Source organism: Natator depressus, chromosome 14 (assembly GCF_965152275.1).
Source record: "Natator depressus isolate rNatDep1 chromosome 14, rNatDep2.hap1, whole genome shotgun sequence".
Classification (NCBI taxonomy): Eukaryota; Metazoa; Chordata; order Testudines; family Cheloniidae; genus Natator; species Natator depressus.
The window spans coordinates 25592043-25880400 of NC_134247.1; the positions used below are offsets into that span (position 1 = coordinate 25592043).

Sequence of the window (288358 nt, forward strand, 5' to 3'; positions counted from 1 at the left end):
CCCTGTGGACTGTGTGGAGCTGGTGGGTCCAGCACACTAAAGTGGTAATGCCCAGGAGATTGGTTACAGGCTGAGGCACAGACCAGACCCTGTGTATCCATGACCCAGGTCTGGACAGGTGGCGTGTACTACTAGTGTCCGTCCCTGCGCCCTTTGGTGGAGGAGCACGGGAAGCCCCAGGTACTATTGGTGCTGCACACATTCTCCCTGACCTCCAGGTGCACCCATCCCCTGTAGTCCCAAGGGAAGTGGAGACGCCTCTCTCAGCTGTGAGATCTTATGAGTGGATTTGTCTGATGTCTTATGAGGGTATGTCTCCTTACCCACATCATGTTTTCGCTTCCTGGAGTCCTGGGACTTGTGAGCAGGTTCTGCTGGGGCCAGAGAGGCACTGCTTTCTGGCTCCAGAGCCTGGGGTGGAGAACAGGAGGATCCCAGATCCAACTGAGGCTTCATGGTAAGCTCCATTAAGCTCTGACGAAGTCTGAACTCTTGAGACCGCCTAGTGTGGGGGAGGGGAGGCGGGGGCTGAGCGGCAGCTCTCACACTTTACTGGGGTGTGAGAACCCCCCAGGCAGCTCTTGTGTGGTTTGCTTACTCAAAGACCTGAGGGCAGGTGAAGCAGCACTTGAAGCCTGGGACCTTGGGCATAAATTCCCCAGCACTGGGGGAATAAACGGGGAATGGCAGGGGACTCAATTCCTGCTAACTTACAACTGAGAAAACTAACTACGAAAACAGTAACATTTTATTAACTATTTACCATATCGTACTGGTTAGAGCTTCTAGCCAGCTGGAAAGTACAGAGACAGGAAGGTTCCCTCCCAGACTGCAAGCACTGGAAAAGGAACTAAAGAGGAGTTTGGTCCACACTGCCCTTTCAGCCCTAGGTTGAAAGTATGAGGAGGTGAAGGGCAGGCAAAAACCACCAGACTCTGCTACTAACATTTCCACTCCCAGGTGCATTGAGCATATGTGCCCCACAGGGACCATCCCCAATGGAGAACCACTCTGGGGACAGGCTGGCTAGAGTCAACAGGAGGGAGTTGAACGGAAAAACAAAAGGAGAGGGTGAAAAGAGGGAAACTTGAGCACGCAGTTAGCACAAAATCTTGATGTTGAGAATAAAATTAATCAAGGCACCAGAAGACATGAAGAGAAGAATTTCTTGACTGGCCTGTACACCTGTGCTAGGAGCCTGGGTAACAAACAAAAGGAACTGAAGTTCTCATTTATGAGCGAAAAATCAGTCATACAAATGGCAATACTGGGCCATCCAGCCCAATATTCTGTCTTCTGTTAGTGGCAAGTGCTAGATGCTCCAGAGGGAAGCAACAGATCAGGGCAATTATGCCGGCCAGTCACAGCATTTGGCTAGGGACACCAGAGCTTGGGGTTGCATCCCTGACCATCTTGGCTAATAGCCATTGATGGACCTAGCCACCATGAACTTATCTAATTCTTTTTTGAACCCAGTTATAATTTTGGACTTCACAACATCCCCTGGCAACCAGTTCCACAGTTTGGCTGTGCATTGTGTGAAGTACTTCTTCATGTTTGATTTAAACCTGCTGCCTATTAATCTCATTGGGTGACCCCTAGTTCATGTGATCTGTGAAGGGTTAAATAACACTTCCTTGTTCACTTTCTCCACACCATTCATGATTTTATAGACTTCTATCATATCTCCCCACCCCAGTCTTCACTTTTCTAAGATGAACGGTCCAAGTCTTCTTAATCTCAGTCTCATATAGAAGCTGTTCCATACCTCTACTCATTTTTGTTGCCTTTCTATGTACCTTTTCCAATTCTAATATATCTTTTCTGAGATGGGGAGACCAGAACTGCATGCAGTATTCAAGGTGTGGTGTACCATGGATTTATATAGAGGCAATATGATATTTACTGTCTTATTTTCTATCCCTTTCCCAATGATTCTTAACATCCTGTTAACTTTTTTGACCACCGCTGCACATTGAGCAGATGTTTTCAGAGAACTATCCATAATGACACCAAGATCTCTTTCTTGATTGGGAACAGCTAATTTAGACCCCTGTAGTGGGGCCACCAAACTGGACACAGTACTCCAGATGTGGCCTCACTAATGCTGAATAGAGGGGAATAATCACTTCCTGCAATCTGCTGGCAATGCTCCTACTAATGCAGCTCAATATGCCATTAGCCTTCTTGGCAAGAAGGGCACACTGCTGACTCATATCCAATTTAATCATAGAATACCAGGGTTGGAAGGGACCTCAGGAGGTCATCTAGTCCAACCCCCTGCGTATGGTTGTACGTATGGTGGGATTATGTTTTCCAATGTGCATTACTTTCCACTTGTCAACACTGAATTTTAACTGCCATTTTCTTGCCCAATCACCCAGTTCTGTGAGATCCTTGTGTAACTCTTCACAGTCTGCTTTGGCCTTATCTATCTTGAGTAAAACTAATTTTGCATCATCTGCAAACTTTGCCATCTCACTGTTTACTCCTTTTTTCAGATCATTTACAAATATGTTGAACAGCACTGGTCGCCGTACCAATTCTTGGAGGAACCCCACTATTTAACTCTCTCCATTGTGAAAACTGGCTATTTATTCCTAGCCTTTGGCCTTGTCTACACTGCAGAGTTTTGTTGGCAAAAAGCAGCTTTTGGCGGCAAAAGAGTGGAGGTGTAGGCACAGCAATGCCACTTTTGGCGACAAAACTCTTCAGTTTTGGTGAGAAAATAAAAACACCTCAACGAGAGACATAGCGCTTTTTGCGCAAAAGCTTTGTCGACAAAGTGCCAGAGTAGACGTCGCGTTTGATTTTATTGCTTAAATTGGCCTCTGGAAGATGTCCCACAATGCTCATCCTTACTGCTCTGGTCAGCAGTTTCAACTCCACTGCTCTGCAGCCAGGTAAACAACCATCCACCTCTCCCCCTTTAAAGCCCTGGGAATTTTTGATATTCCACTTCCTATTTGCTTGGTGTGGAGAGCTCACATGATGTCTTCCCAGCTGACCATGGCGGCTCCTTGCAGCAAACCGTCTCCTGCTTCAAGCAGTGCCGAGCTGCTGGAGCTGCTCAGTATTTGGGGAGAGGAGGCTGCGCAGTCCCAGCTGTGCTCCAGTCATAGGAATTTCAATACCTATGGGTAGATTTCTCCAGGCTTCTGCAAAAAGGGCTGTGATCGGGACGCAGTGCAGTGCAGAGCAAAGATCAAGGAGCTGAGGCAGGAGTACCAGAAGGCGCGGGAGGCAAACCATCGCTCCAGACCTGCCACTTCTATAAGGAGTTGGATGCTATCCTCGGCAGTAACCCCACCTCCACCACCAAGAGCCCCATGGATACCTCGGTGGGGCTGGAGCTGGCAGAAAGTGGACCTAACCCAGAGGATGAAGTAACTGACAAAGAGGTGGAGTTAGATGATGATGTGGAGCCCACGGTGGGGTTGCCTGGTGATGCGTCCAGTCAAGAGCTGTTCTCCACTCCGGAGGTGTCTAGCCAGTCTCGGCAGTTGCACTCCAGAGAGCAGGAAGCAGGAGAGGAAACCCCTGGTAAGTGGTTTTGCTTTGTGAAGTGCGGAGGTGGGTTGAGGTAATAGAAATGTACAAGGCTGGCTGTGTTTCTGTGTGCTGGACATTTCCCTGGGTAGCTAGGCAGTACGGTGGAGCAGGGTGTTGATGCACACCAAGATTTCGCGGAACTCCTCCAGAGAAATCCCAAGGAAACTTTCCTGGAGGTACTCGGCAATCTTCTCCCAAGTTGCTTTGTTCCTTCCCCCATTGAAGGAAACTTTCCCTGGCCAATCAGCAATCACTTACACAGGGACCAAAGTGGCACACAGGTGAGCAACATAGGGACTGTGTCAGAAGCTGAAGCATGCAGTAGGTGAAACCTTGCCCCCTTGCTTACTCACAGGTGTGAGATATCTGCTACAGTGACCGCCGCCTGTGGAAAAGGGTGGGGAAATTTAGAATATTGTCCCTAGTCAACCTCATCGTGACTCTTTCATATTGCTTTTCTCCCCATGTACAATGCCCCCTGCCCCGGGGTAAACTCACCATGCTTGGGCTGTCTGCCAATATGTGTTCTTGCCAAGAATCAGTGAGAAAGTGATTGGTAGGTTACTAGAGGTGTATTTCACAGTACTGTTTCAATGTTGTGCATGTACTTAATCATGCTTCTGTGTATTGTTCCTTGTGCTTCTGCAGATGTGGCCTTCAGAGGCACCCCTTACACACCAGCAGAGTGCCTCCGCCAGATAAGAAAGTGCCTGAGACAGAGCAAGGAGGACATGTTCCGGGAGCTGCTGCAATACTCAGATGCAGAAAAGAGGGAACACGTGGACTGGAGGGAAATTGAAAGGCAGGACAGAAAAGAAAATGAGGCCTTTGTTAAGGATGCTACTGAGAGGATGATTAAAGTTATGGAGGAGCAAACTGAGAAGCTGAAGTCCCTCATAATGCTCCAGACTGAGCAGATGTGTAACCGCCTGCCCCTTCAGCACATTGAGAACTCTTTCCCATGCCCTCCCCAAACTCCACCCACACATTCCTTTCTGGTTTCCGGGACTTCTCACTTTCCCTTTCACTGCACCTCCACAGACACCTTTTCAAACGATAGCTGGACTTACACACAGCTCTGAAAGTCAGCCCTCCCCTGGTACCGCCTCTCCCACCAAGAGTGTGTGTGTGTGTGTTGTTTTCTGTGAAATAAAAGCAGCTTTTGAATAATAAGTAATCTTAATTTGTTTCCTGCAAATTGTGACAGCAGATGGCAGCAGCACATACACAAGCAGTTTAATCATTTGCTTACATTGAATCCTAGGCCACAAAAATTGCAAGTGCAAAACTCAGTTTCATTGAGCATTTCAGTCCTGAGCATAATAATATACATTACTGGTTCTCATTTTCAAAGTGTTACCGCAAAACCTCCCTGATTCAAATTGCCCCTGGTTGTGCCCCTCTAATAGCCCTGGTATCTGTCTGCTCAAAATCAGCAGCCAGGTGGTCTGCCTCAGCAGTCCACCCCTAAGCAAACTTTTCACTTTGACCTTTACAAATATTATGCAACATACAATACACGGTTATGACCATGGGAATCTTAGCATCATTGAGCTCTAAACTGTCATAAAGGCATCGCTAACACACCTTTAATCTGTCAAAGGCACATTCCATGGTCATCCTGCACCTACTCAGCCTGTTGTTGAACCGCTCCTTACTGCTATCCAGGTTTCTCGTGTAAGATATTATAAGCCATGGCATTAAGGAGTACACCCGGCCTCCCAGGATCACTATGCGCATTTCAACATCCCCCACTTTAATCTTCTGGTCTGGAAAGAAAGTCCCTGCTTGCAGCTTTCTGTACGGGCCAATGTTCCTGAAGATACGTGCGTCATGCACCTTCCCGGACCACCCCACACTGTTGTCAAAGAAATGCCCATGGTGATCCACAAGTGCCTGCAACACCATGGAGAAGTACCCCTTCCTATTGATGTACTGCTTCACAAAGTGGTCCTGTGCCAAAATTGGAATATATGTACCATCTATTGCCCATCTGCAGTTAGGGAAACCCATTTCTGCAAAGTCATCTACCCATTGCCAAGAGTCATGGTCCTTTGCAGCAGGATGCGATTAATGGCCCTGCACACTTGCCTTAATGTGGCTCCAACAGTCGACTTCCTGATTCCAAACTGATTAGCAACTGACCGGTAGCAGTCTGGAGTCGCCAACTTCCACAATGTGATTGCCGTGCGCTTCTCCACTGAGAGGGCAGCTCTCATTCTGGTGTCCTTGTGCCTCAGAGCTGGGGCGAGCTCCGTACACAGTTCCAGGAAGGTGACTTCTCATCTGAAAATTCTGTAGCCACTGCTCATCATCCCAGACCTGCGTGATAATGCAATCCCACCATTCAGTGCTAGTTTCTCGAGCCCAAAAGCGACAGTCTACCGTGTGCAGATGTTCTGTGAATGTCAAAAGTAATCAAATGTTGCTCCTATCCATGTCAGACAGCACGTCAGGCAACTGTGAGTGACTCCTGTTGAGTTAGGAACTTCATGATTAACTGCACTGCCATTCGCGATGTGTCACTGACAGCTAGCAGAGCGGTGTAGGATCCATCCTTTCACACAGAGTTGGCAGGGCGAACAGCAAACAAGGGCGATTGAAAAATGCCATGAACTGAAAACAGAAGCCCAGGGAATGCTGGGACAGAAAGTGATGCATCATGAGAAACTGAGCTGGGACCCATGATGCACTGCAATTCACTCCGCCTTCCCACAAGACCTATCAGCAGAAGGTGGCAATCTGAACTGTGGGATAGCTATCCACAGTGCTCTGCTCCAACTCTCAATGCTAGTGACCCAAATTTGGACATGCTCTGCCGATAGAGGGAGCGTAGTGTGAATATGCAATACTGATTTTCTTATAGCTCTTTTTGACCATCGACAAACTTTTGCTGACAAAGCTCTGTAGTGTAAACAAGGCATTTGTTTCCTGTCTTTTCACTAGTTACTGCTCCATAAGAGGACCTTCCCTCTTATCCCACGACTGCTTACTGTGCTTATGAACCTTTGGTGAGGGACCTTGTCAAAAGCTTTCTGAAAGTTCAAGTACACTATATCCATTGGATCCCCCTTGTCCATGTTTGTTGACCCTCTCAAAAATTCTAATAGATTAATAAGCATTGATTTCCCTTTACAGAAGCAGTGGTTACTCTTCCCTAACAAATCATGTTCATCTGTCCCTGATAATTCTTTTCTTTACTACAGTTTCAGCCAAATTGACTCATACTGAAGTTATGCTCACTTACCCGTAATTGCCAGGATTGACTTTGGAGCTTTTTAAAAAAAATTGATGGCACATTAGCTTTCCTCCAGTCATCTAATGCAGAGGCTGATTTAAGTGATAGGTTACATAGCACAGTTAGCAATTCTGCAATTTCATATCTGAGTTCCTTCAGAACTCTTGGGTGAATCCCATCTGGTCCTGGTAACATATTACTGTTTAATGTATCCATTTTGTTCCAAAACCTCCCCTATTGACACCTCAAGCTGGAACGGTTCCTCAGATTTGTCTCCTAAAAACAATGGCTCAAAGAGTGGGAATTCCCTCACATACTTTGCAGGGAAGATGGATGCAAAATTCATTTAGCTTCTCTGCAATGGCTTTGTCTTTTTTGAGTGCTCTTTTAGCACCTCGGTCGTCCAGTGGCCCCACTGATTGTTTGGCAGCCTTCCTGCTTCTGATGGACTTAAAAAATGTTTTTGCTGTTAGTTTTTGTGTCTTTTGCTAGTTGCTCTTCACAGTCTCTTTTTGGCCCGCCTAATTATACTTCTACATTTCACTAGCCAGAGTTTATGCTCCTTTCTGTTTTCCTCACTAGGATTTGAATTTCAATTTTTAAAGGGTGTCTTTTTGCCTCTACCTTCCTCTTTTACTTTGTTGTTGAGCCATAGTGGCTTTTTGGTTTTTGGTCCTGTCAAGGTTCCTCCCCCACTCTGAACTCTAGGGTACAGATGTGGGGACCTGCATGAAAAACCTCCTAAGCTTATCTTTACCAGCTTAGGTCAAAACTTCCCCAAGGTACAAAATATTCCACCCGTTTGTCCTTGGATTGGCCGCTACCACCACCAAACAAATACTGGTTACTGGGGAAGAGCTGTTTGGACACGTCTTTCCCCCCAAAATACTTCCCAAAACCTTGCACCCCACTTCCTGGACAAGGTTTGGTAAAAAGCCTCACCAATTTGCCTAGGTGACTACAGACCCAGACCCTTGGATCTTAAGAACAATGAACAATCCTCTCAACACTTGCACCCCCCCTTTCCAGGGAAATGCTGGATAAAAAGCCTCACCAATTTGCATAGGTGACCACAGACCCAAACCCTTGGATCTGAGAACAATGAAAAAGCATTCAGTTTTCTTACAAAAAGACTTTTAATAGAAATAGAAGTAAATAGAAATAAAAAAAAAATCCCCCCTGTAAAGTCAGGATGGTAGATACCTTACAGGGTAATTAGATTCAAAACATAGAGAACCCCTCTAGGCAAAAACCTTAAGTTACAAAAAAGATACACAGACAGAAATAGTTATTCTATTCAGCACAATTCTTTTCTCAGCCATTTAAAGAAATCATAATCTAACACGTACCTAGCTAGATTACTTATTAAAAGTTCTAAGGCTTCATTCCTGGTCTATCCCCGGCAAAGACAAAATATAGACAGACACACATACCCTTTGTTTCTCTCCCTCCTCCCAGCTTTTGAAAGTATCTTGTCTCCTCATTGGTCATTTTGGTCAGGTGCCAGCGAGGTTACCTTTAGCTTCTTAACTCTTTACAGGTGAGAGGAGATTTCCTCTGGCCAGGAGGGATTTTAAAGGGGTTTACCCTTCCCTTTATATTTATGACAGGTCCATTTATTATGTTTTTTAATTCGGGGTATACATTTAATTGAGCCCCTATTATGGTGATTTTAAAAAGTTTCCATGCTGCTTGCAGGCATTTCACGCCTGTGAGTGTTCCTTTAATTTCCATTTTACTAGCTGCTTCATTTTTGTGTAATTCCACATTCTGGCAGGATGTTATATTTAATTATATTATGGTTGCTGTTACTGAGCTGTTCAGCTATATTCATCTCTTGGACCAGATCCTGTGCTCCATTTAGGACTAAATCTGGAATTGCCTCTCACTTTGTCGGTTCCATGACTAGCTGCTTTAAGAAGCAGCCATTAACGGTGTCTAGAAATTATATTTGCATCCCATCCTAAGGTGACGTACCAAGACAGTATGGAGATAGTTGAAATCCCCCATTATTATTGAGTTTTCTATTTTTATAGCCTCTCTAATCTCCCTGAGCATTTCACAATCACTGTCATCATCCTGGTCAGGTGGTCAGTAGTGTATTCCTATTGCTATACTCTCATTTTTCAAGCATGGAATTTCCATCCATAGCATCTCTATGGTACAGTTCGATTCATTTAAGATTTTTACTACATTTGACTCTATGCTTTCGTCCACATATAATGCCACTCACCCACCCGCATGACCTACTCTGTCATTCCTATTTATTATGTACTCTGATATTACCGTGTCCCATTGGGTATCATCATTCCACCAAGTTTCCATGATGCCTATTATATCAATATCCCCATTTAATACCCGGCACTCATGCTCATCTCAGTATTTAGACTTCTAGCCTTTGTATACGAGCACCTATAAAATTTGTCAATATTTAGTTGTGTGTCATCATGCAATGTAATTGAGTGGGATTCTTTCATTTGACTGTTTCTCATCACCTCCTACCTGCACTTTCTCGACTTCTATTGTCTCCTCTTTACTAGGCTATAGAGAATCCCTGTTAATAGATCCTCCATTAAGGAATGTCTCTATGCACACTGTGTGCTTCTCCGCAGCTGTTGGCTTTCCCCCAGACCTTAGTTTAGGAACTACTCTACCACATTTTACATGTCAGTAATCTGGATCCATTTTGGTTTGGTCCATCCTTCCTGTATAGGCTCCCCCTTTTCCAAAAGGTTCTCCAGTTCCTAATAAACCTAAATCCCTCTTCCCTACACCATTGTCTCATCCACGCATTGAGACTCTACAGTTCTGCCTGTCTAACTAGCCCTGCGCATGGAACTGGAAGCATTTCAGGGAATGCAACCATGGAGAGCCTTGACTTTAATCTCTTATCAAGCAGCCTAAATTTGGCCTCCAGGACCTGTCTTCTACCTTTCCCTGTGTCTACCTACTTATTGTACCACAACCACCGCCTCCTCCCTAACAATGGACATAAGTCTGTCTAGATGTCATGAGAAGTCTGCAACCTTTGCACCCAGCCAGCCGTTCACCAGGTGGTTTTCCCAGTCATCACAAACCCAGCTATCTACATTTCTAATAATCAAATCCCCCATTTCTATTACATGTCTCTTTCTGATAACTGGGGTCCCCTCCCCTGGGATGGTATACTCAGTATAAGAGTACACCACGACATCATCTGGAGGTAGGACCCCAACTGTGGGATCATTCCCCTGTGTACCAGTTTGATGTTCTCCTTCCCTGAGACTTTCATCCTCCTTAAAAGCACAGAGGCTGTCAGACTGGTGGTGGGACCACTCTACTCTGTCCCAGAAAGTCTCTTCTATGCACCACTCTGTCTCTCTTAGATCCTCCAGTTCAGCCACTCTGGTCTCAAGAGCCTGCACTCATTCTCTGTGGGCCAAGAGCTGCTTGCACTGAATGCACACATATGCCGACTGCCCATGAGGCAGGTAGTTGTACATGCTGCATTAAGTGCAATAAACTGGATAGCCCCACTGCACCGCTGGACTTCTGTCTGCATTATTTTCACACTTGAAAATGTTTTGTTATACTTTCTGGGGGTGGATGTTTAAAGTAAACTCCCTTGCAAAACTCCTGTTTGCTAGCTCCTGCCAGTCACTTAGGAGCTGGCTTTTTAAATCCCTCTTCTTCCTGAGTAGCTCTGCCCCCCCCTCTGCCCCCCCCCCTGTTTAAGGGCTCCTAAAGGGATTAGGGATTAAAGCCTCCTGAAGATGCTCTCAGCCTGGCCTATCAGGCCCCTAGCTCAGCATATGGCTCCCTGAAACAGACCACACTATGAATGTCAGTCTAGCAGGCACACAGTAAGCCAGAAGACACAACAAACAAACAACAAACTCACCCACAGCTCACGTAGTCGCTCCTCCTTCACCTGGAGACCTCCCATGCAAAACTCCTGTTTGCTCCTCCGGTTTGCTAGCGCCTAACTGGTATTACTGAAACATGGTGGGATGATTTCCATGATTGGAATGTTAAAATCTATGGTTATTATCTACGTAGGAAGGATCAAGTGGGCAAAAGGGGAGCGGGAGTGGCTCTCTATATCAAAATGGCATTACTTCTTTCCAAGTCACAGATAACTTGTAAGAAAATGATCTTGAATACTTTTGGAACAATGTCCTAACAGATAAAGCACAAGATGGGGTACTCTTTGGTGTGGGCTGCACACCACCAAATCACAACTAGGGAACAGGATGACCAGCTCCTTATGCACCTATCTCTAACGTGCAGGCAAAAAGCTGTGTTAGCACTGGCAACTCCACCCGAGTGACACATGCTGGAGGTCTCATGCTGCCAGTACTAAAACAGCCTCAGAACAGCTACACGTTATAAATGTTAATTTTCTCGTGCAACAGGTGTTGCATCCAACCTGGGGACATTTTAGATCAGCCCTTGTCTTGACAGATAAAGAGGAACTGATCACAGAACTAAAAAATCATGTTAGCTTAGGAACAAATGTGGATGATTTGGTCACATTTGTTATGTGTGTAGGGATTCTGTGCAGACTGCTCACAGGGCTAGAGAGCCACACAGGCTACAGTAAACTGAACAGGTTTTATTAAAAGGCTTCTCCAATACACCCTCTGCGCTCAGCACACACACAGAGCTAGTATAGCAAAGTCACTTCCTTGTGCCGCTCTTAAAGGGACAGTGCAACAGCTCTCTAACTATACATGAATACAATACAATGTGCAAACAGAATACAGTCCAAAGCAGGAATGCATATACTTGGTGCTTTAAAGGAGCCAATAACACAAAACTGAAAACAATTAAGAGTCAAATCAACTGGGACGAATAATTTACTCAGAAAAATGTGAATGATAATTGGGAATTGTTTAAGAACATTTTACTTGATGTCCAAAAAGCCACCATCCCACAAGTGTGAACAGAAACTATGGTGTTGTGAAGAACATAGGAGAAAGCTTGTATTATTTTTTATGAATATGGTAGCTATTTGACTAGCTGGCTACCATTGCCATGCTATCTGCTTCACAGTTGCAAAATGTTAATTCAGTCTTCAGTGGCTTTTGCATGAGCCTACTGTCAATTGCTGTAGATAGCCCAATCACTGTAACCTGTAAACTAGTGCTTAAGTAACAACTCCTTTGAAGCTTTACCCCCACCATGCTCTGATTAGCAGGCTGGCTGTTAACCATTAGGGAAGGAGAGGGGCATCCAATTGGGAAAAATGAAACAAAGAGTTTGGGAGGTGGGTGGTGTTAAAAGCCTCAGCCCTGAAGCTGTGAGGAAGTCGGAAGGAAGCAGTGACTGCTGTGGAGACAGTGTTCCTCCTCTCTCTGATGTTGGAGTATCAGGGGTAAATTGGGCCTACCTAAATCTGGAGGGAAATCTAAAGTTAGGTAGGTAATATCATAGAATAGCAGGGTTGGAAGGGACCTTAGGAGGTCATCTAGCCTCTAACCCCCTGCTCAAAGCAGGACCAATCCCCAATTTTTGTCCCAGATCCATTTTGGCCCCCACAAGGATTGAACTCACAACCCTGGGTTTAGCAGGCCAACCCTCAAACCACTGAGCTATCCCTCTCCCTGTATGGGTGTGTAGGCCTTTTGTCATTTGAAATCCTTTCTCTGTTTGCTATGTTGCTGTGGATAAATAAATAATACTTTGTTTTCCCAGGCCCGAAGAAGAGCTCGATAGCTTGTCTCTCTCACCAACAGAAGTTGGTCCCGTAAAATACTTTACCTCACCCACCTCGTCTCTCTAATATCCTGGGACCAACACAGTTACAACACTGTATACAACTTTGTTTTAAAGAGATAGTTCAGAGTCACTGATTTTTTCCTACTGGTCACAGCTCCCAAAAGGAAGTCTAGAGTAGGCACCAAATTCAGTTGGACCTGCTGAGGAACCATGGTTATAAACGGAGGTATTGTAACCTGGAGATCCCAGCCTCAAAGTTGGATGAATTGCAGGATTCCATGCTGAGAGAAGTACAGGAGCAGAGCATGCCATTTAAATAGACATCCTTTTAGCTGATTGAGGACTCAAAGTACTGCTCTCCCTAAACATGACAACTGGTCAAAAACCTAGGCAGCTATAAACAAATAAATAAATGTTATAGATAACACATGGGGAAAAAAGGAGAGGTTGATCATTAAAATAAATTAGCAACTCAGAATGGTAGAAAATTTATACTGGAAGCAAATGGACTCAAGGAGAAATCTATGGCCAGCAGAGTTAAAGACAATAAGAGGGAGTCTTTTTAAGTATTTTAGGAACAAAAAAGAATCCTAACAATTGTACTGATCGGTTACTAGCCAGAAATGGTAGACTTGTCAATGATGCAGCAAAGGCAGACATGTTCAGTAACTATTTTAGTTCTCTATTTGGGAAAAAAGCCAAATGATGTAGTCATATCATATGATGATACAATATTTTCCACCCCAGTTTTAAAATTGCTGGCCGAGTAGCTCTCTGGACCGTTAATGTGGATTTTCAACAACTCTCGAAACACTGGGGAAAATACAGAGGGCTGGAAGAAAGCTAATGTTGTGACAATACAATAAAAAAGGCTAAATGGGTGTTAGGATATAGATATTCAGGTCTGTCTGTAAAGGCCTATACTCTAAGAATTTAGGTGTATTCTTATCACTTGGCTAGTTATAGAGGTATAAAAGAAAGAATCAAAATCACTGTCTGCCAGTGTAAGGTCCTTCTCTTACTGTGACAGTCTGAGGCCCTGTTCTTAGGCTAAGGCCTTTGGCTAAGCAGCAGAGGCAGCCATAAGCTGGGAAGCAACCGGTCACGTCCTCACATTCCAACCTAATCACATTGAAATAAGGTGCTATTGGGCTGTTAGGGACTATCAGGACAGGACTGTATTCCTATCACCTCCAGAGAAAGGGAAGTGCCTAGAAAATGTAAAAGGAAACTTAGTTTGATAGCATCCTATCTGGCAAGAACTCACTTATCAATAGCTGGGATGTGAAATCCTCACTTCTGTATAGTTCCCACTTTGCTATTGTTTGTCTGTATAACCTCTGTCTGATTCTGTGATTGTTCCTGTCTGCTGTATAATTAATTTTCCTGGGTGTAAACTAATTAAGGTGGTGGGATATAATTGGGTACATAATCATGTTACAATATGTTAGGATTGGTTAGTTAAATTTCAGGAACATGATTGGTTAAGGTATAGCAAAGCAGAACTCAAGTTTTACTATAATGTCTGCAGTCCATCAGGAAGTAGGGGGGTGGGGGTGGGCATGCGGGTGGGGGAAATGGGAACAGGGAATGGGGGTAAGGAAATTGGAATCATGTTTTGCTAAAAGGGGAAATGGGAACAGGGAATGGGGCTGGGGAAATTGGAATCATGTTTGGCTAAGGGCAGGAATGGGAACAGGGACACAGGTGTAAGGCTCTGTGGTGTCAGAGCTGGGAAGGAAGATACTAAGGAAGGAAACTGGAATCATGCTTGCTGGAAGTTCACCCCAATAAACATCGAATTGTTTGCACCTTTGGACTTCGGGTATTGTTGCTCTCTGTTCATGGGAGAAGGACCAGGGAAGTGAGTGGGTGAAGGAATAAGCCCCCTAACAATGGGATGCCTCAGGTCAGGCCTGTCAGCCTGAAAACAATCCTGTACAAAATAACGGAATAGTTGACATGGGACTTGATTAATTAAGAATTAAAGGGGTGGGGGTAATAGAATTAATGCCAATCAACATGGCTTTTATTGAAAATAGAACTTGTCATATGAACAGAGATGAGAAAAGCAGCATATTCCTGGGCTGCATCCATAGAATAAGACAGCAGAAACACCAGCGGCACCTTAGGGGCCAGAACACTCACTGCTGTGTGTGTGTGAGGGATGGACCATGCAATTTGGGGTATTGGAAAGAGCTCGAATTGGTAGTTGCAGACACACCCACCAACGGTATGAAGAAGAGAGCTATTGAGGGGAGAATGAGGTTAATCTTCATCAGAAAAGAAAGGGAAGGGTGGAGGCGCATATAGTTCAGAGGGATGCAGAGTACCCAGATGTTACTTGCTGATGTGCTCCAGTACCAAGAGCACAGCGGAGAGCAGGTCCTGAAGCAAAGGGCTGCCTAGCAGAACTCTGGAGCAAAAAGGAGAGGCTGCAATTGTGAGCAATCAGGAAAGGGCCCAGCACTGCTGGCAAAACACGACAGGGGACCAGGATCCCTCTGAGCCACATGGCTGCCTGCCTCCCACAAGGTTAACATGGAGTGATGCAGATGAACTCCCCAGATACCATTGAACCTGGGCCTTTACTGCACCAGTTGCTGCATGGACAGGCACTCATCCCACTCCTTGCATGAGGCAAAACTTCACTGTATGGAGCCTGCTATTTCTGCAGCCCGATGTCACTAACTTCCCGATGACCCCCCCCGAGTCCCAGCTGTTCCTGCAGTGCTATATAAAGGGTGCTCGAAGACAGAGCAGCAGCAGTGTGGTTGCCAATAATAGCCAGGGTGACTGAGTGAAAACACAGATCACACCCATGTGGTGAGTTTAATGAAAGGCAGGGTAGGAAGACCTCAATCTGTGACGGGGAGAAGAGAATGGAAAAGAAGCAAGTCTGCTTCTGCAAAGGGAATCATGGAGCGGGGCTGGCAACTCAGCACTGGGCAGAAGCCAACAATCATATTTACAGCTAAAATCACTGCCATGAAACAATGGACCATGTAAATCAGCTGTAATTCCAGTGCAGTGGAGTTACACCAGTGTAAACAACTATGTGTGATCAGAATTGGCCCCCTTATATGGACTGGCGTCTACTATTATGTTGGAAGATGCGAATGGCTCAGATTAGGGTCTTAGATCATTAGACAAACACATGCGGTTACTGCCAATGGATGTGCTATGCACCCTTCATTATGGCTACATAGAAGGAGCCATTAAGCGTCTTTTAACGCCCAAGGCCCTGGGCCACATGTCAAGGCCTGAGCAAGAATTAATCCAAGGAGAAAAAGAGGGGTTTTCCTGACTGGTTGCAAATGCAGGGGCTAAAGGAATGTTGGACAAACTGTGTGTGAGAGGGAAAGCCAGGAGACATCGAGCAGACACCGAGAAACAAGCAGAGCTTCTGGGTCATGGAACACGCTGGAAAGGCAGCTGGGGATGTCTAAGCAAGGAAACTGCCTATTGTTTGTTCCTACAGCATTCAGGGAAACAGGACTTTACATACATTCCTTGTACAGGATTGCACCAAAGAATAGACCTGACTCATATTACCAACCTCTGCTCCAAACAGAAAGAACCTGGCAAGGCCCCAAATATTGGCTAATTGCTTGGTCCAAAGGGGCAACAATACTTTAGTGGTGATCTACAGCAAAGGCCTGACCCTCTGTCGTCCTGGGAAAGGCATGCAGTGCCTTAAGACAGCAAAATGGTTTGTGGGGCAGCAAATAGGGACAACTGTGTGGTTTGCTCCCCCAAAACCTTAGAGCAACAGCTGACAGCACACAGCAACTACCAGACCAGCCGAGCCCCTGCCGCCGCAGTAGGTGAAGGAAGAGAGAGCAGGGGAGCCCTTGGAGACTTGATTTTTATTTGACAACAGATTTAGAAACAAAGGCTGCATCGTATATGGGTCAATGTCCCCAGAATACAGCTGCATGAAGGGGATAGAGATTGTGTATTTCAATAGCGTTTACTGGATCTCCCCCACTGTGTGTCTGACCTTATAAAATAAAAATAACAAGGTCACAGTCCCATCCTAGTTTTATTACAACTGTCCTGCAGGCAAAAGGATAGAACTCTCACACAGGCACTCCGATTCCATGTATAATATCTTAAATGGAGGAGGAAGTCAAACCAGAATATAGGAGAAAATATTCTGGAGCTCTTTGAAGCAATTTACGTTACCAAGCTCCATTGTACAGACAACAAGGCAACACCCCTGGACATCAGCTTCGTGATCATTTTTATACATTTGTCTATGGTACAAGAAAAATAACCAGCGCTCACAATGTACAGTTCTTACACTATTTTCACAGCTTCTGAACACTATACACCTTTTTTTTTTAAAAAAATAAAGATACATTGTAATAAATGCTGCACCCTTAATAGTTTATAACAACCTGTGATTAACATCCTAGATTTGCCTTTCTGTACAGCCATCCATGCCACAGCACATTTTGAACCTGGCTTTGACACTGGGAATTCAAAGCATCTAATCTCCATTTCCCATTGGCTGAATGGAAACTTGACGATACTGCTAAGGATGGTGGGATGGGGTTGGGGAAGGGAGCAGGGCGACACGTGCTTGCAGGGGATGGCTACGGATACTGCAATTTGCCAAGTGAACAGGTGGAAATTTCCCAGTGTGAGGGTCCAGGGGGAAATTTGTTACCATAGTGATGCCAGGACAGGATTAGATGACAGCATGTTTTGCTCTCTTGATATTTTGCATGGCTAATACTTTCAAGTTAGTCTTATCTGATTAATTGAAGGTGTAGGGAACCAATTCATTGATTAAGAGAATTTGGTTTTGTCTGCCAGCATAGAGGGGCAAAGCTTTCACCCCTGCATGATGTTCTGGCCACACATGACAGACAGGGGCTTCAGGAATACAATACACAATGGACCTGAGCCTGTGAGGGGCTCAGAACCCTGATTTCCTATAGACTTCAGTAGAAGTTGAAGACACTCAGTGCCCTAGAGAAGCAGGCCCAACATGTCTGGATGTGAACACTTGGCAGTATCAGAAAGCAATTGCTCAGGACAGCTAACTTGGGCAAGCTAGGAACAGAGCCATGCCTCAAGGCCACACAAGAAGACATCACTGAAGAATCTGGAGAAGTGCTGTGAGTGAAGGGCAATAGTATAGTGCTCCTGTTTGGTTACAGACTTTGCTTTGTCCTTTCTCAGCTGAGAATACATGGAGGGCATAGGGGTTGGGTGCTGTTTTCCAGCTGTCTTGTCATAGCCTCTGTGTTTGGTAGAGCTAGTTGAAAAGTGGGGAAACATTCCACAAGAATTCCAGCAATGCGGCAGCTTTTCCCATTATGTTTCTAACCCTCCAAGTTTTGTTTTCCAAATTTTCCAAGAACCATTTATGAGAATGGAACATTCTGATTTTGAGAAAACCCCACTAAGTGGCTAGGCCAACCAATTGAAAAACCACAAAATGAAAACTGGGAACTCTTTTCCAGGCCCAGCCACACGCACTAGTTTGTCATTTGCAATCTAACCATTTCTGAAAAATGTAACATTTTGAAAAAATCAAAATGTTTTCATGAAATTTGTCATTTTTAAAAAAGAGACCAAATTTCAAAAATGCTGACCAGCTCTAGAGTTTAACGGTTGGCCAGAACAGCACATCTTGGATGCTAAAAGGCCAATCTGATTTCCAGGGTACCCAGACCTTCAGTGTGCACTGAACAATTCAAGTGCAATTCGGACCTGAATACAATAATTAGGGCCACTCAGAATCACAGAAGAGGTTGAACTTACACACACACAAAAAAATGAATGAAATATCAGACAAACTAAACAGAGTATATTATTTGCAGCAGTATGCATAGCCACAGCCAAGTTGGAGGAGAAGGGCTCTCAATCCTAGTCCTGGATACAGGTGGCTGGAGGCAAAGCCATAGAGATTTGGTCTTGTGACAGATACTAGACTGATAAGGAGTGCCTTGTGGTCTGTGAAAAGGTGCTAGATTATGGTTTTGGAACAGGAGAGGAATTATAAATATTTACTGAATAATCACAAGATTGATTAAATTGTGGCTTATCAAAAACAGTTGTAGAGTCTATACACTGCACTTTTTGGAGTAAAAGCAAAGCCAGCTAGTGAGCATCGTGCAGCTATAAATCAGGTCACAAGCGGGTTAAATTCAATTGAGTAGTTTAATAATTTTTCAGGTCAAAGGTCTTATCTTAGCAGGTAACAATGTACAGGACACCTAGTTATAATGAAGAGTGGCTGGCTTGGTAAAGGAGAGAAGAATACATTATGTCTCATCTCTGAATATTTTAATGTTAGCATCTTTCAATGCAACATATTTTTGGTAAAGACATATTCACTATATTTAACATGATCTCTCTTTAACAGGGAGTTCAGCTGAGCACTGTCCCCAGAAAATACACTACGACTGTAAAGCAACAGAATTTCATAACAGTAAATCTATTGCACTTTGTGAAGAATAAAATCCTCCTTTGCCTTTCCAACTCCAGGAGGCAACGCATCTCGTTGGTTATGCAAGTTCTTCCTCCTCCAGGCAAAGTCTCATTATGTTCAGACAAACAACGCCTAACTTTTTTATTATTATTATTATTATTACTTGAAACAATAATTGGAAGAGTTTGAGAGAAAAATCTTTCCAGTAGCCGCTGAGAAGTCTCCAAGTTTTGAGTCTAGAAATGAATTTTAGGTGCTATCCAATCACGGTCAACAAATAAATGTACTTATTTCCACATTTCATGAATATGTCCACAAAAGAGCAAGACGAGGTCTCTCTTTGACCAACACTAACACTGTGTGATCAGGTATTACAGGGATGCACTTTATATGTGACAATAGTATACAGACAGGATGGAAATAACACCAATATTATTGCACATGGTGTCTGGGCGAGCATTAAAAACACTGCAATATGTGATGAAAATTCTTTACAGCTTGTTTTCTCTCAGCCCTTTATCTAGAGTTGGATGAAGCAGCAGTGTCAATCAACATACATCGGAGAGCTGGGAGTTGTTGGCATCTGATCCAGGATTTTGCAGACGTAGCATGCCACATCCACTGTGCGCTCTTCGTACATCAGAATGAAGGGATGTTTCTGGAAGCCAAAAAGGGAACAATAAAGTTAGTTTCACTTTTGTGACATAAAATTGAGGCCCCAGTAGAAACTGGTACAGCACAGGGATTCACCTGCTCCCAGATACAGTGGGGGCTGGGTGGTTACATCGTAGGACTCCAGGTACAACCTGCTCTGATGGCATTTAAAGGAAGGGAACTCCATTTCTTAAACTGACAATATAATGAATTACAATATGTTTCCGGGGTAACTTACAATGGGATGTTGCCAGGGGTTGGGAAATTCTGCCTCAGAAGTAGTGAAGTGGGAATAATAACAACAATAATAATAATACAGTAGAATCTCAGAGTTCCCAATCCCTCAGGAACGGAGGTTCTTCATAACTCTGAACAAAACGTTACAGTTCTTTTAAAAATTTACAACTGAACATTGACTTAATACAGCTTTGGAACTTAACTTTACTATGCAGAAGAAAAATGCTGCTTTTAACCATCTTAATTTAAGTGAAACAAGCACAGAAAGTTTCCTTACCTTGTCAAATCTTTCTTTTTCCAACTTTCCCTTTATCTTTTTAGCAGTTTACATTGAACACAGTACTGTACTGTTTGCTTTTTTTTTTTTTTTTTTTTTTGGGTCTCTGCTGCTGCCTGATTGCGTACTTCCAGATCCAAATGGGATGTGTGGTTGACTGGTCAGTTCATAAATCTGGTGTTCGTAACTCTGAGGTTCTACTGTAGTACCTAGTCCTTGTATCTCCATATGATCTCAAAATGCTTTATGAAAAAGGTCAATATTAGTTCCACTTTACAGATGGGGAAACTGAGGCACAGAACAGGGACGTGACTTGCCCAAGGTCACCCAACAGACCAGCAGCAGAGCTGGGAATAGAACCCAGATCTCCCGAGTCCCAGTCCAGTGCTCTATCCAGAAGGCCACACTGACTACAGCCAACACAGCATTGCAGGGGGACCAGTGACTAACAAGGTGATGAGACTGAGAGTTCTGTGGGAAGGGATGATCTGTACTGATTGGGGTCTCCATCAGTCCCTGTGCTCCTCACCCTCCCGGACCCTAGACTGCTCAGCAGCCCTGGGCAGACCAAGGAGTGACACAGATGACACAGTCACATGAAACTGGCGAGGGAATTCCAGAAAAATGTAATTAGCCAAATGGGACTGGGACCAGGGCACCATCCCCACCTCCTGAGAACCTGCATGGGATCCTTAGTGACTTCCTACGCCAGACTTGCCATCTGGAGATGGAGTTTCCAGCAGCTACTGTCCCAACACTCTGCTGGGCAGGACTTCAGGAATGGTGGCTTGGCACTGGCTCAGCCACCGACTGAGTCATCTGCAGCCCTTTCTGCAGCAACCTGTGCTTCCTTTGCGGGAGAGAACTGTCTGCTCTCCAATTACCTCAGGGAGAAGAATCCACTTGTAGCAGCTGTGGTTTGGTTTGCTGTGCACACATCCCCAAATCATGGTACAGCCATGTTAAGAGAACCTGGAGTTTTAGCAGGTTCCCCAACATGAATGTTAACTGTGGAGCAGAGAAGACTTTAGCTAACAACACTTTCCTCGGGCCCTCCCACAGTGTGCAGCCTTGTGACTGCACTGTCCTTGTGGCAGAGCCTGAGGGCTGCAGAGCACTGAACGCACTGCGGCTATTTGATCCCTGACAGTGTCTCCCAGCCAGGACCTGAGCCTGCTGAGCTCCGAGATCTGAGGACCACAGGCCAGGGTGGTATTTGGGGGGCACATTTCTGTTTGAACCCCTGTACAGTGCCGTGTTAATTTGGTCTAACCTGAGTTCAGTTAGCTGATTTGCTATAATATGATCATTTGCAGAGTGTTGACACCACTAACCTGAAAGGGGGTGCTGGTTTGCTCCTTACACTCCTATTATTTGTTCCACCCCTGGAGAAACTATGTGGCAAATGTTGACTATCGCCCAGGATTTAAAAGTGAGTGGACATTTACATAAGTTTCATTGAACAAAAGTTTCACCATCTCCAGCTCCTCTGTGTGCATCAATGAACTCCCTAGGACTGGCAGGTTAGTGAACTGCTGCTGCACAGCCACCAGGGGGAGCACAAGCCATTTTCCAGGGGACTTTTTAACTTGGCACTTAAGTGGATTTATTTATGGATTTATTCAGAATTTAGGCCCTGATTCACCAAGGTATGTAAGCATGAGCCTAGCAGGAAGACCTCTCACTGACTTCAATTACAATTGGCTAAAGTTAGGCATGTGCTTAAATACCTTTCTGAGCCAGGGCCTTGGGATCCACGCTCCTTTACGGAAAAGCTGTCACTCTGGCAGTGCCCGGGGTGCAGGGGATTTTTTGCCACAGGATGCCAAGTCCTGGGTGGACATGCCACCTGGAAGCCATCTTGTGCTTCAAACGTGAGAGGAGGAAATCCCTGTAGCTGCTCGTGGAGCTCTACGCCTATTTCATGCAGCTCCTTGGGCAGCACAGTTTTCCACGCAGAAGGAAGGATAATGGCATTGAAGGAGATAGCTCCCTGCAGGTCTACAGCCCACACTATACCGGTCACACGAGAAAACATCACTTTCATACATAAACATGCAGCCTTGATCCCACTGTTTGATATCAGGCAATAGAGAACAGTTGCAATCATTCCCTCCCTTCAGCCCGCCCACTCAAACACCTCAACACTTACCAGAAGCTCTTTATACTTTGGCCTTTTGGATTCGTCCTTTGTAAGGCTAATAAATCAGAAAAAGGATTAGGAAAAGGCAGATTTGTAAACACATTCCAAAGAGATTAAACATTAGCTGTGTATGGCACATGAAACTGAACCCATTGCATAGATCCGGGGCCCATGACCCGGCTAGCTATGCTGATAGCCCCACTCACCACCAGACTATTGTCCAGAGTCTAAGAATTTGGCTCTTGGAATATGCCCCTACGCTTAAACTCGCCTCATTTCCACAGTGGGGGAAGCACGTTGTCAGGGCTTGTCCACACTTAAAGCACTGCACCAGTGCAGCTGTGCCACTGTAGCGCTTAGTGAAGACGCTACCTACACCAACAAGAGAGCTTCTCCTGTCAGTGTGGTTAATCCACCTCCCCAAGAGGTGGGAGCTACGTTGATGAGAGAAGCAACATAGTGCTGTCTACACCAGGGATTCGGTCAGTATAACGACTCCACACCCCTGAGCGACGTAGTTATACCAACGTACGTTTACTGTGTAGACCAGGGCTAAGTGAGCTGTTAATCCCAGGGTGAAATCAGGGCAGCTCTGCCACAACCCCCACTGGACTCACTGTAGGGAGACACTCAGGCTCCTATTGCAGAGGCGTATCCCAGACACACAAACACGAGGTCAGTGACCTGCTCCAGTCACCCACACAAGGCGGTTCCATGGATCCTGCAGGCTGGGAGGGTCAGTATGTGCATAGAGCCAGAGCCTCAGCAGCTAGTCAGAGGACAATGAACCCTGCACTTGCTAGGGAACACAGCCTTGTTACACTTTATATCAACTACACCCTCCCCGTCCTCCAGACTAGGGCTCTGGGCAGCTCCAGAGGCTGACGATTGGGTAAAGACCTTTTAACTGGGCCAGGGGTGCCAATGTGGCCCAAAGTTATTGCTCTCCAAGAGCCATTTGGAGGCTGACCAGTGAACTCGACACAGTTCCTAGATCACCAGGGTCCATCTCCCAGACCCCAGCACACTGAAGGACTGACTGCTCAGAGCTATCACCTTGCCAATTGGGGCAGGGGTGGGACACAATTGCAGGAAGCAGCATCTGGTGTCCCTGGGAAGGCTGGGTGTGCTTGTGGACAAGCAGAGGCCAGGGCTGTAAGGTCACTGTGCGAGGTTGTAGTCAAAGCACAAGAAGAACATAGGCAGTGACTAACCAGGCCAGATCAGAAAGACAAACCAACTGTGGGTTCTCAGCTCTGCACAGAGCATTTTGCCCCTCCTGCGTGTGTGCCTTGTCACTGTGTGCTACAGCCCACTCAGCACCACGAGGCTCTGTCCCCGGCCGGGTGCACTCTTCAGAGGTGCCCTGCAGTCACTATTTTATTTTACAATTAAATTTCTTTGGTTTAAAAAAAAAAATAAACACACAAGTGAAGAGAGGAAGGACGAAGGCCTCACAGAAAGGAGGCACATGTCCTAGGGTGGAGGGGGAAGTGTTTGATGCATTTTGGGCCAGATCCACTCCTCCAGCCTGTGTACCCAGGCTGGGCACAGGCGATGGCATGGGAAGCTGCACGGGCTGTGATGCTGCACAGGCTCCTGTAGCTCTGATGTGCTCCCTCCCAAGGGGAGCAGCAGTGTGTTAGTACCGCTGATTATTTGTGCCCGGCCCCATCAGCTGCACACACCACATCGGAGGAGACAGCCCTGCCCAAAGGCTTAGGGACATAAGAACAGCCATACTGGGTCAGGCCAATGGTCCCTCCAGTATCCTGTCTTCTGACAGTGGCCAATGCCAGGTGCTTCAGAGGGAATGAACAGAACAGGGAAATTTATCGAATGATCCATCCTGTGTCATCCAGTCCCAGCTTCTGGCAGTCAGAGGTTTAGGGACACCCAGAGCATGGGGTTGCGTCCCTGATCATCTTAGCTAATAGCCACTGATCGATCTATCCTCCATGAACTTGCGTCTCCTGTCCCCCTCCTCCACCATCCTGGAACCCCAGTCAGACAGATCATTATGGCTGGCCCACAGCATCCTCCCTCCAACACAGGGTCGGAAGAAGTATCCACCATGCTCCTTGAAATCCCCAGTTGCACCTGACCCTACTGATTGATTCACCCGGTACACCTTCTGCCACAGCCTCCTGTCCCCCCAATCTCCTATGCCTGAAAGAGAGACGCTGCAGCCATTGGAAGCCGCAGGGTTTGTGGGGAGGGACACCCTGCCTCCTATTCAAGCTGCTCCTGATGCTGTCTCCCAGGCTGGCGGGAAGGAGAGGGAGCCAAGGGGCACAGGAGCAGATCCTCTAATGTCACCATGGCTTGCTTCCCCCATCCCCATTTGCCCCTGCCTGCTGGCACCCAGGGAGACACTGCACAGCTGGGCTCCAAGCTGCACAAGAGGTGTCTGCCAGCTCCACTGCCAGGGGACCTTCCAGGGCCAGGGATGCCGGGGCAGAATTTGCCCATGTGCATGATGTGAGAATGCAACGTGCAGAGCCCCTGCGCCATATCCAGAGCCCCAATCAGCTGGGCACCAGAGCCATTTCTTCAGGAGGCATATTGGGCAGGCCACCTAGGGCACCATTCTTAACCCACACACGCTCAAAGTGCTGGAAAGATGCCACTAAGCCCTGCAAAGAGACACTACAGAGCAACAGCACCAAACACTCACCCTGCCACAGTGAGGGCAAATGGGGCCTGCAGAGATGTGTCAGAAAAAAGAGCTGCCAAATCCATAACCCCTTGCCCAGGAGTTCCTGCTCCATCGCTAGCTGGGAGGGGCTGCAACCAAACCCCAGTCTGTACACGCAGAGTGTCCACCAGGACCATGCTGGGAGCACCAGGGTCACCTCACTGGCAGAGAGGATCTGAGAGAACAGACATCCCACCCCACAGGGACCCTCCAATCACCAACAACTGAAAACACCACAGTCATGCAAGGGACCAGCAGGTGGCAGCAAAATCCTCAACAAAGCTCAGCAATTCCCACAACAAAGCACGGGAGTGAGTCTGGGAGGGAAACTCAACAAGACCAGGGGCCTGAAGACAAAGCTCTGGGGGCAAAGAGGAGGGAAGACCCCCACGGGGAACTGTCTACACTAGTCTTTTGGGCCTGAGTTAATGGATTGTTTAAAGGCTGCTGTGGACACTCCCCCGTGCATTTCTTCTTTGCCCTAAGGTGGTAAATGCAGCAACACAGACAGTGTCCCCTTATGCAGCATAGCCGAGGTCAGAAGGGATTTTCTTTTGGGTTGCCTGAGGTTTGCTATGAACCCGGAGCCCTAGCAGAGCACCAGCCTGCAATGTCAGCCCACAGAACAGGACTCACAGGGAGAGCCAGGGAGCCTCACCTGGACCCTCTAGAGCAGGTGACCAGCACTGGTCAGAGCAGGACAAATGACTGTGTTAAGGACATAGAGACAGCTAGTGCACGCCACACAGGCTGTGGCGGGGGCTGCAGTCACCCTGCAATAGTTCCCCTGCTCATAGAGCTGTGCTTCTCGAGCCCTTGCCTCTCTCTCCTGTGTGTCCCGCTGCAGGTAGCCGGTTGTAACCATGTGGAGGGCCCAACCGAAGCAAGAGGGGATGTCGGTGCGGTGGGATTTATGCAGCTGGGAGAGCGTGGGGTGCATGTGTTCAACTGCCAGCTCCTTTGGCATGGGGAGGGAGAATGAGGCTGGCTCATCTTTCGTTCTTAATTCAATATTACACATTGATTTTACTGTGCAGCTCCTGGAGTCACTCTAATGTTTCAGACCTAAAATACTCCATATAAGTTAAATCAATTTGAAACGCTTACCACAAGTTGACAAAGTTGATGAAACTTGGGGAGAATTCCCTCTCCTCTGAGTTACTCAGCTGTGGCGGGTCTCCTTTTACTACTTGTGTCAGCTGATCAAATACACTGTTCCACTTGGGATAGGGGAATCGCCCTGTGGCCAGCTCATACTGCAGAGACAGCAACAGCGCAGGTAACACAAAGAGCTCCTTCCAACAGGGTAGGCAAATGTCATCCCCAGATGCCCAAGGAACACACAGGGTGAGGGAGACCTAGCCAGCCTCCCTTACATGAACCCCAGCTTCTTAGTGTCCTAGAGACAGTTGGCTGCATGAACATTTTACCCTGGGAGAACGAGAGAATGAGCATTTCAACCTGAGGGCCGGGGAAGAGAGCATGTTAGTAGTAGCTCATTCTACAGATAGGGTCAGCAAATTCTGGTTGCTTCTTACTATTCACTCCCCATGTTACCAGCTCCACCCTCCTGTGGAATGAAATAGTGCTTTCCAAGGTCATGGATGCAGACACTGCAGTAGTGTGGTTAACCAGAGAGGGGCCAATGGGTGGGATCAAGAACTGGTTGAAACTTTCTGAGTAATAAAGGTCCACCCAAAGCCAGGGCTGCTATGTGGGTTATTTAGGCAGACCTGATGTCATGGCCCTCTAGAACGCCACAAAGGGAAAACAGCATTCAAGATCCAAGCCCTTCCTCGTGCTCTCTTATCTGTATGCTGCAAGTTGTTATTCCAGTTCCATAGCTAAGTGTGGACTTTAAGGATTCAGGAAAGCCATCATCAGTACAGGGAATTAACAAATTATTTAACTTCTAGGAGGTGTCTATTTTCATCTCCAAGTGCAAAGGGGCATGACCCCCCCTCTCTCGCCCCCAGACCCTGCTCACAGCAGAGGTGGGCTGGGACGGGAGCATCACATGGGCAGGGCCCCCCAGGCCCTGTTCACAGCAGAGGTGGGCTTCGAGTGTCACATAGTCAGACCCCACTGACTCCGCTCACAGCAGACGGGCTGGATATCACCACAGTGCGTTTGCTTTAGAAAATTGACCAACACTACTATTGTCTAAAGTGAGCCCATAATGCTGCCCAATAAGAAAGACTTGTCCCACAGAATACAGTTTAAAGCACTCACATACCAACGTAATTCCCAAGCTCCAGACATCTGAGCGGACGTCATAGCCTTGTCTGGATGCACTGGGGTCTATCCTTTCAGGCTGAAACAGAAGAGGAACCACAGTCAAGCAGTACGCAGCACAGGAAGAAATGAGTGTGCTTCTACAAACATAAAAGGATATCTCAGTACCCAGGGACAAAGCCCCATGTGCCCCCAGCAGAACTGTCTAAGGCAGACATCCAGCCCCACAGGAGGAACAGTTCACCGAACATAGTCCTGACCACTGTACTGAAGACTAGACTCCAAGGTGACCTGCAAAAGGAAATATAATGGGGCTCGGTCTCCCTTTGCTTGCAGAAAGGTGGCCTTTAAGTGGTTTTATTGTTTTACTATTTGAGGTTTTGTAACCTCAGAAATTCTCTGGCTATCAAGTCTGGCCTTCCTTGTGTTTGCAGGAGGACTCCTTGGAGAGTGAGAGAGCTGAAATGAGCACCTGCTCATCCCTCTGTTGGGGGGCCAACGCACATTGAGCACGATTGTTTCCTCCCATCTGTCTGTCGGGCTGTTAAATGGGTGTTAACAAAAAGCCAAACCGAACAAAAGGTTTTACACTGTCTGATTACAAATCCCTTTGCTATCAGTTGCCCAGGACTCACTTTTAGGTGCTTGTGAGATCATGATGCTATTAGTCCTGCTGACATCCCAAAACAGGGTAGCCAGGACCCGAATGTGTAAACCTCCAGTAGAATTACACACCACTGAGAAGGGAAACGGACACAAACCCATCTGCCCCTGTTGCAGGTCACCCTGGTGAGAAAACCCTGACTGCGTTTCCTTTTACTGAGCTATTAAAATGCCAAAGAAGTAGGCTCTCTCACAGATTTTATTACAAGGGTAAAGCTAGAAGCCATTCCCATTTGAACAGAGATCAAAATTGCAGTCATATGCTTATGTATCAGTTACAGAACTGAAACATCAGAGAAAGGGGATAAAACCAATCTGTTAGCCAATGAGATGTGTACAGCTCAGTACACAGTGGTGGAAGGGGGCCTACAAAGCTCTCCTTGTAGTTAGAGGCATATCTTGGCACCAAGGGCCTGTTCCAAAGCCAATACAGTCACTGGGAAACTTTCATTGGCTTCACGGTGCTTAGGGGATTAAGCTCTCATAGGTTAGCAGGTTGAAGACTGTGTGAAATGCCCCGCCTGTCACACACGTTGATCCCCACTGCCAATCAATCAGATTGCTCAGGCAGAGGACCAAGGTGGAAGGTTAGTTGGAAAGTGTTTTCATTGTTATTTTTAAAATTCCCTTTAGAAATCAGAAATCAGGCCTGATGCACTAACACACGGTAGAGAGACAATGCACTTCCAAGTAAATGTGAAAAACTACCAAACCTACCTATATCAACCCCAACACTACAGGGGGGTTATATTCCAAGTACTGGAAAAATGAGGCACAAGAGATGACATTTTGAGCTTGATGCTAAGGCCTACAGAGAAGGTGACTCATTTGGAAATGCAAGCTCAGATCTGTATTTAGTTTGGGTTCTTTACCCAATTCTGTTCCAGGTGAACAGGAACAGTGAACACATGGAGAACAGAAAAAGGCAAGGAGAGAATATCCTGGGCCATGATCACTTCTGCCTTTGCCAAGAGGAATTAACCCATCCTAGCAGCCAAATTCCTCTTCATGCTCTTAAGAGTCAAGGACCAACATTAAGCTCTTTTTATCTTTCTAACAAGTCAGCCCTTCTACCCCCCTCATTGTTTTTGCCGCTCTCCTCTAAATTCCCATCTATTTGTCAGTGTCTTTCTGGCAACGAGTTGCCCTGCACTGAACCCAGTATTCCCAGGAGAGTCATACCTCAACTGCATAGGCTGGGATGTGCATGTTTTCAAAATGGACCACATTTTCATAAAGAGATTATCTCATGGATTATTCAAAATTGCATGACATTCCTGTGACAACTAAAGCAATAATTTATTATTTATTTTTTTAATTTTTTATTTAAAATTAACAGGGAAGAATAATGCTAGACAACCACGTAGTGCTTTTTAACCTGTATTTTAATGTAATTTAGCAGCAAGAAATATAAACCATGCTATTTTCAAGGACATTATTATTATGACTTATTATTTGTATAATGTAGCACCTAGGAGCCTTCCTCATGGAACAGGATCCCATTGTGATAGGTGCTCCTACTGGATGCCCCAAAAGTCATGATTACACAGACATAAAAAAAAAAGTTATGCTAGGCAATGAGCTATCCTGGTTAAAAGGAAGCATGGAAGCAGTGATAAAGTATAACAAAACTAATACATAAAGGACAGAAAGAATGGGAAGTAAATGGCAATGAATATATGTTACAAGTTAAAAATGTAGGCAGCTGATATGGGAAGCCAAAGGAATCAATGAAATAAAAAGGTTAAAGACAATAAGGATTATAGGTCTGGATGAAAAAGGTAACTGTGTTGATACAGTATATTTGGATTTCGCCAAGGCATTTGACTTAGTACCACATGACATTTTGATTAAAAACGTGCATTGTATGGATCTAACAGGGCAGACATAAAATGGATTAACAGCTGTTTCACTGACAGATTTTAGAATGTAGTTAAAGGGGAGATATCAATGAATGGGGGCTGTTTCGAATGTGGCCCCCCAGGGATCAGATGTTTGTCCAATATTTGTATTTTTATCAGCAATCTGATGATATGAAACCTTTGCAGGTAAAGTTTGCAGATGACACAAAAATTGGTGGGGCAGCAGAATGGGATGTTGTTACAGAGTGATGTAAATCACTTGGTTAAATGGTTACAATGCAAAATAATACCACCAAAAGCAAGAACAAAGAATGCAGATTATACCTACAAATGGTTGATTCTGTCTTGGAAAGCAGTGCCTCAGAAATCAGATAATTGCCTCAACATTAGCTCTAAGTGCAATACTGCGTCAAACAGGGCTAATGCAATCCTTGGAATATCAAGTAGAAGTAGGGAAGTGATCTTCACTGTGTACACAGCATTGGAAAGTCCACTGCAAGAATATTATGCTTAGTTCTGCTGTTTGCTCTTTTAAAAGGATGTGGAAATACTGCAGAGAATTCAAAGGATGGCCACAAAAAAACCCCCAGGAGCTGGAAAACACATAAGCCTTACAATGTGAGGCTTAAGAAAAAGCTCTACTTATTTAGCATATCAAAGAGAAGACTGAAAGGTGACTTTCTCACTGTGTATAGGTACTGACACATAGAAAAAAAGATCTGAGAACAGGGGCCTTTTCAATCTTGACGACAAAGGCATAACAATATCAAATTGCTGGAATTTCAACAAATTCAACCTTGAAATTAAAAATGATATGCTTTAATCCAGCTTCTAGAAGAAATACTATGGCCTGTGTGGTCATGGTGGTGCCTTCTGGCCTTGGAATCTCTACATTGATGAGTCCTCCTGCTCATCCCCTTCCTTCATGGACTGTGGAGAGAACAGCATTGCCTACATTGCTCTCACCATGCTCAGAAAACTTGGAGCTCTGCATTAAGATGACTATAGTCACATCTCAGGCTTCAGGGCAGGGGTCAGGAAGGAATTTTTTTCCTGATGCACAACTGGCCAGATGTATTCTGGGTTGGAATTATTTTTTGCCTTTCTCAGAAGCATCAGGGATTGGCCACAAATGGAGACAGGATACCAGACAGGCTGAACCAGTGCTGTGAGGTGGCAAAGAAAAATGGAGGTTACTTACCTGTAACTGGAAGTACTTCAAGATGTGTAGTCCCTGTGTATTTACACGTGGGTACATATGCACACATGTGTAGGAGTCCGGAGATTTATAGTAAGTGACAAGGTAGGACATGGAGCAGGTGCCTAGCTGTTCAAAGGGATGTCTTGAAAGTACTGAAAGAACAAGATTAAGATCCCTTGTGGTGTTGATTTCCCCACCAGTGGGGAAATTCTAATGAGCCCCTCCAGGAATCTGGTTCTTGTCGGAAGAGCAAAAACAGTATAACCCTCAACTGTGTGATGAAAGGCACTGATTGTACAAAATGGACCCATAGCAAGCTAATGGAAAGATCCAATGTCTTGAGAGTGAATAGTTAGTCTAAAATAAGAGGAATTCCTGCAGGTTGTGGGGATAACTGATTCTGTTGTACTCAGATGGAGAAATGTTTCCATTTAGTCAGACAGAATTTTCTGGTGGAAATCTTTCTTCTTTGATTGAGACCGGATTGAATAGCCACCAAATACAAATGCTCTAGGTCTGAAGGGATCTTACAGTCTGAATCTCTCAGAAGCTGAGCCTTTACCTGTGGGGAGTTGGGTGGTGGGTGTGAAAACAGAAACTCTATTCCTGTGGTTGAAACAAAGTAACATTTCTCAACCCTTGTTGGGATGGAGGCGCAGGAAGCAGGAGTATGCCAAACTCCCTGGCTGGATCTATAATGGCCTTGTTAACTGGAAGGGCCACCTGACTGGGACCCAATGGTTGCAAGATGCCCAGAAGCCTATGTTGTCTCTCTTGGATTTCCTCACACTGGATCTGAAGCTCAGATGCTACTCTGTGAAGGAGCTCTTGATATTGCCTGTGATCATCAGGCAGAGATGGTGAAGATGGAGTAACCACCTCATCTGGATAGAAGAATGAAACGGCCATCAGGACTGCTATATCCAGCAAAGGCGGTTCTTCTACATGCTCTGACGGAGTTGGTTGGTGCCGGCCAGGAGAGGGTAAATAGGGTTCATACAGGCATCCAGAGGGTCTGGTGTAAGAATCCCAGGGGACCCAATAATGCCAGTATGCAGGGTCAACTGGTCAAGGGAGATCCCAGAGCACTAGGTATCATTGGTTCCTTTGGAGGTCATATCTGGGTGGAGGATGGAACCTAGAGCTTCTGTCTGGACTAGCCTCTCTATATGGAGGTGATGGTTCATCTGGGACCTCCTACTCATCTGAGAGAAGATTCCCAATTGACAGAACTGCCAGTGGCTCAGGGAGGGAATAGGGGAACAACCCTGTATTCTTCCAGTCGATTCTTCTTCTGGTATTTCAGTGTTCCTGAATAAGGTTGGATTGGAGAGGAGCTTGAGTATAGGGGAGGTGAAGATCTCCTCCAGGGAGTTGTAGGTCTTGGACTGTTCTGGAGTGTGTGGTATACTGGTGGATGGAACTGGAAGATCTGACACTTCCCAGGTTACAATAGACATCAAGTCCTCCCAGGAACATGCTGGTACCAGTGCAGTCTAGCATGGAGCTCGTAGACTGTGCAGAGTCTAGCCTGGAGCTTGTACACTGGAGCTTGTAGACTGTGTAGACTGTGCCGGTGGGGACCAATCCTTAGGTTTATGTGTCGGAACCAAGGTCAGTACTGATGGATCCTTCTCCTTCACAGTATACACTCATGTTGAGGAATATTTTAAAGAAGCCTTATTCAGGACGCAAGAACAAACCATCCCAATGTGCAGGAAGAATAGCATATATGGCCAGTGACCAGGTTGGCTTAACAGAGACATCTTCGGTGAGCTTAAACACAAAAAGGAAGCTTACAAGAAGTGGAAACTTGGACAGATGACTAGGGAGGAGTATAAATATATTGCTTGAGCATGCAGGGATGTAATCAGGAAGGCGAAAGCAAAACTGGAGTTGCAGCTAGCAAGGGATGTGAAGGGTAACAAGAAGGGTTTCTACAGGTATGTTAGAAACAAGAAGAATGTCAGGGAAAGTGTGGGACCCTTACTGAATGGGGGAGGCAACCTAGTGACAGATGATGTGGAAAAAGCTGAAGTACTCAATGCTTTTTTGCCTCCGTCTTCACAGACAAGGTCAGCTCCCAGACTGCTGCACTGGGCAGCATAGTATGAAGAGGAGGTGAGCAGCCCTCAGTGGTGAAAGAACAGGTTTAGGACTATTTAGAAAAGCTGGACAAGCACAAGTCCATGGGGCCAGATGCAATGCATCCGAGGGTGCTGAGGGAGTTCGCTGATGTGATTGCAGAGCCATTGGCCATTATGTTTGAAAACTCATGGCGATCAGGGAAAGTCCTGGATGATTGGAAAAAGGCAAATATAGTGCCCATCTTTAAAAAAGGGAAGAAGGAGAATCTGGGGAACTACAGACCGGTCAGCCTCACCTTAGTTTCTGAAAAAATCATGGAGCAGGTCCTCAAGGAATCCATTTTAAAGCAGTTGGAGGAGAGGAAGGTGATCAGGAACAGTCAAAATGGATTCACCAAGGGCAAGTCATGCCTGACCAACCTGATTGCCTTCTATGATGAGATAACTGGCTTTGTGGATATGGCGAAAGTGGTGGATGTGATATACCTTGACTTTAGCAAAGCTTTTGATACTGTCTCCCACAGTACTCTTGCCAGCAAGTTAAAAAAAAGTATGGACTGGATGAATGGACTATAAGGTGGATAGAAAGCTCACGAGATAGTCGGGCTCAATGGGTAGTGATCAATGGCTCGATGTCTAGTTGGCAGCCGGTATCAAGTGGAGTGCCCCAGCAGTCGGTCCTGGGGTCAGTTTTGTTCAACATCTTCATTAATGATCTGGATGATGGGGTGGATTGCACACTCAGGAACTTTGTGGATGACACTAAGTGGGGGGCGAGGTAGATAAGCTGGAGGGTAGGGATAGGATCCAGAGTGACCTAGACAAATTGGAGGATTGGGCCAAAAGATATCTGATGAGGTTCAACAAGGACAAGTGTAGAGTCCTGCACTTAGGACGGAAGAGTTCCATGCACTGCTACAGGCTGGGGACCGACTGGCTAAGCAGCAATTCTGCAGAAAAGGACCTTGGGATTACGGTGGATGAGAAGCCGGATATGGGTAAACAGTGTGCCCTTGTTGCCAAGAAGGCTAACGACATATTGGGCTGCATTAGTAGGAGTGTTGCCAGCAGATTGAGGGAAGTGATTATTTTCCTCTATTCGGCAACGGTGAGGCCAGATCTGGAGTCCAGTTTTAGGCCCCCCACTACAGAAAGGATATGGACAAACTGGAGAGAGTCCAGCGGAGGGCAAGGAAAATGATTAGGGGGCTGAGACACATGACTTATGAGGAGAGGCTGAGGGAACTGGGATTGTTTGGTCTGCAGAAGAGAAGAGTGGGGGGGGGGGGGGCGGATTTGATAGCAGCCTTCAACTATCTGAAGGGAGGTTCCAAAGAGGATGGAGCTAGGCTGTTCTCAGTGGTGGCAGATGATAGAACAAGAAGCAATGGTCTCAAGTTGCAGTGGGGAATGTCTAGGTTGGATATTAGGAAAAACTATTTCACTAGGAGGGTGGTGAAGCACTGGAATGGGTTACCTAGGGAGGTGGTGGAATCTCCATCCTTAGAGGGTTTTAAGGCCCGGCTTGACAAAGCCCTGGATGGGATGATTTAGTTGGGTTGGACCTGCTTTGAGCAGGGGTTTGGACTAGATGACCTCCTGAGGTCTCCTTCAACCCTAATCTTCTATGATTCTATGAGGAGATTTAAGTGTGTCTAAGTCCTTCGTGTGAGGACTCACCCGACATGGACAGAGTCAGGGAGAGATCCTTTCTTCTGGGAGCAGATTTTGAAGAGGGTCTGTCCTTGTGCTTGTGAGTGTGCCCATTACTCTCATGAGAAGCCCTGAGAAGGGATTTGTTAGGCTTAGAGGTTGTAGACTCAGCTCCTGAGCTTATGCTCAGAGGCCTTAGTTTGGTGTACACGATGGTCTCCCTGGCCCAGCTCTGAGTGGGGTCTCATGGCCTTTTCCATGAGATGTTCTCTTAGCAGAGCTCTCAACTCTCATGGGTTCGAGGAGGGAAGGAGCGACAGACACTGCAATTAGTGAGAAGTGAGCCTCACCAAGGCAGTAAAGGCAGCACTGGTGTTTGTCGCTCACTGAAAAGGAGCGGGGGCAGGGTATGCAGTTCTTAAACCCTGGGATTCTGGGGATAGTACTTGTCTGTGGGGAAAAAACTCCCCAAGGCAGGGAAGAACTAACTCAGCTATACTAACTATGCTACACACTAAAAACTATCAATACTAAGAACTATTTACAATATATTTTTATGGTTTAAGTTGAGGGAGCTATGGACACACAAGACTGTGCACTGGTAAGAAGGAACTGGAGAGGCGTTGGTCCACACCTCCCTTTATACCCTCGGTTCAGAGCATGAAAAAAACAACTGCACATTTGCAGACCAATGGATACTATTTGCCAAAAATCTCTGGAGTTTGGCTTATGGTGCGCATGGGTATTCATATGTGGAATACACATAGAGACTTGAAGAAGAATCTTCATTTTTACATGCCTGACTGGTGGGTCTTGTTCACATGTTCAGGATCATACTGACCAGCAGATTTGGGGTCAGGAAGGAATTTCCCCCCAGTCAGATTGGCTGTGACCTTGGGAGTGTTTTACCTTCCGTTGAAGCATAGGACATGGTTTGCCTGCTGGGATCCTATGGGCATATCTCACAATATCAATTTCCATCAAAGAAAGGTAGGTTTAAGTACCTGCAGAGCAAGGCTCAGTCTTAACTGAGGAGAATGCAGAATAAGTGGTGGGAGAGGAAAGCTGCAGAAATTCAGCATTATGCAGCTCCAAACAATGCAAATATGTTCTTTGACTCTCTCAAAGCAGCCTATGGACCATCTAAATATGGCACAGCCCCCTTGAACTCGGCAGATAGCACAACCTTCATCAAAGACAAGGAGGGAATGGTGCAGAGATGGGCTCAATACTTCAATAATCTACTCAACAGACCGTCCACAGTTGATTTGTGTGTCCTTGATCATTCACCTGAGAAACCCATCGAAGAAGATCTCGACCTCCCTCCAGTTGAGGAAGTTTTGAAAGCCATCAAACAACTGAACTCTGGCAAAGCCTCGGAAAGGATGGCATGGCAGCAGAACTGTATTGCAGCAGAACTGTATAAAGTAGCAGGCCCCAAGGCCATCCAGGTATTTCATGACATCTTGAGTAGCATTTGGGAGGAAGAAGAAATGCCACAAGACTTCAAAGATGCTATTATTGTATCACTGTTAAAAAACAAAGGCAGGAAAGCTGACTGCAGAAACTACAGAGGCATTGCTTTTCTCTGTACAGCAGGAAAAATACTGCCTCACATTCTATTGAACAGACTCATTACAAACATATCTGAGGAGAATCTGCCAGAAGCACAGTGTGGTTTCAGACCAGGTCGTAGTACTGTGGACATGATCTTTGTTGTAAGGCAGGTCCAGGAAAAACGTTTAGAGCAGAACATGGACCTGTATGCAGTTTTCATCAATTTGACCAAAGCTTTTGATACAGTCAACAGAGAGGGTTTATGGGCTATTCTGCATAAACTGGGCTGTGGAAGAAGGTTCATACAAATCATCCATCTGTTCCATGACCACATGACGGTGCAAGTGGTTGCCAGTGGTGACTTTTCTGATGTGTTCAAAATCTCGAATGGAGTGAAGCAAGGCTGCATACTTGCTCCAGTGCTGTTCAACTTGTTCTTTGCCTGTGTCCTCAAGGTACTTGGATCAGGGGATATACATCTGCTACTGACTCAATGGCTCCCTCTTTGATCTTCGAAGATTCAGTGCTAAGACCAAGAAGCTGGAGAGACTTCTCGTCGAGGCACTTTTTGCAGATGACTGTGCCTTGATGGTCAGTAGACAAGACGACCTTCAGGTCATCGTTGATAGATTTTTCTGAAACATCCCAGCTTTTTGGCTTCACCATCAGTCTTGGGAAGACAGAGGTCTTGTTCCAACCAGCACCTCATTCCAATGCCCCAGCGCCAGCCATCTTCATCCAAGGCACACAGCTGAAAAATGTGGATCAGTTCAAGTTTTTGGGCTGCACCATCTCAAGTGACAGTTCCCTTGATAGGAAAATTTCCTCCAGAATTAGTAAAGCCAGCCAGGTCCTCGGTCGACTCCAAACAAAAGTCTTTAACCAACACAACATTCATCTCTCCACCAAATCTAAGATCTATAGTGCAGTGGTTCTAACATCTCTCCTGTATGGATCTGAGATGTGGCCTCTTTATAGACGTCACATTAAACAGCTTAAGCAATTTCACATGCGCTCCCTCTGCTCAATAATCAGCATTCGCTGGCAGGACAGAGTGACCAATATTAAGGTCCTTGAAAGAGCAAACACAACGAGTGATGAGGAAATGTTACTGAGAGCACAACTTAGGTGAACTGGACATGCCATCAGAATGGAAGACCACCATCTCCCAAAACAGATCGTGTTTCGGGAGCGGAGTCAAGGCAAAAGAAAGAAGGGTCATCCATATAAGTGCTTCAAAGATAATCTGAAGAGCAGTTTCCAGTGGGCTGTCATTAATCCTAAAGAACTTGAGCAAATGGCTCAGAATAGGACTCACTGATGATCTCTCACAAGATCAGCATGTAACAGGTTTGAGCAGGATTGACAAATTCATCTCCAGGCGGCATGTGAAAGGTGCCACAGACCTGCATCATCAAACATCATAAATACAGACTTCCCATGCCCTCAGTGCGGCCGACTCTGTGCATCAGGATTCAGACTTCGAGCCATATGCGTAGCCATAGATGAGAACTGCGACAACAACGCAGTGAAATGTAAAGGCTTGTGTGGGTTGAAGAGGCTTGTGATATACAGGAGGTCAGAATAGATGATCTAATGGCCCCTTCTGGCTTTAATCACTATGAAATCATGAAAGGGAAGGAGCCATCACCATGTGACCAGCCAGCTCTCCACAGGCCACTGGGAAGGGCCCCATGGACAACAGTGTGAGTTCCTCTAATACGCGGGGTGGGGGGCGGGGGAGGAGGGGAGAGGACCATCACTCTGGCCCATGATATGACATTACTAACTCATTTCTCATTTGCAGCCCACTGTCAAGTGTGGGTGTGTCTCAGTCATTGCCACTTCCAGATCCCTCCCTCACCTTGAAGTGCTGCAGCCTTGTCTACCTAGGCTATTTTCCAGAGTCCAGCTGCAGCTGCAACATAGCTGCTCTGGTTCAAACCTTGAGCACAGAGAGGGGTAGTACCAATTTGCACTACTGGTGCTTACCACAATATCTAGCAGCTCTGTGTTTGAGATGTGTTAGCTGCATTTCCAATGTTGGTAGCCTCTCTTGGGGCCTTTGTATTATTCTTCTGTCCTAACTAGTGTTCATAGCACTACCTAATTCACTAACTCCTGCCAAAGTTCATTAATGTTTTTTACTTCCATTTCTAGATAATAGCGGATATATATTAAATGAGACTGGACCTAACAACAATGCCTTACTGAACACTCTCCCTGACTCAGTACTTTGCTATTTATTTTGGTTATGATTTGCCAGACAGTTTTCAGTGACATGACACTGTTCCAATCTAAATCAATTTGAATGAATTTTTCAATTAAGTTTCTATGAGGCACCATGTGAAATGCTTTACTAATATCTAACTCTGGTGTATTGACCACCAGCCCTTCATCCATTCTTTTGTAATTCAGTCAAGAGGGAATCAAGTTTGTCCATATTAGTTCTTCATAAAATCATGCTGCTTATGGCTCATGGCTCCATTATTATCTGTGCATTTAATGATTTTTGTCTCTTAATATTTGTTCCATTATTTTACTGGGGAAAGAAATTAGACTGGAAGGCAAAAATTGCTCATATCATTCTTCATTCCTTTTCCAAAAAATGGAGAAAAACAAACACAAAACTCACCTCTTCTTTCAGAAACGGTCACGAGAAAAGTAAGTTCTTTTACTAAATCATTTTATACCTCCGAATTCTAAAGCTGAGAGATGAAGAGTGCGTGACAGAGCAAGAAAAAACAGGAAGAGGGAGTCTGGAGCTGAGCGGGAGTAAGGTGCATACTGTAATATGATGATTAGGGGAGGAAGGAACTGATTAACAGAGATCATCCAAAAATCTCAATAACTAATGAACAGGCCTCTGCACAGAGAGGAGTCCTTGGCAGAGCAGAGCAGAGCATCTCGACACTTACATGTTCCAACACGTGAGAAGACATTCCCATGTGAGAAGCAAAAACTCTTTATAAGAACAGCTATTGGAGCACCCAAGGTAGACTGATATAGAGCATACAATCCTCCTGCTTATAAATCGGGTGCATGAAGAATATCAACTCAAGTTGCTCCCTGCTCTGGAGGAAAACATGGAGAGGCCTGATCAGAAGTAAAAGTCTCTGAAAGATACAAAGGAAGCAAAACTTTATCAAGAAGGTATTTCCAACTGATCAGGAACATTAGCCCAAGAGATTCAGAGAGACGGAAAATTGAAACTGCAATCAACAGCTAGAAGATGAAAGAATGTGGCATCAAAGAAGAGCAGAAGAGAAACAGTGATGAAGTCATAGACATTCTTCTCCCTACAGGGCAGAGAAGCAAACAGCCATGGAAGAGACTTATACCAAAAAGGAGCCTCCTGGAAAGAAAGAGATCACACATTACTCTAATGAGCGAGTGATTTGGACCTACATATCTGTGGCACAGTTACAGAGAAAACTGGATGGAAGACTGCTGTCAAATGGCCAAAATTAATTGTGTCTCAATAAGGATGATAAAAGATTCTGGGAAATCCCCATATGGACTCCCAATGAAATAAGATTCAATGCAGTTACACTCCAGGGACCCGGAAAAAAAGCTGAAGACAACACTGATGACTTCATAGAGATCCTTCCAATGCCAAAAGTGAGTGAAGAAATGAAAAGGCTGAGGCAGAGGCAGAGGTCAACCAATGGACACTGTAAAGAAGGAGGGTTTGGATACACCAAATATGGGAATATCTTCTGAAATGAGACCTTGGTGCCATTTGACAGTCTCCATTTAAGCAGAAGAGGGACCAACATTCTGTCTTCAAAACTAGCAGAGCTGTTGCTCCCTCTTCAACCCCCACTTCCTCCCAGGACCAAGTGCCTATATAAACACATGCATCTGTATGTGTAACCCAGCTGCAAAGTTACAGATACCTCTCTACAAAGTGTTGGTTTGTTGCACATAACTATGCAATTAAGATATATTACTGGAAAGTGCAGTCCTCAAAACATGAGTTCTTCTGATTCTTAGTGGTTACACAGTCAAGGAACATTACACTGCATACGCTGTAAATTCAACAATCTTTTTATAAAGCACAAAAAACTCACCTCTCTTCCTAACCCACCAGCTATTGTAAATTGACAGACAGTAAATGCAAGGGAAGTCACCATAAAGATCTAAAATGTACTCATTTAAAAGCAGGAGCAGATCTGTAAGCGAATGGCACATTTTAACCCTTCTTTCCTTGTAAAAACAGGAACAGATGGATGTGAGATGCAAGCTCTCTCCCTCCCTGGTATACTCCCTCCTCTGCCCTCTCAGAGACATTTAGCACATGGCTGAAATCAGCTCAGACTGAAGGCTGGGGATTTCCCTGATTCTCACAGATGATCAGATCAAAATGAAGCACTGCATACCAAAACTGTAGTCCTGCAGGACACAGCTGTTTGTGGGACTTGCTGTATGTCTAGGTGTACAATTATCTGCACTTTATTTGGCTGTAAGCCATAGTATGGATTCTCCTGGTGTAAACACCAATCTGAATGGTTCCAAGACCTCTGCTGTACTCTAACACAGATGGGACACCAACCTCCAATCTGCCTGAGTGCTAGGCCATTATGCTGTTATTTTAACAGCAGATCCTGTACTAAATGTTTATCTGTTTAGAAACTGTCAGGACAAAAAGAACAGGAGTACTTGTGGCACCTTAGAGACCAAAAAACTAACTAAGGTGCCACAAGTACTCCTGTTCTTTTTGTGGATACAGACTAACACGGTTGCTACTCTGAAACCTGTCAAGACAAAAGTATTTAGGGCCCCCTGGGAATTACCCATTAACATGGCTTTATCACTTGTATCACAGCATCATTCCAGGGATTTCAGGGAAACTACTGAAGATATGCATTTGTCACTGTCCCAATGACTCAGCTCCTGCAAGGACTGCCGACTGAAGCCACAGAAAGGGAGGGGACGATATTTTTTGTACATGCAGATGGCAGGATTATACAGTTTTTAGGACCATAAATAACTAGTTTTGGAAATTACTGTGTTGTTTAGCCAGGATGTCTAGGAAAAATGCTAGCACCCACTCTTCATGCAAATGCAACATCCTTATACTGGACTATTTTAAAGCTGAGCCATGCATTGTTCCCATAAGAAACTTCTCACATAAAACTTTCTTTTACAAGAACTGAAGACTACACAGAGTAGGGAGTAGATACCCCAAAGCAAAGTTTATTATTTATTAATGATCTGGAAAAGTAGGGAGCAGTGAGCTGGCAAAATCAGTAGACAGCGCAATATTATTTCAGTCGATTAGGACTAGAACAGACAGCTAGGAACTTCAGAGGGACCTAACAATGTTGGGTGACAGCAGGACGAGTGTAGGTGAAATTCAGTGTTGACAAAGGCAGCATAATTCATGCTGGAAGGAAGAATTTTCACTAATCATACACCTTACTGGGTTCTTCTTACTGGAAAGACACCTGGGTGTCACTGTGGGCAGATCAATGCCTTTATGTAAATCCACAGTATGCCATCATGTTGATTCTTGTGCTCGGTTCCAAGTTCCCCTGAGCCAATGCCTCATTCAGCTGATAAGGTTAAGGCATGCCAGTTTCATAGCCAACAGTACACAAGCTACTCCTGGGGGAATTCTGTGCTACTGCACAATGCAGAATTTGTGCAGAATTAATGTTCTGCACAGAATTTCATTTCCCCCCCCCCACCCCCCCCACATAATTGGTGCTGCAGAGCAGCTGGCTGCCACTAGAGGCTGCTGGACCCTGCAGGCCAGGCTCCCCAGCTTGCTAATAGAGGACACTGCCAGGGGGAGAAGGAGCTGGAGGGTTCCCAACAGCTAAACTTCCCAGCAGGCCTTGAAGGAAGGAGACAGTGTGCAGGAAATTGAATACAAGCCTGAGATCCAGCATCAGGCTGTCTCTCCTTCTCGATCCCTGGACTTGGGGGTGTGGGGGGTGCAGGTGTCTGGCCCCGCAGCTGGGCTCTGGGGAGAGGGGTTGTGGGCATCTGCGTCGGGGGTGCCCCACGGCTGGGCTCTGGGGGAGGGTGTGCAGGTGTCTGGGCCGGGGGGCCCCAAATACCCCCTCCAGCATCCCCAAAATATCCCTCCCAGTACACACACACCCCTCTAGCCATCCCCAACTGTACCTCCCTCCAGCTCCTCCTGCTCCCAGCAGTGTCCTCTATTTGGGAACCTCTATATAGTAACCCTATGGGGGCAGAGTAAAAAAACGAGAATCAACTAAAAGACCGGAGGGGCAGAGTTTTCCCCCAAGATGTGCCCAGCTGGTATGTGTGACACAGCCAGACTGAGGCACCTAACAAAACCATAACAGAAAAACAGGAACTGAGTTGTCATAGGGGTTTCCTTAGCTCTCTGCTCCTTGGGGAATCTTTTTTGTTGTCTGTATTGTTACAGACATACTTGCTGACAGGTATTTTCAAATAATTACCAAAATAATTTAAACTGGCATGATTATATTGTTTTATTTGACAAACAAAATTTGCAGAATTTTAAAATATTGTGCTTAGAATTTTTAAATTGTTTGGCACAGAATTCCCCCAGGAGTAACAAGCATCACTCAGTTCTATTCACTCCATTTCAAAAAGACTGCAGAAGCAGCAGAGGGAGGGGTCCAATGACAGGAGAAGAAAATGATTTACTGGTCTGGAAAGACTTCTATAGGAAAAGAGCCTGAAAAGACTGGGACTGCTTTGATCTCAAAATACAAAAGCAAGGGGATATTAAATGAAGTTGAAAAGCATCAAATGTCATACTGATAATAAGAAATACATTTCATGTGAAATACAACTAACCTGTTGAACTCAGTGCTACAAGAAGTAAAGGCTGAAATTTCAAAAGCAACTAAGTGACTTAGGAGCCTAAGCTCCATTTTCAGAAGTGAGCTAGGCACTTAGGAGCCTAGGACTCACTGGAAGCCAATGGGACTTGGACTCTGGGTATGACTTTACTACAATTAAACACCCACAGATGGCCCATGTCAGCTGCCTCAGGCTTGCGGGGCTCAGGCTACAGGGCTCTTTAATTGTGGTATAGATGATCAGGCTCAGGCTAGAGCTGCGCTCTGGGACCCTCCCCCCTCTCGGGATCCCAGAGCCTGAGCTCCAGCCCAAGCCAAAATGTCTGCTCTGCAATTTTACAGCCCTGCAGCCTGAGCCATGTGAGCCTGAGTGCAAACATGTGAGCCTGAGTGTGTTTAATTGCAGGGTAGACATACCCTCCAAGGCTTGGGTGCACAAAAGGAGCTAGGCACCTTTGATTCTGTTTTAGGTGCTGAAGTCCTGCTTTTGGGACCACTGCAAAGCACAAAGCTCCAGCTGAACCTTGTAGGTGCCTAAACTCACTCGGCGCCTAAGACTTTGCAATAAAAGTTCCCTTGGTGCCTACGTTTCTGTCTCGGGCAGGCACGGCTGCCTCCCTATGGACATCCAGGCACCAATCTCCTGCTAGGGCCCCCCACCCATCCCGAATTTTCACACTTGTTCTCTGTCACCGTACCTCCACAACATGTAGGTCAGGATGGGGGACTGTATTGTGGAGAGCATGGACTCTGAAAGGGACTTAAGAGTCATGGTGAATAACTGAACATGAGATCCTTATGCAATGCTGTGGCTATGAGAGCTAATGCGGTTCTTGGATGTATAAACAAGGGAATATTTAGTTGGAGTAGGGAGACAGTATCACCTCTGTATATGGCACTGGTGAGACCACTGCCAGATACTGTGTCTAATTCTAGTGTGCACATTTTAAAAAAGAAGATTAACAGTTGGAAAGGGTTCAGGAAAGAGCCACACGAATTATTCTATGTCTGGAAAACCCACATGGGTGAGAGACATTAGGAGCTTGACCTTTTTAGCTTATCAAAGAGAAGTTTAAGAAGTAAGCAAAAGTTTGAGAGAGCTGTATACCTTCACGTTACCTGAGCTAGCTATCCTTTACAGAGCCCTGAGTGCTGGACAGCTGCCCAGCAAGCCAGACTATGGTGTGGCAGTGACATTGTCGCAGCCATGGCCACTAATGACACATTAGCCCAGCAGACAGAGCTGTGATGAGCCAATGACTTCACAGAGCTATGTTAGCCCAGTACCTAGGGCTGTGCTGAGGCGGTGACTTCCTGGAGCCTTGCGTCCCTTCACGTCACCCAGCAAGAAGGCTTCCGTGGGGTGAGGACCTCACAGAGGCCCATGAGCCTTGAATTAACCCCAGCAGGAAAATCTTTGGTGAGGATGGTGACTTTACCAAGGTCTCTATGCCTACTACCCATGTCCACACTGCAAAAAGATGTTGGAAAACTGGAAAGGATTCAGAACAGAGCCACAAGAACGATTTGAGATCTGGAAAGCCTGCCTTACAGAGAGAGACTTCAGAAGCTCAGTCTATTTACCTTATCCAAGAGAAAGTTAAGAGGTGACTTCATCACAGTTTGTAACCACCTAGAGAAAAGTTGTGGATGATCATTCTGATCGTGGATAGCACTCTATAGCACCTTGGGTTCCTGAGTGAGTGCAGGGACCAAAGGGGAGGCTTTGCACCTCTCTGATGCTGGGGCAGGCAGGAGGCAGAGAGGCCCGAGTAGCAGGTTAGAGCAGCTTGCGGACAGCCCTAGCTTTCCCTCCCTACCTCCTACTGCCATAATCCCTATGGGCATCACTGTACTAGGGGATCCCTGTGGTTCAGGATATCGTGGCCATGCCTTCGTCTCCTGCCCTTGATCTGCCACAGAACACCCTCTATGCTGCAGGAATACTGGGGTGGCACAGGACTGGAAGAGTTGGCTATGTGCCCATCTCGGGGGCCTGCTGGGTTGATGAAATTCACTTGGTGGAGCCGTACAGCTCCTTGGCACCAGCCTACCTTCAGCCCTCTTTGTACACACAGTAGGTGCATACCGACCTTGCACAGGGCAAACTCACCTGTACAGGAGAGGAGCCTCCCTGCAGGGATCCCAGTCAAGTCTCCTTGACCCTGACTCTCTGCCTCCCTCTATTTTCAACATATTTTTTTAAAAGGACAGGCCAATCCAATGATAAAAGCCACTTCGTGAAACCAGTTCAGGTGGCTGAGGGACAGCAATGAAAAACTCAAAGCCACGAACCCAAGAACTATAGTGTAAAGGCATGTACCTACATCCATGACCCTCTCTTGCACACACACACACACACTCTCTCTCTCTCTCATTCGGCCAGGAAACCAACCCTAGCCAGCCGCAGTAACCAAAGTCATGCCCAGGTACCCTTAATCCTGCCCTCTGTGTAATGCCAATATTCCTGTGGGATTAATCCTTATGTCCCACTGTTTGTGATTTTGACTCTGGCATTATTCCCCTTTAGGAACCTTCACCAGTTCTTTCAAACTAGTGAATATCCCCAATAACATGTGCTCTGTGTTCTCAGCATTTAGATATAACCTCCTACTGCCTACGTATCAGTGAGTAACAGCTCATCTGTGCTCAGTCATTGTCCCGCCAGTTCGGGAGCTGGAGCTGCATGAAGCCATGTGCCTACATCATGTGGATGCTGCTGGGTTGTTTCCCTGCCTTAATTCACATAAAAGGAAAGTGAATCATATCAGAACTCTATACTTCCTATACATGTAATAACACAGGCTCTGTTTATTGACTTGCAGTGCCTTTGTAGAGCAGCTGTCCCTAGGAGCCAATTTTTAAACACTCTGCATCTGACTCCCAGTGACAGAAATGTCTTTCCTCTGCAAAGCTCACATCTTGCCCTAAGTGATAAGGCACTTTGGGCTGAATGGCCTGCTCACACATGTGGCTGGTCACAGGTCTTGCTCGTTTTGTATAAATTCTCTCCATAGTCAAGTGTCTAAATGTACAGGATGGAAACAACGTTCCTGCTTTCTTCCCCAGAAAGAGAGATGTGGGGCAACTGAAGCACAGACGTGCCCTAACTGTCTGCAGTGGAAGCAGTTCAGTGTGGGCTGTGCACCAAGTGATGTAATGAGCTAAGTTTAGACAGGAGAGGTCCCACACTGGGCTAACCTCATCAACATTTTTAGCTTATGAATGAGTAAGCAGAGGTATGTTCTCAGCCTAAACCACTGAAGTATGCGAGTGACATCACCAGCATGCCTTTGGCAGAAAGGGTTTGCTCAGAGCTCAGGAATCTCTTGAGTTATTCTCTACGCTGCTTGTGTCAGACACATGGAACCATGCCATGATACTCGGACTGGGATGTCTCCCCCTGAGGCTATTTGCACGTGTCTTAGTTCCTACTAAAACACATTTACTTAATCATAAAGCTATTTCTGGCTGCCCAACTTCAGAGAAATAACAATCATTTAATTCAAAAGCATCTGAGGCGATTTAACTGTATGATGTACGACCAAGAAACAGCCTGACTGCTCTGTTAAGTGAACGACTGAGCCCAAAGAGAACCTGGTCATCAGATCAGGAGTGTGAAGCTGCTACAGATCAAATACAGAGGCTCGCTGCAGCCAATGCTGCTGCTCTGTCTGTACAAATGGATCACAGAGCTCAGACACCATGAAGTCTCTCCCACATACATGCACATGGAGATTCATGTGAAGCACAGTACAGTAGCTGCATTGTTACTAGTCTTAGGAATTCCTCCTTTCAGTGCTTGTGCTGAACTCTGTCATACCCAGAGTGTTAGCTATTTGAATGCAGTGACAGAGCTTCCATGTGGTCAGGAAGATTTTCCTTTTTGGGGGAGAAATGAGTTGCAGCAGACAGAGGTAGTGAATCCTAGTCTCATTTATCTCTCAGAGATATTTCTGCAATGCGCCTTGCACTGCAGTGTCTGGGTGTCTTCACTCCCTAATAGTTCAGACTAGCTGGCAAATACAAAAGGCATGTGATAAGTCACAGATACAACATCCAACTGCCGAAAATCAGCTTTGTATACACACTCCCAGGCAGGTCGTTCCCTCTCACATTGCTACACCTGCCCCCTTGTTGCAAAATCTGCTGCTGTGCAGCTATCCCCTTGCACGTCCCCTGACCTTGATGGCTTTGCAACAAGAAAAGAACACCACCTTAACTCAGGTGTCAAACACCCTTCCTCTCAACAGAAGTGTGATGACTGGATCGGTCTGTCAGGAATTCATGCTTGATATAGGATTGCTACAGGATTGTTTCACTGGAATTAAGAAAACCATGTCTTTGTTCCCTTTAAGAATGGGGTTTTGAACCTGTGGCCCTCAAGACTCTAAACTGCAGTCCTCAAAGGGGACAAATCAACAGAAAAAGTCTCTCTGAAACCCCAGGAGCAGTTCCAGAGTGAGCCCAGAGCGCTCTGAGCAGCTGCTGTTCTTTTCCTGAGGCCTGCTGCATCACTGGTGTGGGAGGAGAGAAGTCTGGTTGCTCCATCGCCTGCCTCCCTGTCAGGCTGGGAATCCCAGGGTGAGCAGGTCAGGAGCTCGAGCCTAGGGAAGCCACTAGCAAAGAACAGTTTCCCTTCACACAGCTCCTGAAAGGGCAGGAAAAAGTGGAGTGACAGAAAGCCAAACTGTTCCAGTTCCAGCCCACGCATAGACTACAGCTGCCTGGGTACTACTCTAATTTGCACCATCTGGCAGTGATGCCCTAGGGACCACATACAGTGTAGTGCAACCACACCCTAACCTGACCTGTGAGTCAGGACCCATGGGGAAGGTGGTGTATTAACTGGCTAGGCTGGCCCCGCCACTCTACACCAGGGCAATCCCTCAGAGAGACTGGTGCCTGAGGGGCACAAAGGGAGCTAATCCAGACAGATACTCTTCCCCAAGCACTGATTGTTGTCCCTTGACCTTTTTATCCCAGGTTGAAGGACCCAGACACCCCTGCGCTCTGCTGTGACTGACAAGAGAATAAGGCTCATTTTAATACTCCAAGGGGAAAGACAATGAATGCCCCAGGAGGGGAGGCCAAAGAGAGCTCTCCTGGGCACATGTAAACAGAGCAATTTGCACAGTGACTCGAGGTATCTGAGGAGACACACCACTGGGGTCTCCCCAGATATCAAGGGGGATGGGTTACTGAAAGATGAGAGCGAGAGGAAAGGGAGACCCAGCACTGGGAAGCTTGACGGATAAAGGCAGAGTGAGGCCAAGAGGCCTGGCGGTGATGGGGGGCTCTTAGCTCAGCCCACCTTGACGCACTACTCATGGAAACATGCTGCAAACTGAACCACTCTAGATGAAGTCTCAACTCTGCAACCTCAAAGGTCTCTATTTGGATGCCCACTGTTCCTTTGTTTTGCATTTCCTATGTGGTTTTCTTCTAGAAGTACGAACAAAACGCACGTTTCTGCTCGTGGCAAGAGCGTATTTTCCATTTCAATACGTTGGCCACATGGAAAGCCAAAGAGACAGAAGCAAAGAATCCTTTTCAGCACTGGAAACTCAAGACACAGATCCTCTGCTGGTGTAAATCAATATATCTCTGCTAATTTCAATGGACCTACTAGGCTGGCTGACACCACAAGAGGATCTAGCCCTTAGAGCCTAAATCCTCTACAATTTCATTTAAAAAACAAGTGTCTTTGGTTAATAATGTGACAGGGAGTCTTGCTCACTAAAGCACTGCCTCACAGGCAGTCAACGTCAGTAGTCATCCAGTGTTGTTATGTCCATTGGCTCTTCAGGGGTCTTGCTCCAATGCGTAGGATTGTGTCAGTCCTTCCCTCCCCCGCCCGTGGTCAGGTGCCCACAACACAAAAATGGCCACAACTGGCAGAGGAACCAAGGACTGAGTGGGAAGTGGAAACTAACATCTTCCCACCTTCAGAAAGGGCCCCTCTGGGGAAAGCTTATGTTGCTGTGGCCCTTGTGGTACCCACTTAGTAGACATCTATAGGACATCAGTCTCCAGAGATGCAGTCTAGTGCCTTGCAGTTGCTCTACATTAAATTACCTTCCAAAAGGAAAAAAGAATGACATTTGAGCTGGCACACCTGCTCCCATTTACAAGTCCCTGAAGTACAGGCTTGATTACAGAAACACTCACAGATCCTGAACTCTACCTAAGCTAGGGAGCCTGGCTGTAAACCCACCTCTACCATCATGCAGAAAGTTGGCTATGCAGCCCAAATTCCTGAAGTTTCCATTACATGCCCATTTCCCCCCAGCTAACTGTCATTGAACCAAGTGAATACAAGGAAAGGTGCCAGCACGCCACACCCAATGCCAGCATGCTGGCCTCTCCCCCAAATTACATACCACGTGAAAGCTCTTCACAACGCAAACTATAGTCAATCATTTTTTCTCATTTAAAAAGTCAACAAATGTGCAACTGCAGTCATGACCTGATCCTGGAGAGGTAGACAGAGAACACAGAGATGCATGTGAATCCTTCCCAACATACCTAGTGAGGAGAGAGAAGGAGTAGGCATTCATCCAGCCGTGCATGAGTTATAAAGGAACTGAGGCAGCAGAGATACAACAAACATGCCTTATATCTTTAACAAGAGTGACCAAACCAGAGGCCTGGATTACGCTAACATTGTACCCACCTTTAAAAGTGAAAGAAGCCCATTGAGCCTCACTTAAACGTAACAAAAAAAGAGACGAGAAAATAATTACAGAACAAGTTATAGAACAGCCAGACATGTATAAAATGAGAAGGACAAACCAGCACAACTTCGGTAGCAGTGACCTGTGCAGAATGCACAGTGGAAGAGGATAAACGAGTGGAAACAATTAATTTAGACAAAGAATGACTGTTAAGGATACAAGAAAGCACAGTGTGAAGCCCACTGGGATTCAATGAGGTGAAAGGTTGCAGTATGGAATCAAAAGTAGCAGTGATGGCCAATATCACTGTGGACAGGGTTTAATAACAGAATGTACTGCAGGGATCAATACTAGCAATGGTGTCATTCAAGAGATTTATAAATAGCCAGGAAGGGGAGACGAATAGTTGGGTGGTAAATAACTTGGATCAGGAACAGCCCTGCATTCTGATTGGCTGAGACAATCTCCTTTCAGTGTAATCCTCAGTCACTACTGTATGTAAAACCTTGCCTTCAGACTCACTCAGAAGAAGAGATTTAAAGAAAGAGCTTTTTCAAAATGCTTAAAGACAAGCAGGCAAAGTTCTGCGTGACCCTTGGCCTGTGTTACATTCATCTCAGAAGAGCAATAGCTATGAACATAACCAGCCCCCGAAACCCATAGCACAAATAAAAATATGGATTGAGATTTTCAGAGCAGCCCAGGGAATGGAAAATGCCCCTAAATCCCACTGACTGCTTTGAAAATCACAATGGTGGAATGAAGTGACTCTTCAAAACCTGCTACACAGATGAAGCAATTTCCATTCAGCTGCTCCCCAGAATTGTATCTTCCGGGTACAATTTGGAAATTTGGCTGTTTGACTGAATCACAATACTTATGAAAGATTTTGCTTTCTATTAATTCTGACAATACATCACAAAAACAGTTTCATTATAGACACAAAAACACTTCCTCCTGAGTTTCCTTCTCTGTGCCATGCTGTTTATTTTCGCATGAAAATTTGGTCCTGGTCGAAGATGCTGGAGCATGAAGTTCTCGCTTTGTCCCAGAACAACAGCCCAGACAGCAGCTGTGTAAGCGCTGCTCAGACCCCCCGGCAGATGTGCTTTGACTCTCATCTCCAGGGTCAGCAGAGAGCCCAGTCTCTGTGGCCTGTTTTGTCCTTGGCGTCCCTGCTGAGGCTGCCAGCAGGACAGATCGTTCTAGATTTGCAGTTGTTATTTTTGGTATGTGAATGCCTGCCCCTGGGGAACTCGACTAAGGCACAACTCAGCCAATGGGTGGGAACCACTAGTGAGCTGGGCCTCACTTTAGCCTGAGCTAGAAGGCAAAAGGCTCCATATCCTGTGCCCATCCCAGCCCCCTCGACAACACTGTCAGATCCCACTTACTGCCATGTATGGTCTGCACCCAGCATCTCTTGTTTTGGCGATGGAGTCCACGAGTTGTCCACTAATGCCAAAGTCACAGAGTTTAATATTCCCATTTCTGTCCAGAAGAATATTAGAAGGTTTGATGTCTGTGAGTGAAAGAAAGAAAGGAACAGGTTAAGTTGTGGATGGAGATCTCCATTTCAAAAGCCATGTGGTTGCGCAGTGACAGACACAGGCATCAGAAAATCAGAGCTAAGGTTGAATACTTGGTGTCAACTCTTCCTCTTTAACATTTATGTTCAATGGTGATGTCAACACATATTTCCCAAACATACTATCTATCACTGCCTCATAGCCCCATCACAGAGATATCTGGCAGTTTATTTTGGGAGCACTGGCTGGGAAAGTAGGAGGAGATACAGAGACTGTCCTGGTTCTGAAGTTCTTTCTGAAGAAGCCTCATTAGCCACTGTGTTTGGCTCTTAATTAGCAAACAAAACTGTGTTTAGTGGCATCTAAGGTTGTGGCAGGCCACATCCGGGGTTTTTTACTGCAAGTGTACAAGAGGGTGTACAAGCAAGTGTACAAGTGTACACAGCCCACACAGGCTGAGCGGTACACTCCCAGAGAGGGTGTCTCCATGACAACTGGGGCTGTGACTGCCAGCTCAGAGAGACATACCCATGCCAGCTTTGATCAAGCTTGTGTGCTAAAACAGCAATGTAGCCGCAGCGGCACATACCCAGGGTCTCAGATGGGCAGCTAGCCCATGCCACTGTGATTACACTTCTATTTTTACTGCATAAGCTCATTCAAAGCTAGTGTGTGTATGTCTAATCAGACTGGAAATTACACGTCCAGCTCCAGTGTAGGTGTACCCACAAAGAGCAGCAGTCCTGCTGCCCTGATCCCTTCCCATCCCCACTCAGTCCCTGCCTTTCCCAAGACTTGCTGCCTCCATTTTGCCTTTTACTCCCCCACGTACCCAGGCTGCCACTGTTCTTCATCCCTGCCCCGCTCCCACTCTAAAATCCTGCTCCCTGCCTTGGTCATCTCTCCCCTGGACTCCCACAGACACTTTCTCCCTGGCCTCACACTCCCGCAGCCCAGCCAAAGGGCTGCTCAAATTCCCTTCCTGCTCTGTTACTCTGCTCAGGTCACTCACTTCTCCAGCTCTCTGCACTGCCCTCCCTGTTCCTCCTGCATCAAAGTCAGGCTTCTCCTCTGCGAGGCCTTGCACAGTTCCCCTGTCGCCTGCACCTTCTCCTGCTCTCCCCTCGCTCAGTCCCAGCCTCCCCCCAACCTCCCCCTTTGTAGCCTTCTCCCCATCACCTTCACGCTGCCTCCCATGCCTCCCCTTCTGAGTGGAACAGTTTCCCCTCTTCCCATGTGTCACAGGACCTCCCACTACTTCACATCCCTCCCCAGAGCTCACTCCTTCCAACAGTGACCTCTGTGAGATCTCTACACAGCCCCTGGTATGCTCTGTGAAACTGGACTCTTGCAGGTGGGTCTCAACTAGCGTGTAAGCTCCTTGGGGCAGGGTCTGTTTTCTCATGCGCCAGCTACAGCTTCCGCAGTGCAATTCTGCAATGCAGGTACAAACATCTCTGGCATTTTGAAATTGAAAACATTTGTTGCTTACAGATGGGTCACCTGTGTTTCAGATAGACAAACAAACATACTGAGAAATGCCATCAAATTGAGAGAAGGGCCTCGAGTCACTCAGTCAACTAACACACTGTATCTCACTGTAAATTCCTACTGGGGAAAAGGTTCAGGCAGTTTTTACCACAGTAGCCAAGTAAGGTCAACACTATGAGCCCCACGCAGAAGCTGGTTTGTCACACAATACTAGGACAATACTAAGCCACGAACAGAGGACAGGCAAACAGAGGGAGTTTGCCTGAGGGGGAGTTCCCACAGAGCTTTTTTTTTTTGCCTTTCAGGCTTCTGTGATCAGTAAATACAACATCTGCAGAGGCTCCTAGAAGGAAGATATTATGGATAGTGAGTGATCAGTTGTTGTGACCTGCACAGGATGTGCCATGTTTGTCTTTCTCCCAGAGGACAGAAGAAACTTTGTCTGTACGAAGTGCAAGCTGGTCTCCATATTGGAGGAGAAGGTTAAAGGACTAAAGACCCAGTATCAACCCTGTGTTGCAACAGACAAAAAAAGGAAGATTTTTTGGATAGAAGTCAGCGTTTGGTACTGCAGGCACAGCATGCTGAAGAATCAGAGAGGGTAGTGCAGAACGGTGAAGAAAATTGGCAGCATGTGACCTCCAGAAGAAGAAAGAGGAGAACCCATGTATCCCCAATGCAGATAATGGTAAGAAACCGTTTTCAGGCTCTCTGCACAGGTACTATGGTGGAGAATGATTTGGAAGAGCCATCTGAGGGAAGGGATCAGGAGACCCCATCGATCGGAAAGGAAAGGTTAGAAATCCTGGGAAATGCAACATGAAAGTTCCTCTCTACAACCTCCCACAAACATTTGAAAGTATGCAATGGCGTAGTTAAAGTCACTCACATGACCTGAACTCTGCCTCCATAACACCACCCTGAGAAAAAACAGAAACATGAAACAATTTGATCTATCCATTACACAGGCTCTTCTCATCAGAGACCACAGCCATTAGAATCTTTTACAGTGAATACACAAACTCAGGCTCTTTTCAGCTATACACTGTCCCCAGAAGAGACCTACGGTATCAATTCTCAGACACACAACGAACTGTGGCACTCACTTCACGCAGTTTAGAAAGCTTTCAATGTTCTGACGATTCAAATGGCATTAGACACAGAGATAGCAGATCTATGTACAGAAACCACCCAGCTAAGACTGGGATGCCATGGTACCTTACTTACAAAGGAAAAGCACAGATTAGTGTGGAAATGACACATCCCACTAACTACTGGAGATGTGTTTGTATGAAATCAGTTCTAAACCCACTGCTCCATGGCTCTCATTCATAGCACTTCACATGCACCATAAGTATACAAGACAGATTTTCTCCATATTTAGAATGTCCATAGACTACGACTGTGCACTTCGTAAAGCCTTTCTGAAGCAGATGAAGGGGAAGTGAGAAATACTAGTGGTGTGGTCACCGTATCAGGACAGTGGCTTTTCCAATGGAAGATGTTCCCAGAAGCCGGCTAGTCACTTCTATAAACAAGCCCTACAGCGTGGGCCTGGGCTCCTAGGTCTGCCTTAGCTGACTCCTCGAGGTTTCTGGGAAGATGAAGAGAGGTCCCTCTGGCAGCATCCTCCCTCCCTCCCAGTCCCCCTGAGACCATTCTCGCCTTTAGTAATTCAGAACAACTGCCTTTAATGAATCAGCCATGTGTCTGCTCTCAATTCCTCCGAGCTGACAGAACGACTCTCCTGAGATCGCGATTCCTCAAGGACCCTCCTGTCCCAACATCTAGGTCTGGCAGTCCCAAGACAAGAGGCTGGGGCCCTCAGCTGAGCGCTAGGACCCAGGGGAAGTAAGAAAAAGGGCAGGAAGGGCAAGTTCTTCTCCTCTTCGCTTCTGCTGCTGCAGTACCCCACCCCCAATGCAGCTTCAACCTCCTGCCTGCATGTGCTAAATTAACCATTGGCCTTTGCTACTCAGACTTTGACTCCTTGCCTTTCTGAATTAGCATGCCCCTAGAACAGAGCACAGTGCAGGCAGGACTAGAAAGGGGAGTGAAAGAAACAGCACCAGTACTTTCCCAACTCCACCCATGCTTTCTTGTAGTGACTCCATAGCACTGTACGGATTGAAGTCATGACAAAAATACTGTGGCTAGTTTGGGGTCCCAGGCGAAGAAAAGTTGAGAACTTCTGAGCTAGGCTGACACCACTTCCCTTTACTAGAGACATAAAGACAGGGGTATAGCCAGAGGTACTTGGTACACTGGGGTAGTTCCAGAGGACTGGAAGAAAGCTAATCCTGTGCCAATGTGAAAAAGGGTAACAGGATGAGCCTGCTAATTATAAGCCTGTCAGCCAGGCATTGATCCAGGGCAAGATAATGAAGCAGATGATATGGCTCAATTAATAAAGTATTAGATGGTAATATAATTAATGCCAGTCAACAGAGGTTTATGATTTTTTAAATGAGATTACAAGTTTGGTTGATAAAGGTAACATAGTTGATGTAATATATCTTCCATTATTGTTTGCCCATGACATTAAAGAGACACGCTGGGTTCTGTGTTAGCTCGAAGGGTTGTCTCTTTCACCACAGACGTCGATGATAATAAAAGATATGATCTCACCCACCTTCCCTTTGATGTAATATACTTAGATTGCAGTAAAGTGTTAGATTTATTACCACGTGACATTTTGATTAAAAAACTAGAATGATACAAAATTAACAGAGCATACATTAAATGTATTAAAAACAGGCAGACTGGTAGGTCTCAAAATGTAACTGTAAAGAGGGAATCATCACTGAACAGATGTGTTTCCAGTAGAGTCCCATGGGGAATAGTTCTCGGCCCCAGGCAGAGCCATCCCAAGGGTACGGCCAATCGGGGAGATCATTCCGGGCCCCGCACTTTGTGGGGCCCCGCAGGCCAGCGCAATTGGCCGGCGTGTGAACCGCTGGCAGGGGGAGGCTAGCCCCCAGCCCCGCCCCTTCCCGAAGGAGAGTGTGTGGTGCCGCTGCAGCCTCCCCAGTCCTGGGAAAGGCACTCTGTATAGATGTATGTTCTCATTATCTGCACTTACGCACTTCAGATGTCAAGGGAGAATGGAAAAATGATTGAAACCATCCCAAACAAAATACTACGAATTTAAAGTATTTATTTGATATATTTATAAAACTAATTTTAATGATTATCCACAATTATACTTTCACTTAAAATAGGGACTAACCATGAAATTATGCGAAATTAATTTTTTGTAGTTAGGAGGAAAAATAATTGATAATTCCTTTGCAGAAGAGAAACCTACGAACTTACCTCTGTGAATGATTTTCAAGTTTTCTTTTAAGTGGTTTAGTGCTTTCACAGTCTAGGAGAAAAGAGGAGATTTTATGGATGAAAAATAAGTTACTGCAATGAGATTCCTGTGATTATTAAACTGTTTGAGCAACATGAACCAAAACAATAAAGAGGAACCCTGAGTGTCTGAAAGGAAACAATATAAATTTTGACAGGTTTTCACACCCCCTTTTTGGTGTATGTCCACCCTCCAATCTCATTTTTGGACATGTACACTTTTGCAATAGTGGCCATTTTGAATTTTTATGGGGAACATTAGGACTGCCTATGTGTCTGCTTTTTCACAGTTACAGCCATTTTAAAGATTTTAAGAAAAAAATAGGCTTTTTATACATTTTAAATAAAGTTTAGTAAACAGAGGATTAAAGTGTTAAGACATACATATGTTAACAGGCCTTTTTGTATACTGTATGTATTTTTTTGAAATAAAGGCATTAAATATTAGAAACAGAACATGCATTTTTAGAAAAAAATGTTATGCATTTAGGTTGTTTAGAAATAAAGTCTAAAAATAACTATGTTTTTCTGAAATAAAGGTATTAAATATTAGTAACAGAACATGTGCTTTAGAGAAAATAAAGTGGGGCAGGTTTTAATACTGTGCAGCACAAAGTGAGAGAGGCTGTAGAACAGCCAAGAAAAGTAAAAGCTTTTCAGCCTGTTACAGAAACAAAAAGAAAACAAACTCAGATAAACTGCAGAAAAGTTTTAAACCAACAGGAAACGAAGAAAGCCTGCGTCACTGACCAAGAGGCAGAGAGAGAAGAAAGGCACTTACCCTGGCAGCTGCCAACAGTCAACCAGTAATTCCAGGACAGTCAGCCTTGGACAAGCCATGCCTCTTGGCTGAGCCAATCACAAGCTATTCTTTAGACAAGTCATAGAATTTCATTTTCCTGAACCAATAATAAGGTCCCAAGAGGCATGGCTTTTGACAGCTGGTTTGCTTAGGTCTAGAGGTCTTTACTACTCACTCCCCACCTTAGCTCTGCTATTATAAATGATTTTGCAACACAGTGGGAAAGTGGTACTTTGCAAAAGCTAGTGGGGAACTGGGTATGCAGGAAGGAAGCAGGACAGTATGGTTAAGAGCTAACATGGGGGCTAGACAACCTGTCCCTGTGCACCTCCGTCTACCTATCAGTTATGCTCTCACAGAGAGAAGAACCCAACACTCAGAACATTGTTAAAAAAATCTTCCTCATCTCAGTCTGTGGGGCTAGTAAGGGAGGAGAATTTAGGAGGTAGTTCAATGTGTCCACAGAAAACCAATCTAAACCAAATCAAACCTAAACACACCCAACAACACACTTTCCTTCCTGATGTAACCTCAGGCTTTATGGTAATAATAGGCTAGAGGAGGGATGGTGAGCTTTGTATGTGCCGCTCTCCCCTGCTATAGAGGAACAGTCAGAGAGGTATTTTAGTTCAGTTTTCACACCCACACCTAAACCTGTGTTAGGCATTTTTAAATACAGATTTACGGGCCTAACTTTAGTTACCCAAGTTTGAAAACTGGCTGGAGGAAAAATCACACACACTCAGAACTAGGAGCTCACCTGAAATGCCAGAGGGCTGCAGCGCCGACAGCCACTGAGGCAGCAGGCTGCAGTTCAGTCACCCTTTGAAAAAGGTGGGTTTTGGCACTAGTGGTGGACTGGCACTTTACTTATAAACCTCTGGTGCTACTGATGTCCCTTTGATCTCACTACTTTTCTATACCAATCCCCTTCCCTCATGTATACACAAGACAATTCTCTTGAGGAATGTGGATCATATGGACATGTTAACAATTTGGCTGTCAAGCTATTTCTCTCAGTGTGGCTAATGAAGAACCTATTCCGACATTTCCAAAGGAGAGGTCACTAGAGCCCTGCAAATCTGCGGATATCCGTGGACCATGTTTGTGGTTGATGGATTGGATGTGGATACAAATTTTGTATCCACGTAGGACTCTAGGGGTCAGGCCCAGCTAACTGCTATGATATTTCATGCATGCAGCTCCTGTTACCTAGGTTCTTATTCAGCAGCATCTAAGGACCTAACAAAATGATGATGCATATACATAGTGTTCTCCTGTCACTGTCCCACTGTTCTGCAAGATCTGTACCTTGGCGTGTGTGTGTGGGGCAGGAGTTGGGGTGGGGTGTTTTTGCTTGTGTCACTGTATTGTGCCTCTCTTGTGGAAGGCTGTTTGAAGAAGCCAGTTGTGTAACTGGCTGAGGTTCACAGACCTCCTGATTCCATTCAAATGAAGCCTCAGCGCTCCTGGACCACAGGGAAAGGTTCAGAAGTTGCCAGCTCTTCCATGCAATCAGCATGCCTCACACTGTGCCCACAAAGCAAGTGATGGGCATTAATGGTTCTATAAAGCAATCTAACCATTGCTAGGGTACTAAGGAGAAATCATTCTTGCTCCATAGCAATAGGTGAAATGGAGTCTGTGTTGTCCACTCAGTTTTGGCTGACCCTCCAAAAGCTACAAACAAATCCCAGTTGCCCTACAGTGATAGGATGGCTCTGGGGACAAGGGGATCCTGAGCTATCTTGCCTTAAACTCACAGATGTCAAACACTGCTCCAAAAGCCTAACTTATTTTTGAGAATTTGCAGTAACAGTAGCAGAAGAGATAAAACCCTATGAGAGGGACACCCAGTGCCAGCCCCAGTATTGCATGGACACACCCCATCACTTCCACTCTGCCCAGGACTGGTCTTCCCTTTGATTTTGGCAGTACCTTTTCACTCCAAAGTTTACTGACATGGAGAATATAGCCAAGTGCAGAACTCTTACATACTCTGAAACTGCCTGATCAAAACACCCCAAGATCAGGTTTTTCCCATCTCTGGGTGGCCAGTGGAGGTGGAAGAAATAGTCACAAGAAAATACAAAATGCCTGAAATGTGACATTTTATATTTCACTGAGGATTCAAAATCCATCCCATTTCTTTATGAAACCCTGGGGAAAAAATATTATCATAAACATAAAAAAATTTCATTTCAAAAACTTGTGCTTTTTCATGATTTTTCAGCCAAATTACCATTTTCATGAATTCCAGATGCACTGAAAAACATGGGAGCAGCATGAAAAGAGGGCAAACCAGAAGAGTTCATCCCTCCGTTGGCCCTGCCTGGAATGAGAGCCTCCTGCCAGGCAACGAACCAGCCCTGGTTAGTGCCATCTGTTAACGTGACAATCCGGGTGGAGGGTTACTGGAATGTCAATGAACCAGAACCAGGGCCTTTGGATTCAGCTTGAATTTCAGGCAAAAGATTGTGGGGTGTCTCTATTCACTGAGGCCTCCCCCTCCAGTGCTGCTGACTGCATCTCCACCAAGTAACAAAGAGTTAACATAATATTAAAGCAATGGTAAAACCAGAACCCTAAAGATTCTACAGAATGCAAATAAACCAGAGGGAACAGGGCTAAAAAGTCAAAAGCATAAACTTTTTAAATGATCTTTAAAAATGTGCAAAAAGGGAGCAGCAAAATCTAAATACTTACAGCTAAAGTGATTTTGCCTAAGATTTCTTCTGGAATAACATCATCTAATACACTATATACATATTTGTAAAACTTATCAAACGAGGTAGACATGAGCTCCATACAGATCCAACAGTCACCCTAAAAAAGAACAAACAGATGTCACGGTGAAATAATACATAAGAATCAACAGAATGCAGAGACCCTTTTGAACCTGGTCGGGACCATGAATAGGCAAACATTTATTATGCTCCAACAGCCTGGACCATGAGGGGGGCTGAAGCCAGGCTGAAGAACCTCGGATACTAACGTGGACAGTGAAAGTAAAGACATTGGTTTGTGACAACCTTGCCCTACTAGAAGAAAGAGAAGACCACCGGGAGGAGAGGCACCTCATCCCCTCCTGTGTGCAAGATGCCAGGTCACTGGAAATGGAATTGGCAGCTAAAACCCAGGTCTGAGTCGCTTTGCATCATTTACATCATTTTATTTAAAAGATGTAAAGACTACAAAGCAAATTACACAGAACCCCGAACCCCAGATAAAATATTCAAACCCAGAACTGAAGCAAATCTCCATGAGAGATTAATATCCCCTCATTTCAAAGAGTGCCCCTGCCCATGTGCAGTTCTGTTAATACTGAGAGATGGATATCTTTAAAAGTGATTTGCAAATGGTTTCATATTTTATATTTGAATTCATTATATCCAGTACAGTGGTAAAGGCAGAATGTAACCTTAAATGTGTTACACAGCTGTGGATAACACAGCTGTGGATACCACAGCTACCAGAGAAACAGGTTTTGATAAAACTAAGAGTATGAGGCTGAGCATTTTACTAAGCTATAGCACAACATTTAAGTTATTTAAAATCAAAATAATTTTTTTAAATGATGACATTTTAAATCATGATTAAATTAGACTGTTTAACTGGAATAAAAAGTTCAAAAATCTACCAACTCTCAGTCCAAACCAAGGGCTATTGTTCCAAAGTCTTCTATGCTAACTGTTATGGATGGCAAATGGCTTAGTTTCAGCTGTTTATGGTGGATTTTGGCATCCTGAGGCATGTCTTCATTGTTGTAAATACAGGCATTATACAGGATTGGTATTTTTCCCAACAGCAGCGCTGTATTCTTGAACTTAAACACTTTTTAGAGTAATTAATCATGTAAGCATATGGGACTAAATCATCAAATGGGTCTAGAGTTCAGACAACTAGTCTTTTTTCTTCTGGTTGACCTTTGCCCAGAGCAGCTGTCTGAAGGGGCAGGAGCAGAGACAGAGCGCTGACAAGGCAAACTCTTCGGAAAAGCAGTTCATAAGTCTGGCTGCATTGAGTTCAGAATTAAAAGGTGGGCGATTGATCTATGCTTGTAAGTGTTGTGCATTGTTTCAACTGCGTACTGCAATGTGTATACCTACCATCACAGTTTTCAGACCTAGGGCCCATGACTGGCAATTCAGAGTCTTGGGAGTGTGTGATTATGCATAAGATACAGACTTTTGATATAAGTCAATTACAGTCCAACAAATGTAGGAGATTCCTCCAAAGAAGTCTTCTCAGCTCTGTGGTAGATTTTTCTTGATTAGACATCAGAAAAGGCCTTGCTTGCTAATACATGGGGAGGTGTCTAAGAGAAGACTAGAACTTTTCTTTAAGTTATTGAAAACTCATTGTTTTCTCTCAGGAGGAAAAAAAACCCTGTGTTATAACCCTTTCACTCCTATTTCACAGAGCTGGGGCCATGTTCACCTGGAGATAAATCCCAAGAGTTCTGGGGGGAATTTTGAACCTACGTCTAGGTGTTAATAACTTTCATGCAGATTCATAGATTTAAAGGCCAGAAGAGACCATTATGATCATCTCCTGTATAAACAGGCCAGAAGCTTTGCCCAGTAATTCCTGCATCAAGCCCATAACTTCTGGTTAGCTAGAGCAGATCTGTCTAGAGCATATCCTAAGGCATCCAATGTTAAAGCCTTTAAATGATGGAGAATCCACCACAACCCTCTGTATGCTATTCCAGTGGTTCAATGGGTCCAATGGTTAATTACCCTGACTTATAATTTTGTGCCTTTTTCCAGTCTAAATTTGTCTAGCTTCCAGCCACTGGATCTCATGCTGCCTTTGTCTGCTAGATTAAGGAGCTCTCTTCTACCAGACATCTGCTTCTGAGAATGGTTGTTATGATTTGGTGATGCAAGACTAGTTAGGAAAGCTTCAAGATGTAACAGGGTGGTCCATGCCTTTAAGGACATGGGGACCTAAGGCCAGCCAGCCCAGTTTGATTATTAAACTCAGATGGGAAGGGGTCAGGCAATGCCTATAAAGAGCTGAATCAATTGAAGACAATGAGGACGACTCTGCCTTGTCCTGATGAATTTTCCCTAAGACCTGAGATGGGAGCAGTAAACGAGGAAGGCATACTTCAGATGGTCTGACTACAGAAGAAGTAGAGCATTAGCCTGTCAGTTATGTCTTAGGGCTCCTCTGGAGTACTATATATTGCATTTTCTGTTAATATGAGAAGAGGGATTGTATTTCTTGTTTGAAAATCTCATGAGAATGGCCACTGAAAAGGTGTGGTGATGGGAGTTTTAGAGGGGGAGGTAAATTTGATTGCATAGCCAGAATGGATGATGTTTAGTACCCATTTGTCCATTGTTACAGCACTCCAGATGTGGAAAAAGAGTACTATATGACTCCCAAAAGGCGTGTGGGAATCAGCATTTGGTGGTTTGCAGTTCTTGAGCTCTCGTCAAAAATATTGTTTAGATGGGGGCTGGGATTGGGGTGATAATGTTGCTTCAGACAATGTAGGAAATGGGACTTCTGAATCCTTTTCCTCTTACGGGGTAGCTAGTAAGGATGCTGGTGGTAAAATTGTTGAGCCTTGGTTTTAGGCTTGTATGCTTACCTGTGGAGTTGTTTGGGGAAGGTGTACATATTCCCAGGGAGCAGAGGGTGACCCTGAAGTCCTGTAGACTGTGTAAGGACTCATCTGTCTTTTGGTTAAAAAGGTGAGTTTCATCAAAGGGCAGGTCCTTCAGGATGTTCTGGACCTCTGTGGGAAACCCCAAAGTGTGAAGCCATGATTCAAAGCACATCACAATGGCAACAGCCACTGCCTCAAAAATGTATCTGCTGCATCTACCACTAATGCTTCTAATGGATTTCCAAATGGAAGTGTCCCAGCTCCCAGAGAGAGAGATGCATCTGTAAGCTCTTCTTGATGGAGAATTCTTGCTGGACTGTTCACCATTTTTCATTTTTGAAAGAGGAAGGAAGAATGGAGTGGGGGGAATCTATTCCTTTCCTTGCTGAGTTAAATCTTTTGCCTCAATAGCTGCCACCAGGTTGACTTGCCTGTCAGTTCAGTTAGGAATTCTTATTCCAGGCCTGAGATGGATGCCTGTATTAGAAATAGGGCCTAGAGCTGTCCATTCCAATGTAGATGTGTGCTTGCCCTGAGCACTACTGCTGGAAAGTTTTTCTTCAGTGGTATCTGTCAGGTTGGCTCTAGTGGTCCCTGGAGTCATGCGCTCATAGCACTGAGACGCAGCCCCCTCAGTTCCTTCTTGCCGGCTAACTCCATCAGAGGGGCAGAGGTGGGGGTTGGAATGTACATGTGCAACACATCTTGAAGAACAACATTTACGAAAGATCAGTAACTATTTTTTCTTCGAGTGCTTGCTTGTGTTCATTCCAATGTAGGTAACTCCCAAGTAGTAGTGCAGGTGCAGGGTTCGGAGTTCATTGACAAGCTGATTGTAACACCACTTGGTCAAATCCAGCACCGTCTCTAGCCTGCTGAGTGATGGCATAGCGAGACGCAAGTGTGAACTGACGACCATGTTGCTGCTCTACAAATGTCCTGTTTAGGAACCTGTGCCACAAATGCACACAAAGATGCTTGGGCCCTTGTGGAATGTGTCGTCAGGGCAGGAGCAGGGACCTTTGCCAGGTCGTAGCATGTGCAGATACAGGAACTGATCCATGATGAAATTCTCTGGGCTGAGTTTGGAAGACCTTTCATCCTGTCTGCAACCACCACAAAAAGTTGAGTAATTTTCCAAAATGATTTAGTCCTTTCTATGTAGAAGGCTGGTGCATGTCTGACGCCCAGTGAGTGAAGCCTCTGCTCCTGTCTGTTGGCATGTGGTTTCGGATAGAAGACTGGGAGGAAGATGACCTGGTTACTATGGAATTGTGAAACCATTTTTGGAAGGAAGGCTGGATGAGGATGCAGCTCAACCTTGTCCTGGAAGAATACCATGTACAGAGGTTCTGAAGTGAGGGCCTCAATCTCCGAGACCCTTCTGGCTGAAGTAATGGCCACTAGGAAGGCCACCTTCCAGGACAAGTAGAGCAGAGACCATATTGCCAGTGGCTCGAATGGGGGACCCGTGAGCTTCAACAATACCAGGTTGAAATCCCAGGGAGGGATTGGTTGTGATACCTGTCAAGTCCCTTGAGAAAACAACTACAGACAGTATTTGAGAACATGGAATGGCTGTTCACTCACAGGTGAAATGCTGAGATTGCGGCCAGGTGGACCCTAAGAGATGATGCGGATAGTCCCTGTTGTTTCAGGTATAGTAAGTAGTCTAGAATGAATGCTACTGATGATTACGTACGTGGAACACCCCTGCTGTGTGTGAGGGTTATGGCAAGTGTGTGCGCGTGCATGTGTGTGTGAGAGACAGAGAGGTGGAACAACCCTGCTGTGTGTGAGGGTTATGGTGTGTGTGTATGTGAGGTGGAACACTCCTGCTATGTGTGAAGGGTATGGGGGGGGGGGGGGTGAGGAGGAACACTGCTGGTGTGTGTGTGTGTGTGTGTGTGTGTGTGTGTGTGTGTGTGTGTGTGTGTGTGTGTGTGTGTGTGTGTGTGTGTGTGTGTGTGTGTGTGTGTGTGTGTGTGTGTGTGTGTGAGAGAGAGAGAGAGAGAGAGAGAGAGAGAGAGAGATATGGAGGGGGCGGGGGTGAGGAGGAACACCCCTGCTCTGTGAGAGAGATATGGTGGAGTGGGAGGTGAGGAGGAACACCCTTGCTGTGTGTGAGGGATATGGCAGGGCTGGGTAAGGTTATGGGGAGACTGTTTCCTTCAATCTCTGTGAATGGTTGGCAGGATGGATGCGGTGGGGCAATTCTGGCTGATGTTACTCACCAGTTGTAAAATGTGCTATTTAATCTCAGTTCCATTGGTTTACTTTCAGTTCTATTGTAACTATCTTGGCTGGACGGGGTGATGGCAAAGGTAGATCCCAGGTCGACAGCATACTAGGTATGCTGTCTACATTTACTGACACTGGGGTCTGCAGGCGGACAGGCAGGAGCCCGGTGGGAGGATGATGCAGTAGGGGGCTCATGATATGGCGGAGCGTGTATCTAAGTCTGTAGAGTGCTATTTTTCTATGTGGAAATTTAAATCAAAACATCATACTGATGCTGTGTGTTTTCATTTTGTGATGCCCTGAGAGCTGCGGAGAGGTGCCAGAGACATAAAACAATAAATCTGTAACTCAGCAGCAACTGGCAAGAAACATTCCTGTCCAGGGATTTTGTTCAAACCAATTTATCAGAATTATTGATAATTATTTGTTTTATAGTGGCATCTAGAAGCTTTCAACCAAGATCGAGGCCCCATTGTGCTGGGGCTTGTACCACACACATAGTAAGAGAGTCCCTACCCTTAAAGGGTTACAAGACAGACAGAGGTCAGGAGAAAGGAAGGATTATTAGCCTGGTTGTATAGATGGGGAATTAAGGGACAGGGAAACGAGTGATGTGCCAGAGATCAGACAGGGAGTCTGGAAAGCCAGGAATTGAACCGGGGTCTTTCCAGTTGTAGTCCACTGCCTTACCCTACAAGGCCAACCTTCTGCTTTCAGAGCTCAGTTATGAATTCCTACTCATCTGCACAGGCTGCTCATGAGTTGCTACACTCCCGCCAGTGCAGGTATGCAGGGAGCAGGTAGGCAGTGGTGGAGCAAGGTTGGAGCTATGTCTCCACCTCCTCCCTCACCCCACCATATTACGTGAACTACCAGAGCCAGCGCAAAGGGAGAAATAATCTGCATCAGCAAAGGGCTGGCATAGACCATTTCCACCTGGAGAAAGGGGGAGACAGGAACCAGACCGTGATGTTCACAGTCACAATCTGATCCCTGCCATGCCGATTGTGTGGGCTAGACTGTGAAGTTACAATTCTGGCTTATCATTTGAGTTCTGGCTGTTGTGCTAGTTCCAGTTCCATCCTCTCAGTTTGCGCCCACACAGAATGAAGGAACAGGTTTTCTGTGCACAGGAGTACAGAGCTGCACACACCCATGCAGTGAGCCTCTTTCCCCACTGTTTTTATTGCTCACTAAAGATTGGATTTGTTTCGTCCTTGTGGGTGCAGAGGATGGAGCAAAGAGACAATCCCTCCCTGCTACACTTTCTTTGTCCTGGTCTACACCCAGAAATTACATCTCCTGAAAACACGTTAACCTATATGGTGGTAAACACTCAGCATAGTCAGGACATGTAGCATTTAACATCTCGTTGCCATGTGGTGGATAGCACTAGGGCCCATGCTCAGGTTAACCCTAACCAGCAGAGACACTAAGTGGGGCAGTCCTCATCTACACCAAGTGCTAACTCCTGGTTACCCAACATGATGTTCTACGTGATGTAATCTCCCAGGGCAGACAAGCCCTGTGACAGGGCCAAAGGTAGTCCCAGGCCTTGGGCTCAGGGAAATGTAGGACTGACTCCCTTCTAGTGTCCCCAGGTGAAAATCGCTCCAAAAGAAGTGCCTTGGTTGAGAGGGTTTGGCATGTCCATAGTGCAGCATGCATGCCAAGCAGCTCTGGGAAGGATTGTGCCTCCTAAAGCATCACACCCCTTCTCCCCTGCTGCAGCGACTCCTGGGGCTTTGCAGCTCCAGCCCTCCCCAGCACAAGCCAGTGTGCAAAGCACAGAACCTTTGAGAGTCTGTGTAGAGCACATCTATAAATCAGATGTGTGAAATGTGTCAGATATCTGAGTGCCACACAACTGTCCAGACAGTCAAACCAATGAAACTCCTCCAAATCCTAGATGTGATCATGAGAGAGCATGGCAGGAAAGCAGCAATAATCTTGACAGGGATCGTATAAATGAACACCAAACTATATACACAGCAGCAATCAGAATCCAGAGTCTCTTCCCTTCTAGTAATGGGTCTGATTACAACTTGCGACTCAAAAATCCCACAGTAAATTAACTCCTTCCTTCTATAGTAAACTGAAGGCTGCTGCAAATTAAATTTTAAATTAAAATAAAACCTTTGGTATAAATGAAACAAACTCTGAGTGCCCACCTCTCTGAAGAGTGCTCCATAAAACTGAACAATATAGGGGCAGTCACTACTTCGCATCACTACATCCAAGTCCATTAGAAGCTGTTTCTGTTCCTTTTCATCCACCGTTGACCGAATTCTCTGAAAGAGTAAGGAATGGAAGAAGTTTTATCACTAATATGCTACTACTACATCATCCTCAGCCAGTCCACGAGAAACCTGCCAGAATCCCAGTCCCAGGGTGGGGCATGGAGTCTCAAACACATGAAAACAACATGCTTTAAAGAACTAGACCATGTTTTTAAATGAGAAAAAAAATTGCAATTAATATAAACCTAAAGCAAGTTAGTTCAGATTATGAAATCTATGGCCAAATTTTACTTCAAATCTCAGTGTTATCAGGTGGAGCATCATTAAGCAGCAAAAGGCAATCAAAGATTTTCTTTACCCTCTTTAAAACCTACAGCAAAACAATATTCAGGGTTTTATGTTCAAAGCAACGTGCAGTGGTGAGTTAGCCACAGCTCCACTGATGTTGGGACCTGAACACTGCTTTGAAATGTAACCCTCAAATATAATATTTAAATTTACTAAAGGAAGGAAATTAAGACGAAGGCACTCCCTACACTGTGCATCCATCACAGCATGCCTGCAGGTCTTTCAGACCAGTTGGTCATTTCATGCCATGATTTATACTGTACATACTAGGCAGGCTAAAAGACCAAACAACTATGCATTTCTTGCCTGGTAGTGGCCTCTATAGTTAAAGATACATAATGGTTTGCATTCTATTATAGCTTTCCAAAACTTGTGTTTCAGGATAAAGTTTTCCATGCTCAGTTTCTGACTGAAGACTTTTGTTTTTCAAAAGCTTCAGCAAAAACAGTTCAACTGTTTTCCAGCATGAGTTGGGGAAAGGGGAGGGACAGAGACAATTTTATCATTATAATCCAATTCTTGCGAAAACATGTAGAAAAAACTGTGGCACGAGGGCATCATCCTACCAACACTACCAAGCACAGTGCTCACAACTGAGCATAGAACCATGGACGTCAGTGAGACAACTCATTAATAAGCGCTACAGATGGTTGTAGATTGTTTTCAGGGTCAGGCTCTTGTACTGCACTATTTGAGAAATAACGTATGATCATGTAATTGCATACTGTCTCGTAATGACACATACACAGGGGGTAGAGTAGCTGTTGTACAACTGTTTTTACTTTTGACATTTCCTGATATTCTGAGTGCTTCACCATGCAGCCTTAATGTTCTAGTAACTTATGTTTTAGCCTAGAACAATAATTCCTTCCTTTCCCAACGGATCCTACAGTACTGTGGAAAACTGGCAAGCTACTTGCACAGCATACACAGGAATCACGTCACACACCCCTCCAATGCAGCCAAATGGGTGAAATACAGCAACTGTAGGCACAGAGAGGGATGGCTCAGGGGATTAGTAATGAAGCTACAGACATTTTCATGTCTAGGTCACTGGTTCAAATCTATCTGACAGCAGTTCAGTGGTGTATGTGAAATGAGTTTGGTGAGTCTGTTCCATGACACATCACTTAAGACACGACTACAATATACAGTACACTGACCCCCTGTAGGCTGCCCCTGCTGAAAGAACCTAACAGCTCCCTCAAGGTGGGAGGGGAGGCAGACTATAGGGTGGTTGGGGTCTCAAGAAGCTTGTAGTACTGCTGCTTTTGCTTTGGTATGGTATGGACAGAGGACATTAGCAGCCAGGACCATCAGCCTAGGACCTCTTAAGAACACTGAATGTACTAAGCTCTTTGTCTGGGCAGCTCCCGGTTCAGACCACTACTCATGTAGAACACTGCCACACCGCTGGTCATCTCCATCTGGAACACTCTACAAAGCAGATGAACAGTGGGGGCTCAGAAATTAGCTTTTCTCCAGTTTGAAACCTTGGCATCTCCCTCGACTCAGAGGTCATCTCCTCTGCCCACATCTTCCTTCAACAATGCTGCCTCTACTCCACATTTGCTGAACCCTCATCCATAGCGCCCATCCCCTTTCAATATTAGAACACTTTTCTCGATGGGTCCCCAATTTCTCCTGGCTCCAGTACACACAGAATCCTGTGATCGGCCTTCCCACACCGAGAAAGAAGTTCAGCTGTGCAACCCCATCACTACAATAGCACCGACTTCCTTTCGTTTCAGGATCCAGCCTAAAATTACCCTTCTTGTTTTTAAGACCTTTCCTGGATTCTCCCCAGATACACACTGTTCTCTCTAGTCATCTAGTACTGGCCTCTCCCTCTTCCCCTGCACAATCTCATCAAGGCTAGTGCAACAGCTTCCTCCTCTACAGCTCCTGCCATCCCTATATCTCTCTGGCTCTCCACTGCACTTCAAACTTCAGTTCAAAACATCTCTTCTCTCCCTGCCTTTACCTCCTCTGCGTTATTTATCACTTACCATTGTAAAGCACTTGAGAATATAGTTTATATGGAAGACGCTGTTATAACAATAAACTGAAATGAATGTCAAGAACAAGAAACCACCCAGCCCAGTCTTTTCCAAGTACATTCTAACCGGGAAGGGAAGAGGAGGAGACAGACAGCAGGCCCAGAGAAGAGAAAGAGTTTCAGTTATACTGGAGAACTCTTTCAAACAGACACAAGAATTACAAGAAAACCCAAGAAGACAGCATGATATCCTCAACTAATGCACCTTCATGGAGTGGAGAAGAAGACCTTATAGTGGAACTAGGAGGAGGTCCCATACAAAAGTGCTGGAGACTGAAGATAGGTGATCCCAATAGAGGAAAAGCATATGTTGCATCCAGTACAACCGCAGGCTATGAGTGGGTCTGGCCAGAAAGAGATGATATTGTTTAGCCAAAGTGCACCAGGGACATTCCACCACAGCTCAGTGACCATGATTAACTGGCTAAGGAGCAAACATTTAGCAATGTAACAAGAACAAAAATAAACTGTTGGAATAAGCAGCAGAATCTTGAGTGATCAGCACACCTCCCCAACAGCATGTGAAGGCTGTACAAAAACGCTGCCAACTAACATGCAGACCACAAGTGCAACATGCTGCAGCCACTCCCCTGGAGAAAACCCTCCAAAGCTCAAGAGTAATAGAGAGGAGAGCTAGGAACAAATAAATCTAACCCAAGCCTTGTGGATAGTAGGGAAGCGATAAGCCTGGTATATCTTGACTTTAGTGAGGGTTTTGATACTGTCTCACATGACCTTCTCATAGAGAAACTAGGGAAATTTAGCCCAGATAGAGCTACGATAAAGTGGATGCATAACTCGTTGGAAAACCATTCCCAGAGAGTAGTTATCAGTAGTTCGCAGTCAAGCTAGAAGGGCATAATGAGTGAGGTCCTGCAGGGACTGATCCTGGGTCTGGTTCTATTCAATATCTTCATCAATGATTTAGATAATGGCATAGAGAGTACACTTATAAAGTTTGTGGACGATACCAAGCTGGAAGGGATTGCAAGTACTTTGGAGGATAGGATTAAAATCAAAAATGATCTGGAAACACTGGAGAAATGGTCTGAAGTAAATAGGATGAAATTCAATACGGACAAATGCAAAGTACTCCACTTACGAAAGAACAATCAGTTGTACACATACAAAATGGGAAATGACTGCCCAGGAAGGAGTAATGCGGAAAGGGATCTGGGGGTCATAGTGGATCACAAGCTAAATATGAGCCAACAGTGTAACACTGTTGCAAAAAGAGTGAACATCATTCTGGGATGTATTAACAGGAGTGTCGTAAGCAAGACATGAGAAGTAATTCTTCCGCTCTACTCCACGCTGATTAGGCCTCAGTTGGAGTATTGTGTCCAGTTGTGGGCGCCACATTTCAGGAACAATGTGAATAAATTGGAGAAAGTCCAAAAAAGAGCAACAAAAATAATTAAAGGTCTAGAAAACATGACCTATTAGGAGAGATTGAAAAAACTGAGTTTGTTTAGTCTGGAGAAGAGAAGACTGAGGGGGCATACGATAAGAGTTTTCAAATACATAAAAGTTTGTTACAAGTCAGAGGGAGAAAAAATTGTTCTCGTTAACCTCTGAGGATAGGACAAGAAGCAATGGGCTTGAAGTGCAGCAAGGGAGGTTTAGGCTGGCCATTAGGAAAGATGTCAGGGTGGTTAAGCACTGGAACAAATTGCCACGGGAGGTTATGGAATCTTCGTCACTGGAGTTTTTTAAGAACAGGTTAGACAAAAACCAATCAGGATTGGTCTAGTTACTACTAGGGCTGTCAATTAATCACAGTTAACTCATTTGACTAACACAAAAAAATTAATCGCGATTCATCACAGTTTTAACCACACTGTTAAACAATAGAATACCAATTGAAATTTATTAAATAGTTTTGGATGTTTTTCTACATTTTCAAATATATTGATTTCAATTACAACACAGAATACAAATTTCAGAGTGGTAGCCATGTTAGTCTGTATCAGCAAAAACAATGAGAAATCCTTGTGGCACCTTAGAGACTAACAAATTTATTTGGGCATAAGCTTTCGTGGGCTAAAGCCCACTTCATCAGATGCATGGAGCAGAAAATACAGTAGCAGATATATATACACAGTACATGAAAAGATGGGAGTTGCCTTACCAAGTGGGGGGTCAGCGCTAACGAGACAATTCAATTAACCGTAGAATACCAAAGGAGGAAAAATCACTTTTGTAGTGGTAATGAGGGTGGCCCATTTCAAAGAGTTGACAAGAAGGTGTGAGTAACAATAGGGGGAAATTAGTATGGGGAAATTAGTTTTTGTAATGACCCATCCACTCCCAGTCTTTATTAAGGCCCAATTTGATGGTGTCCAGTTTGCAAATTAATTTCAGTTCTGCAGTTTCTCGTTGGAGTCTGTTTTTGAAGTTTTTTTTTTTACTCCAACGAGAAACTGCAGAACTGGAATTAATTTGCAAACTGGACACCATCAAATTAGGCCTGAATAAAGACTAAGACAATTGAATTGTCTCATTGTTTTTACAGAATACAAAGTGTACAGTGATCACTTTATATTATTATTTTTATTACAAATATTTGCACTGTAAAAATGATAAACAAAAGAAATAGTATTTTTCAATTCACCTCATTCCAGTATTGTAGTGAAATCTCTTTATCGTGCAAGTGCAACTTACAAATGTATATTTTTTTGTTACATAACTGCATTAAAAAACAAAACGATGTAAAACTTTGGAGCCCACAAGTCCACTCAGTTCTATTGCTTGTTCAGCCAATCTCCAAGAGAAATAAGTTTGCTTACATTTACGGGAGATAATGCTGCCCGCTTCTTATTTACAATGTCACCTGAAAGCGAGAACAGGAATTTGCATGGCATTTTTGTAGCTGGCATTGCAAGGTATTTACATGCCAGATATGCTAAACATTTGTATGCCCCTTCATGCTTCGGCCACCATTCCAGAGGACATGCTTGCATGCTGATGACGCCCGTTAAAAAATTAATGCATTAATTAAATTTATGGCTGAACTCCATGGAGGAAAATTGTATGTTTCCCACTGTTTCACCTGCATTCTGCCATATATTTCATGTTATAGCAGTCTCAGATGATGACCCAGCACATGTGGTTCATTTTAAGAACACTTTCAATGCAGAGTAGACAAAACGCAAAGTAGGTACCAATGTGAGATTTCTAAAGATAGTTACAGCACTCAACCCAAGGTTTAAGAATCTGAAGTGCCTTCCAAAATCTGAGAGGGACGAAGTGTGGAGCATGCTGTCAGAAGTCTTAAAAGCGCAACACTCTGATGCGGAAACTACAGAACCCGAACCACCAAAAAAGGAAAATCAACCTTCTGCTGGTGGCATCTGACTCAGATGATGAAAATGAGCAATGTCCTAACAGATAAAACATAAAATGGGATACTAATTGATCTCTGAGACAGACCCCAAATCACACAAGGGAACAGGATGACTGGCTCCTGATGCACCTATCAATAATGGGTAAGAAAAAAGCTGAGAGATTTTGAGTGACACATGCTGGATGTCTCATGCTGCCAATATTAAAACATTCTTAGAATTTCTAAATATAGATGACAGTTTCCTGACTCAAAAACTGTTGTATCCAACATGGGGGAATTCTATATTAGACCTCATCTTGACAGATAAAGAGGAACTGATCACAGAACTAAAAATTAATGGTAACTTAGACACAAGACCTCATGATTTGAACACATTTATAATGTGCAATCAGAATAAAGTCCAGATGAGTGACATATACACTTGGTGCTTTAAAAAGCCAATTTCACAATGCTGAAAACAACTGTGAGCCAAATCAGCTGGGAGGAAAAATTTAATTAGAAAAATGTGAATGATGTCTGGGAATTGTTTAAGAACACCTTACTAAGTACCCAAAAGCCACAATTTTACAATTGAGGAAGAAGGCTCTTACTGCTTAAAAAAATAAAAAAATAATATGTAACAAATGGAATAATGGGGAAATGGATAATAATAACTATAAATCAGACGTAGGAACTGTGGAAAATTGATAAGGGAAGCAAGTGCAAATCTCTGGCCAGCAGAGTTAAGGACAATAAGAAGGCATTTTTAAAGTAAATTAGAAAAAAAAAGAATCCTAACAATAGTATTGGTCCATTACTAGAATTATCATTAATAATGAAGAAAAAGCAGACGTGTTCAATAAATATTTCTGTTCTGTATTTGGGGAAAAAAACAGATATGTAGCCATATCACATGATAACACCCTTTCCATTCCACCAGTATCTCAGGAGGATGTTAAACAGCAGATACTAAAGTTAGACATTTTTAAATCAGCAGGTCCAGATAACTTTCATTCAAGAGTTTTAAAAGACCTGGATGAGGATCTTGTTGACAGTTAATGTTGATTTTAAATAAGTCTTGGAACACCAGAGAAGTTCCAGAAGTTCCAGAAGACTGAAAATGTAAGGCTGTGCCAATATTTTAAAAAGGAAGTATTTCTTTACACAATGCCAGAGGATGTTGTGAACACCAAGACTGTAACAGGGTTCAAATCAGAACTAGATAAATTAATGGCTATTAGCCAAGATGGGCAGGGATCGTGTCCCCAGCCTCTGTTTACCAGAAGCCAGGAATGGGCGACAGGGGATGGATCACTTGATGATTACCTGTTCTGTTCATTCCCTCTGGGGCACCTGGCATTGGTCACTGTCGGAAGACAGCATACTGGGCTAGATGGACCTTTGGTCTGACCCAGTATGGCCGTTCTTATGTGATAACATAGATAATTATAGGCCTGTCAGTCTGACATTAATCCCAGACAAGATCATGGACCCGCTGATACAGGACTCGATTAATAAAGAATTAAAGAAGGGCAACATAATTAATGCCAGTCAATGGGTTTATGGAAAATAGATCCTGTCAAACTAACTTGATATAATTTTTTGATGAGATTACAAGTTTGGTTGATAAAGATAATAATGTTGATGTAATATTTGACTTGGTACCGCATGACATTTTAATTAAAAAACTAGAAAGATATAAAATTAACATGTCACACAATAAATGGATTTAAAGCTGGCTAACTGATAAGCCTCAAAATGTTGCTGTAAATGGGAAATAATAATCCAACAGGTATGTTTCTACTGGGGTCCTGCAGGACTGGTTCTTGGCCCAATGCAATTTACCATTTTTTTTTATGAAATGAAAGAAAACATAAAATCATCATGGATAAAATTTGCAGATGACACAAAAATTGGGGGAGTGGTAAGTAATGAAAAGAGCAGGTCATCGATACAGAGTGATTAGGATCACTGGGTAAACTGGGCGAAAGCAAACAATATGTATTTTATTACAGCCAAATGTAAATACATACATCTAGGAACAAAGAATGTAGGCCATACTTACCAGGATTGGGAACTCTATCCTGGGAAGCTCAGAGACTGAAAAAGGACTTGGGGGATCCTGGTGGATAATCAGCTAATACAATGCTGTGGCCAAAAGGGCTAATGCAGTCCCTGAATGTAAAAACAGGGGAATCTCAAGTAGAAGTGAAGAGGTTATTTTATCTCTGTATTTGGCACTGGTGCGACTTCTGCTAGAATATTGTGTCCCGTTCCGGTGTCCACAATTCAAGGATGATGATAAACTGGGATTCAGAGAAGAGCCATGATTGATGAAAGGATTACACGCCTTACAGTGATTCAAAGAACTCAATCTATTTAATATAACAAAGAGAAGATTAAGGGATGACTTGATTACAGTTCATAAGTACCTACATAGGGAACAAATATTTAATAATGAGCTCTTCAATCTAGTACCAAAGGGTATAACGTTAGCTAACAGCAGGACGAGGCGGTAGACAAATCAAGAGGGAGGCTTACAGATAGAGAGCTCACCTTCCTAACTACTTGCAACTCTAGGTACTTGTTTTGATGAGCTTCCTGGGACAACCACTGACCAGGAACTGAGTGGAGACAACAGAGCTCCCCTAGTGGTGCAGAAGATAATTGGTTTCCTGGTTCTAGAAAGCTCTTTTCTAAGAGGGAAACATGGAGAAGCCCAAGGTGCATGTTTTTGTTTGTTACAGTATTTCTCTTATTTTTGCTCTCCCCCCTCCCTTTCAGTTACCCGCTGCCCCCAGCTCAGCCCCAGGCTCTTGGAGAGACATGGGAACACATTTATATTTACTTTTAAACATACACATGCAGAGGATCATAAGGGGAAGAGAGGGAAGCAGAGCTGGGCATGAGCACTCATGCTGAAGTCCTTTGCTCATGCAGTAATGCTGTGTGAGGTTCAAAGCCTTGCTGAAGTGTTTTTACACCTGTGCAACAAAATGGTGCACCATCCTCCCTTAATGCTGACATTTTAATGTAGGATCACAGCCTTTTGGATTGTTCATTGAAGCTGGCAGGCTGATTGTGTGAGCAACTAGCTTCAGCAGTAATACTTAGATGAAAGCTGCTGCCAGGCTCAATAAAATGGTTGGCTAAGCCATACTAGCATGTATGAAAGGAAACTAAAAAAAGAAAACTTAATAGTACATCTGCCTGCAGATACCAGCTACTTTGGTGGGGACTGGCACATGCAGGCTGGCAGGATGGGCTAGGCTGCTCTGCTGCTTTGGTAAGAAAAGCAGTATTCTAGCAGAAGTTTGGCTACCTAAGGAAGGCCAAACAGAAAACAGGAGTTCTGCTGACACTGATGGGCTAGCAGTATGGGCTAGACCACTTTGCTGCATCCTGCGATAAAGAAGACACAGAGAAAGCAGTGGTAAAATGGAAGACTGAGGTAGGTTAAACTTGAGACAGCTAGGGGAACAGTGGGCTTATGGACACCAGGAGGCTAGTAGTATGGGCTGCACCACTCTGCTGACTCTCTGAAGAAAAGCCAGTGGAAGAAGTGGAAAATGAAAGGCAAGGTCTTGCTGCACAAATGACCTATCTGAGGGAGCTGACAGAACAGGCTCAGTGCCCAGAACCCCATGCTGCCCAAATGTACGAGAACAGGGAGTAAATATGGGGAAGCTGAGCCACTGGAGTAGGGGAACTCGGTTTGTTTGTTCATTTTTTAAACTGTGATTTGTTTCTAGCCTGTAGGAGTCAGACCTGGCCTGGAGGTCAGCGAGATCCACTGGGGAGACGGGGATTCAAGATAGCAACCACAATCAGAAATGGCTATGGCCCTTCCTGGAACAAGTGGAGCAAAAATACCTGGTTACCATGTCAGCCTTAGAGGGATGGGGGGACTGGGTCCTGCACCATGGATTTTTCCTGCCGCTCTAACTTCCAGCCTCTCACAGACTTTAAGGTCAGAAGGGACCACTATGACCATCTAGTCTGACCCCCTGCACATTGCAGGCCACTCACCCACTCCTGTAATAGACGACTCAACTTCGGTAGAGTTACTGAAGTCCTCATATCATGGTTTAAAGACTTAAAGTCACAGAGAATCCACCATTTACAGACACATTCCTGGGAACTTTATTTCACCCCAGTCAGAACAGAAGACAACAGCCACGGGTCTCTGACTTGTCACTTCCAAAACGTCACGTTCTGCTGCTGAATGACCAGCCCGCACAGCTGAAAGCTTGTCTGCTACATCACTGCTGTTGGAGTCGATGCTTCATCTTGGCCTGAAGCACCAAGCAGCTATGAACAATTAGCTTGAAGAGTCTGCAAAGCCAGCTCCTCCTGCTGAATTTCACTCCCTGCTGCCTGCCACCCTGCTGTAAAGTGGAGCAGGTGGCACACTAATGTGTGGCTGGGCATGTGCAGGAGTTCTTTGATCTTAGCTGGGCCTGCTGTCTTGCCATGTTTTCTCTTTAAATACCAGTTTCCTGTTCTCAAAAATCCTCTTCCTGCCAAGGGGGGCACAAGGCAGAGGGAGAAAAACCAAAATAGTGAGGAAAGCTCCTGCCTGCAGACAGAAAGTGGAGAGGCTTAGAAAACCACATCAACTGCTTCTTCAAGCAGAGGCAAGACACTGGGAGTTGGAACAGAGTCAGTTGCTGGTGGCACACTGTAAGCTAGAGAGAGAGGAGCCTCTCTCTATGCGAGGAAGGAGAGGAGGAATAACCCAGTGGTGACCCATCACGGAGCACCAGGCACCCATGAGGGACAATAGGGTCCAGCTGGTCTAAAGAGGCTGACCTACCTCCCGGACTGCCCAAAGAGCAACAGTCACAAAAATCAGAGAAAGCCATGTCCAGTACACGCTCCAGAAGCTAGCTCAGGATCAGCTTTGTGGGGAAAGCTAATCCTAAACAACTTCAACATCAAGACTACTTGCCTTGAGGAATGTGGCACAGCCCACCCGCTGAGTCCAATGGTAAGGAGTGCCTCACAGTGCTCTCCAGTGGCTCCTTCCATCTCCCACTCACTGGGCTTGGTGAGGCTGGGAGTGCTGAAGCAGCAGCAGCAAGCTCTGTCCCTGAGTCAGGAAAGGTGCCAGGCATCATTCTGCTATGCCCATCCCAACAACTCCAAAAAGCATAACTGACCTCCTGTCTGCTGGAAGGAGGGTGCCATGTTGCTGGGGGAAGTAAGAGGGAAGAGGAGTGATGCTGGAGACTCCAAGAGCATTTTAGTTGTTCCCAGGGACAGCACATATATAAATCTCGGGCAACTGGGTCTTATCCATCTCTCTATCATATAGAATGGCTGCTAGCAAGAGGGTTGCAACACATCCCCAAACTGGTTCCAACAAGTACATGAACCCACTGGGAATTAACATGTCCAAACCCACTTAGACAGTGTTTGGAGAGAGAGACCATTAAAGAAAGTAACACGTACTTCTAGGTAGTTTGGGTTCAGAGCACACTTCTACTCTTCCAGTGAAGCCAGGGGAGCATGTGTCACTATTTTGTACCTGTAACTAGATTTAGGAGGCGGATATCATTAACTGGTACGCAGCACAAGTAAAGAAGAGAGAATTCATCACTTCCAGAGTGAAAAAACATCCACTGCCCATCTCACCCCAAACTGGACCTTCAAGTGACTAATCAAAAATCCCCAACAACGTGCAGTGTTAAAGCAAAGACAAAGGTTATTTTATGTTACACAAGAACTAGGAAAACAATATTTAAAAAACAAAAAAGCATGAGTTTGGTGCTGGTGTAAAGTATCAAATGGACAGCCCTGGAGGCTTAGACCTTCTGTGTTTCCAGGACCGGGTCAGCACAGGAGGCACTCCATGCTTTCACATCATGGTGAGACTGAGAGAGCAGTATGTTCTCTAAACACATGCCCACTCATTTCCTGCCCTCTCTGGTGAGGCTGTCAAGTGCTGTAGCATGGATACATATCCAGCTGGAACCAGTCTTTAGTCACTAACTCATTTCACAAAGGACACTAAGCTGCCATTGGATGTTAACTTGTGCTTACTACCAACCTAAGCTGGATTTGAACCAGTGATCAGCAGGTGAAAGGCCTCATATCCCATTACCCGTCTCCAGAGCCATCCAACCCCCCAAAGCAGTTGCTTCCTAAGAGGCACAGTCAGTTTTTTAAAGTGCACAAGCAAGATATAAGACCTTCACAATTCACTTGACAGATATGCCCATTACACACTGTGTTTTCAGCACAAGTACCCTTTATATTGAAGATAAACAGAACAGAACAGTAGACAGTGACAGACGGATGAATATTAATTCTCCATCACGTTCCATCCTTAATGAACTGAAGTACAAACACAATTATGGGCATCACCTACTTTAACTGCCATAATTTGCCCACTTGGTTTGTGGACCATTTTGTTGACAGAACCATAAGCTCCTCGTCCAATTTCTCCAAGGTCTTTCAAGTCCTCTGCAGTAAAATCCCAATGCTGTTCAGGGGAAATCTTCAATTTTCCTGATGATTCAATGCTGTGTGTTCTCAGTCTCTCTCTGTCAAAAATATTGGGAAGCAATTTTTCCACATTTTAAATAGTTTGTAACTTTCTCTTTTCAGCAGCACTTGATTAAACATTGAAAGAGAGGGTTGCACATAGGCTACAGCAACAATGTGATTCCAGGGAGGATTCTATTTGGGGATGCAGGGTTGAGGGAGAATGTTAAATCAACAAAGAAATACATTTGGTCACAGCTTTAATTAGCTATATGTCTTAACTGCAGCATAAGACTTAATATGTGTCTCAGATTAGATTCATTCTAATTACTCTCATTTACATGGCTATTTTCTATTGTGCATAAAAATACATCAGGCTTGTAGCAGGACTTGGTATAGCATGCAGAACCAAGATTCTTTAGAGCATTCCTAGTCTCACGTATACAAATCTATGCGTGTCACCTCCCCTGCAGAAATGCACTTGCTGGTGACTACCTGTCTTACTTGTATTGCTCATGTTGAACAGAAATCAAACTAAATCTCCAGTTTGTATTAGCAGGTTTATGAAGAGCTTGTTGATCTTAATGGAAAACTGTAACTTATTTCAAATAGTGCATAATCACTTCATCTAATTGAAAAAAGGCACTGAAGAGCCATTTTTAATATAAAATATAATGCAAATTGACTATTACTCAAGAAACCAGAAGCTGCCAGACCAAATGTTTCTCGACAAAGTGCCTGAGCCCAGAGTCCTCGGGCACAGAGAGCTCCCATAGCCCCCAATATGAATTTGTCTGTGTAAGGAATACAGGATGATGCCCACAGTTTGTGACAGAAGCTACAGAATTCCACAGTTGTTTTAAGGTGATTCCTATTACCTGTTGCAAATTTTGTTCTTAACATTGATTTAATAGAAAATCTATGTGTATTTTCTACACTTTATTCCTAGTAGATAATAGTGTTTACCTTAAAACAACTGCAAAAGTCTCCAGTGTTTCTCATGAGTTCATCTTCTGATTAGCACTTCCTTGGTCATAAGCTATCCCAGGAGACTGGGCTTCCTGCTTTAAAGTCACATTAATCAAAAGGTCGCTCACACCAGAACCCTCCAGTGTTATGGAGGCATTACATCAGATAGGCATTTGTGAAAGCCAAGTTTCTCAAGTTAACCAGCCAAAGGAATAAACATACTACAGTGTATTCCATGCTGATAAATACAATAGAACATCTATTAGCCAGCAGCTGTACATGACACATGCTTTGATATTACTATGGGCCCACTCCTGAACTCCTTGCGTATGTCTACATAGCTTCTGGGAGCAGGTGTTGCAGCCCAGGTTGACAGACTTATGTTAGCGGGCTTACGCTAGAGTGCAAAAAATAGCAAAATGAACGTTCCGACTTGGGTTGGCACTTGGGCTCTGAAGCCTAGGGACAGAGGTTGGCTTCAGAGCCTGAACTCCAGGCCAAGTCTGAATGTCAAAGCCAAGTCTACACAGCTATTTTAAGCATGCTGGCCCGAGCCCCTTAGTGCAAGTGTCTGTTGACCCAGGCTGAGAGCCATGCTCCCAGCAGTTGCGTAGGCCTACCCCTTTGGGCTTCATTGGAAGCTTGGTCTTTGTGGGCAGCAAGGTCAGGCCCAAAGTACCCATTTACTGGAACAACTAAGGCTTAAATGACCTCATCTGCTGTGTTCTAGCTTCTTTGTGAAACGTTGGTGTTGCACTTCCTGGTCCTTGAACATCTGCATTCTGTGGACCCAATGGAAGAAGAATCTCACTGAACAGCTTCTTTCAGGAACATTATTTTTCTCTCAGCAACTTTTTGTGATGCTGCTGCTCCCCTTCCCCTGTTATAGCTTTCCTATTCTGACTCCCCCAGTTTGCTACTTCCCACCTAAACCCTCTGAAACCCCTGCAGTTAAACACAATTAAAGGGTGGTCATGCTGGTGATGGCACAAACATTAAGAATACAAAAATCCGCAGAGACCTCATCTATTCTTGGCCTTCCTTGATTTCTGTATGTTAAATTCCTCAAATTAAAACACTACAATAACTTAGATTCTGAATGGAATGTACTTAACAAAAAGCAAGGAATGAAAAAAGGAAACAAAAGACAAGAGCAGGTGAAAACAATTCAAAGAAACTAACAGAAGAACAGTACAGAAGAAACCTCACCTCAGACTTTGCCACCTGCCTCTGCTGAACATAAAGAAAATTTACCTTGGGAGCTGGGTGATGAGAGTTACAGCCTTCCTTGCTGCTAGCACATTTTGATTTGACAGTAATCTGAAAATGGTTCTGTGTTTGCTGGAAGAACCTAGCAGGTGTGAACTGCTGCTTTGAAAGGTGCTAGGAGATGGCCCCTCCTGCTCATGTCTTCCCAGCCAGAGCAGTAGCAGGAAGGACTGGAAGGCAGACGTGCACAGTGGTGACACCAAATCCCTGCTGATGGACCACTGCTGCTGCAGAATCTGGAAATTTTCTGATGGAATTTTTTCCACTGGAAAATGCCAATTCGTTGAAAGCAAAACATTTAGCAGAAACGTGTTAATTATGCCAAAATTTTGCTTCCAGGGGAAGGTTAATAAGGTCAAAATGTTCCATTTCGACATTTTCACAACAGAACATTTCCATTTTTTGTTTGGAAATCACTTTTTATTTTTAAATTTATTTTACATTATTAAAAAATTTAGATGTGGGCATTGGAATGAAACATTTCAATTTTTTAAACAACAAATGCTTCGATTGACTTCAAATTCTTTTTTTTTCCCCAGAATTTTGTTTTGAGGCAAATTTCAAAATTTTTTGTGTTCATTCCTTTCCGGAATAGGAAAGGAATTCAAACTCACGGAATTTCCTACAAAACGGAAAACGAGGTTCCTGTTCTGCTTTAGCCCGAAGGCAAATTGTGCCACTGTTCCTGAAGTGGCAGGGAGAAGACACAAGCCTGGGGTTGAGGGTAAGAAGTCTTAGCAATGCCTCTCTACCTACAGAGGGGATTGCAGGTGCGAAGATGATGGCGTGAAATAGGGGTGCTCCATGGAACTATAAACATGAAAGCAATTTGCTCTAGTCCTAGTGAAATGCCACTAACAATCCCGATCAGATTTTTAGTCACCTGTTCAAATGCCCACGTGAAATGGTCATTTGGCCAAATGACATGTTTAACAGAGTGGCACACATTTTAATACAGACCTTGTTCATGTAGTGAAGCTCTTAGAAGTAAATATTGCCATGTTCCTGTAAGAAGCACAGTCTGGAGCTCAAACATTCCTGTCAGCATTAAAATGTTATGATTTTTATAGTGATTTCTTCAGTGGAAAGGTAATTTAGGACTTGTCTAATGCAGGGACCTCTACACCAGTGTAGCTGCACACAAATGCATACCCCTGAGTAGATGCATTGCATTGGTGTAATATGGGAGTACACTGGTGTGAAACCAGGATAAATGCAAACCCCACTTAATTCCAGGTCAGTGCATCTACAATAGGGTTTGTACTATTATAGCTATACCAGTGCAAAAAGCCCTAATGTAGACAAGCGCTTAGAGCCAGCATCTTTAAAGTCTGCCCTACAAAGCCAACACAGTGAATTGGGAATTAAAATATCAAAAGAGTAACTCTAGAGAGAAATGTGAAGGTCAAAAGTAGTTAATGCCAGATTCCTGCTTCACTGCTGGAGGCTGGATTTCAATCACTTGTGTTTAGTGATATACAAGAATCTTTATAGACTTTTTAGGTCATAATATGTCAGCTTTCTCTTCCCCTATCCACTTCTGCTTTCTGACGATGCAATCAACGTGTAACAGGCCAGGAATGTGGGTACAAAGCCATTTCCAAGCTAGGCATATAACCCTCACAAGATCAAGCTGAATCCCAGGGATGCCCCAAGATGGACCTGTGGGGGAGGGAGATTTTAAGATTTATTAGTACTATCACTTTTAATACCCACACACGAGCGGTTAGATTAACATTCTCAGCCTCCAATAATTATGGAGGAGATTTTTAAAGGAATCCAGGGGTCTTGGAGTTCATTTCCCATTGAATTCACTGGAATTTGGGCTTCTAACTCTCTTTAGTGCCTTTGAAAATCCCAGTCTAGAATGTTATTCCAAAACTATCAGAGGCTTGGGAGTCCCATGGGGCTTGAACAGATAAGACAGCTAGTGCTATATGGAGCACTGCATTTGTAAGATGCCAATTTATAGACCTTACTCCAACTGGTTACTTTGCTTTGTCACAGCAGTTATATTCCAGGGATTAGGAACACCAAGCAAGGCAATCATTCTTCGCAACAGTTGCCCTTTGACAGAAGGAAAAAATGTTCATGGATCCAGCTTGGCATTAGCCACAAGGACTGCTGGAGCCAGGCACCACTGTTCAGGGCCAAGGACAGTGTCACACAAAAGCAGGACATGAAGTTTGCTAATTGCAAGCTTACTGAGCTAGATCCACACAGGAAGCTTGGCGAGTCTAATAAGCCTACAAGATTCCAAAACTCTACTGCAAAATAACCATAAATACTAGGGCCATCAATTAATCGCAGTTAACTCATGCAATTAACTAAAAAAAAAAAATTAATTGTGATTAACCACAGTTTTAATTGCACTGCTAAACAATAACAGAATACCAATTGAAATATATTGATTTCAATTACAACACAGAATACAAAGTGTACACTGCTCACTTTATATTATTTTAATGATTACAAATATTTGCACTGTAATAATGATAAAAAGAAATAGTATTTTTCAATTCACCTCATACAAGTACTGTACTTACTGCAATCTTTTTATCGTGCAAGTGCAATTTACAAATGTAGATTATTTTTTGTTACATAACTGCACTCAAAAACAAAACAATGTAAAACTTTACAGCCTACAAGTCCACTCAGTCCTACTTCTTGTTCAGTCAATCGCTAAGACAAACAAGTTTGTTGACATTTATGGGAGATAATGCTGCCTGCTTCTTATTTACAATGTCACCTGAAAGTGAGAACCGGCATTCACATGGTACTTTTGTAGCCAGCGTTGCAAGGTATTTACGTGCCAGATAAAGTAACTATTCATATGCCTCTTCATGCTTTGGCCACCGTTCCAGAAAACATGCTTCCATGTTGATGATGCTCATTAAAAAAATAATACGTTAATTAAATTTGTGACTCAACTCCTTGGGAGAGAACTGTATGTCTCCTGCTCTGCGTTTTACCCGCATTCTGCCATATATTTCATGTTATGGCAGTTTCAGATGATGACCCAGCACATGTTGTTCATGTAAAGAAAACTTTCACTGTAGATCTGACAAAATGCAAACAAGGTACCAATGTGAGATTTCTAAAGATAGCTACAGCACTCAACCCCAGGTTTAAGCATCTAAAGTGCCTTCCAAAATCTGAGAGGGACGAGGTCTGGAGCATGCTTTCAGAAGTCTTAAAAGAGCAACAGTTCAATGCCGAAACTACAGAACCCAAACCACCAAAAAAGAAAATTAACCTTCTGCTGGTGGCATCTGACTTAGATAATGACAATGAACATGTGTCAGTCCACACTGCTTCGGATCATTATCAAGCAGAACCTGTCATCAGTATGGACGCATGTCCCCTGGAATGGTGGTTGAAGCATGAAGGGACATATGAATCTTTAGCGCATCTGGCACATAAATATCTTGCAACGCCGGCTACAACAGGGCCATAAGAACGCCTGTCCTCACTTTCAGTTTACATTGTAAACAAGAAGCAGGCAGCATTATCTCCTGCAAATATAAACAAACCTGTTTGTCTGAGCGACTGGCTGAACAAGAAGTAGGACTAAGTGGACTTGTAAGCTCTAAAGTTTCATATTGTTTTATTTTTGAATGCAGGGGGTTTTTTTTGGACATTATGCTACATTTGTAAGTTCAACATTCATAATAAAGAGACTGCACGACAGGACTTGTACTAGGTGAACTGAAATACTATTTCTTTTGCTTCTTTTTTACGGTGCAAATATTTGTAATAAAAAATAAATATAAAGTGAGCACTGTACACTTTGTATTCTGCGTGGTAACTGAAATCAATATATTTGAAAATGTGGAAAACATCCAAAAGTATTTAAATAAATGGTATTCTATTATTGTTTAACTGCATGATTAATCACGATTAATTTTTTTAAATCACGTTATTAATTGTGAATAATTTTTTAATTGCTTGACAGCCCTAATAAAAATATCTGCACGTTTTTGGACAGGCATAAATTCATTGTATTGCAGTAATTAAACTCTGCCATTAGTATCTTAGCAGTAGGAATGCTGAAACTTTTAAAAACAAGCATTTTTTTGGCATGGGCGAGAAGTCCTATGAGGGGAAAGCAGAGAGGTGGAGGGGTAATTTCACACAAACCTGAAGATTATGTGACAGCACTAAGGCCCTACATAATGGAGCAAGGCCAGGCCAGAAAGGTGGCATATGCAAGTATGTGAATATTCAGTGAGTGCCTTTGTGTTGCTGTGGGTATCAGAGCAAAAAAACTAAGAGGGAAGGGATGAAATGTTGTGGTGGGAGCATATAACTGGCAAGAAATGTTAGAGACAACAAGAAGGGGTTCTACTAATATGTCAGACAGAAAAGAAAGACCAAGGATGGTGCTCAATGGAGAAGGTGAGCTGGTATTGGAAGATGATAGAAAGGCAGAGCTGCTCAATGCCTACTTTGCTTCAGCCATCTCAAAAAAAAAATAACATGTGATCGGACAACTAGCGAAGTTCCCATAGACAATAAAAGGGAAAGGATGCAAATCAGGATAAGTAAAGAACGCGTCAGAGATATTCTGACTAATCTCAATGAATTCAAGTCAGTGGGGCCAGATGCTATTCCCGCCAAGGTTCTGATGTTATTAACTGAAGAAATCTTGGAGCCACTGGCAATAATATTTGTAAACTCATGGATGACAGGAGAGGTCCCGGAAGACTGGAGAAGAGCTAACGTGGTGCCCATCTTTAAAAAGGGGGAAAAGAAGGACCCTGGGAACTATAGACCAGTCAGCCTGACCTCTACAGCTGGGAAGCTACTAGAGCAATGTATAAAATATTCAATTTGTAAATACCTGGGGGATGAAGGGGTGATCACTAGCAGCCAGCATAGATTTACTAAGAACTAGCTTGATTTCCTTCTTTGACAGGGTAACTGGTTTGGTGGATTTGGGGAATGTGGTAGACATCATATACCTGGACTTCAGCAAGGCTTTTGACACAGTCCCACATGACATTCTGATAAGTAAGCTGGAGAAATGTGGGCTTCACAGAACTACCATTAAATGGATACATAATTGGTTAAACAACTGCAAACAAAGACTAACTATTAAGGGAATGATGTCAAATTGGAGGGAGGTCTCAAATGGGGTTCCACAGGGATCTGTTCTGGGTCCGGTGTTTTTTAACGTCTTTATTAATTACCTGGATGTAGAAATAGAGAGCATATTGATCAAATTTGTAGATGACACAAAGCTGGGGGTCAAGGGCAAAGCTGGGGTTTGCAAACACTTTGGAGGATAGAGCTAATATTCAAAGGGATCTTGATAAACTGGAGAACAGGGCTATAGACAAGAAAATGAAATTCAACAAAAACAAATGTAAGGTGCTACACTTAGGGAAGAAAAATCAATTGGACAAATACAGAATGAGGGATAACTGGCTTGGCAGCAGCACTGCTGAGAAGGATCTGGGTGTTGCGGTGGATCACAACCTCAACATGAGTCAGCAATGTGATGCTGCTGCAAAAAAAGGAAATGCAATTTTAGGTTGCATTAGCAGAGACATAGCATGCAAGTCACAGGAGGTGATAGTACCTCTCTACTCAGCACTGGTTAGGCCTCAGCTGGAGTACTGTGTCCAGTTTTGGTCACCAATGTATAGAAAGGATATAGAGAAACTGAGAAGGATGCAGAGGTGAGTGCCAAAGATGATCAAAGGGATGCAATGAAAGCCATATGAGCAAAGGCTGAAGGAACTGGGTATGTTTAGTTTGGAAAAGAGGAGATTAAGGGGGCACATGATAGTGGTCTTCAAATACTTGAAAAGCTGCCATAAAAAAGTAGAAAAGTTGTTCTCTCTAACCACAGAGGGTAGGACAAGAGGCAATGGATTCAAACTACAGCATGGCAGATTTAGATTAAATCTCAGGAAAAACTTTCTAACTGTAAGAACAGTAGGACAATGGAACAGACTGCCTAGGGAGGTCATGGAAGCTCCTTCACGGGAGGTTTTCAAAAGGAGGCTGGATAGCCATCCGTCTTGGATGGTTTAGACACAACAAATCCTGCATCTTGGCAGGGGGTGAGACTAGATCAGACGTTCTCAAACTGGGGGGCACGGAATGTATTCTGCGGGCTGGGAGAAGCTTTCAAAAGAAAGAAGAAACTTGCTGCACACATTCAGCGCTGGGCGGCTGGAGAGCTGTGCCTGCTGGCTGGATGCCCAGCCCTGAAGGCAGCGCCACCTCCAGCAGCAGCACAAAAGTGAGCGAGGTGTGGTATTGCCACCCTTAGTTCTGCACTGCTGCTGGAGGCAGCACTGCTTTCAGAGCTGGGCATCCAGCCAGCAGCCGCTGATCTCCAGCCGCCCAGCTCTGAAGGCAGCACTGCTGCTAACAGCAGCTGAAAAGTAAGGGTGGCAATACCATACCACGCTGTCCTTACTTATGCACTGCTGGTGGCAGCGCTGCCTTCAGAGCTGGGTGGCCAGAGAGCGGTGGCTGCTGGCTGGGTGCCTAGGGGGAGGCGTAAACTACTAGAGACACAAAGAAGGGGGGTGCGATCAAATAACTTTGCGAACCACTGGACTAGATGACTCTTGCCGATCCTTCTAACCCCATGGTTCTATGATTCTATAAGACTGTGCGTCATGATTTTAAAAAGCTTGACAGACAAATTATGCTTCACAAATTGGTCTAATGCAGGATTTCTGAAGGAAGTCACTAACTGCACAGAGGTTAGTAGACATACACTCATTCTACTTCTCCGCAAGCCTGGTAAAAAGATGCTGTTCACAATGGCATTTCAGAAGCTGATTTGTGGACAATGTGCTGATAAGCCAAATTAGTGACCAAAAGAAAACTCAAGGCACTGTGCACTGTTCACAATTCTTAAGTTAAAGCAGGTTTATGATTCTGGCTGATCAATTTGCACTGAGTCCATTAGCTAGTGTGGCATTTCTGTAGGCTCTCTGTTTAAATGTAGCTTTCTTTACTGAGCAATCTGTACACCTTTGAGGCTAACTAACATTAATAAAACAGTCGCCATGTTTTGTATTTCATGGCAGGGGAAAACCTCCAATAGCAAAGCTGCAGAGTTATTTCAAGTAGCCTGAAAATGTCAGCTCCCTAGTGAGGTTTTAACAGAGTCCTGAGAACAAAATCTTCCTTGAACTGAGCAAGCCAACAAGTTAATAGGGATTTCTGCCCCAGGCAGAGGACACAGAATGTAGTGGTTTTGCTTCTACTTGTTCATTTGTAAGTCTTTCTGCTGTTTATTCTCACCTTCTATTTGATGCCATGTGTCTAGAACCAATCACTGATGAAGAGATTCAGCAAAGGCTTTAAAAGAAGGAATTAATTCCATTCAGCATCCCTCAGCCAGTAAAACTCAAAGAAAAAAAAACAAAGGCCAGGTCCCTCACTTTCATCATGAAGAAATGGCAGAAGCTCAACTGAGGCCTGTTCTGGCTTTCTATGCTCCACCAAAATTACTCAAAGCACAGATCTCAGCAATGCACGGAAAACTGTACAGAATATATCACAGCCCTTGCAGTCCAATCCAACGCCCATTCAAATCCACAAAAAGACTCCCACTGACTTAAATGGGGCTTGGATTGGGCCTTCAGAAGCTCCAACATTTTGTTTTGAGTTTATTTGATTAACTAGATAGATTCTTCTCTCAGTTTACACCGGTGCAACTCAGATTCTGAATAACCATGTCCAAGACAATTGAGTCCTCCTGATTCACAGTGGTGTAACTCACACTAGAATCTGGCCTTATGTATGAATCCCCAGAACACCAAACTCATTTTTGTTTGGAGTGAAACATGCAGCCAGACAGTAACACATATGCCCAATCTACCAAGTATGCACCATCTACACTTGTGTTGGATTAAAGCATTTTAGAGTAATATGAAAATGTTAGAGCTAGCTAATTTAATAACCCTTCCTCCTGAGCCACTGCCAGCTATCATTGAGAGAACAGAAAACAGAGACATAACACATCATTAAGAATCAACATGAGAATAAGGAGAATAAATATATATATATTTAAAAAATGATACTGAAATGTGATAATATAATTACATAGAAATAACTCATGGAATGGCACGGTATTGCTGAGACAAATTTCATTACTTTATAGATGCCATTTTTGCTGACATGGAAAATATTTGACAATGGCTAACAGACAGTTAAGCTTACTGTAGCCTGCTGGAAAGTTTCTGGATGAGGTCCGCTTCTCTCCTTTTGAAAGTGAACGGGACAATGTGATTACTACCCAGTGTTGCTTGTGTATCACTTCAGCCAGGAAAAGAGTTGTGAAAATGACAGGAAAACATGGTGCTGTTATCACATGACACAATAACGTAAAACATATACTCATCTAGACATACTGCCTTTGGCATGGCTAGCATAAGAAATTAGTGCATGTTATATTTTTCTTCCCCATTAAGCCTAACTAATGCACCTCTCTTCAAATGGAGCCAAGCAGTTCTTGCATTTGAAGATCGTTGAGCTGCACTGTTACTGTTAATGCATTATATTGTATGCCTTTTATTTTCTTAAAACAATGGAAATATTATTTTCAGTTGTAATGTTAAAAACACCAATCATTGGAATCAATTTACTAATAACATAACTAAGTATTAATAACACTCAGACTGCATAGATTCACAACATTGATCACCATCACATAGCTTCCTCTTGGGCTCTGATAAAGGAGAATTTCTTACCACAAAAACTAGTGTGTCTTGGATCCACCAATCTAGGAGTGGTGGCCATTCCCATTTAGACCTGTCAGTCAAGGTGAATCAGCCCATCCACTACTGAATACTTTTTTATGCCTTGGGCACACTATATCCTTCCCTTTTATTTCCAGATAGATCTCTGCAGCTAACAGAAGAGCTGAAGGCTAACTACTACTGTACACTGTGTATTCAGGCTCTAGATTAGAGCTTCTCACACGCATTCCAGGTAAGAAATTTCCCTTTCCCGTGACTAGGATCCACTCTTTCAGCATTGATGGGTTCTGAGTTGTACACCTTACTAAGGACAATGGGGAGGACAGACAGGAAATGATCACTCAAATATCTGTACGTACAAATAAAGCAATGACCAACCATGTTCAGAAACAAATGCATGCCTTTGCTCAGCTCATCATCTGCAAATGCCCTAAAACTAAGTTTATCTGTTACAATTGCTCTTAAAGCCATTTTGCTAAAGTAGCCCTTGTGACTTTTCTTACATTCTTAACAAAAAAAGTTCTATCGGTGACTCAAGCTAAGTGCTAGGGAATGTAAAAGCTCTAGGTTGCATTGGTTTCTCTGTTTGAGCAGGGTGTGGAAGAAGTTTAGGTAATGATACCTCTTGGCTAATTCTGAAATTCAGTGCAACTTTGGAGGAAAACCTGATCCTGAAAGTAACACACTGGTATCTGCTGCAGAAAAAGCTAGATCTGAGGCAAGGTAATCATCCAGCTAGGAGAGAAAAGAGAGATTGCCTATCCAGAAGGCTGCATTTATCACAACTACTTCAGTGACCACAAGAGAGGCCACAGCAAGACTAACTGGAAGATCCTAGTACAACACCGAACATGACATGTATTTTGAAGGCAACCCACAAATATGTCATGGGATTGAGGAGGTGACTGACTATCAAATGTATCAATGCTCTATAGTCTCCTAAATCTAGTGCTATTGTGACAGACTTTAAATATTGGGTCCATTTAAAATGGTTGTGTCTGCCCTGACTATTTCAGATCTACAAAGTACTTTGGCTAAACAGCTATGGAAGCTCTCCTGGAGCAAGGCCAACAGCTGCCAGAGAATCATTTCCCCTTCTTTAATCTACAGGGAAATTAAAGTTATTATGAAAAAAAGAGAGAAAGCATCATTCCTGAGAGAGATACCTGTTTGGAATATCAGAGAGAATGCATATACCCACTGGATTACACAGAAGCCCACATCCTCCTGGAAAATGGCTATCACCCCTAACCAAGCTGTCCTAACCTGGGAATCAGAAGCAATTTTGGTGGACTTTACTCATCTCTGATTGTGTCTACTTGCCAGCCAAGGTATCACTGAGACTAAGCATGAAGGAGAAATGGTCTGTCCAGCTCTATTCCAAATATTCTAGGTGTTCCACAAAGGGGGAACCAGGCCTAGCTCAAGGAAAGATTTCCCAGGACTGCCATTAGTTGATGAGATCCATTGGAATTCTGACTGGGACATGTGACTCTCCTTTGCTTTAAGGCCTCCCAACATGCAAGGTCTTGATGATGGGGCACAATTCCACCCATCTGAGATTCACAGCAGAGGGCTGTAGTCACCTAATCACAATACATAAGGAACCTAATTAATTTTAGTCCCGTTCTGAAGTCTACTTCTCCAATGAATGGAGTGGCTAGAATAATTTAATCATGCAGGCCAAAAAACAAACAACTCATCCAATTACACAAAAGCTTGATGCAGAGCATGCAGTGTTACTGTGGCAGAATAGCTCCTCTGCATGGGATCTTCTTGATTGATTCTGAAACCACTGCAGATTTTTCTGATGCATTTCATCCATTCAGCCCAGATTATTTCAACTTCCCACACTATAAGGTGAAAAGATAACATCAGCAAAGAGGAAAAAAAGCTGACAATGGTGGCCTGAAAGGATGAGCCACGGTTCTTTGAATTTGCATCTTTTCCTCTTCTTGTTGTCCATTTCATGGTAAATGTCAAAAAACAAAGGCGTGATTTCAGAGGAAACAACTGTCAGTTTTGAACCAGTAGACCAGAGGGCTCAAAACAGCTCTGAGTAACCAAACAAAAATACAAACTGCTGCTCATATGACAATGAGATGACTTTAATACTTAAAGAATAAAGTACTTGATTTCTGTTTTTATTAAATTCAGCAGGTGTGAATATCAGACTGTTGATGACAAACTTTAATTGTTAGAAAAGTTAACAGAGCAAAAAATTTACTGGGGTTTTGGGAGGCAGGGTGAGACCAAAGGTCCATCTATCCCAGTAGCCTGTCTTCCAACAGTGGCCAATGCCAGGTGCTTCATGGGGAATGAACAGAACAGGTAAATATCATCCCCTGTGATCCATCCCCTGTCGCCCATTCCCAGCTTCTGGCAAACAGAGGCTATGGACACTATCCCTGCCCATCCTGGCTAATAGCCATTGATGGACCTATCCTCCATGAATTGATCTAGTTCTTTTTTGAACCCTGTTATAGGCTTGGCCTTCACAACATCCTCTGGCAAAGAGTTCCACAGGTTGACTGTGCATTATGTGAAGAAATACTTCCTTTTGTTTGTTTTAAACCTGCTGCCTGTTATTTTCATTTGGTGACCCGTAGTTCTTGTGCTATGTGAAGGAGTAAATAACACTTCCTTATTTAATTTCTCCACACCAGTCATGAGTTTATAGACCTCTATCATATCCCCCCTTAATCGTCTCTTTTCCAAGCTGAAAAGTCCCAGTCTTATTAATCTCTCCTCATATGGAAGCCATTCCATATCCCTAATAATTTTTGTTGCCCTTTTCTGAACCTTTTCCAATTCCAACATATCTTTTTTAAGATGGGGCGACCACATCTGCATGCAGAATTCAAGATGTGGGCGTACCATGGATTTATATAGAGGCAATATGATACTTTCTGTCTTATTATTTATCCCTTTCTTAATGATTCCCAACATTCTGTTAGCTTTTTTTGACTGCCGCTGCACACTGAGTGGATGTTTTCCGAGAACTATCCACAATGACTCCAAGATCTCTTTTTCGAGTGGTAACAGCTAATTTAGATCCCATCTTTTTATATGTGTAGTTGGGATTATGTTTTCCAATGTGCATTACTTTGCATTTATCAACACTGAATTTTATCTGCCACTTTGTTGCCCAGTCACCCAGTTTTGTGAGATCCCTTTGTAACTCTTCACAGTCTGTTTTGGATTTAACTATCTCGAGTAGTTTTGTATCATCTGCAAATTTTGCCACCTCACAGTTTACTCCTTTTTCCAGATCATGATTCGCTAGCCTTCATATCTGGAGTCCTGGGTATAAGACCATCTTATGTCACAAATATAATGACTTTGGGGACCTCTATGTAATCCTTCTCAGACATTTCTCCATGTCACAAAAACAGCAAAAAATGAATCAAGTGAGGCCCAGCAATAATAGCCAGAGAGTACACCTGGTCAAAAACAAGGTGCACTGCTAGTACTGTATAAGCACCTTATACTAACCAATGCTAGTACTGTATTACTGTTGAAACATCAATATTCATCCAATATTTTTAATAGAAAAGAAAGAACATAGACCCATCCACTCTTTTATACTGAAATATTGTTATACACTTGGACAGAGTAGGAGCCACTGGATTCAGAGTAGGCACATAGTCCTTGAACATAAAAAGACCAACACTTCTGAAAGTGCATGCTCCAGACTCTTACTGGCTGTTCCTAACAGTATTGGCAATGAAGGCTCAAAGAGAAAAATGCCTCATATTTTCTCTGCTTGGTGTGAAGCATCACTTTTAGAATGACTTGTAGCAGCTTCCCAACTTCAAAAAAGTAGAATACAGTTAAAATATACTGTAATTAAATAAAGTGGATTAAAATTTTATTTAAATAACAAACAATGGCGACAGAGCGATGTTCAGACATTATATATTTTCTCTCTAATCTTTCAGTTATAGTGATCTTCGGTGTCACTGCAGCACCAATAGATGAAATATACAGAAAAGAGTGAGAGTTTGTAGTCGAGGGTGTCCCAAGAGATCTGCTTTCTGTGGTTCTGAGGGGAATTGGCACAGAAAATGGCAGCAGGAAATAGGAGAGGCATTACCGTTGAATGCATCTGTCCTTATCTACAGTAGATGTGGACTTCAGACTTACAGCTAGGTTGTAAAAATACCTTACAACAGAGATAATTTCTTCTTGTCCCTTCACAGCCCCAAGCACACTGAGTGCTCAGAAAGTAACAAATAATCAGTAACAAGGCGGGAAGCTTCCCACAATCATAGGCGCTCGCACAGAGGTTTTTTACTACAAAGAACACATTGTGTGTCTATTGGCGGTCAGGGAAGGGCTAATCTTGGAATGGCAGAAGGTAACAGTAGTGTCACTGTGGTATTCTGGATGCACATCAGGCAAATGTGATTTCTGTTTTGACTAGAAATACACACTTGGTAGCAGAAGGGAAAGCAGCAGATGTTATTTACATGGAAGCTCTCTCTTAGAGCAAAATGTGTTCGCATGATAAAAGATTCACATAGCAGAAGAGGGACCAAGGGGTGGGGGGTTGAGCTTCTCTCCTAGGCCTGCTGTTACAGCACTGTTTAATGGATTTCTTTTTTTAAGAAAGTAATGTATCTGACCAGTTTCACTATTTGCGCCTAACTACAACCCATGAATTACTGTATGTATGATTAATATAATTTTTTCACTGTTCTCCCCCAGTTTTTTTTTATGGAGATATGCAAAAGCTAATGAAGTCAATGGGAGCAGAGATAGGCTAATGCTAAGTGCTTTTACAAAGCCTGCCCTGTGTGCTTTTGCTAGCACATCGCCTTCACTGTTGTCCCATCCCATATGGTCATTTCCTCCATTCATGCAGGTCTTTCACACAGCAAGAGATGAAAACAATTTAAAAAAAAAAAATCAGTAAACAGTGCTTGTATTATCACAAAAACAGGTAGGAGAGACATGGACTGATGAAGAACCTAAAATTACTTATAACTCATTTTTTAGTAAGTGTCAAGTTGGGGGTGTCCCTTTAAGAATCATGATAGAATGCTAAAAGCAAAAGTGTATTTTCCTTTTAACTGTATCTATGGCAGGTTAGGAAAGAGCTTTAGTTCTGAAAACCTGACAACCTAATAAAGTTAGAGGGTTGTGACTACTGATCTAATCAGACTGTATGCACAGAGGCAAACAGAGGTGCAGCAAGCAGATACATATTTTTAAAACTGCTTTAATAACACAAAAGTTTCAGTCCTTCTAAAGTCTTAAATTACCTTCAAATAAAAATGCAAAGAGGTATCTCACATATGATGCACCAAGCATTCTATCTTTCAAAGTCCTTATGTGCGAGGCCAAGGTTTCCCTAACCATCCTGTCATCCAAGGGGGCTTATAAAAGGAACAGGCATTTCTCAGATAATCTCTATCATTATATTACACATACTGTGACAATAGAATATCTCTCATTCAATCCCATTTTCAGGCACAAGTCATACTGAAAGCCATATTATTAGATAAGAGGAAAGAGTAAGCCACCCAGAGAGAAAGCAGGCACTAAAAGGGGTATTTTTTGGAAATTTGCCTCTAAAGAGACTTCTAAAAGAAGCATCACATGCCCAACTGTGGGCTATTTCAAGTAGTTCTGATGAAGGCGAGGATGCACAGAAACAATTCCACCTCTCTCTGCCCTCTATCTTCTCACCATGTACTCCAACCATATTTATGCTGTTGGCCTATGCACTCACACTGAATTCCCTTTGGAAATCTTCTGTCTAGCTAATCTATTCCAGGATTTCCCCATCAACATAGTATTTAAATGCTCCATTTCTGTACACACACTGCCTATATAGAGCATTATTTTACACAGAGGAAGCAGTAATATTTAAACAACCTACATGCCTCATAAGAACTCTCTTAGACATACCCAAGGCCTTCATTAATCTATTGGAATGGGAAAATATATTATGCCAATATTTTAAAATGGTAAAAGGGGTGACCTGGTTAATTACAGGCCTGTCAGTCTGACATCAATCCCAGGCAATATAAAGGAGTGGCTGATATGGGACTTGATTAATAAAGAATTAAAGGAGGGTAATGTAATTAATGCCAATCAATATGGAAAATAGAAATATTTTATGGAAAATAGATCCTGTCAAACTAACTTAATATCTTTTATTGGTGAGATTACGAATTTGGCTGATAAAGGTAATAGTGTTGACATAATATACTTGACCTGTGGTTCTCAAACTTTTGCACTGGTGACCCTTTTTACATAGTACGCCTCTGAGTGCAACCCCCCTTATAAATTAAAAACACTTTTTTATATATTTAACACCATTATAAATGTTGGATGCAAAGCGGGGTTTGGGGCAGAGGCTGACAGCTCGCGACCCCCCCATGTAATAACCTTGCGACCCCCTGAGGGGTCCCAACCCTCAGTTTGAGAACCCCTGTACTAGACTTCTGTAAGGCATTTGCTTGGTACCACATGACGTTTTGATTAAAAAAACTAGAACAATATAAAATCAACATGGCACACATTACATGGACTAAAAACTGGCTAACTGATAGGTCTCAAAATGTAACTGTAAATGGGGAATCACCACTGAGTGGGTGTGTTTCGAATAGGATCCTGCAGGGATCATTTCTTGGCCCTACATTATTTAACATTTTTATCAATGACCTGGAAGAAAACATAAAATCAGCACTAATAAAGTTTGCTGATGACACAAAAATTGGGAGAGTCATGAATAATGAAGAGGACAGGTCACTGATTCAGAGCGATCTGGACAGTTTGGTCAGCTGGGAGGAAGCAAATAATGTGTTTTAATAGGTTTAAACGTAAATGTATACATTTAGGAACAAAGAATGTGGGCCATACTTACAGGATGGGAGACTCTATCCTGGGAAGCTGTGACTCTCAAAAAGATTTAAGGGTCATGGTGGATAATCAGCTGAACATAAACTCACAGTGTGACAATGTGGCCAAAAGAGCTAATATGATCCTGGAATGCATAAGTTGGGGAATCTCAAGTAGGAGTAGAGAGGCTATTCTACCTCTGTACTTAGCACCGGTGTGACTGCTGCTGAAATACTATGTCCAGTTCTGGTGCCCACAATTCAAGAAGGATGTTGATAAACTGGAGAGCGTTCCCAGAATAGCCATGAGAATGATTAAAGGATTAGAAAACAGGTTCTGTAGTGATAGACTGTTTAGTTTAACATAGAGAGGGTTAAGGGGTGGCTTAATTACAGTCTGTAAGTGCCTTCAGGAAGAACAAATATTTAATAATGGGCTCTTCAATCTAGCAGAGAAAGGCATAACATGATCCAATGGCTGGAAGTTGAAGCTAGACAAATTCACACGGAAAATAAGGCGTTTTTAACAGTGTAAGGTGTTTAACAGTGAGGGTAATTAATCACTGGAACAATTTACCAATGGTGGATTCTTCATCACTGACAATTTTTCAATCAAGACTGGATGTTTTTTCTAAAAAATTTGCTCTAGAAATTATTTTGGGGCAGGTCTCTGGCCTGTGTTATACAGCAGGTCAGACTGGTTGATCACAATGGTCCTTTCTGGCTTTGGAATCTATGAATCTTAAATATACTATTGAAAACAGGCTTTTGGATAAAATAGGGAGTAGCAGTCCTGCCTATCTCCCTTCCAGAATGAGCTATGATTATGAAGCCATTATAATCCCTCCAATATTCCTTCCTCAACATGCCAGCAACTGATGAGTCAAGGAGACAGTGTGCAGAATTCCAGGCCAGGCCTTTATCCAAAAGCTTTTGACAATTAACTACCATTTTCCAGGTCTCTCTCAGCCTGCTGGAGATGACTGTACCCACATATCTAACTGCTAGCTGGCCTTCCCTATGACCGGTAGCACCAGTGAACCTCTGTTTCCTCCCACTATCAAGAACACAACCGGCTTCTACTTTTCCATTCTCCCACATACTTAATTGCCCTAACTTGTAATTCACTGCAGCTGAACCACACAGAAGTAATGAGATTCAACAGACAGACTTTGCTCCACATCTGATGGACCTCCTTGATTCTTACAGCAAGTAAGGAAATTATCATTCTCCATGACTCACTGACTGCTCAGTTCTTGATGCCCTTTAACCTTGAAGAAAAGCCAGAGGCCTCAATTCCTAGGACAGAACTGGCAATCAGTTTGACATTCCACAGCCCAAGGGCAGGCATTACTCTTTATGGTAATAATTGCTAATTCAAAGGTCCACCCTTGAATTATCCAATGTGATGCAGGGTGGGCTCCTAACTACTGCAGAGGTGGCCAACTTTTCCAAACCAAAGTAATTAAAGTCAGGCTTCTATAGGCCAGTAGTTAGGGCATGAGCCTAGAATTCTGGAGATTTAGTTTCAAATCCTTTCTTTGACACAGACTTCCTCTGTGTCCTTAGAGGTCACTTAGTCCCTTCTGTAAAATGAGATAAATAGCATTTCCCTATCTGACAGGAGTTTGTGAGGATAAATACATTAAAAAGAGTATGAAGTACTCAGACACTAAGGTGATGGGAGCCAGATAGGGACCAGATATCATATCACGTTAGATTTAGGCACATATTCTATATGTTGAATATAAATGTCCACGTTTAAACGGAACGGAAGCTGCAGCTGAACATCTCACAAGTGATAGAACCTACTGGTATCAGAGAAGAAAGACCAGAAGTCTTGGCAGCATAGTGCTTTGTGATACTTATATGCCAAAACCAGTGCAAAAGAAGAAAACAGTGCTCTCATATCACTATTGCTGCTGGAGCCATAGGGATTTCTGCAGCAATTCACTAAGGCGTGGCAGATACCAAAGAGCTGCTCAGCAGAGGGTGCAGAGACTTACAGTAAAAACAAATCAGAGAATAGGAAAATAAGTTAATCAGGGTGCAGAATAACTTAATAAATACAAAGCTATCAAACAACCTCTCTCCCCCGCCATCCCTACCTACCTACAAATAACATCAGTGCAGAATCTCTGCACTATAAGACTGCCATGTTAGAGAGAATCCTAAAACTCAGTAGGAGAAACGAAAACAGCAGCTAGAAACAGCTTCAGGTAGCACCTGCAATCCAGACTCCAAAGATGATCTCAACAATATCTTCTTCAAAGAGGAGGTCCCCTTCACCAGGCCAAAGACACTAAACAAAGATGCTCTGCAAACCACACCAGCTCCTCACAATCTTCAGCCACAGAGATCTTTGGACAATTGAACTGTCTGTCACATTCTGAAGAGATGCAAATACCCAGACACAATCCAACAACTTATCAGGAAAGGTCTTAGTGACGAAGAATGGAAAAGAAAGATCCTACTGACCCAAAAACTACTGTGAGTTCTGCTCACGCTATCAGGGAACAGAAAGGTATCGTATGACCTGTGCCCAAATAAGAGCGTCCAATTAAGTGCACTTGAATATCAAGTACATGTGATAAACTGTTACAGACAAGCAACAGACCCAGAATTATTCACAGGCAATTTTTGGCAAACAATTTTGAACAAAGAAATTTAAGAAAATTTCACTTTTGTTCTTGGACAATTTCAAATAGAAAGAGATGAATGAAATTTGTCTAATAATTTACACATGAAGATTTATTCACCCAGATATAAGTATCTCACCTATAAAGCAGCTGACAACCAGTTAATAAAAAGCCACGAAGAATACACAAGAAGCTATCTAAGAGCTTTGGGGCACTAGATTCACTCGATTCTGGCCCTAGCCACAATAGCCCTTTCCACCTTAGTAACAACATCCTTGGTACCTCCTTAAACTGAACAAAAGTGAAGGAAGATGCAGAGTCCCACTTGTAAGAGGATCTGAATTAGCTCATGAAGGATTCTGGCCTTAAACTCTGACTCTAATCTTGCATCGGTAGAGGAGGCTCACTGTACAACACGAGCCTATTGTTCCATTGGGCAGCCTCTTGGTGAGTCCTCTCAGCTCCCTCTGCACTGCCAGAAGCCTACATAAAGATGAACCAGTGCAAGGAAAAAATCAGAGACCAGATGCTCAGATTCTATGATGATGAGCAGCAGGTAAAACAGATTGACAGTCCAACAGGTACTTCAGAAGGCAGGCTCATGACTTTTACAAGAAGTCACTTTATCCTGACAGCTTTCCAAACTAGCTTGTAATGGTACATACTCAGACAACCTAGTGACAGAGGTGCCACAGAAACGGACGGATTACACAGATAGCACACAAAGTACTCATTGAGTCTATGTTCAAGAAAGAACACACTGAAGAATAGGTAACGAAGGCACAGTCCTTACATCTACTCACTTACTAGTACACAAGGATAAACTGTGCAGTGTGAACCTGGTACGAGAACAACAGTACACTGCAGGAATAATAACCCTTCCCAGAAAGCTTGTACCAAAACCTAAATCACTGCATTCAAAAGTATGCTACTAAATTTGTTCAATGAACTATTCAGTTCTAACTATTCTAATGAGAGCCAGGTGTACTGCAGACAGATGCTGTGTAATCATTCCATAAACCACCGCACCAGTCAAAGAATCCTTCCTGTATTAGTTCTATTTGTGTCTGTCTTCAGCAGGGAATGCTAGTCATACATTACTGTAGATCTTGTGTAATGTGTACCAGTAACCAACAAGAACTTGGATGAACTGACTACATTAATTTTACTTGTGACCTAAATCCCATTTAGATGCAGAAGACAGAAGGTGAAAGGGGCCGCACTTTACCTTAAGGGTCCATTTATAAATAGTTTAGGAACAGTGAATACTGGATTGTTATTATAGATTGTTACAGAGTGCAACAGATCAATAAATTGCTTATAATCATGGCTAATAAGCATTTCTAACACCTTCCACCAATGTTTATAACCATCTGTAACACATACTACAAATGTCTGTAACATGTATATGTCTAGTAATCATTGATTAACCTTTTATAAACTATAAATGCAACCATAATAAAAAGTGTGACTATGAAAGGATTGTGTATTACCTCACGCACCTCAACCCTAAGTAAAGCACCTCATCCCTAATACCTACTTTTACTTTTTTGTCAGGCCCCCATCAAGGGCAGCCTCCCTATTCAAGACAGCACTTCAGGATGTGCTTAAATCCTATTGACTTCAGTGGAACATAAGCACATGCTTAAAGTTAAGTACATGCTTAAGTGGCATAGACTTATGCAAGTGTTTAAGTGAACATAAGAATGATCCTACTGGGTCACACCAAAGGTCCATCTAGCTCAGTATCCTGTCGTCTGACAGTGGCCAGTGCCAGGTGCCCCAGAGGGAATGAACAGAACAGGTAATCATCAAGTTATCCATCCCCTGTCGCTCATTCCCAGCTTCTAGCAAACAGAGGCTAGGGACACCATTCTTGCCCATCCTAGCTAATAGCCATTGATGGACCTATCCTCCATGAATTTATCTAGTTAGTTTTTGAACTCTGTTACAGTCTTGGCCTTCACAGCATCCTCTGGCAAGGAGTTCCACAGGTTGACTGTGCTTTGTGTAAATAAATACTTCCTTTTATTTGTTGTAAACCTGCTGCCTATTAATTTCATTTGGTGACCCCTAGTTCTTGTGTTATGAGAAGTAGTAAACAACAGTTCCTTATCTACTTTCTTTACGCCAGTCATGATTTTATAGACCTCAATCATATCTCTCCTTAGCCGTCTCTTTTCCAAGCTGAAAAGTCCCAGTCTTATTAATCTCTCCTCATATGGAAGCCATTCCATATCCCTAATCATTTTTGTTGCCCTTTTCTGAACCTCATTCTGTTCGCTTTTTTGACTGCCGCTGCACATTGAGTGGATGTTTTCAGAGAACTATCCACAATGACTCCAAGATCTCTTTCTTGAGTGGTAACAGCTAATTTAGACCCCATCATTTTATATGTATAGTGCATTCCTGAATCAGGGCCTTGGCTATCTACATAGCATTTAGATGAATTATACTGTCTTTCTTAAACAAGAATTTTTGTTTCCAAGAGGCACAATAATTAAATGATAAGAAACACTGCACAGACCTTGCACCCTGAATAATGTAAATACTATGAATTTTGTTTTTCATCAACATAAATCACTTGAACAGATACAGTAGTTTGAAAGCTCATCAAAACAATTACATATTACGGTATTTCTCTGCCTTTGCGTTATATTATCATGATAACAGTGCTAAGTACTGTACAGCTATGCAGGAAAAAAGCATCATACTATGCCAGAATATCCATACTAAACTCATTAAATAGACACAGTAATCATGGCCTCAGTTGGGGCTAAACAAACTGTCCATTCTTTTTAGGCTTCATTAAGTGGTAAGGCTTATGATTAAGCCTACAATTTAGTCATGGGTATTTTTAGTAAAAGTCATGGACAGGTCACGGGCAATAAACAAAAATTCACAGCCTGTGACCTGTCCATGACTTTTACTATAAATACCTCTGACTAAATCTGGGGGTGGGTGGGGGGGCGCTGCTGGGGGGAGAACACAGGGGGAGGGGGTGCTGCTGAGGATCAGGGCCAGGGCCAGCGGCACCAACTGCCGGTCGCCGACAGCAGCTGTTCTGGCTGCCCCAGGACCGCTGCTGGGGGCTGCCGACAGCGGCTGCACCGGCTGCCCCTGGGGCCAGCCGCACCGACTGCTGCTCAGGCAGTCCCCAGGGCCAGCTGCCTGGGGCTGCCCGAGCAGCGGCCAGCACGACTAGCCCCAGTGTCGCTCCAGCAGCGGCCACTGTGGCTGGCTTCGGGGCCACCTAAGCAGCTGGCCCTGGAGCCAGCTGCTTGGGTGGCCCTGGTATCAGCTACACTGGCTGCTGCAGAAGTCACAGAGGTTGTGGAAAGTCACAGAATCCGTGACTTCCACGACCTGCGTGACAGACACGGAGCCCTACTCATGATCCAGTAGCCATGTACAGTAGTAAGAACTAGAATCCATCTTCACTCTAAAATCCTCCACTCTAATCCCTTCCATTAGAACAGTAGTCACAAACCGGTCCATCGCGATCGACTCATTGATCCTAGACACTCTCCCAGTCAATTGTGATCTCCGGCTGCTAAAATTCCGGCGGTGTAGCGGGGCTGCCATGAAGGCAGGCTCCCTGCCTGCTCCAGCCCCATGCCGCTCCCAGAAACAGCCAGCACGCCCCTGTGGCCGGGGGGCAAGGGTCTCCGCGTGCTGCTCCTGCCTGCAAGCACCAACCCTGCAGCTCCAATTGGCCAGGAACGGGGAACTGTGGCCATTGGTAAATGCGGGGAGGGTGCCTGCAGAGAGGGGCAGTGCAGGGAGCCACATGTCCCTGGCCCCACCCAGGGGCTGCAGGGATGCATTGGCCCCTTCCGGGAGCAGCGTGGGGCTGGGGCAGGCAGGGAGCCTACCTTAGCCCCACTGCGTCACTGACCAGGAGACACCCAAGGTAAGTGCTGCCCGGCAAGAGTCTGCACCCCAACCCCCTGCCCCAGCCCTGAGCCCCCTCCTGGAGCCAGCACCCTGAACCCCCTCCTGCACCCTGAACCCCCTCCTGCACCCCAAGCACCTGCCCAAGCCCTGAGCCCCCTCCCAGAGCCAGCACCCCAAACCCCATCCTTCACCCCAACACTCTGCCCCAGCCCAGAGCCCCCTCCTGCACCAAAACTCCCTCGCAGAGCTTGCTCCCCTTACCCCCTTCTGCACCCAAACATTCTGCCCCAGCCCAGAGCTCCCTCTGTACACAAACTCCCTCCCAGAGCCTGCACACCGCAACTCCTCCTGCACTCCAACACTCTGCCCAGCCCGGAGCCCCCTCCTGCACCCAAACTCCCTCACAGAGCTTGCACCCATACCCCCTTCTGCACCCCAACACTCTGCCCCAGCCCAGAGCTCCCTCCTGCACCCAAACTCCTTCCCAAGGCTTGCACCCCTCACCTCCTCCTGCACCCCAACCCCCTGCCCCAGGCTCAGCCCGGAGCCCCCTCCCACACTCCGAACCCCTCATCCCCAGCCCAGAGCCCACACCCCCTCCCAAACCCCAACCCCCTGCCCCAGCCCAGTGAAAATGAGTAAGGGTGGGGGAGAGCGAGCAACAGAGGGAGGAGGCAGAGCTTTGGGGAAGGGGCAGGGCCTCGGGGAAGGGGTGGGGTAGATCCTGGGTTGCACTTAAATTCAAAAAGTGATCTTCTGCGTAAAAAGATTAGAGACCACTGTATTAGATGCTTCACATTGACAATCTCCAGTCTGGACCTTCCCATAAAGCAGCCACACCAATATCATCCAGAACAAGGGCAATTATCTTGATTTCTCAGAAGCACCCAAGCCTCACAGCCACGGGCCCTTTATTCAGAGGAAGAAAGTTTTTAAAAACGAGATCCACAGCATGAATTGTCCATGGGAGATTAACCCAACAAACACAAAGATACTTCAAAAAGTAACCTCCAATTGCATCCAGCCACTCAATAGGAGCCTGATATTTCAGATGCGCTGCACCCTCTGCCCTCAAGTTAAAATCCAGGTTCTGTCAGACCAAGTAAGGTTCAGAGGCGACAACTTCTCCCCTCCCTCTGGTGACTACATTAAGGTGGTGTTGCCTTCTGGGATCATGTAGGAGTGGGTGTTCAGGGAGCCAAGCTCCAGACTGGTTAAGGCTTTGTTTTGAAATACATCCCAGTTTGTAATCTCAGTCCAAGTCACACTGAGTCAGGCTTTTATTTAAAGGTGAGTCTAACTCCCTCCCAGATCTTAACAGATTTACCCCAAATTTAGAAAATGTTGAGGGTGAAATCCTAGCCCCGCTGAAGTCAATGAGAGTTTTGCCACTGACTCAAATGGATGTTACCCTCCATTTTCTGCACTGAGCAGGTACACAGGGTATTTGGTTAATCAACAGGGTATTTGGTTAATCAACATCCTCTTCTTTCAACTTTCTGGTCCCTTGTAATGGAGCATAACTCCTGCAGGGATACACTGACTGACTGCTCCAATGGGCTGGGAGGTGAGTGTGTGTGATCCCTCTATCACCACACATAGAGTCTTGGGGTTAATGCCTACAGCCCATATTTTTAAAGGTAGTTAGGCACCTAAATACCTCTAAAAATCTGACGTAAAGTCACTTTTGAAAATTTTACTCCAGGTCACATACTAAAACTGCCCCAAAAAAACTTACTTTCAAAAAATTGAGATGTTTATTTACTATTAAAGGAAATGATTGGCTAATCACAGTGAACTGAGCCAGGCACAACACAGCTGTCACTATGGAAGCTTCCCTGTGTACCTCAAATCTCTACTTGAAGCACTTCCAGCTGGTTTAGTGCTGATCTTTCCTCTCCCTCTGGCACCATTTAGCCAATGCACATGGCTACTGCTCTGCCTCAGAATCACAGAAGCTAAAACTCTGCTCCTAACTCGAGGTTATCTCGGATTCTATTTTTTCACACTGGTCTCCATTTTTTTCAACAAGTAAGATGACAAGAAGAGCTCACAGATGGAGAGTGTGGGGGAGGGGGGCTAATCTCTGCCCACTGGCAGGAGTAGGAGGGCCACACCTAGGCTGCATAATAAATGGACTGGGTTGCAGCCATCCTCATATTTAGTAGAGCTATGGCCCACAAAGACTTTAAAAGCCAACAGGCAGCTCTGTCAGATCATTTGGCTCAATATGGAGAGCACTGCTTGTTGAGAACTGTGGTCTTTGGATGGTTCTCCTCTGCATGAAACATAAGGGTGACTTCAGGCTACACTGTGAAATTCTGAAGGACACATTTGGCCTGTGGAATATACTTTGGTCACCTCTTCTGTAGTGGCGTCTTTGTTTCAGTAGCAGAATTTATACGGACACTTCCTCCTTCCTGTCAAAGGCCTCAACAGAATAGAAAACCCCATTCATTACCCATCTCTCCCTTTGCATAATAAGAAACCACAATTTCTTACCTGAAAATCCACCAATCCAGCCTGATCAGTTCCCCGATCACAACCTGTCAATCAAGCAGAATACAACTAATAGGCAATTACATTTTGTGGCACCTGTTGGTCACTACTAACCGCTTCCTCTCAGCTTCCCATAAGTTATTTCCAGAGCTCAGAGAAGAAAAAGGTAACAGAATAATTTGACAATACCAAATTCTGCCCTTTTGGAGGCAGATACAATGGGACAGCCTCCGGATTGGTGGATCCAAGTCACAGAAACCTAAATTTCATGTGAGAAATTAACCTCTCTGTATCTTCAGATCCACCCATCTGGACCAACGGGATGTATACAGCAAAACCCATCAAGACAGGGGAGGTCAGCATTACTGTGCTGAGCCAGCATTGACACATGAAACCAAAAAGCCCAACACCACTCAATCCACAAGGCTTGTAGAAGAAGCAGCAACATAATAAATAGAAAACAACCTCAGTCAGAATGGCCCTTGAAAAACGGGAGCCAAATGGTCTGAAATATCCAATCCAAATCAATCATCCAGCAATCTTTCTCATCAAAAGAGAGAAAAACAGTTCCAACCCATCTCAGGGACTGGAGAGGCCTCTCCACAGAGGGAAAAGTGCATTTGGAGTCACATGCTGTAGCCCCCATCAGTGTCTAGAGGAGCACGGACCTCTGGAACTGGGCAAGGAGTACAATCAAAAGACAAGAGTGTTGTCTTTGCAAAACAGAACCCAGAAAGGACAACCATAAAGCGCACAAGGATAAAAAAAGATGTTCTCTCAGCTTGTCCAGGCCTCCCACAGCAAGAAACAATCCTGAAACACAATTCGTGATAAGGCAGGTCACACACCTCTGAGTCTATAAAAATGAGCTAATCCACCCTTCAAACAGAAAAAGCAGACACATCGTACCATCTTTACCTTCTGTTAGTTTAACACTGTATCTAACCCAGAACAAGCCCAAATTCACTGTGCTCCAGAGAACCAATTATCCTAGCGAACATCCTGGTCTCCAGCCCCCTTCACAACTGCAATGCCCACATCACCAGAGTAGTACTTACTAAAGAGCAATATGACCAGAGTCACTTGCATAAATATGGAACTTAAGATGTCACGACTTCAGGCAGAAGATTCTTCCATGCTTGACAGGAACCACTATTTCCCAGATAGACTCCAAGACAGAGACCACTGGAAGTAGGTACACTGTGAAGGCAAGTCACTAGAGATGACCCACTAGGGGAGACTGAATACTTTATGAAGCAGGGTGGAGAGAGGGGCCTGAAAAAAGGAAAGGCTCCAAGGTAACCTCCTGTGAAAAATCATCAGATATAAAGAGACTGACTAACTGGAAAATTCTGGAATCTTCCAGCCTATGACACAATCTGTTTGTGCTTAAAAAGGGAGAGAGAGAATGACCCCTAAGTGTAGGGCATTTTAAGGAAAAGAGAGCTGGAAACCTCTATCCTGGTTCTGGGAGGATGATGTCCCTGAGATCTGCTGAAGTGCTCACAGGAAGTTTCTATATTTTTCACCTACCAGCACTGGCTACTTGGGTATCAGAAATATTTTCCTAACTCAGCTGAAACTTGCTCAAAAAGCTCCAAAACAGAGGGAGCTACCAGAGACAGGAACAAATCTCAGGGAATATATTCTGGGGAAGTAGAAGGCACTGAGCTAAAGGGAGGGTGCAGCAACATGCAAAGCAGAAGCATATTAAAAACAAAAACACCACCAAAGAGTCCAGGAGCACCACAGACAGCTGGGGAAACTTCAGGGACAATCTCTGAGACTCGCCTTTGGCAAAACTCTTGATATCTGGTAAAGAAACCTGAAGAGGAAAAATTAGGGACATCTTTGCACACTAGCTGAGCTCTGCCACACTTACAGGTTGTGGGTGGGTCACCCATCAATCCAGATTGGTGGATCTGAGGATACAAAGCTAATATTTTCTGCGACATTTTATCATGTCTAATGTCAGAAGCAGTTCTGTTCTCCACTTACATTCAACTTTTACATAAAGCTATCCCTGACTATCTTGCTTGGAAATTCAGTAAGATCTAGTCACTAAGTAATTCCCCAAGATATGGATTTTGGTAAAATTACATTCTTCAGTCTACTACTTTTCATTTTAGCGCTACATGGTATATCACATTTATATGTCTTTCACAAGTAAACATAGGAACAAGAACTTGTCTTTAATGAAAAGCAATAAGCACTAAATAGAGAGACAGGAAAATGACAGTGAACAGAACTGGAAATTAGGTATAGGCACAATCTGCGTGTGTATCAGTTATAATTTAAGTGACAGCTCTCTGTCCAATCCTGAAAGGCAGTAGCCCCAATTTAAGACAGGAAGAGTCCTAGCTTATCCTTTTTCAAATTTATTAAAAATCATTAAAACAAACCCTTTTACACTGATTCAAACTAGCATTTTTTTTGAACAGCCTATAATATAACTGAAGCAATGAAACTACCTTTAAATTAACATTACATGTTAGAAGAATAATTTCAGAATTGTTTCATCAGTGGAGCCTTGATTTTATACTCACATGTGAGGATTTTGGAAAGGAACTCCAGACGTATTGAGAGTAAATCTTGCTGTGGATTTGAAAGGTGGATTTGCAAAATTCAACTTCAATGCTTTGCGTTTACCTGGGAGAAATGAACAGAAAGTAAAATTGTTGTGGGCAATAAAATATCCTGTTCTGCAAGCATCTGGAATTAACCAGAACAAAAAAAAATCCCAAAAACGTAAAATGTAAGAAAAGGGAAGTGTATTTCACATTAGCATGACCACACAATGCTAGTGGCAAGAAAAGAGGAATGGAATCAGATTTCACTCCCTAACTCTCCCCAACTCACTATATGACTTTGGGTACATCACTTTGCCTCTCTGCACCTTCACTTTTCCCCATTACTTGGCCGCTCTGCACCTGCGTTTTTCTGCATCTGTAAAATGCACATCACAAAACTCTCATTTCACAGGAGTGTTGAGATGTCCAGTAACATTTGTAAAGCACTTGAGATCTGTGAATGAAAGAATCTATAAAAGTAGTACAACTATAGTTCTTCCTTATACATGCTGATATGTGCTCTCCAGCAACTTCCAGACAAAAAACAATGCTAAAATGGAGTTAAGGCTGACAGTACCACATCACAAAGGGCCAGCTTCCTCCACGTCATAATTCACTTCCTCCACAAACTGCACAGTATTAACTTGCTCCCTCAGAACACTGTCCTCATCATCAGGGATGTCACTTCCCTATACAACAACAACTCTCAGAATGACAGCATACCTGCCTGCCTCAAATAGTTACAAGACAATGGAGAACACTCAGATATCCACACCAACACACATTGCCAAATTCATCCATTTCAGCTTCACCAACAGCAACTTTCCATTCAAAAACACTTTATCCAAACCATGGGAGCAGACAGGGATACTAGGACTGCTCCCCAATATGCCAACCTCTTCATGGGCCACCTTGAAGAAGAATTTCAAGACAAATGCACCACAAAACCAATGATATACCTGAGATACATTGATAATATATTCATCCTCTGGACCGACAGCTTAAACTCCCTCATGGACTTCCACCACAGTTTAAAACAATCACCACCCCATCCATTAAACTCTCTGTGGAACACTCCCACACTAGCATCAGCTTCCTGGACACAACATTCAGCTTCAGCAATGGAACCCTACAGACAACCATATACAAGAAACCCACGGCTCACCACACCTACCTTCACAGATCCAGTAACCACTCCAAACACACTAAGAAATCTGTTATGTCTACAGCCAGGCTCTCAGATACCACAGAATATGCTATGAGGAGAAAGTCCAAGATCTACACCTTAACACACTTAAAACTGCCTTCACCAAACAAGGACACTCCACCAGAGAAGTAGATCTCATCATGGAATGGGCCACCCAAATACCCTAAGAGGGCCTGCTTCAATACAGAAATAATATCCCTTCTGACCACACACCCCTAGTTGTCACCTGCTACCCCACACAGAAAACCATACGGGGTATCATCAAACAACAACCTATACTTCATGGGGACCCCGTCCTGAAAGAAATATTTCCTGAACTCCCATTTCTGACCTTCAAACAACCCCTCCCCACCAACCTCTCCAAGCTCATCATCAGAAGCAAACTCCCCATAAAGCAGGACACACCAACTCAAAGCGGCACCAGACCCTGCCAGAATAGATGCAAAACCTGCAGACGTATCTCCACTGCTAAAATGATCAACATCCCCCACAAAACACCTTTCAAGATCCATGGGTCCTATGCCTGCCTAGCACATGAGGTGTACCTTATGCAGTGCACTAGATGCCCCAATAACAACTATGTGGGTAAAACCAGAAAATCACTATGCTCTCAAATGAACTCACACAGGAAAATGATAAAAGACAAAAACACCCTATCACCTGTGGGCGAACACTTTTCACAAAGCGATCACTGATCTATCAGTCCTTGTCCTCAAAGTAAACCGGCACAACATGTGCAAAAGATGAGCCTGGGAGCTTAAATTCATCATTCTGCTAGACACTAACAATCATGGACTGAACAGAGACACTGGATTTGTGATTTATTACAACAATCTGGAACCCACTAACCCCTCTCTTTGTCCTATGACTGCAGAGGTGTTAACGGCCACTCTACTTTGAATGGTCTCTTACAATATGTGCTAACTACGATCTGTTCCACATTGCATTTAGCTGTGATGCTAGGAGGACCTTTCCCAGACATGCAGAAGAGCTGTGTCTGGAATGCTTGTCGCTCCCACCAACAGAAGTTAGTCCAATAAAAAATATTACCTCACCCACCTCGTCTCTCTAATATCCTGGGACCGACATGACTACAACTACACTACATAGTACCACATCAGTAATTTAAGGGCATAAAACATTACAGGGATGGTGTAATTATTCCAAACACAAGTATTACAGAGCCAGGACATTAAAATTAAAGGTTAAAGTTAAAAGAAATTCAACATGTTAGATTTGGAAATGTGCACTTAGGACACCCAAACAACCTTAACTCTATCCTCCACTGATCCCATTCAACACCCATGCAATTACAATCATGCATTTTAGTGTTTGAGGTTTCAGATTAGATTAGCCAGATTTTTAAAGACATATTAGGTTGGTTTTAAAAAAAAAATTCCTTCCCTCCTGGTGTGACTACAGGACAGAGATAAGGATTTCGGGTGTCTTAACTGTCCATTCCCATACCTTAACATGCTTGGTTTCAGAGTAGCAGCCGTGTTAGTCTGAATTCGCAAAAAGAAAAGGAGTACTTGTGGCACCTTAGAGACTAACCAATTTATTTGAGCATAAGCTTTCGTGAGCTACAGCTCACTTATGCTTGGATTTCTTTTAAGTGCAACCTTAACTCTGACATTTCTGGCTCTGTAAGGCTTTGTTTTGGGATAGTTACCACATCTCCATACTGTTTTTACCCTTAGATTACTTATGTATACTTCTAACCTTAACCCCATTTTAATGAAGGGTTTGTCTGGAAATGTCTGGCTTTTTTTTCACATTACTAAAGATGTCATGTATGAACTCCAAACAAGGAACTCAAAGGGAATGCGACCATGTGCAAGTGCTAATATTCTGAAGAGTTGTAGTATCAACCTGAAATCAATTTTCTATTTTAACTTTTAGGGACAAATTCACTGGGCAGATTCATAAAGTATCTCAGTCAGTTAAACTGGATTTACAATAGTTTTGCATCTTCTGAGCAGTGGAAAGTGGGGCAGGGAGAAAGAATGGGGCTGTGCAGACAGGGAAGGGAGGAGGACATAGGCATGTGTGTAGGCCTGGGCAGGAGTAGGGCTGTTAGGGAAGGAGGCTGTATTAAGTAGCCTGTGACAGGGGAGATGACAGGGAGATGGGGGTGCCCAGTGTCTCTATGCTTGAAAAGCTCCTTCTCTGCTCCGGCCCCAACTCCCCTAATAGTGCTACCTCAGTGCACAATGTGGCCTAGGGAGCAGTGCTGTGGGGAACCTAATAGTAAAAGATTTCTTTTTATGCAATCCTGAGTGCAATGAAGAAGTCAGAGCAAGCAGAACCTAGAATGGATCTCATTCCCCAAGAAGATAAAGATATGTCTGTTTGTGTGAGCCTTCAGAAATCTTGCCACATTTGATGATAAAAAAAATTACTAAATGGGACCTGCAGGTATATCCCCCTTTCTAATGCCCACTATTTTAAAACACCTTTCTATTCCAAACTGTCTAAAATGTTTCTTTTGGCTCTCAGAGAGCCTTTCATTCATATTCCTAATTGTCCATATTCAAGGTAGCAAAATGAATAAATGGTTCCTCAGCACTGGATTCCAGTAATTTAATAACACCGCATTTCCAAATCTTTGCTCTTAATAAAAGACAGTCATTTTCACACTTACTTGATTCTGCTGAAAAAGTGTCCAAGTGGACGTCTGTAAATTAAGGCAGAGAATAATTTACACTGAGCTCACATAAACCCCAGTCTGTAATTCTCTCAAGGGGCTCGGCTGGAGTGTACTTTATTATATACAGTACTTGAGAAAGAATGCGTAAGGCATTAATTGCATAAACATTTAAAAATTTCTAGAAGCTTTATGATTTTTCATTAAGGGATGAGGAGCCTCTTATAAGCAGCCGTCCTCAGTGAATACACAGGGTGACTTAGGAACAAAATAATATGAGGTTTGATATAAGTGACTTAATAAGGAAAGGAAGGAATGCTGATTTAAACACAAAACCCAATGTAGACTTTTACACTGACATCTTCTTTGGGAGGGGATTGCTTCTTTCTAAGGAGGGCAAAACAGCACACCTAGGCTTTTACCTTATACTTTTTTCACACGTTAACATTTAACAAATAAACCTTCTGCTGTCACAAAAAACAAAGACATGGTGCAATCTCATCTGTGTGCTTTGAAAAGGGAGCAAGAAGCATCATGAGAGAAAGGGTGGCTCCAGAAGCTTCAGGTAGCAGTCCCTCACAGAGGTCAGGCAGTGAGTACAAGGTGCCTCTCCTGGAGGCATGAGGCCTCTAAATTTGGGTCCACCTCTCTCCGTATTGTATTGAAGCTGTCCTAGGCAGGTGGTAATTTTCTGCATTGCTTGGATGGCGCTAACTTTCTTGATGCAACTTCTAGAGTTCCTTTACCATAGTTCAGAGGGCACCACCTAATATCCTGCATTATGAGGTATGTCTGTATTATTGACTTCAATTGACAAAGCCTAACTCAATGCAAGCTAATCCACAGCAGTGCATCTACACTCATAATGCATTTATGTTTCAAACCAGAATAAGCTCTTCCAATATAAGCACTTTAATACTCATATAATTGCATCTGCAATAGCGGGGTTTAACTATGCCAGCATAATTAAACTGCAAAACTTGAGTGTAGAGACAAGGTCTGAGACTCTAACCCTGGTCTACCCTAAGAACTTACATTGGCTTGTTCACACCCCTGAGAAACACAGCTGTACCAATCTAATTCTTGGTGTAGACCTAGTTACCGCCTCTTGGGGAGGTGGAGGTGGATTACCTACATCAGTGTCTCTCAGCCTTTCCAGACTACTGCACCCCTTTCAGGGGTCTGATTTCTCTTGCGTACCCTCAAGTTTCACCTCACTTAAAAACTACTTGCTTACAAAATCAGACATAAAAATACAAAAGTGTCACAGCACACTATTACTGAAAAATTGCTTCCTAATTTTTACCATATAATTATAAAATAAATCCACTGGAATATAAATATTGTACTTACATTTCAGTGTATAGTATATAGAGCAGTATAAACATGTCATTGTCGGTATGAAATTTTAGTTTGTACTGACTTCACTAGTACTTTTTACGTGGCGTGTTGTAAAACTAGGCAAATAGCTAGATGAGCTGATGTACCCCCTGGAAAACGTCTGCGTACCCCTTGTTGAGAACCACTGACCTACACTGATGGGAGAAGCCCTCCCATCAGCGTAAGTAGTGTCTACACTGAAGTACTACAGCAGCAAACCTGCAGCAGAGCAGCTGTGCCGCTGTAGCATTTTAAATGTAGATACGCCCTAAGCTCTGACCAAGGACTCTCTCTGACTATGGCCATGCCAACACTACACAATTTTGCTGACCTAACCTATGTTGGCATAGAGCCACAGGAGGTATTACATAGCTTCTGTGCGTGTGCCTACTTTGCTCCTTGTGTCGTTGGTGCGCGTCCTCACCAAGAACAGTGCACCAGGGGTGAGTATCGTACTGTGCAAATAGCCACCATCCAGAGCAGGCTGTTTTGGGAAGTTTTTGCAAATGCTGACAGGACAAAAACAAGTCATGCAGGGGGGAATGGGAGCATGGGGTCAACTTCCCAGAATGCAGTGTTCTCCATCCCATAATGGTTCCCCCTCATTTGAAATAGTGTGTGCAATATGGGTCATTTCATCCCAAAAAGGATATAGCAGAATTCGAGGAGGTTCACAGAAGAGTGGCAAGAAAAATTAAGTGCTTGGAAAAATTCACATATGAAGAGAGACTGAAAAGACTGAGATTGCTTGCTTTAGAAAGAAGAGAAATAAGCAGGAACATTATAAAAATAGATAAAATAATGGATGATCTAGAGACAGTCAATGAAATTTGAAAGGTGGGAAAGTCAAAACTGATCAAAAGAAATATTTTTACACATACTGCATAACAAGATTGGAACTCATTGCCACAGCATGTCATTAAGGCCTAGAATTTAGCAATATTCAAAGAAGGATTGAACATTTACACAGATAACAAGGATTTCATTGTTATAATAGTTAATGCTAACAAATTTTGGAAGGGATATAAACCCTCCTGCTTCAAGATTTAAATCAACTCTACTGGGGATTAGGATGAGCATTTCATGATGGCAGACTACACCATAGCTGCCTACTGTGGGATTTCAGGTACTGGCCATTCTCGAGGACAGGATCAAGTCTGGCAATTGCCACAGGCTTATCCCCCTCTATAACTATAGGAGGGAACTGAGGTCTCCACAGAATCTCCATCAGTGTTATCTGCAGTTTAACCTGCCAAACAGACATACTTGATGTCACTCCATTGTCTAACTGACCTCATGGTTATAAAACTTTTTATGGCTAAACAGCTACAAGTTCTCCCTTTTAAAACATAACAGAGAATGTAGCCCCCATTCTCAGTAGCAGCCCCGGGGACTTCAGATGTTTAAAAGTCAATGTATGTATTACTAAAAACATCATCATACATTTTAAAACTTCCCCCCCTGCTCATTTATGCACGTTAGGTCCCGCCCGATCCACTTTGTGTTAATTTTTGGCAGATATTTACTGACAGTGATTATGTCACCCCTTAGTCATGATGCATAAATTCCTGTAAATGATGCATAAATTCAGCTCTTAAACTAGGTCCAATTTTCTATCAATTTTATCTTTAACAATTTTTATATGTCATGGAACCCTAAACTTCATGCATTGTCCCAGATGTCCTCAGTGCTATACAGGAAGAGCAATCCCTTCCCTAGTCCTACAACTTCCATTTAAAGGCAATGGACTATATGATAGGATCTTTCCATTTCTAACTGCATCAACAATACATCTAAACAGAGTACTTCTCCTTGTAAAGGCATTATCATATTATAGATAACATAAATGAATGTATTTACTCCGACCACACTCAGTATCCTCTTCTCTGCAGCTCCTTCTTACATTATCCTTTAGGTGTTTATTGGAAACCTGGAATCTTGATACCTAAACTTCCTCCCATTTTACATAAGGTGATAAGTAACAGTCTGCATGGATTTGTCAAAAATAAATCATGTCAAACCAACCTGAGAGCTTTCTTTGACAGGGGGAAGCAGCAGACGTGGTATATCTTTACTTTAGTAAAGTTTTTGATACTGTCTCCCATGACCTTCTCATAAACAAACTAGGAAAATACAACCTAGGTGGAGCTACTACAAGGTGGGTGCAAAACTGGTTGGAAAACCATTCCCAGAGAGTAGTTATCAGTGATTCACAGTCATGCTGGAAGGGCATAAGGAGTGGGGTCCCGCAGGGATCAGTTCTGGGTCCAGTTCTGTTCAATACCTTCATCAATGATTTAGATAATGGCATACAGAGTACACTTGTAAAGTTTGCGGACAATACCAAGCTGGGAGGGGTTGCAAGTGCTTTGGAGGATAGGATTAAAATTCAAAATGATCTGGACAAACTGGAGAAATGATCTGAAGTAAATAGGATGAAATTCAATAAGGACAAATACAAAGTACTCCATTTAGGAAGGAACAATCAGTTGCACACATACAAAATGGGAAATGACAGCCTAGGAAGCAGTACTGCGGAAAGGGATCTGGGGATCATAGCGGACCACAAGCTAAATATGACTCAACAGTATAATGCTGTTGCAAAAAATGCAAACATCATTCTGGGATGTATTAGCAGGAGTGCTGTAAGCAAGACACAAGAAGTAATTCTTCTGCTCTACTCTGCTCTGACTAGGCCTCAATTGGAGTATTGTGTCCAGTTGTGGGCGCCACATTTCAGGAAGGATGTAGAGAAATTGGAGAGAGTCCGGAGAAGAGCAACAAAAATGAGTAAAGGTCTAGAAAACATGACCTATGAGGGAAGATTGAAAAAATTGAATTTGTTTAGTCTGGAAAAGAGACGACTGAGAGGCGACACGATAACAGTTTTCAGGTATGAAAAGGTTGTTACAAGGAGGAGGAAAAAAATTATTGTTCTTAATCTCTGGGGATAGGAGAAGAAGCAATGGGCTTAAATTGCAGCAAGGGAGGTTTAGGTTGGACGTTAGGAAAAACTTCTTAACTGTCAGAGTGGTTAAGCACTGGAATAAATTACCTAGGAAAATTGTGGAGTCTCCATCATTGGAGATTTTTAAGAGCAGATTAGACAAACCTGTCAGGGATGGTCTAGATAATACTTAGTCCTGCCATGAGTGCAGGGGACTGGACTAGATGGTCACTCAAGGTCCCTTCCAGTTCCAGGAGTCTATGATTCTATGTGTGTCAGATTCTTCTTGCATTTATCCCAATTAAACTTGATTCTGCGTGTTCTATTTTAGTAACTTTCCAAGAGCCTACAGAATTTAATTATTTTTCATAGTACTAGCTTTGCCCATTAGCTTTGGATTGTCTGTGAATTTGATTAGAACGACTCAGAACGAGAACAGAATGGCTTACTGCTGCCTCCCAGGTGCCAGGACAAAGGATTTGACAAGAAAAACAAAGGATATCCTGAGGAATGCTGGGGATTTCCACTTACTATAGGTCACATGGAAACCAACAATACAAACAGGGGGTTACAGGATACAGCAGATAAAGATTTATTAAGACAACTGAAGACAATGCAGGTGGTCTTCTTAAGGGTCCTTCTGGTGCCAAGTGCAAGCAAAAAGAGAAGGCTGATACAGAGACCAACCAATGCGTAAGTCAATTGTGAGGGAGGATTTCAGATGTGGAGATCACTAGGTTTCCTACTTGGGATAAGAGTCTTGTACATATGGGGTATCAATTCCGCGGTTCAAAAACAGCAGGGTTTGTTACATGGGGTAAGTATAAAGGTCATAGATAGAAGCTTTCACTCAAAATTCTAGCATGCACTTCTCATCTGAAGGAGTACTTGTGGCACCTTAGAGACTAACCAATTTATTTGAGCATAAGCTTTCGTGAGCTACAGCTCACTTCATCGGATGCATACTGTGGAAAGTGTAGAAGATCTTTTTATATACACACAAAGCATGAAAAAATACCTCCTCCCACCCCACTCTCCTGCTGGTAATAGCTTATCTAAAGTGATCACTCTCCTTACAATGTGTATGATAATCAAGTTGGGCCATTTCCAGCACAAATCCAGGTTTTCTCACCCCCCCCCCACACACACAAACCCACTCTCCTGCTGGTAATACCTTACCTAAAGTGACCACTCTCCTTACAACGTGTATGATAATCAAGCCATAAAAATGTTAGCATACTGTGGGGCCATGCGGGTACCCATAGCAGTGCCGCTGATCTGAAGGTATACATTGTCCCCAAATGTAAAAGGTATACCTTCAGATCAGCAGCACTGCTATGGGTACCCGCATGGCCCCACAGTATGCCAACATTTTTATGGCTGACTTAGAACAACGCTTCCTCAGCTCTCGTCCCCTAACGCCCCTACTCTACTTGCGCTATATTGATGACATCTTCATCATCTGGACCCATGGAAAAGAAGCCCTTGAGGAATTCCACCATGATTTCAACAATTTCCATCCCACCATCAACCTCAGCCTGGTCCAGTCCACACAAGAGATCCACTTCCTGGACACTACAGTGCTAATAAACGATGGTCACATAAACACCACCCTATACCGGAAACCTACTGACCGCTATTCCTACCTACATGCCTCCAGCTTTCACCCTGATCACACCACACGATCCATCGTCTACAGCCAAGCTCTGCGATACAACCGCATTTGCTCCAACCCCTCAGACGGAGACAAACACCTACAAGATCTCTATCAAGCATTCTTACAACTACAATACCCACCTGCGGAAGTGAAGAAACAGATTGATAGAGCCAGAAGAGTTCCCAGAAGTCTCCTACTACAGGACAGGCCTAACAAAGAAAATAACAGAACGCCACTAGCCGTCACCTTCAGCCCCCAACTAAAACCCCTCCAACTCATTATTAAGGATCTACAACCTATCCTGAAGGATGACCCAACACTCTCACAAATCTTGGGAGACAGGCCAGTCCTTGCCTACAGACAGCCCCCCAACCTGAAGCAAATACTCGCCAGCAACCACATACCACACAACAGAACCACTAACCCAGGAACCTATCCTTGCGACAAAGCCCGTTGCCAACTGTGCCCACATATCTATTCAGGGAACACCATCACAGGGCCTAATAACATCAGCCACACTATCAGAGGCTCGTTCACCTGCACATCCACCAATGTGATATATGCCATCATGTGCCAGCAATGCCCCTCTGCCATGTACATTGGTCAAACTGGACAGTCTCTACGTAAAAGAATAAATGGACACAAATCAGATGTCAAGAATTATAACACTCATAAACCAGTCGGAGAACACTTCAATCTCTCTGGTCACTCGATCTCAGACCTAAAGGTCGCAATATTAAAACAAAAAAACCTTCAAATCCAGACTCCAGCGAGAAACTGTTGAATTGGAATTCATTTGCAAATTGGATACAATTAACTTAGGCTTGAATAGAGACTGGGAGTGGCTAAGTCATTATGCAAGGTAACCTATTTCCCCTTGTTTTTTCCTCCCCCCCCACCCCCCTCAGACATTGGTGTTAAACCCTGGATTTGTGCTGGAAATGGCCCAACTTGATTATCATACACATTGTAAGGAGAGTGATCACTTTAGATAAGCTATTACCAGCAGGAGAGTGGGGTGGGAGGAGGTATTTTTTCATGCTTTGTGTGTATATAAAAAGATCTTCTACACTTTCCACAGTATGCATCCGATGAAGTGAGCTGTAGCTCATGAAAGCTTATGCTCAAATAAATTGGTTAGTCTCTAAGGTGCCACAAGTACTCCTTTTCTTTTTGCAAATACAGACTAACACGGCAGTTACTCTGAAACTTCTCATATGAGTAAGTCAGAGTCTGAAACAAAGTAAAACCAAGAGGAATATTAACAACAACCCTCTCTGTCTCTGGCAGTGGGTCCGCCTGCCACTACCCGCCGCAGTCAGGTTCAGTTCTCAGCCTTCTATTATTATATGTTATTTTCTACCTTCAACCTTAACTACCACATCCCCCAAGTGATAGGCGAGGAAAGTGTTGTGAGGATCAATTCCAATGTCTATAAATATCTGTCCAGAACTTTACATTTTCTTAGTCTGTATTTATTATTAGTCCAGACAAAAATCTTCACTGGCTGGAAGATAAGATTGCTTGAACAATGAAGATATCACTGAAAACCAAAAGATATTAAATGAAAAATTAACAGTTGTATTACAAGCACATAACAAACTTAAACATTCTTCTACACTATGTATATAAAGAAATGGATAGCAATTATTCTGTAAGACATACAAATTAATTAACAAGAGGCAGCTTTAACTCCAATTTACAGTTTGTACTTTGGGGCTTGAAGTCAATGAAAAAAACCCCTCTTGATATCGCAGAACCAGGCCCCTGCTGATGTACTGTTTAATCCATGAGTAACAGTATGTAAAAATTTTAAAAACAATGTAAGAACACTATGTCAAATATATAGTGTTGTATGAGTTGGGATTTTGTGTAATTTGACTAATACAGTGACAGGATAAGAAGCATAAAATATATATTGTAATAGTAATCATAATTAAAATATTTTCTTTGCAATTTGCTACAAAATATATTTGTAACATTTGCATCAGTATATAATTTGCCAGTGGCAAGGCTGCCTCATTAATACAATTTTTTATTAATTTTTGTGTCTTGTTGAATAATTTGCTGTTTGTTTCTTTATATACAGAGAGTAAAAAACCAGTACAGCATGTCTTATGTTCATCATTCACAATAACTTGATTTTTCATTGCTCGGATTTTAATTTTTTTCCAAACAAATACAGGAAATTTAAAAATTCAGTTATGTCTTTATTGGTCAACCAACCTTATCTCCTAACCTACCAAGTTTTTCACTTGGATTACATTTCCAAAAGTTAAATCCTGACCCCATCAAAGTCAATTGGACATTTGCCATTCACTTTGACAGAACCTAGATTTTACCTCACGTTTTAAAGGCTTTTTAAAAATCAAACGAAAGTTTCACAAAATTGGTGTAAGTATGTAGATCAGAGATAAATTTTGTGAACCAGCAGATTTCCACCTTAGATTGATGCCATTTTCATATGTAAGTCCTCTTCTCTGTCACTTTCTTTGCAAGAAGGAAGAGGAAAGTCTTGTCCCTTAAGGTGTTTCGAGAAATGAATTGCAACCCACACTCAATAAGGCATGTACCCTCCTCTTCACGTTATACAGTCGCTCCTAAACATGTCAGATTGATGTTGTCAACTTTAATTCCACTTTAAATCTTTTGTAGAAACCTAAAAGAGCAGGCATACCTATGCAGCTGTGGATAAGACTGTATGTGGACGTAAGTTAGTTGTGACTTTTGCGATATTTTGGAGACATCACTGTTACATTAAGACACTGAGCTATAGCTATGCAGTGTGTAAATATAGGATAAAAGTTAATTTGATTTTGCATATTATTTTTGTGGAAAGATTTATTTTTTTACCCTTTTCTTCAAAAAAAGAGTTCTGCACATCAAAAATATAGAGTCTACAGGAACAGCTTTGTTTCTGTGTCACATATGCTGTTCTTCAACACAGAGACTGAGCTGGATCAGAGCTTCAAGCTTTGCTAAAGATCATTTTCACATAACCCTCCTTATTTTTCTATTCTCCTAATTGTCATTTTCTGATCCCTTACCTTTGCAAGAACAACCGTGTTTATAACATGCTGGGAAACTGGTTTGATTGGTACATCATCTTCAATTAACTCTGAGTCAGAGGAATGCTGAAACCTGTGTCATGGACCAGAGTACCTGAAACCTTCTGTCATAATAACTATTGTTGGGAAACCCACTGACCCATTTGCCTGAATCATGGGGTCATATTAGTTTCTGGGGTGAAAAGTGTCACTTTTGAAACTGTATAAAACACAGAATTTGCTATTGTTAGTGTAGTAATCAATACATGGAGGAGGCAAAAGATCAGAGCCGCAAAATACCAAAAGATTACAGATTTGTTGCTAAAGGGCTCCAAAAAGAGTGAGACACCTCATTCAAAAGTGTTAAGTGGTATTATTCTGTATGCATGAACCTGACTTGCAACAAGCCAATATGGAAAATTCAAATACTTTGACAATTTTAATGCATATGTTTTGTTTATGGCCACTTTTCAGACATTCCTTAAAGACCATCCTTTTTCTTAAGATATGTTACATGTTTACTTTAGACTGGACTGTTTAAGCCTTGTATGATCCAGGATTACGTTCACCTCTTACCTTCCCTTTCTGCCTAAGTATCATTTCCTTTCATCATATCTTCCTTTTAACATAAAAGAGAGGGTTTCTGATAAGCATTATGTTAAGAATGTTAGTTAATAACTCCATTTGTTTAAATTTACAACTTTCAATTTTCCTGGTGCCACCTTCACTTCTACTTAGATATGTCAATGACAGCAAAAGGGAAGCACTAGGTATATGTATGGTCTTGTAATAATTATCAGAAAAAACAGTTTACAGTGATATGGTTATGGCAGAATTTTTATTTTAACTATGAAGTCACTACTGCTCCACCCTAATTATTGGCTTCTCTTTCCTTCCATGACGCAGGCCTCCAAAGGTTGCAATTCTGATATAGTCCTTCACTCTGAACTTGCCTCCTCCCGTATCTCCTTTGCCTGTAACTCTGTCTGTCATCACCTTTATTCTCTGGTGCCACTGATTCAGCCCCTCTGGTTGGCGGAAGGTGCTGATGGGGTGAGAAGTATGTGCTAATACCAGCACCCACACGCATATAAGATTTAATTATGTATGAGAGAGTTTAAGACCAGACAATACTTATCACAAAAATACCTGGCTTTTGGTTTAACAGGAAACAGCACAAACCTCTGAACTTAAATGAGAGTGTGATTTACATGGCAGTACCAACATTATGAAAAGTGACCAGTGACTCTGGGTGCCCAAAACCTTAAAATAAGGCTGATATTTTGAAGACAGTGCTAAGCACTCATCCGCTGAAAATAAGGCCCCTTTTGGGGCACCCAAAAAAGCAAGGCCGCCAAAGTCATTAGTCACTGTGACACTGCCAAATCAGGTGCCATATTAGGTCAGAACCCCAGGACACTTTACTTGTGTGTTAGTATAGATCAAAGTGTTAAATGTATAAGTGTGTACTCAGATATTTAAACTTCATGAAAACTAGTGGAATGTTACTTGTATTGTTTTCACTTATCTGTTCCTTTTATAATAGCAAACATTTACACTGTGTGTACCCATGTAACTAAATAACCCATCACAGAAATCTTGTGAAATGCTAATGAAGGACTTAAGAACTTTAACAGAAAATGCTAATTTCAAAGCAAGTAGCCATTATGTGTGATGGTCAGAGGTCAAAAAGCTAAGTGCATTCCTTACTGATCATCATCATCAAAGGAAAAGCATACATGCTGAGAGACACTATCAGTTTGCTTCTGTGTGACAAGACTATAAATATGGATTCAAAGAATGATCCTTCGTCTCTGGACTATTTGAATTCTAACAGGGCAGAATAACTTTTGAACAAGACGACGGAGATCCCCAGAGTTATTGTGGGTAGCCCTGAGAGACTTTTAGGAAACTGGCAGATTACTACATCTCTGCTAGTATTTGTAATTATAGACTGTGACTCAGCTGTACATATATTTTACTTGCTTTATCCTCTCAATAGCTCTCATTCTTTTTCCTCAGCTAATAAATCTTTAGTTTACCATAGAACTGGCTGCCAGCATTGTCTTTGGTGTAAGATCTGGAGTACCAAATGATCTAGGGTAAGTGACCAGTCGCTTGGGACTGGGAGCAACTTGATATGGTGTGATTTTTGGTTTAAATAATTGTTTATCACAACCTTCAGTTTGTTTGGGTAGCAAGATAGAAGAGTCTGAGGAGACTGTCTGTGACTCCATGGTAAGACAGGTATAGTGTTCCAAGAGTTCACATTTGTTACTGACTTGGTAAAATCTAATTATAGCACATACCACCAGTTTGGGGTATCTGCCCTTGTTTTCTGCCCTGAGATAGCCACTCTCAGTTATGAGCCATTCCAGACTGTGGGACAGTCACTACTGAAAATGGCCCACTTCTTCAAAATCCACATTCAGAATGGCCAACTGGGCCTGGCTGGTAGCATCATCGTTGCACATCATCTCAAACTGACGTACAGCTGTGACCACATCATCTAAATAAGAGAAAAAAATATCCTGCCAGTGTGGCATGATAGGCAATAGGGCCAGTGTAGGTGGATGGATACATAGGGCCATTTTTTGCCTTTGCACCCTGTGACGTTGCATTCCATATGTTCTATGGAAATGTGTTTATAAATGTGAGAATGATCTAACTGGAATATGCTTTATGCAAAAGGTCTTTTGTAAGGTATCATTACAAAGCTTATAATCTACTGAGTGTGTTCATCCTATTTGTATGAATGTATCATTCTTGTATCTAAAACTATAAATATGAAGTACTACTCTGAGGTCCTATTGTAATTATGCAAATTGTGGGCCATTAATGGTGGTTTAGGATCTTGATGGATCCCATTAACTAGAACAATTGGTTATACATGGCTCTCTTTACTTGTAAGCCTTCCTGTGTTCCTGTGAGTCAGGCCAGGAAGAATGGAGGCTTGGGGTCTCACAGAACACATGACCATGTCACCTGGTACTGGAATCAATCTTAAACCTGGTGCTTTTCTATTTAGGATGGGTAGGAACCCAGAGAGAGACAAAGAAGGAGTCTAGTCTGTGAAAGAAGCTTATTGGAACATCTCTGAGGGTGAGAATTACCTGTATTCAGTTTCTTAAATGTATTAGGCTTAGACTTGCGTGTTTTGTTTTATTTTGCTTGGTAACTTACTTTGTTGTCTGTTATTACTTGAAACCACTTAAATCCTACTTTTTATACTTAATACAATCACTTTTGTTTATTATTAAACCCAGAGTAAGTGATTAATGCCTGGGGGAGCAAACAGTAGTGCATCTCTATCAGCGTTATAGACGGCGGACAATTTATGAGTTTACCCTGTATAAGCTTTATACAGAGTAAAATGGATTTATTTGGGGCTTGGATCCAATTGGGAGCTGGGTGTCTGGGTGCTGGAGATAGGAAACCTGCTGAGCAGTTTTGGTTAAAGTCTGCAGCTTTGGGGACATGGTTCAGACCCTGGGTCTATGTTGCAGCGGAGTAGTATGTCTCGCTCAAAAAGACAGGGTTCTGGAGTCCCAAGCTGGCAGGGAAAACGGGCTCAGAAGTAATTCCAGCATGTCAGGTGACAGTCCCAAGGGGGTCTCTGTGACTGAACCCATCACACACCCATTTCACATAAGCGAGAGAAGAACATCTCTTTTTTAGTATTACTGGCTATTCCAGCTAAAACCTGTAACACCAGTTCCCCCTTTAAACTTGTGAAAACTCCACCCCCATTTTTCTTATATTAAAGTTAATACTACTTTTTAAAGAGTTCTTATTCATTCTGCTAGTGTTTTTACTATGTTACTCAGCAGCTTGCATTGCATTGCAATGGGGGAACTGCTGTGAACACAACTGTTATAAAATCCATAAAAGAGAGTGCAGAACTTTCCATCGATGGGATATTTTTCTGGATCTGTCCAAGTTTGTTGAGACAGTGACCTGAACAGCTCTTTCACCACAGTGAGAGGCACACGGTGTTTGTTGTAATTTGCTGCCTTCTGAGAGTGGAGACCTGGCTTTGAGTTTACATGCATGAGCATAGTAGAAGATACAGCCAGCATCCATAAAGCCTGCTCAGCACAAAATACTAGTCTACAAAGGAGAAAAAATGAATTTGAGACATCTTCTACAAAGGAAATAAAATCATGAGTTAGTGGCTGAAAGCTGGGTGGGTACATCAGCAGCAGTTACCGCTGAAGTAGATGTGATGACAGTAGTGGCTCCTAATGGCAAACAAGGTAGGTATATTAGCAGTGGCAAGCCTTTGATCTGCACAATACCATACATTATGGTCAAGTTTCCCTCACAAATTACTGATTTCACAGATTTTTCAAGCCATGATTTGACCGTCAGAATAACATAGGCCATAGAATTTCACCCACTTACCCCTATGTTGAACCCAGTAACTTGTTTGCCTAAAGCAGATCTTTCTCAAAGTCATCCTGTCTAGATTTGAGGACATCAAGAGATGAAGAATCCATCGCTTCCCTTGAGTTGTTCCAACGGCTAATCATCCTTAACGTAAAAATGTGTGATTTATTTCTAATTCAAATTTGTCTGGCTTTAACTTCCAGCTACTTTACTTGTTCTTGTTATGCCTGTTTCTGATAGATTAAAGAGGCCTTTAATATCCAGTATTTTCTTCCTGTGAAGATACTTCTGCACAGTGATCAAGTTACCTCTTGATAATTTTGATAAGATAAACAGATAGAGCTCTTTAAATTTATCACTGTAAGGCATTTTCTCCACCCCTCAATTATTTTGTGGCCCTTTTCTGTAGTCTCTCCAATTTTTCAGCATCCTCCTAAAAATGTGGACACCAGAAATACACACAGTATTCCAGAATCCGCCTCACAATGCAGGATACAGATGTAAACTCACCTCTCTACTCTAACTTACTGTTCCCCTGTTTATACATTCAAGCACTTTTTGCCACAGCATAACACGGGCAGCTCACATGGAGTTATTTGTCTTCTGTGATCTTGAAATCCTTTCCAGGGTCCTGCTTTCCATGACATAGTGCCCCATTCTGTAAGTATGGCCTATATTATTTGTCCCCAGATGTATAACCATTCATTTGGCTCTATCAAAACACAGCTTATAAAATTCTATTGCCTGTGTTATGCATAAGGTCAGACTGGATGATCACAGTGATCTCTTCTGGCCTTGGAATTTATGAACGATCCCTCTCGTGCTATATGACAGCCTTGTCTTCATTATTATTTACCATTCCGCTTCCCGATCATTGATAAAAATATTGGACAGCCCTAGGTTTAGGTTAGCGATTCTAAAATGCAGCCACCAGGGGATTTTTCTGCGGCCACAACAGCCTCCTGGGCAGAAATGGCGTGGGGAGGGTAAAGCAGCAGCCCCTCCTGCAGCACCCAGCTGTTGCTCATGGCTGCCTTGGTGTTTGCTGGCACTGCCAGCAGGGCATCAAGCACCCTGCACCACGCAGCCTCCTGGGGGCTCCAAGCAGCACCTCTGCAGACACATGGGGCCAGTGTGTGCGCTCAGCGAACTTCAGGCTTCAGCCCCCGGACTCCAGCCCGGGCAGCGAAGCTCAAGCTTGAAAAAATTTTCAGAGTGGCCATCAGCAAGGGTTTGTAGTCACACTGAGTCTAGAAACAATCCCTGCAGAACCCCACTAGACAGTCTCCTGGAAAACTATCACCTCTGTCCTACATCCAACTCCAGTTTTCTGTCGTCTTAACTAAGGTAGCTTCCATCCAAAAGCCAGAAGTTTGATTCAGAATCTAAATGTTAGCATTCCCTTTGAGTTCCTTGTTTGGAGTTCAACTCTCCAGCGCTGTACAGTTCTAGAACTCATCTTTACCTTGATCCTTCCTCTGGTGAAATCTGGATTCATACCAGAATTATGTCAACTCCCCCTAGATCCATCCAAAAGTTCTACTTTTTACAGTTCAGGTGCAGGAGGAGAGTGTCAGACAGCCAGCACACACACTAAAACAGAGGTCCCCTAAATGGGGCATACCAGCCCCCATGTGGGGCAGTGAGGGAGCGCCACCCAGCTCCACTTCTATCCCCAACTGATGGCCCCACACCCAGGGCTCCGCTCCCACCCCTGTGCCCCTGTCTGAGGCTCTGGTCCGGGCACCTTAGAGACTAACAAATTTATTTGAGCATAAGCTTTTGTGAGCTACTTCATCAGATGCATGCACTGGAAAATACAGTGGGGAGATTTTATATATACAGAGAACATGAAACAATGGGTGTTACCATACACACTGTAACGAGAGTGATCAGGTAAGGTGAGCTATTACTAGCAGGAGAGAAAAAAAAACCTTTTGTAGTGATAATCCAGCAGTTGACCAGAACGTGTGAGGAACAGTAGGGGGGGAAAATAAACATGGGGAAATAGTTTTACTTTGTGTAATGACACATCCACTCCCAGTATTTATTCAAGCCTAATGTAATGGTGTCCAGTTTGCAAATTAATTCCAATTCAGCAGTCTCTCGTTGGAGTCTGTTTTTGAAGTTTTTTTGTTGAAGAATTGCAACTTTTAGGTCTGTAATCGAGTGACCAGAGAGATTGAAGTGTTCTCCGTCTGGTTTTTGAATGTTATAATTCCTGACGTCTGATTTGTGTCCATTTATTCTTTTACATAGAGACTGTCTGGTTTGGCCAATGTACATGACAGAGGGGCATTGCTGGCACATGATGGCATAGATCACATTGGTAGATGTGCAGGTGAAGGAGCCTCTGATAGTGTGGCTGATGTGATTAGGCCCGATGATGGTGTCCCCTGAATAGATATGTGGACACAGTTGGCAATGGGCTTTGTCCCTACTGTTCCTCACACGTTCTTGTCAACTGCTGGAAACGGCCCACCTTGATTATCACTACAAAAGGTTTTTTTTTCTTTCCTGCTGCTAATAGCTCACCTTACCTGATCACTCTCGTTACAGTGTGTATGGTAACACCCATTGTTTCATGTTCTCTGTGTATATAAAATCTCCGCACTGTATTTTCCACTGCACGCATCCAATGAAGTGAGCTGTAGCTCACAAAAGTTCATGCTCAAATAAATTTGTTAGTCTCTGAGGTGCCACAAGTACTCCTTTTCTTTTTGCAGATACAGACTAACACGGCTCCTACTCTGAAACCTCTCGTGTCTCAGTCATTCTAGCCACCAACTCCAGTTTCACTCTGAATCTTGCCCTCTAGGTTTTCCAGAGCTCCGCCTGTCACAGCTTCTTGGCCTTGACTGTTTCCCAGCAACTATCCAGGTTTGGTTGCTTGATTTTTGGTTGCTTGATTGTTTGTTTGTTTGTTGGGGGGGGGGGGGGCAGGCAGAGGAGAGAGAGGGAGGGAACTGTTGCTATCTACTCCACCTGGAAGCTGGAACCACGACCCTGCTCGTATAGAGAATACAATATACAACAGTTTAGTACTGGAAGCAAGAAGATACTATAAGCATCTGAAAACACAATGGAAATGCAGGGGGATGTAAAACATAATTATTCAAGCAGGAATTTTACCAGGACACCAGAGTTAACCATTCCAATTCTTGCAAAAACATGAGGGATCCTTAGTGATTACAAATAGTAAAAGCTTTGGTTTTAAATTTCATCCCCAAGACTTCCCTCAGCTCTGCTCCAACTCCATGTGGAGACATTGCTCAGAACTAGCTCAAGGAAAGACTGTCATCACCAAAATCATATTCTTGGTGCATAAGGGTTTTCTTGGAGGTCTCCCACCCAAGTATGTAACCGGACTCATCCTGTTACAGCTCTCTAACAAGCAGCCCTAAGCAATATTGCTGCTGGCTTTACTTATAGCCTATCTAGCAGGTGTGTTTCCAGTGGGGTCCTGCACAGATAGTTCTTCACCCTATGCTATAACATTTTTATCGATGACCTGGAAGAAAACAAAATAATCACAGATAAAATTTGCTGATGACAGAAAAATTGGGGGAAATGGTGAATAATAGAGACAGATCATTGATACAGACCCATCTGCATCATTTGGTAAACTGGGCACAAGCAAACAATGTACATTTTAATATGACCAAATGTAAATGTATACAACTAGGAAGAAAGATTGTAGGGAATTCTATCCCAGGAAGCAGTGACTCTATGATGTGGAGGTCATTGTGGATAATTAGCTGAACATGATCTCACAGTGTGGTGATGTGGTCAAAAGAGCTATTGCAACCCTTGGATACATAAACAGGGAAAACTGGAGGAGGGAGGTTATTTTGCTTCTATATTTAGCACCAGTGTGACCACTGCTGGAATACAGTGTCCAGTTGTGGTGTACACTATTCAAGGAGCATGGTGATAAACTGGAGAGGGGTTACAGAATAGCCACGAGAATGATCAATGATCAGAAGGGCCTTCAGTAGCTACAAAAGGGGAGTGTGTTAAGGGTGCAAACTAGGGCTGTCAATTAATCACAGTTAACTCATGCGATTAACTCAAAAGAATTAATCGTGATTTAAAAAATTAATAGCGATTAATCGCACTGTTAAACAATAGAACACCGATTGAAATTTATTAAATATTTTGGATGTTTTCTACATTTTCAAATATATTGATTTCAATTACAACACAGAATACAAAGTGTACAATGCTCACTTTATATTTATTTATTACAAATATTTGCACTGTAACAAACAAAAGAAATAGTATTTTTCAATTCACCTAATACAAGCACAGTAGTGCAATCTCTTTATCAATAAAGTTGATCTTACAAAAGTAGAATTATGTACAAAAAATGACTGCATTCAAAAATAAAACAATGTAAAACTTTAGAGCCTACAAGTCCACTCAATCCTACTTCAGCCAATCGCTCAGACAAACAAATAGGGTTACAATGTGCAGGAGATAATACTGCCTGCTTCTTGTTTACAATGTCACCTGAAAGTGAGAACAGGTGTTCGCATGGCAGTTTTGTAGCCTGCTTGCAAGGTATTTACATGTCAGATATGCTGAACATTCGTATGCCCCTTCATGCTTCGGCCACCATTCCAGAGGACATGGTTCCATGCTGATGATGCTCGTTAAAAAAATGTGTTAATTACATTTGTGACTGAAGTCCCTGGGGGAGAACTGTATGTCTCCTGTTCTGTTTTACCTGCATTCTGCCATATATTTCATGTCATAGCAGTCTCGGATGATGACCCAGCACATGTTCATTTTAAGAACGCTTTCACAGCAAATTTGACAAAACGCAAAAAAGGTATCAATGTGAGATTTCTAAAAAAAGCTACAGCACTTGACCCAAGGTTTAAGAATCTGAAGTGCCATCCAAAATCTGAGAGGGATGAGGTGTAGAGCATGCTTTCAGAAGACTTAAAAAAGCAACACTCCGATGCAGAAACTACAGAACCCGAATCACCAAAAAAGAAAATCAACCTTCTGCTGGTGGCATCTGATTCAGATGATGAAAATGGACATGCATCGGTCCACTCTGCTTTGGATCGTTATCGAGGAGAACCCATCATCAGCATGGACGCATGTGTACTCTGGAATGGTGGTTGAAGCATGAAGGGACGTATGAATCTTTAGTGCATCTGGCATGTAAATATCTTGCGGCGCCGGCTACCACAGTGCCATGTGAATCCCTGTTCTCACTTTCAGGTGACATTGTAAACAAGAAGGCGGCAGCATTATCTCCTGCAAATTGTAACCAAACTTGTTTGTCTAAGTGATTGGCTGAAGTAGGACTGAGTGGACTTCCAGGCTCTAAAATTCTACATTCTTTTATTTTTGAATGCAGGTTTTTTTGTACATAATTCTACATTTTTAAGTTCAACTTTCATGATAAAGAGGTTGCACTATAGTACTCGTATTAGGTGAATTGAAAAATACTATTTCTTTTGTTTTTCTACAGTGCAAATACTTGTAATCAAAAATAAATATAAAGTGAGCACTGTACATTTTGTATTGTGTTTTGTAATTGCAATCAATATATTTTTAAATGTAGAAAACATCCAAAACTGTTTAAATAAATGGTATTCTATTTACTTGCACGTTTACTTGTGCGATTAATCGCGATTAATTTTTTTAATCACTTGACAGCCCTAGTGCAAACACAATGCACACATTAAGCCATGTAATCCAGAATCAGTCATGAATGTAATAAATCAAGCTGTTAAAGGACATAAGGTAAGAAGAACTCATTTGAGTAAACCAATGCTAGGCCTCACTAAGAAACAGGAGGCATTGCAAATTCTCAGTGTATAAGAAAAATCTGACCAAGTTGAAGATTCATGGATTTTAAAACCAGCTTTTAGTCGTCTTGACCTACTTCACAACTGAGACCACATAATTTTACCCAGTGATTCCTACATCTGCTCAATAACTTGTGGTTCAACTAGAGAGTATATCTTTTAAAAGAGACATCTGATATCAGTTTAGAGACTCCAAAAATTTACTACATCTTTGATCAATCAAACGTGACTGGAAGGTCCAAATCACTTGTTAGAACTTATATAACAAGGACAAAGTGGCTAAAAGAGATAAGAGTGACACTCTATATCGTAGGACCATTAGCTACAGCAGGAGTTATTGACAATTCAGGAACACACGTTCTTGAATATTTAGGGATCAGTGTTCTATCTGCTAAAGCACAAGATGGGGTATTAGTGGGGTTTGCTGCAGACAACCAAATCAGACTACAGATCAGGACGAACTACTGTGACACTTCCCAGGAGGACCCAGGGTTAAGGCACCTTGCAACCACCTGCCCTTATTGTGAGGAATTCTTGTCTATACGGGCTGTGGATCAACTCCCTAACTCCACAGCCCCTGGCAACACAAGCATTGCCTCCCCAGCCCACGCTCTCTCTGTACACATTAGCAACAGGGGCACCAAGTCCACTGGGCGTCTTCCTGGAGGGCCCAGGCCCTGTTCCTCTGACCGCTCACAGAGCTCTCAGATTCACTACTCTCAAAAGAGAAGTACACACCAGAATACTAATTTATGTCAGGATCACCACTCCACTAAACATCCACAGCACTTAGAAATATTTAGAGTGAAAACAAGAATAAAAGTTTATTATCAAAGAATAGAGATTCAAATGACAGTAAGAAAGAATATTGCTAACAAACGGTTACATGCAAAACAAAATCATAACACGCTTCTTAGAGCCTAAAAAACGTTAGCCACAAGACATTTCCCAACTCCCATTGGGCAGCTTACCCCAAGGCCTTTTCCCAGTGTTTTCAGCCACATCAGCTGAAATACTCCTAAGAGCAAGCTCACAGACTGAAGGATACCTTAGGGTTCCCCTGAAACCTAGATATACCAGATCAGACCCTTTGATTTTCACCGAAAACAGGGTTCCAACTTTCACCCCTGCCCCGCTGGTTACCTCTTCCTGTTAATTTTCTTCTGAAATCTCTGCAAGCTCTTCATTAGCATTTGACTCAGTATGCTAATAGACTTCTATTGTGAGTGTGATGGGATGCCCACCCTACAGGAGGCCTGAAGGAGTAAATCATGCCAGTTAACCTATAGGCTGCACCTGGAGGAAACTGCTGAGGAAGTCCAGCTGGGAAAAGAGCTGGGTGGGGTTTATAAAGAGAGGAAACTGGCTGTAGACAGGGGACTGCAGTGAGGAAGCCTGCAGTCACATTCCCTGATATAAGGGGGAAGAGCAGGAATCTGTAATAATAGTGTAGGAAGGAGTCCAGGAAAGGAGCAGTAAGGCCTTAGAGAGTAAAGCCCAGAGATGCTGAGTTGAAGGTGTCTGGATTGGAACCCAATGTAGAAGGCAGGCACGGGTTCCCCTACAAGCCACTGTGGGAGTGGCACGCTAGAGACTACTGGAAGCAGACTTTGATAGTACCCCAGAAGGGGGGAGAACTTTAATGTGACTTGGCTGGAGGGCTAAACCATGAAGAGGAAAGCACTGCAGCTCCAGGACCATGAGAGGCCACAGAGTGAGTGAGTGAGATAGATGATGGGCTGAGCAACCACAGGAAGGGGCATCAGACCAGATGGCAAGCTGAGGAGCTCAGAGGAGCCACAAGGAGGCTGTCTGACCACCAAGCGGTGTTATAATGAGACACACAGTACACGATTCACCAGAGAGATAAATATCTCCCATCTCCTATCTGGAGAAATGTGTCACAAGACAAGCTACCTTTGCCTGTCCTGCCTTTAACTACAAAGCCTGGAGGAATGGAGATTATTTACTGTAATTGAAGGTTCTTCTCCCTATCTGTATTCCACATGTGGGTACGCATACTCGCCATGAGCCTTAGTACAGAAATACGTCAAAGCCGTGTCTGTTGACCCACATGTGCACAGTAGATGCCATCGTGCTTCTGACCAAGGGCATAAAAGGCAATGTGGGTCGATACCTCTCCAATTCCTCTTCTTACTGCAATCCAACCAGATCTGAAGCAGAAGGGATGGAGGGTGGGTAGTGGAATACAGATAGGGACCATATATCTCGAAGAACCTCCAGTTACAGTAAGTAACCTCGATTTCTTCTTCAAGTGATGGTCTCTATGTGTACTCCACATGTGTGTGGCAGGCAAACAATACTCAGACTGGAGGAGGGTGCGAGGAAGGTGGCAGTAGAGATGCTTGTAGTACTGCCATCCCTATGGCTATGTCTGCAGTTGCTGCTTGGAATACAGTATAGTGTGTCGTGAACATGGAGGACAGAACTCCAAGTTGCTGCCCTGCAAATGTCCTGCAGCAGAACATCTGATAGTGATGCCATGGAGGCAGCTTGTGCGCATGTGGAGTAAGCTGTAACAGCCGCCAGAGGGGAATTTTGCTATTTTGTAGCATCCTAAGATGCATCCCGAAACCCGCTTAGAAATCCTCTGGGAGCATATGGCTTGCCCACACAATCTTTCTACTATGGCAATAAAGATTCTTGGAGATCTTCTAATGGGTTTAGTTCTTTGCAGACAGAACACCAGGGCAGGCCTGACGTTCAGGGAGTGAAGTCTATTGTCTTCAGAAGAAGCATAGGGTTTCTGGAAAAATACAGGTAAGTGTATTGTCTGATGTGGGACTCAGAAAACCTTAATAGAAATTTAGGGTGTAGCCTAAGGAAAATCATCTCTTTGTGAAACACGATATAGGTAGAGCCTGCCATAATGTCTCTTAGCTCACTGACCCTGCCCAAAGTGATGGCACTAAGACTGTCACCTTCATGGCTAGGTGGGTCATGGCACAAGTTGCCATAGGTTCAAAGGGTAGACCTGCGAGTGTCGACAGGACATGGTTACAGTCCTATTGAGGAATAGGTTTAATGATTGGCGGGAAGGTCCTGATCAAAACCTTCATAAACTGTACAGTTACTGGGTGAGTAAAGACAGAATGTCCTTCTATGAGAGGGAGAAAGGTACTAATCGCTGCTAGGTGTACCTGCAGCAAACAAAGGGCTAGACCCGCAGTCTTTAAGGAGAGGAGATAGTCTAGGAAAACTGGAATGCTTGTGGTATCTAGTGAATTTTGGTGGAGTCGTGCCCAGACCGAAAAGCATTTGCATTTAGCTAGGTAGCAGAATCTAGTAGAATCCTTTCTACTTTGGTTAAGGATTTCCTGAATGGGTCGGAGCATGAGCATATTTCCGATGCCCACCCAAACACCAGGCCGTGAGGTGACATGAGCCCGGGCTGGGGTACTTGATTTTTCCCATTTCCTGGGAGATCAAGAAAGGGGTGGATCCTGATAGGTTGGTATACAGACACCATCAGAAGTTCCGTGAACCAAAACTGTCTGAGTCAGTAGGGTGTTAGAAGGATGATGGTGGCTCTGTCACAACGGATCTTTCCTATGACTTGCAGTAGTAGTGGGACAGAAGGAAAGGCTTATCTGAGGCCATCCATCCAGGAAAGCATCACCCCTGGAACAATACAGGTGAAGTTTTCTATTCATTTGGGACAAAGAGGTCACATAATGGAGTACTCCACTGCATAAATATCTTGGTTAGGACTGTGTCATAGATCTCCCATTCGTAGTCTGAAGAGAAACTTCTGCTTAGTTTGTCTGCCAGCGAGTTTGTGAAACCTGGGAGGTATGTGGCCTGTATTGTGATGTAATTTCGGATACACTAGTATCTGAACTCTGATGCCTGGAAGCAGTCAGACAAGAAATCTCACTCCTCATTTGTGTATATTCACCACCATGGTGACATTGTCCGACATAGAGCGAGCATATAAAGGGAAGGAAGACCTTGCATGCAAGGCGGACTGTCCTCGGTTCCAGTAAATTTATATGCAGCCTGGCCTCTCGTGGAGTACAGGTAACCTGTGCAGTGTGGTAGTCCAGGTGAGTGCTCCCAGTTACCCACGTGTGGTCGACTCTGAAATGTTTGCTGAAGAAATCCACCACTGTGTTCTGTAGTCCTGGTAGATAGACCACGGAGATCAGTATGAAGAGTGATATAAACCAGTTCCACAGTTTTATGGATTCGTTGCATAAGGACTAGGACCTTGCTCCTCCTTGCAGATTGATACAATGCATTGCCACTCTGTTGTCCAGCATTATTCATACTGGGTGGCCCTTGATGCATGGTAGGAATCATTGGCAAGATTTGGTAGCGAACTGCTCTGGGCTCCACTATGTTGATATGGAGGATTGCCTCCTGAGGGATCCATTTGTCAACGAGCTGTGAGATTCTGAAAGAGTGCATCCCAACCTACTGAAGAGGCATCTAGGATAATAATCCTTGTGGAAGGAGGATGTAGGAATTCACATGTTTTGTGGATCCTTCCAATTTAAGGACGCAAGGACCTTCTGAAATACAAACACCTGCTTGGATAGACTATGTCTGTTGGGTGGTGTAGAGGGTTCTCAACCATGCTTGAAGATACTGAGAGTGAAATCTTGCTAAGGTAAATGTGCAGGCTGCCACAAAGCCCCGGAGTTGTACGCAAGCCCTTGCAGTTGTTTGTGGGCTCTGCTGAATTGTTTAAACAAGGTTGGACATTGTGATGAATCTCTCCTTGGATAAGTACATTGTGGCAGAAGAAGAGTCCGGACTGGCCCTGATGAAGTCTATATATTGGGTCAGTGTTAGGGTAGACTCTTCCACATTGAGGCAGAGGCACAGAGAGTGAAAGAGACAGGGCCTTGCTGCTTGCTGTCTTGTGTTTCAAGAAGCGACCCTTTAGGAGCCAACTGTCTAGGTAGGGGAAAGTGATTATGCCCATTTAGCGAAGCTGACAGATCTTTGGTAAAGACACTTGCAGTGGTAGAAAGCCTAAATGATAAGATGCAATACTGGTAGTGATCACTGACTACTACAAATCATAGGAGTTATTTGTGTGAGGAATGAATAGCAACATGAAAATAAGCATCCTGAAAGTTGAGGGAAACAAACCAATCTCTTGGATCCAGAGAGGGAATTAATGTTTCCAGGGTTACCATTCTGAAGTGTTGAAAGTGGACAAAGATATTTTAAAATCTTGAGGTCCACAATTTTCTTCCAGACAAGGAGGTACTGATAACATCCTGATGAAGTCCAGTGGAACAGGTCTGATTGCCCCCAGAGCAAGGAGGAAGTGTACCTCCTTCCTTAAGAGGTCTTTGTGAGAGGGATCCCTGAAGAGGGGATGGGAAAGGAGAGAGGGTAGTATGGAGCTGAACTGGATAGAGTAGCCTGTAGAAATCATTTCTAGGATCCATTGTCTGAAGTGATGAACTCCCAAGAAGGTAGGAAATGGGAGAGACGATCAGCATAAAGGTGTTGGTGGGAAACAGGTCGAAATGGGCATTTCAAGGATGACATCAACTGAAAGGTTGCTGTAGAAGAGAGCCCTTTCTTAGTAAATCTGGGCATTTTCCTTGGGGGGACTCAGCTGGTCTGGTGTTTTGACAGTGGACTGGGAGAGACCATTGAACCGTCTGCAATTTACTGTGTTTTCTTTTTGTCACTGGTGTATAGATCTCCAAAGATTGTAGTATTGTACATTCTTTAAGGGAATGAAGGCAGGTGTTCAATAAAAGATAAGAATTTTCAATAGACTGTGAAGTCATATTTTGCCATGATAATTGGCTATTGTGAACTGCACGGAGGCCAAGGAGTAGCTCTTGCAGCCCGTAAGGTCTAATAGTTTTAGCTCTTTATCGGATGGTGTTGAATGGAACTGATGTTACCTGTTCCACTGATGACAGTCTCCACAACCAGAGAGTTGGGAGTAGGGTGGGAAAAAATAATCTGAGCCTCTGGGAGCGATGTAGTACATTTTACATGTGGATGGGACAGTAGCTGGAATTTGCCACACCGTGGTGCAGTAGTAAGCAAAGCATTGTTGATGGGCAAAGCAATCTTGCCCAGAGGAGGTGAATGAAGGATAGCCAACAAGGAATGGTGGGGCTCCTGAATCTCCTCCAACAGGACTTGTAAAATGTCTGCTACCCTTTTCATAAAGTCTGAAGAGGCCTTTAACTCACTGGGATAAGATGGTGCAGGAGGTATGATGACCTCATCTGGTGATAGGGAAGACTTGGGAAGATAGCATTTCATAGAATCATAAAAGATTAGGGTTGGAAGAGACCTCAGGACAAACTGTGCCAAATAAAAAAATAAAAAAATAAAAACTACAAAAAAAGGGTATTAAACAAAGCAAGGTGTAGCAAGCCATGTGGCTCAACTAACAGACATTATGATGCTCCAACGCAAGGCACAGGTGATTGAGAAGGAATTGGAGTGGCAGAGAGTCCCTATATACACTTTTAATTGGGGCATGCGGGTATCTAGGGCACATGTGTTGACACTGCTGGCAAAAATCTCCAATCAAGAGTGCACATAAGCGCACAAATGCTGATGTGGAGCACCCACAGGGCCACTGCTCAAAAAAGCAATATTTCAAAAGTTACTGAGGGTAAAATTGGGAGCCCCAATGCAAGCCCAGCCAAACCGATAAGCTACAGAGAGTGAAATTTGCACATGCAGCAGAAATAGTAAGTCTTTGTTAAAAGCCAGGTTTGCAGGCAGGCTGATGTCACAGGTTGTTCAAGTATCAGAGGGGTAGCCGTGATATTCTGTATCCACAAAAACAACGAGGAGTCTGATGGCACCTTAAAGACTAACAGATTTATTTGGGCATAAGCTTTCATGGGTAAAAAACCCACTTCTTCAGATGCACGGAGAGAAAATTACAGATACAGGCATAAATATTTTTTGGCACATGAAGAGAAGGGAATTACCTGACAAGCGAAGAACCAATGCTGACGGCCAATGCAGTCAGGGTGGATGTGGTCTACCCCCAATAATTGATGAGGTGGTGTCAATACCAAGAGAGGGAAAATTGCTTTTGTAGTGAGTCAGCCATTCCCAGTCCCTATTCAAGACCAAATTGATCGTGTTAAGTTTGCAAACGAATTGTAGTTCTGCAGTTTCTCTTTGAAGTCTGTTCTTGAAGTTTTTTTTGTTGAAGAATGGCAACTTTAAATCTGTTACTGAATGTCCAGAGTTCTTCAACTGGATTTTGTATGTTACCATTCCGGATATCTGATTTGTGTCCATTTATCCTTTTACGTGGAGACTGTCCAGTTGTGGCATAGCTGATCGGCATTGCTAGCACATGATGGCATATATCACATTAGTAGATGTGCAGGTGAAAGAGCCTCTGATGGTGTGGCTGGTGTGGTTGGGGTCTTATGATGGTGTTGCTAGAGTAGATATGAGGACCGAGAAGGTAATGGGATTTGTTACAGGGGTTGGTTCCTGGGTTAGTGTTTCTGTAGTGTGGTGTGTAGTTACTGGTGAGTATATGCTTCAGGTTGGGGGGCTGTCTGTAAGTGAGGACTGGCCTTCCTCCCAAGGCCTGTGAGAGTGGGGTATTGTTTTCCAGGATAGGTTGTAGATCGTTGATGCGCTGGAGAGGTTTTAACTGGAGGCTGTACGTGATGGCCAGTGGTGTTCTGTTATTTTCCTTGTTGGGCCTGTTCAAGGTGACATAATATGTCCATTTAACCCCTATATTGAGTCATTTGGGAGTTTCATGTGGAAGAAGATTTACCCTGAGACCAAAGCTTCTGGTTTAATAGTGCTCCAAAATCCACATGCTGACTCTAATTTTACTTTAAAAATACTGTCAAAGAAAATACCATTAATTAAATAGAGGGCAGGTGAACCACTCTAGGAAGCAGTCAGGGTAACATAGTCATGATTCATGCTCCTCAGCTTTCCTGAACAACAAGATTGAGTGGGATCAGAGAAAAGCAGGTCATTTGGTCAAGGGTTCCCTCATACACAGCCCCCCTAAAATGAGCTGACCATATCATTTTTTGCTTAACTCAACTGGATGCAAGAAGGGAGTGTTGAGATGCAAAAAGGTTGAAAGCAGTAATGTGCACAGCATGCAAGTCATCGCAGTAGAGGATTTGAACTCATTGTCCCTGGTTCTAGGAATAGCACTTTTTCCCTTAAATCACTAAGGCCGTGTCTACACTACAGAGTTTTGTCAACAAAAATTATGTCATCTTAATTAAAATGCTATAATTAAACCACTGCTGCATGTCCACACAATGCCCCTTGTGTCGGCAGAGCGCATCCACACTAGGAGCTCTTGCTTCGACACAGGGATACCTACCCACAGTGCAGCTGGCCACAGGGTACTTTGGGGAGGGTTTGCAATGCCTCATGGGGCAGATACAGCAACACATGATGACGGTTTCTCAATCCCATCATTCCATGGGCATCCTACTAGATTGCCAGCCATTTTTCATCTGAAGCATATGTCGGGGGAAGGGGATGAGTGTGTGACAGAGGGTATGGGTGGGAGGGGAGACAGAGACATGGTGTGCGTTGGGGCAGTGTGTGAGAGTGTGTGGGCGGTGGACTGTGTGTGTTGAGGGAGAGTGTGTTGGCATGCTGTCTCTAAGTTCTGACAGCAGCCTGAGCAACACAGCAGACTCCCCTCCCCACCCCCCAGTAGCAACTAGTGTCGGCCTGCCTGCTGGTTCCATACTAATAGTTCTGTGATTCCCTCCGAGTTCTCCCACAGCTTCCTCAGCTACTGGAAGCCGTATCCTCAGCAGCTCTGTGAGCTCTCCAGGCTGTGGAATGTCAAAGCTTCCCAAAGCTTTGAACGGGATGGGGTGCATGCTTACCTAGCCAGATAGATTCATAGATCCTAAGGTCAGAAGGGACCATTATGATCATCTAGTCCGACCTCCTGCACAACACAGGCCACAGAATTTCACCCACCCACTCCTGCGAAAAACCTCTCACCTATCATGGTTTAAAGACTTCAAGGAGCAGAGAATCCTCCAGCAAGTGACCCGTGCCCCATGCTACAGAGGAAGGTGAAAAACCTCCAGGGCCTCTTCCAATCTGGCCTGGAGGAAAATTCCTTCCTGACCCCAAATATGGCGATCGGCTAAACCCTGAGCATATGGGCAAGATTCACCAGCCAGATACTACAGAAAATTCTTTCCTGGGTAACTCAGATCCCACCCCATCTAATATCCCATCAGAGGCCATTGCAGGACTAGATGCAGGACAGCCGAGTTCATCAGTCCCCACCTCCCTCCCTGGCTCTGCACAGCACAGCAGTTCCCCCCACCCGCAGCAGCAGCCTGCCTGCCACTGTGTTCCTAGTGCGGGGGGGGTGGGGATGTAAGCAGGGGCAGGAGGACTTTAATGATTTGCTCTGAGCAGAGCGGCATGCTCAGCTCTCAGAACTTCCGGAAGCTTTGAAAGGGGAGGAGTGCATTCCTGCAGGGCAACTGAGTTCAAAACAATGAGCAGAGCGGTCACAGTGGGCATTGTGAGATACTGGGGGAGGCCAATTACATCAACATAACGAATGGCAGTGTCTTTGTCACTTTAACTTTGGCGCAAAAAGCTTTATACCTCTCAGGCTATGTCTACACTGGCAATTGAATGACAAAATTTGTCTTCCAGAGGTGTTAACCCCCTCCCCCCGAAAGAAAAAAGTTTTGCCGCAACAAGCACCAGTGTGAACAGCATGTTGTCAGCAGGAGAGCTCTCCTGCCGACAATGCAAACGTTGAGCGCTGAAGTTTCTTGTCGGCAGGAGAGCCAACAAATAGCGGCTGCACTGCATGACTTTTAGCGGCACGGCTGTAGCGACACAGCCATGTCACTAAAAGCTGTGTAGTGTAGACATCGCCTCATCAAGGTGGTTTTGTTTTGCAGCCAAAAGTAGCTTTGCAGTGTGTACACCTCCACTGCTTTGTCGGCAAAAGCTGCCTTTTGCCGACAAAACTATGTAGGGTAGACGAGGCCTAAGTGATTGCTCAGTGTGTGTCATTCACACCAAAGTTTCTGAGGAGGAAATCACCGGCAAGTCTTAGGGCTTATATACATGAACATTTAATTCATGGCAACCTGGGGTGACACTCCACCTCACCCTAGCCTGCATAGACTCTGCTGATGTGCATTAACAATTCATTAATGTGCTTTGATCTAATTCTCTTTGAAAAGCATATTTAATGAAATGTTAATGTGCATCAGCAAAATCCACATGAAGAGTTAGTCTGCGGCAGGGTAATGCAGAATAGCTCCCTGCCCCAGCTTGCCGTGGCTAATTGTGTTGACAAGTCCCTACAGTCTAAGCACAGGTAGTACTAACAAATTAGCTTTTGACGCACAGGTTGGTGGCCAGTACTGTTCTGGGGGAATATGGAATCTGGATTGTGCTGTGGATCCAGGATTATTTGAGAGGGACTAGAAAATGGCCTCAGAGAGGCCAATACAAGAGTGCCAGACAAGAGAAGTTAGTTTTCTGCTGGAACAGACTTGCTGAATATCTGCCGGGCAGCACCAAGCATGATGGACAGGGACCGTGCTGGGCACTGGGAACAGGTATCCTCAATGCGTTGTACAGGCACCCGTGCTGAGACTGGGGATAGAAGCTGAGAAGAGGCATACTCGATGCATATCATAGGCACACACTACTAAGCTACAGCCAACACAGCAAATACAGCTGGGAGTCTAAGCAGAAAAATTCTGGGAATTCAAATCCATGGAACACAAGCGATGGCACATTCTCTTAGTCCTTCCTCGTGTTTACTTATTATGGTATTACCCTCACTGAACCATTCCGAGGGGCTATTATTGCCAGCTAGGTAGAGCAGAATCAAGATCATGTGGTAAAGGTGGCATATAGCTTAAGTTTGCATTTTCTGGTTTTCAAAGGTTTAATATTGTGTTAATTTAGAAGTTTTTTGGACAGTTAATCAAAACTGATAAATATGCAGTCAAGTCACTGCAAAAAAATTGTTAATACAGTCAAGCTTGCCTACTGATTTCTCGTGCCCTTCTAGAACATGATGGTGGATAAACTTAAACTATGAAATACAGAATTAAACTAATGTTTCACAGAGCTGCACAACCTTAATTCTCCTTCTGTGGAGAACAGGCACTCTGCATTTCAGAGTTCTGTGTGTTCAGCACAACTCCACTGCTTTGCTTTTAATCAGACAGTCACACTATCCCTCACTAAGCTAAATCTAGCAGTATTGATACAGGGAGCATTTGCTGGTGGTCTGCAGGTCTCTCACTGTCACCTCCAGAAGCTGACATCCATTAGGGATGTCAACAGGAAAAGGGAATAAATATTTCTCCCCCGAGTCAAACCCCCCTTTCATATTCTCATTGTTCACCAAAACTCCACATTTGTACTGGCCACGCACACTGCCACGCACACTCTCTGAGCTGCATTGTCAGGGTATTGTATACATTACAATGTGCCACAAGGCTCAGCCAGGGTTAAACAACAGTGACTGCCCAGAGGAACAAAGAAAGTTGGTTGTGCTTAGGTTGCATTTACCTAGCTCCTATAAGTCAAGCCTAACTGAAACTTGGCTTTTTTTCTAGTCATGACAAAACCTAGGTGTTTCTCACACACACACACACACCCCTACTCCTCACTTTGTGCACTACTTTCCATGTGCGCAGTATGGATACAGTCCCATGATCTCCAACAGGGACCCAGTGAACCATTGCTCAACAGGGGCAGAGTTAAGGTTGGAACAATCTCCCATAAAGACAGAAGATGGTACCCCAGAAGCTGACTTGAGGGACAGAAGAATGGCCACTCAGCCCTGCTCCTGTCCTGCTGAAGCCCCTCCAAATCCCCCCAACCACCAGTGCAGCTCTGGGGATATTTCTAAAGGAGGGAGGGTGAAGGGGTTTCTAGAGAAGGGGCTCCAAGTTCCCTCTCACTCTTGCGGCAGCAACCCTCACCAGGAACGGGATGTCCCTGTGGGGCAGAAGGAAGGTCCCTCCTTAGAGTCCCTCTCCTCCCCTTTGATGACGATCACTTACTGGCCTAAGAGATCCTGATTTTCAAAATCCTCATTTTCAAAAACCCGGTTCTTCAGCTTAAGGTAGAACTGGGTTTTCAAAAATGATGCTTTGCAAGAATCCTTTAGGTGACTAAAGGCCAGCGCCAAAGGGGCCACTTCTCCATCAGTCAGACAACTCAAGAGGGAGGAAAGTCCTAAAGGGAGGAAGAAAAGGTTATCGGCCCTGTGAAGTAATCACAGTTCTTCGAGATGTGTCCCCCTACAGGTGCTCCACTTCGGGCATGCATGCACCACAAGCCCTTGATCCAAGATTTTCTACTAACAGTGTCCATCAGCCCGCGCATGCACCCTATGCCTCCTCCTACTGCATACCAAGGCTATATAGGAATGCACAGGTGAACTGCTCTCAGTTCCTTCTCCAGACAAATGTCTCATAGAGGACTGTCTGAAGCAGAGGGGAAGGAGAACGGATAGTAGTGCACCCATGGGGGGGCACATATTGAAGAGCTGCAGTTACTAAGCAAGGTGAGTAACCCCTTTGAATAGTGTCCTTATGGGTGTTCCATTTCAGAAGACTGCCGAGCAGTATCCCCAAAGGGAGGAGGGAGCTCTGGTAATGAGTCCAGAACTGAAGATAGTACTGCAGTACCAAATAGTCCTATATATCTCAGATACTGACATGTTCTTAAATAATGCTGTGTATGTTGCTTGTGTAGAATGTGCTATCACACTTTGGGGGGATGAACACCAGCTGCATCTTAACAAATGACAATACACCCAGAAAACCATCTCAAAAGTCTCTGAGCAGAGATTGTGGACTCCTTGGATCTGAAAAGGAGATGAACAGTCTAGCGGACTTTTGAAATTGTCTGATTCTATCTAAGCAGAAAGTCAACACCCTTCTAACATCCAACGTATGGAAATAGGTCTCCTGTAGAGAACTTATGCATTTTTGGAAAATACACTGACAGATGAACTGATTAAGATGAAACTCCGATAAGACCGTAGCTAACAATTTAGGGTGCGGGTGTACAGAGACTTTGTTCTTGAAGAACACTAATGGGGGTTGGGGAATCTGCCATCAAAGCTCCAATCTCCACAATGTTACAGGCCAATGGGATGGCTACTAAAAAGGCATTCTTCATAGATATATGGAACAGGCAGGAGGTTGCCATTGGTTGGAATGGAAGCACCAGATTTAGATCAAAATGGGGTCTCTAATCTGGGTGTAGATTCCCCAAACCCTTAACGAACACAATGTGAGCAAACACGGAGAACCCTTCCACAAGGTAATCAAAAGCTGATAATTGAAGCCAAATGGACCTTAACCAAGCTGACAACCTCAATTTCTTGAGATCCACCAGGTAATCCAGGATGATTGAGAGCGACAAAGATTCAGGCAGAAGATGACAGTGACAATACCAAGTATCAGAGGGGTAGCCTTATGCACAAATAAATCTGTTACTCTTTAAGGTAATATCAAGTGGAATCTCTTCCATTTCCCCAGATAAGTAATACAGGTTGATTCCTTTCTACTGTTCAGGAACATCTGTTGCACATCTACAGAGCAGGAGGATTCTAACCTCAATCACTGAGGAAACACAACCTCAGGTGGAGAACCCTTAGGTTGGGGTGAAGTACATGACTCTCATCCTGGGAGAGGAGATGAGGAGTGGTAGAAGCTTGAACAGCAGCTGGACATATGAAGCACGTAAGGTTACCAAGCCAGGCCAGTACTATAAGGATAACTCTGGCCTTCTCCTGTCTGATTTTGTTCACCACCCTTAGTAATAGCCCTGTTGGGGGAAAACATGTAAAGCAGACTCTTCTTCCAAGATAGAAGAAAGGCGTTCCCCAAAGAGAGGTGGCCCACACCCCTCTTAAGAAAAATAGAGGGCACGTCTTGTCCCTGAAGGTGGCAAAGAGATCCACTTCCAGAAGTCCCCATCTTTGGAGGATCTGAGGGCATCTTCACTACCCGGGAGATTGACACTGCTGCAATTGATGCAGTGGGTGTCGATTTAGCGGATCTAGTGAAGACCCGCTAAATCGACAGCAGAGCGCTCTCTGGTTGACTCCAGTACTCCAGCTCCCCGAGAAGGGTAAGGTAAGTTGATCGGAGATTGTCTCCCACCGACGCAGCGCAGTGAAGACAATGGAGTAAGTCGACCTAAGCTACTTTGACTCCAGCTACATTATTCATGTAGCTGGAGTAGCATAACTTAGGTTGACTTACCCCAGTAGCGAAGCCAAGCCCTGAGAGTCTAGCTCCTGTTCATAGAACTATTAGGAGCGTCTGCTGAGAACACTGGCTGTGGTGTTCTGAATACCCGGGAGATACACAGCTGAAATTTGCACCTGATAAGCTAAGTACCAATTCCATAGTTTCATGGCTTTGGTGCACAGGGAGGAGGAATTTGCTCCTCCCCACTTGTTGATACAGAATATACAAGATATGTTATCTGTCATGACCCTGATTGATTTCCCCTGAAGAGGGCCAGGAAATGAAAGCAGAGGCTGCTGACTGCCCTGAATTCCAACAGACTGATGAAGACTGGTTTCTGGAGGAGTCCATCTGCCTTGAGCCATGAGGGCACTGAGGTGAGCTCCCCATTCCAATAGTGATGCATATGTTCTCATAAGTACTGAAGGAGTAGGATGACCCCAGATGGGAACACCTGCACAGATGTTGAGTTGATCTTTCCACCAGTCTAGGGAGTTCCTCACCTGGAGAGGAAACATCACATGCCTGTCCAGAATGTCTCTGGCTGGACAATAGGTGGTTCTGAGCCAACCCTGGAAGCAGTGGAGGTGTAGCCTTGCGTGATCAGGCATGAAGGTGCAAGCTGCCATGTGTCCCAGGAGTTGAGAACAGTTTCTTATTCTGGTCCGAGGGCTCCCTTGAATTGTCCCTACCAGACCCAACAAAGTTATGAATCGATGTGTGGAAAGGTAGGCCCTGGCTGTGAATGATAAATTCAACAGGGAATCACCATCAATTTCTAGTGGATTACCACAAGGATTAGTTCTTATCAAATGCTATTGCATATTTTATCAGTGTCCTAGAAGAAAATATAAAATCAGTGTTTTCTCGTCTTATGCGAGATTGTAAGTTCTTTGGGGCAGGGACTGTCCTTTTGCTCTTTGTTTATAAAGCACCTAGCAGAGTGGGGTCCTGATTCATGACTGGGGCTCCTAGATGCTACCATGATAAAAATAATTAAGAATAAGAATAAGATTTTTAATAAAGTCTGCAGATGACAAAGATCAGCAGAATGAGAAATAATAATGAAGCTGGGTCGCTGATAACGAATATCTGGATCATCTGGTAACTGATCAAACATCATGCATTTTAATACAGCCAAATGAAAAAGTATTACAATATAGGTACAAAGGATGTAGGCCATATTTATAGCATAAGACACTGTATCCTGGAAAGCAGTAAATCTGCAAAGGACTCAGGGGTCATGGCAGATAATCAACTGAACATGAGATCCCAGTGCGATACAGTGGCAAAGAGAGCTAACTGGACTTTTGGACATAAACACAAACAAAAACTTAGATACTGTGACAAAGTTCCTGCTCCACCTTGGTGGGTCTTGCGTTTATTGGCGGATTTGCTCGCCTTGGAGCTTCACGGCAGCCCTCAGCTTGGCCATTTTTCTGAACCCACAGTCCAGGCCGACTTCTCCTGTGTCTGACCAGGAGTTGGGAGGATTTGGGGGGAACCCAGGCCCGCCCTCTACTCCGGGTTCCAGCCCATGGCCCTGTGGAATGCAGCTGTCTAGAGTGCCTCCTGGAACAGCTGTGTGACAGCTACAACTCTCTGGGCTACTTCCCCATGGCCTCCTCCCAACACCTTCTTTATCCTCACCATAGGACCTTCCTCCTGGTGTCTGATAATGCTTGTACACCTCAGTCCTCCAACAGTCCGCGTTCTCACTCTCAGCTCCTAATGCCTCTTGCTCCCTAGCCCCTCACACGCACACCACAAACTGAAGTGAGCTCCTTTTTAAAACCCAGGTGCCCTGATTAGCCTGCCTTAATTGATTCTAGCAGCTTCTTGATTGGCTGCAGGTGTTCAAATCAGCCTGTATTAATTGTCTCCAGAACGTTCCTGATTGTTCTGGAACCTTCCCTGTTACCTTACCCAGGGAAAAGGGACCTACTTAGCCTGGGGCTAATATATCTGCCTTCTATTACTCTCCTACAGCCATCTGGCCCGACCCTGTCACAATAAACTAAACTTTATATCAGGACACACTCCACCCACCCAGCCATGGGCAACGCTGCCTTCAGAGCTGGGCACCCGGCCAGCAGCTGCTGCTCTCCGGCCACCCAACTCTGAAGGCAGCGCAGAAGTAAGGGTGGCAATATCGCGACCCTCCTACGATGTGCCAGATTTCACAGGGGAGACCAGATTTCACAGTTTGTGACGCATTTTTCATAGCCATGGGTTTGGTAGGGCCTTCATCATAACAATTCCTTCTGGCATAAAAAGAGTAAAAAATACTGCAAAACAAATACTCAAATCCTAGCTAAAAATGGCCTCTTTACTGAGAGAGAGATTAGGAATTATTAGATGTTCCACTCTAGGTCCTCCTGGCCCAACCAATTCTCACTAGACCAATCCCAGTAGCCAATATCCAATTTTTCACATTCACTGTAAAACATTTTCTTTGTTATGCTCTGTAACTGGAGACTTGAAACAATTTTCAGTCTAAAACTTCACTGCTCTTAGTAATCTCACAATACAAGCTGCTATTGTCAATGATGGCCCATTCAGCTTTTCGGGACTTGCAGTCCTTGAATTGCACAGGTCTTTTCACAGTTCTGCCAGAGAAATGAAGTAGCACTGGGTCTCTCAAGCTTCTCCCTCATGCAGAGCCTCTCTCACAGACATCTCTCCATCGCTTATTTCTCTGTGACAATTACAGAATTTGTTTATTTGGAAAAGTAATATCTGCAAGGTAATGTAGTTCTAGGTGTCTTTAATGCCATTAATGCAGCAACTGGAAATGAAGAGGAGAGGCAGCACTATGTTACGACAGAGCTATCCATGGACCAAATGCTCTGTGGACCAGTGGGATGTAAGAACATCCCTAGGGACCTGGTGAGCACCCCTATCCTGTTTTTGCTTTGGTTTAAGGGAGAAAACATAGATCAATTTACCTTGTAGCAACCAGAGTTCTTCAAGTGTGGGTCCCTATGGATATTCACTGAGCTTGTGCATGTGCTCCATGTGACTGAGACTGGAAGTTATTCAATAGCAGTATCTGTTGGTCAGCGCTTGCACCCTGCACCTCCTCACGCTATGAACTAATTTATAAGGTGCAGTGCAAACTGAACACCTCTACATTTCCTGCTATACTGTAAATCAGGAGAGAGTTCAAGCAGAGCAAGTTGTGGAGTACATACAGGGACCAAACATCTTGAAGAACACTAGTTACTATAAGGCAAGTAACCTCCATTTCTTTCTCAAGTGCAGGTCCCTATGGGTATTCACTGTGGGTGACTTCCAAGCAGTACTCATTGTAGAGGAGGGTATAAAGATTTATGCTGCATCACAGATTGCAGGATCACTGAACCAAAGGAGGCATCACAGACAAAGCTTGAACAAGGGCATAATGCCTAGTTAAGGTGACCGAGGTCCCAAGTCACCTTTCCACAGATTTCTGAGAAGGGAACTCCCTGCAGGGAAGCCATTGAGGCAGCTTGTGCTCTAGTAGAGCCCTAACACCCTCAGGGGCTTCCATAAACTCATAACAGAGGAGAAGGACACCCTGAAATCCATTTCAGGAGTCTTTCTGAAGAAATCACTTCTCCTTTCATTCTATCAGCGATGGAGAGGAATAGCCACAGAGACCTAAAGTGTTCATCCTCTGCAAGCAGAAGGCTAAACTCATCAGATAGCCAAAGAGTGGAGCTTCTTGTCCTCCCTGTTATTGTGAGGTTTTGGATAGAAGATGGGCAAATGACCAGGTTGATTCAAGTGCAAATCAGAAGGAACCTTCGGGATGAATTCTTAAGCATACTGTATTCCTTTAGAACACCATGTAGGGGGGTCTGCCAAGAAGGCCCCAAGCTCACCCACTCTTCTAGAAGGGCAGCTTCATAGGGAGGTACAAAAGAGAGCAGAAAGCCAAAGGCTCAAACAGCAGAATCGTAAGTGCTACAAGTACTGTACCAAGTTCAGGTCCCAGGCTGGTGCAAGTTGTAGTACCATGAAAAAGATTCTGATGATGCCTTTCAGGAACTTCATGGTTGTGGGATGGGTAAAAACCAAGGAGTTCTCCACCGCATGATAGAAGGCATTGCTAAATACCAGATACATGAGCAGTGAAGTGATAGATAGGCTTCAAAGTCTTCAAAGAAAGAGGGCAGTCCAAAATAAGTGGGATCCCAGATTTAAGGAGGTACGTTATGCTGTTGACACCAGATGGAAAACTACTTCCAGTTGGCAACTTAGCGACCTTCTTGTAGAAGGCTTCCTGCTGTTTTTGAGGATACATCGTGCTCTGGCCCAAGCATGATCTTTCTAAAGCCACTGACCCTTCTGCTTCAAGTTGCAATGGGACAGGTGGGGAGCAATCAGCAAAGTCTTTTGTCCTCTGATATTCTACAACAATTCCTCTGGTGTTGATAGATGTTCTTTTTTTGGGCAGGAAACAACAGCTCCTGTTGGAAACTAGTATTTCACACTCGTTAATGCTTCTCTCCTGTCTTGTAATTTACAGCCAGAGTCAACAGTTAAAATATTGCCTTATAACATGGGATACAGATATTATAAGTGAGATCAATGCATGCAGAAAATTACAAGCATTCCATAAAGTCTCAACACAAAGCACATTTGTACAATTCCAATACCTATTTTAACAATACTAACACACGGTGATCCAGACGGATTCTAGTTATGTATTTGTCACTGTTCAGTTGAGACCTCTGGGCTTTGGCATGAGGTGGCACCTGGTCTTCTCGTGTCACAGTAGGCTTTCCAGACAAATAAATCTAGTCTCTTTACTCTTTTTCCTTTTGTGTGGGTCTGAATTGTTCTGCCTTTTTGTTTGCAACAGTGACTTTGAGGGAGAATGGGACAGAGTTAGTGTAAATGAATTCCACACCCTCAGGAGGCACCTGATATTGTTAATCTGCCCAGGTGTATGTAGATGGTGCCAAGACAGATGTCTGCCCCAAGGTTCTGGCTGGATCCATAATGACCTCATTAACTAGGACCTCATTAACTTGCCTACTGTAGAAACTTGAAGCATGTCTACCAGTTTGTGTGTCTGTTCTTGCATCTCCTCAATAGGGATTTGGAGGGTCTCAGCCACCCTTTTTAATAGGTCTTGGAAACCCTTATAGTTGTCCATTTGTGGGGCTGTGCGTGGCAACAGGGACTCATCCGGGTAAGGGGAGGAAAGGGTCACCAGTGCAGTAGTTCACTTTTCAATGCCTGCTCTTCTACTTGTGGCTGTGCAAAAACTGGGAGGGGCTGGTGGGGCATCTGAATGAATGGCACCATGAAGGACGCAACTTGGCGCCGCGTGGTCTGGCTGTGCAATTGGTGCACTGGCCCTCGGTGTGTTAAGAACCAATGGTGCTGCGCTACTAGATAGAGTTGGCGCTCACTGTCGTGCTGAAGTCAACAGCAAGGGGGACTGAGGCTCTAGGCACATAGATTCATAGATATTTAGGTCAGAAGGGACCATTATGCTCATCTAGTCTGACCTCCTGCACAACGCAGGCCACAGAATTTCACCCACCACTCCTGCAAAAAACCTCACACCTATGTCTGTGCTATTGGAGTCCTCAAATTCTAGTTTAAAAAGACTTCAAGGAGCAGAGAATCCTCCAGCAAGTGACCCGTGCCCCATGCTACAGAGGAAGGCGAAAAACCTCCAGGGCCTCTTCCAATCTGCCCTGGAGAAAAATTCCTTCCCAACCCCAAATATGGCGATCAGCTAAACCCTGAGCATATGGGCAAGATTCATCAGCCAGATACTACAGAAAATTCTTTCCTGGGTAACTCAGATCCCACCCCATCTAATATCCCATCACAGGCCATTGGGCCTATTTACCATGAATATTTAATTACCAAAACCATGTTATCCCATCATACCATCTTCTCCATAAACTTATCGAGTTTAATCTTAAAGCCAGATAGATCTTTTGCCCCCACTGCTTCCCTTGGAAGGCTATTCCAAAACTTCACTCCTCTGATGGTTAGAAACCTTCGCCTAATTTCTAGTCTAAATTTCCTGGTGGCCAGTTTATATCCATTTGTTCTTGTGTCCACATTGGTACTGAGCTTAAATAATTCCTCTCCCTCCTCGGTATTTATCCCTCTGATATATTTATAGAGAGCAATCGTATCTCCCCTCAACCTTCTTTTAGTTAGGCTAAACAAGCCAAGCTCCTTGAGTCTCCTTTCATAAGACAAGTTTTCCATTCCTCGGATCATCCTAGTAGCCCTTCTCTGTACCTGTTCCAGTTTGAATTCATCCTTCTTAAACATGGGAGACCAGAACTGCACACAGTATTCCAGGTGAGGTCTCACCAGTGCCTTGTATAATGGTACTAAAACCTCCTTATCCCTACTGGAAATACCTCTCCTGATGCATCCCAAGACCGCATTAGCTTTTTTCACGGCCATACCACATTGGCAGCTCATAGTCATCCTATGATCAACCAATACTCCAAGGTCCTTTTCCTCCTCCGTTACTTCTAATTGATGCATCCCTAGCTTATAACTAAAATTCTTGTTATTGATCCCCAAATGCATGACCTTACACTTCTCACTATTAAATTTCATCCTATTACTATTACTCCAATTTACAAGGTCATCCAGATCCTCCTGTAGGATATCCCGGTCCTTCTCTAAATTGGCAATACCTCCCAGCTTTGTATCATCCGCAAACTTTATTAGCACACTCTCACTTTTTGTGCCAAGGTCAGTTATAAAAAGATTAAATAAGATTGGTCCCAAAACCGATCCTTGAGGAACTCCACCGGTAACCTCCCTCCAGCCTGACAGTTCACCTTTCAGTAGGACCCGTTGTAGTCTCCCCTTTAACCAATTCCTTATCCACCTTTCAATTTTCCTATTGATCCCCATCTTATCCAATTTAACTAATAACTCACCATGTGGCACGGTATCAAACGCCTTACTAAAATCTAGGTAAATTAGATCCACTGAGTTTCCTTTGTCTAAAAAATCTGTTACTTTCTCAAAGAAGGAGATCAGGTTGGTTTGGCACGATCTACCTTTTGTAAAACAATGTTGTATTTTGTCCCATTTACCATTGACTTCAATGTCCTTAACTACCTTCTCCTTCAAAATTTTTTTCCTAGACCTTGCATACTACAGATGTCAAACTAACAGGCCTATAATTACCCGGATCACGTTTTTTCCCCTTTCTTAAAAATAGGAACTATGTTAGCAATTCTCCAATCATACGGTACAACCCCTGAGTTTACAGATTCATTAAAAATTCTTGCTAATGGGCTTGCAATTTCACGTGCCAATTCCTTTAATATTCTTGGATGAAGATTATCTGGGCCCCCCCCGATTTAGTCCCATTAAGCTGTTTGAGTTTCGCTTCTACCTCAAATATGGTAATGTCTACCTCCATATCCTCATTCCCATTTGTCATGCTACCATTATCTCTAAGATCCTCTTTAGTCTTGTTAAAGACTGAGGCAGAGTATTTGTTTAGATATTGGGCCATGCCTAGATTATCCTTGACCTCCACTCCATCCTCAGTGTTTAGCGGTCCCACTTCTTCTTTCTTTGTTTTCTTCTTATTTATATGACTATAGAACCTTTTACTATTGGTTTTAATTCCCTTTGCAAGGTCCAACTCTACGTGACTTTTAGCCTGTCTCACTTTATCCCTACATGTTCTGACCTCAATAAGGTAGCTTTCCTTGCTGATCCCTCCCTTTTTCCACTCCCTGTATGCTTTCTGCTTTTTCTTAATCACCTCTCCGAGATGCTTGGTCTACAACTCCTGCCTATGAATTTTTTCCCCTTTCTTGGGATGCAGGCTTCCGATAGCTTCTGCAGCTTTGATTTAAAATAATCCCAGGCCTCCTCTACCTTTAGATCTATAAATTCTTCAGTCCAATCCACTTCCCTAACTAATTTTCTTAATTTTTGAAAGTGAGCCCTTTTGAAATCAAAAACACTAGTTGCAGATTTATTTTTGTTAATCCTTCCGTTCAGTTTGAACTGAATTAGCTCATGATCACTTGAGCCAAGACTATCCCCTACAACCATTTCTTCTATGAGGTCCTCACTACTCACCAAAACCAAATCTAAAATGGCATCCCCTCTAGTTGGTTCAGCAACTACTTGCTGAAGGAATCCATCAGCTATCGCATCTAGGAAAATCTGAGCCCTATTATTATTACTAGCACTCGTCCTCCAGTCTATATCTGGGAAGTTAAAGTCTCCCATGATCACACAGTTTCCATTAGTATTTACTTTATTAAAAACATTAAAAAGGGCTCTATCCATATCCAAATTAGATCCTGGCGGTCTATAGCACACCCCAAGCACTATCCCAGGGGAGGCTCTAATAGTTTTCTTCCCCAATGTACTACTATTCCACCATGTTTCCGTTATCCCTATAATATCTGGTTTCACTTCCTGCACCAGTAGCTCTAGTTCCTCCATTTTGTTACCTAGGCTCCTCGCATTAGTGTACAAACATCTTAATTTTTGCTGTTTGGCCTCACTCACATTCTGTACCCTATTAGGCACGGTCATTCTACAGCCAGTATAACCTATTAGATTGGTATCTACACTGCCCTTCCTCCTACCCAGGGCTGTATCCTTTCTTACTTCGTTTTCTTTCCTCTCAATGCTAAAATCCGGCATGGAGATTACCTGGACATCTCCCAATCATCTCCCCCAAATTCCTAGTTTAAAGCTCTCTTAATCAGTTGTGCCAGCCTCCATCCTAGAAGTCTATTTCCTTCCCCACTCAGATGAAGTCCATCCTGAGAGAACTGTCCTCTGTCCATGAATGCCTCCCAGTGGCCATACATCCCAAAGCCCTCCTTATAGCACCACTGCCTAAGCCATCTGTTGATAGTCATAATCTTGTCACACCTTTGTTGCCCTTCTCTAGGAACAGGCAGAATCCCACTAAAGATCACCCGAGCCTCGATTTCCTTAAGCGTCTTCCCCAGCCTAGCATAGTCTCCCTTAATATTTTCCAGCGAGAATCTTGCCATATCATTTGTTCCCACATGAAGGATAATGAGGGGATTCTTTCCCGCTCCCTTTAGAATCCTTTTCAACCTCAGGTCTACATCCCGTATCTTAGCACCTGGAAGACAGCACACCCTCCTATTCTCTGGATCAGCTCTGGTTACAGGCCAATCTATTCTTCTCAGTAAAGAGTCCCCAATCACATAGACCTGCCTTTTCCTAGTGACGGTGCTATTCTCCAGTCTATCCCCTGTTCCCTCTGGCTGCAAGTTCTTTCCATTCCTATTCTCCCTTGTAATCCTCTTTAACCCATCCTGTATCCTCCGGGGCTCATATTTGGTGTAATCTCCATTAACTCTTTCCCTTTTTCTATAGGACTAGCCGCTCTTCTCTTCTTCCTTGCCCTTCCACCTTCAGTGACTACCTGCTGAGCCCCTTCTTCATTTTCCAACTCTGCAAACCTATTCTTGAGCTCTATTTCTCCTTCACTAGCTCGTCTTTTCCTCTGCCTGGTTCTTTTAGTCACATGCTTCCACTGACCACTTTCCTCACCCAGTCTCCCCTCAGAATTCCCCAGCCCTGATTCCACCTGCAAGTCTGAGCTTTTCCCTTCAGATACCTCATGTCTTTGCTCCATAATCTGCTCAAACCCCTTCCTAAACTCTACCAGACTTTCCACCTGCATCTCCAAACCTCGGATCTTTTCCTCCATCAGCTCTATCAGACGGCATTTCATACAGACAAAACTCTTACCAGGTGCCCCCTCCAGGATCATGTACATACCACAGCTTCCACATCCAGTCATCCTCAGTGTGTCTTCCACGACATGGGTCACTCCCACTGCTGCCTCTGTATCGGTCATAGCCTTGCCACCTAAATCCTATTAATCTGGGAAACACAAACCACACCAAAACACCACCACCCACAACAAAAAAAAAAAAAAACACACACCCCAAACAAGCACCACAACACAAACTCCCCTTACAAACTCCCACTCAAACTCCCCTGTTTACAGCTCTGTTTGCTAGCTCCTGTGCCACTCCAGCTGTCTGTGCCGCTGCCTGACTGGCTGGCTGCCTTTTAGGACCCCTAGTCAGAGAAGCCCCGAATCAGGGCTCAGCTTCTCTCCCAGCACAAAGCCCCTACAAGCCTCTACACATACAAATACTATAAAACCAAAACCAAATACATTCTCCTCCAACAGAACTCCCACTCAAACTCCCCTGTTTACAGCTCTGTTTGCTAGCTCCTGTGCTGCTGCAGCTGTCTGTGCATCTGCAGGTCCATCAGTGACAAGTATCTCAACAGTGCCACGCAGAATTGACAGCTGTGCAGGAACTGGATCTTGTCAAGGTGATGTAGCAATCTCCACTACAGTGATGGTGCACTGTTCTGATCAACTTTGTTCTGGTGCCAAAAGACTTGGTGTTGGAGTCACAGAAGTAAATAGTTCCAGGGTCAGTGCCGTACTGTTTCCTAAAGTTCTGTTTTTTGGAACCAGGTGCTTTCATGCCATATGGTTGGAACCAGCTTGAGACCAAACTTCGGTGAGAACCTGTTCTGGCCCATGAAGTCTCAGAAGATGTTTGGTTTCACATGGAGGTCTTCCTCTTAAAGGAAGCTCAGGTGGATGACCTACCCCTGGGACTTCGAGCTCCCTGTGGTCTGTCAGAGGACAATGCTGTCATTGTTGTCATTCAAGTCGCAGTTCTTAAAGGCAAAGAGCCCACACGCTCACTCTTTAGCTCAGAAGGTCCCTGTAGGTAGGGGTAGTGAGCCTTGGTTCAGAAGCAGGTCTTATTTACTTGGTCATTACTAGCTCAGGAGCCGATGGACTTCCAAATCACACTTTTACTGGGAATGCACAGTTCTCAAAAACTGAGTCATTTTTGGTCTGTTCAAAGTTGGGGAAGCTCCCTCACAAACATCACTTTGATATTTTTGGAGACTATACATAAGTTTAGATCTAATTTCCTACATTTTTCTTAACCGTCAAGAAACAAACAGCATTTCAATTGTGCTTCCTGCTGCTCTATAACTGCACTGCATTTCTGGAAGGATTTGACTAGTTACTTATAAATCAACATATCAAGGTGCTCTCAATCTGGCTGGAAACAGAATACGATAGCTTTCAGTCACTGTTCTCCCTTAGAATTCATAGATGGTACTGATGGTTCTTGAGTCTTGTGGCATTGTCCTCCATTCCAAATTGGGGTATATAACTGGCTGTCACCATAACTACAGATTTCTGTGAGTATGCATCCGTACCACCGGGCTTTTCCATTCTCTTTGAAAATGACAGCTTAGTCTTTGTTCAAATGCACAAATTTCCCCGATACAAAGTTTCAAGAAACAAAATGGATTGTTTCACATAGTTCTTTGGCATGGAAGAGTCAGTCATTGTGAGATGCCATCAGAGGCCTTTTGTTTGAGTCTCAAACATAAGACACTGTACAATTTCTACAGTTACTGCAGCTTTGAAAACAGAACTTTCAAGTTGTTAATGAGATAAAGTAAAGTAAAGTGCAAGGAAAAAAGGCACCTTGAAAGGAAACTAATTGGGAACAAAGGAATTATCACAACTGGTCTTAAAGCTTAATCAAATATTTCTATTTACAACAGGATGTTGAAGCATAAGTGTTCATAGATAATAGAAGAAAAGGAGGACTTGTGGCACCTTAGAGACTAATAAATTTATTTGAGCATAAGCTTTCGTGAGCTACAGCTCACTTCATTGGATGCATAATAATAGAGTGCAGCTTGCAGTGTCAGGTCACTCTGCAAACCAAGGCAGGAAGATAGGGATTTAATGGTTTTCCTATTATGTAAAGTTGCAGAGGACTAAAAATCCAATGTGCTTCTGAAGATGTCTACATGAGACACCTTGAAGGTTTTGGCTCTAGAAATATAAATTGCAATCTGCAAGTAGCACTTCTATTAAGAGCTCTGGATTCTCTTCTTCTGGGATCTAGTTCAATAAGATGTACTGTTCCTCCAACATTCACTTCTGGTCAAGAAAAAGGTGAAGGTAGCTATTAGGGTTCCTATCGAACTGCAAGATCTAGTAAGTTGATCTCACTGACTGACACAATCATCGCAGAAGATCTCCAAATCTAAAACCCATGGAACGCACCATTTTGTGCTCAAATATAACCAATTCCCCCAACAAAAGGTAAGCAAGGGTAGACCTTTATCCTGGTACACACAGAATTCCAGTTCTAACCTCAATTTTAGGAAATTATCACCTCCTAAAGCCCCTAAAAAAACTGCATCAGAAGACAGCACTTGTTCCAGTTCCCAGCTTCATGCGTGTCCTCAATTTCTTTTAGAGCTTGCAGTCTAGATTGAATCCTCCACTCCTAGCCTCCTCCAATTGTCCCTAATCCCCAAACAAGAGATGCTTTACATCTGAATGTAAATGACAGAGTACCAGCTGGGGATCTGACTGGCTGCTGAACAGTCTCCTAAAGGCTTTTTGTAACCCCCTTGCTGTGGAACCTGAGGGTGGAAAAAGTCAGTAAGCGCTATCCAATTCATTTGCATTGGAGTTATATAAACTTTGAACAGAAGAAGAATTCAAACTCAGACATACAAATGTTAAAACTAATGAACAGCCTTAAGCTGTTGCCAAAAAGTTTATATTTTCACTACAGGATTGTGTAACTGTTCTGTGGTGCCACCTAGACATGTTGAGAGGTGGCTGTTTAGAACCACGTGTGAAGGCTTTTGGAGGATGGTTCGATGGTGACTGGTAATTTATAAATACAATACAGTACAACAGATAACATGGGAAAGATGTAGTATTAAAGAAAGAACCTACAAAGTAGCAACAGTTGAAAACAGCTAGCCTGAAAAAGAATTCTTGATGATGACAACACTTCTAACAGCTTTGAGCAAATTCCACAGCTTCTCAACCAGGAAAAATAAAGTTGAGTTGGAACACTGCCTTAATTATCAAAGAAGAGGTACTTCAAATTGTTTAAACAATCACCCCAGAAACAGACAAAATGCAGATAAAACTATAAAAGGTCTTTTGACCACTTTCCTGGCTGTTGAAGACAGACAATGTTCTTCATTTTGGCTTTCCACACACACATACTTATCAGCAAACAGTGGTTAATGGAAAAAGTGTATAAAAGAACCGGACTGGGGAACAGGCCTCTCCCCTTCTGACCGTTTCAACACAGCAAGAGAGCAAACAGATATCAACTTTAGGGCTTCTGAAGGTGAGAGGCTGTGCACTCAGGCTCAACTGGACCCTGCTGCTTGGTATTCAGAGGATTTTAATATTTTTGATATCATCTTTGGAGAAAAATGCAAAGGGAAATGGAAACAGGCTATCTTTCTCTGGGGAAACAGAAGTTGTATGCTCAATCTTGCTTTCAGTTACTTCCTGGAGCTGTGCCTGAGTGCACAAGACAGAAGCTGCTGGCACAAGCTGCTGGGAAAGGAAAGTTGGATTTATTTTTTTTTGGAGATCAGGAAGTTGATCACACTGCAGCTTTCCCCCTCATCAAGTAATATTAGTAGTAAGACTGGTTAGCACAATGGTGTCTAACACGCAGCTTGGCAGAAAACCACTGTCTCATCTGCCTCAGTCAGCAATCCACAGTTTAAACAAAGCACCAAAGTAGGCAGAGCTGAAATTCTTAAGGGTGCAGCACATACATTGAATTTAACAAACAGATACTGTGAAAGGATTGTGGGGAATTTAAGATCAAATATTGCCAATTTCTGTGGGTATACAACAGTAATTCAGGTGTCTACTTCACGGATTCAAAAGGGAGAACCTGCAAACAAACTCAGATTGCACAACTTTTGCCCAGCATGGAATATCAATACCCATTTGCTTCAGCTTTCCACCCTCAAGCATGCAAAACTGAAAGAACATCTGCAAATAAACAGTCCAATTTGTGTTTCTTTGGCAGAAAAATAGATTTGCGGTATAAATTGTTGCTCATCTGCAAGGAGGCCAAGGAGAAGGAGAAGCTGGGCTGCGTGCTATTTAGGACTAACAAACTAGAATGCTGTAATACAACTGTACATTCAATTAGCTTACCTCTTATTTAATTCTTATGTTGTATTCATAAAAAAATAGGGTCAGATTTTCAAAAGTGCTCAAAAGCCAACAGCTCTCCTAATGCTCCGTGGAGCTGCTGGGTGCAGACCACTTCTGAAAAATTTGTGCACAAGTCAAATATTATTTACCTGCTCAAAGACTATCACAGAACAACTGAAATGTTTTCACACACTCTCAATTCTAAAAGGACATGACATTTCTGCTAAACATGCACACAAAATATTCAGCTAATACTTCTGCCAACATTCTTCTAAACCCAATTTTGATGAAAAAATACATATGGAAACTATTTTAATGGTAAGTTTAAGTGAGCAAAATTGCCACCCTTTAAAAATCAGCATTTATAATGGGAAGCACTTAGTCCAGTAGTCTGCCATTTTTACTACACACTAAACTTATTTTCTGTTGAAAACTTGTTTTATGACAACTAGCAAATTCTGTTGGTCAAAAAGTTCCCTTGATATTTTAACTACTCACTTACTTCATTTATTAAAATATTCACCTCACAAGCCCAAACGCCTTTCAGCACAAAATACCCCTCAAATGATGAGCAACGATTTGTCAGAAGTACATAAACACCGATATTTACCCTTAAGTATTTCTAAGCATCTTCTCTCAGAGGGCCTGCTGTGCTAACAAGTAAAACTTCTGTCTCAACAAAATACATTAGAGGTTTTCCTCCCTCATTCTCAACCAACAAATTTTTTCCCCCACTTTAGTATACAGATTTCCAAGGTGGAGAGGGCTGTGTACAACAATTTATTTAGAAGTCTATAGTGTGGCAGGACTTAGACTCTTCAAACACTTCCCTCTGAAGACTGTTGAGCCTTTCACATTTTGTCACCTTATGGCAACAATTAGGAACTGAATTATGTAAGCCAATTGAATTCATTTCAAGAATGGACACTAGCAGTAATCTTATGGAATATACATAATTTTAATTTTAAATATACATATTTTAATTTACCTAAGATCAAAATCACTTTCAATTTTCCAAGGACTGATCAAGATTAAGGAGGCAGGTAAACCCATTTGTTGGCCTTGCTCTTTTTGCCAGATGTAACAAGCTTCCAAGGAAGTTTTACATGTGAAGTTTTCAGTTCAAAATTATTTTTTGCCAACATTTCCTGTATATGTAATGATTGAAACAGATGAGTGTGCAGGAACTGAAAGATCTACATGGATAGTTATTCCTTAGTGAAATGTTCTGAATACAGATCAGTTATTTTTAATCTACTATTATTTTCCACCTGCATTTAAAGATGAACTAAGGTGCTTTGATAAACAGGCAAGAGGTTTGAGTTCAGCCCCTGTGAATGCCTCTGTATTTGCTGCTAGGTACTGATCCTGCAAAATCTTTAAATATGTAAGCAGATGCACTGACTTTAATGGGACTACTCACATGTTTAATGTTATGTACGTGTGTAAGTGTTTGCACAACTGGAACACTACCTTGTAAATTCTCCACACGGCAACTGCAAGCAACTCACAACAGATACCCCTACATCCTCCATCTCAACAATATACTAGGGGGACTGTCTCCATCATCCAAGGTGAGTGCACATCACTGCCAAAGAAGATCGTACTAAATCACATTTCAGCCTTCAGACGCAGATACAAAACAGCTTTCACCCAAATTAATGGACCTCAAACATACAGTAACATGACTTTAAAGAAAACTTTCATTTCTTCTGGAGTCCCCACTGGCTGACCTAGCACTGTGTTCCTGGGATGTTTGGCATACACAGTACATAGGTCATTGACAGAAACACAGCCCAGATGATTTTTTCCAAGCTCTTAGATGATAGATGCATTTTATTCCACTGGGCTGGCAAAGATGTCTCCCTCTTACTCATTGGTTTACTCTGTGCTTAGCATATTCCTACCTGAGAAGCTCTCAACTCCTTCAGGGGGCAAAATGACAACTTCCTTCTTTGAGGTCCTCTCATCAGTTCACTGATGGAGATCTCTGTCTGCACGCTTGTGCTTCCTGTGAAATTTTGGAATGACCCTTGCTCTGCATACATACCATTCTGCTGGCCGAGCCCATACTTTTGTTTCATTTCATTATCAGGGACCTGTGTTCTGTTTAAGAGTTCAGCTGCTTATTCCCTTCACAAAGCCAGACTCCTCTGACACAGCAGGACCACGTCTAGTGGAAAAGATTATTTCCCCATGAACATTCTTGTTGCAGGTGGGGAATAAGAAGTTGGAGCATGTGGACTGAAAAAAGATCCTGGTTTTATGCAAGAGTCCCTAGTGGAGAAATAAGTAAATAAATAAATTCAAACTCTGCAGAGGTATTTCTGGTCAGAAAGTTTTCAGTGTCCATGGTACAGAAAAGGATCTGTAAGAGGCTGACACAAGATTAAGGACAATGTCCTGAGCAAATATTAAGGCAACCTTTCCTAAAATGTCAAGTTTGATGTCAGAACTTAGTATGCCAGCTTTTCTCAGAAAGAAATTCCCTGTATAACAAACTGTTTCACCTGTGGTCCAGGAACACCCATTTATCATCACAGTAAACTAACCAGACGTTATGGGGAGGGGGGGGTCAGTTTGCTTGTTTGGTTTTTAAGAAAACATGTTTTGATCTGAGCAGCAATCAGCTAGGCATTCACTAGGAAGACTGAATACCTGGGAGTTTTACGTAAGTTTTGTGTAAAGTTTTTATTTTATAAAATGGATTTGAAAACACTGCTTTCCAGAGGAACTTTAGAATTTGCCACACTCTAGGACAAACCATATTGTTAAAGGACATGCATTGTTCTCCAGTTCAGTCCCACTGGCACAGTGGTGACTCAAGTTGGCCTGCTATGCACTGAATCTTTTGTAAGTGTACCTCTTGTAAAAGGTTTCAGAGTGGTAGCCGTGTTAGTCTGTATCAGCAAAAAGAACGAGGAGACTAACACATTTATTTGGGCATAAGCTTTCATGGGTTAAAACCCACTTCATCAGATGCATGCCTTGTAAAAGTTTTCCAAACAGAGACGCAGTGGTCTGCAAATAGCAGTTAACAGACATATAAACCCTGTCAACCCACAATGCAGGATATTCTCATTAGAGCATCTCAAAATAAATTAGTTTATATTCATTTTTCTAGCGAGCATGTATACTGGATATCAGTCTTTAAATTCCAAGACACCAATTATTGAATATTAGCAATTAACTCTAGATATCTGACTTCAGTTAAAATAAATATGCATATTTATCAAGTGCAAATAAAAATTAAAAATATATATTTAAAATGCAGAATGAGATGCAGAGTGGATTTTTACTGAACTACAGAACATTTACCAAATAGAGGTGCCATCAAAACTATGTTTTGGTCTCCAATAAAACTCCACTAACTCATGACAGGCAATTGTGAAGGGTACTGTGATTTGAGTGACATAGCAATGCAAAGTATGAAAAGCCATTAGAGAAACAATAAAAAAAAATTAATCCTAAAGAGCTTCCATTAGTCATCAAAAATTGCTTTGCAATGACTGATTTTAGTCTCACCTTCCAAAAGTCTAGCCTCAATTGAAATAGCCAGCCAAGTTTAGGAACTTATCTACATTACTCCCCTCCTTCCACAGAGGTGCACAGATAGTAACAATGATCCAAATCAATATCAATGTGACCATTACCTACACAAGGAACTTTTTAGGTGCTCAGATCCAAATATGTTGCACTGTTTAACTTAATTCATTTTTCTTAATATAAAGTTACATAAGAAGCAAAGCGTTCTTTGAGGAACACTTCTAGTTTAATAAAGCAGCTGCAATTCAAAAAGTCAAATCCCACCTGATTCATACTCCACTGGAGTTTGGCAGTGTGTGAAACTCCAATGAATAACAGGACTATCTGTGTACCTCTAGTTCATTATTCACTTGTTACAGACATGTAAGTGTAAAAGACGTGCAAGTTTTACAACCAATGGCCTAATAGAAAACCATTTGTGGTTTTTTTGTTTTTGTTTTTAAACTTTTTAAGCAATATGAAAAATGGAAGCTCAATCAATGTATAATTGCCATGGTTGGTTAGTTGGAACAACAGTGGATACATTCCCAGAACCAAGACTGATATAAAAAAATAAAAATAAAAGTAGCATAATACTATAAAATTTGTAGCTTACTTTGTGCCTTTTCACAGAAGTTTATCTGAAAGCCTAAAGCAAAAAAGATAAGTTCTAGTTCATTCACTGGAAGTCACAGAATTGCATAACTATTAAAAGTCACGTTTCAATTATCATTATTAGAGACTAAAAATGCTGAATAAAACGGGTTTCATGGGCAAAGTGTTATCCTGAGAAACTAACAAGAAGTGCAGTCATCTCAATCTCCTTCATTTACATCCCATGCATTTTCAACAGCTCTGTATTGTCCAAAATGCCAAGAAAGAAATCAATCAATGGCCAGATCTGGTCAAGAGGGAATCAGCTTATGAGAGTGTTAGCTTCATTGTCAAGTTAATAAAAATAAAGCAGTCATAACTCCGTGGATACCTTGGCAAATCCATTCAAACAATTTTGCTAATATAGGTCTTCTGCAGTAGCAAGTCACATTCTTGATGATTAAGACATTAAGGAGGATACAGTGTCCCAATGAAGCCAAAGATGTTAATTAGTTTCTGACTGAGGTAAGTGACATTTGAAAATATTTCATCAAGTCGAACAGTATTTTACTTAGCATTTCCTAACAAGCAACATTCAGTTTGTTAACATCTGTGCAACAATGGAGGACCAGGTCTTTTAAAACCTGCACTAATAAAAATATCAGACTAAATCAAACAAGTTTTCTCAGCTGAAATAAGGTAAATTACATTACATTTCTCCTTTAAGAGGCAGACAGTGCTCCCCTGGTTTTGAGTATGTAAAAGTGATTTACATGGCTAACCTACCCACCATTTGCGAGACTAAGGATTTATACCCTATTTCTGATTTTCAAGATACTTCTCTATGCAGGCAGTTGCAGTCTTTCCTCTCTCTCCACTCTCACTCTCACCCCCACCCCCACCAACTAGGCTTCAACCAGGAATAATTCTCCTCAGTCCTAGTGATCTGTTCAGTTCCTTTCAGGTATAAATGGAAAGAACTTGAGAACTGATGTTACTCCAGTTCACACACACTGAACAAAATATCCAACTCATGCAGTGTTCACAAATAAAAATCTGGAAATGAAATATGTTAGGTCCATTCACATTATACCAATCATCAGCAGTACTGCCCATCTGCACTGTAGTAAACATCTGATTTGTAGCATTAATTTCTTATATCTCCAGTGTTGCCAAAGCACGATTTTATTGTGAGTCTTGCAAATTTTGGCGCTTTTCTGATAGCCCCAGCTTCTAGAGCCCTGTAAGTAATAATCTCAGCTTCTTTCCTAATCTCAGCTTCTTTCTTCCCCCTAGTCCTGATGATTGCAGGGAAAAGCTAGAAAACATGAACCCTAAAAGATTTCAAAATTTAGAAGACAAATAAAAACGACTGAATAGTTATTCTTTAAAATCTCATAATTTGGGGAGGGGAGGGGGGAAGAGGACTGACTCAATTTTTGAATGCTTGGGGTTGGCAACGCTGCGTCACGTTCCTCAGATAAGAAACCTAAATCCCTAATATAGAATATACAGTCACATTCACCATGCAGTAAATAAACTACTTACCCAGAAAAGGTTCGTTAAACACTACACAATCAACTATACTACAATGTTAAAAAGCTGAGCACATGGAATTATCAGTCCACTACTTGCAAATTAAATTTCACACTAAGTAGCTAAAATCTCCAGGATAAACTGATATTGTGCTTGCCCTTTATTCCAATTCTCTGAAAGATACAGTAGCAGCTAAAATTATTCTACAGGTGCAAGTTCTAAAAGAAATCATGCTAACAATACTGACACAAACTTAATAGGCTATCGTTAATGTTGCAATCAGAATACACACTGTAGAACCAAAAGAAAAAAGTCTCCTGCACTCCTGGCAATTTACACATCACCTACGACGCTGTCAATAACACACTCCAGCACTCCACAGAGATTTGACTTCCATCTCCAACAGATACTGAAAACAATACATACAACCCAATTTCATCAAACTAACACACAGGAAAACTTCAACAGCAACTTAGAATCATAGAAGATTAGGGCTAGAAGAGACCTCAGGAGGTTACCTAGTCCAACCCCCTGCTCAAAGCAGGACCAACCCCAACTAAATCATCCCAGCCAGGGTTTTGTCAAGCCAGGCCTTAAAAACCTCTAAGGATGGAGATTCCGCCACCTCCCTAGGTAACCCATTCCAGTGCTTCACCACCGTCTTAGTGAAATAGTTTTTCCTAATATCCAACCTAGAACTCCCCCACTGCAACTTGAGACCATTGCTCCTTGTTCTGCCATCTGCCACCACTCAGAGCAGTCTAGCTCCATCCTCTTTGGAATCCCCCCTCAGGTAGTTGAAGACTGTTATCAAATCCCCCCTCACTCTTCTCTTCTGCAGACAAAACAAGCCCAGTTCCCTCAGCCTCTCCTCATAAATCATGCCCCAGCCCTCTAATCATTTTTGTTGCCCTCCGCTGGACTCCGTCCAATTTGTCCATATCCTTTCTGTAGTGGGGAGCCCAAAACTGGATGCAATACTCTAGATGTGGACTCCCCAGTGCCAAATAGAGGAGAATAATCACTTCCCTTGATCTGCTGGCAATTCTCCTATTAATGCAGCCCAATATGCCGTTAGCCGTCTTGGCAACAAGGGCACACTGTTGACTCATATCCAGGTTCTCATCCACTGTAATCCCCAGGTCCTTCAATGAATAAAAGGCAGAATGACTTTGCAAATGAATGGACTATGCAACAGGCAAATGTGATGATCTATTTATATTAAAAAGCATGAAGTCACTACAGTATTTGATGCAGAACAGGTTTCTTGGTCAGCCAGTATACCCTTCAGCCAGGTGATCTAGCTCCTGAAGTAACCCAATTCTCTCTTCTTTACCAATTCCAATTATTTCTTTAAAGCATCTCAGCTTCCAGCCTCTTCAAGTTCTCAATGAACTGGCTGTGCAGGAGCATTTCAGTACTGGGCTTAGTCAACTTCACCTGTTCTAGCCACAAATACTGCAGGTCCCCTTTCTCTCTCTATTCCGAGGCAGGTCAGCTCCTACTTACTCTATGTGGCCTTTGCCAGGGTTCTTTTCCTTGAGGAACATGCATCTTCCACCTTCCAAAGACACTCCACCATCTGAATCTGTCCGTTTGCTAAGTTGTACAAGGATTTCAGCCCGGTGCCTGAAGCATCCCTCTCCCCAGATCTCTCCAGTCCATTACTATGTGGGTCTGCTGGGTAGTGATAGGAGCTACTGCAATCTCTGACACACCCGCCCTGCACACCACTTCTGCGTCCATGGTGCAGTGCTGTGCCCATGGGTGGCTTATAAGCAGCAAGGATCAAACCTGGATTGGGAACCCTGGATCTAACAGTAGGAGCAGCTTAGAGACCCAGCTCTGCTAGCCAAGACTGTAGCAGGCTTATCAGCCTCCGTACGTCACCCAGACACCACAAAAGAGGAACAGAGCGCCACAACAAGCAGCTGTGTATTACACAGGACACCTCCTCCTTTGTTGGTCTGCCAGTTTCTCTCAATGAAATATTGTAAGAGATGCACAACTTGTCCACTAACAACTCTGCACTGACCCCCTACCTGACAACTGCTTATTTCTGCTTATCTCAAATCTTCATGGGTTCTTCAGTGCTCTGGTCACACATCTGCTGGGCTCTAGACTGCGTTCTGTGAAGCTGGGCTTCTTCTCTCCATTGTTGCTGTCTGCTGCCAGGACATTCAAAGGTGTAGCTTTTCCAGCCAGTCTCAAGAGCTTGCTGGCTTCAGCTTCCAGGTTCTATTTCATTTCCATTATCTGCTGTTCCAAGCCACATCTCTTTCTGTCTCCAACTCAGATATTCTTCCTAACCTTGCACCTCTGAATCTCTTCAAACCCTTGATCTTTATACATTTTACATTTGTTTATTGAGATGCTCTAGCTCCACCTTCTAGTCCAAAGCTTCTGCCCAGCTCTGGTTTGGGAGAGGGCTTTCGCCTTCCTCTCCCAAGCCTCTGTCCCAACATGTCACACTGAAGAAGTTCTTCTCCTGGGCTAGCAGCTATTCAACTCCTCCTGCCTTTCTTCCAGATTGCTAGGGATCTAATTCCACTGCCAAGCCTTCCCTGCTCTGTCTGTGGCCAAGTCAGTCTATGGGACATACAATACTGCCATGCAGCCTTGTCACTGGAGTTTCATCTTTCCAGGTAAGCCACCTACTATCACAAGGCAGACGTACATTTCCGCAAGTACCTCTTTTCCTTCATGTCATTGCTCTCCAAAGTGATTATGTTTCTTCCTGCATCCTGCTTAAGTTGTAACCCCAGATCTGCAGTCTTTTGCTAACCTAATCAGCTTGCTGTCCGACTGGTTCAGACCTCTGAGTTACTAGTAACCCAGTAAGCCACTCAGTAATTTCATCCATCCTCTCTCTTTGCACTGTCACTCTTGGTGTACATCTCCCTTGTTAATCTTGGACCGAGGTCCCTACTTCATTCTGCTTGTCCCTTTTATCCTGAAAAAGCACTTTCACCTAACTGGCCACCTTGCATGATTTCCCTCCCAAGGTTTGCTTGCACACATGTAGCTTGGTTCCAATGCGGTCATCTCCTCCACAGTCTGGGAATGCTTCTGCTTCAGTTCCTGGGTCTGGGTCTGGGCCTGGGTCTCCTGAGTCTTTGCCTCAGTGCCCAGTCCCTTCACCTAGGCCTGCATTTTCTAGAGCTGTTTGAACTTCAAGGATCTGGAGGGCAGAGTATCAATTTCAGCTTTTTTTCTTGCACTCACAGACACTAAAAACTGAGCACCTCTTTAATTCCCTTTCCAGCCATGTCGTTTCAGGCTCCTGAGCCTGCCGTGGTTCTCCTAGTTACTTATACAAGACCTCAAGCTCTCAAAATCCCAGGCTGAGTGTGGAGCCAAGGTATCTCCCTTAATTAGCTGAGACTCTAAGCACTGCTGCCATTTGCCCAGTTTGGATGCTCCACGCTCAGGACTGTCTCGGTTTTGTCCATTACTGGGGACCCAGGCTTTCCCCTTTGCCACCGTCCTTCTTCCCAAGGACAAAAGTTCTCAGTAGGGCCGCACCTTTTAGCGTGTGCTGCCTTCCCACAATCATGACAAACAACATAGGGACTTGCTCTTCCTTGACCTGTCTCTGTCTTTGCAAGAGGCCAGGCCACCCTCTAAGATCCCTGTCATACACAGGGCCTCTCCAGAGACCTGCTTGGGCTGTGGCCCCATCTGGGCCCCTCCCCACCCCCTGGAAGCATGGAATGAGCTTCAGCAGCAGATTGTGCAGTGCCTTGTAGGGTCTATATCTCTAACCCCAAATGCTTCTCTTGGGTTCTGCTAAGGCTCTGCAAACAGGTCATAGACCCTTCCTGAGATAACAGACTCTAGTCCTAACCCCAAATCCAGCTTCCCATCTTTGTTAACCCCTCGTTCAGGCCCCCACTGAGTCTCTCCTGCTATGGGTTCTCTGAACAGTGTATGGCATGCCTCAGTTTACCAGTATTAATAAAAGCACAATCACTCAGCCCTAGTGGGACTCCCACCTGGTTGCTCGGAAAGTGAATGTTACCCTGGGCCCCTTCACTGTCACTGCCCATTACTGATCCAACCATTGTACCAAGGTGGGGTGGGTGCTTGTGGTGCTCAAGCCGATATTGTTGCATTGTAAGTGCCAGATATCTATGCCTAGCTTTGGGAGTGCAGCGTAATGTTGTGGCTAAAGGCAGGATACCCAAAGCACATATATGTGGATCAATCAATCTGAAAGACAGCATCTCAGAATGGCTACAGTTCAGTTCTGTTCCCCACTGCATCTAACATGGCCTGTATAACTTCCCCATTATTTTATTTGCAAAGGATAGAGTGCAGTACATTATAATTGACAGCTATCCAGGGCTGAGGTCACAACTTTCATTATTAATTACAATAGAGAAGTACATACAAATCAAAACTAAGGCCAGTAAAGGCAGGACTTGAATTCAAGGTATCCTCGTTCCTAGCTCAGAGAACTTTTCCCTACACTACTGGAATATTGTGCAGATGAGTCTGTCTCTGTCAGCTACTAGCTGTGTTGTAGAAGCTAGCAATGGAAACACTGTCATTCTATGCAGACAGGACTGTCATCTGAATTGCTATAGGGATGACTAGTTTAGACAATACTTAGTACCTCAGCTTTAAGATGACATATTGCAAAAAGAATAACTTGTCAAACTGAAGAAAAAACGAGAGAAAGAAGAGGTGCTGACTTTTAAGTGGTATATACTTAGCACAGGGGAGGGCAAACTAAAGGCCCACGGGCTGGATGCAGCCTGTCAGGGCTTTCAATCCAGCCCGCGGGATTGCCAGCCCCGTGGCACAGCAGGGCTAAGGCAGGCTCCCTGGCTGCCCTGGCCCCATGCCGCTCCCAGAAGTGGCTGGCACCACGTCCCTGCACCCCTGAGGAGGAGGGGCAGAGGGCTCCATGCACTGCCCCCGCAGCTCACACTGGCCAGGAACGGGGAACCGCGACAAATGGGAGATTCGGGGGTGGTATCACAGGTGAGGGAAGTGCACAGTGGAGCCGCCTGCCCCAGCCCACCTCCAGGAGCCTCTGTCGGAAATGCTGGCCACTTCTGGGAGCCTGCCTTAGCCCCGCTGCACACCACTGCCACCCCGGAGCCGCTCGAGGTAAGTGGCACCAGGCCAGAGCCTACACCCCAAACCCCTCCTGGACCTCAACCCCCTGCCCTGAGCCCCTTCTGGCACTCCACACCCCCTCCTGCACCCCAACCCCCTACCGTGAGCCCCCTCCTGCATTCCACATCCCCTGCTCGGAGCCCCCAACCACCTGCCCTGAGCCCCCTCCCGCACCCCAGCCCCTTGCCCTGAGACCCTTCCTGCACACTGCACCCCCACACACACCCCACACTCTCTCCCGCACCTCAACCCCCTACCACAGCCCTACATTCATGGCCCTGTATACAATTTTCCAACCCAGATGTGACCCGAGAGCCAAAAAGTTTGCCCATCCTGACTTAGCAGATGCAGAGGAATGTATGAAGCAAAAATCAAGTCCCATGAGCTTATACTTTTTCCCCAAAAGGATCCAAAGAAAGGTGAAACACCAAATATTTTTTAAAAGCAGGTGTCTTTTTCCATGTTAATCAAGCCAATCAGCAAACCAACCTGAATAACTCAAATACTACATAATTTCTATGTTTCTGCTGCATATCTAATATTTCTACACAATAAAGTCACGAAAACTCTATCACAATCTTGACTACCCTCTACAATGCTTAGTTACATGTACTCTTACGTGCTATTCAGATGCTTAAATGCTTACTTGTTGGATCGACCTTAGCATGCAGCACAAACACACTCAGAAGGCACACAATAGAAGGGATTTAGAATCACATGCTCTAGGACGGCTACTCAGAAGTATAGCTTCTGCCTCATCACCTGCACAAGCCTGCTCACATTGCTGTACTCCTTACTTGGGTTTTGAATGAATGCTGAGCACAAACTCTTCACATCCTCACCATCTTTACTCAAAGGAACACTATAATGCAACAGTGGAACAGGTGTCAGGGCCTCGAGATGGGTAACTTGGTGCTACAGTATTACTATTTCTCAGGAATTTACCAATACCCAAGATAGTAAAGAAGAGGACTGGGAGATATCAGACACGCAGGTTCCATTCCTAGATCGGACACGGTCTTCCTGTTGAGGCTGTGATGGGTCATTTCGTATCTCAGAGCCTCAGTTTCCACATCTGAAAAATGGGAATTGTATTTGTCTACCTCAGAAGAGGTATTGCTAGGCTAAATTAATTGTTTGTAAAGACCACAGAGATCTTCAAACAGAAGCAGCTTTGGAAGTACAAAGCATTATTGTGGTTGTTGTTATTATTTACCTAACCAAACACAGAAGAGGATTGGCACAGGCCATCCAGGAAATCAGCCTCTTACCCAATTCCTTTGCATAGGCAGACAGCTGTAATTGTGATATATTTTCAGGATCATTGTGAAAAAGGTGGAGAAAACCATGTAAGGGGGACTGCAAAAGTATTGGGCTGGACAATCCCAGAATTTATCACGGTTAAAAACACTAAAGGAGTTAAATGATTCACAACATTGACAATACCAAGCCTCTCACGCTTAGATCACTGGTTTGACTTCAGGTCAGGTGTGACTAAGATCTTGTCAACACTAAAGAAATGTACCTTGCCCAGAAACATTTGCTCTCCCTCAATCAACTGAAAAACACCTCCTGGGTTCGCAAAAAGAAAAGGAGTACTTGTGGCACCTTAGAGACTAACCAATAAATTGGTTAGTCTCTAAGGTGCCACAAATACTCCTTTTCTTTTTGCGAATACAGACTAACATGGCTGTTACTCTGAAACCTCCTGGGTTTATTTTTGTGGGGCAGGGCAGGAGGCACTAAGGTACATTCCAAACAGACTTTGAATTATCAGCATTATGGAACAAGTGATCCCAAATCATTTCCCCAGTTTGCACAGAGCTGCCTGCACAAACCTTTCAAACAGTCCTGCAACCTGGGGAAAGAGGTTGAGAAAGAGGAGCAGAGCTGCCAATTCCACCAGACATCTGAGCTGACAAACGACCTACAATTCACTGGCTCAGCATCCCCACCGTGACTGTCCCCACAAAATCAGGCCTGGTCTACACTACAGGCCTATATCAGTATAATTACATCACCCAGGGGTGTGAAAAATCCACCCCCCTACGCGACACAGTTCTACCGACCTAACCTCCCATGCAGACAGCACTATGTCGACAGGAGAGCTTCTCCTGTCAACATAGCTACCACCTCTCAGGGAGGTGGATTAACTCTGCCAATGGGAGAGCTCTCTCCCATCAGCGTAGGAGCATCTTCACTTAAGTACCACAGTGGTGTAGCTGCACTGATGGAGCATTTTTAGCATAGACCTGCCCTCAGAAAAAAAAAATGACAACCATCATCCTTGTCAGGAGTCTAAGCAAAGAAGCTACAGACTGAATAGGCCACAGAGACTGAACTCTCCTCTGATCCCTAGAGGTATTCTAGGTTAGGGATGAGGCACAATTGCAAAGCTTAATATGCAGGATGCTTATCTTGTCACTGGCTCTGTTATAACCAGTTATGCAGACAAATGAGAGGACTTCAGACTCTAGGGTTGTTAATCCAGCTCCTTTCACCAACAAAAGACCAATCAGACTTTATATTTACGTACCAACAATTTGATATAAAAAGTCCTCATATTCTACACCTGAAATTGGCACCACTGTGCCCAAAGTACTGGCACAATAAGCATTTAGTCTTCATGCTCCTGCCTAGGGGAATAGCCCCCTGGACAGCTCAATGACTAGGGCCCTATCAAATTCACAGCCATGAAAAACATGTCACGGACCATGAAATCTGGTCTCCCCCTGTGAAATCTGGTCTTTTCTGTGTTTTTACCCTCTACTATAGAGATTTCACAAGGGAGACCAACGTTTCTCAAATTGGAGGTCCTGACCCAAAAGGGAATGCAGGGGAGTCGCAAGGTTATTTTAGAGGGGTCATGGTATTGCCATCCTTACTTCTCCACTATCTCCAGAGCTGGGTGACCTGTGAGCAGCAGCTGTTGACCAGGTGCCCAGCTCTGAAGGCAATGCCCCGCCCGCAGCAGCACAGAAGTAAGGGTGGCAAGTCCATACTGTGCCACCCTTACCTCTGAACTGCTGACTTCAGAGCTGGTCAGCCAGAGGGTGGTGGCTGCTGACTGAGGGCCGAGTTCTGCAGGCAGCAGCGAAGAAGTAAGGGTGGCAATACCATAACATCCTTACTTCTGCACTGCTGCTCCTCCCAGCCAGCAGTCACTGCTCTCCAGCTGCCCAGCTCTGAAGGCAGCACCACAGAAGTAAAGCTAGCAATACCACAAACCCCCCTACAATGACCTTGCAATCCCCCCCACAACTCCTTTTTTGGGTCAAGACCTCTACAATTACAAAACCATGAAATTTAAGAATTAAATATCTGAAATCATTACATTTATTATTTTTAAAATCCTATGACCGTGACCAAATTGACCAAAATGTACCGTGAATTTGGTAGGGCCCTATCAATGACTAGGAAATCAAAGTGCTCAAACACACATCTAAATTACACTGGACCTAAGAAAGAGGGCAGTGAAGCACCTAATGAAAAGATGCAAAAATTGGAATCAGTAACTGGGGACCATTTTGGAGAAGACAACTGGTACAGAATTTGATTAGATGTAGAAATATTTTTATTTACAGGTGCAGGGAAACCAAGGCCTCTAGGAGGATGTCTACAGAGCATTTTCGTCTGAGCAGGAGCAAGCCTCTCAGCTCAGCTCAACAGACTCAGGGTAGTGGAGCTTGCCCTAGTACTGTAAAAACATCTGAGCAGACAGCACTTTGAAGATGCAGTTTGGACTCTGAATCCCAGGAAGGGGGCTCACTGGGCCTCTTTCCAGCTTGGTTGCATCCACTTCCAATAACTGTCTTCCCCTTTCTTATAAATGCAAGTTATTAGGTTTCTTAGATGCGAAGGAGAAATTTTGAGAAATCAGCAAGAGATTCATGAAGACTGTCACAGGCCATCTCCTGGTGCACCTAAGAAAGAGGACCAGATAGAAAATGTTTACAATGCTTCGGTTCTTGCCATTTGGACTCTATTCTCATTGTATTCAGTGAAGAATGTTTTGCTTTTGAAAGTGCCAATTTCCATCTTCAACAAAATGCAAATACAAAGGCTTTGATTTGGAAAGGGGAAACATAAGAACAGCCATACTGGGTCCATTGAGCCCAGTATTCTGTCTTCCGACAGTGGCCCATGCCAGGTGCCCCAGAGGGAATGAACAGAACAGGTAATCATCAAGTGATCTATCCCCTGTTGTCCATTACCCTGGCAAACAGAGGCTAAGGACACCATCCCTGCCCATCCTGGCTGATAGCCATTGATGGACCTATCCTCCATGAACTTATCTAATTGTTTTTTGAACCCTGTTATAGTCGTGGCCTCTACAAAATCCTCTGGCAAGGAGTTCCACAGGCTGTGTGTTGTGTGAAAAAATACTTCCTGTTTTTTGTTTTAAACTTGCTGCCTATTAATTTCACTTCATGACCCCTAGTTCTTGTGTTATGAGAAGGGGTAAATAACACTTCCTTATTTAATTTCTCCACACCAGTCATGCGTTTATAGATCTCTATCATATTCCCCCCTTAGTCGTCTCTTCTCCAAGCTGAAAAGTCCCTGTCTTAATTGCTCCTAATACGGCAGCCATTCCATACCCTTAATCATTTTCGTTGCCCTTTTCTGAACCTTTTCCAATTCCAATATATCTTTTTTGAGATGGGGCAACCACATCTGCACGCAGTATTCAAGATGTGGGTTTACCATGGATTTATATAGAGGCAATATGATATTTTCTATCGTTTCATCTATCCCTTTCTTAATGATTCCCAACATTCTGTTCGCTTTTTTGACTGCCGCTGCACATTGAATGGATGTTTTCAGAGAACTACCCACGATGACTCCAAGCTCTCTTTCTTGAGTGGTAACAGCTAATTGAGACCCCATCATTTTATATGTATAGTTAGGATTATGTTTTCCAGTGTGCATTACTTTGCATTTATCAACACTGAATTTCATCTGCAGGTTGTTGCCCAGTCTCCCAGTTTTGAGGATCCTTTTGTAGCTCTTTGTAGTTTGCTTGGGACTTAACTATCTTGAGTAGTTTTGTATCATCTGAGAGAATCACTGTAGCAGTGAGAAACAAGCATTTGTAAGGTATACAAACCTGTCTCCTCTACTGCCAGTTCAGCAGCAGCTAATGTTCCCTATCCTGCTGAGGTGCAAGGCTGCTTAGCTCCATCCAAAGCGGGGCCAAGAGCGCAGAGAGAGAGTCAAACGGTGATAGACATGATGCTGTCAAGCAACCACAATTGCATTACAAACAATAGTGGATTATCCAATGATTCTTAAGTCTGGGTCCTTGCACCAGCACAGGCATCCGTGCACTAGGGCTGAAGCTGGGAATGCCCAGATCAGGGACCTTGCTCACGAAGTGCTGTGCAGCAGCATGTGTCAGGCCTTACATAAATTCAAGCCAGCAGCATGTATGCCTCACATGGGGTTTGCGGGTACAGCACAGGCAGGCTGCAGAAGGAGATTCCTGTGAGGACATTTACACAATGACAGTCGGGGCTGAAAAGCTCAATAACCCTCTCTAAACAAGTGACGGTCAACTGCTGCTTGGCTGTGTATGTTATGGCAAAGTCATGCCAGAGCCTTTCAACTTGACTGTAAGGAGCCACAAATGTTATCTAAGCTTTTGAGACTTTGCAACGATTGTAATTAAAAAACTTGGCTTGGAGCATTGGAGTCCCCAGAGCAAAGTGTAAGCCCATAAATGGCAGGAAAAGTGCACTAGAGAATCTTCAAAAACTAGAGCCCAAGGCAGGCCCAAATTTTGCCCAACTGAAGGCTGTGCTGGTAACTTACCAGGAGCCCAGAAGCTGCATGAAATTATGATAAAATAAACCAGTTTGCAAACAGCTTCAAGCTTAAGACAGAAATACAGCCTGTGGAGAATACGGGTCCCAGAATGCTCAGATTGATGTGGAGCACTGCATGCTGGAACTTGAAGTCAGATATTAAATCAGAGGGTGGCTAAACTGTAAAAACCTATGGGCTGCATTTTGCTGCCCTGAGCTTATGTAATTGTATTTATCTACTTTGATTTTAAAATGAATCCTTCCTGTGCTCCAAACACACAGACAAATATTGTATTACAACATTAAACCAATTCAGACGGTCAAAACCATGTGTCCTAACCTCCTGCAAATGTCCCTCATCAGCCCCACCCAAGCATTCATCCCTTTCCCACATGCAAGAACAATCACGGCAAAAGAAGCAAGCCACACACAGTAACCTGAAGGTAAGAACATCTGGGATCTGATGAATGCTGAGGTAGGACGCCAATTAGATCTTGTCTACACAAAAAGGTTGAACTGAACTGGTTTAATTTAAGGTGTGACTGTAAACAGGCTAACCCCTGGGGACAGTGTCATTTCAAGACAAAGTGGCTTATTTTGGATCAGTTTAAACAGATTCCTAATCTATTAAAAAAAATAATAATAATAAACCTGGTACAAACCAAAATGAATGTGTCCACACAAGGGTTTGCACCAAATTAACTTAATCATGCAGACAAGCCCTTACACTCAAGAAGCCCTGCCTGCAGCCCCCTCACAATTAAATGCAGGGAGGGCATTAGCTTCAGTGCCTCAGATTGCAAAAACAATCACATGACACAAAGAGACAGGCAGGTCTCTGAAGAAACCAGGATCCCACCCATTTATGGTTGTATAAGTTAAAACAAACATCCTAAAACCACACCAGGCAACAAATGCAAATCCTGGAGCACAGGAGTGAAGTGCCCCCTGTTACAAACATGCCTTAAGACAAAATAAGTTAACTGCTTGTTTCCCCTATTATAAATGCAGGGCTTGTCTGTCTTAGAAGATTCCAACTGATAAATTGAAATAACACCACCAAAAGTACCAAAGAAGTGAAACCTGACAGGGATGAGAAGAGACATGCTATTCAGGTGTTTAAAACTCTGTTTTTGTTAACACCTATTTAACTAAATACACTTAGGAGAAGAAAATCTGTGCTGAAAGACTACCATCAACTTGAAACTCATGACTGTCTCTGAAAACTTTATAACTATTAGTGTTACAAGTAACCCCTGAAATAACTAGAACAGATTCAGTTAGTTATTGCATTTAACACCATTTTGTGTACATGCCATATAATTGTTTTATTCATGGTCAGTCACATCATCCTTGCACTACTCTGGAGTAGCTCACACGTATACATTTCCCCATGTTTTGCTAGGGAATGCTTACCAGTAACAGCAGCTGCAAAGCTAGAACTGAAGCAGCAGCACACAGGTGTTTTACTTCTCTTCAACATTACCATTAGATAAGGGAATGATGGATCTGTTTGTATGTATTATGAACAACAGAAAGGGGAATAATACAAACAGTGACAATTAAAATAGTAATGCCTGAACTCTGTAGATCTCAAAGCATTTTACATAGGATGGTAAGTATCATCCCCTGTTTAGAGATGGGGAAACTGAGGCATGGAGATTAAGTGACTTGCCAAAGGACACACAACAGATCAGTATCAGAGCTTGAACAGAATACAGGTCTCCCGACTCCCAGCCCCTGGTCCTAGCCCCTGGATCAGTCCTGAAGATGCCCACTGTAGAACCGTGGCTACTCTAGATGCATAAAGTCAAGATAGAGGAGAAGAAACTGAGACACATGCCAGTGCACCTGCTACACTGATCCCTTACTAAGCTTAACACCACAAACCTTCCCCACTTAATAGCACCTCTGGAATCTCCATAAGTAAGGCTGGTTGAAACTCAACTAGAAAAAGCAGGGAGTATTTGTCCTGTCCAAATGTGATTGCTGTCACAGAGACCCCCAGATTGATTCAGGTTTAATTTTCCAATATTCACAGAGTGGACGAAAAATTTTCACAGAACAGACTACTCTGTATCCAAGTGGAGGCAACCTACATTTAGCAGGATACCCACCATGCAGGGCACTTCTGCTGGCCTAAACTATAAGAAGCATGTTTGAGGAACACAAAAAGCTTAAGCTTCCATCACAATCCTTGGGATAGGACAGCAAAAATTTGATTGCTCCAATTCTAAGCAAATGACTCCCACTACTACTCCTTTCTCCCTCCATACTTCATCTGCCACAAACTGTCCGCATATCAACATGACCTGTGATGCTCACGTCAGGGAGAAGCTCATCGGGAGCCACTGTGTCAGAGGCTGAGGACAAAAAAGGGTTGGTAACAAATGCCAATGGATAAGAAGTCTATCAAAGAATTCTGTAACTACAGTGGATCCCTTAACCTGATGACCTGCAAACAAAGTAGACCATGTGTCCTGATGGGGACATGAGCGAGCTTGGACAGTGGAGAAAGAGACCTAGGCAAAGTCTGCTCTGTTGAATATCAGCTGCTTCAGTTTTCCAAGCACATGATGTCAAAATGATTCTAAGCCCAATTTTTAAGACAAGGTCACCTAACAAAAATATTAATCAGATGAACAGATGTCAAGCACACTTTTCCAAGCAATTCCAATAATGAATTGAGAGCACACCTGAGAAGATAGGACAGAGGAATTAATACAAAAAACAGTAGCAGAGAGATAATACTGGTGAGAATACTGTGTCCAGAACATTGAAAAAAATCAAAGAGTCAGAAGAGAGTCACAAGAGTGATTTGAGCACTTTTGTCTAGTAATGGGAGCAGCAGCCTGTCCAAACTTCTGAAACCTGAGCCCCTCTCTCAGGAGAATGAAACCCATCACACCACCTGCTTTGTAGTCAAAAGCCCAACTATCAATATAGGCATCCTTTACACACACACACTCCTGCCCTCCTCACTTTGGGAAGTGATAGGGCAAATCTTTATTATACAAGATACTTCCACTCATTTCTGACCTGCTTTCATGAGCAGTGAAATAGTTAACAATTTCGACGTTTGAAGTATCTACGTTGACATCGGCATCCGTAGCCATTGAAATGAATGGAGAGGTTCATACCTCACAGCTACTGTTTTAGGCTCTCTGCAAACCGAGGCTTTGTCTTCAATGCAAAAAAGCGTGTTTTTACCTCAAGATAACGAAAGCATGTTAGCTCCCATTCTGTAAAATCTTAGTGGAAACAAGGCACTCTACTTTTATCATTAAGTAAACTGGGAAGGGGTACAGTGTTGCCCATGCCTAGCTCCTTCACAGTAAAAACTACAGGGAGCTTGTCTCCACTAGGATTTTACCACAAGATAACTTAACATGTGAGGGTTATCTTGCCGTACACATACAATTTTTTAGCAGTGAGGACAAAGTCATAGGCAGACAGTGATATATCAATTACACTCTACTCACATTTTGAAGGTTTTCTTTACAACCATGAGCCAGCAACAGGTTTTAAGTGAAAGCTGAGACTCTCCAGAACAAGCGAGAGGCATGTCAGAGCCCCTGAGAAGCTGTGCCTAATGCTTTGGGAAGCCCTGCCTTAAAGAGCTCATTCTGCTTAGCTTATTCAATACAATGTTATGAGGCATTTTAATCAGTCTGGAAGTACCTACACACAGGGAGAAGGTTTCTGATAGAAAGCTCTTTAATCTAGCAGATGAAAAAATAACCAGAGCCAATTGCTGGAAGCTAAAGCTAGACAAATTCAAACTGGAAATGAGGCACATATTTTTAACAGTAAGACTAATTAATCACTGGAACACCTTCCCAAGGGAAATGATGGATTCTCCACCACCTAGAGTCTTTACATTGTGCTTGGATGTCTCTTTCTAAAAGATCTGCTCTGGTTCAAACACAAGTTATTGGGCCTGATGTAGGAATTAGTGGATGAAGTTCTCTGACTTGTGTTATACAGAAGGTCAGACTAGATAATCATAATGGTGCTTTTTGGTCTTAAAATTTATGAAAGATCCAGCCTTGAAAGAACTGTGAGAAAGTACCAGAGAGCCTTCTCCAGAACACCGCTGCTGCAGCGCTGCAATTGCTACTGCTCTGAATAGAGAGGCTGGGGATGAAGCTGAGCGCAGAGTACCATGGCAGAAGTGCCATGAAAATATCTGTAAGGAAATGTTTATCTTCGCTAATAGAACACAGTGAGCTGAGTATTGGGAAAAAAGATCCAGGGTAGAGCCCTTTGTGGACATAAATCGGATATCCACGGAGCTGCAGGGCTCTACCAGGAACTGCAGCAGCGAAAGCAGCAGCATGTCGGACCACCGCTCACAGGAGCCAGTGCCATGCACTGGCAGCTCCTCCGATGCAGCTGTACCGCCCCCAGCCCCACCCACTTGGGCAAGCACCAGGCTCATCGGCAGCTGTCCCTGGTCACACTAGCGTGTGCAAGTGGCTCAAACATCCCCGGACAGGAGACCCAGACTGTTGCGTGGAAGGGACTCCTGTCCAGGGACATGAGAGCTACTTGCACACACTAGGGCATGGGTGGGCAAACTACGGCCCGCGGGCCACATCTGGCCCTCCAGCCAGTTTAAAATGGCCCTCAAGCTCCTGCTAGGGAGCGGGGCCTGGGGCTTGCCCTGCTCCTGGGCTCCAGCTGGGGAGCGGGGTCAGAGGCCACTCTGTGCGCACATCCCAAGGCTCCTGCAAGCAGCAGCATGTTCCCACTCCAGCTCCTAAGCTTAGGGGCAGCCAGGGGGCTGCACACACTGCCCCTGCCCCAAGCGCCACCCCCGCAGCTCCCATTGCCTGGGAACTGTGGCTAATGGGAGCTGCAGGGGCAGTGCCTGCAGATGGGGCAGCACGCAGAGCCTCCTGGCCACATCTCTGCATAGGAGCTGGAGGGGGGACATGCCGCTGCTTCCAGGAGCTGCTTCAGGTAAGCGCCAGCCGGAGCCCGCACTCCTGACCTCCTCCCGTGCCCCAAGCCCTCCCCCCCGCCCTCTGAACCCTTGGTCCCAGCCCAGAGCACCCTCCTACACCCCAAATCCCTCATTCCCAGAACCTGCACCCCAATCCCCTGCCACAGCCTGGAGCCCCCTCCCGCACCCTGAACTCCTCTTTTCTGGACCCACCCCAGAGCCCGCAACCCCAGCCAGAGCCCTCACCCCCTCCTTCACCCCACCCCCAATTTCGTGAGCATTCATGGCCCATCATACAATTTTCATACCAAGATGTGGCCATCGGTCCAAAGAGTTTGCCCACTCCTGCACTAGGGCAACCAGTGACAGCTGCCGATGAGCCTGGTGCCTGCCCCAGTGGGTGGGGCTGGGAAAGTATAGCTGTGCTGGAGGAGCTGCCGGTGCGGGGCGCTGGCTCCTGCAAGTGGCAGCCAGACATGCAGCTGCTTTTGCCACTGCAGTTCCCAGTAGAGCCCTGCAGGGCCGCAGATATCCAATTTATATCCAGAGATATAAATTTTGTACCCACACAGGGCTCTAATCCAGGGCAGAAAGCAGCTGACTCCTTCTGAGGGCTGGTGGAGACCAGCATACTCCAAACTTTAAAACGACATTGGAAACATAAGACTCATACAGAAAGCTCCTTACCCAGATGTGAAAGGGTATATAAACCCCCACAGAACGAGAGGTTAACTAGAGACTGAGAACTCTATTAGCCCAACTTGTCACATCTGAAGAGTGCATTAGACTCAGGGAGGAGTTAAAAGAAAAGAGTTCAGTATAGTTGGGAGGAGGAAATCCAGAAGAGAGGTGGTTTGGAGTTTCCTCTCTGTGGCAAGCCACCGACAGAAGCCAGGCAGAGGAAGAACAAAGATGAACTAACAGCTCAAGCCCAGGGTGGGTGGACATTGCTTAGTTTGTATTTTTGTCTGTTTTCTGGTTTTGCTGAGAGACTCCAGGGAAAAGCCCTGCATGTCACTGCTCTTCAAGAAAAGTGAGGCTGAAGAGGAGTCGAGGAGGGGCAGAAGATGCTGTCTTGATTACTTCTACTTTATCAGACATTATTCAAGACTTTGATACCCCTGAAGGGGTGAAACTCCCTTGTCACCTGACTGTATGGCCACGCCACCACCATTACCACATCACTGAAGTCAGTCACAAGGTAGAGAATGGGGCAGAATTGCTGACACAACATTCACACCACGAGGGGGTGCTCCAAAGATTGATACTAAAACAACTCTATAACAAAGCATCGCCTCATTGAAAACCTGATGAATTTTTGCCATTGGTGCTGTTTGCTTCCTGCATTGCCAGGCTGAGCAAAATGCCAACAGACTGGACAGTTTCTTTTTCTCTTTTAATTTCACTTTTTAGTGAGGCACACTTTATTTGAAATTTAGCACAAATTTCAAGTTTTGTTTAAAAAACAGGTATCTTATCAAACCCAAATCCATAGAAAACTTGTGAACTCCAAAAGCAGTAGACATTAAAAGTCTGCTTTAGTTCGATATTTTGTGGGCTTTATTTTAAACATAAGTAAGGTCTCTTCTCTATAAATGCCTTATAGATATTAGATTCCCAGTCCAACTACAATCCTGTATCCCAAGCCCTCCGTATTCCACACATATAGGAACTATAAACAAAATATGATTGTAAGTGTTTCCACCAAACTTACTTTTGAAAATTACATAGAGGAAAAGAAGGGAGACTTTCTCCATTTAACTTTGTTTCTTTAGATGGCCCTGTCTGCACAGGCAAAAAGAGTGTATTTTTCATTCATGAGTTCAATCAAGTTAACATAACAATTGGAAAGCCCTCTTAACAGCTCTGAAGACAAGCTAACACATTTGGATCCTGCCTTCACTAAGAAAAAAGGTATACACATAACAGCTGAGTGTGGATAAACACAGTAAGTAATGTCATCTCTGAAGTGGTGCAGCATTTTAAGTGCAGACAAGCCCTAACACACCCATGCAGAAAAAGAGCAGCTCTTGCTTCTGCCCTATTGCCACCATCACGAGGAGAGCTATCATTTATATTTTTTTGCTATAAATAAAATCAATGCAAGGTTTCAAAAAACAAGGCAAATAGCGTTTTATTACAGCGTTTCCTCTGTATGAAAACAGTACAGTCTCAGTCTGAAGCAGTTGAAAATGCTGCTAATGCAGAAAGGATTTTTCAAAGGTTTAAAACTTTAAAAGGTTTTAACTTTAAAAACACCAACTGCACTGAAAGACAGTGATTTTTTTAAAACAAGGGCTTGTCTACGCTACAAAGTTAAGTCGACATAAGGCAGCTTACATCATCCTAACTATGGAGATGTACACACTACCATGCTTTTCCCGCCACTGTCACACGCCTGCTACACCGACTTAATAAAACCACCTTGACAAGAGGCGTAACGCTTATGGCGACATAATTAGAGCGACACAGTGTTGGTGTAGACACTGCATTGCTTGCGTCGACCTAAGTGGCCTCCAGAAGGTGTGCTCCAATGCCCATCGTGACCGCTCTGCTTCCCTGCAGCCAGGTACACAGGTATGCACCCCTTCCCTTTTAAAACCCCAGGGAAGTTCTGAAACTGCTCTTCCTGTCTGCTTGGCATGTGAGCTAACATAACAACTGACCAGGCCAGCTCCACGCACAAATGCGCTCCTGCCTGGAGTACAACGAAAGTGGTGGATCTACTGGATCTGTGGGGACGGGAGGCTGTGCAGTCACAGTTCCACTCCAGCAGCAGGAACTTTGATATCTAAGGCCAGATCACTCGGGCCATGGAGGACAAAGGCTATGCCAGGGACACGCAGCAGTGCCGTGTAAAACTCAAGGAGCTCAGGTAGACATACCAGAATGAAAGGGCAGCAAATAGTCGCTCTGGTGTAGAGCCGCAGATATGCCGCTTCTACAAGGAGCTGCATGTCATCCTCAGCGGCGACCCCACTTCCATCACCAAGAGCCCTGTGGCTACTTCAGGGGGGGGGGGAGGGGGGGCAGGGGCTGGATTCACTGGCCACCAGAGGGAACTTCGAGGAAAACATGCTGGACAAGGAAGTGAAGGAGGATGGGAGACAAGCAACAGGGAGATCTGGTGGAGTGGGCGGCCAGGACCGCTTTTTGACTCCAGAGCAATCTAGCCACTCCCTGCAGTCCAGTGAGCTTAGCCTGATGCAGGCGACGGAAGCTCTGGTGTGTACTCAGTTTGCTTCAATACCTTAGGGACACATCTACTCATGTAACGCTTTTTTTAATCAGGCTACAAAAGGTAGTGAAATAACCAGTACAGGTAGAGTTGCTATCTGCTTCTCATTCCCCTGTAGAGCTAGACAGAGGGGGCCCTACAGAAAAATTTGTTTATGCACACTGGGATGTCCCATGAATCCTCCACAGAGATCTCCAGGAAACTTTCTTAGAGGTAATCTGCAATCCTCTGCCGAAGATTTATTGTTTCTTCCTCTGCAGTTGGCCACTTTGTCACACCACTGGGCAATTACTTCAGACGACACCATTGCAGCACACAAGCTAGCAGCATACGGATCCAGGCTGCAGCCACACGCATGCAGGAAGTGCTCCCTTGCAGCCTTGCTTACCTTCAGGAGTGAGATATCAGCTACAATTACCTCTGCCTGTGGAAAACAGTGCCAGCATTCAGTACAATAGTCCTATGCACTTGTACTGATAACCCAGTGCTACCCCCTGCCCTTTGTTCCAACTCACCCACTTCACTCTGGGCTTGGCTGAGGCTGCCACCGAGCTCTATGACTCATAAGGGAACGTGAGAAAGTTGTGCTTGTAACTTGTTTGGATCAAGCGGTGCAAGTGCACTGAAAATAGGACCTCTGTCCATTGTTTCTTTAGCAGTTGCAGATGTGGCCTTGAGGGTCTCCTCATGCACACTGGCGGAGCAGCTCGGCCAGATAAGGAGGAGAAAGAAGAGGTCTAAGGAAGACATGTTCAAGGTGTTGCAATCCTCTGGTGCTTCGGATTGCGAGCCAAGAGCTTAGAGAGAGACAATCAATGAGAACATGTGGAGAGATACTGAGGAAAGGAAGCAGGGCCAGGAACGGATGATAACACTGCTCGGGGAACAAACAGATATGCTGCAACCTCTGGTTGAACTTCAGGCTGAACACATCCGTGCTCACCTCCCTCTGCAGCTCACAGAGAACTGCATTCCATGACCTCCCTACACTCTCCACACATGTTCCATGTATCTTCCATTGCTGCAACAGTACACCAGGCACTCCACCACGCAGGAGATTACACACAACAGCTAGACATACAGCCAGACGCGAGAGCCTCATTGGCGTATGTGCTTGTGAATTCACTGTCCCTTCTCCTTCAAAGATACTGTGTGTATGAAGTTTACCTCAGCATGACATAGGTATGTTTCCATAGGTGTGGAAAGTGAATGAATCTTTATTATTCTCCAACACATGGTGACTGCTACTAACATTCAGAGATAGTAGCAATAGATTCATTTGCATTGTTATAGCACAGAAAGCAATCATTACAAGGTTCCTACCACAGTCAAAAAAAACCAATTCCAGGCTCAGCACATTTCAGCTACACACATTACTGTGGCTCATTGTTGAAATGCTCCTTCAAAGCCTCCCTGTTCCGAATAGCTCCCTGTTGAGCCCCTCTGAGAGCCCTGGTATATCTGGCTGCTCAAAATCAGCAGACAGCTGTTCAACTTCCAGACCGCACCCATGGGGAAACTTCTCCCCCTTTGCTTCACAGATATTATGAAGCTCACAGTAGGCAGCTATGACCATGGGGATACTGCCCTCACTGAGGTCTAACCTCCTGAGGAGAAGCACCAGTGACCCTTTAAGCAGCCAAATGCACATTCAACAGTCATTCTGCACCTGCTGCCCCTGTTGTTGAAGCACTCCTTCTTGCTGTCAGGCATGCCGGTGTACAGTCTCATGAGCCACAGCAGCTAGGGGTAGATTGGGTCTCCCAGGATTACTATTTGCATTTCCACATCCCCAGTGGTAATCCTCTGGTCTGGAAAGAAAGTCCCTGCTTGCAGCTTTCTGTACAGGCCTGTGTTTCTAAAGATACATGCGTCATGCACCTTCTCTGACCAGCCCATGTTGATGTCGGTGAAATGACCCCAGTGATCCACAGTGCTCGCAATACCAGAGAAAAGTAGCCCTTTCTGTTGAAGTACTCCGTCAAAAGGTTGTCTGGTGCCAAAATAGGGATATGCATGCCATCTATCGCCCCACCACAGTTAGGGAATCCCACTGCCGCAAAGCTATCCACTATTTCATGTACATTACCCAAAGTCACAGTCCTTCATAGCAGAATGCAATTAATGGCCCTGCAAACTTGCATCACAGCAACCCTCATCTGTGGATTTCCCAACTGCAAACTGATTGGTAGCAGCGTGGCATTGCCAGCCTCCACCTAGCAATTGCCACTCGCTTCTCCTCCATGAATGCAGCTCTCATTTTGGTGTCCTTGCGCCGGAGGGCAGAGGTGAGCTCTGCACATAGTTCCAGGAAGGTGGTTTTGCACATCCAGAAGTTCTGCAGCCATTGGCTCGCCATATCATACCTGCATAATGATGCAATCGCACCACTCAGTGCTTGTTTCTTGAGCCCAGAACTGACGGTCCACCACGTGCAGCTGCTCCGTGAATGCTAACAGCAATCTTGAATTGTTTCTTTCCATGGCACACTGTAAGCCAGACACCAAGGCATCGTCATCAGACATTCAGCTTGTAAAATACTGCAGGATCAGGTGTGTTGTGTTCATAATGCTCACCACAGTACTGGAGAGCAGTGCAGGATCCATGCTTTCTAAGAGAGATGGCGGATGCACAAGTTACCGGGGCTGTTGAAAGTGGCATTAAATATACTAGGAAGCCCATGGAATGATGGGACAGAGAAAACTATATCATGGGATACTGAAACTGCCCCCCTGAGGCATTGCAAACCCTTCCCAAAACACCCTGGGGCAGATGGTGGCAAGTTGCACAGTGTGATAGCTACCCAAGGTGCACTGCTCTCTGTGTCAATGCAAGAGCTGCCACTGTGGACACACTCCTCAGAAAAAAGGACATGCAACAGCAGTTTAATTACAATGGTGGCTATATGTCAACCTAACTTAAGTCAACTTAACTTTATAGTGTAGACATTGCCCAAGTCTCTAATTTTTGCTAGGGGTAGAGGGTCAACCCTCAGACATTGACGAAAAGACCTGCTACCTTACCCTACAGTAAGGCTATGAAAAGCTGAAATGTTAGCCACAACCAAAATAAGAGACTAATATTTTAACCATAAGTTGATGATTGAAGTATTCTTAGTCTATTTTCCCAAAGCAAATATTAAGGTAACAGACAAAAGAAACAAGAGGGATCAAGAAATAAAGAACAGCTCAGTGAATGGGGATGTAATCACTAGGAGCCAAATCGGAACTGCTCCTCCCCAATCCAGCAAGAGACTGGCTGATAAAGCGTGACACAAGTCTTGTTTACTCATAGAAATTACACTAATTTAACTATATCAGTTTCCATTTGGTTTGTTACTGAATTAACACACAACAAGACACTGCAGTATCTATCCAGAAACAAACTTGGGGCTACAAAAATAGGTTGTGTTTCAAAACGTTAGATAATGCAAATTTAAACACAATTTTGTACCTAGTGCAGAAAGGTTGTGTTTAAGAACATATTAATGGGCTATGGTCAACCATAAAGAGACCCCAACATTTACCACGATCAGCTAAGGTTTTTAAACATCACTGCCTTTGTGCCCACTAGATACTAAGTGGTGTGTAAATACACATTACTTACAGCATGTTAGCTAATATCTTAAAACACAACCTATTTGCCTAGTCTGGACATGCCCTCGGGAAAGTGACATTTGGGCAGAGGCTACAAGTCAGCACTTACAATGTTCAGTTTACTAGGGTTACAGTTCTTAGGTCAACTGACAGACCTATTCTTTATCTGGCTTTTTATTAAGAAACTAGTTTCTAAATAAAACTGTACCCACTATTAGACCATTTGTTTTCTGAGCCCTTGTGTTGGAAAATGAGGGATGCACTGAGCCTGGCTTCTCCCAGTACTAGTTTCCAACTATGCTCATGGAGGGGCAAAAATGTATGCCCGTTTTTCCCTTCCAGCCACAGCGTTTGTGCAGCACACATGCCGCTGGAAATTCTACAGGAAGTAACTGCAGCCTAAACTAACACAAAAAAAGAAAAGCCTCATGCTCTGCATCAGATCAACCGAACATTCTGGGAGATCCCAGTTTAAACCTTTGCCCAGAATGGTGGGCAAAGAACAGCCAGACTGGGATGAGTCACTTGCCACAAGAAATATTTAAGAAGGAGACAGAACACGGATCTAATAAGGTACAGGTTAAACCTCTCTAATCCTGCACTCCCTGGTCCGGCAATATCTGTGGTCCGGCATAGGCGCCAACTCCATGGGTGCTCCAGGGCTGGAGCATCCATGGGGAAAAATTAGTGGGTGCGGAGCATCCACCGGCACCAAGCTCCCCCCTCTGTAACCCTCCCCCGTGCCTCTCATGTGCCCGTGCTTACCAACTCCTGCTCCTCCCTCCCAGTGCTTCCGGAGCACCACGAACAGCTGATTCGTAGCATTCAAGCTCCAGGAGGGAGGGGGAGGACATGGGGCCAGCAGCTGGGACCCCAGGCAGGGGGCCAGCACCCCAGGCGGCAGCGAGACCCCCGAGCAGGGGGTCCTGCTGGGTGCAAAGCCTGGGGGTGCTACAGCACCCCCTGCATCCCTACTTCCCGCACCTATGGAGACCCACTGGCACTCTGCATTGACCTCCCATGGTTTGGCTAATTCTCTGGTTCGGCACTGGTCAGGTCCCGACGGTGCCGTACTAGAGAGGTTCAACCTGTATAAAATCCAGACTAAAACTTGCCTACCTTTGGCAAATGTTCACTTGTTTATATACTTTAACTCAATGACTCTTCAGCTGCAGAGCTTACATGTGTTAGTGGGAGGAAAATGCAGGTCCTACATCAAAATAACCTGCTGCAGCAGAACTATGGGAAAGGATCGGTGCCATGTCTAACCTGCACATTCATGCTTAAAACAAAAATCAAGAGCCTATTTGCTATTCATGTAGTTACCGAATAAAAGGGTAGGAGTCTGAAATGAGAAGTGAATGCCTTCCCGAGAAGAATGGCTACTTTCTTATTGTTTAGAGCAGTGCTTCTCAAGCTATCTGATGTGGGGGACTTGCAATTTTTTTTTCCCCAATATGTGCACAGACTGGCAGCTGATGGCTCGCGGACCAGCACCGGTCCGCAGACCACCACTTTGAGTAGCACTGGTTTAGAGATCTTCAGAGACAGTCAAAACACCACTAGCAGGATCTAGTTGCCCCTAAAGAGGAGTATGTTCAAATATATGTAACAGCTTTCAAGCTACATTAAGTGTGTATTTCTGAGCCTTGAGCACCACCTCACAGAATAGGAGACAAGGCTCCAACATCAGCTCAGATTTACATGGTAAAAACAGCATTTCTTCTGCTAGTCACTAATGTGTAGAAGGCAAGTGGAGGTGGTATGCAGTCACTGAATAGCACAGCGCTGCCAACACTGGCATCTGGACCCCCCCCCCCCCATCACTTCCCAAAGCAGTCACCAAACACAGGTACGGAGCACCCCGTGCGCACTCAAACACCCCTAGCCCTAGGGAAAACAGCACATCGGCACAGCCCCCAGATTGACTCCCCCTTCAATGCTTCTGGCACACTCACCTCAGTCTCCCCTCTGACACACACACTGCGGGCACACTCGAGTATGCCCCCGCACATACACACACACATTCACACAGCAGGCAAACTTGCATCCCCCCCGCACCTGGCAGGCACACTTGCACCCCCGTACTCATGCACACGCACCCTGTGAGCACACTCACACACACATCTGCATGCGTACCCTGTGGGCACACTTGCGCCCCCCCCCCACACACCTGCACCCTACAGGCACATTCCCCCACCCCCACCCTGGGGGCATACATCCACACACACACACTGCGGACACACTCGTGACCCCCATACACACACTCATGCACCCTGTGCACACATTTGCACACTTGTGCCAAACACGCACGCACCCTGCGGGCACACTCACACACCCCCCCACAGTCACTCACCCTGTGCACGCACACACACAACCGTGCCCCCCACGCCCCCGCACCCTGAGGGCACACTCACACCCCTCACACACACCCGCACTCTGCGGACACACTCGCCCCCCATCGCCCCTGTGGGCATACATCCACACACGCACACACTGCGGGCACACTCCCGGCCCCTCCCCCATACACATACGCACACACACACTACGGGCACACTCCCGTCCCCCATCCCTCCCCCTACACACGTTCGGGCCCTTCCCCCAGCCTGCCGCCCCCCTCCGCGCAATCCCGGGCCCATGGCCGCCGCAGCACCTGAGGCCTCTCGGCCCGGAGCGCGGCCCCCAGGGCGGGAGTCGGACGGTTCCCTCTCGGGGCCGCTGGCCGGGCGCCTGTCGCGAGGGCTGCGCGGCGCCCCGGCCCTCGCCTCACAGGCCATCGCGGTTCGGGGGGCCCGGGCCCGGGCCCTCTTCCCGCCGCTGAGCAAGGGAGCGCCCGGCCGAGCCGGGGCCTAGCCGGACCCGAGCTGCCGGCCCCACCGGACCGACGAGGGCGGCCCGGAAGCGGCCGGGCCGAGGTGCGGAGCCCGGGCCGGGCGCGCCGTTGCGGGGGGACCGAGCGGGCGGAGCCTGGCGCGGGGGTCGCTCACCCTGCATGCTGCTGACCGCCGTGTGCGCCTGGGAGCCCGGAGTGCTGCTCCCGCTGCTGGAGCCGGAGCCGGAGCCGCTGCTGGGGCTGGGAGTCGCCATTGTGCGCGCCAGACACGGAGCAGCGCGGAGGCTGCAATGCAGCAGGGACCCTCCCAGGCAGGACACCTAGAGCCCCGACTCCGTATAGCAGGCGCCTGAGCCTGCCCGTCCGCCTGTCCGTCCCCCGGGCTGGGGCTGCCGGCTTAACCCCTCCCAGTCCCACGCAGGACACCTAGAGCCGGGCGCCGGGCAGGCGCTGAGTCGGCCCGTCCGTTCGCCTGGCAGCTGGAGTTCGCTCGGCCCCCGAAAGGGATCTGCGGCCAGCGCGTCTGGGCTTCCTCCGTGCCCAGCGAGCCCGAGTCCTGCTACTGCCTTCGCAGGGAAGGGAGAATCTCCTGGCCAGATCCTAGCCCAGGGTCGCTTATTAGTGTCTTGGCTGCAAGTGGTCTCTTCCCCTGGGGCAAGAGATTCACACAATTGGACATGGCTGATTCCTCTGCAGCCCCGACTCTGAGGGTTTCACACTAGGTTATGGTCCAAGAGGACTTCTGGGCCAAGTCACTCCCGAGGACGAAGAGGGGAAGCTGCTTACCTTGTAATTCATCAACCCACTCACCTCTTAGGTTCCATATATTCCCTTTCTATCCCTGCCCTTCTTGTTACCCCTTTCTCTTCCCAGTCTCCTGCTACCTCTGGAATGGCCAAGGATGGTCACTCCCTCCATCTCCTAGCACTGCTGGAAACCTACCTCACACACATCCCAACACACACTACCTCTGCAGCTGCACACTCATTTTTTCACACACACCGCATGTCACCCCCTAAGGGCCACTATATGGATGTCAGACTCCTCTCCTCTCCTCCCTTCCTCCCTCCCCCGCAATTCCAGCCCCTTGCGCCATCTCTTCCTTCATTTCTTTGGGACTACTCTCCATGTAGCTGTCACCTACTCCCCCTTTATTTCTCCCCAGATGCCTTCCTTCTAGTTCTCCCTTTTCCTCTCTTAATCTCCCATCTGTGTTGACACCCTGTCTAACCCAAGCCATGAAATGCCTGATTCCTTGTCCTCATCTGCTCTTGTGATCTTCACCTATGTTCTCTGCCACACTCAAAATGGCCACTCAACTTTGTTTTCATCAGAAACTGGTATATCTGAATTCCTTCACTGTTACTGCCTGTTTAGCATCCCTTTCCATGAGGCCTTCCATAACATCCAATCTAGTGATATCCATTACTTCTCTGCCAACCTCAGCCCTTCCTCCCAACTCTTTCATTCTTTACTTAATTCCATTGTTATTCGTTCTCTCTTCTCTGACTCCAACACCCTTCACTCACTCTAAAGTATGCCTTGTTAAACCATAGCCCTATCATGGGACAACAGTGTGGCCTAGTGACTAGAGCACTGGACTGGGACTCAGGAGACCTGTGTTCTAGTTCCAACTCTTTCCTTGGGTGATTGTGGGCAAGCCAGTGCATCTCTCTGTATTTCCATCCCCCATTTATAAAAGAGGGATAACTATACTATCCTCTTTTGCAAAGCACTTTGAGATCTAGTGCTGAAAACCGCTATTTAAGACTTAGGTATTATTATTAACTCACTCCCAGCATTCTCTTCCTCCACTGCTAAGGGAGCTGCAGGAAGGGAGAAAAGAAGGAGCTGACAGAGGGACAATGAGGTAAGGTGGAAGAATGATCAATTGTAGGAGTGGGAGGCCTGGACTCAACTGATTAACTGGGGGCACTTACTTCCCTTCCTGGCCATGAGGCAAGGGCCATCACCTTTTCTGCAACTCACTCCCCTGACCTCTCACTGCCCCTCAGCCTCTGGAACATCAGCATTTCACTGTGTGCCTTTCCCCTTACTCACTGCCTGGGGGAAGTAGTTCCTTGCAAGGGGTGTCCCCTCCCCTCCCCTCCCAAACCAGAGCAGCACCAGCAGGGCCCTTGTGACTCCCCTCTTAGGTTGGCGCATGGGTGCAGGAGTGCTGGGCCAACCTGTTCTTGTCACCAAGGGGGGGAGCAGGCACAGAAAGAACTGAGCAGATCAGCCATGCACATGCCTTCTGCTTCCCTTCTGTGGAGTGGGGGGTGGGCAGAGGTACACACTTGTCCCATGATGGGAGGGAGGGGAAGGGAGTACAGCGAGTCCTAAACTGACCTTTTTCAGCTCCTCTCCCCATGCCCCACCCCCCATTGACAATGGTACGGACCAATCAGCTCTCCTCGCCTATCCCCATCTGACATTTCCTGGCAGGGGCAAGCACTGCCTGCTGCAGCTGGCTCTGGCTGTCCTTCCCTTCTGGGTCGGGGGAACAGTGCCACAGCACTGTGGGCCACAAGAGATCAGAAATCATGAGTCAGCCCCAATCCCTGAGCCGTTCACAGTGCTGACACTGTGTATTTGGTCTGTTGTGTGCTGCGTGCTCCCATGCCCTCCCCCGGGGGGGGCGGGGGAGTGATAATCAGTGCTGCCAGTGCCCCCAGCTGCACTGGGGAGGGGGTTTTGGCCCCTGCTGCAGGAGCTCTCACCCTAATTTGCCCATCCTGCCCAGCAATGAATGTTCCCCCACTGCAGCTTCCCCCCTGAACCCCCAGGAGTTCATCCCCCACAGCCCCTCTCTGCTCCTCCTGGGGCTCTTTGCCCTGCCCCCCCCCAGGTCTGGGGGCTGCAGCAGGGTTCCCTCTCCCTGTTCCAGGCTTGGGGACTCCAGGAGCCCCTCTGTCCCGGTCCAGGCAGGAGCTGCAAGGCAGGGAGAGGGGAAGAGGAACCATCCCATCCCTATTCCTCACAGGGAGGGGGACAGGGCTGCCCAGAGAAGCTGCGTTCTTTATCTCCCCCTCCTCTCCTGTGAGGACAGCTCTGGCTGCTGAGGGAAGGGGGAGCTCTGTCTGCAGCAGCTCTGATTGGTTGCTCACCCACAGGACGTGGGCTAGTGGGGGAGGCAGCCAATCAGCATGCTAAAATTTGCTAGAGGGATGGAGGTCCTTGTCTCATCACAGATGGGCTCCAGCAATGACCAATCCTGTTGCCCCACAAATGTAACAAGAGTTGGTGATGCTACTGCAGGTCTGGTGGGAATTTCCCCATAAGCTAGGCTCCTTGATGACTCTTAGAAGACCCTGGAACACTTTGGTCCATGGGGAAATCCCATAAAGCGGCAGACCTGGCTGGAAGAGTCCCTGTGACTACGCTGACTTCCTCCCCTACCGGTTTTTTCTCTCCTTCTTCAGCTCCACCATCTCCCTGGCCAAACATTTCCTGTCCCTCACTGCACCCCATGAAAAAATCCTCATGCATTATTTGCTGTCTTTGACTCCTTCCTTGTTAGCCTCCCACTTTCACCCTGTCCCCCTTCCCTGCTCCTTGCAAAGGATTGTGCTGACTTCTTTAAATAGAAAATTGGCAAATGCTTGGGACTGGAGGGGATTCAGACTAATCAGTGTAAGACCTATGGCCAGAAGCTACAGAGGGGAAAGGGGTCTCTAATCCTTTTGATGAAAAGAGAAGTTGTGGCCATAGAAAGCTTCATTTGCATAGGCTACCAATCCATAGTTCCTGGTGACACATGGGGAGTCACCATAACTATACATAAAATTGGATTTGAGGGGATAGTGGGCTCCCAGAGAAGGGGAAAAGTTTCTACCTTGTGGCAAAGTACTCACTTCCAAGCAGCCAGGACAAGTGCAAGCGTTCTAAGCCATGTTGGTTCCCCTCTCATGGCTCCCCTTTGTGGCAAGAGGTGGCATAGACTGAAGATTTAGCTGTGGTAGAAGTATGGTTGGTCTGTAATACTTTATGCATAGTGTATTGTGACCAGTTATTGGGAAGTTTACTGTACAAATATGTTGGTTTGGTTTAATAACATGCTGTTGGAAAAACAAGCAGGAAATTGGTCAGCTACTCAAGATAACCATACATCTGTCAACTGTTAAGTTTGATGCTTGGCGGCTAGAAAGGGAGTTAGACTACTGCCAAAGTTACTGGAAGGGAAAAAGAAAAAAGAAAAGGAGTACTTGTGGCACCTTAGAGACTAACCAGTTTATTTGAGCATGAGCTTTCGTGAGCTACAGCTCACTTCATTGGATGCATCCGATGAAGTGAGCTGTAGCTCACGAAAGCTCATGCTCAAATAAACTGGTTAGTCTCTAAGGTGCCACAAGTACTCCTTTTCTTTTTTCTTTTTACGAATACAGACTAACACGGCTGTTACTCTGAAACCTGGAAGGGAAAAGGCATTTCACTCTTTATTTACATATAAATCATTTTGCTGTTTTCATTGTGTCACTACAGGGTAGAATCATATTGGTTGGGTGCCCTCACTGCATTTCCATACCATAACATGGTAGGATTTTTTAAAAGTTTAACATTAACTCTGAATTTCCTAGTTTTATAATACTTAGTTTGGGGATAATTACAACAGCCTTGTAATTTATTATACTTAGGGCCCTACCAAATTCACAGCCATGAAAAATGCATCACAGACTGTGAAATCTGGACACCCTGCCATGAAATCTGGTCTTCTGTGTGCTTTTACCCTATACTATACAGATTTCACAAGGGAGACCAACGTTTCTCAAATTGGGTGTCCTGAGCCAAAAGGAAGTTGCAGGGAGGTCACAAGGTTATTTTAGGGGGGTCATGGTATTGCCACCCTTACTTCTGTGTTGCCTGCAGAGCTGGGTGGCCAGAGAGCGGCAGCTGTTGGCCAGGCACCCAGCTCTGAAGGCAGCACCTTTCCAGCAGCAGCGGAGAAGTAAGGATGGCAATACCATACCAGGCCACCCTTACTTCTGCATTGCTGCCTTCAGAGCGGGCAGCCAGAGAGCGGCGACTGCTAACTGAGGGCCCAGTTCTGCAAGCAGCAACACAGAAGAAAGGGTGGTAATACCATACCATGCTATTCTTACTTCTGCACTGCTGCTGGCAGCAGCTCTGCCTTCAGAGCTGGGCTCCTGACCAGCAGCTGCTGCTCTCCAGCTGCCCAGCTCTGAAGGCAGTGCTGCCGCCAGCAGCAGCAGAGCAGTAAAGGTATCAGTACCGTAACCCCTTCTACAATAATCCTGTGATCCCCCCCACAACTCCATTTTGGGTCAGGACCCCTAAAATTACAAAATCTTGAAATTTCAGATTTAAATAGCTGAAATAATGAAATTAACTATTTTAAAAATCCTATGACTGTGAAATTGACCAAAATGGACTGTGAATTTGGTAGGGTCCTAATTATACTCTCAATTACTGATATGTACTCTCACCCTTATTTCCATTTTAATGAATTTTTTTTTGCCTGGGATAAATAATAATGCAGGTAATTCTGCTTCCTTAAAGATGCACCTCACAGGATTCTCACTCCTGGGTGGGTCTCATGCTTCCATCCTCAGTCCTGCAGGAAACTCCTTTAGTTCATATGATTTGGGGATCTCTGAGGTTTCTGGTGTCTGCCTCTTTTGGATCTGCCCTACTGAGTACTCTTCAACCCCAGGTACCTCAGCAGCCCCTAAACATTCCCAGCAATTCTTTTTAAGACTGGGAGGCAAGAGCTCCCCGTAAACATTGCATTACATATAATCACAAGGAATTCTCACTCTCTGTCATCATCCTGCTCCCTCCCCCTCTCGTGCTCTATACAGTACAAGGGGAAAATAAAAAAGGCACAAAGACTAGTTGATGGGAGAGTTTAGGCACCCCTACCTCAGAAACAAGTTATGTGTGCATGTGGGACTGAAGGGTTCTTCAGAGGTCAATGTAAGTGACAGAGTTTTGCAAAGTAAGATGTGAGAGTATTTCACTGCTTTTCCTAAAATCCTGATTCAAAAGTTATCTGAGGCAAGCAGTCTAAAGGTATGTCTACACAGCAATGTAAGCATGAGCTTGAGCCCAGGCTCAAGCCTAACTCCCCTTGCGTCCACAAACGAGTTTTATTAATCTAGGGCTCAAACCTAGGGTCCCAGGACCCTGCAGGGCTGGAGGGTCCGAGCCACTGTTAAGCTGGGATCTAGGGTCCGAGCTTTATTGCCTTCTTGTGTGCACGCAGCCCCAGAAGTCTTCCAGATGTATCCCAGAGTTCCTCGGGGCAACTTCCTTAGTCCTCTCTATGCCAACAATCTGTGGTGCTGTCTATTGCACTCTATTGCAAATGGAAGCCACACCTCCCTTTGCAAACAGCCTGCACCCAGCAGCTCAGATCAGCGTTAACCCATTGTCTGCTGAACACCACCAGTCTGCACACACACTACCAGAGATCTTGCAGAGTTTGCAGTGGAGACTGATCAGAACAAGCTTTTTGCAAAGAGAGCTGCTTCCTGGTGACAAGCGCACAGCCAGATTTTGGTGCACGCTGCCGGGGCACCCCTGCATGTGCAGCCCCAGGGAAGGCAGCGAGGGCAAGAGAGCAGAATGGAGACTAAGCAGCTTCCCTGCAGGGACGGGGAGCAGCGGAGCTCCCGGCTCAGCATGGTGATAGAAGGGATGACCTCAGCTGCTCCTGCTCCCTGCACGGCAGCCGCTTAGTCCCACTCTGTTCTCTGTCCCTTGTTCCCGGGGGCCCCTGCCCTCCCTGGGGCTGCGTGTTCAGAAATGCCTAGCCAGTGTGCACTGTCAGGGTGGTGAGTGGGAGCCAGCCCCAAAACTTCCCCACAGCCTCCCAGGGATCACTTATCCCTGCCCTGCCCTCCCACCCCCCTGGGGTACGGCTGGGGCAGGGATAAGGTATTCCTGGGGGTGCTGGAGCACACTGCACCCCAAGTACTGGGGATGCCTTTCATCACTCCGCAGCTGGCAGCACCAGGCTGGGGTGTATGTGTCTTTTTCCTCTGAAACCTGCATTTTATGTCAAACGTCAAAACTAACAGACAAAAATAAATAAAAACCCAACTAACCAAAAACACTTTCACTGAATATTTAAAAATTTCATTTAAAAATTAAAAGTTGCAAAGTTTCATTTTAATAGTTTGGCAGCCCTGGAGACTGATGTCCTAATTATCCTCAAAACAGGTGCACATGGGCATTTTCCTGCCAATGTGACTCAGCGTAGAGGGGGAGAGCCTGATTCTCAGATTAGATCAGCGGGTCTCAAACTTCATTGCATCATGACCCCCTTCTGACAACAAAAATTACTGCACGACCCTAGGAGTGGGGACCAAAGACTGAGCCTGCCCAAGCCCCACCGCCCCAGGCAGGGGGCCCAAAACTGAAGCCCAAGGGCTTCTGCCCTGGGTGGTAGGGCTTGGGCTTCTGCCCTGGGAGGTGGGGCTTGGGCTTCAGACTTGCTGGGGCCCAGGGCCAACACCAGCCTTGTGACCCCATTAAAATGGGGTCCCGACCCACTTTGGGGTCCCAACACACAGTTTGAGAAGCCTTGGATTAGATGGTAGTTCAGTATAAAGCTTTCTACTGACACAGCCACCAAAGGAACTAATTACAGGAACTTCTCACTTAACATTGTAGTTATGTTCCTGAAAAATGTGACTTTAAGCAAAACGATGTTAAGCGAATCCAATTTCCCCATAAGACTTAATGTAAATGAGGGGGTTAGGTTCCAGGGAAATTTTTTTCACCAGACAAAAGACTATATTATATATATATATATATATCTATACACACACACACACACACACACACAGAGTATAAGTTTTAAACAAACAATACTGATAGACAGTGATGATGATTGTGAAGCTTGGTTGAGGTGGAGGAGTCAGAGGGTGGGATATTTCCCAGGGAATGCCTTACTGTTAAATGATGAACTAGCAATTGGCTGAGCCCTCAAGGGTTAACTCTCACACTCTACATGGCAACAGGAAAGAAGAGAGGGCAGACAGAAACAGAGACCCACACCCTGTGTGTGTTTGAGAGATAGAGATGCGCATTTCCCCTTTAAATATGAAGAGTGGGGTCAGAAGTACACTGCCTTGTTAATTAGATCAGCAAGCTGAGACCCAACCGCAGCTGCTGCCTAAGGCAGCAGCTCCCTCCCTCCGTGTGTCCCCGCTGCTCTATGGAAGATGGGATACGTGGGGTGCAGGAGCAGGGGGGACACCCTGACATTAGCCCCCCCTCTTCTTCCCCTCCCCCCCACACAGCAAGCAGGAGTCTGGAGGAGCAGCTCCAAGGCAGAGGGCAGGAGCAGCACATGGCAGTGGGGGGAGGGAGAGCTGAACTGCTGGCAATTGATAGCCTGCTGAGTAGCTGCTGCACAGGGAACTTAGGGGAGCGGGGAGCTGATAGGGGGGCTGCTGGTCCACGCTGGTTCCAACCACCCACCAGCTAGCTGCAACGGGGTACTCTTCCTGCAAGCAGTAGACAAAGCAGGAGGCTGCCAAACGACGTTAGAAGGAAGCATTGCACAACTTTAAAGGAGCATGTTCCCTAGTTGATCAGCAAGGAGACAACGTTAACCGGGATGACTTTAAGTGAGGAGCTCCTTTATGCAGTTTATGTACTCATGTGCTCCTTCTGTACCCGAGCTCCATCAGTTAGGAAACAGGGTGGGCACAAGTGTTTTCCCACAGTGCAACACATGCATAGGGCTAGAGTGACGTTGGGGGGGCGGCGCCAGGCACTCTGGAAGAGGGTTACTTTGACTCAGTTCTGTGCACTGCACTGTGGATGCCAGAGCCCTAGATTTGAGCACAGATCAGAAAATCCTTAACCTAGGGTTAAAATGCAGTGTAGACACTCAAGCCCAGGTTTCCCTGACATGGTCAAATGATTTGAGTCCCACTAACTCTAAACTTACATTTCTGTGTAGACATATGCTCATTGGTGGCTCTACCTCAGGTCAGGTCAATCATAGAAATATAGGGCTGGAAGGGACTTTGAAATGTTACGTAGTTCACCCCCGTGGCACTGGGCAGAATAAAGTAAACCTAGACCATCACTGACAAGTGTTTGTCTAACCTGTTCTTAAAAATCTCCAATGATGGGGATTCCATTGGAAGCCTGTTCCAGAGCTTATCTATCCTTATAGCTAGAAGCTATTTCCTAATCTCTGACCTAAATCTCTCTTGCTAAGCCCATTACTTCTTGTCCTACCTTCAGTGAACGTGGAGAAAAACTGATCATCAGCTTCTTTATAACAGCCCTTAACATGTTTGATGACTTGTCAGGTCTCCACTCAGTCTTCTTTTCTCAAGACTAACCGTGCCCAGGTATTTTAACCTTCCTCATAGGTCAGGTTTTCTAATCTTCTTATCGTTTTTGTTGCTCTCCTCTGGACTCTTTCCAATTTCTCCACATCTTTCCTAAAGTGTGGCACCCAAACTTGGACACAGTACTCCAACTGAGGCCTCAGTGCTGAGTAGAGAGGGACAGTTTTCTGCCATGTTTTAAATATGACGTTCCCATTAATACACCCCAGAACGACGATAGTCTTTTTTGCAACTGCATCACATTGTTGAGTCATATTAAATTTGTGATCCACTGGAATCCCCAGATCCTTCTCAGCAGTACCGCCACCTCGCCAGTTATTCCCCATTTTGTAGTTGTGCATTTCATTTTCCTTCCAAGTGAAATACTCTGCATTTCTCTTTATTTAATTTCTTCTTGTTGATTTCAGACCAATTCTCCAAATTGTCAAGGTCATTTTGAATTCTAATCCTGTCCTCCAAAGTGCTTGCAGCCCCTCCCAGTTTGGTGTCATCTGCAAATTTTATAAGCATACTCTCCACTCCATTTTCCAAGTTATTAATTAAAATGTTTAATAGTACCGGACCCAGGGAGAGACCCCTGAGGGACCCGACTATTTTCCCAGCTTGACAGAGAATCATTGAGTCTGATTTTTCAACCAATTATGCACCCATTTTATAGTAATTTTATCTCTAGACCACATTTGCCCACTTTGCTTAAGATAATATCGTGCTGAACTGTGTCAAAAATCCTTACTAAAATCAAGATATATCATCCGTACAGCTTTTCTCCATCCCCTATCCCCTGTCAACGGAATTAGGTTGGTTTGGCATGATTTCTTGACAAATCCATATTGGCTATTATTTATTACCTTATCATCCTCTAGGTGCTTAGAAACTGATTGTTTCATAATTTGTTCCAATATTTTTTCAGGTGTTGAAGTTAGGCTGATTGGTTTGTAAATGCCTGGGTCCTCTTTGTTCCCCTTTTTAAAGATAGGTGCTGTGTTTGCCTTTCTGCATTCCTCTGGGACCTCACCTGCCCTCCAGGAGTTCTCAAAGATAATTGCTTATGGTTCTGAGATTGCTTCAACTATTTCCCTAAGTATCCCAAGATACATTTCATCAGGCCCTGCTGACTTGAGTACATCTAAATATTCTTTAACCTGTTCCTTCCCCCTTGTTAAAATTAATTGTGTTAGTGAAGACTGAATTTTAAAAAATGGGCATTTTTTAGTGAAGACTGAATCAAAATAGGCATTAAACACTTCAGCCATCTTGATGTCATCCCTTGTTAGCTGTCCTTCCCTGCTAAGTAGCGGAGCTATACTTCCTTTGCTTTCTCTTGCTCCTAATGTATTTATAGAACCTCTTATTGTCTTTTATGTCTTTTTCCAGCTGAAACTCATTTTGTGCCTTAGCCTTTCTGATTTTGTCCCTATATGCTTGTGGGACAAGAGCTTCTGTTGGCCTTTTATCTTTCCTCTTTCTATTTTCCCTTTTCATCAGAATAGTTTGCTGTTGTGACTTTAATATTGTTTCTCTGAGAAATTGCCAGCTCTTCTGAACTCCTTTATCCCTTAGATTTTCTTCCCGTGGGACTTTACCTACCAGTTCTCTGAGTTTGTTAAAGTCTGCTTTTTTGAATTCCATTGTGCTTATTTTGCTGCTCTCACTTCTTCCTTTCATTAGATTAATGAAATCTATCATTTCACGATCACTTTCACCCAAATTGCCTTCAACTTTCAGATTTGCAACCAATTCCTCCCCATTGGTCAGTATCAAGACTAAAATATCTGTCCCCCTGGTTACTTCCTCTGCTTTCTGAAACAAAAAGTTGTCCCATAAGTTCCAAGAATTTATTGGACATGTCGTGCTTTGATGTATTACTTTTCCAACAGATGTGTGGGTGGCTAAAGTCCCCAATTGCTACCAGGTCTTGTGTATTGAACATTTTTGTTATTCTAAAAATGCCTCATCCATCTCTTCCTCCTGATTTGGTGGTCCACGATAGACTCCTACTATGACATCACCCCTATTTTTTTTCTCCTTTTTACCTTCACCCAGAGACTTTCAGTTGGTCTGTCTCTCACCTCCTCTGGACCTCAGAACAAATACATATATTCTCGATGTGTAATGCAACACCGCCTTTTTTCCCTGCCTGTCCTTCCTGAACCAGCTAAACCTCAAAGTGTTGGATAACTCAAGTTAACTTGCAATCAGTTAACTCACATTAAAGTTTAATGTAGACATAACTAAAGTTCGGATATGGGGCTATGGAATAACAGACCCATCTATCTTAGCTACTGCATGTGAATCAGTGGAAGATACGGGTACCAAGCCTGATTTTTTGTGATGACATTGCACTGTGGAGTCCTCTACCTTTTTTCTATTCACAGACTCCTTTTCCCCACCAGGACTGCCTTAGATCCCCTGCCTCTCTAACTCAGACTCCCTCCTATCTAGCAATGGGGTCACAACCCCAATGCCTCTTTGTGTCCCCTAGCTGAGAACCTAAGCCCTGGTCTACACTAGGGGGGTGGATCGATCTAAGTTATGCAACTTCAGCTATGTGAATAGTCGTAGTGAAGTCGACGTACTTAGACCTACTCACCGCGGTGTCTTCACTATGGTGAGTCAACTGCTGCCACTCCCCCATCGACTCTGCCTGCGCCTCTCGCAGCAGTGGAGTACAGGAGTCGATGGGAGAACGCTCAGGCGTCCATTTATCGCGTCTAGACTAGACGTGATAAATCGATCCCCGCTGGATCAATCACTGCTGGCCGATCCGGTGGGTAGTGTAGACATACCCTATGTCATATTTTATATTTGGAGAGAAGCAACAAGGGCAGAACCTCATTTAGCCAGGAAAATCCTAGCATCTTCAGCTCAAACAAATTATTTGAAAACTTTGCCACATGGACGCAAACAAATTTTGGGGTGCTAAAAGAGCTGCCAGTGCTGAGTGCCCATTCCTTCATGTAATTCATAGATTCCAAAGCCAGAAGGGGACACTGTGATCCTCTAGTCTGAACTCCCATATCACATAGGCCAGAGAACCTCCCTAAAATAATTCCTAGAGCAGATCTTTTAGAAAAACATCCATGCTTGATTTAAAAATTGCCAGTGATGGAGAATCCACCAGGACCCTTGGTAAATTGTTCCCATGGTTAGTTGCTGTCACTGTTAAAAATGTATGCCTTATTTCCAGTCTGAATTTGTCTGCATTCAACTTCCAGCCTGTGGATCATGTTTTGCCTTTCTCTGCTAGATTGAAGAGCCCATCATTAAATATTTATTCCCCATGTAACTACTTAGAGATTGTGATCAGATCACCACTTAACCTTCTCTTTGTTAATTAAATAGATTGAGCTCCTTGAATCTATCACTAAAAGACAGGTTTTCTAAACCTTTAATCATTCTCGTGGCTCTTCTTTGAACTCTCTCCAATTTATCAACATCCTTCTGTGGCATCAGAACTGGACACAGCATTCCAGCAGCAGTTACACCTGTGCCAAATACAGAGGTACAATGAACTCTGTACTACTGCTTGAGATTCCCCTGTTCGTGCATCCAAGGATTGCATTAGCCTTTTTGGCCACAGCACTGCAAGGGGAGCTCATGTTCAGCTGATTTCCCACCACAACCCCCAAATGTTTTTCAGAGTCACTGCTTCCAAGGACAGAGTCCCCAACCCTGTAATATGGTCTACATTCTTTTTTCCTAGATGCATTCATTTACATTTAGCCATATTAAAACACATATTGTTTGCTTATGCACAGTGATACAGATCACTCTGTGTAAGTAGCCTGTCCTCTTCATTTTTTACCACTCCCCCAACTTTTGTGACATCTACAAACCTTGTGAGTGATGATTTTATGTTTCTTCTAGGCCACTGATAAAAATGTTAAATAGTGTAGGGCCAGGAACCAAATCCTTTAGCACCCCACTAGAAACACACCCACTCTGTAGTGATTCTCCATTTACAATTACATTTAGAGATTGATCACATAGCCAGCTTTTAATCAATGCAATGCATATCATGTTGATTTTATATCATTCTAGTTTTTTAATCAAAATGTCATGCGGTACCAAATCAAGCACCTTAGCAAAGTCTAAATCTATTACATTATTATTACCTTTATCAATCAAACTTGTAATCTCATAAATAAACAGATATAGTTTGTTTCACAGGATAAGTGCTGTATATTGTAATAATAAGTGTTGTAGTGTATTGAATAAGTATTGTAATGAATGCTCTGTATGTGTAGTAATATAACACTGCAAATGCATCTGTTGTTATTATCTGTGAATGTCAGCCCCAGCCAGCATATATTGTGAACTAATAAAAATGAATTAAGTTTCCATAAATAGACTTTTATTCCAAGCCCGTGCAAACAGACATATTTATAACTGAATGAAACTTTATAAATACAGGGACAAGAACCTCTGAAGGTTCTCTGAAGGGGAAAGAACAGTCATTTCCATTTCACAAACACATACACCAACCATGTCTCTCACAGGTCAGTGTATGTGGACAGCCTGAGCCACATTGAAAAAGTCGTTCCCCAATAATATTTGGGTTGGGTTATGGGAAACAGCAGCAACTGTTAATTCAGCTTGCAAATTCTCAGTTTCCATGAGCAGTTTAGCCAAAGACACAAGGATTTTGTGACCTCCTACTAACAATAGCTCTGCCATCTGTCCTGGCAGTGAGTCTCTCTCCTGAACAAGGTCTCTCCTGACCACAGACATTTCTGCACCAGTATCTCTGCATCCCGGGAGCTCTTTGCCATTAATTCTGATAGCCTTTATGTGCATCTTGCCAGGCTGTGCAGTGGCTATTTTTACAAACCCTGTGTGATAAGTGGCAATTGCCTGAGGTGCCTCTGTGCTCTGGGTAGCACTTCTCCTTGGAATTCATAGAACACAGCAGCAGTCCCAGCCCTGGAGAATATGGCTGTGATTGTCTGTACTCTCCCCTGGCGTGGAGTGGTAGGGGTATTGCAGCATCTCCGGACGCCACGTGGAATGGGGGGGCGAGGGGGAGAATATAGGGAGATTCCCAGAATGCAGTTCTCTATGGGCTGAAGAGGGAGGCGAGCATGGGTCTGTTGAACCTGAAGGTCAACAAGTGTCTCCAGTATGTTTGTTTGCCGCTTGAGAAGTGCTGACTTCTCCTGCTGCACCTCTATTTCCTTTTCCTGTGCTTTTCTCATCTCCACTCTATCCTTGTTAATGCTGTCCACGAGGGTGATCCTCCAAGTCCTGTATGACAAAGTAGGTTTTTCCTCCTTATTATGTTATACTTGAGCCTATGTGAGTCTTACTGTTTTGCATGAATACTGTGTGTACCTCAGTTTCCCTGTGTATTGCACCGATGCCTAGGTGGTGGGAATAAGGATGTGTGACTTTTGCTGAGGCCCTTGAGGGCAGATGAGGCAGCTCCAGCTGCCTGCACATAAGTGATGGCCAATGCCCTTCATAACCTGGGGCAGGGCTGGGGGGGAAATGCAACCAGATCACACTTTGCCTGGGAAGCGAGACAAAGGAGGAGCGGCAACATGTGTGTTGGAGGTCGGGTTGCTGGAAGCTGAGCAGTCTGTGGTTGGGGACTCAGAGAGGGATAATCCAGGGCATCTGACCCGGGCGTCCCTCCCACCCCCAAGATTAACTTTGCTGAAAGTCACTGATTTCTGTGCTAACATGATCTGTTCTATGCTGTGTTCCTGTTGCCTAATAAACCTTCTGTGTTACATGCTGGCAGAGAGTTACGGCTGACTGCGGAGTTGAGGTGCAGGGCCCTCTGGCTTCCCCAGGGGTCCCATCCAGGTGGACCAGCTCCAGGAAGTGTATGGTGTGAACGGGGATGCTGAGTGCTCCGAGGTCAGACCCGGAAGGCCACAGCCGAAGAGGCTACTTGCCCTGGATAGCATGCCCTCAGGGGAGTCACGTTACCTTGAGTTCTGTCTGGCTTCATACAGAGTAGTTCCAGAGCATCAGGCCTGTGTCTCTATCATACCCTGTGCTCAATATTCGAAGCACTAGAGGCTTGCAGGATCTCTTGAAACATGTCATCCCACGTCCTCTTCCTTCTCCTCATTATCTGGCTGAGCTGGTTCACTGGTGTGGATGGAGAGACCCTCAAGGCCACATTTCCAGCTGCAAAAAAGATACAATGCACTACAGAGGTACTATTGTGAGTGTAGTCACAAGATAAATGGAACTTGATATATCGAACTCACAACCTTTGATCCACATAGGTTACAATCACTACATTCTCACTTCTCCTTGGGATTCATAGAACACAGCAGCAGTCCCAGCCCTGGTGAGTACGGACCGGTTGCGGGGGGGCGGGTGCGTTGAGACAATAAAGGGGAGGGTAGCTCACAAGTATGAGTATATGTGGCTAGAGCAACTGAACTGAATACTGGCACCATTTTCCACAAGTGGTGGTGATTTTAGCTGATATTTAACTCTTGAGGGTAACAGAGGTTGAAAGGGGACAGCTTCTACAAGCATCCAACTACAGACCAAATCTGTACACTGCTGGGCTGTGTGCTGCAATGGTGCCTGCTGAAATAATTGCTGAGTGGCATGGAAAAGTGTCCTACCATGCCAGAAGAAATAAGGCAGCCCGCCCCAGTAACCTTTGGGAGAGGATTGCAGACTACTTCCAGGAAAGTATCCTTGAGGAGGGTTCACAGGACATCCCGGTGCACTTAAACTGTTCTGTAAGGCCCCCTCTGCCTAACTGTACACGGGAATGGGAAGCAGATAGCAACTATACCTCTCTTGGCTATTTCACTACCTCTTCTAGCATGATTTAAAAAAAAGAAAAAAAAATAGTAAATGAACAGCTGTGTCCCTGCAATATCAAAGCAAACTGAGTACTTACCAGAGGTTCCTTTTCCTGCATCAGGCTCACGTGTGCTGCACTGTAGGGATTGGCTCAACTACTCTGGAGTCACAAACAGGTTCTGACTCACTGTGCCACTGGTTTCCCTGGTCGCCTGTCCCACATACTCCTCCTGCTCACTGTTCACTCCAGAGGCCTGTGACTCTGATTCCTCTGAAGTATCCATGGGGTGATGGGGTCTCTGCCAAGGATGGCTTGTAGCTCTTTATAAAAGCAACATGTCTTAGCTTCCCTTGCCTTCTGGTATGCCTGCCACAGCTCCTTGGCTTTCCTGCAGTACTGCTGTGGATCCCTCTTGTGGCCCTTCTCCCTCATGTCCTCAGCGATCCGCTCCTAGATATTGATGTTTCTATGGCTGGATCAGAACTGTGCCCGCACAGCCTTTTCTCCCCACACAACCAGGAGATCCACCACCTCCCATGTACTCAGGCAGGAGCACGTCTGCAGCGTGTAGCCGGGATGGTCAGCTGGGCAGTGGCTAGGTGAGCTCTCCACGCTGAGCAAACAGAAAATGAAATTTAAAAAATTTGCGGGGATTTAGCCCATGGAACCCTTACCCACTGCAGCGGTCTCTATATGATTCCACCACCCACCTCGGGGCTTCCCTCTAGGACACATCTTCCTCTGCATTCTAGAGCAAGGTCTATCCCTTGCTTAACTGCAACCTGGACAGTGTTCTCACAGACAACCAAACTATTTCCTTCCCCCCTGGAGAAAAACCTGTCTTTAGCTGTAAGAACTAGTCTCATCCACCCCCACCCCTGGCAGCAGACTGTTTTCCACTGCTACAGAGGATTAAAGAGACACTCTCCCATTTTCCCAGCAGTTTCTGTGACTTTACTCTTTCTCTCTGGGGCTTCAGCACAAGATTCCTCCTTGTTGCTGACAGACCCCTGGACAGCTTGAGCCACATTGAAAAAGTTGTTCCCCAATAATATTTGGGTTGGGTTATGGGAAACAGCAGCAACTGTTAATTCAGCTTGCAAATGCTCAGTTTCCATGTGCACTTTAGCCAGACACAAGGATTTTGTGACCTCCTACTAACAATAGCTCTGCCATCTGTCCTGGCAGTGTGTCTCTCTCCTGAACAAGGTCTCTCCTGACCACAGACATTTCTGCACCAGTATCCCTCCATCCCGGGAGCTCTTTGCCATTAATTCTGATAGCCTTTATGTTCATCTTGCCAGGCTGTGCAGTGGCTATTTTTACAAACCCTGTGTGATAAGTGGCAATTGCCTGAGGTGCCTCTGTGCTCTGGGTAGCAGTATTTCCATGAGTTGCTTGCTGCCTGTTCTCACTCAGCACAGGGCATTTATTCCTCAGGTGTTCAGTGGAATTGCAATGATAGCATCTTCTGGGCTCTTCTGTTTTTACAGGAGATTTGGGATGATGACTGGAGGAATGAACTTTGGGAGGTGAGCGTCCAGCCTCCCATCCACCCTCCTTATTCCCAGGGGTAAAACGGGAACCCTGCTTCCCACCAAACTTAAACCCCTCTGTCTGTGGTTTATTCCTAGTAAATGCTTGGGATTGTTCAAATTCATCCACAAAAGTAAAAATTCTTTGACAGTTTTTGTCCTCTTATCCCATAAACACAGTTTTACATCATCACAACACATATTCAGGAACTGTTCCTGAGCAACCAAATCACACATTTCTTCAAAGCTTGAAATACCTTTTCCCCTTGCCCACTTATCCTGTAAATCTCTCATTTGGTTTACATATGCCACATTACTCATTCCAGCCCCTCTCTTAAGGGTTCTAAATTTTACTCTATACATTTCAGGTGTAATCTAAAATGGTCTTAAAACTAATTCCTTAAATTTACCATAGTTTGAAGTATCACCCATTGGCATCTTATTGAAGATATACAGTGCTCGCCCAGACAACTTTGCAACCAAAATGATCATCTTCTGATCCTCAGGACGCTCATGGAGCACTCACAGCCTCTCAAAGGTGATGCAGTATTCAGGAATATCCCTTGTCTCGCTGTATGCGGGATGCAACTGCTCCCATTTGAGGATTTTTGGAGAGGTGGGGCCCGCTGGTGTGGGGTTCTGGTTCCGCTTCACTATCAAGGCCAGTTCATGTGGTCTCACGTTTTTCTTCTCCTCCATGGTAGCTTCTGGGCCTCCATTTCTTTGTCAGCCTCTAGCTGTCTCAGTTCCAGGGCAGCTTTTTGCCTGGCTGCTTCTATCTCCATTTTTTGGCTTGCAGTTCCATGGCTTGCTTCTGGGCTTCCATGGCCCTCTTATGGGCTGCTTTTTGTCTGGCTTCTTCTGCTTCCTGTTCTTTTATCTGCAATTGTCTTAATTCCACCTGTCTCAGGTGCATCTTTTTGTTTTATTCTACCTGAAATCTGTAGAGCTCCAGCTTTTTGGTAGCTTCACTTTCACTCATTTTCCTGCTTTTCTGCCCCTACTTCCCTTGCCCATAATAAGCAAACAGAAAATAACTACCTGGTAACCACTTTGTCTGTTCTCTAGCCAACACACTTAAAACTCACTTAAAATCACCACCAGTGTCTCAGAGCAATAAGCTGTGCACATTACGCTTTTCACTGCGCCACTGTGACAGGTAACCCCGTACTCTGGGGTGCCACCTCATGTACTGGGATACCACTGGGCCTGCCCATTCCACCAGCCTAGGCTCCCTCACCCTGTCCTGCTGAGCCAGGCCCTCAAGCCTCCTCCAGAACACACACACAGGTAGGGACAGACCCAGGTGCAGAAAGACACAGACACTGAAATCAGCTCTGTGGGGGAAGACTCAGCTCAGTAATTGCCCAGTACTTAGGTGCAAAACCCAAAATTGTATTGTCTTGCGCTGCACAGAAATCTGTACAGCATAAGCTCATGAAAATCGCTTCCTCCTTCAATCTGGAGGAAGATATGCACAGCTTTCCCCTCCCCCAGTTATGAATTGCACAAACTGGGTTTTAGAAAACAAAACAAGTTAATTAACTACAAAGGATAGATTTCAAGTGATTATAAGGGATAGCAAACAGATAAAAGTAGATTACTTAGCAAATAAAGCAAACACGCAAACTAAGCTTAATACACTAAAGAAACTGGTTACAAGTAGTAATTTCTCACCCTAAAGGTTGTTTTAAGCAGGTTGTAGAGATTCTTGAAGACAAACTTCTTTTGCTTGCAGCTTAAAATTCCAGATATTCCTTTCACAGGCCAGATGTGTTCTAGCCTGAGTCCAGTTCTTCCCCAGTTCAGTCTCAGGTGTTTATAGTAGTCATCTTGGGCAGGAATTCAGTGAAGAACTGACCGACCCTGATTAACTCACTCCCCCGCCTTAAATAGGATTTACATGTGGTGGAAATCCTTTGTTTCCCAGTTTGACACACACACCCTCGGTGCCAACTTTTCCCAGCGCCAGTGGATGCTCTAGCCTCTCCTGCCCCCACCCCAACTCCACCCCGTCCCGCCCCCTCTCACCCCTGCCCCACCCCCATTCCACCCCATTCCCCAAAGTCCCTGCCCCAACTCTGCCCCCTCCCTGCCCCTATTGGACCCCTTCCCCAAATCCCCGTCCTGGCCCCACTGCTTCCCCGCTTCCTCCCCTCCTCTCCTGAGTGCACTGCATTCCTGCTTCTCCCTCCTCCCTCCACAGCTGTTTCACTGCGTCAAGTGCTGGGAGGGAAGGAGCGGGGAGAAGCGGGACGTGGCATGCTCAGGGGAAGAGGTGGAGCAGAGGTGAGCTGGGGTGGGGAGCTGTCGGTGGGTGCAGAGACTCACCAACTTTTCCCCATGGGTGCTCCAGCCCCGGAGCACCCACGGAATTGGTGCCTATGCCCTCCCCCCCCACTCCCTACTGGTGGAATAATACCAGCAGTCCAAGATGGTGTCCAGTACCAGGTGACCGGATCACATGACCCTGCAGTGTCAAAGTAGCATCCCAGGAAGCTTCTGAGGAACATGGGAGATTAGCATCTTCAAAGCCCTATTGTTTTCCCTAGTGGTTTATTAACTAACCAGCCAGACTGATTGCATTTTGTCTAGTGAGCGTTCCCCAAGTGCAAACACTTTTGTAATTGATACATAGTCAATATTCCTAACTTCAGATACAGAAATGATACATGCATATAAATATGATAATCACATTCAGTAAATCATAACCTTTCCACTGATATCTCACATGACCCATCTTGCATAAAACAGATCTTATGCCATATTCATATCATAACAATATCTCTATGAAGAATATGGGGTGTAGTGCCATTCATGGGTCTGCCCCGTGGAACTGTGTGGGTCTTGGAGCTGGCATACTAAAGGGGTCACTCCCAGGAGACTGGTTACAGGCTGGGGCATAGACTGGACCCTGTGACTGTGACAGACAGACAGAGGATCGTTCCTGAATACACCAGGAGTATTTTGCAATATGTGACTTGCAGCAGCAAAAACAAGGTTACTCCAAGGAACCAGCTAAGAGAAATGGTGTATGATCACGTCTTTAAGGGGCAGCTTATGGAGCTGTGCAGACTGAAGGTTAAACATTGGAAAGTTGGTTAGGGTGCAGCTGGTGGAACTGCTTGAAAAAGACAAACAGGACAAGAACCAGAGTCTAATCCCAGATGGGGCTTCAGGCATGTGGCCCAGCTCACCAGCATCAACTGGGGAGATGCAGAGCCACCTGAAGAAGGGGGAAGAGTCTGAAGGTGCCGGGGAAGCACCTCCAACCCCCCAGTAGCAGCCCCAGCAGCAACAGGGCAGACCCTCGACCAGGGCCATCCTTAGTGTTTATGGAGCCCTATGCAGTATTATTAAACTGGTGCCCCTATGCCCAACGGCAGCCTGGGCTCGCATGTGTATTTTAGATAAGGCTGGTCTTTTGAAGGATTTATTTAAAAAACGATATGTCTGAAGATCGAAGCATTTAAGGCTAAAGATGTGCATCTAAAAATCTATGCAAGGATTTTTTACAGACGTGATTTTATAATGAAATATTTTTTAAAGCAAATTTTAAATTAAGGTTCTGTAGACTAACATGTTCTGAGTAAATATTGCAGTAATGCACAACTGTTTTTGTCAGTAAATTCAGAAACTGACAGTATATACCCAGGGTTTGGCAAATGCCTGTTAAATGACTTCATTACCTCTTGAATGGCTCTTTAACAGTTTCAGTGTTGTGCTAATAGGTCTGGCAGGCTGGAATGCTTTTTCACTTTTATGTACTAGATCCCCTCCGGAGGAAGACTCACCAGGCTGCAGCAGCCAGCTGTGGTGGGAGCCTGCAGGAAGGGTCAGAACAGGGATAGGAAGAGGCAGGAGGGTGGACACTAAGACCCAGGGTGCCCCAAATTTTCGGGTACCGTACACAGCTGCGTATGCTGCGTATGCCTAAGGACGGCCTTGCCCTTGACCCATCTTGAGAGTTGGAGAAGCAGAGGCTAGAGATGGAGGCAAGGAGCCTCTGTGTGCAGAAGCAGGGGACTGAGACACAGGAGGGAACAGTCAGCAGAGAAAGACCACAGGGTGCCCACTCTGCAGGGGGCATAGATGATAAATTGTTGGCTCCATTCCAGGAGGGGGAGTGTGAGAGAGCTTTCCCTTCACCCCCTCCCCTGGTTCTTGTCAAGCAGACAGAAAGCAGAAGACCAGAAGTCCGAAGTGCAGGCAATCCAATGTTTATTAGTTAGTTTATTATTAGTTTATTAGTTTATTTGTTCCAAGCAAGTATATCCATAACTCTACACGCCAGCAGAATCTGTTTCCCAGTGTTCAGTTCCCAGCCCTGATGCTGCAGAGCGTTTACCTTGTGTCCCCCTTTCTAGCTCTGATGCTGCAGAGCCTTGCCTGTGTGCCCATTCCCATTCCCACCCCCTCCTTCTTAGCAGGCCCAAATATACCTACAATGCACACCCTCGGTCCCACCCCTTACAACTTATGGTCATGTTCCATTTTGGAGGGTCGTGAGTCTAGGGTCTTCATCCCACCTCTTTTGTATCCCATGGGAGGGATAAGGAGCGAGGTTGTATACTGGCCAAGGCCAGGCTTTGCTTTGGCTTTTATTGTTTCTTATGCCTGTCCCCACCCTCCCCTATTCCCCCTCCCGACTGGTTGCTTGACCTTGCCTTGAGATAGGAGTTTAGGCAGTCTTAACATGTGCGCTTGTGTAATATACTCCCACGATGCCCAGTAACACTTTAACTGTTCTTATCTGTAACAAACCCATCTGGCTAGGCAGAAGCAACATACACAGTGTCTTTGTCTATATATATTAGTAAGGATCCCTTTGTTCACATATATTAGTATAAGATATTAGAGTATCAAAAAGTCAAACCCAAAATTCTATCTCAGGCTGACAAACAAGCCTATATACTAACAGGGAGATATAGATGCCTGCCTCGCCATCTTGGAGAAGGCTAGTGGGCTGAACCAAATTCTCCCTGCAGACTGGCTGTGTAGTCTCACTCCCTTGTTGAGTTCCAGAACCATTGAGGTGTATAGCCAATCGGATGGGACTGAGACTGGGACCTATGAACATTCAAAGGAGCCTTTTTGTGTAAATTTTGATTAACACCTGAGGCTTATAAGAAAAGGTTTTGGGGTGTGCAAAAAACAAGGGGCAACATATATGGAGGTTGGCAGCGGGATAGATGAGTATCCCCACAAGTGGGGTAAAGGGGCTGGTGTCACTACCCTGGAATCGTTGTATGATCTGATAAAGTTAGGGAAGGTCTATGAAATATGTCCCCTTGAGCTTAAAATGTGGCTACTGGATCAAGCACCTAAGGACTCACATAGTGCAGGCTGATTGGTGGGTCAGTGTGTGGACAGAAGGTCTGGCCACTAAAAGAGACCCAAAGGGGAGTGACCTCAGTTGGGGCCGCAACAAGGGGGCACTATGAAGCAGATCCAAATGGGGGTTTAGGTAAAATGAACTTGGAGGGATGGCCAATGTGGATAGACCATCCCCAAGGGATTGCAAGGACTGGAGGTGCCACATTTATAGGAAAACCAGGCATAAGCGGGCAGGATACCCAAAGCTTGATGAAATAAGGTTTGCCCAGGATAGAGCGGCAAACTCTTCCTCTGTCCAGACAAGAAGAAGGCAGCCAGTATCTCAGGCGCAGAGAACAAACTATGTGACTGAACATTTGGAGGAAATCAGTTACACAGCCAGGGCGGAAGAGGGGTGGTGACAGATTGGATCCCACTCCAGGCACTGGTATACATGTCCTGTTATACTCTCCTGGGCTCAGACCTGTCTGATCCCCAGTGAGAGTGAAAGATGGTAGCTAATGGGAAGGTATTCATGGGGTGGAAAGATTCTGGGACAGAGAGAACCCTTGTCAAATCATGCGTGGTAGAGCCCCATCGAATGCTGAAGTGCTGTGTAACCTGGGATAAGGTTACAAATATAAAGCCTACCCATGGCTCAGATCTCTGTGCAGACACAGGAAGGATCAGATTGACTAGTAGGTGGGGTTCTCCAGGATATCAACTTTGTCATCCTTCTGGGGAATGTCACCCCAGCAGGACTCTGCTGAGGGGAGGGAGGACAACAGGTTAATCCCAACAGGGGAGATGGACGACTTGCATACAAAAACAACAAGGAATCCGGTGGCACCTTCTGTTAGTCTTTAAGGTGCCACTGGACCCCTTGTTGTTTTTGTGGATACAGACTAACACGGCTACCCCCTGATCTTTGCATACACACAGCCCTAAGGGTGAGACACAGCTCCGGAGGGGCCTGCCAGGATGGGGGAGCACCTGGAATTGCTGCCTCACCAGACCCTGGGACACCAGAGTCTTGGAGATAGTGAATAATGCAAGAGATACCCAGCCCTGAGAGCCCTGCACTCTGAAGGGGGCAATACAAGCTTCCTGCAGGAGTCTGGCGTTGCAAGGAACCATGGAGAAAGACAGGGAACACTAATGCTGAAGGCTCAGTCTTGGAGTCCAGGGGCCTGCCTCTGTGGAACTGTGAGGTTCCTTGGGGCCTGGTCCACTAAAGGGTTCACTCCCAGGAGACTGGTTACAGGCTGGGGCATACATCAGACCCTATGACCCATGACACAAAGCAGACTGGCATATTGCCCTCCTTTAATTCTTTATTAACTGAGTCCTCTATCAGCCACTTCATTATCTTGCCTTTGATCTGTGTCAGACTGACAGGCCTACAATTAGCTGGGTCATCCCATTTACCCTTTTTAAATATTGTCAATTAACTTTCTTCCAGTCTTCAGGAATTTCCCCAGTGTTCCAAGACTTATTGAAAATCAACATTAATGATTCAGCAAGCTCCTTGGCCCACACTTTGAACTGTGTATCCAACTGGTTAGTCATAAAGCCATTTTGTTTTCCTATCATAGCTTAAGCACCATCAGTAGAGCCCCGCAAATTTACAGATATTCACTTTATATCTGTGGACCATGTTTGCAGATCGCAGATCAGATGCTGATATGCATTTTGTATCCGTGCAAGTCTCTAATCATCAGTGTAAGTGTCAATGCAGTTATGCCAGTCTACCACAGCTTCAAAACTGATTCTTGGAAAGCTTCAAAGATTTTTTTCCTCTGTACAATAGCCTATCCATGGGCAGCAAACAGGAAGTCCTTTGGTATGGATCCATCTTTTCTGCTCATAACTGGACAAATATTACAAGTTGAGCAGAAGACAGCTCAGTATAGCTGGATGCAACTGCAGAAGTAATGGTTGTACTGAACTCTTCTAAACAGATGTTTATGAACACCTGCATCCAACTCAGGAATTTGTCAGCTGACTTCATCATTGGAGAGGGGAATTACTCTCACTTGACTGGAAGCTGCACATGTCAACATCTGAGACAGGGTGGAATCAATGTTTTCCAGTCATAAAGGGGCTTTCTATTTGCAGTGACACCAAGTCTGATGCTTCATGTTTACAGCATTTCCACTTAAGGCCAAAAGGCAACATCTAGTCTGACCTGTATAGCACAGACTGTAGAATTTCACCCAGTTACTCTGTAAGGATCCCAGTAACTTGTTTGACTAAGGCATATCTTCCAGAAATGCATCCACTCTTGATCTGAAGACTTCAAGGGATGGAGCATACACAACTTCCTGTGGTGGTTTTCTCCAATGGTTAATCATGCACACTGTTAAAAATAAAAGGAGTACTTGTGGCACCTTAGAGACTAACAAATTTATTTGAGCATAAGCTTTCGTGAGCTACAGCTCACTTCATCGAATGCATCCGCTGAAGTGAGCTGTATCTCACGAAAGCTTATGCTCAAATAAATTTGTTAGTCTCTAAAGTGCCACAAGTACTCCTTTTCTTTTTGCGAATACAGACTAACACGGCTGCTACTTTGAAACTGTTAAAAATGTGTGCCTTATTTCTAGTTTGAATTTGTCTGGCTTTAACTTTTAGCCATTGGCTCTTGTTATGCCTTTCCCTGCTATGTTAAAAAGCCCTTTAGTACAAGCTGTTTTCTTCTTGTGTTTGCACCCTCTCACACACACACCATTGTCACAACACACATCTTAAGAGCCTACACCCTACATGCCTAAATTTGACTATATTACTGTGGAAGTAACAATAATTGCACCTACATTAAGGACTAGTCTTTCTGTGATTTGCAAAAACATCCTGTGCACACTGCTAAACAAAACAAGCCACTATACTTTGCCCTTGTATTGAGTATAGTGTTTTGCATGCAAAGATATCAGTGTATGTTATTGAACATTTAATGCATTATGCCTCTGTCATAAATATAAAGGGAAGGGTAAACACCTTTAAAATCCCTCCTGGCCAGAGGAAAAACCCTTTCACCTGTAAAGGGTTAAGAAGCTAGGATAACCTCGCTGGCACCTGACCAAAATGACCAATGAGGAGACAAGATACTTTCAAAAGCTCGGAGGAGGGAGAAAAACAAAGGGTCTTTGTGATGCTTTTGCTGGGGACAGAACAGGAATGGAGTCTTAGAACTTAGTAAGTAATCTAGCTAGATATGTGTTAGATTATGATTTCTTTAAATGGCTGAGAAATTGAGTTGTGCTGAATAGAATGAATATTCCTGTCTGTGTGTCTTTTTGTAAGTTAAGGTTTTGCCTAGAGGAATTCTCTATGTTTTGAATCTAATTACCCAGTAAGGTATTTACCATCCTGATTTTAGAGGTGATTCTTTTTACTGTTTCTTCTATTAAAATGTTTCTTTTCAAGAACTGAATGTTTTTTACGTTGTTCTAAGATCCAAGGGTTTGGGTCTGTGGTCACCTATGCAAATTGGTGAGGATTTTTACCAAACTTTCCCCAGAAAGTGGGGTGCAAGGGTTGGGAGGATTTTGGGGGGAAAGATGTTTCCAAACAATGTTTTCCCAATAAACCTAGATAAATGTTTGGTGGTGGCAGTGGAAGTCCAAGGGCAAAGGGTAAAATAGTTTGTACCTTGGGGAAGTTTTAACCTAAGCTGGTAAAAGTAAGCTTAGGAGGTTTTCATGCAGGTCCCCACATCTGTACCTTAGAGTTCAGAGTGGGGAAGGAACCTTGACAGCTTCTCAATACCCCTGAAAGATAAATGTAAAAGGATAAAGGGGAAGGGCAGCAGTTTGATGTGCAGGTACTGCTCCCTCTCCTCTCCCTTCCCAGGGTGTGAGGAAGCCTTCCTCTCCCTGATAACATGGGCTGTGCTGGGTGGTTGCTGTGTCCCGCTGGAGGGTCACTTTGTACTGCATGAGAACTACTGCTGCTGCTCTAAGGCTGTGCCTGACAGGACTGCACAACATTGCCATCCAGTGTTCTCCAGTGCACAGTGCAGACCCCACAGCAGTTCTGAGCTTTCTCATTTTACACCCTTCCCCGACCCTAGGAGAGAGCCCTGTAGTTCAGCAAAGAAGCTGTAGGAGAAAGACAGAGCTGGTCGTCCTCTTCCTCTGAGTGGTGTGTGAAAGGCTTCAACTGGCCAGAAGCGCACATCCAGTCCCATCATACTAGGCTCTGTCCACAGTGATCCGTTCTTCTGTAATGTCTATATGCAGCTACTGTAGTTCTCTGTATTTCAGAATGAAGCCCCATGCATTGAGAAAGATCCAGCTGGTTTGGAAAGCAGCAGCAGAGGTCACTGGAAACATGCCAGCCACCTTGATATACTGCTCTCTTCACTGGTTCCTCCAAAAGCAGAATCCAGTTTCTGGTCACTGTCCGGACTTTCAAACCCTGCATGGAATTGTCCCAGCTATCCCAGAGACTGTCACCGTCCTTCCAAATCCCAGAGCAGCTATGTTCCACTGGAACATAGACAGTGATAACCAATAAAGGGAGGTTTGTGGCCCTGGGAGACACAGCCTTTGCAAGAGCCAGATCAAACCACGGATCCTGCAGTGTTGTCAACTCTCATGATTTTGTCATGAGTCTCATGATAATGATTGTCTTCCTTAAAGCCCCAGCTCCTGGAGGCAAGTGGGTATGTGATGATTTCAGCCTTCATTCTTAAAGAAAAAGTAAGTGTCTAGCCCTTGTGGCTTTGGAGAAAGGGTGCACTGGGGTGATATTTTGAAGCTAATGGCTCAAAAAGCAGAAGGCAACTAAAAAGAACCCCAAGTCTATTAATTTTACATAATTTCATGATTTTAAAGCCAATCTCATGATTTTTGAACATTTGGGGTTGGCAATACTCAACTTGTGGTCAGATGAAACACCAGAATGATCATGTCACATTCAGAGCTAAATGCAAAATGCACTTCTTCACACAGGCCTTCCTACTAGAAAGCCCTCACCCTCATCACTCCATATATCCCAAACAGCAGGAAACTAACTCAACATTGCTTCTTCCCAGCATAGGCGCCGACTCCGTGGGTGCTCTGGGGCTGGAGCATCCACCGGGAAAAATTAGTGGGTGCTCTGCACCCACCAGCAGCCAAGCTCCCTGCCCTGCCCCACCTCGCCTCCGCCTCCTCCCCCTCCCTTGAGCGCGCTGTGTCCCCACTCCTCCGTCTACCTCCCAGCGCTTGCCACTACCAAACAGCTGTAGCAAGCTCCGGGAGGGTGGGAGGAGGAGCGGGAATGTGGCACACTCAGGGGAGGAGGCGGGGATTTAGGGAAGGAGTTGGAATAGGGGCAGGGAGGGGGTGGAGTTGGGGCAGGGACTTTGGGGAATGGGGGCAGGGCTGGGGCGGAGGGGGCATCGAGCACACACTGGCGCCAGTAGAAGTCGATGCCTATGCTTGCCAGCAGGCAGGGAAGAAAGACTTTATTGTGGTTTTACTAATGGGAGGCACTCAGACTATGGGGATAGAAGCTATATAAGGAGAGAGAGAGGAAGGTTTTTGAGCCTTCTCCCAGCCCAGCAGCAGCCCTACCTCACCAGCCCTGGACGACCCCATGTCTTCTCCACTGTCAACTAGACCTGCCAAGAATAGGAAATTGAAACCCCTGAGGTTACTCCCTGGACACTTTGGGCAAAGATCATCATGGCTTCCTTGGCTTTTCCTCTATTCCTCCTCACTGTCTTGCTTCCTCTTCTCTTTGAAGCTGCCTTTCTAACCGTCTCCTGCACCTGACTTACACTTTTTCTAGGATTTCTTATGCTTAAGTGGGATATAATGGGGCCCTGACCAAAACATTTGTCTGTGGGATGTAAGGGGATATAATTGGTTATACTCACACACATATATATAATGGACCCCTGACCAAGAGATTTGGCTGTCGGGAAGGAAAGGAAAGATCTTGGTGATGCTGAGGTTAAAGAAGTGGCAAGGATTTGGATGTGACTTGGATATGTATGGTGTTAGAAGCTGGAGAGGGAGAAATCAAAAACAATGTAGTAGTCACTTGCTCTTCTCCATCCACCTTTCTGCCTTTGACTCTTCTCTCCCATATTCATCCTATGTAACTTCATCTTCCATGATGATGTCCCATCTGATTAGCTGCCCATCTCCTTGCCTTCACCTCCTGATTTTGATTTCAAGTAATGTAACAATGCTCCCACTCATCAACGTGGTCACTTATTCAAGCCTCTCTTGACTAAACACTATAACTTCTCTGACCTCTCAATATCTGCCTTCTCCCTGTCACCTCATTCCCTTCAACATTATCTACCAGTCCCTCCCATGACCATTCATATCCATGACTTATTCTCACTACTCTCAGTTCCCCCCCCCTCTGCCCTCTGCTCTGACTCAGCTGTGGATTCTCTCCAATCCACCGGACTCTTTTGCCTCTCTCTCTGCCGCTTGAACATCTGTCCCTACAACCCTGACTCCTCAACAACCTCTGCTCCTGTGCTACTGGACACCCTTGGAGAAAGTCCTGTGACCACGTGAACTTCCCCCAGTTCTGTCATATTTCTTGTCAGACAGTACGTCTCCACCTCACTGACTCCACACCCATAACCACAGCTGCTTATTTACTACCTTGAGTCCTCCGAAACCCTTCCCCCTCCTCCCTTTCTGTGAAAGATCCTGATGACTTTTTCAAATAAAATATCTACAAGATGGGCCACAGCCACCCTCCTCCTCCTCCTGTCACTGATGCAGAGGTTTCTCCTCGGCTCTCACCTCTACCTGCCCCCTCGATCCTTCCCAGCTCGTGACCTCTTCACGCCTATTCTCTCTCTTCCTACACCCTTTGCTCTCTTTTGGCCTCTTCCCTTAAAATGAGGGTGTCTCCATCCTGAAAAAATCCACCCTTGACCCTGCCCGTCTTCTTCTTCTGTCCCCCCTTCTTCTTTTCACTTTTAAACTCAGACTGTTACTGCGGGCAACCAACGCCTGGATTTCTCTCCTCCAGCTGCATCCTGGAGCCACTCCCGTAAAACTGACCAAAATGTCGACTGGTCTTTTCCTGCCTGTACCCAGGGGCTCTGGTCTGCCCCGGCCTCGATGCGGCTGAGCCTTGCCTTTGGCTTTTGCGACTCCGTCCTCAGCTTGCTCCGTCCTGTGTCTTTCCCGGGGCGGGTCTGAGGCCGCCCCCCGCCCCTAGGCGGCCGCCCCGTTACCCCCACCATCGGGGACCGAGCCCCGCCCCGTTAGCCCCGGTTCCGAGCCGGGCCCGCCCAGGCGAGGTGGAGCTCGGCGCGGCCTGCACCATGGCGGGGAGCGGCGCCGGGCCGGGCCGCCTGTGGAGACTCTGCAACCTGCTCATGGCCGCCTTCTTCGGGCTGGCGGCCGCCGTGCAGGTGAGGCCGGGCCGAGGGCGAATGGGGGGAGGAGAGTGAATGCGGAAAGGGGTCAGTCAGGCTGCGGGTTGAATGGGGAAAGGGGTTGGGGGTGAATGGGGAAAGGGGTTGCGGGGGGGAGGAGGAGGAGGAGGGTGGATGGGGTCAGTCAGGCTGCAGGGTGAATGGGGAAAGGGGCTGGGGGAGGAGGAGGGTGGATGGGGTCCCCCTTGTGTCCCGATATTCTCTTGATCACACTACAGTACTTGCATGAGGTGAATTGAAATATACTGTTTCTTTTGTTTGGTTTCAGAGTAGCAGCCGTGTTAGTCTGTATTCACAAAAAGAAAAGGAGGACTTGTGGCACTTTAGAGACTAACCAATTTATTTGAGCATAAGCTTTCATGAGCTACAGCTCACTTCATCAGACGCATCTGATGAAGTGAGCTGTAGCTCACGAAAGCTTATGCTCAAATTGGTTAGTCTCTAAGGTGCCACAGGTACTCCTTTTCTTGTTTCTTTTGTTTATCTTTTTACAGTGCAAATATTTGTAATCTGATGCAATAATATAAAGTGAGCACTGTACACTTTGTATTCTGTGTTGTAATTAGGGTGACCAGACGTCCCGATAAAATCGGGACTGTCCCAATTTTTAAACTTTTGTCCCGCGTCCCAATCGGTGCACGGTCGGGATGCCATTTGACCTGATATTGCGGCTTTGGCCGCTCTGGCATTTTTTGTTTTTTGGTTTTTTTTCCTTCTGCAACTCTGGCCGCTTTTTTTTTTTCCTTCCCCCTTGTCTCCCGATATTTTCTCCGTTTCATCTGGTCACCCTAGTTGTAATTGAAATCAATATATTTGAAAATGTAGACAACATCCAAAAATATTTAAATAAATGTTACTCTATTATCGTTTAACACTGTGATTAAAAACTGTGATTATTTTTTTTAGTCTTGCTGATAATTGCAATTTTTGTAATTGTCTGACATCCCTAACGATAATCGACTCCCCGTGCCAGCTCACAGGACTGGAGTTTTCATTTGCAGATTATTGTTCATGGAGTTTGGTGTGGAAATGGCTCATAGAGAAGCTTGCTGCTGTGCTTTTGTAACAGGCCCGTGTGTAAACTTCACTGTGATGTTCTGTTCTGTGGAATGCTGCATGTACTCAGAGGTCCTGTGGTTTTGGCTGTGTAATGGCAGTAGCAGTTCGTTGCTGCAGCCCATCATGGCCAGATGTTGTGTGGAATGTCATCAAGAAGTGATGTAGCTTTCATTTGTCATAAGAGAGAACCTTTTTCGTGGCTTAACCCTGCCATCATACACTGCCAGTTTGGGGCTGTTCATGGTGGACTGGGGCTTCCTGAGCCCCTCAAGGGGTTTGGTGGAAGTGTAGTTTTATCAGGGAGCAGTTCTCTTTGAGATTGTCATTCCCTTTAATTAGGTGGAGCAATTCATACGAGGAAAGTCAGATGAGAGGAAATTTTATGTATATTCCAGAGATAAAATCAAAAGAAAAGAGAACAGTATTTTATCAAACCTGGCTATATGCAGGACTAAAGAGGGAACATAGGAAAATTGGTAATTAATAAATATTAAATAAAGAAAAATAATTTAATGCTGGAGAAACCTACCGTTATTACAGCATAAAATGGGACTTGAAATAGACAAGGAAGTTGTAAAGGAGGAAATACAGTTCTTCAGTGACTGGAATCCACCACCATAGCCTGTGTACACATAATGCCGATTAAATCTAGACAGATGTTAAATCGGATTGCCCAGAGTGAACAAGATAGATAAGTTACTTTACTATACCTCAGCCAAGCCATAAATAAGGCTCCATGGACTCTGTGACAAACTGGACCTAAATTTTGCATCAGATTGTGTATTAAAGCTGAGGAGCTGGGCTAGGTAACAGGGCTGTGCACAACCACAGAGTCGACGGGAGCCCTGCTGCCCTATCTCTACCCATCCTACCCAACCTCCAGCTGATGTGAGACGTGGAGGAGCTGTGTTTGCTGGATACTATAGGTGATTTGTCAAAGCCCAGCTCTTCTCCATCCCACTTCTCCCAGTGCAACAGAAATGGTTTCACCCGTCTTCATGACTGCCGTGTACAGCTCCCCACTCCTCCCCTGTGACATCGAGCTGGCTTTCCCAGTTCACCAGGCAGTAGAACCACTGGGGCGCCCTTAATGTGCCAATGACTCAGCATATGGAGGGTAGAGATATGTGGCAGGATTTACTCCTGGAGGGATTCTGCGTAAAAAAAATAAAAAAATCTGCACATTTTATTTGTCAAAAGAATGCAATATAATCACACCAATTTCAATTGTTTTGGTAATTTATTTAAACTACAATACAGAAAAAAGTCACAATAACTATTCAGTGTTTCCTAAACACATGAAAGTGAAGTTACAAACACTTCGTAACTAATACCCTGCATTCCAGTTATAATCAGCCAGAGGGACCTGAAAAAGTATGACTCTCGGGGGAGAGTTTCCTTAGGCAAAGCTAGAAAATCTTTAATCAAAATATAATATTATGGAAAATTAAAAGTCTGCTGAAGGGGTGATGTGTTTTACAGATGGAGCAATTGAGGCACAGAGAGGGGAAGTGACTTGCTCAAGGGCACTGTCACCCACTAAGTAAAGTTGGGAACAGAGGCCAGATCTCTTTATTCTCAAGCTAGTACTGAACCCAAAGTACAATCTTCCTTGATTGAATCCAAACTCCAGCTGGCTCAGACTGGCAGTTTTGCCCTAGTGTTAGCATTGAAAGCTGCCCCCTGCTCTTATTCTTTGGTGTTATCAAGAAGAAACTGTCACCCATAATTCTGTTTAAATTGGTGACAGTTGGCATAGTCGGGGAAAATGTGCTTCCCCTGCTCAACAGAATTTTGATCGCTGGATTCTCTATTACATGCATCCAGATGATGACAACAGCAGTGTAGGGTGCTTATGCACACATGCTGGCTCTAACCAACTCTCCTCTCCAAAATAAGAGAAATCTGAACCAGGAGGATCCTTTAATAAAGTACTTTTTATTCTTGACCCAGCCGGGAGGACAAATATAGGTTTGAGAATCCTAACACCAGGTGAAAGCCTGTAAGATCTTGTCTGAGTGCTCATTCTGACCTCTTTGTTATTCCAGATAAATGACCCTGATGCAGGACTGTGGATAGTGAGTATGACTACAGACTTTCCTAGCTGCTGAAGACTCTGGAGCATTTTATAGGAGAGAATCCTAAATTTGCTCCTTTGTTGGACATCTGCCCTCTTTTCCGTTACAACGCCCTTCTGAAAGGCTTACAATGGCTCTTCTAGCTTTGGCCTGACCTGTGGCGCACAAGTTCACAACACTTGGGTGACTTCAAACCATCTGAATGGGTTCTGTAATTCTGCCTGGAGCAGGTAAAACCTGAAGCCTGCTTTGGATGAGTTTTAAATCCTCATCCTTGATTAAAATAAGCAGCTTTTTAAAATTACACCTTTTGGGAACATCATCTTCCCTCTGAATAGTGACCTGGGTGTGGAAAGGCGGTGGACAGGTTACTCAAGTTTGATTACCTGCATGGCACTTCTAGGGGTTTTTATTCCACTTTGCTTACCCCCACCCCCTACCATCTTTGTCTAGGGCAGGCACCAACTATCTCTTCTCCTCCTTCCCTGGGGCTCACACCTCCTGACGTGAGTACCTCTGGGCTCCACATCACCTCTGTGTATTGTAATCGCTCCAGATTACCTGCTCTGCTGCATTGTGTAAATGAGCTGGATGGGATGTGGCTGCTTCTCTGTGCTCTGCCTTCTCATGCTACAGAGTGGACTTGCAATATCTCACTAACAGGTGGTCTACATTGTACCTGCTGTCCTTACGCTGCTTGTTGGCCTTAATCCGTCAATTACAGGTATGATATTGGCATTCTAAATGGACTCACTCGTAGATCTTCACCCCAAAGAGATTGGTTTTCATTTTTTGTCATGGTAGGATGCAAACCTAGGGCTGCATGGAAATGTGCTCAGCTGTCCATGACTGCAGGTAGTAAGGTGCCCATTCCCAGGAGTGATGGTGACTGCTTTCCTGTTTGCAGGTGGATGTCCTAGAAATGGATTTAGTCCATTGTCTCTGCATCAATTCCTCGTCCTGAGACATCCTTATTACTGCACCTATGCCGCAACAGTCTGGTTCTAGTACTAAATGGTGATCTATTGGGCTGAGCACGAGACTTCCATGTTCTAGTCTTTGGCTCTACTGCTCCCATTGGCAAGTCACTGAACTTTTCTCTCTGTTTCCCCATCTGTAAAATTGGGATAATTCTTACCTGTGTCCTAGGAGGGCTTAATGTCTGTACAGTGTTCTGAAGAGATAAAGGTATAACTACCAAATACTGTGATTACCACACAAGGCGCACATACAGCAGTGTAATATTCTTAGTGATTATAATATGGCATGGTAGGAGTTCTAAGATTGTATAGTCACTGGGGAATGTTATCTGCTGGCTGAGACTGATGCGGCTGTATTTACAGGGACCCTGTAAAGCCAAATTTGGCCCAGAAAATAAAAGTAAGATTTATACAATCTAAGATCACTAGAAGTATTTCCTTGATTTTTTTTTTTTCTCTCATTGGAAAGAATTTTGAGAAATTGTTTTCTATATGCTAAATGACAACCATATATGCTGAATGAATTTTATTTTGGATTAAGGAAAATCCCAACAAAAACAAAGTAAAGTCTCCATGAGAAAGCACAGTGTCTCTTCTGTAACATGCTGCATCAACTCTGCCTCCTAAAATGCTGGCTTTGTTAAATGAAAGTGTAACAGTCACTGCTCATAAATAAACCTTGCTCTGCAGCATTTGCAACCTCAACATTGCAGCATTTTGCTAGTGCATGAGAGCCTGAAAGTGAAAGTCTGTTTTCAATGCCCAAATTGAGATAAATGCCAAAAGTAAACAAACAGGAGTGTTGGAAAGGAAAATAATTTTTCCAGATTCTTTTGGTTTAGATAGCCTAAAGTTTATTTTCAGCATACTTGTATATTTTCAGGACATTTGTTTTTCCTAATTATTTTAATTTTGATGTTGCCAAATCAATAAGAAGCATTTCACATTAGGACTGTGAAAGGCCCTGAGCTGCAGCCAGTTCAACAGAACCATCAGCCTTCTATGTAGACCTGTTGCAAAGTAAAAAATCATACACAGCTCTTTTCTATATTGGGAGCCTATAATGATCAGCTCTTGCTTGGAGCTCTCCATCCACTGGAGGGTTCAGCCCTGAAGAGATTTTGTTTGTTAAGCCTTCTGGTTTTCCATTTGTTGACTTGTCATTATGGAGGTCAGCCAGAGAACCATTTGTTATTCACTTACCTCTGCCTCCCATAGCCCTCCAGCATGGACCTGTAAGCCACAAGAGCCTGTGTCCGGGCCCCTTCTAATCTTTCCTGGAATATTTTGAGGCAGGGACAGCTCATGCCCTAGAATTACGGGGAGCACCCTGATGTCACTGCCAAGAGCCTGACAGTGGGCATAGGGTGTCAGGAAGTCATGCTCCTTGCTATGTAGAGGCTTCAGTTTGTAATTCTCCATGGCCTTTTATGAAGCCATTGAACAGTGGAGCATGTTTCTGTTTCCTAGGGAGGATCTGTGATGGTCTTCAGAGCTGTGGTGCTGCCAAGGAGTTGTTTCCCAGGAACTCAGAATCTGAAATCTACCCAGAGCTTGCATTTGTCAACAGTATTTCTAGACCAGAATTCCTTCGCCATTCCAAACACCTGGATACATAAAAGAGCAAGTCCTACCTAGTATTGCAGCAGACGCTCCTGCATCCCTCCTTCCTAGTGCATGTATGTTTGTGGAAGGGTCCCTTTTCACGCAGCTTCTTTACAGTCTGGAAGACTTGGGATGTACTTCATGTAGTATGTTCATAAGCATTTAGTAGCTCCAGTCTGTTCTTCCCCAGATAATGTCATCTGGAGGAGCCTGTCAGATCTGCATTCTGCTGCTTGTTTAGTTGGAACCGTTGCCTTGGGGTGCTCTTTGTTCGCTTATGCAAAAAGTAACATCTTGCATGAAGAGGAAGGAAGGTGAGTAATGCATCTATTCTGTCCTAATCCATACAGCCCATGCAGGAAGCAGATTGTCCCTCTGGCAGCTCACTCCCAGGCAGACCATGCTTCAGTTTTTGATTGCTACAGTGAGTGGGTTGGCCCTAAAAAGAAGGGAGTCAGGCTAGTAAGGAACTCAGCCTGGATGTTGCTAGTCCAGCAGTATGTTGGACAAACTGTTGACGAAGGGGCCAGTGAGCACAGGTTGCAGCTTGGCTGAATCCCCTGTTCTCTTTGCTTTGGTCAGTCACAGATGGGGATGGGGTAGGGGTCGGTACTGGCTTTCAAAACTCACAAGACTGGCACTGTGCACCTTGGAAGCCCCCTGTGTTCTGATTCCAGAGCTTTAGAGGCAGGAATTGGGTAAGTTTTCAGAATTGTGTTCAGGGTGGATTGATGTAAATAAAGTGATTTAAATCATCAGTTTTAATAAACTTTTACATTTGCACTTCAGTTATTTTCTGAAGAAAGGTGCACTCTCATTGGTTGATATAACCATTACAATGTGTTGATTTACCACTAAATACAGCCTTTACACTAGATTTGGTACATCTCTTTGCTACCTGAGAGGGTGCACTATAACTATATACATTTATGTAAACAATTATATAGCTTAATATTTTCAAATTCTTATTAACCATACATTTTAGTATGTCAGAAAAGGGCAAATGATATATTGCTTATTCACTAGATAGTTAAACAAATCATGAGCAAAAAGTTAACTTCATTAGGATGGTAACTGGAATTTAATTAAACATGCACAACTGCATATACGATTTATTTTTTATTAAAACAAATGTAAAAGTTTTGGATAAATAAAATTCCCATATCAAAACATGTTTCACATTCACAACTAAATTTGTTAAACAAAGGGATTAACTGTGGTCTGTGAATTAAATGGATTATTTCAGGAAAGTTTTACACAAACATATTTGAAAAGTGACTGGAGCTTAAATTCCTACTCTCATCTAAGTTTCTTGAAAGTGAGATAGTCTCCTAAATTAGTTAGGCTGAACTATTGTACCATGTTTATAAAGCTTGACCTCAAAAGTTAGACTCGGGCAAAACACCTTTATATAGAAAAGCATCCTTTAATTCATAGAGGCTAATGGATTCAGTATATTTATTGTTTATTTAAATGTTCAAAGATACAAGTAGTTTAGGCCTTAACATACATTTTGTATTAAATTCAGATTTCATTTTAAAGTGGTTTATTTTTAATAAGAAAATTATAATTTAAATAACAAAATAGAAAACATTTAAAAAAAGAAAAAAAATCAATTTTCATCCCCTAAATTTTGTTTGGAGGGTACCATGTACCTACTTGTCTGGAATGGAATACTGTCAAGCTGTTGAAGACTTGATGGCACAATCCCCACTACTGCCAAGCATGGAGGAAAGGGGGTTGAAAGTGAAGGAGGCAAACTCCCACTAGGCAGAGACTCAGATATTCCTTTTTGTTTAAGTAAGCAAGGTGCTTGCTTGTGCACAAGGTAAAAGTGATTGTGTCTTAAGTTGCTGTTTAAATGGACACCCTGAGGCGTAGTTTACAGGTTTATCTGTAGTTCTGTAAAAATTTTGTTTCAACGGCCATGAGTTTGTACATATTCAACTGTAATATTATATTTAGTATTAAAAGGAGTCTAATAGAAAATGGAAGCAGAAATCTGTGCAGATTCTGTAAATTGGTTGTGTGCATGTGGAGTAGGAATTCCATTCAGATTTCTGTTAGCTCAGATCCGGCTTTAATAGTAAATCTAATTCCTCTTAGGGGGAGCTTGCACGCCTACCCGTTATTTTTGCAGAGAATTTGTCCTTTGTGTAAGCAAATACTTGTGCACACTGTATTCTGATTTTTTTTATTTTTTCATTTATGTATTTATTTTGTATAGGGAGTTGTTTGGTCTGGTGATTATTACAATATGGATGAATCTTTGCCGCAATTCAGCAAAGTAAGTCTTTAATCCATTTGTATATTCATGGTTCGTGAGAGGGTATATACTACAGGGCTGGCTGCAACTAGCTGTTTCCTATCCATAGGTGATTTTGGCTGTGTGCTGCCTTGCTGCATATTATTGTCTAAATTCTGCTCAGACTTGGGCACAGCACCATGTTCATTTGGGTTTCTGGAAGGACAAGGTGTGCTGGTCATAAGCAGCATAAAGCAAAAGGGAAAAAAGGTGAGGCAAACCTTGTCCAGAGGACAACTTGAAGGAAACCTGTTGCTCCTCCTGCAGAGTCTGAAGGGGGGGATATTTCTTCATAAAAAGAGACTGTATCTCTTGTATAGTGGTAGCATAGTGTTATAGTGGATGCAGGCAGTAACTGCAAAAACCAAGGTGGCAAAAGTGTTTCCATTAGAACACTAGTAATGGGGCATAACGTATGTAAGAAAGGACCCTAATGAGGAGTGGGCCGACTCCGCTGCCATCAGCATAAGCAGATTCTCTGCAGTCGTCGTAGGAGGAGAGGGAGACAGAACCTGGAACCTGGGAGGGAGATGACAAAATTGTGCTGGGCATTAAACCAGCATCAAAGCAAAGACCTCAGCGTTTGGAAAAACTGCACCAGCTCTGACTGTAAGATGGGGTTGGAAAATGAACAGCTGCTCAATGAGCATTGCTAGGATCCAGAGCAGTCTGCAACATGCTGCAGCTCCTGCTCCTTCTCTGAGCACCTCAAGGGCAGTATTTGTACCCTAGAGCAGTGACTCTCAACCTTTCCAGACTACTGCACCCCTTTCAGGAGCCTGATTTGTCTGGTGTACCCCAAGTTTCACCTCACTTAAAAACTACTTGTTTACAAAATCAGACATAAAAGTACAAAAGTATCACAGCACAGTAGTACTGAAAAATTTATTACTTTCTCCTTTTTATCATATAATTATAAATAAATTGAAATATTATATTTACATTTCAGTGTATCGTATATAGAGCAGTATAAACAAGTAATTGTATGAAATTTAGTTTGTACTGACTTTGCTAGTGCTTTTTATGTAGCCTGTGGTAAAATTAGGCAAATATCTAGATGAGTTGAGGTACCCCCTGACAGACCTCTGCCTACCCCCAGGTGTACATGTATCCTTGGTTGAGAACCACTGCCCTAAAAAGAGTGGTGTGTGGTGCCCAGTAGGGGCTCTGTCCCACTAATACTGCTCTCATCCATCAGAAAGCCTTAAGAGCTAGGGCTGTTCCATTAGAACGAAAGAGAGAAGATCCAGGAGCCCTGCAGAGATGTTATCTTTAGAGAGCGGTACCTGCATGCCATGCACTGCAAGGAAACAGTTTCTGTAATAGGCCAGGAGCCAGTGTTTAAAGGAAAGTAGCAACAGAGACTATCCATCTGCTTTGTTATTTGTGTAGAGAAGGGTTAAATGGCACAGTGTGTTACTACATAAGCTTTTCTGGTGAGCTAAAATCAAATCCAGACCCAGCACAAGTGTGGTGATCTCTATCCACACCACAAAATCTCAGCGCAGTTCCTCAAATCAAGGAAGGCCCAGACCTAGCGTACTAAAGGCTGCAAAGAGTATGCCTGCCGTTAGGGCGTGCCATTAGGCCTCACTTTAAGACTAAAATATACCCTCATTTCAAAAAGAAACAAACACAAAAATACTCTTAACTCAGTCTTTGTTCCTTGTGGTCGTCACTTCCCCCGTCAGTCAAGATGCAGCAATGGAGGTGCACCATGTGTGTTTGCCTCATTTACACCAGGTCACAAAGAATTATATTTTGGTGTGTGCCCAGTGAAAATATAGTCTGGGGAATCTGCATGTGGAAGCTGAAAAAAAGTAGTACTCCCAAACTATCAGTCTAGGAAAATCTGGCTGCTTTCTGCCCCGGGTTGAAATCCTTGCCTTTCTGCCTCCCATTGCTCTGACACTACCTGGATTCTAACTTGCTGAACAGGGGTCTATCTCTGTGCTGCTGTGGCTGCAGGAAGGGAGTCTTTGGTGTCCGTCACTAAAAGTTGAGGGGGATGTAGCCACATGGACTTGGGGCAGCTGAGCAGCTCTTCAGTGCAGGTTGGAAAGGAGCAGAGAAGGGGAACAAGTGGGCAGGCTCCTGGACCCGTGCTGCTGCCTGTTCTGTTCTCCTGTCACAGTAAAGGCAGGGTTTGAGAGCAGGCGCTTCAGAGAAGCCACCTACAGCAGCAGCAGCCAGAGAGGTTTTGTGGCACGCTCGTTGCAGCTCATCAGCACTGCTTTTCTCCAGGCTCCTCAGTCTGATGAGGAGCCTCACCCCAGACGCAGACACCTCTGTTGCTAGCTGGGTTTGATCTGAAATAACACCACTGTCTTTTGTTCTTTCCAGAAATCCCCTGGGTGGAATTCGTCTGATGGTCGCAATTTCTCTCTCGCTCTTCCCCTTTGTAACATGGCTTTACATTTACATGAACTCAGAGATGCGATCATCCTGGCCAACTCACTGCAAAACTGTGATTTAACCAGGCAGGAACAAACATACACAAATATTCAAACAGCTATTTGCCTTCAGCTTTCGGTTCTCAGTTGAAAACTGGTATCAGAACAACAGGAACTGCAACTATGGCCCAAGAGCACGTTGTTGCCTCAAACAGCACGGTTTGAGATTTGTTATCATCATTATCCATCCATCTCCTCTTTCCATGGACCAACCTGTGGATTTCAAACTGTGTCCTTCATGTAGTGATGACACCACAGCCCCTGTATCACTGTCTCCTCCAGTACCACAATGAACAGGAGCAGGGGCAGACTAGATCCTGGTAAATATGTGCCCTTAGTGTGGATGAACAATTGTACAGCAGCGTCTGCTAGGAACTCCTAGAAAGGACAGAAGCATTCAAATGTGATCCTCTCCTCCTCCCTCAGGGCCTGCAGGTGAGCAGCCAGACTCTTATGGGCGGTGATATCAATGGCTGCTGGGAGACCTGAAACAACTAGCAGGGGTAGCTGTTCTGTCTGTTTAGTCAATGAGAAGAGCTCAGTCTCTGCCATACCTAGGCTGAAAGTGGACAAGGAATTCAGAAGGTTTTTGGAGAACTGCAGAGTTGCTTCTCAGCTGAATCACAAATTTCTTAGAAATCTTCTCCACAAAGTATTAAAGGTGTCAAGTATGGCTGTTGTGGTCTTTATTACTGACTGATGGGCCAGCGAAGACATGGGACTATGGGAAGGATTGACAGGTACTATGGTGCAGTGGCTAGGACACCAGCCTAGGAGTCAGAGGCCTGCATTCTATTCCCAACTCTACCACTGACCTCCTGTGTGACCTAAACCAAGTCATTACACCAAGCTGTTCTTTTATTTCCCTTCCTACCTTTTGTCTGCTTCGTCTGTTACGGAGGCACCAATTGCAATTTCATAGTTAAGGTTAAGTTTGGTTTTGTATTAAAAGCAGGGATTCAGCCTTTGTGTATGACAAATACAGTATGTCCTCTCCAAGCTTAATCATTTGCCCTTTGAATACAGAATGAATTTTCTAAGTATTTATGAGTAATTATGTTAGAGTTAAAATTAAATGGGTATTTTTAGAAATTTAGCATCTTATGTCAAGACTTTTTTTTTGTCCCTATTGATGATGATAATGGAATAACACAGACTCTTTGTGCATGAGATTTTAGGGAGGTTGACTACATTTGGAGAAATATTTTAAGGGTATTGGCCACTTTTTGCTGTTCATAATTGGAAGTTCAGCAGCGCTGATAAATGTTCTACAGCAAATTCCATGAAGTCCTACTGTCTCTTAAAATGATTGCCATCTCATATTGTTTTCAATGGGACTGAGGCCAGAAGCTGCCCTCAGGAAATATGGCACTGCCACTGCTCCTCACAGCTTTCCTCTCTGCCTCCCAAAAGCCTGCATACCATCTTCCTTGAGCTCTGTTTTGATTCTTTCTCATGGGGAACAATGGGAGGCAGTCACCATTTTGAAAGAGGGCATCCTAACTGAGGATAACAGAAGATGATGGCTATTTTGAAAAAAAGGGCAACTCTTTGTGAGTTTCTCTGAAGGACAAGACTTCAGGTTTCACTCTCTACTGACAAACGTTCACTTGTGAAAAATAATAGCAAACAATCATCATTAATCCAAAATATTTTGTTTGAGGGGCAGTGTCAAGGTTCCTTCCCCACTCTGAACTCTGGGGTACAGATGTGGGGACCCGCATGAAAGACCCCCTCAGCTTATTTCTACCAGCTTAGGTTAAAAACTTCCCCAAGGCACAAAATCTTTGCCCTTGGACTAGGGTATGCTGCCACCACCGAGCGCTTTAAAAAAGAACTAGGGAAAAGGACCCCTTGGAGTTCCTCTTCCCCCAGCAATCCCCCCAAACCCTTACACCCCCTTTCCTGGGGAGGCTTGAGAATAAACAAATTGAGCACAGACTAGCTTGGGTTTCTTAAGATCCTAAAAACCCAATCAGATCCTTAAAAAAACAGAACTTTATTAGAAGAACAGAACAAAGATAAAAGAAATACTCTAAGATTAGAATGGAAGATGATCTCACAGGCAGTCAGATTCAAAACATAGGGAATCCCTCTAGGCAAAACCTTAAGTTACAAAAAGACACAAAAACAGGAATACACATTCCCTCCAGCACAGCGAATTTAGAAGCCAAAACAAAGAAAACCTAACACATTTTCTAGCTAGATTACTTACTAACTTTACAGGAATTGGAGGGCTTGCATCCTTGATCTGTTCCCGACAAAGGTATCACACAGACAGACAAAAGCCTTTTTCCCCCTCTCCAGATTTGAAAGTATCTTGTCCCCTCATTGGTCATTTTGGGTCAGGTGCCAGCGAGGTTACCTTAGCTTCTTAACCCTTTACAGGTGAAAGGATTTTGCCTCTGGCCAGGAGGGATTTTATAGCACAGTATACAGAAAGGTGGTTACCCTTCCCTTTATATTTATGACAGGCAGTCTCTTCTCTTCTCTTCTCAGCAGCTCACTTTGCTGTTTGCTGTGCATTTGCTCCCCTTCTTTAATTTGGAGCTGTCTGCAAATTTGAGCATAGCTTAGTTTTCAGTAAATAGTCACTCAACAAAGGAGGACACAAGTCAGTTGTACGGAGGTTGTGGGGAGGGGGTAGATATTTTTTAGTTGGTCATGAAGCCCTAAGAGGATCCTGGTTTTGGCTAGACGTAGCAGGAAGAGTCACTGTCTGAAGACTGACATTCTGTCCTAGCTCTGGTACAGCTCCCCCTGCTAGATGCTCACCAGGTTGCTGTTTGGGTCCTAATGGGGAGCCATGTGCTCTTAAGCTTCCCTTGCTCTGGGAAGAATCCAGCAAGGTTTGTCTCAGGCCTTTGTCCCTCAGGCATGCTTATTGGGCCCAGACTCTACCTATTGCCCCTTTAGATAAGTGGACCTGGTGGTCCAGCTGGCCCAGCCCCATATCCTGGCTGGTTCTGACCCCACAAGACATACTGATAACCTCAGTAAACCTTTTCCCAGTGCTCCAAACTTGTGGGCAGTCTGGCTTATGGTTTCTCTCTCCAGGGCTATGTGATAACTGATGCGCATCTCACACATGCTTTGCAAAAGTTTAACACAATTACTCTTTAGATACCCCAAGAAATGTACAGATTTAGACAAAAACAATAAAACACTTCTATGCCCTTGTCATCATGGAGTCACAGGGTCTGGTCTCTGTCCCAGCCTGAAACAGGTCTCCTGGGAGTGACTCCTTTAGTGGGCTGGGCCCCAAGGATGCATGCAGTCCACAGGCTTTGTGGGTTTCAAGACTGGGCTGTTGGCACCGGCAATCTCTGTCTCTCTGTGGCTCCCTGCAGCAAATCCAGCCCAGTCAGACTCATGTGGGAGACTTGTACTGTCCCCTTCATGGTGCAGGGCTGTCAGTGAGTATTACAGTGACACAGGCAGCCTTTGCAAAACAAGGTACCATTTATTAGTCACCGGGCTCCGGAATCTGAAAATCCTTAAATCAGCACAGAGAAATGCCCGTGAAAGCATCGTCCATGCTAGTTATCCCAGAGCTCAGCTGTTGTGAACCCATGTTCAAGCTCTCATGCACTTTCTCTCACCTTCTTAGTTCCCAGGTGTCTATCCCTTCCTCCAGAAACCAACGCTTTATCTCCCTGCCTCACACCTTCCAGTCCTTTGATCTCGAGCTGGGGTCTTTGCTCAGTTTCCCTGCTGAGAGGGTTGTTGGTTGCTAGGTGTCAATGTGCTGGGGACTGGGTTTGGCATGGGCTTCTCAGATTTTCCAGTCCTTTTTAGTGATCCATTCAGGCTCATACAGCTGTGACATCCTACAAGGGTGCTTCCATGTGCATAGAGAATAGTCAAGGTTTAATGACCCTTCATTGTTAGTCCTTGGAATTTCTGTCCAAGATGAAGGTAAAAGGTCAGCAGAGAAGGCAGAGTAGCCTCACAATCAAAATGGCATTTATAGATTGATAATCGATACGGAGAGTTTATAATATCAAATGGGAATTTGTAAATTGTATATAGACACAATCCCCTAATTGTCACAGCTTCATTGAAAAAGGAGCTCTGCATAGTTCAGGGGGTATATCTATGCTGCAATTAGACACCTGCAGCTGGCCTATGTCAGCTGATGAGCTCTGGCTGCTTAATCGCAGTGTAGACATTTGGGCTTGAGCTGAAGCCTGGGCTCTAGGACCCTGGGAGTGGGAGGGTTCTAGGGCTCAGGCTCCAGCCCGAACCTGAATGTCTACACCACAGTTAAACAGCCCATAAGCCTGAGTCAGCTGACAGGGGCGAGCCATGGGTTTTTAAGTGCAGTATATTCATACCCAGTGTAAGAATCACTGGCTTAGCTCAGAATTTTGTTAGGCTTATAAATGTGCTTATTGACCAACTTCTGATCTTGCATACGCCAATGTAAATGTGGAGTAAATGCAGCAAGATCCAGATTTATTCCAGTTTTACACCAGGATAAGCTGGTGAGAATCTGGCCCATTTTCCTCTTCCCCAGTAGTATTGAGGAAACTCTAATGGGACTCTGACATGTGCAGTAACATGCATCCTGCACCCAGGGGGGTGGGTTTGTACACCCTCCACTTTCTCTGGCACCTGTCAAGATTTCCATTATCTCACACTGACACAAGAATAGCAGGCTCCCTTACAAGGTCACAGATCTTTCCATGCAGGAGCAGTGGAAGCTCCCTAAAAATGGGGAAGGGCACACTGGTGCCTGAACCGTGGCCCTGCCCTTGCACCATCCCTTCCCCTCTGAGGCCCTGCCCCCGCTTGCTCCTCTCCTCCCCCCATTGCTTGACCTTACAGCCAGTAAAGAGGGAGGGTGTAGCCCTCCCACTTTTAAAAGTGACGGGACCATGGCCCTCTAGCCCTCTCTGTTCTGGCACTCCTGTTTCAGTGCCCATGTCCACAAAGACAAAAATGTTCAAAACAAGGTTCCTAACATTAAGTACTTAAATCCATAAGAATGGCCATGCTGGGTCAGAGCAGGGGTCCATCTAACCCAGTATCTTGTCTTCCGACAGTGGCCGGTGCCAGATGCATCAGCGGGAATGAACAGAACAGGATCCACCCCGTTTCCAGTCCGAGCTTCTGGGAGGCAGAGGTTTAGGGACACCCAGAGCATGGGGTATTATACCTGACCATCTTGTCTAATAGTCATTGATGGACCTATCCTCCATGAACATATCTAATGCTTTTTTAACTGAGTTATACTTTTGGCCTTCATAACTTCCCCTAGCAACAAGTTCGACAGTTTGTGCATTATGTGAAGATGTACTTAGGTTTGTTGTAAACCTGCTGCCTATCAATTTCATTGGGTGACCCCTAGTTCTTGTATTATGTGAAGGGGTAATACTTCTCTATCACTTTCTCCACACCATGCATGATTTTATAGACCTCTATTTCTCCCTTACATCAAAGCTGATGCGTAACTTGTTTGTATCGGTGTATAAAGATGTATCTCAGAGGGAGTGTCTTTGTCCAGCCGAGGGGGCAGTGGAAAGTCCCGCCACTGACAGCTGCATCCATTATCACGGGCATATGTGTTAGTGTACCTGTAATCATTGAGCCTGAGGCATTAGCACCATGCTTCATCGGTAATAAACCTGGCCTAAACCAAGTCTGGTGGTCTTATTGGGCAGTTTGTTCGGAGCCTGCTATACAGGCTATCTGGCCAGAGCCAGTGCGGCACACAGAGGGAACACACGCACGCAGCCAAACATCTGACGAGACATGTGACTGTTGCCTCACGTTTCAGCAGTACAACCAGACCAACTTCTTGTTTCCCTGCGCTACTTCCTAGGGGCTCCTGCTGGCGCTGCTCCATCACCACTTGGACCTGGCTCTCAGACTTGTGGTCAGACAGCCCTTCCACCTGTCTCCTGGGGCAGTGGTTTGCCTTTTCTCTCTGCTGCCGGTCACAGGCTCGGCTGAGGACTCAACTCCCTGGAGGGGACATCTGCCTCCTTCTCTGGTCCAGCCCCAACTGAGGTACAGGGCCCTGCTCTTATACTTCCTGTGAGCGAGGGGGGGGGGTTAGCTGTGCCCACCAGGGGAAGTTAACCCCCTCTGTACCAGAGGGAGGCCATTCTTCCTCACTACAGACCTTGTCAAAGGCTTTCTGAAAGTACAAGTACACTATATGAACTGAATCACCCTTTCCTCATGCTTTTTATACACTAAAATAATGCTAATAGATTGGTGGGGCACGATTTCCTTTTATAAAAACCATATTGACTCTTCTCTAATATAGTGTGTTCATTATGTGTCTGATAATTCTGTTCTTTACTATAATTTCAAAGAATTTGCCTGGCACTGAAGTTAGGTTTACCAGCTTGTAATTGCCAGGATCACCTCTGAAGCATTTCTTAAAAATTGCCATTACATTAGCTTTCCTCCAGTCATCGGGTAGAGAGGCTAATTTAAGCGATAGGTTACATTACCACACTTACAGAAATGTAGGGCTTGAAGGGACCTTGAGAGGTCATCTAGTTCAGCCCTCTGCACTGAGGCAGGACCAAGTCTACCTAGACCATTTTTGACAGATGTTTATTTAACCTGTTCTTAAAAGCCTCTAATGATGAGGATTTCACAACCTCCCTTGGAAATCTATTCTAGTGCTTAACTATCCTTATAGTTAGAAAGTTGTCCCCCTAATATCTTACCTAGCTCTCCCTTGCTGCACATTAATCCGATTCACGGAGATCTATTTATAACATACCTTTATAACAGCCCTTAACATATGCCAACAGAATCTATCATAATTTTAAGTGTTATCTTTGCAGGTCATGTAAAATTAAACTTACGCTAAACTAAAAAAAAAAAGCTAAATAATTCCATTAATTAGGCTCTAAGTGGCATATAATACATACATGGCTATTTTTTTCTTTAAAAGAAGAAGGGGAGGGGACTAGACTCTAACTTCTTACTGGCACTGTATGGTTTGCTAAAGAAATCCTCTCAATATGTCATCACAGAATGATACATGCTGGGATTTCAGCAAAGTGTCAAAACTTTAGACTAATTTTTTTTTTAAAAAAAAAGCCAGGTTAAAACTATTACTGTGCTACTCCTTTAGTCTGGGCAAGGTGGAGGTCACTAGAGGGGGAGACAAGACATAGCCCCCATTCCCAAAGGAGTATTCCATCCACAGCTGGCTCAGACAGAAAAGAACCAGATATACTATTGCTAGACTAGTGGTTGCCAAACTTTTTGTTGAGTCGACCCACCAACTCCATTTTGTCTTTTTTTAAAATGACCCACCATTACATATATGTCCTCTCTCCCCCAGCCCTGCAACCCTAATGCAGAGGGAAGGCCTGAGAGGAAGGGGTTGGAAAGTGACCCCGCTCCTCATTGACCTCACTGTGGCAGCTCCTATCCTGTGGGACTGGCTTCCCACTCCACTTGTTATGGGAGGCTCCCCCTCTGCTAGTTGGGCCAAATTTGAGTGGCATTGTGACCTGGAGCATAGGGTCGCAGCATCAATCAGGGGTGGCCAGGCCAAATTTAAGTGGTGCTATGCCCCGGTCTCATCACCAGAGCAAGGAACAGGGCTTAGTCCTGTAGAACAGGAGCTGCTGCTGCAGGGTGGGCTTGCTCTCCGTCCTCCCTCTGCTCCATACCTCCCACCCACAGGGGGCCAGGAATAGCATATTTTTTGCCCAGGCCAGTTTGCCCAGGCCAGGGCCCAGTGATGGGTTAATCCAGCCCTGGATGGGGAAATCCATCTAGAATCTTTGGGAATTTGAGAAATACTGCACTAGACAACTGGTCATCCCCTTCTTTAGTTTTGTCTTCTCCCACCTGTTCACCCAATAATCTTCACCACCTCTTCTCTCTACCTTCAGTTTCCCTCCACCACTGCAGACAATCACATTGTACTATTCCTGTACGTACCACTTTCACAACACTGCAAATAGAAGCAAAGTAAAAAAAACTCATGAGAACTGCATGGCCTTTCATCACTTTCTGATCAGTCATAGCATGAGAGTGAAAGTGGTATATGAAGAAAGCACAGTCATGAGCATTCAAGATTCTTTTGTTCAACAATTTTTATAATTGGCATGGGTGGAAATGAGATGGCTGTGAAGGCATAGGATACATGTGATCTTGCATCAAATTTAGACAGCGTGGGTGGGCACAGTGCACCAGAGAAGCCAACTGCTAGAAGCATTCTGCATCACAGACAAAATAAATCAAAGCAAAAGCTTATTTTACTTATCAGTATGAAGCACTACTCTTAATAGTGGCCTTCATAACAAAAGAAAAAAGGGTGCTTTTGACCACTACTTATTTTTAATCAGGTTTTAACCCAAACTAAACAAAACATTAACTTAATATTTTTACCCATACCAGCTATCAAAAATAATTTAAGCTCTCCATTAGACGTAATTTACCACAACCATTGGTTTAAAGTACAGTCCTACTTTATGAATAGAGCAGGTGAGACCTATCACAGGACATCAAGCAAAAAGCCTTCTAGAAGAAAGTGCCATCATCATGCTAAACACCACCTGCCTAATGGGGTGGTGGGATGAACAGCTTCCAAGTACAATTTTGATTTTTGTTCTGAAAGTCCCCCCACTCCAATATATTTAGCTTATTGTACTGGCTTTTTGAAAAAATGCTCATGGACTATATATCTATATATGCATTTATTTTTTAAAATAATTAAGCATATGAATGATATGCAGACCTTCCTAACTACAGAATTATTCAATAAAAACTGTGTTCATACTCTAAGTAAATATTGGTTCTCTTGTATTTTAATTAACACATATCCAAGACAACCCACCAACACCGTCAGAATCTAACAATAGGCTGTCCAAATCCTGATTAGGACTTTTGGGCACAACTGTAATTTAAGACAGCGGCTCTCATCCTTTCCAGACTACTGTATCCCTTTCAGGAGTCTGATTTGTCTTCCATACCCCCAGGTTTCACCCCACTCAAAAACTACCTGCCCAGTAGCAGTTCTGCAATTTCATATTTGAGTTCCTTCAGAACTCTTGGATGAATATCATCTGACCCTGGTAACTTATTACTGTTTAATTTAATTTGTTCCAAAACCTTCCCTACTGACACCTCAATGTGGGATTTGTCACATAAAAAGAATGGTTCATGTGGGAATCTCCCTCTCATCCTCTGCAGTGAAGGCTGATGCAACGAATTCATTAGATTTTCCTCAATGGCCTTCTCTTACTTGAGTGCTCCTTTAGCACCTTGATTGTCCAGTGGCCCCGCTGATTGTTTGGCAGGCTTTCTGCATCTGATGTACTGCCTTTGCTAGCAGGTCTTCAAATTCTTTTTTGGGCTGCCTAATTACACTTACACTAGACTTGCCAGAGTTTATGCGCCTTTCTATTTTCCTCAGTAGGATTTCACTTCCAATTTTTAAAGGATGTCTTATGGCCTGTAACTGCCTCTTTTACTTTGTCGTTGAGCCATGGTGGCATATCTTACTGTTTTATTTTTTTATTTGGGGGTATACGTTTAGTTTGAACATCTATTACAGTATTTTAAATAGTTTCAATGTGGCTTGCAGGCATTTCACTGTTGTGACTATTCCTTTTAATTTCTGTTTACCTAGCTTTCTCATTTCTGTGTAGTTCCCCTTTTTGAAGATAGATGCTACTGTGGATTTCTTTTGCATATTTCCCCCTAAAAGGATGTCAAATTTAATTACATTATGGCCTATTACTATTACTCAGCGGTTCAGTTATATTCCCATCTTGGAGCAGACCCTGTGCTCCACTTAGGACTTAATCAAGACTTGCCTCTCCACTTGTGGGTTACAGGACTAACAGATCTAAGAAGTAGTCATTAATGGCATCTAGAAATTTTATTTCTGCATCCTTTCCTGAGGTGACAGGGATAACGTCCCTGAGCACTTCATCTATAAAATCATAAATCCACTCCCTAGACAAAAAACCAAAAACATTCAAAGGAATCTGGTTTTTAGAGGTGCAGAGTATCTACAACTTCTGCTGATTTCAGGAAGCAAACTACTGGCAGCCTGAAGAATATCATCAATGTTAGTGTTTGAAAAGAAGCTGAATCACACCTGATGGGCATAAGATTTGCATTTCATAACACAGCGTGATGAATAAAGATGCACTAATAACTCCTTGCTAGTGTTATCACATACCCTTTAACGCTGTTGGTGCCTTTTGTGCCACAATAAATAACAAATTGTTCACTCTTAACTCTTTCAAGCAGAAGTTGTCAAAATCAAGTTGCATTTATTTCAGACTGAGTTGAGTTGTTGGCTGTCCCTTCCCTGCCCTACAGCAGGAAGCTAGGCCTTGTTTCTTGCTTCTTGCAGAAGTAAAGCTTCTAAGAGAACAGCTCTGAGAGGCGAAGGTGGCAGCACTGAGGCTCTATTTATCAGGCTTGAAGCTGTAAGCATCATTGTGCAGATTTTCTATAAACAGAAACACCATGGCTGCAATGGTCAGCTGTTATTTACTAAACTAACTAATTTCCGGAGCACTGTCTGGATCACGCACAATTGTATTTACAATGATCCTAATGCTTTGTATAATACATTACTTTGTCTGGAATTCTACCTCTTCCCTTTAATACCAGTTTATCATCATAGACATATATCGTTCCAAAGGCCTGGCTCTGTGGTGGAGTTTCAACAATCCCTTCCAAAGTAAGATGGTGGACTCCGTGAGAATCTAAATAATAACCACCATCATGGAGGTGCCCTGCGAGAAAGCACACCACACACTGATGAGAATGGATGACGGAAAGGGCATCTTTATAATTCCAAGCAAGGCAAACACTCCCTGTAGAACCTGGATGAATGGGAATGTGACCTGCAGTTGGAAAAAAAGCAGAATAATGGTAAGAGACATCACCGGTGACAACCAAGGTTAAGAGTGTTTTATATCATCTCCCCATCTGGAAATCGCTTATGGATGCTGAAATCTTAGGGGTTTGGGGTGCAGTGAAATCCCTAGAACTTTTCTTTAAGTTTGGGGTTTTGCGCACAGGATGTCCAGTCATATGGAATAATGAGAACGCTCTCTATCTCTCAGGTTTCAGAGTGGTAGCCGTGTTAGTCTGTATCAGCAAAAAGAACGAGGAGTACTTGTGGCACCTTAGAGACTAACAAATTTATTTGAGCGTAAGCTTTCATGGGCTAAAACCCACGTCATCAGATGCATGCAGTGGAAAATACAGTAGGAAGATAGATATATATACACACACACAAACAGAGACAGAGAACATGAAAAAATGGGGGTTGCCATACCAACTCTAATGAGACTAATGAATTAACTAATCAACTAATAGCCCACCTTAATTGATTAGTCTCATTAGAGTTGGTATGGCAACCCCCATTTTTTAGTTCTCTGTATATATCTTCATCAGATACATGCAGTGGAAAATACAGTAGGAAGTGGGTTTTAGCCCACGAAAGCTTATGCTCAAATAAATTTGTTAGTCTCTAAGGTGCCACAAGTACTCCTATCTCTCAGGTATTTCTAAGGTATCTAGGTACTGAATCACAGCTGAGTTATGCTCACAAGACCATTGCCTTGGGTCATCAAATCTAAAACTGCGCACTGAGGCTATGTCTACACTACAAATTACTTCAGTATAACTTACATCGCTTAGGGTTGTGAATAATCCACACCTCTGAGCGACGTAAGTTATACCGACCTAAGCAGCAGTGTAGACAGCGCTATGCTGGTGGGAGAGCTTCTCACGCCAACACAGCGACCACCTCTCACGGAAGCAGGAGTTATTAAGCTGTAGAGCCTCTTCACGGCTGTAAATGATGCAGTGTAGACATAGCCTGAACATCATAATGGCAGCCTCTAGAGGGGCCCACAGCACTCCCTGCTGGAAAAACATTCTGATTTACACTTCTATTCACAAAGCTCATATAGTGTAAAACGTTCTCATCACTCTTTACCAGATGTAAAATGGTTACTAGCTTCAGGGTGGGGCACGTCCTTGCTCCAGTTATGAAGCGTCCTCAGTGAGTGTACCTGGTTTTGCTGGTCAGCCAGCTCAGTTGCCATGCCCTTGCTCTGGCTATGCAGCTGGCTTGACACACAGCCCAGCTGCATAGTTATGTGGAGGTGTCAACTAAAGCCCAGGGAGAGGAGAGGAAGAGAGCTCCCACTGTGGCTACTGCTGTTCCATGGTCCACAGCAGATCAGGTGTTTTTGGTGCACAGTGCCTTTCACATGCCCAAGGCCCCAATCCCTAAATGGCCCCCCTCAAGGATTGAACTCACAACCCTAGGTTTAGCAGGCCAATGCTCAAACCACTGAGCTATCCCTCCCCCCCACTGTTCCCCTAAAACAGCAACTTCCAATACCCTGCAGCAGCCTACTGCCCCCCCCACCTAGGACCCCTCAAATCTGAAGCCCCCTTTCTTGCCTCTGTCCAGCACGGTCTCCTCCTCCTGTTGTGGAAAAAATGTATGTGTGAGGGGGAAACTGAATGACTTTAGAATATAAGGTATTGGTAGGAAATCCTATGCGCGGGAAAAATTGGAGTACTCCCTATAGTAAGTGCAGCATCCCATCAGTTTATCACTGGGGTTTATTCCTTCACAGATGTCTCAATTCACATGCATTCACACATACAAAAAGCAGACTTACCCACAACCACAACTTTCTCTTGATTAGTGTCAGAGAATGTAAGAACCTCATTGAACCAATCCAGCTGTGCTTGGCTAAATCCTCCATTGAACTCTACAAATTGGGGTTCAGCAAGTCCTGTAATGAAGAAAGGTCAAGCACACACACACCAAATAGCTACTTCCCTACCTGCTTTGGTTTTTTATGGACATCTGTGCTTAGGATAAACAGCTTCCTTTCCCCTGACAGGCTCTTATGTATCTTGTGCCTCCAAAAATTCAGTCTTCATGAGTAAATGAGGGAAAATGATTTACTAGTAATTTTGCTTTGACAATGCCACACACGCAGGATTCCCACTCTTGCATCACAGCAGCCTAGCAGAACACAGGCCAGAACTTCATGAGTGGCTTTCTGAGCTGGCACTTGGACATGAGTCCTTTGCTTGTGTTGAATTCCAGCTGCCACAGCTTCGTCTAGTAGGGTTGTCAACTTTCTACTCGCACATTTTTTTTGCCTCTGTCTTCACGAACAAGGTCAGCTCCCAGACTACTGCACTGGGCAGCACAGCATGGGGAGGAGGTGGCCAGCCCTCTGTGAAGGAAGAAGTGGTTCGGGACTATTTAGAAAAACTGGACGTGCACAAGTCCATGGGGCCGGATGCGTTGCATCCGAGAGTGCTAAAGGAATTGGCGGATGTGATTGCAGAGCCATTGGCCATTATCTTTGAAAACTCATGGCGATTGGGGGAAGTCCCGGAAGACTGGAAAAAGGTTAATGTAGTGCCAATCTTTAAAAAAGGGAAGAAGGAGGATCCTGGGAACTACAGGCCAGTCAGCTTCACCTCAGTCCCCAGAAAAATCATGGAGCATGTCCTCAAGGAATCAATTCTGAAGCATTTAGACGAGAGGAAAGTGATCAGGAACAGTCAGCATGGATTCACCAAGGGCAAGTCATGCCTGACTAATCTAATTGCCTTCTATGATGAGATAACTGGTTCTGTGGATGAAGGGAAAGCAGTGGACGTGTTATTCCTCGACTTTAGCAAAGCTTTTGACATGGTCTCCCACAGTATTCTTGTCGGCAAGTTAAAGAAGTATGGGCTGGATGGATGCACTATAAGGTGGGTAGAAAGTTGGCTAGATTGTCGGAATCAACGGGTAGTGATCAATGGCTCCATGTCTAGTTGGTAGCTGGTATCTAGCAGAGTGCCCCAAGGGTTGGTCCTGGGGCTGGTTTTGTTCAATATCTTCATTAATGATCTGGAGGACGGTGTGGATTGCACCCTCAGCAAGTTTGCGGATGACACTAAACTGGGAGGAGTGGTAGATACGCTGGAGGGTAGGGATAGGATACAGAGGGACCTAGACAAATTGGAGGATTGGGCCAAAAGAAATCTGATGAGGTTCAACAAGGACAAGTGCAGAGTCCTGCACTTAGGACGGAAGAATCCAATGCACCGCTACAGACTAGGGACCAAAGGCAGCAGTTCTGCAGAGAAGGACCTAGGGGTGACAGTGGACGAGAAGCTGGATATGAGTCAAGAGTGTGCCCTTGTTGCCAAGAAGGCCAATGGCATTTTGGGGTGTATAAGAAGGGGCACTGCCAGCAGATCGAGGGACGTGATCGTTCCCCTCTATTTGACACTGGTGAGGCCTCATCTGGAGTACTGTGTCCAGTTTTGGGCCCCACACTACATGAAGGATGTGGAGAAATTGGAGAGCACAGCGAAGGGCAACAAAAATGATTAGGGGTCTGGAACACATGACTTATGAGGAGAGGCTGAGGGAACTGGGATTGTTTAGTCTATGGAAGAGAAGAATGAGGGGGGATTTGATAGCTGCTTTTAACTACCTGAAAGGTGGTTCCAAAGAGGATGGATCTAGACTATTCTCAGTGATAGCAGATGACAGGACAAGGAGTAATGGTCTCAAGTTGCAGTGGGGGAGATTTAGGTTGGATATTAGGAAAAACTTTTTCACTAGGAGGGTGGTGAAACACTGGAATGTGTTATCTAGGGAGGTGGTGGAATCCCCTTCCTTAGAAGTTTTTAAGGTCAGGCTTGACAAAGCCCTGGCTGGGATGATTTAGTTGGGATTGGTCCTGCTCTGGGCAGGGGGTTGGACTATATGGCCTCCAGAGGTCCCTTCCAACTCTGTTATTCTATGATTCTATGAAAACTGAACACCTTTGCCCTGCCCCCGTCCCTTCTCCAAGGCCCCGCCTCCACTCACGCCATCCCCCATCCCTGTCGCTCGCTCTCCCCCACACATATTCACTCGCTCATTTTCACCATGCTGGCTCCGGGGGCTTAGGTGTGGGAGGGGGTGAGAGCTCTGGCTGGGGGTGCGGACTCCAGGATGAGGCCAGAAATGAAGAATTCAGGGTGTGGGAGGGGGCTTCAGGCTGAGGCAGTGGGTTGTGATGCAGGAGATGGTGAGGGCTCCAGCTGGGCGTGTGAGTTCTGGGGTGGGGCCAGGGATGAGGGGTTTGGGGTGCAAGAGGGGACTCTGGGCTGGGGGGTGGAGCCAAGAGGTTTGGAGTATGGGACGGGGCTCCGGATGTGGGCTGGGGATGTGAGTTCCAGGGTTGGGTCAGAAATGAGGGGCAGGAGATCAGGGCTGGGGCAGGCAGTTGGGGCTGGGAAGGGGGTGAGGGGTGCAGGCTCCAGGTGGCACTTACTCCAAGCAGCTCCCAGAAGCAGCGGCATGTCCCCTCTCTGGCTCCTATGCAGCAGCGCGGCCAGGCAGCTCCGTGCGCTGCCCCATTCCCAGGCGCCACCCCCACAGCTCCCCTTGGCCGCAGTTCCTGGTGAATGGGAGCTGTGGAGCCGGTGCTTAGAGCAGGTGCAGCACATGGAGCCCCCTGGCTGCCCCTACACCTAGCTGAAGCTGACCCCAGATCAATGGAAAATCCAAGAAGACAATGAAAAACCCAATCTCCAGGACGCTGGCATCTAACCACCAATGACCCAGAGGGAGATGGATTTTCCCACCTCTCAGCTGGGAAGCTGAGCAAAGATCACAGCTTGAGAACAAAGGACTAGAGAGATGTGAGATGAGGAATAAAGGGTTAGTTTCTGGAAGAAGTCTGGACTCTCATGTGGGAACTGATTAAAGAGGTCAGAGCGAGGCTTGGTCTGCGCTACACAGATAGATCAATGTAAGCTTCCTTGTGTCGGCCTAGCTATGGAAGTGTCTTTACGTAAATGTGACTCCCGCTCATAGAAATGCCTCTCTATGTCGATTTAATAACACGAGCTCCCCGAGCAATGTAGTCGTGGTCGACGTAATGAAGTTGACAAAATGTCAGTGTAGACACTGCATTGCTTACGTTGACTGTTACTGGCTTTCAGGACTCATCTCACAATGCCCCCCACTGATAATACAATCAATACAAGTGCTCCTGGGGAGAACACATGCTTCTGACACAAGGAGCCAGGTGTGCACACACATAAATGATTTAATAACTGCAGTGCCTGTACGCCAACGTAAGTTAGGTTGACATAATTTTGTAGTGTAGACATGGCCTGAGAGGGAGAGCCAGAGCCAGAGCATGGAGTTCACGACAGCTTGGCTGCGCACTGGGATAACCAGAACGGGCTGTGCTTTACCTTTCATTTCTCTATGCTGACCTAAGGACTCTTAGATTCTGTAGCCAGGTGACTAATAAATTGTGTTGAAATGACTGCCTGTATTGCTGCAACTCACTGAGTGCCCTGTGTTCTAAAAGGGACAGTACAAGCCTCCCGCAGGAGTCTGGCTTGGTTGGATTTGCTGAAGGGACCCATGTAGAGAGACAGCGCTAGCTGGTGCCGAAGGCCCTGCCTAGGAGGGCATAGGCCTGCCTCTGTGGACTGTCGGTCCTGGGCGCCCGGCATACTAAAGGGGTCACTCCAGGAGACTGGTTACAGGCTAGGGCACTAAAAGCTCAATAAACGTATGTCAGAACAAGTATGCAGCCGTCTGTAAACTGGAAACACACAAGGCTTTTACCAAGATTTTTGCTGCAGGATTGTCAGGCAGTATCAGTTGAAAGAGTACCTCTATGACCTTCCAACATTTCTGTGTCTAGAAAGAAATGAGTCTAAGGACTACAGTCAGTTCCAAATCAAAATCTAGGTCAGTGGTTCTCCAGGTGAAAAAAGAAACAAAACTGTCACTGATAAAAAGTTCTGCCTCTATCATTCATCATAGAAATTTTGGAATTTTTTCCCATCTTGCTGATGTCTTTTCTTGTCCACATGCCTTACACTGAGCTCAACTGGCTATTGTAATTTGTGCTAAAGCATCCGACTGTACTTATTGAGTGTCATTGCACAAACCCGTGTGGGGCGTCCCTGAAAAGAAGTCTTGGGGGAAAAAATTCAGGTGTTGAATCTCTCTTGTATGTGGCGTTGCAGCACTTATAATTGCACCACAGAGAATACTCAGAATGTTAAAACTTATCATCCTCTGTGACAAAGGTACAGCTGGCTCCCAAGCAGAAATGCTCATGTGGAGAGGTCTCCCATGTTTAAGAAGGATGAATTCAAACTGGAACAGGTACAGAGAAGGGCTACTAGGATGATCCGAGGAATGGAAAACTTGTCTTATGAAAGGAGACTCAAGGAGCTTGGCTTGTTTAGCCTAACTAAAAGAAGGTTGAGGGGAGATATGATTGCTCTCTATAAATATATCAGAGGGATATATACCGGAGAGGGAGAGGAATTATTTAAGCTCAGTACCAATGTGGACACAAGAACAAATGGATATAAACTGGCCACCAGGAAATTTAGACTAGAAATTAGACGAAGGTTTCTAACCATCAGAGGAGTGAAGTTTTGGAATAGCCTTCCAAGGGAAGCAGTGGGGGCAAAAGATCTATCTGGCTTTAAGATTAAACTCGATAAGTTTATGGAGGAGATGGTATGATGGGATAACATGGTTTTGGTAATTAAATATTCATGGTAAATAGGCCCAATGGCCTGTGATGGGATATTAGATGGGGTGGGATCTGAATTACCCAGGAAAGAATTTTCTGTAGTATATGGCTGATGAATCTTGCCCATATGCTCAGGGTTTAGCCGATTGCCATATTTGGGGTCGGGAAGGAATTTTCCTCCAGGGCAGATTGGAAGAGGCCCTGGAGGTTTTTTGCCTTCCTCTGTAGCATGGGCATGGGTCACTTGCTGGAGGATTCTCTGCTCCTTGAAGTCTTTAAACCACGATTTGAGGACTTCAATAGCACAGACATAGGTATGAGGTTTTTTGCAGGAGTGGTGGGTGAAATTCTGTGGCCTGCGTTGTGCAGAAGGTCAGACTAGATGAGCATAATGGTCCCTTCTGACCTAAATATCTATGAATCTATGAAATTCTAGTCCTTGGAGAGTTATTTGAATGAAACAGATTATTCAGATGGCATTGAACATACACTGCCCAGTCAAAGTTTGCTCTGGAAACTGTATGGGTGACCCAAAGACAATGCCTTCTAAACAAAGGAGTGAGTACAATGGCATATGTCACGTTGGACTGTTGCCCCAAAGAAGTTTTCCTGACAGAAAAAAGATAATGATGTCTTGGTACAGAACTTGAAGAAAGGGACTTGTGCCTAATGGCCAGTACCTCACACGACAAATCTAAGAGCTAAGAAAGTAAGCTGATGCCCAAGAGTGGGAATTTTGCGTGTATATTATGGGAAAAGAACGTACCCTTACTCTGTGGTTTGTAGGATCAAACGAAGCTCACACTGATTTATCACCTAGTAACATATCTTACATTAATTATCAGTCTTTCTACTATGAAGAGCAATATTATCTGAAGCAGAATGTTGGGAACGCATGTTAACCTCTCTCAGGCAGTGCAATACCTGTGGGACTATTCAGATTCTCATTTGGGTTTTTCTCCTTCAGCAGCTTCAAAGAATCCTGATATTTTTGGGTCGATTTATCCCTCCCAAGGATACTTAAATCATAAGCATCAAGTAAAATGAACCGAAATTTTGGGACTGGGCTAAAATGATAAGCATAGTAATGTTCTTCAGCAGTGTCTCCAGGAGAGTCCTGGCCTCTGGCACCAGAGCCAAGGAAGATCTGGTCTTCTAAAGACTTGCTGTTAAGTTCAGATTTTGTTAAATAGTCTCTAGTAAAGTTGTACAATTCATGATTTCCCCATGTGTGATGGATTGGGGCTCTAAGCTTTTTAAACTTGTTCATAACTCTTCTCAGAGCACTTTCTGATGTTTTATGCTGGGCATTAAAACCATCAATAATATCCCCAAGCTGCAGTACAAATTCAAGTTGACTGTCTTCCTTATTCCACTCATCAACTGCGCTTTGGAGAAGGTGAAGGCTGTGTCTGTAGTATCTCCTCCGGGACCCCCAGAAGTTATAACCATCCTCTAGATCAGCATACTGAATATCTGCTATGACTCCAAAGGAAAAGCACATCTCAGAGTTGCCGGTCAAGGCTCCAGATCTCCAGGTAGGAGTTGCATCCATAACTGTCAACCAGGCTCCCAAAATCTAATGCAGGAAGAAAGACTCAGTTCAAAAAAAACTCGGTGCTTTAAAAAAAATAAAATCAGCTGTAACACCCAGAAGAAACAGAGACATCTCTCCAGATTCATTTTTTATGCAGCTAGAGACCTGCAGAACTCTTTGGCATGAGTTGTCACTTCAGAAAAAAGCAGAAGCACTAGGAGCCTGCCACTCTTGAAAAAGGCAGAGGAGGCAGGGGACTGCATGTTTGTATAGTAATAGTTATGTAATATTCCTTCAGTATGTGACATTTCCAGATTAAAAACTATGTTAAACTAGAGTTTAAGTTGGGAGTACGTATCAGTAATTTAAGGGTAAAAACATTGTAAGGATGTTGTAATTATCCCCAAAATAAGCACTACCAACCCAAGAAATTCAGACTTAAGGTTGAGTTTAAAAAATAAACCCTACTTATTAAGAATGTGGTCCCAGATTAGCTTAAACTGATTTTAAAAGACAATTAGCTCTCATGGTTGAGGAGAAAAGCTTGAAGCTGGGAATCCCAAAGGCTTAAAAACCAGAAGGCAAAAAGAATCCAACTTTTATTTTTAAAACTCTCATGATTTTTAAGCCAATTTCATGATTTTCTGAGGGCCGATTCATTATTTTTGAACACACAAGGTTCCCAGAACTGTGCTCAGAACTTCTACAAACCAGGGCTCCAGCGGTTGAAGCTGGGCACCCAAAAAGGTGTATCATGCAGCCAGAGGCCAGCCGTGGAGGCTTTAGTTTGACTGGTTAAGTGGGGTTCTGGCAGAGGCAGGGATGAAGCCCAGTTCTCCAGGGCCCCAAGTCAGTTCTGGAACCACAGTTCCAGCCTCGTTTGCCACAGGTTGTGCCTTGGCTCGGTGCCAGGCATTGCATGGGGCAGGGGCAGCCTCTGGGAAAGAGGAAGGCCTGGTGGGGGGGCAGTGGCTGGTCATCTGTTCTGGGCCAAACGGGAGGGTTAAAATGATAATCATAGTAATGTTGTCATGGTAACACAAGTCGCCATGTTATGATGTCCCTTCCACAATCTCTGGCGTGATATCATCACACCCACTGTAATGGGGGACAGTGACATCACCTTTCAACTGATGTTGTTTCTCATTCTAACCCGTTTCCCAAGGAGAAAAGTTTTGCCAGGCGCAAGGTTTTCAACTGGAAAGTCCGGTCGAGAAGGGACCTAGTAGTGTCCAGGCAGATGTACTGACCGGACATCAAAAGTCCGGTTACGCAGGGAGGGGGAGGCGCCGGGTCATTCACCCCAGCTCCTCTCCGCTGGGGCCACCTCCTACCTGCGGGCAGGCAGGCTCCTTGTCGGGCTGCAGCAGCTCCCCCTCGGCCCCAGGGCAGGGGAGGGACAATCCAGTGCGTGCTGGGGGCCCTGGGGCAAGAGACGGGGCAGGGGCGGGACCTCAGGGGTCCGGTTACCAGCAACTAGAGAGGTGGCAACCCTAGCCCGGACCCCCATCCCACTTCCGGGCCCTCCGCACCGAGCAAGTCGGCGAACTACGAACCTGGCTCTGTCCGCGCTTGGCCCGTGTCTAGGGCCGCTAGCCCGCCATGACTGTCCTGGAGTCTCCAGGAACTAAAGATCACTCTGTAAGTGGAGCTGTCATGCGATGAGAGCTCCCGGAACTGGCAACGCTACGGCCAGCGTCCGCGGGAACGGAAACTGAAGGACGCCGGCAGAAGCGGCGAGGGGGCGGGGCCAGTTGGCGCTGACGCCGGAAGCGGCGCGGGGGGCGGGGCTAGTTGGCGCTGACGCCGGAAGCGGCGACGGGGCGGGGCCAGTTGGCGCTGACGCCGGAAGCGGCGCGGGGGGCGGGGCTAGTTGGCGCTGACGCCGGAAGCTGCGAGGGGGCGGGGCCAGTTGGCACTGACGCCGGTTGCAGGATGGCGGCGGCCGGGCGGGTCTGTCTGCTTCGGGCGCTGGGACTCTACGTTCCGGGACGCAGGAGCGCGTGGAGGCGACCGGTGAGGGGAACTTCCGGTCCGGGGAGCCGCGTCCCCTGGGGCCTGGCGGGGCCCTGCTCCCAGCGCTGAGCAGCCTGACCCGGCTCGACTCTACCTGGGGCAGGTGTCCACGGCAGCGCCTCGCCCTGTCCCAATTGCTCCCCGCCCCGGCGGGCGTTGCCCGGCCGCCGCCTGCGTCCCCCGTCTCCCTTCCCGGCCGGCCCCCGCCTGCGTCCCCCGTCTCCCTTCCCGGCCGGCCCCCGCCTGCGTCCCCCGTCTCCCTTCCCGGCCGGCCCCCGCCTGCGCCCCCCCCCCTTCCCGGCCGGCCCCCCCCCCTGCGCCCCGAGCAGCCTCGCACCTTAACCTCCTGGTCACCTCGTGTCTCTCTGTAGCTGCTCGCTGTCAGCCTTGCTCGCCGCACCTCATGCTGGGATCTCCCCGGTTCCCTGGCGGTGACTCGCCACCTGGCTACTGCACCTCAGGGAGACAAAGCGAAGACGGGCCCCTCGAAGCCCGGGGTAAGGAGGCCACGTTCCCAATGGCGGCCATAGCCGTGTCCTTAATCTAAACTCAAAGAGGGGCTGCAGGCTAAGGCCTAAAACTCCCTCATGTTCCTTGTGTGTAGCAAGCGGTGCCCGGCCCTCCTGCTGAAGGGGGAAGCGAGGGTGGGGAGGGTCCCTCTGTGGCAGCCATAGCCGGAATTTCTCCCCTGTGTTGATAGTCTCTGTGCGGTGGCTGCATTTACAAAGTACACGGATTTGGTTTTTGGGGATTGGTTTTTCAAACAGGATTGTGGTTGATCTCACAGGTATTTTGTCATATGGCAAGAGCTGGGTGTTTATTTCATAAACACATACTTAGCACTTTTCTATGTTTTAAAAAAAATTAGTTGAAGATGGTGAAGTTTAATCTGTATGGAATCTTTCTCCTAGTAGCCAGTTTCCTGGAAGTCCTTGGCACTCACATTTGCAATTGGTGGAGCTTTATTGGCAGGAATGAAATACTTCAAGAAAAAAAAGGAAGAAAGTATGTATATATTACATTATCATCCCAAAACCTTTGTAATTCCCCTTCCAAGCCTTTATAGCTGTGCAGATAAAAAGATCTTGTGGCCATGCTAGTTGTGGTACTGCTGCTTTGAAGGGTGACAACTAGGAGAGATTGAAAATGCTGATTTTAGCACACTGCCTATCAGTGTGCTAGACACCTCATCAACACATGAGATGGCAGCTCCCTGTCCAAAAGAGATTCTGGTCTACATATACATGGAAATAAGATGCAGCACAAGACTTTTTGCACATTCTTTTTTCTGTTATGACCTATTTTACCCATGTAGTTTTAGTATCCTTTCCCTTTAGCTGTTTAACTCATGGTCATTTGCTCTTTGATTGTCAGTTTGTATTTTTACCCCATGTGTGCATATATACATATTTTATACCGTTATCGGTTTATTCAGTATTTTACTTTTCCTACATTTGTTTTGATTTCTTTTTGCTCTTTTAAAGTCCTCTTTTAAAACTTGTAGTTTTGTTGGTTTATCTTAAGTTGTTATATTATACCTATTATTGTGGTATGAAAGCATTACACAAGATTAGAATATAAAAGCCCAGAATGGAAGTGTGTGTGTCTGTTTCCCCAGGGTGTGGAAGTATGTGTAAGACTTTTTAAGAGCATAGATTCCCAATTCTGATTTTAACCCCTGTATGCTTTTTTTAACCACTTACTTACCTAATTCTTTTCTCCTTGTCTTGATACTGAAACCCAGTTAGACGTGGCAGCACAGCAATTTCCCTTCCTCCCTTGAGTCTCTAAAAGATGCCTGACTCTTAACTGCAGGTGTTCCATCCCAGTTCATGTGTCCTGACTTCAGCATATGAGCATTCAGTGCCATCTTGATGATCTCCTTTTGGAGCACAGTAGGATATAGTTTATATGGAAAAATATCGCAATAAAAAACTGTTCTGTTTGTTTACTATAAAGTTGTCTTGTCTAGTCCTGGGTTTATATTTTGCAGTGGGCTTTAAAATTCAAGATGTTACATTACTGTTGTACTACTAGGAATATTTGCCTTTGAGAGCCTTATGACGCAAACTGTCTTTGAATGGTTTCTGGGATCCTTTGCCCTCTCGTGTGTGGCACAGCTGGTAGTAACCTCCTATTGCTGTCTGTCTGGTTTCAGTGCTGGAGAAGGAGCAGAAGCGGGCTCTTGGGAAGCCATTGCTGGGAGGCCCTTTCTCACTTGTGGATCACCAGGGACAGCCCAGGACCCACAGGGACTTCCTGGGCCAGTGGGTGTTAATCTACTTCGGCTTCACGCACTGCCCCGACATCTGTCCAGAGGAACTGGAGAAAATGATTCTAGCGGTGGATGAAATTGGTAAATGAATCCAGTCAGAATTCTAACTCTACTTAAAAAAGGCAGCACTTCATGTAGTGAAATACTACAGTGCTTCTCCCAGCTTACTAACTGGCAGTGGGACCAGCTCCTTAATGTATGTGAAAATGTCTCTGCATTGCTTCACATTAGATGCACAGTTATAGAAGATCAGGTCAAACAGGGCCTCATGCTTTGATCTTGGGGGAAGCCTCATATTATAAGGCATGCTCTCAGTCAGTGTTGGGTTCCTATAGTTTTTTGTATTTGGCACTACCCTTTGGGATGTGGCATGTTCCTGCTAGAAGAGGGTTTTCTTGTTAATGAAACATGGTAGTGACTGCTAACCAAGGGCAGCTTCTTGATTAAAGAAAGGCTGGATCTATTCTGGAGAACAGATCTCTCTTGGGATAGAGCTTTGTCTGCATTAGAGAAATCTTCCCCATTCATCCCTCTGATTCAGTTGAAAAACTTCTTATGTCCATGTGCAAAAATGCTGGGGAAGCAGCAATCAGTGTGACTTATCCCAACATCTTATAGGGGCAATACCTGGGGGACTTTGAATTGGCTGTATGCATGCCTGTATGGTGCTGCAGCCCCCATTGCTGGGGTTGGGGTGAGGTAGCCCCTATAGACCTCTCATGAATCTCACAAACATTCCTGTTACAATTTTACCAGTAACATTCATTTAAGAGGAGGTACTGTCAATAGGTGAAAGTTCCTGTGGCAAAGATCTTGGCTCCACAGGATAGGGATCATCTCCAATACCCTGCATGTTCAAAACTTCCTTTCAACAGAAAGGTTTTGCAATGGATGCTCTCTTTTACAGTCTTCAGTATTTCTTGGGTACAGAAGAAGTCTAGCAGAATGTTTAAAATCCCAGCTACTTGTCCCTGTGTGGCACTCCCAGCACCAGTGAAGTTGGGCCACTTGATAGGGTGTGATTGTAGATGGCAGGCTCAGTGAGGTCCACATCTGCTTGTTGAGGAGGGAGATTTGGGCCTCCAACAGCACCTTGAGTAAAGGAGGAAAAGCATGGATGGTAACTGCTGGCAGGATGGAGGCTTTCCTAGCAGGAAAGAAACTAATGTGCTCTGGTCAAAGGGTGAGGGAAGGAAGAGGGCAGAAAGGTGAGTCCAGCTGTGTTGTGACAATGGGGATGGCTGAAAGATGGCCTCTGGGCCAGGTGGATTGTAGGATCTGTTGACGATGGGTTCTGTCAGCTTCTCCAGAAGCAAACCTAATACACCTCTACCCTGATATAACGTGACCCGATATAACATGAATCCGGGTATAATGCGGTAAAGCAGTGCTCTGGGGGGTGGGGCTGTGCGCTCTGGCGGATCAGCGCGTCAGTATGTCTGGCTCCGACATGCCGCTCTGAGTGGCGTGTTAAGGGTGCCGGGCTGGGCCCGAGGGGTTGGATAAAGAGCAGAGGGTCTTGGGGGGCAGTCAGGGATCGGGGGGGGGGGGGGTTGTATGGTTCAGAGGTTCTGAGGGTGGGGCGGTCAGGGGGACAGGGAACGGGTGCTTTGGATAGGGCGTGGGAGTCCCAGGGGGCCTGTCGGGGCGGGGGTGTGGATAGGGGTCGGGGCAGTCAGGGGACAGGGAGCAGGGGGATTGGGCAGGGGGTGGGGTCCTGGGGGTGATTAGGGACGGGGGGGTGTCTCTGGAGGGGGTGGTCAGGGGACAAGGAGCAGGGGGCTTAGGGGGTGGAGTCTTGGGAGGGGTGGTTAGGGGCGGGGGGTCTCTGGAGTCGGTAGTCAGGGGACAAGGAGCGGGGGCAGTTGGATGGGTCAGGGGTTCTGAGGGGTCAGTCGGGGTGGGAAGTGACTTAATAATGGAAATGCTCGAGGCCAAAGCAAGTTCGATATAACGTGGTTTCACCTATAATGCAGTAAGATTTTTTGGCTCCCGAGGGCCACGTTATATCGGGGTAGAGGTGTATATTGAGGAGAGTGAGGAGTGGCAGGTCACCCTTTCCCCTATAGGAATGTGCAATGCTGCAGCAGCAAGTAGCTTCTGCTGCTGCTTCTGCAGGAGGAGCCTTCCCTGATGTCTCGGTGATGTGGCATTGCTCCCTTGGAAGGAGGAGGTAGCAGGATAGGTGGTGAAATGCAAAATACCATCTCCTTTCAACAAGGCGAAGTGGTTATTGTTTCTCAAGCTGCCTGATCTTGGTTACAACATGCATTCCTTGCACCTCAATTGGCCTGTCAGCCCTAGTAAATAGAAGTAGGGTCTCCATATGAGGAGAAGGGACCCCCAGGTCAGACACAAGGGTTTGGAGAACTCCATTTTATCTCATTGCACTTGCTCCCTGGCCTTTAAAAAAAAGTTCATTAGATGTTATTTAAGCTGCCCAATATCATTCCAGGGTGGTCACCATTTCAGTCTGTGCCAAAAAGGGCCCCCTATACTCACTGTGTATTATAAGTTTGGCTGTAGCCTCATTATGTGGGAGATGAGCTGTGGCATTGGGCCTGTTGAGAGCAATATTAACTGTTAACGTTTGTGGTGACAGACAAGATCCCATCTCTGCCAAATGTGACCCCACTCTTCATTACCATCGACCCAGAGAGGGACACCGGAGAAGCCGTGGCCAGATATGTTAAAGGTACCATTGGCCTTTCTCTTCCTTGCACGGTGTAGCTGTTCTGAACTCGTTGCTTCCTTTTGTGACTAAAATGAAGGCTGGGCTCTACCAAAGTTGGTTCTGGGTGACAGGAACCTTCGCATGGCTAATGGATTGCATTTCTGTTTAGAGTTTTCTCCCAAACTGGTTGGACTGACTGGTACCAAAGAGCAGATTGAGCAGGTGACCAGAGCCTATCGTGTGTATTACAGCTCAGGCCCCAAGGATGAAGACAATGACTACATAGTGAGTAAAAGCAGGGCTTGTGCCCGAGTCCTCTGTTATTCAGATTCATTCACTGATTTTTAAAGCCAGAAGAGATTATTCTGATAATCTAATCTAAGAACCTGCATAACAAATGCCTATATTTATTGCTACTACTAAATGTTTAAATTAGGGGGTTAGCCCCAAAGACCTAAACTGGGACCAAGGTACCATTGTGCTGGATACTGTACAAACACAGGTAATGGGTATGTCTACGTCTACACAGCAAGAAAAACTCAGGCTTGCAGGGCTTGGGCTGCAAGGCTTTCATTGCTGTGTAGATTAGGACCCGGCGGGGTGGGTGGGTCTCAGAGAGCCCAAGCCTGAAAGTCTGCACAGCAATGAAACAGCCCTGCAGCCTAAGTCCCATGAGTTCGAGTCAGCTGGCATGAGCCAGCTGTGGTTTTTATTTTGCTGTGTAGACATACCCAAAGAGGCATTTTCTGCTCCAGTGAGCTCATGTTCTAAAGGAGGCACACAAGGTGTGCATGGGCAATAACCTGCAGTAACATACAATTCATGGTTATGAATTGACATGAATTTAATTCCACATTGTATTGTTTTGGTCTCACTTTTAATTGGAAGTAGAGGTAGGGTGAGGGGGAATGGCAGGAATTGGGGATTAAGGGAGTAGGAAGAGGGATGGTCAGCTCATCACTGCCTAGCTATGATCAACTGGCAGGGTTTTTTGTAGGTGGAGGTGGGATTTGAAGGAAGATAAGTCAGTGTCTACAGTCAATAGGAGAATTTCTGCGTGTGTAAATTGCAGCATGGGAGAAAATGTGGAGCTGTTTAAGGATTGGTGCACAGTAAAGCCTGGGAATATTGCATTGTGAAGGGGGGGACTGACACCACAAGTGACTAAATTAGATGGGTGGGGGCAGGGTAATACTGTGAAAGATCTTAAAGGTGAAGACAAAATTCTTGTGTTTGTGGAAGTATGGGGAACCAGTGGAGGACTCAGCAAGGGATGAGGTAGTCCGAGTGGTGAGCCAGGAAGAAGAGTTTTGCAACAGTGTTTTGAGTGGATTTGAGGCATGTGAGATTGCAGTAGTCAAGATCAGAGAAGAGGGGATTATAGTAGTCAAGATACTAAATAAGGGCTTGGATGAGTTTCTGCAATATGGGCAAAGGGAGAAGGGTGGATCTAAGGGATGTATGGGAAGAATCAGCAAGCTTTAGAGATGTCCTGAATACATAGAAGTCAAGGACACCCAGGTTATAGGCCTGAGTAACTTGGAGGAAGGTGTTGTCCACAGTTGTTGTGGTGGGAAGGGGAGGTGGCAGATCAAGAGTTTGGTTTTGTCTTCTGAGTTTAACTTGGCAGCTGGATATCCACAAAGATATCAGTTACTGAGATATGGGTTTGAAAGGAGGTGGAGAACTTCCCCACAGAGAGGTAGATGATTTAAGGTTGTGCTTGCAGATAAGAGCATGTAGAGGCAGTGGGAGAAGAGTGGGCCAAGAACAATGACCGGGGGAGGGGGAGCGGGATTGAATGAGATATTGAAGGAGTGATCAGAGAAGTAGGAGGGAAACCATGAGAAGATGTTGCCAGTGCAGAGCTGGATTTCAAGAAGGAGAAAGTGGTGTCAGTTGCCAAGAGGAGGAGGATGGAGTAGTAGCCCTGAGACCTGACCAGGATGAAGTCACTAGGGGTATGTCTACACAGCAGTGCAAGGCTGTGGTTTGCAGGGGTTCTCAAACTTCATTGCACCGCAATCCCCTTCTGACAACAAAAATTACTACATGAGCCCAGGAGGGGGGACTGAAGCCTGAGCTTCCCAAGCCCCGCTGCCCCAGGTTGCGGGGGCCAAAGCTCAAGGGCTTTGGCTTCCGCCCCAGGTGGTGGGGCTTCGGCTTTGGCTCTGGGCCCCAGCAAGTCTAACACCAGCCCTGGTGACCCTGTTAAAACAGGGTTGCAGCCCACTTTGGAGTCCCGATTCATAATTTAAGAACCACTGGGTTAGTGGGACTTAAGTCAGCTGAACTGTGTCGGGGAACCCTGGGCTTGAGCGTCTACATTGCATTTTAACCCTAGGTTAAGGATTTTCCGACCTGTGCTCAAACCTAGGGCTCTGGAATCCACACTGCAGTGCACCGACCTGAGTCAAAGTAACCCTAGCCTAGAATGCCAAGGACCCTCCCCACCCCCGCTCCACCATCACTCGAACCCGATGCATCTGGTGCACAGTGGGGAAACATTAGTGCCCACCCTTTTTCCCTACTGTGACAGTGCTGTTGACGGGACTCGGGTCCATAAGGAGCACCTGGGTACATAAACTGCATAATTAGTTCCTTTGGTGGCTGTCAGTAGAAAGCTTTATACTGAACTCTACCATCTAATCTGAGAATTGGGCGCTCTCCCTCTACGCAGAGTCACATTGGCAGGAAAATGCCCATTTGTACCTGTTCTGAGGATAATTAGGACATCAGTTTCCGGGGCTGCCAAACTATTAAAATGAAACTTTGCAACTTTTAATTTTTAAAATGGGCTGTTCAATGAAGGTGTTTTTGGCTAGTTGGATATGAAGGGTATCCCCAGGACTTTGGGTGTAGTGTTTTCCAGAACCCTCCAGGGATCCCTTATCCCTACCCTGGCTGTACCCCAGGAGGCAGGGATAAGGGATCCCTGGGAGGCTGTGGGGAAGTTTTGGGACTGGCTCCCACTCACCACCTTGACACTGGTTAGGCATCTCTGAACACGCAGCCCCAGGGAGGGCAGGGGACCCCGGGAACAAGGGACAGAGAGCAGAGCGGGACCAAGTGTCTGACCTGCAGGGAGCAGAAGAAGTTGAGGTGTTGGGGGTCATCCCTTCTATCACCATGCTGAGCCGGGAGCTCTGCTGCTTTCCCCCGCCCCCCACAGGGCAGCTGCTTAGTCCCCATTCTGCTCTCTGGCCCTCCCTGGGGCTGCATGTGCAAGGGTGCCCCGGCAGCGCGCACCAAAATCTGGCTGTGCTCTTGTCACCAGGAAGCAGCTCTCTTTGCAAAAAGCTTGTTCTGATCAGTCTCCATTGAAAACTCTGCAAGATCTCTGGTAGTGTGTGTGCAGACTGGTGGTGTTCAGCAGACAATGGGTTAATGCTGCTCTGAGCTGCTGGGTGCAGGCTGTTTGCAAAGGGAGGTGTGGCTTCCATTTGCAATAGAGTGCAATAGACAGCACCACAGATTGTTGGCTTAGAGAGGACTAAGGAAGTTCCCCCAAGGAACTCTGAGATAATTCTGGAACACTTCTGGGGCTGTGTGCATACAGGAAAGCAATAAGGCTCGGACCCTAGATCCCAGCTTAACACTGGCTTGGACTCTCCAGTCCTGGAGGATCCTGGGACCTTAGGTTTGAGCCCTAGGTTAACACAATTGGTGTGTGAATGCAAGGGGGGTTAGGCTTGAGCTTAGGCTAAAACCTGGGCTTACGTTGCTGTGTGGACATACTCTAGATATGTTGGTGAGAGCAATTTCAAAGAGCTTTTCTTCAGGTATGTGTAAGGTAGCAGAGGGTATGTCTACACTGCAGTGTAAGCCCAGAGTTAGTGCAAATTGAGTTAGCTGACCTGTGTTGGGGAACTCTGGACTTGAGCATCTACATTTTGTTTTTTAACCCTACATGAAGAGTATTTTCTAACCTATGCTGGAACCTATGGCTCTGGAGTCCACACTACATTGTGCAGACCCAAGTCAAAGTAACCATATCCGAGTCCCTAGCAACACCATTCTCTTCCCCAAATGTGGCTGCTCTAGTCCTAGGACTGTGGGAAAACTTTACTGCCTGCCCTGCAAGTTACAGGTAGTTTGAAGCAGCGTGCTTTGCAAAAAGCTTGATCAGTTTGCTCTGCATTGCAAACCCAGGAGGCTTTCATGATAGTGTGCTTGCGGATCGGTGATCAGAAGAAAATGAGTTCATGCTGACCTGAGCTGCTGCCCTTTGCAAAGGGTCGGTGGCTTCCGTTTTCAATAGAGTGGATTGCAGGTTGTTGGGATAGAGAGGGCTAAGGAAGTTGTTCCATGGAATTGTCATGAATAAGTTCCCAGGCTCATCTTTTGAAGGTGTTGTGCAGGTTTCCTTTGAGGACAAGTACTGAAAGATCTGATACGGAGTAATCTCTTTGTGAAAAGTGTTTGCCCAGGGTGATATGGTGTTTTTGTCATCTTATTTCTGCGTAAGTTCATTCTAGAGTGTAGTGATTGTCTGGTTTCACCCACACTTCAAACCCTTCATGCATAACAATCTAATCCCCAGTGATCCACTTCATTTCAAGTGACCTGGCCTCCTGCTTAACAATCTGTCCCAACCTGTGTTTAGCTCAGTTACTCTTCTTCCTTCCCCAGGCTTGTGTAGCTCAGAAGCTTGTATCTTCCCCCAACAGAAGTTGGTCCAATAAAAGATACTGCCTCACCCACCTCATGTCTCTAATATCCTGTGACTAACATGGCTACAATAACACTGCATGCACTTTTAATTGTTAACACTGAAGCAGGTTTGTTTTGAAGTTTCAAAAATTTTATGCAGCTATGAGAAGTTTTTAATAAAAATACAATTTGTCTCTGATGCCGCTAACACTTATGTGCACATCTAACTTCAAGCACATGAGTAGCCCCACTGAAGTCAGTGGAACTGTTCATGTAAATCAAGTTAGGTACCCTTGTAAGTGTTTTCAGGATCAGGGCCTTAGTTTTCAATACTTTGCCCATAGCAATCTTGTAAAGCTCGGAGAAGAGCCCCTACCAGGAGACAGGTTTTAACTGAGTTAATTATGTTTTAAATTGCAATAGCACATATTTTAAAGACTTCGGTAAAGTCTCCCTCTGATTTACATAAATGATCTTTTAAAAATAAACCATTTTATATTGCCTTGATTTAAATCTTTCCACCCTGCTTGAAAGGCAGCTGAAGCTTCTTTGAATGCTAGCACAGTGTAGCCAGCAGAGGGAGCTCCATAGCAGGATACAGTGCCTTTTCCCCCTACACCCAAGGCCTTCTCTCCATAGCTCGCTTTTCTCAGTAACGTTATTGCCCTCACTATCTGCTCGGAGAGTGAATTTGGTTTACTGGAGCGTCCCTACCGCCGTATCCCTTTGATTTACATCAGGTGAAGGTCTGGATTCTGAGTGCCTGTCTCACGGCAGGAGCCGGGGTTGTAGGACAGCAAGGAGTGAGAGGGTCTCGCAAACGTTGAGCTCCAAGGTGTTAGTCCGGCAGGGGCAGAAAGAAGTTCTCTTAATCCGGGCATCAGAAGAGCTGGGAAGGGGGAAAACAGGTCAAACCTCATTTTCTCATCCCATTTTGTCCTCTGTACTTACTCTGCTTGAAGACTGGCATGGGGGAAGCTGCCTACAGCTCCTGCAAGGCTCTCCTCCTTGCAGTGCCTCTTCACCCTGTCTGTTTACAGCTTGTTCTCAAATTTCCTCCTGCTTGGCCCATTTCTAGTCTGTAACTAGCGTCTGTTATTGTTGGTAAATCTCCAGTCAGAGATAATCAGATGGAAAGGCTAATCAGGGCACTAACCCTTACTGCCCTCTGAGTGATGCTCAGGGCCTGCAGCACCAATTTGTTCTCTGCTGTCTTACAGGTGGATCACACAATTATTATGTACCTCATTGGGCCAGATGGAGGCTTTGTGGACTACTATGGCCAGAACAAGAAGAATTCTGAGATTGCCACTTCTATCGCTGCACACATGAGACAGTATAAGCCCAGCTAAAATACAAGATCTGCAAAGAATGGTGCAAAGTCAAACTGTAAGGCAGGCTCCAATGGGACTGGCGTGTCTTTGCTTTCAACTGCACTGAACTTAAGACTGTCCTTATGTCACATATTTCCTCTCCAAATAAGAAAGGTACATTGTGTTTATTTCTGTGAAATGTAGCTGCTTATCAGAAATTTGTACATAACCTTTCCCATTGGGTGTATTTGGCAGCGATGACCATGTTGCAGAATAAGAAACTCGTTTGGGATTCTTATGGAACTGGGGAGCAAAGAATTTAAAATTTTTACAAAACTATTTTTGTTGGTGAAGGTATCTGCATTAGTTATGCACTCACTTTTGGCAAGAGATAAGTGAGAACTGCTCTCTGCAGGGAAGGCTGTTCTCTGATGTAAGTTGCTGACACTTTGGCATCCCAAAGGGCTGTTCCCACTTCTCTTTTCTGCAGTGCCTTTTGCTCTTGCACAGACATTTGTAATGTTCTGTCTACAGTAATGAGCCTCAATAGCAGTCCTACCCTGTGGTTTACTGGAGAGCACTGAAGGCACATCCCCTTCCACTTGTGGGACCAGCCCTGTACAATAACTGAGTATTTTTGGGCTCGAGCCCAGGGATGCAGCATCATTTCCAGGCAAGGTTTCCAATGTCCTAATGTAGAATGGTGTTACTCCTACTAGCAATGAAATAGGTTATGAGTTGGGGATGGATTTTCTTCTGGTGTAACCAGCTGCGTGTAGCTTTTTAGTCTGACAGTTATGAAGCACTGGATAATGGAGTGGAGGAGTGATCAGCGATTGGTGTATGTGTCCAAGGCTGTTGATCAGGTAAAATTTGTGCAATGCTCTGATTGTAAAATAAAGGAATGAATCTTATGTTGCATGCAGTTAATTTTCGTGGATGTGACGGCAGCTATCAAATCTGAATTCCACCTTCAAAGGGAGCAGAGTGAGTGTCGTGTATATCCAGTGCCGCACACTGAGAGCAGAGAATGCAGCGACTACTCACCGTGCGTTGACGGTTGCTTTGAATAGGCTAAAATCCATATTTAAATGGGCATGTGAACAATCCTGGTCAGAAGTGCACAGTGCAGTCTTATGGGTAGTAGAGTGGCAATGTGTTCCTTGTCACTCTGGCACATCCACAGCAGAGAGGCTTCTCTCTTAGCTTGGCAGTCTAAAGCTGTCTTGTACAGTTACTATGTTTTAAAGAGCCTGAGAACTATTTGTCAAGCCTGATCAAGATTTGTGTATGATCCAGCCAACTGCTCTGAGGAGAGCTTCAATCCTTAGCAAAATAACACAAACTAAAACTTTATCAATGACCATTAAAGATTCCTCAGGCCTTAAATCAGAAGTTAAGGGAAAAGTCTCCGGTATTCCTTGCTACTTTGACATCCCCTACAATGCTGTCAATAACACTCTTCAGCACTCCACAGGCCTTAGTGGTGGCCGTATGCTCCCGTATTGATAGCACATCTGTCACACACACCGTGCATTTAAGGAGTTACTCTGCCTTAACATAGCTGAGGTCATAGTTAGGGTTTTGCATTGTGCGTGATGGCGATGGTTGGAGGGAGTGTTATTCACACCACTTCTGTGATAGTGAATTAATCAGTACATGAGAAGCAGCATGTGAAGCAAAGCCCAGACTTCAGATTTCATACAAAAGGGGTCTGAAAAAAACAAAACAATCTAGTTCAAATGACAGTGGTGAGTTTGAAGCTTATTCTCTCTGTATTCATCTAATTTTCATTAAATTACCATGAAAAAATCCAAGTATTAGTCAAAGTTCACATTTGTTTTGGGTTTTTTGCTCTTTTTAGGAAGGTCATCCAGGAGATATGCTGTCTGCAGTAAACATGAATCTGTGTGGAACAAATCATGCCATTAGCTTTATTGCTTTTTTTATAGAATTAGAAGACCAGTGAATGAAGGGACTGTAGTAGATGTAATAGAAGCATTCTTGGTACGCTACCCCATGATATTTCAAAAGCTGATTCATATTGCCTTGGCTACAAAGGCTGTTGCATGGTTTAAAAGCTGGCTGAAGGCCTGTATGCAGGAGGTTCTTCCACATGGTAAGGTGTCAGGGAGAGGTATAGGAAGAGGTGTGCTAGTAGCATAGATTTCTGGCAAGTCTAAGTTAACATCTGAAAGAGGAAACACCCCTTTAAAATCACAACTGCTACTAAATGGAAAATTGCAAATATTACTGGGGTTGGAGAAATGCAAACAATGTTTTTAAGCTATAATACAGTAAAAGCTTTGTTATCTGGCATGTTGGAGGAAGTGGGAGAGTGCTGGTAAGTTAAAAATTCTGGTTAACGAGGAGCAGCAGGGACATGTTGCCGCTTGCAGAGAGCTGCCCGAGGTGAGCTCCACCCCAATCTGGCACCCCAAAATGCCAGTTTTTTAGAGTTTTCCAGTTGGTAAAGTACTGGTTAAGTAAACACAGCTTTTACTTCTAGAGCTAAAGTGAGCCACAGATGTTCAGTGGGAGACAGAAACATGAAAGCCAGCCATGCTGAAGAGACTTAATGATAGTAGTAAGCATGCTAGATATGAGTTTGCAGTGGGATATTGTGGGGCACAAAAAGGGCCAGTGCAGTTTGGGGTTGTGTAGACAGAGGCTTTGCTTCACAGAGCAGGCATGCATAACCTGAGTCTGAGAAGATCCCACTTATGGTCTTCTATAATGTGGGCTTTTCACCTCAGTCCTCTGAGTACACAAGTGTTCAGAGAGATGAACGAAATGGCCTTAAACACCAGCAGCACTTGGATGATGCCCAAGTAAACTCAGTTTTTCAGTTGCTAGCAGTGCTATCTCCTAGCTCTCCTTCTGCCTATAGCAAATCAGCATCTGACTCAAGGGCTGCGATAGTTGGCAGTAGACCCCACGCCACCTACTTCTCAGTCCTGAGCAGCAAATCAGCCTGGGCCAATTGCCTCTCCATGAAGAAGTTATGGATGGTTTAACCAAGTATTAAATTAGGACGAAATAAAAATTCCTTGAGTGCAAAAATTATGAACCTGTAGAATTCCCAAGTGGTAGAAATCCCAACCCATAGGATGCACAAAACTAGACTGAACAAAACCTTACTACATGTAGGAGTACAAAAGTATAGCATGTTCAGGCAAAACCTGAGTTACACCTAGCAAGAGACATAAAAAACAATGAGGTTCTTTAAATGTATTAGGAGCAAGAGGAAGGTGAAGGAAAGTGGAGGTCCTCTACTTAGCTAATAATTGATGACACTGAGAGGGCTGAGGTGTTTAATGCCTATATTTCTTCAGTCTTCACGAAAAAGGTTAACGGTGACCAGATACTCAACACAATATTAACAACAAGGGGAAGGAATACAAACCAAAATAGGCAAAGAACAGGTTAAAGATTATTTGATAAGTTAGATATATTCAAGTTGGCAGGGCCTGATTAAATTTTTCTTGGGATACTTAGGGAACTAGCTGAAACAATCTCAGAACCATTAGCAATTATCTTTAGACCTCCTGGAGGCTGGTTGAGGTTCCAGAGGATTGGAGAAGGGCAACCACAGTACACGTCTTTAAAAAGGGGAACAAAGAGGAGCTGGGGAATTACAGACCAGCCAGCCTAACTTCGATACCTGGAAAGATACTGCAAGAAATTATTAATTTGTTATTACTTAGATGATAGGATTATGAGGAATAGCCAATAAGGATTTGTCAAGAACAAATCATGCCAAATCAATCTGGTTTTCTTCTTTGCAGAGTTACTGGCCTAGTGGAAAAGGGAGAAGCAGGAGATATGATATATCTTGATTATAGTAACATGACACAGTTCCACATGACATTCTCATAAACTAGGGAAGTGTGGTCTAGGTGAAACTACTGTAAGGTAGTTTCCCCATGTTCATTCCCCCTCCCCCCCCCACCCCTGCTGTTCCTCAGATGTTCTTGTCAACTGCTGGAAATGGCCCACCTTGATTATTACTACAAAAGGTTTTTTCCCCCCTGCTCTCCTGCTGGTAATAGCTCATCTTACCTGATCACTCTCATTACAGTGTGTATGATAACACCCATTGTTTCATGTTCTCTATGTATATAAATCTCCCCACCGTATTTTCCACTGAATGCATCCGATGAAGTGAGCTGTAGCTCACGAAAGCTTATGCTCAAATAAATTTGTTAGTCTCTAAGGTGCCACAAGTCCTCCTTTTCTTTTTGCGGATACAGACTAACATGGCTGCTACTCTGAATACTGTAAGGTGGGTGCGCAACTGGTTGAAAGGCTGTACACAAAGAGTAGCTAGCAATGGTTTCTATCAAAGTGGGAGGGTGTATCTAGTGAGGTCTAGCGAGTCAGTCTTGGGTCCAGTACTAGCCAATATTTTCATTAATAACTTGGATAATAGAGTGGAGACTGTGCTTATAAAATATGTGGATGACAGCAAGGGGTTGCAGGCACTTTAGAATGAAAAATGACCTTGACAAACTGGAGAATTGGTTTAGAATCAACAAGATTAAATTCAATAAAGACAAGTACAAAGTATTATGCTTAGGAAGGAAAAATCAGATGCACAAATACCACATGGGGAATAAATGACTAGCTGGTAGTACTGCTGAAAAGAATCTGGTGGTGGTAGTGGATCACAAATTGAATATGAGCTACCAATGGGATACAGTTGCGCCAAAAAAAAAAAAAAAAAGCTGCTAATATTCTGGGGAGTATTAAGGGAAGTGTCATATGTAAGACACGGGAGGTAATTATCTCACTCTTCTTGGCATCGCTGAGGCCTCAGCTGGAGTACTGTGTCCAGTTCTGGGCACCACACTTTAGGAAAGATATGGACCAAATGGTGAGAGTCAAGAGGATATCAACAAAAATTACTAAAGATTTAGAAAATCTGACCTATGAAGAAAGGTAAAAAAACCTTGACATGTTTGATGCTGTGAAAAGAAGACTGAAGGGAGACCTGATAGCAGCCTTCAAATATAGTGCTGTTATAACGAGGATAGCGATCAGTTGTTCTCCATGTCCACTGAAGGTAGGACAAGAAGTAATGGGCTTAATCTTTGGCAAGGGATATTTAGGTTAGATATTAGGAAAAACTTTCTAACTATAAGGATAGTTAAGCTCTGGAATAGGCTTCCTAGGGAGGTTGTGGAATTCCTATCATTGGCAGTTTTTAAGAACAGGTTGTATAGACACTTGTTCAGGATGGTCTAGAGGTATACTTGGTCCTGTCTCAGCATAGGGGACTAGACTTGATTTCTTGAGGTCTCTTCCAGCCCTACATTTCTATGATTTTAGGTTAATCAGGAGCAATCTTGTACTGGTCCTAGGAAGAGGAGTAGATGGCCAATTTTCTGATTCACGGAGAAGTGCTGCATCTAATATGTATTTTTTTCATCTTTCAAAAAACCTGAACAACTGAATGAAAACTAAGCTTAGAAAATGGACATGCCATTACAAAGCTCTGGGAAATGACAGTGCAGCTTAGGCCCCTCTTTCTTGCAGAGGGTTTGGAGAAGTGAAAAGGTTACTTTGTTTAGAACAAGTTGCATGTCAGAAAGGGTATTAGTTTGGAATGTGCCTCAACAGATCTTTGTCAAGAATGTGCATTCTAATGTAAGAAGATTCTTGTGGAACTAAGATATCTTTCCTACCTCTGAAATGTCAGATAGATTAAAGAAGTTTTTTTTAGTTTTAAGTTCTCACCAAGAATTTCCTTGGATCAGTTTGCACTGTGTGTGTTTGTGTCTTGGTAGAATTTAACCTTCATTCTCAGCTGTTGAGGGTTATTCCTTTTGGTAGCAATCCAGTAGTGGCTGTCATATAATGTTCCAGGAGAAACAATTTCCAAAGGAAGTCTCATGCTTTAAATCATGTATCAATCATAGGATCTGTTTGTAGACATTGACTGTCAAATCCAGACTGGTATTCAAAATTAGAACTGGGCAGGAAACAGTTTTCCTATTTTATGGAAATTTGAGATTTCAAACAATTTTCCATTCTCCTTTGGGATGAATTCAAGACCTTCAAAATGTTTTTATTTAAAGAGGTGTGAGGAAGAAAGAACAACTCCAGACTAGCCTTTTTTGTCAGAGCAGGAACTTGAACTTGCTTCTCCCACATCCCAGGTGAGCACCCTCACTCCTGGCTATTCTGCCTCTCAGCCCTGGTCTACACTACAGGGTTAGGTCGAATTTAGCCGCGTTAGGTCGATTTTATAATGAATGCGTCCACACAAGCAACCCCGTTCCGTCGACCTAAAGGGCTCTTAAAATCGACTTCTGTACTCCTCCCCGGCAAGGGAAGTAGCGCTAAAATCGACCTTGCTGGGTCGAATTTGGGGTAGTGCGGATGCAAATCAATGTTGTTGGCCTCCGGGAGCTATCCCAGAGTGCTCCGATGTGACTGCTCTGGACAGCACTTTCAACTCCGATGCACTAGCCAGTTACACAGGAAAAGCCTCGGGAACTTTTGAATTTCATTTCCTGTTTAGTCAGTGTGACGAGCTCAGCAGCACAGGTGACCATGCAGTCCCCCCAGAATTGCAAACAAGCTTCAGCATGGAGCGAACGGGAGACACTGGATCTGATTGCTGTGTGGGAAGAAGAATCTGTGCAGGCAGAACTCCTATCAAAAAGAAGAAATGCTAATATGTATGCTAAAATCGCACAGGGCATGGTGCAGAGAGGCTACAACAGGGACACACAGCAGTGCCGTGTGAAAGTCAAGGAGCTCAGGCAAGCCTACCAAAAGACAAAGGAGGCAAACGGTCGCTCTGGGTCAGAGCCCCATACATGCCACTTCTATGATCAGCTGCATGGCATTTTAGGGGGGAACCCTACCACTACCCCACCACTGTCCGTGGACACCTGCAAGGGGGGAGCCTCATGCAACATGGAGGAGGATTTTGTGGATGAGGAAGAGGAGGAGAGTGCGCGGCAGGTAAGTGGTGAATCTGTTCTCTCCGACAGCCAGGACCTTTTCATCACCCTGGAGCCAATATCCTCCCAAGGCGGGATCCCCGACCCTGAAGGCGGAGAAGGCACCTTTGGTGAGTGCACATTTGTAACTACAGTACAGGGTTTAAAAACAATAGTGTTTAATGTTTGATTTGCCCTGAAGATGTGGATGCATTCGCGGCAGGTACAGCTACTGGAAAAGTTTGTTAACGTGTCTGGGGATGGAGCGGGAATCCTCCAGGGACATCTCCATGAAGCTCTCCTGGAGGTACTCTGAAAGCCTTTGCAGAAGGTTTCTGGGGAGGGCTGCCTTATTTCGTCCTCCACAGTAGGACGCTTTACCATGGCAAGCCAGTAGCAAGTAGTCTGGAATCATTGCAGCACAAAGCGTGGCAGCGAATGGTCCTGGGTTTTGGTCGCATTCAAGCAACATTCGATCTATATCTTTCTGTGTTAGCCTCAGGAGAGTGATATCATTCATGGTCACCTGGTTGAAATAGGGGAATTTTTGTAAGGGAACAGTAAAAGGACCCTGTTCATGGCTGGCTGTTTGCGCTTGGCTAAAAGGGATCATCCCATAGCCACGCAGCAAGGGGAGGGGTGAAGGGATCATCCCAAATAGCCATGTGGAGGGGTGGGAGGAGGTGTTTGCTGCACATCCACCTGAAAACCACACCCCCTCCTTTTAAATGGCAAACCCAACCGGCATTGCTTGCTATGGGAAAGGAGGGCGCTGCAGTTTGAAAACATTCCTACATGTTATGAAGGCGTTAGAAGCCAAACCCACGTACCCTTTCGCTTACCATGGCTGTCTGGAAACCGAATTCTGTTGCCCAGCCGTGTGTGATGTGTCACCATACCTGCAGGAGCTCAATATAAAAGGCAAAATGCGACCTTGTACCTAAAACACACGTGCTGTCTGCTGTAAATTGCTTGATTCACTGTGAAAGAGTCTCCCTTTTGTTCTCAGAAATGTATCATCTTAAATTTTACTCTCCCTTTTTATCCCCCCACAGGTGCAAATGTTTCTATGCTCCCCCTATCATCTCCGTCCCTGAGGCTATCGCAGATTAGAAGGTGAAAAAACCACACTCGCGATGACATATTTTCCGAGCTCATGCAGTCCTCCCGCACTGATAGGGCACAGCTGAATGCACGGAGGCAGTCAGTGGCAGAGTCCAGGAAAGGGGGGAGGTATAGCTCAGTGGTTTGAGCATTGGCCTGCTAAACCCAGGGTTGAGAGTTCAATCCTTGAGGGGGCCATTTAGGGATCTGGGGCAAAAATTGGGGACTGGTCCTGCTTTGAGCAGGGGGTTGGACTAGATGACATCCTGAGGTCCCTTCCAACTCTGATATTCTATGATTCTATGAAAGCATTAAGTGAGTGCAATGAGAAGAGGCAGGATGCAATGCCGAGGCTAATGGGGGAGCAAACGGACACGCTCACGCGTCTGGTGGAGCTGCAGGAAAGCCAATAAGAGCACAGGCTGCTGCTGCATCCACTGTACAACCGCCTGCCCCCCTACCCAAGTTCCATATCCTCCTCACCCAGACGCCCAAGAACGCGGGGGGAGGCTCTGGGCACCCAGCCACTCCACTCTAGAGGATGGCCCAAACAACAGAAGGCTGTCATTCAAACAGTTTTGATTTGTAGTGTGGCTACACTAAGCAATGTGGCTTTGTCCTTCCCACCTCCCCTCCTACCTCACCCGGGCTACCTTATCAGTTATCTCCCTTTTTTTTTAATTAATAAAGAAAGAATGCATGGTTTCAAAACAATAATGACTTTTATTTCTTTTGCCAGCTGTGATCGAAGGGGGGAGGGTGGTTGGCTTACAGGGAATTAAAATCAACAAAGTGGGCGGCTGTGCATCAAGGAGAAACACACACAACCATCACACTGTAGCCTGGCCAGTCATGAAACTGGTTTTCAAAGCCTTTCTGATGTGCAGCGCGCCTACCTGTGCTCTTCTAATCGCCCTGGTGTCTGTCTGTCCAAAACTGGCAGCCAGGCGATTTGCCTCAATCTCCCACCCCGCCATAAATGTCTCTCCCTTACTCTCACAGGTATTATGGAGCACAAACAGCAAGCAGAAATAACAATGGGAATATTGGTTGCGCTGAGGTCTAACCTCGTCAGCAAACAGCACCAGCGAGCTTTTAAATGTCCAAAGGCACAGTCTACTACCATTCTGCACTTGCTCAACCTATAGTTGAACTGCTCCTTACTACTGTCCAGGCTGCCTGTGTGTGGCTTCATGAGCCATAGGAGCAAGGGGTAGGCTGGGTCTCCAAGGATAACTATTAGCATTTCAACGTCCCCAACAGTAATTTTCTGGTCTGGGAAGTAAGTCCCTTCTTGCAGCTGCTCAAACAGCCCAGAGTTCCTAAAGATGCAAGCGTCATGCACCTTTCCCGGCCATCCCACATTGACGTCGGTGAAACGTTCCTTGTAATCCACCAGTGCTTGCAGCACCATTGAGAAGTACCCCTTGCGGTTTATGTACTGGTTGGCAAGGTGGTCCGGTGCCAAGATAAGGATATGTGTTCCATCTATCACCCCACCACAGTTAGGGAAACCCATTGCAGCAAAGCCATCCACTATGACCTGCACATTTCCCAGAGTCACTACCCTTGATAGCAGAACGTCAGTGATTGCATTGGCTACTTGAATCACAGGAGTCCCCACAGTAGATTTGCCCACTCCAAATTGATTCCCGACTGACCAGTAGCAGTCAGGTGTTGCAAGCATCCACAGGGCTATTGTCACTTGCTTCTCAGCTGTCAGGGCAGTTCTCATCTTGGTATTCCTGTGCTTCAGGGCGGGGGAAGGCAACACACAGAGTTCCAGGAAAGTGGCCTGATGCATGCAAAAGTTTCGCAGCCACTGGGAATCATCCCGTACCCGCAAGCCCTGGCTGGGATGATTTAATTGGGGATTGGTCCTGCTTTGAGCAGGGGGTTGGACTAGATGACCTCCTGAGGTCCCTTCCAACCCTGATATTCTATGATTCTATGATAAGACTATGCGGTCTCACCAGTCTGTGCTGGTTTGCTGGGCCCGGAATCGGCATTCCACTGTATCAACCAGCCCCACTGCTTCCATGATGTCCCAATTGCCACATCCCGTGCTTTCAGGAACGTCTGTGTCCATGTCCTCCTCACAATCATCCTCATGCTGCCGTCTCTCAGCCAGGTTCTGCACATACTGCAGTATAATGCGTGAGGTGTTTACAATGCTCGCATCAGCAGCGGTGAGCTGAGCAGGCTCCATGCTTGCCATGCTATGGCGTCTGCATGGGTAACCCAGGAAAAAAGGCACGAAACGATTGTCTGCAGTTGCTTTCATGGAGGGAGGGAGCGGAGACTGATGACATGTACCCAAACCCACCCGCGACAATGTTTTTGCCCCATCAGGCATTGGGAGCTTAACCCAGAATTCTAATCGGCAGCGGAGACTGCGGGAACTGCGGGATAGCTACCCACAGTGCACTGCTCCGTGAGTTGATGCTAGCCATGGTAGTGAGGACGCACTCCACCAACTTAATGCGCTTAGTAGGGACATACACAATTGACTGTATAAAATGGATTTCTAAAAATCAACTTCTATAAAATTGACCTAATTTTGTAGTGTATACATACCCTCACTCTCTCCTGGTGAAGCTGTTCCACTTTCTATTATTCACTGGCCCAGAGTGCGACCCTATAGCCCAGTAGTTAGGGCAGAGCAGGGACTTGTAGCTGCCTCTCCTACAGCCTAGATATCCTATCCACCTGTGTATTCTGGGATCTCTCTTGCTGGACCTGAGACACCTCAATTAAAGTTTCATTGAAACCCAAGAGTGCCAAATAAAAAAAACCATTATGTCAAAATATTCCTGACTAGCTCTGTTGAGAATCTTGTCGTTATGTTGAGGGCGCTCCATTCCCTGCTGCCTGTAACCATAACATGAAAACAGACTAGATATCATTTTAAGAGATGCCACCCAGCACCTTAAAGGTGCAAGTGCCACTGTGATGTTTCTCAAAGTCCTTACCCCCCATTTAATGTTTTTTTGCCCACAAGCTCGGAGGTTGTAAATAATTATGAGAAAGATTTAAAAGAAAATCCCAACCCTCAAGTCCTCATTCTGCATGTCATAGTCCTTTAGACTGTAGCCTCTTTGGGACAGGGCCTGTCCTTATTTTTGTGTTATGTACAGTGTAGAACACACTGGGCGCTAACCATTTTGCTCCATTAGGGACCCAGTGCAATCTGCTGATATTTCCCAGCATTATAATCAGAAATTGTTTGGCCTCTGCTGTACTTCCATGTTTTCTTACTAGGGCCTTTAGCAGGAAAGTATCAGCTTAAGCCTTGCTTGAACTGTCATCAGAAGTAGTTGCTTTGAAGGTGATTGTGGGATCATAGATGGAGCTCTGGATGCAGCAGGAGCGGAGTAAGTAGCAGCAGCAGATAAATTTCAAAATAGTGTCTTCACCAGTTACTTTTGATGGTCTGTATTCCCTGAAACTCGGGATGCTCTGTGGGAGCTTTGCCCTGCAAGCTCCAAACGCATCCCTTACCTCCTGACTAATAACAGTGGGGAGTGCTGGTCCTGTGGTGTTGGAGACTGCATTGCTAAGGTTACCAAGCAGGTTGTTAGCATCCCTCAAGTTACTTGTTAAAGTCCCCCGAAGCTAGTGATCTGCCTAGGGGAAAAATAGTTAGTGCCTTTTGTGGTGTATGTGTGGGGGAGGATAGGAGAGGTGAATCAAGAAGGGGCTGAAGGTCTTTTATTTAATTTTTTTTTCCTCCTGGTGTTTTATATTAGAGATTCAGGATGAGTGTACCTGGCCTTTCCTAAAAGTCTCTGTGTATGACAGGAGAACAAGTGGGATTAAGGCATTACAAGTGGCAGGGAAGTGAGACATGAGCACTCAATTAGGGAAGGATTTTTTAGTTGGGCTATTTATAAGTCTTTGTTTTTGTTATCACCCATTTAATTCAAATGCCTGAGAAACACTGGGGAGAAAAGCTCTTTAAGGATTTGTTAAAGATTCAAACCCTGCCTTCATGTAAGGGCTGAGAAAGTTCCCAATCCACATCTCTGCACCCATTCCTCTAGCACAGCGGTTCTCAAACTTTAGCAACCCAAGGACCCCCATTTCAATGTAAAATTTTTCAGGTACCCTCCAATGCCCCCGCTCAGCCCCAGGCCCTGCCCCCCACTCCACCTCTTCTCCCAAGGCTGCACCCCCGCCCCACCTCTTTCTGCACCCTGCTCACTCCATCCCCCTCCTTCCATCACTCGCTCTCCGCCACCCTCACTCACTTTCACCAGGCTGGTGCAGGGGTTTGGGATGCAGGAGGGGGTGCGGGCTTCAGCCGGGCAGTGCTTACCTTGGGCAGCCCCCGAAAGCAACTGGCACATCTCTCTGGCAGCAGCTCCTAGGCAGGGGGACCAGGGGATCTCCACACGCTGCCCCTGCCTGTAGGCACCGCCCCCGCAGCTCCCATTGGCAGCAGTTAGAGGTGGGGACAGCGCACGGAGATAACTACCCCCTCACCGCCCCTGGGGTCCGCAGGGACATGCCAGCCGTATCCTGGAGTGGTGCAGAGCTAGAGCAGGCAGGGAACCTGCCTTAGCCCCGCTGCGCCACCAGACTTTTAGTAAAATCTCCCGGTTTGACTTCAGTAGCCTCCAAGAGATAGAGGGAGGCGGAGGAGATGATCAGCAGGGCCCGCACACCCCTGGAGTTCCCTCGTGGACCCCCAAGGGTCCGGGGACCAGAGTTTGAGAAACACTGCTCTAGCAGAAGTGAAAGACAAGGGTGAAAGAGCAAGCAGGAACATATGTGTTCCAGCCACACTGTGCGTGGTGAAGGGAAGGGCACAATCCTGTTTTTCTTTTTGCAGGCCCCCTTTAAGTGCTGACCAGGTTGTGATGTGGGCTTACATGCTTTTTTTATTAAAGCCATTTGGGTCTACTGGCCATATCGTGAGCTTGTTTAAAAACCCTAACTTCCAAGCCCTGTCTCTCGGGGAAATGGTGCAAACTCCGTGTCTCTAAAGGAGGAGTCACTAAAATGCTGAAACTTTAATGATGTGACCCAACAGGTTTAAAGCTTGGACCCCCTGCCCTAGTGCTGGGCAGTGCCGATTTGTGCCTGTGCTGTGGGTGTGGAGTGGAGCGGGGCTTGTCCTTTGGTCACATGTCCTTGCCACACCCTCGTACTGTGTCCTTTGGTCCCAGAGCCACGTAGGTGAAGGCAGCTGGGGGGCTCCCCTGAGCTTTCCGTCTCCACAGTGTGCTGCTCACTGGTGCTTTTCTGCATTTAATGTGTTGAGCAAATAGACTGCGAGCAGGGCCAGTGATTCTTCAGCAGGAAGAAAGGTTGATGGAATGTGCTGACCTGATGCAATAAGAGAAATCAAGTGAAAACCTGAGCAAATCTGTCTTTCCAGGTGCATGTAATGAAACCTCCATAACCCCCTCCCTGCCCCCCACTAAAGGGGCCAGCAAATATCAGTTGCTAGGCAGAGGTGACTTTCTACAGATGAGCAAACCGGCACACAACCCTCTACTCAAGGAATGTGCTGAAATCAAGTAATGCAGCTTCTTCCATGCAGGCAAGAAGAAAGATGACACTGAAAGAGTTCAAATTGTTTTAGTGGGTGGCTGTTGTGCAAACCAGAAGTGATGCAGCTGGCCTGGGTGAGCTTTAAAATCAGAACTCTGCTTGCATGAAGGATCTGAACCTGGGCTCTTCTGAAAGTTGACTTTTAAAGATTTCCTAGGTTCTTCTAATGGAGCTAGCTCACTGATTCCAATTCCTGAAATAGTATGAAGAGGAAGCCGCTCTGAGCTGCGCCGGCTCCCATTTCCAAGATGCTCCTAAACTAAAGGATCATGGAAATGGTGGCTGTCTAATAACAATGATCCTTAGACTACCCTTCCTGTGCAACAATGCAGTGAAAACCAGATTGCATAACGAAGCAATCTTGTCAAAAGGTCCTCAAATCCTCCAGTGTAGGAAGTAGGTCACATGAGGGAAGTAGGTTCCCTAATCACATGAGAAATATCAGTTAATCCTAGTTTGATGTATATTATGATGCGATTATTTTCAAGAACTCATGGAGAGCAAGTTTGGTCCTAGAGGACTGGAGAAGGGCAAACATTTCCTATCTTTAAAAAGAGAAACAAAGTAGACCTGGGGAATTACAGACTAGTCAGACTAATTTTCCAACCTGGAAAGATACTTGAACAGATTATTAAACAATCTATTTGTAAGCACTTAGAGGACAATAGGGGTTATAAAGAATAGCCAGCATGGATTTGTCAAGAAAAAAACCATGCCAAACCAACCTGATTTCCTTCTTTGATGGGGTTACTGGCTCAGTGGGTGGGGGGAAGCAGCAGACATGATTTATTTTGATTTTAGCAAGGCTTTTGACATTCCCACATAACATTCTCATAAGCAAACTAGGAAAGTGTGATCTAGATGAAATTACTATAAGGTGGCTGCACAACGGGTTAGAAGACTGTACTCCAAAGAGTAGTTTATAGATTCATAAATACTAAGGTCAGAAGGGACCATTATGATCATCTAGTCCGACCTCCTGCACAACGCAGGCCACAGAATCTCACCCACCCACTCCTGCGAAAAACCTCTCACCTATGTCTGAGCTATTGAAGTCCTCAAATCATGGTTTAAAGACTTCAAGGTGCAGAGAATCCTCCAGCAAGTGACCTGTGCCTCATGCTACAGAGGAAGGCAAAAAGCCGCCAGGGCCTCTGCCTATCTGCCCTGGGGGAAAATTTCTTCCTGACCCCAAATATGGCGATCAGCTAAACCCTGAGCATATGGGCAAGATTCACCAGCCAGATACCCAGGAAAGAATTTTCTGTAGTAACTCAGATCCCACCCCATCTAACATCCCATCACAGGCTATTGGGCCTATTTACCATGAATATTTAAAGATCAATTAATTATCAACAGTTTGCTGTGCAACTGGGAGTGTGTATCTAGTGGGGTCCCGCAGTCCTGGATCCACTACTATTCAATATTTTCATGAATGACGTAGCTAATGGAGTGGAGAGTATGCTTATACAATTTGCAGATGACACTGTGGAGGACGCAGGGGTGTAGGGCTGCCACAGAGGTCTGGAGCATCACTCCCAGACCTAAAATCCAGGCCAGAGCTACACTGGCTCCTCTGAAAACTATGTTCCAGCAGCGGCCATATCTTTCCTGCCCTGGAGCATTGGCAGTTGCCCCCAGCCTGTCTCTGCCAGTAGGCAGTGTGTGTCTGTGTGACTATGCTCTGCCTGTGTGTGTGAGCAATAGAGCTGTCCATGTGTGGGAGAGAGGGAGAGAGCTGTCCCTGTGTATGATGTATGTGTTTTCGCTCTGTGCGGGTATGTGTGTGCATCAGCTGTGTGTGTTTTCCCTGTATATGTGAGCTGTGTGTGTATGTGCACTCTACCTGTGTGTGAGAGAGACAGAGCTGACCCTGGGTGTGTTGTGTGTATCCCTGTCCCTGTCCATCTCTGCGATGCTGTAGGATGGAACTGGAGCCAGTGTGCCTGGCTGCCCTGATGTGAGCCATGCCCAGGGATTCCAGTGGCTGGCAGGGAATCAGAGCTCTGTGGCTGCAAGCAGGAGTGGTATAGCCATGCCATGGGCTGCCTGTGCCAAGGGGATCTGGAAACGAGAGCAGCTGCTGCTCTGGGTTTGGCTCCATTCTTGCTTTGCTTGGGTAAATCCATAGCAACCCGACCCCCTGAAGCCAAAGGGCTGCAAGGTGTCTGGGTGCAGAGAGAGCTGAGGACAGCTTCAGCCCAGGTTCTCCTCCACGAAGCTGGGCTTGTCCCCACAGTCTTCCAGCCCCTCAGCTTCTCAAGATCCAGTCCCCAGCTCTGTCAGGGTTCTCAGTCCCTCCCTCATTGCTCCACCAACCTGCCTCCATCCCCTTTGTGTCAATGATAGGTGTGGGGGTGAGTGGGATCCTTTGGTTTTACTGAGGTGAAATGTGCAGAGGTGCTGATAGCAAACAATGGGGTTAGGGAAGTGGGGCTGGAATCTCTGCCTGGGGGGAGCAGACAGGGATGGGGACTGAATGGGGGGAGGCTGGAACCTGCACTGGGGATTGAGGCCTTTCAGGGCTGGTGGGAGATTCCCTCTCTAACCTCACTGGGAGACAGAACAAACAGCCTTGGCTCTGCCCTGCAGGACAGAAGGACGCATGTGTAGTGGATGTAGGTGAAGAGAATGGAGAGGGAGAAAACATGCATGTGCATTTCTGTAGGGCTCCGATACTATAAAATGTAGCACTGTATCACTGGAGGACAGGATTAGAATTCAAAACGACCTTGACAAATTGGAGAATTGGTCTGAAATCAAGAAGATGAAATTCGGTAAAGATAAGTGGAAAGTATTACACTTAGGAAGGAATAATCAAACACACCACTACAAAATGGGAAATAACTGGCTAGGCAGTAGTACTGTTGAAAAGGATCCAGGGGGCCATAGTGGATCACCAGTTGAATATGAGTCAACAATGTGATGCAGCTGCAAAAAAGACTAATATCATCATGGGGAGCTTTAGCAGGTGTGTTGTGTGTAAGACATGGGAGGTAATTGTCCTGCTCTACTCGGCACTGGTGAGGCCTCATCTGCAGTACTGTGTCCAGTTCTGGGTGCCACACTTTAGGAAAGATTTCAGAGTAACAGCCGTGTTAGTCTGTATTCGCAAAAAGAAAAGGAGTACTTGTGGCACCTTAGAGACTAACCAATTTATTTGAGCATGAGCTTTCGTGAGCTACAGCTCACTTCATCGGATGCATACTGTGGAAACTGCAGAAGACATTATATACACAGAGACCATGAAACAATACCTCCTCCCACCCCACTCTCCTGCTGGTAATAGCTTATCTAAAGGGATCATCAGTTGGGCCATTTCCAGCACAAATCCAGGTTTTCTCACCCTCCGCCCCGCCACACACAAACTCACTCTCCTGCTGGTAATAGCCCATCCAAAGTGACCACTCTCTTTACAATGTGTATGATAATCAAGGTGGGCCATTCTCGGAGGGTGAGAAAACCTGGATTTGTGCTGGAAATGGCCCAACTTGATGATCACTTTAGATAAGCTATTACCAGCAGGAGAGTGGGGTGGGAGGAGGTATTGTTTCATGGTCTCTGTGTATATAATGTCTTCTGCAGTTTCCACAGTATGCATCCGATGAAGTGAGCTGTAGCTCACGAAAGCTCATGCTCAAATAAATTGGTTAGTCTCTAAGGTGCCACAAGTACTCCTTTTCTTTTTAGGAAAGATGTGGACAAATTAGGGAGAGTCCAGAGGAGAGCAACAAAACTGATAACATATTTAGAAAACCCCACCTATGAGGAAAAGTTTAAAAAATACCTTGGTATGTTTTGTGTTGAGAAAAGAAGACTGAAGGGAGATCTGATAGCAGTCTTCAAATATAGAAAAAGGACAGTGATCAATTGTTCTCCCTGTCCACTGCAGGTAGGACAAGAAGCAATGGTCTTAATCAGCAGCAAGGGAGATTCAGGTTAGATATCAGGAAAAACTTTCTAAATATAAAGGAAGTTAAGCACTTCAGTAGGCTTCCAAAGGAGGTTGTGGAATCCCTGTCATTGGAGGTTTTTAAGAGCAGGTTGGACAAACACCTGTCAGGGTTGTTTCTAGGTTTACTTGGTCTTACCTCAGCTCAGGGGGTTGGACTTGACGACCTCTCCAACCTGACATTTCTGTGATTCTATATTTCAAAATGTAACTCCAATCTCTATGTAAGAAATGTCTCTGTATGTGCTCCAGTCTCTCCTGTACAAATGATCAGCTATTGTCCTAGGGCACCACTGACATTCCAGGGCATGGACATAAGTAACAGTTTTGAAAAAAAAATTCTGCCCTGTGACCATGATCTGCCTTGTGCCCTCTAGGGAGTCTTTATTGATTGGTGACAGCTTGATGTCGGGGTACAATGAGATGGTAAGAGAAAGCAGCTCCGACTACGAAACTCTTGCCAATGAATTTATAGAGGGTGCTTCAGCAAGTGAAAAATGAATGGACAGTACTAGTAGTCCTTTCAGGTGTCACTGTTGCTTCTCTAATTCATTTGTGGGGAAAAGTCAGCTCGTTTTTGATCAGACAGACTGTACTAGGTTGTCTATGTTCTAAACTGGCTGCTGCATGACTGATAAACAGCACCGTGAAGAGAACTGTTGCCACTTCAAGCTCTGTTTTCTCTGTTTTCTCTGATTCTCAGTTGCACTGCCTGTCAGCCCTCTCTCCTACGGAGCCATTTGATCTCCTGTCCACCCTGTGTCCAGTCAGAAAACATTTTGTTTCCTATAAGATGAACATTTAGTTAATTAACAAGTGTAAGAAGAAAACCTTGGCTTATACTGAGCAGGGCATGAGGGGAGGGAGTGATCTGCATGGGAACAAACTGGCCAGTGCTGCTTGATGTGCTTCCAGCCCCCTCCGCTAGAGCTGGGGAACCAGGGACAGCTCATTAATTGTACTGAACATGGCTAGTATTTTGATGAGCTCTAATTCCCAACAGGGGCTGGGCTTTGTTGCTTATGGACGTTTCAGGGCACAAGGTCACTCTGTCTGCAGCTGCTGCCATAAGACCGTTGCCACTGCTTCTCAACACAGGAATAGGCAGAGCCTGAGGTTTCTGTCCTCTCTTATCCCACAGTTTGCCTTAAAGTTGTGTATCCGTACAGTCTTGTCCTGGCACATCCCAAAGAGTTCAGGAGACTGCTAACGGGTTTCCAGGGGACAAGACAGGAGAAGCCCCCTGCAGCGGGGTGCTGGTGACGTTGGTACAGGTGATGTTTGATGCAGGGACAGGTTCTCACACATAAAGCTTATTTCATACCTGTTCTTTCTTCCCATTGCGCTTCAGGCCCTAATGTGTCCCCTGACTGCTGCCCCAGCAAGGCTCTCCTTTTCAGACTGATTAACCACACTATCCTGTGTGTGATCTCTCGAGGGAGGGGCTGGTGAGGTTCTGAGACCATTCACATCCAGGGAGAGGGAGCTGCCTTTGTCTCTAATGTACACAGTACTTCCTGGGCTGCCAAAGAGCCTTGTCTGAGAGTCCCAAAGCTTGCTGGGGAGTGGGGCTTTCAATGCCTGTGAGTGAAGATGCTGAGGCTGGCAGCATGACAGAGCAGCAACCGTGAGCTGCCTGTTTCCCAGGGCTCCCTCTGCTCATTTGCTCCTGGTCCTGCACTTTGTTCTGTCCTGGAATTTTCCCTATCTAGTCTAGTCCCCACCATGTTGCTGGCTTTAGCAGGGCTGTATGGAGACCATTGCCTAGATTTAGACCAGGGCTACTCAGACTTCATTCCCTTAGTCTAGTTGCCAGCTTCCAAGCTGCTCTCTTGAACTGGGAACTCCAACAGGTGGAAATGCCATCTGTGCACCTGCCCCACAGCACCTCTGGTCATGGGCCACATGGTATGCTCAGCACCTTGCCCAGCCCATGTCCATAGCCAGCCAGCCACTCACACAGCACAGCTCTGGGAGAAGAGCCAGGGAGAAGTCTGGGGAAGCAAAAACAGGGATGGAGCCACGTGGCAGGCCCACATGACTCGTTTGGGTGCTCAGACTGCACTGTGGTGAGCACCAAGCCGGGGGTGTAGCTGGGCTGTTAAAGTCACAGTGCAATGAGGGCTGAATTCTGCTCCATGGTCCACATGCGAATTTAGGGCCAATACCACTCTGTGCAGTGGGTTCCCCCCACAGATCAGTGGGTTTGCTTGGGTTACCTCTTAAGTCCCCTATCGTTGCTATCAATCTAGCATCTTCTAGGCACCCCTCAAACTAGACTGAGGGTCCACGAAGCGGGTGGCATTTCTGCCTCCTCTCCTGGGGTTGCTGGGGATGGTTCTCTGCTCTTCTCTGGGTTGGAGAGGGAACAGAAGAGACAGCTGCTCCTCTCCCCACTTTTTGCTTCCTTGTGGTAGCTGGGGGTGCTGCTGCTGCTGAGGCTGGCGAAGGCTCTGCAGCATGATATGGAGGTGGGGAGGTCTCTGTCATGCTCAGCACCTCCAGGACGAACTCCGTGTTGTTCTCCATCTTCCATTAGGGGAATATTTCTCCTTGGGCTGCTGCTATTTCTGACCTGTGTGCCTCCTCCTTCCCCATCCTCCTTTTTCTGTTTCTCTTCCCTGCCTTGTCTTTGTGTCTCTCCTTCTTTCTCCCCCCTCCCTGTTCCTTCCCACAGCAACTCCCAATTCCCCACTCCCCTCCACACCCAGGGGCTTCCCTTCCCTTCCTTTCTCCAGCCCATCTGCTAAACAAGCAGTGGCAAAGCACTTAGTGTTGATATTTAGAGCATCCGCACTAGGCTCTAGGGCAGGGGTGGCCTCAGAGCGTGGCCACAAACTCTTACTCGTGGCTGCTCTCCCACTTTCCCCTAAAATACTTAATTAGCTTTAGGAAAAACAAATAAATATGCACATATACACGTCCAAATCATTGTAATTTATTTATTGCTAGCTAGTAAGTCTGTTGTGAAAAGTGATATTAACAAACATACAAGTAGCACTTTTCACAGCAGACTTATTCAGCCCTGGCAAGTTTGGGGACAAATTAAGCCCTGGATGGGAGGTCAGGGAGGCAGCGGGGGCCAGGGAGGCAATGGGGGGCCAAAGCCCTATGGCCGGAGGACAGCGCCTGAAGCCATGCACCTGGAGCTTGTGGCCTGCCGCCGTGCAGCCAGAGCCTGCCACCCCGCCATCCCAGGACTGAAGCCCAAAGCCTGAGTCCCACTGCTCATGGGAAGGTGGGGAACTCACCAGCTGCTCCTCTAATGTTGTGCCCCAGGTGTGTCCAGAGTGGGGCTGGGCCCCACCCCTGCTTACAGACCCAGCAGCCAACACCAAGGCAGTGCATCCAGGAGCACCATGGAGCGGGAGGGAGAGCCCTGGAACTGCAGCAGGGAAAGGAGCAGAACACGCCCACAGGAACTGCAGCAGGAAAAGGAACCCCACACCCACAGCTCCTCCGGTGCGGCTGTACTGCCCCCAGCCCTGTTCTCTGGTGGGGCTGCTGTACAGACGGAGGAGACCTTGCGTGGAAGGGCTGCGGGCGGTACGGCTAGGCTGGAGGAGCTGCCAGCGTGGGGCTGCCCAATGGCCCCACGTTCTGTTGCTCTTCTTTCCAGTACGCCATACCACCTGTAAATATCTTGCTGGTACAGCGTACCGTACCGTACCGTACCGCCCTACTTGCATTGCTGATCCCCACCCAAATGATCACTTCTCATTCACTATTGAGCTGTCAACGCTCTCCTCTGATTGGCCCACGATCCCAGCCTCCATCACCACTTGTTATATTTTGAAAGGAGCCCCTTGTATGTTTTCACCCGGACTGCCTCGTGCTTGGGCAGAGCTCCCCATGAACACCCCCTGCACTACCTCATTATTCTCCTTCAAAACCTTCCTTTGCCATGCGATGCCTACAAAAACCTGATGACAGTCAGGAGGCTGGTGTGCTGTGCCGACTGCCCAGCGTGTTGCCCAGTGCTGTCTCTTTCTTTCCTAGCTGATTGGTCTGTAGACGTTTTCTGTTGTCTTGGACTTCGAGTTTCTGAGCTCTTTGGGACAGAGACTGTCTTTGTGTTCTGTGTTTGTACAGCACTAGCCCAGTGGGGTCCTGGTCCAGGCCTGAGACTCCTGGGCACTAAGAGAATGCAATTAATGATCAGAGCAGGGTTATCAGAAAGGGGACACGCTTCAGGCCCTTACAGCTGGTGCCAGGCTTGGGGATAGGAGTGTCTTCTGCGGAGCCTGGAGGAGCCCCATTGACAGTGGCTGTCTTTGACAAGAATGGCTCCAGTCTCTTGGGGTGTGAGCTGGTGGGGCCTGTTGTCCCTAAGCCAGGCAGCTCATCCACACATTGTACCCTTTACAGTTTTGCTTTTGTCAGCACTTTCCTCGCTTGGGCCATTAGGGATCTCCTTACACGAGAGACATCTGAAGCATTCCAAGGGGGAAATGGATTCCTTCTGGCACTCCTTCCGGTGTCTGTAAATTGCTGCAAATAATTAGCCCAAGTCTCTAGAAAAATTGTACCTACCTTTCTTAGTTTCATAGAGTTTAGGGGACCACCAAATCATCAAGTCTGGCCTCCTGCACCCAGACACCCCTATACTGAGTGAAAAGACTTTAGTTAAACCAAAATGTTTCAGGCCTCAGCAAACTCAGCTGTGCGCACCAGGCAGAGAACAGTAGAAAATGCCTGAGGCCCCTGCAATGGGAGGGAGGCTAGCCTGCTGGCCCCGCCAGTTCTGCCTGAGACCTCGCCCCCGCACATGCCATAGCCTTGAGGGCCCCCCCTCAACCAGAGGGAGCTGGAGCCCCAGCCTGCCTGCCCCAGCCGCCCTGGCTGGCTGGCCCCACCAACCTGGCCCAAATGCCGGGCCGTCCCCAGCACCGCTTTTTTTGCCTCTGTCTTCATGAACAAGGTCAGCTCCCAGACTGCTGCACTGGGCAGCACAGCATGGGGAGGAGGTGACCAGCCCTCTGTGGAGAAAGAAGTGGTTCGGGACTATTTAGAAAAGCTGGACGAGCACAAGTCCATGGAGCCGGATGCACTGCATCCGAGACTCCTAAAGGTGTTGGCGGATGTGATTGCAGAGCCATTGGCCATTATCTTTGAAAACTCATGGCAATCGGGGGAGGTCCCAGATGACTGGAAAAAGGCTAATGTAGTGCCCATCTTTAAAAAAGGGAAGAAGGAGGATCCTGGGAACTACAGGCCAGTCAGCCTCACCTCAGTCCCTGGAAAAATCAGGGAGCAGGTCCTCAAGGAATCAATTCTGAAGCACTTAGAGGAGAGGAAAGTGATCAGGAACAGTCAGCATGGATTCACCAAGGGCAAGTCATGCCTGACTAATCTAATTGCCTTCTATGATGAGATAACTGGCTCTGTGGATGAAGGGAAAGCAGTGGACGTGTTGTTCCTTGACTTTAGCAAAGCTTTTGACACGGTCTCCCACAGTATTCTTGCCAGTAAGTTAAAGAAGTATGGGCTGGATGAAAGCTGGCTAGACTGTCGGGCTCAATGGGTAGTGATCAATGGTTCTATGTCTAGTTGGCAGCTGGTATCAAGAGGAGTGCCCCAAGGGTCGGTCCTGGGGCCGGTTTTGTTCAATATCTTCATTAATGATCTGGAGGATGGTGTAGATTGCACCCTCAGCAAGTTTGCAGATGACACTAAACTGGGAGGAGAGGTAGATACGCTGGAGGGTAGAGATAGGATACAGAGGGCCCTAGACAAATTGGAGGATTGGGTCAAAAGAAATCTGATGAGGTTCAACAAGGACAAGTGCAGGTTCCTGCACTTAGGATGGAAGAATCCCATGCACCGCTACAGACTAGGGACCGAATCGCTAGGCAGCACTTCTGCAGAAAAGGACTTGGGGATTACAGTGGACAAGAAGCTGGATATGAGTCAAGAGTGTGCCCTTGTTGCCAAGAAGGCCAATGGCATTTTGGGATGTATAAGTAGGGGCATTGCCAGCAGATCGAGGGACGTGATTGTTCCCCTCTATTCGACATTGGTGAGGCCTCATCTGGAGTACTGTGTCCAGTTTTGGGCCCCACACTACAAGAAGGATGTGGATAAATTGGAAAACGTCCAGTGGAGGCCAACAAAAATGATTAGGGGGCTGAAACACATGACTTATGAGGAGAGGCTGAGGGAACTGGGATTGTTTAGTCTGCGGAAGAGAAGAATGAGGGGGGATTTGATAGCTGCTTTCAACTACCTGAAAGGGGGTTCCAAAGAGGATGGATCTAGGATGTTCTCAGTGGTAGTGGATGACAGAACAAGGAGTAATGGTCTCAAGTTGCAGTGGGGGAGGTTTAGGTTGGATATTAGGAAAAACTTTTTCACTAGGAGGATGGTGAATCACTGAAATGTGTTACCTAGGGAGGTGGTGGAATCTCCTTCCTTAGAAGTTTTAAAGGTCAGGCTTGACAAAGCCCTGGTTGGGATGATTTAGTTGAGGATTGGTCCTGCTTTGAGCAGGGGGTTGGACTAGATGACCTCCTGAGGTGCCTTCCAACCCTGATATTCTCTGATTCTATGATTCTATGGATGTCCAAGGAGTGCTCAAGGTCTTTGATTTAACTTTCCAACTGATACTTTTTTTTATGAATCACACAACCAGTAGCCAGCATGCTCAGTAACGAAATCAACTCTTCTTTATAAGTAGGACACGCAACTGCACTCGGATGATG

General features: G+C 45.0%; 4 protein-coding genes and 1 long non-coding RNA gene across 18 annotated transcripts; 2 read left to right on the forward strand and 3 right to left on the reverse strand.

Annotated features, from left to right (window-relative positions):
• Positions 1-16349: 16349 nt before the first annotated feature.
• Positions 16350-191618, reverse strand: MAP2K4 (mitogen-activated protein kinase kinase 4). Of its 11 annotated transcripts, none has more exons than XM_074971918.1 (14): positions 191044-191168; positions 164161-164193; positions 112470-112502; positions 108595-108697; positions 89624-89665; positions 79077-79251; positions 66903-67022; positions 59574-59693; positions 56027-56078; positions 51086-51213; positions 27184-27261; positions 26055-26203; positions 22259-22304; positions 16350-19596 (listed from the first exon to the last, which is right to left on the reverse strand). In XM_074971918.1, the coding sequence occupies exons 1-14, from the start codon at positions 191165-191167 to the stop codon at positions 19483-19485; spliced, it is 1317 nt and encodes a 438-aa protein (XP_074828019.1). In that variant the 5' UTR covers position 191168; the 3' UTR covers positions 16350-19482. The 11 variants fall into 11 exon arrangements, with proteins under 11 accessions (XP_074828019.1, XP_074828021.1, XP_074828017.1 ...); XM_074971916.1 differs by lacking the exon at positions 191044-191168 and adding an exon at positions 191378-191618 and having other exon boundaries at positions 16351-19596; positions 89624-89719; XM_074971914.1 differs by having other exon boundaries at positions 16351-19596; positions 89624-89719.
• A 13505-nt stretch (positions 191619-205123) lies between these two features.
• On the reverse strand, positions 205124-207930 carry LOC141998324 (uncharacterized). The gene is made up of 3 exons (XR_012641819.1): positions 207436-207930; positions 206496-206699; positions 205124-205805 (listed from the first exon to the last, which is right to left on the reverse strand). It is a non-coding gene; the product is annotated as an uncharacterized LOC141998324 (long non-coding RNA).
• Positions 207931-221432: 13502 nt separating this feature from the next.
• TMEM220 (transmembrane protein 220) lies at positions 221433-237817 on the forward strand. Of its 2 annotated transcripts, XR_012641930.1 has the most exons (7): positions 221433-221568; positions 224700-224729; positions 225393-225453; positions 227505-227628; positions 229542-229601; positions 231963-232999; positions 237121-237810. XR_012641930.1 is itself a non-coding variant. In XM_074971947.1 (6 exons), exons 1-6 carry the CDS (start codon positions 221479-221481, stop codon positions 232093-232095), a joined length of 498 nt encoding a protein of 165 aa, XP_074828048.1. In that variant the 5' UTR covers positions 221433-221478; the 3' UTR covers positions 232096-237817. The 2 variants fall into 2 exon arrangements, 1 of the variants encoding a protein (XP_074828048.1); XM_074971947.1 differs by having other exon boundaries at positions 231963-237817.
• Positions 237818-239699: 1882 nt separating this feature from the next.
• Positions 239700-252903, reverse strand: ADPRM (ADP-ribose/CDP-alcohol diphosphatase, manganese dependent). Of its 3 annotated transcripts, none has more exons than XM_074971944.1 (4): positions 252715-252903; positions 250546-251200; positions 244723-244839; positions 239700-242922 (listed from the first exon to the last, which is right to left on the reverse strand). In XM_074971944.1, the coding sequence occupies exons 2-4, from the start codon at positions 251174-251176 to the stop codon at positions 242627-242629; spliced, it is 1044 nt and encodes a 347-aa protein (XP_074828045.1). In that variant the 5' UTR covers positions 251177-251200; positions 252715-252903; the 3' UTR covers positions 239700-242626. The 3 variants fall into 3 exon arrangements, with proteins under 3 accessions (XP_074828045.1, XP_074828047.1, XP_074828046.1); XM_074971946.1 differs by lacking the exon at positions 252715-252903 and adding an exon at positions 252493-252601; XM_074971945.1 differs by lacking the exon at positions 252715-252903 and adding an exon at positions 252282-252464.
• Positions 252904-253039: 136 nt separating this feature from the next.
• On the forward strand, positions 253040-264771 carry SCO1 (synthesis of cytochrome C oxidase 1). Its single transcript, XM_074970835.1, has 7 exons — positions 253040-253174; positions 253546-253671; positions 254089-254179; positions 255333-255530; positions 258052-258144; positions 258293-258408; positions 263997-264771. The coding sequence occupies exons 1-7, from the start codon at positions 253094-253096 to the stop codon at positions 264126-264128; spliced, it is 837 nt and encodes a 278-aa protein (XP_074826936.1). The 5' UTR covers positions 253040-253093; the 3' UTR covers positions 264129-264771.
• Positions 264772-288358: the final 23587 nt, after the last annotated feature.

Bases quoted from the DNA above. Each gene is read 5' to 3' on its own strand.
- MAP2K4 (XM_074971914.1), bottom strand. From the start codon at position 191,167: ATGGCCTGTGAGGCGAGGGCCGGGGCGCCGCGCAGCCCTCGCGACAGG. The intron at 51,214-56,026 runs GTAAGTTCGTAG...TTTCACTCACAG, and splicing joins CTTGAAAATCATTCACAGAG to ACATCAAACCTTCTAATATT. The intron at 22,305-26,054 runs GTAAGCGTTTCA...CTGATTTATTAG, and splicing joins ATCAACTTTGTCAACTTGTG to CCTTACAAAGGACGAATCCA.
- TMEM220 (XM_074971947.1), top strand. From the start codon at position 221,479: ATGGCGGGGAGCGGCGCCGGGCCGGGCCGCCTGTGGAGACTCTGCAAC. The intron at 221,569-224,699 runs GTGAGGCCGGGC...TTGTTATTCCAG, and splicing joins GGCTGGCGGCCGCCGTGCAG to ATAAATGACCCTGATGCAGG. The intron at 229,602-231,962 runs GTAAGTCTTTAA...TGTTCTTTCCAG, and splicing joins CTTTGCCGCAATTCAGCAAA to AAATCCCCTGGGTGGAATTC.
- ADPRM (XM_074971944.1), bottom strand. From the start codon at position 251,176: ATGGATGCAACTCCTACCTGGAGATCTGGAGCCTTGACCGGCAACTCT. The intron at 244,840-250,545 runs GTATTGCACTGC...TCTTCATTACAG, and splicing joins GAATCTGAATAGTCCCACAG to GACTTGCTGAACCCCAATTT. The intron at 242,923-244,722 runs GTAAGTCTGCTT...TTCCAACTGCAG, and splicing joins AGAGAAAGTTGTGGTTGTGG to GTCACATTCCCATTCATCCA.
- SCO1 (XM_074970835.1), top strand. From the start codon at position 253,094: ATGGCGGCGGCCGGGCGGGTCTGTCTGCTTCGGGCGCTGGGACTCTAC. The intron at 253,175-253,545 runs GTGAGGGGAACT...GTCTCTCTGTAG, and splicing joins GGAGCGCGTGGAGGCGACCG to CTGCTCGCTGTCAGCCTTGC. The intron at 258,409-263,996 runs GTGAGTAAAAGC...GCTGTCTTACAG, and splicing joins ATGAAGACAATGACTACATA to GTGGATCACACAATTATTAT.